This window comes from Prionailurus bengalensis, chromosome C1 (genome assembly GCF_016509475.1).
Source record: "Prionailurus bengalensis isolate Pbe53 chromosome C1, Fcat_Pben_1.1_paternal_pri, whole genome shotgun sequence".
NCBI classification, from domain to species: Eukaryota; Metazoa; Chordata; class Mammalia; order Carnivora; family Felidae; genus Prionailurus; species Prionailurus bengalensis.
In genome coordinates this window covers 84,370,765-84,659,122 of record NC_057345.1, presented here as the reverse complement: position 1 = coordinate 84,659,122, position 288,358 = coordinate 84,370,765, and the positions used below count along the sequence as shown (strand labels likewise).

General features: G+C 36.2%; 1 protein-coding gene and 1 pseudogene across 3 annotated transcripts; both read right to left on the bottom strand.

Moving 5' to 3' along the window:
- Positions 1–58,950: 58,950 nt before the first annotated feature.
- Positions 58,951–233,493, bottom strand: SNX7 (sorting nexin 7). Of its 3 annotated transcripts, XM_043575647.1 has the most exons (10): positions 233,373–233,493; positions 232,457–232,548; positions 141,666–141,848; positions 135,659–135,769; positions 134,958–135,122; positions 132,469–132,667; positions 126,934–127,133; positions 124,082–124,168; positions 86,568–86,720; positions 59,044–59,339 (listed from the first exon to the last, which is right to left on the bottom strand). In XM_043575647.1, the coding sequence occupies exons 3-10, from the start codon at positions 141,834–141,836 to the stop codon at positions 59,253–59,255; spliced, it is 1,173 nt and encodes a 390-aa protein (XP_043431582.1). In that variant the 5' UTR covers positions 141,837–141,848; positions 232,457–232,548; positions 233,373–233,493; the 3' UTR covers positions 59,044–59,252. The 3 variants fall into 3 exon arrangements, with proteins under 3 accessions (XP_043431580.1, XP_043431579.1, XP_043431582.1); XM_043575645.1 differs by lacking the exons at positions 232,457–232,548; positions 233,373–233,493 and adding an exon at positions 168,208–168,622 and having other exon boundaries at positions 58,951–59,339; XM_043575644.1 differs by lacking the exons at positions 232,457–232,548; positions 233,373–233,493 and adding an exon at positions 168,208–168,622 and having other exon boundaries at positions 59,043–59,512.
- On the bottom strand, positions 210,984–211,268 carry LOC122480818 (annotated as a pseudogene).
- Positions 233,494–288,358: the final 54,865 nt, after the last annotated feature.

Sequence of the window (288,358 nt, the reverse complement as noted above, 5' to 3'; positions counted from 1 at the left end):
AAAATTTGATGAGCTATGACAAGTGGGACATCCCCCATAATTACAGACCAATAATGATACGGAATATTTCAACCACTCCAAAAAGCTACCTGTGCCCCTTTTTGGGTCAAACCCTACCAACCACAGTTAACCACTGTTTTGTCTATTATTATACAGATTAATTTTGTCTGCTCTAGAGCTTCTATAAGTAGACTCATAGTGTCCATATTACAATAGCTCATTAATATGTGTTCTCAATAGAGGTATCATCTCCAAAGGGTGAAAATTAGTTCTTGGTAATGGATGAAAAAAATCTTGGATATTACAATGGTGAATGACACACTAAATTTCAACCTAATCTGAAAAAGTTTTATTACTTAAGATGTAATTTATCTCATTATGGAGAATTTTAATTTAGCTTTCTTCTGGAAGAGGGGAATAATAATTTTTTAATATGTCAAAAAACACTGATCTATAGTACTTTGAAGTCATATAGGACGAGTCTTCCAAATCTGTTCTTTTGCAAGATTTTTTTGGCTATGCTAAGTCATTCATTTTCATACAAAATTTAGAATCTCATCGAATTATATGAAAAATAATTTTGAGATGTTGTTTGGTATTACAGTGACTCTGTGGATCAATTGGGAGAATTGACACCTAAACAATATTGAGTCTTCTATTCCATGAACACAATCTTTCCATCTAATTCTTCTTTAATGTCTCACAGCAAAGTTTTATAGTTTCCAGCATATAAGACTTGCATTTCTTTTGTTAAAGTTATCCCTATGTATTCTATGTTGTTACACACTATTGGAAATGGTGTTTTTATATCTCATTTTATCATTGATTACTGCTAGTATACAGTAATAAAATGTATTTTCATACATTGGCCACACTTATTGGTGTGTGTGTGCGTGTGTGTGTTTGTGTGAGAAATGCAGTTTAGGATTATTTATATAACCAATTATATTGCCTGTGAATAAAGACAGCATATCATTCCTTTATTTGTTTCCAATCTTTATAGTTGTATTTCCTTTTGGTGTCATATTGCACTGGCTAGGAACCTCCAGTATAATGTTGAATAAAAGTGCACTGTTCCCAACTATAGGGGGAATGCATTTTATACTTTTTCATTAAATATAATGTTAATTATAGAGTTTTCATAGATGTTCTTTATCAGGTTAAGAAAATTTCCTTCTATTCCTGGCTTGCTGAGAATTTTTTAAAAATCATGAATATGTATTAAATTCTTCTAAATTATTTTCCTGCATCCATTAAAATGATCATAAGATTTTTCTCATTTATTCTGTTAATATGAAGAATTACACTGATTGGCTTTTGAACGTAATCTAACCCTGCATTCCTGGAATAAGAACCACTTTTCCTTGATACATCCACCTCTTGTAACCTTTGATGAATTTAATTATCTAGTTAAGAAGTTTTACATATATTTCTATGGGGAATATTAAAATAGTTAATTCATAAATTATTTAGAAATTAGTGCTTCAATTTATAAGTATTTAGGGGCTTTCTATATTCTTACCATTATTGATTTTAATTTAATTCCATTGAAGTTAGAAAACACATCTGGTAGGATTTAAATCCTTTGAACTTTATTCAGACTTATTTTATACTCCAGCAAACCGTCTATCTTGGTACCTATTCCACTTACATTAGACAAACTGTATTCTGCAATTTTCTGTAATGTTCTAAAGATATTAATCAGGTTAAGTTGCTAAAGCCTTCTATGTCCCTAAAGATTTTTTTTTTGGTCTATTTGCTCTATCAGTTATTGTTAGAAGAATGTTAAGTCTCTATCTATAATTGTGGATTTGTCTTTCAATTTGATCAACTTTGTTCATGTGTGTTGAGGTTTTACTATTAGGTGCTCTGAAATCCCAGTCCCTCAGACCACAATCTGGAGTCACTTGGGCTAATATCATTACGCCATACCACACATCTGCCAACCTAAAAAAGGAGGTAAACTGAGGCAAGCTCAAAAAGATGAACTTATTCGGGAATAGCAGAGGAACTGAAATTTGGGACATGCAAACTGTAGCAAGGTATACATAAGTCTGCTAATGTTTTGGGCTGGGCTCTTTTTATGGGCAGGGAATGTAAAGAGGGGAAAATTCAGTAGAGTCTGTTATAATAAAAACAAACGGAAACCGGCTTTAAAAATTTCCCAAGCAGACAAAACTAGTGCAGTCATACAAGCAAAAGTTCAGTTCAGCTTGTTTCGGGAGACCAAACCGACCTGGGTTGCTTCTTCCTCTTGCCTCTGTAAACCATAACCCAAACTTTCTAAAGTTTCCCTGAGGCAATTCCTTATCATTTAAGAAAATTCCGAATATTACCAGTTTTCTGTAAATCAGGCATTTACAGGACATCTGTTTCTCAGTTCTTAAGCTGTTTTTCTGAGGGCACATGTGCTAAGATTTTTTCATCCACTGGTTCCATGTTAGAATGAGATTCTTTATACATCCAAGTATTGTCAATTCTGTTGTTCTGGCTTCAAAATATATCCAGAATCCAACTGTTTCTCATCCCCTTCACTGTTATCGCGGTGGTCTAAATCATGGTATCCCTAATTGTTGCAAAACCTCTTATTGGGCCCTCAGTTTCTATACACCCTATCATTTTTTCCTATACTCAATGGTGTTTTTAAAATTAAAATCAGACCTTGTTACTTCCCTGCTCAAATTACTCCATTGGTTTTCCATCTGTCTTATATAAAATCCAAATTTCTTACGATGACCCATAAAGTCCTAGATGATCTGTTCCCTATTCCTACTTCATCTCCTATTACTTTTCCTCTCACTACATGGGCTCCTACCAACTGCTTGCTCTTCCTAGAGTACACCAGGCATGGTCCTGCTTCAAAGCTTTTGTATTTGATTTTCTTTCTGCCCAGAGGGCTGTATTCAAAAATATTAGCATGATACACTCCTTCTCTGTCTCTCTCTCTCTCCCATCTCCTTCAGGTTGTTATTCAAAATATATCCTATTTAAAATGGATTTTATCTCCTTTTCTATTCTTCCTCGGTTTATTTTTGTTTTTTTCAATTTCACTTATCACCATCTTCAAAAAAATTTTTTTTTACATTTTATTTATTTATTTATTTATTTATTTATTTATTTATTTTTATTTTTATTTATTTTTTTTTCAACGTTTATCTATTTTAGGGACAGAGAGAGACAGAGCATGAATGGGGGAGGGGCAGAGAGAGAGGGAGACACAGAATCGGAAACAGGCTCCAGGCTCTGAGCCATCAGCCCAGAGCCCGACGCGGGGCTCGAACTCACGGACCGCGAGATCGTGACCTGGCTGAAGTCGGACGCTTAACTGACTGTGCCACCCAGGCACCCCCATTTTATTTATTTTTGAGATAGAGCACAAGTGGGAGAGGGGCAGAGAGATGGAGACAAAGAATCTGAAGCAGACTCCAGGCTCCGAGCTCCAAGCTGTCAGCACAGAGCCCAAAGCGGGGCTGGAGCCCACAAACCCCAAGATCATGACCTGAGCCAAGGTCAATTGCTCAACCGACTGAGCCACCCAGGTGCCCCCACCATCTTCAATATTATATTTGCTTATTATTTGTTTCTCCCACCAGCATGTAAATACAATGAGAACAGATATTTTTGTGGTATTTACTGTTGTGTGTTTAGCATTTGGAATAATTCTTGACATGTAATAGCCACACAATAAATATTTGTTGATGAACAAACATACTTTTTTCTTATAGTACAATGGTTCTCAATCTGGTTCCACATAGAATCCTCTGGCTACCTTTCTAAAAATATTGATTATCAAACTAAACCTGACTATCTAGGGTGTGGTTAAGGTATGGATAAGCTTTAAAGTCTCCTTAGGTGATTCTGACAGGTAGTAGGAGGTGAAACTACTTACCTATTGCAATGCCTACTCCATGTTAATTGCTCAGTAGACAAATTGAATATTGACCTGAGTCTATGCACTGGATCTCCCAGTAAATTTGTTTAGAAAGAGTCTGAGCATCAGGTTGCCTGTAAAATAAAAACAATACCTCTATCTTACCTTAAGGGATTACATAAGATAAAATAGAAAATACTTTGTAAACTATAAGGCATCCCCCCAAAACAAATTATTTGATTAACTGTTTTTTTTTTAATGAATTTGAGCTGGGTGTCAAGTGAGACCAAGATTCTATCCTGGTTTTCTGGGTATAAAACATTGGCCAAATCATTCACTTCTCTGGGTGTCTTTCTTCACTGGGAAAAATAGAAGGTTGAAGAGCTAGAAGATAGATACTCCTGGTTTGGATACTTCATGATTCTGCAATATAGAAGTTGAGTATTATAACATTCTATTCTTATATCTCTCAGTTTGGTTGATAAGACTTCACTTAGAAATTTCTAACACATGAGGCACCTGGGTGGTTCAATCAGTTGAGCATCTGACTTCAGCTCAGGTCATGATCTTGCAGTTCATGAATTCAAGCCCCACATTGGTCTCATTACTATCAGTGCAGAGCCCATTTCGGATCCACTGCTCCCCTCTCTGTGCCCCTCCTCCACTTGTGTTTTTTTTTCTCTCTCTCTCTCAAAAATAAACATTTTTTTAAAAAGAATTTTCTAACACACATCTGTAAAGTCCATGCTGACTCAGAGAGTATGAGCAAGCAGGGAGAAACTAGGCATCCATGACTCTATCCCCTCAAATAATCTGCATGCATTTAAAAATGGTAGTGAGAATCTGTCATTTTTGACATACACATTATTTCAGTAACAATTTAGTCATTCTACTCTCCTTAGTCATTCCACTCTCCTTATAGACATATCCCATTGAACAACACAAAACCAAAAATAACAAAACACAAAAACCAAAAAAAGTGACCAAAGTGGTGGGGGGGGGGGGAAGTCCTCAGTTACAAACCTTCAAGTCGGTACTCATATTATTATTAAAATGTGTGTACTACTCAAAAATGTTTTAGTACAATGTTGCAATCATGTGCTTTTCTTCTTTACTCATGTAAAAATATACTGCTCTTGTACATAGATTCCACCAAATATTTATTTTAGCAGATCATATTCTCTTACAGGTAGCATGAAGAAGGAGATCCACTTAGAAGCTGAGAAACATTTGGTTTCAATGATTTCCATGTCCACAAATTCCAGGTTGAATTCATTTTTGATTAGTAAAGGTCAAAATTTTTGAATACTGATTATTATCAACAGATCATGCCCTTGCATGCCCTCATTCTCTAAATAAAAGTGCCAGGTAGTATCTGGCTAATATATTTCTCACCTAGAATCAGGACACATATTCTTTTATAAATTATAATGAATAATCTTGATGCTTAGTTAAAAAATAATGCTGCATTTTTATCTAGATTTATACTTTGCAACACACTCTCTCATTTGACCTTGGAGGATATTGTAATGATAATTTTTCATTGCTATGGATTTTAGTCTCCACCTTGCCAAAGTCAAAATTCCCATTGATTATATATACCTTCTAAATGTATTAATGCACACTTGTATTTTTAATCCTGTTTATTTCTCCCCTTTTATGGTCTTAACTGTTTCATACTCATAAGCATTTATATTCATGATATTTCAATCAAGCATTTGCACAAGATAAATAATTTTTAAAAATAATGACTTCTAAATATTTAAGGAATTTTTGGCTGATAATAAAATAAGCACACTATTATTTTAGAAAATTGAGAACATAGACATATTGAAAAAGTAAATAAAAAATAATTATTTTATGGAGGCTCACTTTGTACATTGCTCAGGAGAAGTTATTTGAGTCTTGCTTTAATCTTATGATGAATCCCTTAGTTCTGGTCTGTTCTTTTTTTCTAAATCTGTGACCTTTCTGTAGGTTCAGTGGAAATCCCAAGGTGTTTGACAAGCCTGTCAGGAATATAGGCACACTTTAGCAGATTAAATCTGGCTCATGGTCTCTAATGAGGTGGCTTTTGGACAGAGCTGTGGTCTCATCTGAAGTTTCAATTGGGTGGATGTAGGAGTGTCACCCATTTTCAAACTCACTTCTATGGTTATTGTTGACCTTGGCTGCCTCATCAAATGGCAGCTCGCTTCCCCTAGGGTCATAAATCCAAGGAAGAATGGGAGTGAGAACTGACTTCCAATATAAAAGGCCCAATCATTTTATCACTTAATTTCAGAAATGATAGCTCATAACTTCTGCCATATTCTATCTTTACAACAGAATCAACAAGTCCAGGCCATACTTAAGGAGAAGAGGCTTACACAAGGAAGTGAATACCAGGAAGTGGGAATCTTTAGGAGCCATCTTAAAGATTGCCTACTACTCCGTGCAAGCTTTTTTAATTAATAAAGCACAGAGCAACATTTTGTCATTGTGTACCCATTTTTAACTAGTTGGTTTGACACATTCTCATCTTCACAAGAATGCAGATTTGCAAAACTAGTCTCAGAGAAGAGACAATCAAGATATATATAGCCTAAGTGACTTGCTAGCTAAAATCACAACTTTGGTCTTCTAAATTCTTTCTTGTATAATCAAAATGTAGCACATTCAGAGGGTAACTCCTTCATATTTTTCAGGTTTCAGTTGAATCATAATTTTCTACAGACAGATTCCCCAATTCTCCAAGACTAAATTTGGTATACACTTCAGATACTATATAAGTCTGTGTTGTTGTCTTATTAACAGTAGTTAATAATGTGTATTGTAACTGAAACATACTTGTCTGAATAATAACTATAATACAAACTCTTTGAGGGCAGATATGGTGCCTTATTCATGGTTGTGTGCCTTTTTTTGTTTTTCTGCCAATCCTCTGCGAAGAACTTACCTGAGGGTCAGAAATGTTGATTTCTATATACCTCAGAGGGCATCCTATCAAAAATAATTTTGATGTTTGATCAGAGAAGAAGGAAAAAAAAAGCCAATGTGTGGTATAAAAAGATGGGAGAGAAGAGTAGAAAAAAATTTTTTAAGACAACTTTCTCCTTTATGATGCCCTTATTACCAGATTTGCTCACTCACTAGCTTGAGAATTATTTACTCTTAAAATGTATTTCCAAAATGAAATGGAAATAAGAATGCTAAGAACAGGTTGCACATTAAGAGGGCAGTGAATCAGTGTACTGTGGCCTCTCCTCAGTTACTGGGCCTTCCTGCTGAGGTAATTTGAGAAGTCATGACAGGCATTGTTTGACACTCCAGGAAGGTCATTTTTGACAGCCAGTAGTTAATTTTCTGACTTATAGTGCTTGCTTTTTTTTTTCTTTCTAAATCTGGAAATGATGATTCTTTTGTATATCCTTTGGCTTTTCACTCATTAGATTCTCTAGGATTGCCAGAGAGAATTGTAGAGTCTTTTGAATGACAACATTTCAGCACTTTTTCTGAGCGTTGAGGAATATTGTTGCTGGGGCTTTTAGAGGATGGATTATTTTCTTGGCAGGTAGTATGGCCTCCACAGGGCTCATTAGACTTTCTGTTGGGAAGATCTAAAGTGCACAGTTGAATACTGTCATAAAAAAAAACACAAAAACGTGGTTTGGGTCTAATTCCTAATGGAGCTGCAAAGACTACAGCTCCTTTTTGATCTCTGAATTCCAAAGTAAGCCTTTTACAGTTGTCATATTATTGACTGCTCATTCCAGAGCCATGGTTCTTTTTCTTTCTAAATCTTTTATGCTCAGAATGTTATTTTGATGCTTAGTACACATGAGCAGATTTGGCACCCTCGTGTATTTAATAATATCAACATTTTCTTCTGATTGTGTGTGTATTTCTGACAAAAGGACTCTTCTTTTTGCAGGACCTAGTTTCTCCAGGTTAAGCAGTCATACATCAAACTCAGTTGTCTTGTCTCTCTATTTTTTGTGTAAGCACTAAGTAACAATATCCCTCATTTGATCACTGACATAGAAATTTTAACGTATGATGTTCTTTTGGTGGTGTGGATGCAAGGAATTATTTCACATTTCTCATTTTTGGTATAAAGGTGATTTGCAAATTTTCTTGAGAATGAAAGTTAAGGGCAATTTTGTGTTCTAGATGATGACAGGGCTGCAGAGAAAATGACAAGGCCACTATGTGTGTAACCTTTCATTTCTTTCTCATTTATAACTGTTTCATATTGCTTTAGAAAAATATAATTTGAAGAAAAAATAGTTTTATTCCACTCATGGAATAAGTCATATATCTATTATTAGTTTTCCTCTCTGTTGCAAATAACCAATAGGTATGCACTGAACCACACAGCATGATTTCAAGAATTATAACAACACAACATTACTATTTATATACATGTCACAAATTAATAAGTATATAGTGAGTGGTAACATTTTAAAATGTAGGTTTCTAAAATGAAAAATAAGATGTAGAGAATATTTTTTAAATAACTTCAAAGCATCATTATTTACTTAGATTAATAGATCTGATTGTGACTATTTCTTTTTTCCTTTGTATTAATAATTATTTCTCTTTTAGTCCTTTTCAGTCTTGTAGCATGTCTGAATATCTACAATCTATACCTCATTTTTGTTTATAATTGTTAAAAATTAGACTTGCCTGGATTTAATAGTTTGTCATAACATGAATGAATGAAGAATTTTTTTTTTAACAAGACGATAAATGTAGTATGAACTGAATGACCGAATGCCTACACAAGGAACACAGAATACTCGAGCGATTCCAACGATGTCATATCCATTCTTGTAAAGTAATCCCAAACTGTGTGTTCACATTTCCAAGATAATCTTTTTGTCTTATAATGGCACCAGACTATATTATCTCACCATTTAAAAAAGAAAAACAATAATGCTACACCAGTTTTGTATGTCATTTTGTAAAAGGAAAAATAGCTATTTATAACCCTGAAATCTATCTATTCTAGTTTTTGCTAATTAGCTTCTAATCCTTATCTATTTGCATCTATATTTTTTACATAGCATACATTCCACTTAACATTATATCCTATACACTTAATCTCCATGCTTATTTTCATGAGTCTAACTTTTCAAAAGAGACTAGTTATGTTGATAGCTAAGATGTTTGTTTCCTTTTCTAAGACTTAAGGAAAGGTACAAAGTCAATACTAATTAGCTACATAATCACTGATGCGGGGTTGTTGGCATGATGAAGTTTTAGGCAAACAATTTAAAATGCTGAGTTGGCTGTGCTGAATTGGGACTTTCCCTCAATCAGTACCTGTAACTACAAAAGCCACATTCCTGTCCTTGCAGGCTCCTAAAAGTAAAGATTGCAATGCAAGCTCAGACTCTGTGAAGATCAAAGGAGATCTCTTTATAATCTTTAAAACTCCGATGGACATGTTTTAAATTATGGTGATGATTATTAGGATTATTATTTTGTCACTAGCTATAGTATGAATCAGTAGCAACAACAGCAGCAGCAGCAACAACAATAACTACTAATAACACTTTCCTTGAACATATTTCCTTAAACCATCAAGAGTCACTTTGAATGATTTAACATTATTAAAAATGTATCCACGCACTTGTTGTGATGAGCATCAGGTGATGTATGGGAGTGTTGAATCACTATATTGTGCACCTGAAACTAATATTAACTAACTGCATGCATTAACTAAATGCATGTTAACTAACTGGAACTTAAATAAAAAATAAAAATAAAATAAAAATAAAATGGGGGAGCACAGCATAAAGTACAGATATGATGAATCACTATGTTGTACAACTGAAATTAATGTAACATCCTACGTCAACTATACTCAAAGAATTAAAAAAGAAGAAAGGTATCTATGCAAATGTACTGTTTTTTAACTGACTTTATTATTTCACAAGTAAAATAATTTCTTGTACTCTGTTGACAATGAAACATAATGTTTATTTTATAAACCTAGTCCTATTTAGAATAGATGCCTCATAAAATTAGCTATAGAGCTGTCTAGGAGACAAAAAATGGGATCAATGTAAACCATTCATTCATATATTCACTCCCTGAGTGAAAACACCTTTTTTGGTATGCGGTAAGAGTATAACAAAGACTAAAACTATACAGATCCTTACCCACATAAACTTAAATATTCAAAGTGAACCACTTAGGAAATGGAAGCCAATGAACCACATAGTTCTGTTACTTATTATATAATTTAAGAGGAGAAAAGAAAGGAATGCAATAAACATTTAATTTCCCTGTTTTCTTGTTCAGAGTATAGTCCTTCTTGTTAAGGCCTGTCTAGAAAATTAAGAGCTCGGGGTGTAAATATGTAAATGGATTATCTTCCTCAGGAGGGTTGGATAATCTTAATTTAACAAGAATTTCAGCTCTGTGGTGGTGCTCAGCTCCCACTGAGATGTTCATTTCTTTGCCAGAGTGATCAGCTCTGACCATGCCAGCACAACGTGTCTCCATCTGGGGCAGATGGTGAATGTACCTCATCTGCAGGTATATCTCATCTGCAAAGAGGCTACTTTGATAACATGGCACATATATTTGCAATTTTAACAAATATCTTCCTACATATGTATCCACACTCATACTCCAACTAGGGGTAAGAAAGCTCCGTATTTGTAGTAAAGGTGGAGTCAGTAATATCTTCTCTTTAGATATTGGCATCTTATACCATAAAGTCTAAGGATAAGAACAAACCTTTGTTCTCTTTCTGTATTCATATCAAAAAGACACTGTACTACTTACAGTGTTTCCTGTGATAAATGTGCTTCACTTACTTTCAAATGTGAATACTTTTAATCCATCTTCAAAGAATGAACCTAATTATTGTGAATATTTTTCGTGCCAGATTAATAGCATACAGAGAAAATCACATGGGAATCTTCCTCCAATCAAAGTCACTGTTGGGGGGCCCCTTCATCCACTTAATCCATATTTTTGTTATTTTTCTTCCTGCTGGTAAGTAAAGACATTCAATTGTAAATATACTCCAAAACAGTTTTGAAAGACCAGGGAATTACTAAATAGATAATATGAGAGACAGTAGATGTGCTTGTTATAATGGTGATTTCAATTTTTTAAAAATTGTATATGTTATGCTCTACCTAGTTTTCTTAAAGTATCTATTGAAGACATAGAATTCAAAATAAAAATAAAATGAAGTACAAAATGTGATTCTCCCAACTAAGTTCAAATTTTAGCTGAAAGAAAGATAAATGCACATCTCTCTAGATGCCTTATTTAAACCCAAACTGGAAGTTTGGTAATTTGTAACATTGGTGGGTTGGAAATGCTTAGCTGGATGTGGCTCCTTGTTGAGTCAGAATGCCAGTGGAGACAAGTTCTAGGTGGAGCAGGTAGAAAAAATCTTGAAAATCCATCTTCTGAGCTTTCTAATATTTCTGATATTACCCTCTGACAGACTACTATACATTCCCATTGGGTTTATGGTGATAGTCACTGATTGATTTCTGATTCTGAATTAATCCTTTTTCCAACTGAATCTGATCTTTCCACATTGAAGCCAAAACAATCTTTCTAAAATGTGTCTGATTCTTAAATACCCCTGCTTAAAAGCTTTGATGAATCCCATAGCTTTCATAATAAAGTCAAAACCATGAATATATTTTATAGGGCTCTGAATGATCTGGGCATTGCCTACCTCTCAGCTCATCCCTATTCAGTGCCCATTCACATCCCAGCCTCTGGTAAAAATGAGTTCCTGAGTCTCTGAATGCACCATGCTTACTGGTGTACTTGGGCCATTGGCTTCTCTCATGCTGTTCTGTCTGCCCTGACACATCTACCCTCAGTTCTCCTCCAACCGGGTTGACTCTGAATAATTTCTCAGACCTTGGATCAGGTACCTTTTCATTTAGAAGGATTCCTTCTCTGTGTGGCTATAACTGGTATGAGCAGTACACTTCTAATATCCTATTTGAATTTTCAATTTACCTGCCCACTAGTCTCTAAGCTTTGCAGGTGCCTCCTTGTAACAGTGGATAGGAGAAAACGACTGTACAGGAAATGTAGCACAGTTAATGAACTATATGGCTGCCATTCAAGGTTTTGGGAGGTGAGGGTACTGCAAATTCCATCCTATAAGAGATAACTGAAAGGTTAGAAAAGCAGAGAAAAGGGTCACAGTTTCGGGGAAATTCAAGCAGTTGAAAAAAATACTGTGGGAGTAGCACATAGCGGACAACACAATTAGAATTGACCAAGTTTCCATGCACTCTTCTAAATTTCCCAGGGTCTCTTGCAGTTAGGTTATGGTCACATGACTAATTCTGGCCACTGGATCGAGTGACAACGTGTGTGTCACTTCCAAGTACGAGGCAATTAACAACAGATGATTTGTTGTTCCCATCTCTTTTTCCCTCCATCAAAGTGATCATGAGGACCACATATTCCAGAAAGCATAGTTCATGAAATTCAGAAAGGCATTCTGACCCACATGAGAAAGAAGTAAGGCTTTACTGTGATAAGCCACTGAGATTTCAGGGTTCCTCTGATATGGTCACTAGAGTTAATTACTCTAATACAGGGAATAATGACTACCTTCAAGTATTCTGAGAAGCTAGTCACGTGAAAAAGTAACAAATCCCTGAGGAATAGAATTAAAACTGAAGATAAAACACAAAGAAACAAATATTTTTAAAAGACAGACCATTTTGTAATAACCAGAGCCATACAAAGATGAATTTGACTCTGTTAAAAAACAAGCAATGTTGGTGTTTGGACACCATGGAAACCTTGCAGAAGGGACTGAAGCATTTCACACATGACTGGACCAACACTCCAACAGAGAGCCATATCACTGTGGAAGGAGCAATAGTTTTTAAGAAGAGGAATGATCCCCAGCAAGGCTGCCTGGGAAGTCCTGTGTTATTACTCTTTAATGGCAGCAAGAATATATATATATATATATATATATATATATATATATATATATAATTTCCATTATATATATATAATTTCCATTATATATATATAATAACCAGAAATTTCCTGGAAATTTACCTCTCATCTCATCACTTCATTTGATGAGCTTGGAAGCTACCTCAGCACCCAGATTATCCCTCCGATCACCCCTTCACCAGTGCTCACAGCTTCTCATACTGGCATCTTGCCTTTTCTGCATTTCCATTCATACCAGCCTCACTACTTCTGGAGTCTCTTATCCATTATCTTGGAATTTCCAGTCATAAGCATGGGACCTTAAAGCAATGTGACCTTGTACCTCTCAGACTAAAACTCAGATTAACTTGGGTGCTATCTGCCAGAAACAGGAAATTAGATAGTTTGGTGCTTCTGATCTGTTCATTTTTCACTCGCTACATGCTACAGTGACAAGGGAAGAACTTCCTTGAGGTAAATTTGCAACTGCCCCTTCCAGGGAGCATCTTGTTAGGAAGTAAGTTCAGTTTTTACCCGTTTTACTGATTCTTAACTCAATGCACTTTAAAATGGAGAGATTCAGTAGGCAGCAAGATGACAGTCACTCATTTATTCAAAATGTATCTATTGAGCACCTACTATGTACCAGGTAAGCTGAAATTATATTTTCATAGAAATAATACAGTTCCTGTTCTTAGAATTTGCATTCTTTTAAAAAATTTTTTTAAATGTTTATTTACCATCAAAAGAGAGACAGTGCAAGCAGGGAAGGGTCAGAGAGAGAGGCAGACACAGAATCCGAAGCAAGCTCCAGGCTCTGAGCTGTCAGCACAGAGCCTGACGTGGGGCCCGAACCCATGAACCGTGAGATCATGACCTGAGCCAAAGGTGGACACTCAACCGACTGAGCCACCCAGGTGCCTCAGAACTTGCATACTAATGGGACTATAGAAAATAAATAAGTTGGGGGCACCTGGGTGGCTCAGTCAGTTAAGCATCTGACTTCAGCTCAGGTCATGATCTCACAGTCCATGAGTTCAAGCCCCGTGTCGGGCTCTGTGCTGACAGCTCAGAGCCTGGAGGCTGCTTCGGATTCTGTGTCTCCCTCTCTCTTGCCCCTCCCCTGCTCATGCTCTGTCTCTCTCTGTCTCAAAAATAAATAAAAACATTTAAAAAATTAAAATAAATAAGTAGATGTGGGAATAAAAAAATAAGTATTGATGAGCAATATGAAGGAGACGTACACAACGCTATAGTAGAATGTAACTGAAGTACTTCATTTATTCTGGGTGGGTTGCTAATATCCCAGTTAGGCTGTTTGACTTAGCCAGGGACCTTAATAATTAAACTCATCATATCACCCACAGTCTATCTCATAAGCTGCCATATTTTTATCAGACAATTACCACCAAAACCCCAAACATAGTGATGCATATTTTTGGATCACAATCAACTAGGATAGCAGACTGGAAAGGAAGAGAAGATGTAGCATCTCTCTTGAAAGAGGAAAGTAGAACTCTTGCCAATGCAACAGCCAAGATTCAAAATTGAAGACATTTTCAGAAAAAAGGACCAAACAGAGCTGTTCAACCATAACAGCTTATCCCAGGCAGAGAAAGGACACAGATGGACAGGGGATTACTGCCATGTGCAGCCCAATGCCACCACCAGGTCAGGGCTCAGCAGTGCTCCAAGCCGGCATGCAGGAGAACACCCAAACGCCATACGCCATAGGCAGCCATATGCAAACCCCACTGAAAGGCCGGCTGGTTGTCTCTCTACTTTTTAAAACTGGCATTTAAAATCACTCTGGCAGATGGAAGAAAAGTATGTAATAAAAGTTGACATTTCATTTTACTCTGTATGTTTGTTAAGTTAATTCTGTTATCATTCACTGGGAGATCAGTACTGAATGGTAATCAGACTGTGACAGCTTGTAGCTAATATAAAGAGTATACAGTTTGTAAGGGCCAAATAGATATGAAATGATAAGCAACAATTAATCACAAGCATGTCATTACCTTACGAAGTTCCAGGGTGACATAAAAGGTAAAGACAAAGGTACTGAAGGCTAAATCTGTGTTTGGTCATGTATATTTTACCATGCATTTTCTTTAAGTTGTACATTTTAAGAAAGGAAGAAAGGGGAGAGGAAGAGAGTGAAGGAAGGAGGGTGAATTTCTATTTTTTAATTTGGTCAGAACTCTCACATCTCGTTTTCTGGACTAAACTAGCACTCTCTTTTCCAGTACCTTGTCTCTTTCATTCAAAAAGGCAGCTTTTAAGTAGATAACTCTTAGCCAAAGTCTGTTACTTCTAACTCAGAAATACGCCACTTCACACATTCAATTCAAATAATTAAATATGAAATACGAAGTTCTAAATTATATTCTTTGACCCCCAAAGTTATAATAAGTGTAGCTGGCTTTCCAGAATTCTTGGGAGTTGTCAAAGAATTAATTTTTCCTCCACAAATGGATTTCCTTTTTTTCTTGCTCCATTTATGTTATGCTATTCCATCTTTCTAGTTTTTCTTTTCTTTTCTCTTTATCCAATATGTCACTGTAGTGGATGCCACCAGAGCCTTGCCTCTGTACCTTCACCCACCACAGAGGTGTGCAGGTCCTATACATGCCAATGGCTTCTTATCTCAAGCCCCTGCATTCAGGGAAGGCTGGAAGAGCCAGAGGGTTAATGCCATCAGAAGTAACACTCATCCCTGGGGGGCTTGACTTCATGGCCCGATACCTGGCCTCCTCGTCTCTTGGTGGGAATATTCTGAGATGTGTTTTTTAGAGCCCTTTAAAGAACACCAGATAAAGTGAGATCCACTTGTCCACATTGGTAACCTCACTGTAGCACCATCTTCCCTTCTGTGTCCCACTTTCAAACTATCTCACTCTGCTTGTTGGAATCCCTTCCCAAATAAGCTATTAGGCCCACATCCTCTCAGAGACTGCTTTTGGGAGAACCCAAACTTAGACTATCACTAATGAAAACTAGTTCATCAAGCATTTAAACAAGCACTTATTATGTGCCAGGCACTTTCCATTGTTTGCATATAAGAATTACTCCTAGAAGTTCTTCCCTTTAAATGCTTCACCAGAACAGTATTATTCCCCACACCCTTGGCAGGGCAAATATAAAGTCCTTATTTTTGCTTGATAAATTCTTTGATCTCTTTTATTATTTACTCTCCTATGTGTGACAATGAAAGCCCAGAGGACTTGAGTCTGCCCATGTACCTTAGCCACAGCACACTTCTAGCACATGTACTGGAAATGGCTACCTCAGTGTGGCCCATTGAAAATCCACACAAAAGGAATATTCTAGGGGAAAAAAAACATTGGCTGTGGATATGGTAGATAATAGGCTAATACTCTCAATATACAAAGCACATATACAAATCAAGAAGAAGTCAAATACGAAGATTTCTTAAAAGGCAATAAATAACTTATAAAGGGCCCATAAACAGGAAGATTTTTTTCAACAGTAGTAGGCTGTTTGTTCCAAGAATAGCTGTAACAGCATCTCCCATTCGACATACTCTTCCAACAATATGACGCTGATGTTCCTCAAGCAATGTTACATGACTTCTGAGGCTAGGTCATAAGAATGCCATGCATTTCCACCTTGCTTCCTTGGAATGCTCAGCCTTGGAACCCAGCCACCATGCTGTGAGGAAGTTCCAGAAACACACATGAAGAGGAGAAAGACCTACAGAAAAACCCAGAAAGACCCACATGAAGAGGAATTAAGGCCCCTGGCTGCCACCTCTGGGTCAATAGCCTTGACTGAGTAAATCTTCATGAAAATGATCCTTCAGGCCACAGTCAAGCTGTCTTGTTCAATGCTGCACAGAGCAAAGATAAGCTATCCCCACAAAGCCCCACCCTAGTAGAGTTGTGAATAACATAAATGATTGTTGTTGTTTTAAGCTACTATGATTTGGAGTAATTTGTTATGCAGCAATAAGTAGCTGATATCTAACTTGATATCTGGAAATGGGTGCTGCCATAACAAAACCTTAAAGTACGTGGTATTGGCTTGGGGCTGAGGCAGGGCATAGGAGCTGGAAGGAGCTTGATAAGACTTAGTGAGATCTTAAAGGGACTTGAGGAGAGTGTTAACGGGTACATAAAGGACCTCAAAACACAAACATTATTGGTGAGGGCTTGAAAGAAAATAAAAATGTTATGAATGAATAAGAATGAAATGTTATTAGAAACTACAGAAATGGGTTCCTTGTTATGTAGAGGCAGAAAGCTTAGCAACACTACTGCCCACTATAATGTGAAAAAATAGAAAATGTACCCTATGAGCATGATGCTCTAGCTAAGGGGATTTCCAAGCAAAATATTAAAATTACCACCTGGCTTCTTCTCCTAGTCTTTGATAAAATATAAAAAGAACAAGTTGAGCTAAAGAAAAAAACCTGTTAAATATCTAAGATTCAGGACTTTCTGGGCTCAAAAATAAAATTATTTCTCATTCCCAGTCTCTCCAGATGGCAAATGATTCTCAAATTAAGTATCACAGCAAAGATCAAATCCTGGATGGGACTATAAGCTTTTCTGTTGCCTTCAGAAAGTTCTAATATAAAGTCTTATATTAAAAAAAAAAAGTTACCCTATGGCCCAATAATTGTACTACTAGCTGTTTATCCAAAGAATACAAAAATGCTGATTTGAGGGGGCACATGAACCCCAATGTTTATAGCAGCACTATCAACAATAGCCAAATTATGGAAAGAACCCAAATGTCCACTAACTGATAAATAGATAAAGAAGATGTGGGTGTGTGTGTGTGTGTGTGTGTAATAGAATACTACTATTCTACTATGTAATACTACTATGTGATCATAAAGAATGAAATCTTGCCATTGCAACAATGTGGATAAAACTAGAGTATGTTATGATAAGCGAAATAAGTCAGTTTGGTGAAGACAAATATCACCTGATTTCACTCATATGTGGAATTTAAGAGACAAAAACAGATGAATATAGGGGAAAGGAAGGAAAAATAAGATAAAAACAGAGAAGGAGGCAAACCATAAGAGCCTTAAATACAGAGAACAAACTGAAGGCTGCTGGAGTGGGGGTGGGTGGGGGATGGGATCAATGAGTGATGGGCATTAAGGAGGGCACTTGTTGGGATGAGCACTGGGTGTTATATGTAAGTGATGAATCACTAAATTCTACTCCTGAAACCAATACTACACTATATGTTAACTAACTTGGATTTAAATAATAAAAAAAGTTCAGACAAACAAGGTCACTTTAACTACCTTAAGAGAATGTCTTGTAGATTTCACCAAAAAATAGGGCTTGTAAGAATATAAATTAAGTGTTTGGTCATTTAGTTTCTCTTTAGGCAGCCCAAGGTATAAAAGAACCAGTCTTAAAGACACTTGTACTTGTGGCTTTTGTGTACTAGATGCAACCTCAAGAATTATAGAAAAGTCACAAGATTTTAAAAGGAATTGTTTTGGCACAACCGTTGCCATCATAGATTCAAGAGGGCAAAGACAGTACAAAACGAAAAGAAACTTTGTACCAACATCATTTTATAGGCAAGAATAAGTGAAGAAGATTTCTCAACTGAAAACCACAGGCTTTTTCTTGTGAAAAAGAAAGAACTTAGGGAACAGGACTAGGAGATCTTGAGAACCCTTATAGGGTAAGACTGAGCCCTAATAAAAGAACTAGCAAAATGTTTCTTGCTGGATTTCAGAAGTGCTGGGAGCCAGTGGATACTGTGTGCTTTTCATATCCCCACTTTTGTACAATTAATCTTATTCTTGTAACACAATTATATGTTTGGGGGAGAGGGCGCTGGAGGACATAATTCGCCCCCTTTAATTCATAACTCTTTAGATCAAACTGTACCGAGTTGCTATACATGAGGAGACTAAACCTAATTTAAATGATTTAATACTGGACCTTGAGCAGATGCTGTCATGGGATGAAACTTTGGAAATTTTGGAAATCCAGAGGTGGATGTAATTTGCATGTGAAAACTATGTGAATTGTTATGGCCAGATGGTAGACTGTGGCAGACTGCATTTTGCAAAGATGGCTATCATCAGTATCTCTTATCCCACGTGGTCTTCTTACAGTGCCATCCTGATGCTCCTCCCATTGAGTGGTGACATCTATGTTCCCTCCCAGGGAACAAGGGCAGACCTTTGTAATTGTCTCAGCTGTGGAAGTGATGCTAAGTGTCTTCTAAGTATGGGTGATAAAACTCTTCCTAAAGAAAGAATGTAGTAACAGAGGTGGAAATATCATCATGGGCCATAAGAAAATGGAAAACAGAAAGGGATTTTGGCAGTATATTTTCAGCACTTTCTAAAGAAAACAGGCAAAAAATCTGAGAAAAACAGTTCTTACTCACTGGAGAAGTGGAATGTGCTATGAACCAAGGAAAGTTTGTAGGGCATCACCCTGGTTCAGGAAAACCATCCACAAGACATTTTATTTCTCTTTCTCTGGTTCTATGTCTACTGAAAAACATCCTAAATGCCAATTCAACAACCTGAGACTCTGTCACTGGGGAGGAATTGACTTGGGTAGAAGAAGGATATCCTGGATGCTGGAAATGAAAATCCCTCAGGCTTCATTAGTGAAATAGGCATCTGGTTTACTTAAATTTGGTTAATATGAGTTAATATTTATTATGATCAATGAACTATGGTTATTTCACTGAGTTACTGGATCTCTAAAGGTGAAAAAAATAACCACTAGAATGTAAAAAAAGTGCTTGGGAAACCCATTCTAGAAGGCTTTCTGTCTTCCCTTTCCATCTTTTCATTTGAACATTATTCAATTTTTAGACTTCATGAAATGGATTTAGAAAATGTAGTGTTTACACAACAGGCTGAGTTGAAATGACAGGCAAGGGTAGATACAGGCCAATTAGTAGGCATTTATGATGTTAGAGACCTTAAACAGTAGTTTAAATATTTTCTCCAAAGGATTTTGCAATAAAAATAGGCATCTAAGTATGTAAATTATATTTGTTATTTTAATACATTCATTACCAAAAGCCTGTCAGATTTACCACTCCAGTATCCTTTTGGTTGGACATTTCCTACAGTCTCTGGCAAGTGAAAATTGTCTTTGAACATCTGCTAGAAAAAGAAAATAATTAAATCCATATGGTCTGAAACCCCATGAGAAATTTTAGGATTTAGAAAACAGCACCTAGATCTAGTAAATATATACCTGACTTTCTTCTTTACCATTTTGTGATCCTACTCTTTCCTCTTTGCGCTATCTGACCTTATTAAACTTTTAAATAGATACTTAGAAAATGACCATTAAATTATCTTCAAAAACTTTCCAAATTCAAATCCAGAATCAGATATGCAGTAAGGATATTTGACAAAAGAAAACCATGAACTTTCATATCAAAAAATGAGAGATATATCTCTAGCATCAACTATGCCCCCACCTTGAGCTCCATAGTGGACAGCTACATTCACCAAGCACAACATACTGACTCCCTTCTCTGTGTCTGGGAATACCCTGGTACCTCATAGTCTGCTTGATAACCTTCTTCAGCAGAATGGCTCACTGGAAGTGAGTATAATATGTACTATTCTTTCAAAAGGAGATGACCTTAAAAATATTTTTTTGGAAAGTTCCCATTTACAGGTTAATACCGATTTTCTTTTCTTTACCTTCCAAAATGAAACAATATAAACTTTAAGAAATACATAAGGAATTATCATTCATATTTAAACTCTATGAAAACATCATGATGCCAATCCCCAAATCTCAAGATGACAATGGTTACTTTTTTACAACCACAGTACTCACTACATGCTCTTAGCACATTCGTAATATTTCATTACTGTTTATTAATTCCCCTTGTCTTTTTCAGACTGAAAGATTTTTTTTTAATTTTTTTTAACGTTTATTTATTTTTGAGACAGAGAGAGACACAGCATGAACAGGGGAGGGGCAGAGAGAGAGGGAGAGACAGAATCGGAAGCAGGCTCCAGGCTCTGAGCCATCAGCCCAGAGCCCGACGCGGGGCGCAAACTCGCGGACCGCGAACCGCGATATCGTGACCTGAGCTGAAGTCGGACGCTCAACTGACTGAGCCACCCAGGCGCCCCAGACTGAAAGATTTTTGAAGGTGGCCATGTTTCCCTGGCCTACAACACAGTCAGCATTATTAAATATTTTATGAAGGAACAGAAATGAAGAGAAAGAGGAATAAGAACACAGAGGCAGAGTTGAAACTATTTTATTCCATACACTATATCCTCTATTCTGGCCAAATATAAGCAGTATTGGCTTAGAATTATTTCAGGCTTGATGGAGTATGGAATAATTTATTAGTTTCCAGAACATCCCAGAGAAATGGTCATGGTGAATATTGGATGATTTCTGGGTCACTCAGAATTGTGTTCATTCTGGGTTAGTTTCCAGTTCATCTTACAGATTATTTTCAAACCTGGACTACTGCACCTAATTTGAATACTTTCCAGTGATGGGAATTTCCAATTAAATGTCTGATTTGAGATGAAATCTTAAGGTGAAAAATTAATTCATTAAAATAATAATTAAGCAGCTACTCTGGGGGAGGCACTGAGACATAATAGAGACTGAGACAACAAATGGGAATCCTGGTCCCCTCTCACTCTAGGGCATGGCCTAGGATTGTCTGCTTAATGGACAGATTGGGAAAGCAAGGAAGAGCCTGCATCATCTACTCCTTGTCCACTTTGTTCCAAGAGCTCCACTGTTGAAAACTGACAAGTTAGCTGGACAAGGACCTGTCAGAAGGCTTGGGGTCATCATACAAGGATAAGACTCACCTTTTGTCATTCAAGTTGACAAATTGCAGGTTATTTGCAGAAACCTGTTTCCTATTATCTAAGCAACAAAAATTACCCTTCAATTTTCAAAGAATGCAAAGAAATAAATCTGTGTTTGAATGCTTTTAGAATGGATTATAAAGCATGCTATATTTTCTGAGTAAATATGCTTTTATGGGCATTACGTATAAGAAAACAAAAAGTCCCAGTTTATTATACACCACCAGAAAAGAATGTCTCCTAATTCACAAAAACCCTTCTAAGATGAAGTTTATGTTCAGGAAACTGCAAAGGCCTTCAATGTCAGTCCCTGTATTTTCCAACCTTCAGTCTGGTGTGGAATTTTCTTCTCAGTGGTAAAGAATTTGTCTGTGTCCTAATTTATGTGTTTAGAGAATAAGAAAAAAGATGCACAAAAAAATGAGGAAAATGCCTTTTGAAAAAATCGAATATTTCAGAGAGTATCAAAGTAGTCCTCAGCACATTGATCAGTTTTGCCAAATGTATTTATATGATTACTATCGCTTTCATTTCAAATTGCCACACTGAGGGCTTTTGGATTTCAGTCAGATGCTGGGTAGTAAAGAAAACAGAGACTTATTTCCTCATTTGTAAAGGGAATATATTTTGACTCACTTGGGGCTGGGTGTCCAGCCCCTTAAGTCACCCCCCTCTCCTGTGAGTTACTCTTACAGAACTATTGAACTCATGGCTCCACCTCTTGTTCCATTTCATCCTTATAGGACATTTCACTTTCTCTGTTCCTCACTCCCATCCATCCCATTTATGCCTATGGATTTTAAATTGGAGTGCAAGACTTCTAGTAATTCACTAGAACCGTCAGAAGTAAAATTCAGGAGAGAGACAAAGTGGGAGAGAGAGGGGACCTGGAGGGCGGGAGTTAGAAAAGCCATGCTTTGAGAAGAATGCTGGTGCAATTCTGATTGGGATTGCATTGAATGTGTAGATTGCTTTGGGTAGCATTGACATTTTAACAATATTTATTCTTCCAATCTGTGAGCACGGAATGTTTTTCCATTTATTTGTATCTTCTTCAATTTCTTTCATAAGCTTTCTATAGTTTTCAGCATACAGATCTTTTACATCTTTGGTTAGGTTTATTCCTAGGTATTCTATGATTCTTGGTGCAATTGTGAATGGGATCAGTTTCTTTGTCTTTCTGTTGCTTCATTATTAGTGTATAAGAACACAACTGATTTCTGTACATTAATTTTGTATCCTGCGACTTTGCTGAATTCATGTATCAGTTCTAGCAGACTTTTGATGGAGTCTATCGGGCTTTCCATGTATAATATCATGTCATCTGCAAAAAGTGAAAGTGTGACTTCATCTTTACCAATTTTGATGCCTTTGATTTCCTTTTGTTGTCTGATTGCTGATGCTAGCACTTCTAACACTATGTTAAACAACAGCGGTGAGTGTAGTCATCCCTGTTGTGTTCCTGATCTCAGGAGGAAAGCTCTCAGTTTTTCCCCATTGAGGATGATATTAGTTGTGGGCTTTTCATAAATTGCTTTTCTGATGTTTAAGTATGTTCCTTCTATCCCAACTTTCTCTAGGGTTTTTATTAAGAAAGGATGCTGAATTTTGTCAAATGCTTTTTCTGCATCGATTGACAGGATCATATGGTTCTTATATTTTCTTTTATTAATATGATGTATCACATTGATTGAGAAACTTAATAGAAGACCATGGGGGAGTGGAAGGGGGAAAAAAGTTAGAGAGGGAGGGAGGCAAACCATAAGAGACTCTTAAAAACTGAGAATAAACTGAGGGTTGATGGGGGTGGGAGGGAGGGGAAAGTGGGTGATGGGCATTGAGGAGGACCCCGGGTGTTGTATGGAAACCAATTTGACAATAAATTTCATATTAAAAAAAAAGAAAAAGAAAAGCCATGCAAAGCAGTGGAGAGATGCTTGGGTTACCAAGGGCTTTCCTGTTGCCATTTCAGTACATTATAAGACCTCACCATTCATTCATCCTACTTCTCAGTTTTGTTAGATTTCCTTTCCCCTTGTAATAAATCTCCCTTTACTTAACCTACTTGAGTAAGTCAGGTCTCTTGCTACCAAACAATTTCTAATTAGGGCAGGATGAAAACTATCTGTTAAACACAGTTGTGAGACTCAAAGGGAAATAGGGCTTGTTAGAAGATAAAGCACTACTAAAACTGTTATTAAATATTTTTGTTATTAATATGATTAAAGTTTCATGCTCTTCCACCACCTCTTTTTTAAAACTGGAGGGGTGGATTTCTATTGTTATTGTTATTATTTCTATTATAATTAGCTGGTCCTATCAAGAAGGGAAAAGTGCATATGCTTTCAATGGTGCTCTCTTCAAAAACATGTATGTGAATATATGTAAATATAAACACACACACACACACACATACACACATACACACACACACACACACACACACACACAAGCACACAATTTATTTTAATCCAGATTATAGCCAGAGAATTTAGGAAGGGATTGCTTAAGTGAGATGATAATATAAAACCAGAATTCTGAAAGCCACGTTTAATAGGTCATTCACATGCTTCTCTCTTTTGTTAAGCAGAGTTTTACTTAGCCAGCAGAGGAAGTTTTACAGTTTCAAAAATATAGGAATCCCATGATTTCTTTTTTAAGAATATCCAAAAAATGAGGCCATTATATTTCTCAAAAAAATTAAGATTCTTATATCTGATCAACCTCTTTCATCCATATTTAAAACACTTTTATTTTATTGTAATCAATGCCACCAGATCATGCCTACATTTTTAGTCATTTCTAGGATAGATTGAGTATAATCAGTTATAGTAACCATGAAAGAGCTAAATTTAAATGTTAATGTAGCAATGTTCTTTCTCCCTCTTTTTTCTGTGTGTGTGTGTGTGTGTGTGTGTGTGTGTGTGTGTGTTAGAGCCCTTCACCTTTCACTAACCTCTCCAAATAATTCAAACCCTTTATAATTCTCATTCATAAAATCTGTGTTTATTATGTGCATTGGCCATTGAATTGATCATTGTTTCTCAAATCTGCACAATGCGCAAGCCCAATGCATTTTTTTAATTTTAGGTTACATGCAGAGTAGAAAACAGGCACACTTTTGTCATTTTAGGTCACAAGCAGAGTAGAAGATAGGTGTGCCCTTGGAAGGGAGCCTGCAACACACTCCACAACACACAACCAAACGGTAGAGTACATGCATTTAGAAAAATAAGGTAAACTAACCTTAAATGCAACCCAGAAGAAGTATCTAGGAGAAGGAGGGATACAGAGACACATCCAGAGCTATAGCCACGTACTTGGAACAATTAATGAACACGAATAGAGATGTTATGAAATTTAAGATCTTCCCTTAGGAAACTGCCTGGCACACAAAAAGGTGTTGAATATATACATGTCTATTGGTAAAGAGAAACATTAAATACTCTCTCTCATTTTTCTAAACATGTTAAACATGTTCATTTCAAATTCTGATTCTGATCATTCTAGCACTTTCTGTCTTTGGGCCTTTGATTCTGTAGACTATAGTTTCTGCTGTCTGTCACTGATGGTGGGTTGTTTCCTTTTGTGTTTAGGGGAACTTAACTGTGACAGGACTTCGAGGCCTCTCTGTTCAGAGAAAATTTATGTTTACTTCTGCTAGGTGCCCAGGGCATTGCCAGCCATAACCACTTTAAAAGGATTCATTGGTTTAGTATTTGGGGAGCCATACAAGAGGATTCCATACTCTGAATCCAGGCTTGTGGGAAATAATTCCTAAAGAAAATTGCTTTTTTGCAAGGGTGGGGTGGGTTGGAATAAGACTCCACACTCAGCACAGAGCCCAACATGGGGCTTGATCTCACAACCGTGAGATCATGACCATGAGATCATGACCTAAGGTGAAATGAAGAGTTGGACGCTTAACCAATGGGCCACTCATGTACCCTTCTTTTTCTTTTTCAATGGAACCAGAGAGCAAGTTCACTCCCACCTTCAAGACTTTGCATCTGCTGTTTCTTCTTCTCTAGAGCCTCATGTTTGGTCTTCTTATCTTCCACGTTGTAAGTCAAATGTCATCTCCTTCCAACTGCAATTATTTTCACTGATTGAATTTTATTCTTCACACCTGTCACTCCATGAATCCACAAAAGTACAGTGTCCGTAACTCAGAACACATCTGTTCAATTGGTTACTTAAAGCAAATAAAATAAAATTTCTGTCTGTGATTACATCCGTCAAAAAAAAGACACAAGGATTTTCACCAAATTTACAGAATTTGTTAGAGATGATGAATCCACATTTATGGAAAGGGACATATGCAAAATGAACTTTGTGGAGTGCAATTTTGCTAATATTTTCATTTAAGTTCCCATTTCCTTTTATCCAAGATGGACTATTAACATCATCTATGTTATTAGACACCTAAAATAGTTTATTTATTATCAAACTTAAGAATAAAAGCAGAGACAGTTTATACAACCCCATGACAGGATATCATGAACTCCCTGAAAAGTCACACCTAGACATATGGATGAGTTGGACTAATAATTTCATGTACATTTAAAACAATATTTCAAAAAATATCTGCCCAAGAATAATTTATTGAAAGGGAAAAGTGCCTGGGTGGCTCAGTTAGTTAAGCGTCCAACTTCAGCTCAGATCATGATCTTGTGGTTTGTGAGTTCGAGTCCCATGTTGGGCTCTGTGCTGACAGCTCAGAGCCTGGAGCCTGCTTCAGATTCTCTGTCTCCTTCTCTCTCTGCTCCTCCCCCACCCATTCTCTCTCTCTTTCTCTCTCTCTCTCTCTCTCTCTCTCTCTCTCTATTTTGAAAATAAGTAAACATTAAAAAATTAAAAAAAAAAAGAAAGGAAAAGTGTCTCTTTATGCCTCTGTCATTATAGTTAAGACAATTCAATCACATACCCTGAGTGCAATGTAATATTCCAACTTAATTTGGAATCTTCTTTTCTTCTGTAGTTTTCCTCACTCACAGTTTATATACACAGATATAGAAGTAACTTATAAAGATACATTACAAAGTCCTGTTCAGAATATCATTGACAGTTTTCTCTTTTTTTGTCCTTTATGTCAGCAAAAAAAAAAATTTCACGTTCTCATTAGTTCTTTCTCATTTTTTAGTTTCTTTTGGAATTTTCTAAGAAAACACCTCAGTAGGCATATTAAACAGTTTAAAGTTTAGGGGAAAAATGACTAGTTCTCACTAAATGCACTATCTCATGCATTTTTCAATTTCAGCTCTAACTGCTGACTTTAGGCAGCTGTCAATTGGCTGTTCTCAGAATGGTTGTCACCTGTTGAAAAAAATCTCAACACAAATCCATCAGTGGTGGCAAGGAGTGTTTTGTTTTGTTTTAGTTTTACTCCAAGATGAGGTTCAATTTGGCAGCAGCTAAACTACAAAAGAAGCCAACTACAAACAGAGTTGTGTGCAGAAACTTGAATTAAATGACACTTTGTATTCAATTCACTGTAGTTGTTTTAGAGTCACTTCCATGTTGATGCCTCAGGCATCTTTTCGTTGGGCCCTGCCCATCAGCCCTTGCCCTTTGATCCATAAAGTGTCCACAGATTACCTTCTTAGCTTGGCAATACTCTCATGCTTGACTTTCTCCAGAATCTAAGCAATGAATTTAGCCATTGTTGTTTCTTCTCCATCAGGAGGGAAAATACCAAAGCATCAGTTACCAATAAAAGGGCACCAACTTACATCCACATATTTACTGCCTGGTTGGTTTGGAGTTGGGTCTAGTGGCATAGAAAAGGAGAAATAAGAATGGACAAAGGGTTGATGCTAAAAGAAGGGAGAAAAGGGGTTATATGTATGTGAACATTTACAATCCATCTTCTGATAAGGTAAGTCCTAGATCCTAGAGCCAAGCTACATTGGATTGTCTGATCCCCTCTTTCTTCCTCTACCTTCCCATCTTCCCCAGCAGTCTGGCTCATTTGTTGAGACCCCACCATGTGCCAAGCACACCATGTGTGTTTTTTATCTGTAAGCTTATTTTAAAATACAATACCATAGTTATATATTTTTATACCCATTTTAAGGATGAGGAAATTCATGCCAAAAGAATCTCTTTCTCAGAATATCACCTCTAGCTGGTCTTCAAATCCATACATTCTTAGCTAGGAGAATGAGACATCTAAGACTAAGAGAATGATGACCATACATTTTGAGCCAAAAGTCCATAATTTCAAAATGAGTGAGGTAGATTTACCATCAGAATCAAAGTTGTAAGTAGGTGGAGTATGAGTTCAGGGGAAATAGGAAGATCCTCTTGTCCAATAAAAAAAATCTCCTATGACCAGTGATTTCTGAAATTTGTTTAACAAACAACAATGAAAATAAAACATAATAAAAAAAGGATAGAAATTTTAAAAAGTAAATACACATGAGGACTAAGGACTAATAATACCACCAAGCAAGTATTTAGTTCTTACCATGTACCAGAGACTATGCTAAGCACAGATGAATTGTTTCATCTATAATCCTAGTAACAACTATGTGATTAAGGTATTATTTTACTCATTTAAAGGTCATAAGAATGATATCAGCAAGATGGCCACATAAGATGTCCTTCATGATATCCCTTCTCAACAGCAACAATTTGGCATCTGTCTATGGACAAAAGTCCCTTTGAGGATCTGTGGGATCCAGCACCATGCACCAAGGGTCCTGGAAGCATCTTTATACCCTCCAGACTTTGGTCCCAGCTGTGGACCCTGAAGTGGCCTGGAACCACCTCCAGGACCTTTTGGCCATGGTCTGGGAGCCTCTGGAAAACACTGTTCTAGACAGCTACTCACAGATAAAAGAGCCTTTGTGAAAGTCCAGCAGAGAAGTTCCAGCACACCACTAGAGGAACATAACCTGAGATTAGACACACTGGAGTCAGAGGGAATTGTTGGACTCTCCCAGGTCACTCCTCCCCCAAGGCCATACAGTTTAAGACCAAGACAGTGCTTCTCAGGCCCATGATTTCTCCTTGGAAGAATAGTGAGAGGATGTGAGGAAACACCTGGCTTTCTCAGCTGTGCAGGATGCTGCCAAAGAGGCCCATTTGCCTTGTTCCTCATTCAGAGTACAAGTCATGAGCTACATGATGGGGCTAGGGTAAGGGGCAGGGAGGGGCAGGGAGAGTGGCAGCCAGGGTTTGGAATGAAAGAATCAAAGGGATACAGAGCCTTCTAACCACATTACAGACTCCATGGGGAGGTCTGCCCACAAGCCACTGGGTCACCTTCAGATCCTCCCAACTGGCCTACACGACACCTCCAGAACCACAAGTGCCTCACCTACACACACACACACACACACACACACACACACACACACACACACACACCAACCCCATGGCAGGCTCCTTGTGCACGCTCCCAATCGTAGCAAGAGCAAGATGCTTCAGACAGCCAGTAGGCATGCTCAGAAAGCCACTGATTCAGTGCGCCTGGGAGACAACACAAACCTGAGCATTTAGCACCAACCTTGGGAAACCGAGAGGGAGGCTGTCAGCATTCAGCCTGGTGCTTTGCAGGATCCAGAGAAGGCATTCAAGAGGGAACAAAAAGTGTGGAGCAGGTATATCCATAGAAGGTTTGAGAAAGCCTCAGAATCCCTAGCAAGGCTGAAAAAGATATTTTTCTCCTGAAGCTAATCAGTAAAGACTGGAGGAGGTGACAGCTACTTCAATGAATTTTTTTTTCAACGTTTTTTTATTTATTTTTGGGACAGAGAGAGACAGAGCATGAACAGGGGAGGGGCAGAGAGAGGGAGACACAGAATCGGAAACAGGCTCCAGGCTCCGAGCCATCAGCCCAGAGCCTGACGCAGGGCTCGAACTCACGGACCGCGAGATCATGACCTGGCTGAAGTCGGACGCTTAACCGACTGCGCCACCCAGGCGCCCCGGTGACAGCTACTTCAAATGCAAGGACAGCAATGCAAGACTTCAAGGAATGTGAAAAATCAAGGAAACATGACACTAGTATAGTATCACAATAATTTCCCAGTAACCAACCCCAAAGACATGGAGATGTGCAATTTACCTGATAAATAACTCAAAGCAGTTGTTCTAAGGAAGCTTAATGAGGGGCACGTGGGTGGCCCAGTGGGTTGGGAGTCCAACCTCAGCTCAAGTCATGATTTCACAGTTTGTGAGTTCAAGCCCTGTGTCGGGCTCTGTGCTGACAGCTCAAGCCTGGAGCCTGCTTTGGATTCTGTGTCTCCCTCTCTCTCTGCCCCTCCCCCACACATGCGCGCGCAGGCACGCGCTCTCTCTCTCTCTCTCTCTCAAAAATAAACATTCAAAAAATTTAAGGAAGCTTAATGAGCTATAAGAAAATACAGATAGACAATTCAATGAAATTAGGGAAACAAAAACAAAGTAAGCTTAACAGGGATAAAAATCATAAAACTGTGATTATTCCAGCACTATTCACAACAGCCAAGGTATGAAAACCACCTGAGTGTCCATCAATGAATAAATAGATAGAAAAAGGATGCCATGATATGTATATTTATAATATTCCTTTATATATTATGTATAATATTCTATTATACATATACATAATATTCCATTATAAGTATTCATGAATAATATTCCACGGAATATTAGAATATTATTCTGTCATGAGAAAGAAGAAAATCCCGCCATTTGTGTGACTATGAATGGACCTTGAGAATATTATGCTGTGTGAGAAATTAGAGAAACATAAAAACCGTATGATCACTTATATGTGGAATCTGAAAAGCCTGAATCATAGAAACAGAGAATAGAATGGTGTTTCTCAGGGGCTGGGGGCTCTGCAAATGGGGGAGATGGTCAAAGGGTACAAACTTCAAGGTATAAGATGAATAAGTTCTGGGGATTTATGTACAGCATGATGACTATATTAACAATATTACATATTTGAAAGTTGCTAACAGAGTATATCTTAAATGTTCTCATCATTCAAAAGAGGAATTATGTGAGGTGAGCAAAGGGTTAACAAACCCTACTGTGATCATTTTGTAATATATTTGCGTATCAAATCATCATGTTTTACACTTTAAACTTATACAATGTTATATGTCAATTATATTCCAGTAACGGTGGAAAAAAATAATTATTAAAACTGAGGTTTAAAAAGGTTAACTAAACTTCCTAAGGTCACAGAGTCACTAAGTGTCATAGCCCAGGTCTGCATGACTCTAGACCAAGTGCTTCAAGCAACAGAGCTAAACTACTTTGAGAAGGGGAACCAATGACTATAGCCTAGGTGACCTAAGTCACTATCTAAGTTGGAGGCCAAGCTCCATAGAAGAGGATTCCCAAGATTAACTGAACACTCAATGAATCACATCATAAAAACCATTTATGGAGCAATCTTAACACTGTACCAGACATTAGGCTACATGCTTTATCTGGATTATTTTGTGTTTTACTTACAACAAATCTAAAGGAGAAATATTAACATTATCCTTATATTGAAGTTGAGGAAACAGGTTTACAGAAAATCAGTATGCTGCCAGGACTTAAATCCTAGACTCTGGGAATCATATATTCTTAATCATTTTATACTACTTCAAACATCTCTTTAGAGTGACAGCTCTAATTCCGTGTCCTTGTACCCTCTTACTTGAAGGGTTCTGCCCTTCCATCTGAACCAGTCTTGGGTGAAGCGGAGCTGAGTGGATGGAATAGCCTCCAGCTCCTCCTAGTGGCTAGAGTGGCCACTAACATTTTCTGAAGGGTTTAAGTACTGAGAATCAAGGCATACCAGGAAACACCAGCTTGTGGCTATTTCTAAAGGCCCGGTAGGCATTAAACACCTGCAGTCAAACCCATCCTGAGCCTCTGAGGCCTCATTAAATGTCTGACATCTGGTAAACACCAGGGTACTTTAGCAACTGGGGAAGAGCATCACGCAGATTAAAATGATAAAATTACCCCCAAATTAGTTCGGCAGATGTGGAGCAGAGACACCAGGAGTTTTGTTTTTCAGTTTCTTCCTTGCATTCCACAACAATAAATATCCATGCTTGTTATCCCAGCTAATTACACAGTTCTCTAGCACCAAGGAAACTCCATTTTCCTTTCATTTCTGACACACAGCTTTAGAAGCATCTCCTCTAATGACCTGCTTCTTCCTCTTTTAAGAACAGAGTGCTACAGCCATCCAGCTAGTAATTCAAAACTAAAAGCTACTCCATCCTCCAACCCGTATTCTTTTTAGGGTTAATTTTTAAGGCATGTCCTAATTACAGGAATTTTCAGTCTTTAAAAAGTGGCTATTTTCAGACCTGTTTACAAGACCACAATCTGAAGCATCAGTCAAAAACAGCTTGAACTGATTGCATCCTTCTCTGGAACAGAACATCTAGCAGCAGAACATCCATTTGTAGCTGGTCCATCTGCCCTGTAATTAAGGTTGCGTTGCAGCCCTGCTCCAAACTTATTTCTGCAGGAGAACAGCTGAGATTCCCCTAGATAAGATGTCAGAATATGTGCTACTGGAATTGCATCCAATTTGTTGGTTAACATTATCAGAGCCAATTTAGTGCTGAATTTAAATCACCAGAAATGTTGGTGATACGGCAACATATATCCACAGTAGCTTTTGTAAAGTCAGTAATCACTGCCTTGCTCTCCCAGGAGCCACTTGAAAATCCTCTTCATAAGACCCATTCAAAGCTCAGGGAAAGAAACATATTGCTGTTGAATGGGGAAAAAAATGACTCATTATGTACATCAACTCTGTATTGTGCACTTAAAAGCTGTAAAAACCAACCTTTCCAAATCACAAGTAATTTTTCACCATGAGTTCATTCTCGTGCCATTATTCACACAGACATATAATGTAATATGCATTTTAAAAACAAGAAATCAACCTTAGGGATCAAGTAGTTCAAGGATGAGAACAGTGTGGCTCAAAGGACTCAATGCCTCCTCTCAGAGTGAAGTGAGAATCTCTTAAAATAAGAACATTAATACCGGGGGAAATCTTGGGAACAATTTTTTTTTTCATTAAAGCAAATTCTATGAAAACAAGCAGCAAGCGTTTTCAGAGGCTGGTATACTAATATTATGTGAATCATATATTGCTAATATATGTTTATGTGTTTTTTATCCAAAAGTATAATGATTAAACAGACCCAAAGAATTCCTCCATGTAAAAATAGAGAATATAATATCAGACTGACAAAATTTGCTGAGAAACTACTATGTGCAAAGCATTGTTTTGCTCTGAGGTACATAGTGGTATAAAAATTTGATACCAACTGTCTGCCCCTCCCTGTTTGTCTACTTTTAGAAAATTCTTTCCCTGAAAATATGATATCTCTTCTCTCTTCTGGCTGACAGCCTTACATTATCCCAGAGCCTTACAGCCCTGAGATTTAGATTCAATTTTTGAATCACCACAATGCTACCAAGGGAGAGGTAGGTAAAAAAGATGGATCCTGTCCTAACACTCAGGAGTGCACGTGTGCGCGCGCGCGTGCGCGCGCGCGCGCGCGCACACACACACACACACACACCCCAGATTTTATGAAATCATTCCCCAAACCCTCTCTTAGAATATTCAGATAAATTAGCTTTTCCATTTAGCTCCCTCTCCTGACAAATATTTTAGGAATCTAGCTCCATACAAATGCTTTTTGTTTTCTCCCGAATGCAGAACCTATGAATGAGCATGTTTTCAAGTCAATAGAGACATACATAATTTATAAGGGGATTTTTAAAAAATCATGCATTTCCAAATGCAGTCATTAAGGTTACAGAAAGTAATAAAAATGCAGAGAGCATCTTGTGGTAGAGACAGGCATTGGGAACACCCTACTGGCTTAGCCAGAGGAAAACCACCCCACTGGTTCACTTAGCAACAGCTGTGGGATCCAGATTACAAATTCCTCCCAAGGCAGTATGAATATGAGCTTTGAAATATTCATCTCTCTTCCCAATACAAATTTGCTGATGCATTGCTGTCTCAATATTTCTATAAACTAAAACACCCCACCCTCAGAGCAGAGCAAGTTGAATCCTAAATTCTTAAGAAATAGAGTGTATGATGCTCAAGAAGGCACATATGAAAAGATTTTCCTTTGGAATCTCAAAACAAGTTGGCAGTTGGTAGCAAGAATGAACACAGAGATAAAATCAAAGACTCTATCACTATTTTAGGTTCTTGAATCCAAAACACAAACATATTTGTGGTTGGATTAATAGTTTCCTTTCAGGAGCCATCTCCAGTGAAATGCAGGCACATTATTACATAATTTAGACGAATATCTTATGTGTTGATTTACAAACATCACTACAGAATTGGACAGAAACAAACAAACATCCAGACTAAACTATATGAAATGCATATTCACAGTGACTGGGAAATACCTAATGTAGATGGAAGGTAAAGTTCTGAACTACTAGCCTTAATTGAAATTGTGATAAAAGTGAAGTTTAAGAGACAGTTATCCCGATTTGTATTCTAATTTTGTTTCAACAAGTATTGGATATATTCTGTATCCTAATAATAATAATAATAATAATAATAATTCCTAATATTACATCAAGTGCCAGAAATACAAGGATAAAATACACATGTCCTGTCCCCAGGAAGCAGAAAATCTAATGGGAGACATATATAGAGTCTATTGTGACTAACAAATCTGCATACAGTAAGGACTACTAGGCTGTAGGTAAAGGAATTCAACCTGTTATTCAGTTAACCACATTTTCATAAACATAGGCAAATAATCAACTTAGCTGTTATTTTTGCATTTAATAATTGCCACCATTTTATTAACAACATACTTTAACATGAACTATTTTATGCACTCTTCACCACAATTCTATAAAATAAGCAGGTAATGAAAAAACTGAACTATCCATATATCTTAGATTTGGAAGTCATGTTTAAGATCTTTGAAGCCCATCTGTTGGTATTGAACATACATGGTGTTCAAGAAGGATTCCAAGCTCATGTTGAGGCTTAACGGGAAAGAAAGCCGCCATTGATTGAAAATGCCTGTTAGGGCACTCAGGACAGTAAGTGGCAGCATAACTCTTCTATTTGCTAATCCTTTCTGTCCTTTTTCTCAGCTGCTTTAAAAAACTACAATGAGATACCACCTCACACCAGTCAGAATGGCTAGGATCAAAAAGACAAAAAATAACAAGTATTGGCAAGGATGTGGGGAAAAAGGGATCCTCATGCACTGATGGTGGGAATGCAAACTGGTGCAGCCACTATGGAAAAAAGTATGTAGTTTCCTCAAAAAATTAAAAATAGAAATACCTTATGATCCATTAATTTCGCTACTGGGTATTTACCCAAAGAAAATGAAAACACTAATTTGAAAAGATATATGCACCCCAATGTTAATTGCAGCATTATTTACAATAGCCAAGATATAGAAACAGCCCAAGTGTCCACTGATAGGTGAATGGATAAGAAAGATGTGGCATATACACACACAGTGGGATATTACTCAGACATAAAAAAGTGTGATTTTACCATTTGAGACAATACAGATGGACCTAATGGATATTATGCTAAGTGAAATAAGTCAGAGAAAAGACAAATTCCATATGATTTCATTTATATATGAAATCTGAAAAAGAAAGCAAATGAAGAAACAGAAAACAAAATCAGGCCCATAAATCCAGAAAATAAACTGATGGTTGCCAGAGGGAAGAGGGGTAGGGGATAGTCAAAATGGGTGAAGGGGAGTGGGAGATAGAGGTTTCCAGTTATGGAATGAATAAGTCACAAGGATTAAAGGTACAGCATAGGGAAAATACTTAACAGTGTTAAGTTATTGATTTAGTGTTTCATGGTGAGTGATGGTTGTTACACTTTAGGTGAGCAGAGCATAACACAGATTTATGGAATCACTGTGTTGTATACCTGAAACTAACGTAACATTGTGTCAATATACTCAAATTAAAATAAAATTACTAATAGTATTAATGGCCCCTTAGTATGTAGCTTCCAGCTGCATTCTGAACACTGAATATTAGGTGGTCTTAGGTCTCTCCACCTAGATAATTCTGAGCCTTTACTCTAGTACAGAACAAGTTCCAGGATTTTTTCCTTAGCTCCATCATGTCCACAGTGTTATCCCATTCAGAGTGAATAATCCATCTTTTAATCATTTTAAAACATTTCACAGTAGTGAACCAAAGAGTGCTCAATGTAAGTTTTATTTGTCTTTTCATTGACATCAATATAACTTTATTATCCATAATGTGTTTGTTCAGCCAAGATTTTAATTTGCCTCTGGCTACTCTCACTTTGATCTTTTGCTAAGTGCTTCCTACTTCCCTACCCATCAACACTACTGATTTCTCAAATATTTCCAATAGCACATTTTCCCATTAAGTTTTTTTTAATAAAATCTGAACTTTGTGGAAGAAAATTTCTATGCACATTTTAAACATAAAAGCTACTGACACCATTATTATTTTGATATTCTCATATATATGTACACATATATACACATACATATGTACACACACACACACACAGAGAGAGAGAGAGAGAGAGAGAGAGAGAGAGGGAGGAAGGGAGGCTTTCTTTGCATACTAACATTAACAAACTCAAATTTTAAATTTGGTTTCATCTCAGAAACCATCATTAAGAGCAGCAAGGTAGACATACAGTCATTTCTATTCCAGCCATACCAAGAGGTGGCTATTATTTAGCACATGAATGTCTGGTTGAAGTTAAACTGACTGCTGTGGAGGACACTGGGAAAACACATAAACCCAAAGTATGCAAGAAGCCCTCAGGCAGAACACACATAACACAAACAAGTTAAGTTTTGGGGGAGTCAAAAGTTATGTGTGGATTTTTGACTGTGCAGGGCTGGCATGCCTAACCCCTGTTGTTGTTCAAGGCTCAAGTGTAATTCCATTCTAGAGAAACTTCCCCAAGAAACTAGTTTTATGCAAAAGGTGAATGCTTCAATATTATTTATAATAGTAAGCCATTTAAAACTATGTAAATGTCTAACAACAGATGGGTGATAAACTATGGTAGGTCTAAATGATTGAATTTATGACAGCCATAAAAATCAGAGTTTAGTACAAAAATGTCTTCTGTAATATCAGGTGGAAAAAACAAGATACATGATTTTACATTGTATTCTGACAAGTAAATAAGATTTTTCATTAAAAAGTGCAGGTAAATTATGCCAAATACTAATAGCAATTATAACTATATAGTATACATAAAACATTCTCCTTTTTTTTGCATTTTCTAAATTTTTCTATAAGAAATATGGATTGCTTTTTTCATGAGAAAAGTATTTTTTCCATGAAAAGTTTTAAACTTCCCAAATTGAAGAATAATTTCTTTGGTAAGAGCATGGATTGAATGATTTCTACGCTGAAGAGTTAGTTGCACAATGATATGTCAGTAGGTGAGTCATCACAGAGAAGGTTTTTCTTCTATTGGTTTCCAGGGCTGAGATGAGGAGGAACAACATATCTAGTTATTGGCAAAACAGCAGTCCCGTAAGAAACATTCCATTAAAGAGGTTTCCAAAGCGATTAAAATATTTATATGCAGAGATGTTTAGTCAACAATTTGTATCATGGAATAAAATAATAGTAATGTCAATGAAAAATACATACATATATATATATATGTATTTTTTTTTTAATTTTGCCACTGTGAAACTGTCCTTCGTCTTTTAAGGCAGCACACTCCAAGCTAGAGTGTTAACAAGGGTGGCGAGAGAGAGAAAGGTATGCATTCCTAAGTGTACTCATTTTTTTAAACAGCTTCATTGATGTAAAATTAACACACAACAAACACTGCATGTTTAACATGCATAATTTGATGAGTTTTGACATATGTACACACCCATACAAATATTAATACAATTAGGGTAATGAACATCTCCAACACCCACACAGGTTTCCTTGTACCTTTTAAAAATCCTGTCTCTGGCCTCTCCTGATTCCGCCCACACACTCTCTACCTGAATTAGTCTGTCACTACAGAATACAGATTAATCTGTCACTAGGGATTGGTTTGTATATCCTAGAATTTGACAGAAATAGAATCATATTGAGTACATACTCTATTTTTACTTGCTTCACTCATTCAGCAAAATTATTAGAAGATTAACTCATACTGTAGAATATCACTAGTTCATTCATTTTTATTGGTGAACAGTATTCCCTTATATAACTTTTGCATAGAATAGTAACATTGCCTACATGTGTAAAATCTAACCGTTTGCTTATCCATTCATCTGTTTTTGTGTATTTGATTTCTTCAGAGATTTTGACAATTAACCATAAAGCTTCTCTGAACAGCCCGGGACAAGTATTTTTATGGACACGGACTTTTAGTTCTCTTGAGTAAATATCTAGTCATGGAGTGGCTAGGTCATAGGGTTATGTGCGACTTTTTAAGAAACTGCTGAACTCTTTTCCAAAGTGGCTGCATTAAATGCTTTTATATTCTTTGTTTAAAATTATCATCAGCAGTCAATGAGAGACACCTGCCACATAGGATGCTCAGTCCTTTCAATTTTAGCCATTCTTCTAGTTGTGTGGTGGTATCTCATTGCTGTTTTAATTTTCATTTCTTTAATGATAGATGGAGTGGTGTATTGTTTCATTTGCATATTAGCCACAGTAGTATGTCTTTTTTTGTCTATTCAAATTTTTGCTCATTAAAAAAAAATGAGTTGGGGCGCCTGGGTGGCTCAGTCGGTTAAGTGTCCAACTGCGGCTCAGGTGATGATCTCGCAGTCTGTGAGCTCGAGCCCCACATCGGGCTCTGTGCTGACAGCTCGGAGCCTGGAGCCTGCTTTGGATTCTGTGTCTCCCTCGCTCTCTGGCCCTTCCTCCCTCTCTCTCTCTCTCTCTCTCTTTCTCTCTCAAAAAATAAACATTAAAAAATAAAAATAAATTAAAAAATGAGTTGTGTTTATTGAGTTTTAGGAGGTTTTTGCATATTCTGGATACAAGTTTTCCTATCCATGATTTTAAGAATTTTCTCTTCATTACTAGTTCTTAACCATTGGGTCATGATGTGACTTACAGTTGATTTCTTTATTTCTTAGGCTTGAGATTTATTGAGACTCTTGGATCTGTGGGTTCATAGATGTCATCGAATTTGAAAATCTGTTAGACTTTATTTCATCAATTTTTTTTCTGTCCTTGTCCCCTTTCTTTGGCCACTTTGACTACCAGTATATTAGCTAGCCACTTTTCAAGTCTCAGAATTTGTTGCTTCATAGCTCATGGATTTTCTGTTCATTTTTGAAAAAAAATTATCCTTCATCTGTGTGTTTCATTTCATAGTTTCTATCCCGAAATCTTCATGCTTACTAATTTTACATCTTCAATGTTGCATTTGTCATTAATCCCAACCAGTGTATTATTCATTTTGAACATTTTAATTTGCATTTACAGAAATGCAATTTTTGTCTGTTTTATATCTTCCATGTCTGTACTTAACATTTAAACATATAAAATAGAGCTATGATAACTATTTTAATATTTTTTTATTTGCTAATTCTAACATCTCTTTCAGCTGTGGTTCTCAATTGACTGATCTTTTCCCCTTCATCATGAGTTATATTTTTCTATTATTTTGCCTAGTTGATGATTTTTTTATTGCATACCAGGCATTATAAATTTACTTTGTTAAATACTGACATTTTTGTATTGTCCTATATATTTTTGAGCTTTGTTCTGAGCCGCAGCTAGTTTACTTGGATACTGTTTGAACTTGCTTTTAAGATTCGTTAAGCAAGACTAGAGAAGTGTTTAAAACTTATTATTTCCTATTCTTGATAAAGACACTCCACCTGATGCCCTGTGAATCATGGGGAAAGGGGCTATTTTCAGCTCTGTGTCACTGGCAAGCACTGTCACCTTTACTCCATTCAGGTGGTTCTTTCCCTGGCCTTGGAGTTTCCTCACACCACACACTCATCTGCAAGATGCTAAAGACATGAAGCGTCCTGCTCAGATCTCTGGAGTTCCCGTTCTGTGCAGCTCTCTCTTCTCCAGTACCTTGCAGAGGCAAATCCTAGAGTCTTTTTGTCCTCAAACTCTCAGCTCTGTCTCTTCAACTCAGAGAGTTGGTCAGACTCTGACTGGGTTCTGCCTCCATATTTTATGACATGAAAACTCTCTCACTCAAGACAGTAAGCTAGGGAAGTTATACGGTGCACATTATTTTCCCCCACCTTTCAGGAATCACTGTCTTATGTCACCTGAGGCTAGTGTCTTGATAACTCTTCCCTCACCTACTTTGTTCATTTGTTTATTTTTTCAGCTTTAGTGGAGAGTCTATTCTCAGTTACTCCACCACAGTTGGAGGTAAATATACCTAAGTATATTTATTCTAATCTAAACTGCAAAGACCAGCATTCTGACTAGTGAATAAGCAACTAAAATATCTATACAATTGTGGAAACTCAAATATTCCTCTGTGAAATAATTCATACAAAAAGAAAAAAAAAAGATGGCTTGATCAAAATTGTTGATGTCATTGAATAGACATTGCTTTCAGTAAATATTTTGTACTCTATCTTCTTAAAAGTTGCGTTTTAAGGGGTGCCTAGGTGGCTTAGTCAGTTGAGCTTCTGACTTCGGCTGAGGTCATGCCCATGAGTTCAAGCTCTACACCGGGCTCTGTGCTGACAGCTCAGAGACTAGAGCCTGCTTCGGATTCACTCTCTCTCTCTCTCTCTTTCTCTCTCTGCTCTTCCCCTGCTTGCGCTCTGTCTCTCTCTCTCTCACAAGTAAATAAATATTTTTTTAAAAAATTTTAATTGCTTTTTAAAACTAACATTATTCATATTATTCTTTAAAAATTTTTTTTAATGTTCATTTATTTTTGAGAGAGAGAGAGAGCAATCATGCGAGCATGAGTAGGGGAGGGGCAGAGAGAGGGGGAGACACAGAATCTGAAGCAGGCTCCAGGCTCTGAGCTGTCACCCCAGAGCCCAACACGGGGCTCGGACTTGTGAACCACAAGATCATGACCTGAGCCCAAGTCAGAGGCTTAACTGACTGAGCCATCCAGGGGCCTCTCATATTATTCTTAACTAGCTACAGTTGTTAAAGTGCCATGTGTCAATTTTATTTTTCACTGCCATCTTAAAGCTTTTCTCAGTAGATTATAGAGATAAATCTAGAAATTATTCATTTTGCAGTTCTAGAAATTCAGGATATTTCCATGTAAATTTAATTTTAGAAGAATATAATAACATAATAAAACAATAGGAATATTTTACAATAAGGAAAACATAATTTTTGTGTGGATAAAATATCCAAATATGGAACTTCGTATCAATCACTTAGACTGTACCTACAGGTAAAATCACTTTAATTGCTTTGTTTGAGTTGATTGCTTGGTTGTTTCAAACTCCTTGGCAATTCAGTTAAATTGGTTGGACTGTTATATAAGATGAAACTGACAGGTTGTTTCCCTTAACTGACTCACCATCAATCAAAAATGGTTGAACTGGTTGTATATGGAGACATAAGACAATCTGGGAATAGCAGTCTTACATTGGATGCTATGTATGGGTTCTGGACAGTACCAAGAAAACATATTTGAATTATTTCTTTTCTTGCAATATTTTTATCAAAGGCTCTGAAGTTAAAACAATATTAAAGCTCTTAGATATAAGATGTCTTTGTTGAGGAAAAAATAGTAGTGATTACGAATAGTTTATAGCATGCATTGTTTACACCATAGAACAATGTGAGGAAATAATAAATAGAACTTAGAATAACCCCCTGTTTGTATCATAGAACACGCATATTAACTAAGTTAAATATACACTACTAAGAAACTGGCCTAATATTTACCCAATGACCCCTGGTAAAGCTGACATAGAAACCTCAAAGGCATTCAAGAAACAGATTAGTACATTTATGCTGGATTTACAGAGAATATCATGGCACTTCTTGCCATTAAATGTCAGGAAGCATTATGGGAACAATAGCCCTTGCTTAAAACTTCTTCCTAATAGTAAGGTTTTTGGGGTTTCTGCTTAGAATGTTATTTTGTGGATTAAGAATCTTCGGCAAAGATTAACATGGAAGAACAGCACAGTTTCTTTGAAATCTTGTATTTCAAAGTGGCTTTGACAGTAGCATATCCACTATTCTAGTTCCCTCCTGAGTCAGTATGTTTTCATTAAGAAAGAACCAATATAGGCTGAACTGAATTTAGAAAGGAAGTAACATGGTGTAAGATGGAAATTGGAGTCAAGGTAAGGAAATCTACAATCTGAATGCAATGTCTCATAGACCCTCATCATTTTAGAGGCAGAAGATACTTTTAGTCAGCTAATACATTCCTTCATTTTGCAGACAGTCTAGGAAATGAAGTGACTTCACATAGAGACAGGATAAAGGCCCATCCAAGCAGGTCTAGTTTTGGTTAGTTCTCAACATCTTACCTGGTAAATCACCACAATTGTTGACAGGGGTATTTCCTCCTCTCTGCCACTCAGCAGAGTTTCTAAAGGTGAGAGACACTTGCTGTGGCCACAGTCGTGGCTCTTCCTCCCTCTATGTGGTGGGGTTGATACCCTCTCACTTTTCCAAGGGACTTTGCTGGAGAACTCCACTGTTCCCAGCACCACAGAACTAATGCTTCAGGGAAATGTAAAGTGGTTTCTGCTTATTAAAAATAAGCAAAATCCTGGAGTTCTTAAATAGGGAAGACAGTTTAGGGTAGTAGTTAAGAGCACAGACCTTTGATGTGAATCACACTGATGGTCACGTGAGATCATATAAGCTGTTTGCTTTCTCCAGGCCTCGGTTTCTTATCTGAAAAAAACGTAATAATTGTTTTGGTCTCATAATATCAAGTAAAGACTAATCACATGTAAAGTGTTTGACGTAGTATCTATCAAAAAATATTCATTGTTACTATATAATCAAACAGGATTGTCCATCCTTATGTTTCTTTTCCTGGAAGAGCACTGTGATCTCAATATTCATAACGGGGAAAAATGATACTTTTATAGCTTACACCTTTATTGAGGCAACCCATGCTTTCATGTATCATATATGAAGTATTAAAAACACCTCATCTCAGAATCAATACCAAAGTGTTACCCAAGTTCTCATTCAGATTCATCTGGGGCCACAGGTGTCTCAAAGGACCATGGTCTTAGAAATAAAGCAACAACGGAGCTTCAAAGCCAGTGTGCTGGGGAGGGCACTCACTCAAAAGTATTTGGAATTGGTGAGATAGCTTTTTCCACCTCTTCAACCCCCACCCCCACCCCTTACACTCTTTTATTCCTTTCAGGCAAGCTGAATTCAAAGGACTGGGATCCATGTGTCCAGCTGCTAACAGCTCTTGAAAGCTTGATGTAACTGTTACATCAGGGGGAATGAAGTAGTGAAGAGGAAAGTTTGAGAATCCCTGAATCAATTCAATGTCGAGTCTCTCTTTGCTCCTTGTACTAGAACCAGAGAAATGTATGTTGAAATAGTATATAAATAAATCATTTCCCTCTTATTTGTTTTAAAAGATCTTTTGATGAATGAATTATTAAGCTGATGAATGAAGGTAAGGAAAGGGGAACAAATCTATTCTTCTCTGTAAGTTTTGTTTGGGCATGCTGCAAAGTGAGTGGCTCTCAGCCTTCAGAGAGAGTGTTCTTCCCACACAGTGTGCCTCTCTTTTACTGCTGTGCCACATGTGACACAAGACACAATGAGCCTTTCAGTTGGGTTTTGCATTTTTCTGATCTTCTAACAACTGGGTGTCAGATATCTCAATGTATAACCACCCACTCACAACAAGATTATACATTAGATTCTTCGTTATCTAATTTTATGAAAGACTTCTGAAAGCTAAAAGTAGAATAAATTAACTTTGCCAAATCTGTGATAAAGTTTCTTTCTCTTATTGTTAATAGTATTTCCATGACTGTATAGTTAATCCCCATCCAGGGTAAGATGCTTACATAATCCTAAAAGGAGGACCCTGAAAGTTACATGCCATACATTTTATTTGGGGAGCTATGTAGCCATATTTGTTATAGACTAAATATTATAATAGTATCTAACAGCAAACTGTTAAATAGCTATTAGAGTAAATCTTTCCTAATGTCATGTAAACATAAATCAAGAATGCAAAATCAAATATAACACTGTTATTTACATCTGTCACATTTAATGATCTTTTACCTAAATTTTCCTCCACGTGGTAGTTTAGTGTTAACATTCCTGTGTTCATACATTGTAGAGATGTGTAATCTGGTGACTGCTTGTGAGCAGAGATGATGTTTCTCTTTTTTGCCATTAACATCACAAATAGATATTCAAAAGACACTTGTTTATTTCCAAATGAAACAGTACATAAATCAGAAACTGTGGAACATAGATATTAATGTATATTTTAAATAAAATAGTAGCTACAATGTTTGGAGTCATCTTGATGTTCCAGGCTGCTTTATGTACTTTTTATCTTTGCAAAGTCATAAACACATGACATGTGCTTTCATGATGATTGTGAGGGTAAGAATCTTGATTTCAGGCTTCTCACTTCCAGAATTGTAAGAAAATAAAATTCTATTTTTTTTAAATTTTTTTAATCTTTAGTTATTTTTGAGAGAGAGAGAGACAGCGTGTGAGCAGGGGAGGAGCAGAGAAAGAGGGAGACACAGAATCTGAAGCAGGCTCCAGGCTCTGAGCTGTCCGCACAGAGCCCGATGCAGGGCTCGAACTCACAAACTGTGAGATCATGCCCTGAGCCGAAGTTGGACACTCAACTGACTGAGCCACCCTGGCGCCCCAAATTCTATTGTTTAGTACACTACCCAGTCTTTGGTATTTTGTTATTGTAGCCCTAGCAAACGAATACACTATTCTTACAGAAAAAAACAAACACAAAACGCTGACACTCAGAAAAGTTAATAGATATGTCTAAATCAATTAATAAATGATTGATTCAAATCCATGTCTTAACCTCAGAGTCCTCACTCTTAACCATTAAAACAGAGCATTTGGTTCTCTTATCTGCATAACTAGATGGTAAGGACTCCTGAGGCTTTGATTGTATTCAGCCCACTAGGTGATCAATACTTAATAATTGGTGATAAATTTGTTGATCAATCTCTTTAGGATTATCAAGGAAATTAATGTCTAGTTGTACCAGGCTGTAGAGGGAAAATATTGCTGTAAGTTCAAAGAGAAAAAAAAAAGAGTATGGGCATTTATTTCTTAAGTGATGTTAGTATGGAGAACATTCTTGAGAATTTTTTTTTTTTAATAAGGAAAGTTTTGAACATTTCCTGTGACTTAGTAGCCCAAGCTGCCCATGTGCTGAGACTAAGTTTCCCTGACAGACAACAATGTAAAAAATGAGGATAGATAGATATATAGATAGATAGATGATTCCAACCTTACAAAGGAAGGAAATCCTGCCATTTATGACAACATGAATGAACCTGGCATAGAAAGACAAATACTGCATGGTATCACTTATATGTGGAATCTAAAAAAAAAAAGCAAAACTTACAGAAATAGGAGAAAAGTGGTTGCCAGGGGACATGGGGGACATAGGGAGCGGTCGGTAAAAGAGTACAAACCTTCAGTTCTAAGATGGATAAGGTCTGAGAATATAACGTATAAGTGGTAGCTAGTTGATAACATTGTATTGTATACTTGAAATTTGCTAAGAGAGAACTTACACTTCCTCACCAAAAGAAATAGGAGTAACTATGTGAGGTGATGGATGGGTTAGTTAGCTCAAAGAAGGAACTTCCACAATGTATACATACATCAAGCCATCACGCTGTGCACTTCAAATATCTTACAATTTTGTCAACCATACCTCAATGAATATTTTTAAATTAAACCTAGCTATAAACTGCCATGGAGGATGGAAAGAAGAATGACTCAGAGATAATACATTAATCAAAGATTGGGTAATATTAAGGTCACTCTGTGTCAGCACAGAGCCTGTTGTGGGGCTCAATCTCACCATGAGATCATGACATGAACTGAAATCAAGAGTTGGGCGCTCAACTGACTGAGCCACCCAGGCACCCTAACAAAAAATGTATTTAAAATATCTAGGATTAAGCACTTTATCAAAACCATTTTAATGGTAAAGGTTAACTAAAGTTAGCAATATTAAAAATTTCCCAAACCCTTCTGTAGAACAAGGTGCCTCTACGTGAAAGAGTAAAAGTAGTAACTGCCACTGAATAAGTTTAGGTAAAATCTGTCTACACTTCCCAGAAGCCGAAAAGCGAAGAAAGACTGTATGAAAACAACATAGACAGTGGCTAAGTATGTCACCTAGAAGAGAAAACCTTCTGTGATAAGCATAGTCAGCAGGCAGCCTCCAGATGCCATGTAATGGGAGCCACTGTGATGTCCACAAGGACATCATGCTTTCCCCAGGCTGCTCACAGCCAATGGCTGAGCCTGGCAGAGGGAATAGAGCCAGGCCATTTCTGCTAACGCAAGACTCTTAATAGTCATCTTTTCTGTGGGGCTCGCTCCTGGCCTGGGACTTTCTCATGGCCATGCTACATCCCGAGGCCCTTCCAACCTAGACCAGTTTCCTTTCCTTTCCTTTCACCTCCCCTTTCTCAGGTTCAGATCCGCATTGCAGGCTGAAGTCCTTCCTTTCTCTGCTCCTCTTCCCTCTCTTATAGGTACATCCCACCTGAATCTTAGATGTTTCTAATTTTGTCTTGGAGTGTGCCTCCTTATCTGATACTAATATTAGGGTATGAAATCCTATCTGGTTTTTTGCTTTCGAAAAATTGAGAAGGATCTAATCAAATGGTCCAGAAACTCAGGCAAATTGTTGTATAACAAAATTCTTACAGGGATTGGTTCCAGGTGCCCATACATTCCAATTTGGAGAAATAAGACACAAGGAAGTTTACTGCTTATTCTGGAAAAAGACTTTTCCTATTCTTAAAAACAGGTAACCATGGGAAGACAGTTTCTAGTTTCCTCTGGATATTGTGTATGTGAATATGAACCAAAGTCATCATTTTCATTCTGTGAGATAAGCAGGCAGAAGACAGGCCAACAAGCCAAGTGCTCAGGAGCGAGGGTCTGCAGAGAGGCAAAGGTGGGGAGACCTGATTAAGCTGGTCCTAAAGCACCCTCTCCTTCTGGACTTCCTAGTTAAGTGAGGATACATCTCCTCCTCATTTAAACCCAGTAGAGTCGGTTTCCTACTTATTACAGCCAAATGGATCCTACGTCTTTGTCCATGTTAGCTTTCCATTCCTCTCCATGTGTCAGAACCTGTCCTGCATCCAACTTGGGCCAGTTCTCTCCTGCATGGAGTGCATCCACTCCTTCACACCTTGGCAGCTCTCCTGGAATTGGCATGCAGTTTTTCCTCTGCAGGAAGACTCCAGCTTCTCATACTTCCTCTGTGGAATGGGACTAATTTTGATGTGGGTATCAGCCTAAATCAAGATCAACATGGTGATTGCTGGATTTTCTGCTACAGAGTTCACCTCCCCAGCTACATCTCTGTCTCCAGCCTCTATAATCCCCATCTGCCAATGCTGACACTGATGTACACATTATTTGAGATTTACTCATTACTTATATATGGCACCTGTCTCCTCGTTAGACTTTTACCTCACTGAGGGCAGGTTATGTTTATTTTATTGACCGTTATTGCTTACAACAGCACAGATGAGGGTGTCTGGCACCTATTAGTGGTGGAATATTTATGGAATTAGTGAATTACTGAATAAATGGATGCATAGATGATGATATCTGAGTGCAATGTTTCAAAAGATTTTAGAACCTCAGATTGTTCAAATAAACCACTTAAAGCAATAATAATTTAATTTTAACATCAGTAATCATAATACTTCAAGTAGGAAGAGAACATCTTTTATGCATAATTATCAAATGCCTCATTTAACCAGCTCTGATCAGCTATTTAAATTGCATGTTCTGGGGTGATTTCTCTTAAAATGAGAAAGCATTGTTCTTCTAATATTACCAAAAGATTACCTTAACTGTCATGTTTTAGAAAGAAATACAAACAATCTCTTCAATCTTCACGACTTACATTAAGAGAAATATAAATAGGAACTGTGGAAGTTCCATTTTTTTCCTCTTGAACATATGCAGTTACAGCCTTAAAGAACTACACATGCTGGGGTGCTTGGGTGGCTCAGTCATTTGAGCAGTGGGCTTCAACTCAGGTCATGGTCTCATGGTTTGTGAGTTCAAGCCCCGAATCCAGCTCACTGCTGTCAGCCCAGAGCCTGCTTTGGATCCTCTGTCCCCCTCTCTCTCTGCTCCTCCCAAGCTCAAAAATAAATAAAACATCAAAAAAAAAAGTAGAAAGAAAAAAGAAAAAATTACGCATGCTAAAGTGGTGGCAAGACCACTGTAGCTGTCCCACTTTAAAGGATCTCATTGCTCAATAACCTTATGAACATAAACATATTTTCAAACCTGGGAGAATTGTAATACATGAAAAAAGGGAGGAAGATAAGCAATAACACGCATGCAGTTGGCTTCCTGCTCCAATGATTTTAAATTCATATGTATTTCCACTAATTTACTATACATGTTCTCACACCACATGAGCATACACACACACACACACACACGTACATTAATATGAACTTAAATATGTATCTATATCTATTTATATTCATACATATGCATCATGTTCTGAATCTTTCCTACTGTAATATACCTTAGTCACTAAGGCATTAGTATGCCTTATCTCAGGATATCCCAAATTCATGGATGGGCTGTAAGTTTCAGGTATTTGGGGGTAACAAGAGGAAGCTGATGTAAAATTTAATACTTTTTTTTTTAAAGAAAGTAGTCAAAGTCAGCTGTGTATAATTTATTCTTGTACTTCCCAGCAATGTAGATCTTGGCAGATTAATTTCCCCTTTCCACAGATGGGAAATTGGGGCCTAGAATACTTAACTAACAAGCTCAGAATTTTAAATGCTAAAATGCCTTTTTTTTCTTTTTTACAGTATGCTCAGAATTTAATTCTACCTCTAACAATCTGAGAGTTTATCTAAAGCCATTATTAAACACAGAAAAACATTATTTCTACATTTGTAAGCTAGATGTCAGAATTGGGTTGCCAGAAAGAATGTGTTTCCAGGTAACTTTTATTTCTCTCTGAATTTAGGTTGCTCATGGATCACGTTGCTATAACCCTACATATGTCTGGTTAAAAAACAAAAAGCTAGAAATTAGGAACGTTTTCTTGATTAGTATAATACTTGTGGGTTTGTCAGTGCCTAATAGTTGCATGTTTCTATTTTAGATTATGTAGCAGTCAAATTGATTTTCCTATTTAGGAAGAGGCCTGTGCTGTAAGATCGATCCTAAGATCCTTTTATTTTTTTTATGCTTAACCTGCAGCCTGAATATATACAGACCTTTCTTTGCATACAAAATTTTATGCAGCAACATATTAATTAGGCATTATTATTAGTCTTTCTATAGAACAGGTAAAGGAAATTAAGTAATTTTCCTAAGGTCACACAACTACAAGTGATAGAGCCAGACCAAAGAGTGACTATAAGGTTCAAGTAAACAGAGGATTTTATATACATCATGTAAGATATTCTCACAGTGTGCACCTTCCCAATAATGATATAACCTTGAGAATTCACAATGCAGTCTTTGGACTGGAAGCATTAACATCCCCTGGGAGCTTATTAGAAATGCAGAACCCCAGACCCCATTCAGACCCACTGAATCAGAATCTGCGTGTTAACAAGATCCCCAGGTGATTCTAATGCACATTAAAGTTTGAGAAGCAGTGGTGTAGGACACAAGGACATTGAGAGGAGACCTGGGTTATCCTTGCTTCATTATTTCCCAACTTGGTCGTAATGGATAAATTAATTTTTCTAAGATCCAGTCTGCTCTTAAACAATGGAGATCATAGTACTTCTGAATTTGAAATGGTAAAAAGTTTTAATGAGAAAATGAAAGAAATGATAACCAAGCTTGGCTGACACATATAAGGGACTTAATAACTGATATATATTATTAACTATCTCTTAAAAGTGCACTTAATTTATGCTTCTGATAGGTTTAGAATACCTGAAAAGATTACATCTCTTCTTTTAAAATAATTAATCATATAGTGGGGCAGTAATATTGGAATACCTACTAAAATATCTCCTTCCATCTTACAGTATTTAGCCTTTTCTCAGCACCATTTAGACTTAGGCACCAATGGCCACAAGAATGAGATCATATGGTTGGTTAGCAGAGAAAACTGAGCACACAAGGTTAGGGCCTGACGGGCTTAAGGCAGAAACAACAGACTTACAGGAATAGAATCAGATTGATCAAGCAGGGTGGAGTAGAGCAAAATTCTAGGCTTTTGGATTTCCCCAACTAGTGCAATTTTTTACAAAATAAGAAAAAATAATGGTGTTCTCCAGAGAAATGGAACCAATATGGGGTGTGTGTGTGTGTGTGTGTGTGTGGTGTGTGTGTGTGTGTATTGAGAGAGAAAAGAGAGAGAGTTATTATAAGGAACTGGCTCATACATTATGGAAGCTGACAAGTCCCAAGATCTGCAGTTGGCAAGCTGGAGACCCAGGAAGACCCAATGTTTCAGTTTAGTAGAAAGGCATGAGAAAAAGCCAATATCCCAGTCTGAAGGCAGTCAGGCAGCGGGAGTTCTTCTCTTAGATTTGTTGTTCCATCTAGGCCGTCAACTGATTGGATGAGGCCCAACTTACTTTAAGGAGGGCCATCTGGTTAACTCAGCCCATGGATTTACATGTTAATCTCATCAAAAACACTTTCATGCAAGCACCTAAAATAATGTTTGACCAACTACCTGGACACCCTATGGTCAGTCCAATTGACAAATAAATGATTACAGAGAGTTAACTTTTTATTTTATAAAATGAAGGACATTAAAATTATCAATACCTCATAAAAGAAGAGGCAAATTTATGACTTTAACAAAGACGCAATTTCTAAACAACTCATAAATTGAATTAAGTTTGGCTATGTGAAAACTATAGTACATTGTTCTTAATTTTCTGATTTTAATATGAACCAAAGAAAACTCTGCCAGAATGAAATGAGTCAGAAAATTGTGGCCTGGAGACTTCTGAGAGAGAACATGCAAGGGAGTAAAAGGGGAATCTTCCAGGCATGATGTGACAAAGATCTGATTTTCTGTTAGTGAGAGTATGGAAGGAGTGGTGAAATTGTTACCCTAAAAATAAAAATACCAGTATTTTACCAGCAAAAAACAGACAAACAAAAAAGGATTTATTCAGGAATAGCAGAGAATTACAATCTAGGACAAGCAAGCTATAGCAAAACCATAGGAAAGTCTGGAGAATAAAGGAGAGGAATACTATTTTATAGAGGAAAAGGGAGAAGTTGGAAAGGCTGTTATAAAAAAAAAGGGCACTGAAGTAAACTGGGAATTGAAAGGATAGTGGCTTTTCATTGGCTGAGTTGTAACGATCTCTCATTGGCTGGGCTGTTGCCAGGTGAAGAAAAACCTCTCTTCCTCTGGCTGGAACAGTACAGTAGTAGCTAAAGCACAATGTATTTGCAAGGTAAGTCACTTCTTGTTGGGTCTGCAATTGATGACAGGTTGTAGGACATGAAAGCTACCCCTTCTGGCCTCCAGATTTCATCTTAAATGAGGTTTCCTTTTATTAATTTTTATAAAATTCAGAGGACAACCAAGAGTCCCTATGCTCCTCTGAACTTTGCTTTTCTCATGTGAGAAAGGTTGATTGAGATATTATTAAGATCTCATCAAATGTCATGATTCTAGATGAAGAAACTAAGTACATCTGTGAGATGACAAAAATGAAACAACTTGTCAAAAACTTATGCTTAGGGACCTAATGAATGATGGTGCTATGGACAAGAAATTTTGAAGTCATACTATACCTACCAGGTGGCTCTAGTCATTATGCAGTAGTAAGAAATCCATAATTTGTTCCTTTTATTTTCAGAAAAGAAAGAAAATAGGGCTTAATCTTATTTTTAAAAAGCAAAAGAAAATAGGGGTGCCTGGGTGGCTCAGTTGGTTAAGCATCTGACTTCAGCTCAGGTCATGATCTTGTGGTTTGTGATTTCAAGCCCTGAGTTGGGATCTGTGCTGACAGCTTGGAGCCCGGAGCCTGCTTCAGATTCTGTGTCTCCTTCTCTCTCTGTCCCTCCACCACTCCTGCCTTGTCTCCCTCTCTCTCAAAAATAAATGAAAAAAAAATTTTTAAATGTTAAAAAAAGCAAAATAAAATAAAACAGCAAATTATGTCCTTTGCAAAGTATCTGTAGAGAATGAAATATATGGGCATGATACTACTGCTTTAGCTGTGAAAGTGCTTTTTAGGTCTTGTATGTTTGTGCAAGTTTCATTTGAGATATAATGAAAACATCAGTTGCTTTTCAAATGGACAATCATCCATTATCTGTCACAGGTTGCCAGAATAAAGTGGTAAACTGCTAAAGCGGGGGGGTGGGGAATATAACATGGTAGAGGAGTCCACGAACAGATTGATTCATTACAAGATCAATTATAAACATAGTCACTTACATTTAAATTACAGGTGCTTAACTGCCATTTTTTTTAGGTGCTAACCTGGTTTAAAAGATCTGGTTATCTCCATACAACAGATTCATTTCGTTATTCTTAAATTTCAAATCTATATGAAACAGTGAGAATACTGAATTGATCTTTAGTAACAGTCCCTCCATACTCCATTCATGTAAGATGATCGTGTATTTGAACATATTTGTAAAAGAAAGCATCATACCTTTGTTACTCAATATATTCTTCACATCAGTGTACTTTGATGAGTCTCAATGCTTTATTTCAACATATGAATATACTTTATACACTGGGCTCAATCAAACCTAATCTAAAGGTTGTAATTTCAATACAGATGAGTGCACTAATGACTCAATTTCACAATCTTGTGCTATTTCTTAGCCAATAAAATTATGATTAACCTCCTATGTAATTATATGTCCTGGACTAATGGTTTATTTACACTTGTAATCTCTAATTCATGTTCTTTGAAGAGCTATTTTTACTTCAGTCCTTTCTCGTTGAAAAATTTTAGGCATAAGAACAGAATATTGTTAATTATATAAATGTATAGAACTTGAACAATTTCAAGTGAATAAAATTGTATCTCCATTTTAAAATGAGAGTGTGGACAAAATGTTTTATCTTCCCCATATTCTTCTTTCTTCTGCATAAAGTAGCCCTTTTCTTTTGGCATGTGAACATCTAACATGTGGTCTGAGTGAAAGTTGCCATCTTCCTTTGGTCTTAACCCCTGCCTGCTGTGATTTGTCTAACAGTGAGAACCTGACCGAGGCAGTGTTGGTAATAGTATTTCGGGTCCTAACCACATACTGGCCTGGGGCAGGGCTGAGGTGGGATAGGGAGGCATTGGCTGTAACCCAAACCAAGCCTTCCCTAGGGACTTTCACCTAAATTAAAACTGGAAGGGAAGAGCTCTTTCTTTCCTAGTACATAGTTGGGAACTTGTGATCTAGGAGCTACTAGTAGACATTAATCCAGCCCAGGATTTCTCCTCAGCGGTCTTGACATTGGGGGTCAGATAACTTCTTGTTGTAGAGGCTGTCCTAGGATGTTTGGCAGGATCCCTGACTTTTACCAACTAGATGCCAGTAGGACCCTCCTCCCATAGTGTGGTATGAAAAAATACCTTCAGATATTATATTATTTATTATATATATTATATTATATTATATTATATTATATTATATTATATTATATTATACCGTGTTATTAGACTCTGCTAAATATCTCCCAGTTGAGAACCAGAGAATGAACCTCCTATAAAGTAGCAACAGGAGAAAAAAGAGGTCAACACTTTCAAGAGAAATAGGAAATACAGACAGAAAGAGAAATATACCTGTTCAGAACCAATTATACCCAAATATACACTTATCCTTTTTGGTTATATTAGTGCATCAATTCCTTGTGATCTAAAGTAGTTTGATTTCTCAACTGAGATGATAAAAATCCTGAAACAGTAACAGGAAAAGACAAGTGGAGGAACAGAGCTAAAGCACAATAAAAAAATCAACCCATAATAGGGCTTAATCAAGGCATAGATTCAACTGTTGAGTTTTGAAAAAAGTACAATAACTTACAAACCTATTTAAAGCAAAGACAAGATAAAGAAATTGATTATGAAATAGATGGTCAACAACAGCATACATGGACTTATCTTTATTTAAGAGCCTCTTATCTTCAAGGTAGTCTTCAAAAAAAAAAAAGAAAAAGAAAAAGAAAAAGAAAAAGAAAAAGAAAAAGAAAAAGAAAAAGAAAAAGAAAAACAAAAAGAAAAACAAAAAGAAAAAGAAAAAGAAAAAGAAAAAGAAAACAAGCCCAGACTTATATTTGTATCTTCTAGGGACTATAAACATGTCCAGTGATGATTTCCAATTTAAAGTGTGTCCGTGTGTGTGTTTGTAGTTCTCTAAAAATGGAGCATATATGTTTCCTAGTCAATCAACTGCTGGTAATACAACAACAAAAGCACACACTGGACCACACAAGTAACATCCCCAAATCAGATCTTACACCTGTGCCCACTGACTCCAAAGCTCACATGAGTCATCCTCCATGATGATGAATTTCATCCAAGTACAGCCTCATTTCTCATGAACACAGGAAATAAGTTTCTTTCTCCCTAGGATTTCAAGTCAAAACTACAGAGAAATTCAGCATTGATGCTTCTGCTTTGAATAACCAGTTCAGGTAAGAAAGACTTTTAATTTCCCTCTAGGAAACTGGAATGCAAGGGGGGAGGGGTGGAATCCTCAGAATAAAAAGTAGTAATACCTGGCTACAAGCAATATTACAAGATGGACTTAAACTATTCAAAACATACTAAGTCTATTACCAGGTCTATATAACAGCTACTGGCACATCGACTTAAAATCCTTCTTTGTCTTTTTTGAAAGGCTATATGGCTCAGAGAAAATTAACTGAAAACAGGGAATCTGTTTTGGGAAGCAGTTATTGAAAGAAGGCATGTGTTGAATGAAACGTACATGTAAACTTCAGGGTAGATCTTTCTTCCAAGTAAGAATCAAATGAGTCATTTTGTTGTTGTTAAGGAGTTTTTTATGATGAGGTATGCAGGAGTCAGATTTCCATATTAATAACAACCACCACCACAGCACACATCACAACAATCAGTTCAAAAGCTGCACCAGGAGATCCACTTTTAGGACAACAACATAAGGAGTTCCAGGGACTCATTCCCCAGTGGTGAAAATTATGATGGTCCCTTCAGCAAACAGTGTTGGACAACTGGAGAGCCTCATGTAAAAGAATGAAACTGGGTCTTTCCATCACATCATATGCAAAAATTAACTCAACATGGATCAAAGACCTAAATCTAAAAGTTAAAACTCTTAGAAGAAAACACAGGGGTGAATCTAAATAACCTCAGATTTGAGAATGGATTGCTAAAAATGTCATCAAAAGCATAAGCAACAAAGGAAAAAAAAAACATAAACAATGAACTTCATCAAAATTAAAAACTTCTATGCATCAAAGTGCATTATCTGAGAAGGAATTTTTTTAAATATGAAATTTATTGTCAAATTGGTTTCCATACAACAGCCAGTGCTCATCCCAACAGGTGCCCTCCTCAATACCCATCACCTCCCCCCTCCCCTGCCTCCCACCCCCCATCAACCCTCAGTTTGTTTTCAGTTTTCAAGAGTCTCTTATGTTTTGGCTCCCTCTCTCTCTAACCTTTTTTTTTTTTCCAGAAGGAATTTTTATCTAGAATATATAAATAATTCCTACAACTCAACCATAAAAAGACAACCTCACTTTAAAAATTGACAACAGATCTGAAAAGACTTTTGTCCAAAGAATATATACAAATGGCCAAGAAGCACATGAAAAGATGCAATAAGAAAAAATCAAAAGTATGAGATACCACTTCACCCAGTAGGGTGGGTATAATACAACAAAAACAAACAAACAAAAACAGAAAATAACAAACATTCATGAGGATGTGCAGAAATCAGAATCCTCATACACTGCTGGTTGAAATGTAAAACAGTGTAGCCACTTTGGAAAACAATCTGGCAACTCCCGATATGGTTAAATATAGCTGTGATACGACCCAGCAATTCCACTCCTATGTATAGGCCCAAGAGAAATGAAAATATATGTTCTCACAAAATGAATAAACCATTTTTATAGCATCACAATTCATAATAGACAAAATTGAAAATAACCTAAATGTCTTTCAACGAAAGAATAAACAAATATAATGGATAAGCAAAATGTATGGTATATCCATAAAATGGAGTATTTCTTGCCACTTTTTAAAAAAGAATAAAGTACTGAGAAATGCTACAATACTTGTAGAACACATGTTAAATGAAAGAAGCCAGTCAAAAAAGATCATGTATTATAGGATTCCATTGATTCATAATGGGAACAGGCATACCAGTGGTTCCTGAGGCCTGGGGATATGGGAGGTGGTGAAGGTTAGAAAGCGATGATAGCCAAAAGGTATGGGGTTTCTTTTTGAGGTGATGAAAAACTAGAAGCAATATAACTGTAATACAGTTTAAATAACTGTAAACAAGAAAATGTCTGCATAAATTACTACATATTCATAACATGATAGGTTGTAGGGCCATTTGTGCAATGTTTTAGAGTTATTCTTGACTTTCAACATTTCCATAAGATAACTGTAGAATGACCAAATGAGACGCAAAGTAGCATGTATAATAGGACCTCATTTTTATAAAAACAAATTTTAAAACTATGTGTGGGAGTGATTGTGTGTGTAAGTCTTTACCAAATACTATGAGCATAGAAAAACGGAAGGAAGGATATATACTAGTTAACAGGACTTACCTGTGGGTATGCATGGTGTGTCTGGGGGACGGCCGTTGCGTGGATAGAAAAGAAAAGAGGGAGGAAAGACATGCAAAACTAAAGAGGAAAAAGAAAGGCACTAAAAATAAAGCATTTTTTATGTGATTCCCACTTAAATAATTAATGACCTTATTGGCTACCAATTCTCTGGCAGGTGTTCTTTCTCTCCCCAGTTTTACTGAGATACAATTGACATCTAATATTTATGAGTTTAAGGTGTATAACATAATGATTTGGTATATGTATTTACTGCAAAATGATTACCACAATAAGATTAGTTAACATCTATCACACAAACACAATTACAACTTTTTTTCCTTTGTGATGAGAACTTTCAAGATCTATTCTCTTAATTTACCAAAACACAATACAGTATTGTTAACATATAGTTATCATGTTGTACATTGTATCCCCAGGACTTATTTTATAACTAGAAGTTTGTACCTTTCAGCCACCTCCACCTAATACCCCCACCCTACTTACCTCTGGTAGGTGTTCTAAGCTTACTGTATCATTTTAACAACCTGTGAGTTACAGATTATTATTTCCATTATCTCTAGATGGCGAAAACCCGGTTTGGAGTAGTAAAATAGCTTGCAAAACAATATGGTTGGGGCCATACTGATAAACAGGAAGGGTTCTCACCCGAAGTCAGACCTCAAGGCTAGTAATGCCACAAACACACCAAGATGGTAGGAAAAGGTTCACTACTTACAGAATGGGGCTTTCTGGGGAGAGCAGGGCAGGCCTCTCGGGCGGCTCTGAAAATGGTTTGAGACAGCTAGAGAAGGAGAATGGCTTGGGGTTCTTGGGGTGGTTGAGGGTGTGGGTTCTTGCAGGGAGGAGGTATATGGCAGTGCCAAAGCAGGGAAACACTGGTGCTTTCTTAGCAGGCTGCCCAGATGTGGGAAGACAGGGAAAAGGGAAAGTTTGCTTAAAAGCTACCAGTGTTCAAACGTCAAAAAAATGGGAGCCAGATTCTTTATTACAAATGGTTTAATAATTATGCATGCCAGTATTTACAAAAAACGTTTAGCTTTATATCTGCATTTGTGTATCTCTTGTTTTGATTAAAATAATTTAAATGTCTAGGTTCTTTTTGTGACACAGATTTAAGTGCTAATATCCAAATGATACTAATTCCTCAAGGTTCGGTCTTGAAAAATATCTATTTCAAAAAATTAGCAAATATTAAATAACGTTCAGTTTCTAAATATATCCATAAAATAAATACAAAATCACTTTGTATGGTCAATCTTACTAGATTACTAGATTGTATAGGATTACTAACTAATAACTCAAATAGTAATTTCAATCTACCTTGGTAACTTTTTTTTTTTTGGAGGTGCTTGTGTTTTATTTATTTATTTTTTAATTTACATCCAAGTTAGTTAGCATAACTTGGTAACTTTTTTTAATTGTGGAAAACAATTACTTCACTCTTTTTAAAAAAAAATTTTTTTTTCAACGTTTATTTATTTTTGGGACAGAGAGAGACAGAGCATGAACAGGGGAGGGGCAGAAAGAGAGGGAGACACAGAATTGGAAACAGGCTCCAGGCTCTGAGCCATCAGCCCAGAGCCCGACGCGGGGCTCGAACTCATGGACCGCGAGATCGTGACCTGGCTGAAGTCGGACGCTTAACCAACCGCGCCACCCAGGCGCCCCGTCAATTACTTCACTCTTAACCAAACCAAAATATGAACAATTATCATTAAAGTTTTATAACACTAAATAATTTTTGTATATTTACTTCAAGTTTCTAATGTCAGAGAGAATAGGATTTTAGAGAAAATCATGATGAATGCATAGTATGCTTGGTAACACAGGCTTAATTCTTTTTTTTTTAAATTTATTTATTTGAGAGAGAAAAAGAGAGAGTGACAGAGAGAGAGAGAAAATGCATGAGCAGAAGAAGGGCAGAGAGAGGGAGAGAGAGAGAATTCCATCAGGTTCTACACTGCCAGCACGGAGCCCAGTGTGGGGCTCAAACTCAGGAACTTTGAGTTCATGACCTGAGCAGAAAACAAGAGTCAAACACCAACTGAGCCAGCCAGGCGCCCCACATACATTGAATTCTTGTCAGAATCTGCTTCAGAGGCTTGAGTGACTAGTACAAAAAGAACACACCATAGCCAGTCATTTTATATTAAACTTTTTATTAAAACTGAGTCTTCATGATATATTTAAAAGGACATGTTCCACAAACAAATATTTGGACAAAAAAATTTCTATATGTAATTATTGGCACACAAATTTAAAATAAAAACTAAGCTAAATATTTATATATATATTCATGTATATGTATTTGTGTGTGTGTGTATATATGTACATATATATACGTATATATATACATATATATGTGTATATATACGTATATATGTGTACATATATATACATATGTGTATATATATACATATATATGTATGTATATGTATATATATATATATATATATATATATATATATATATATACATACACACACACACACACACACACACACACACACACACACGAGTATATCCAATTCATGTCAATGATCTGGAATACCTGAGTTTCAAGCTGTTGGTTTTCCAGATAGTGCTAAATGTTTTTCATCCACTTTATAAAGGACACAGTCCATCCAGAAAGAGTAACTTTGGTTAATAGATGCTGTCTCCCAAAGATAGCACAGAAGTCCTCAGTGGGATTCAGGTTTATCTTCAGAGGTTTCTTCCAAGTGGAGGTCAGTCTGTGATGCAAGGAAGGATTCCCATGTAGCAAGGCACTGAATAACGGAAATACACCACGAGGAAATCAGCAGTTGTTAACTTTCAGCGGTGAATGGATTAATAAATCCTTCTGTATCTGTTCCTAGAGCAATTTGCCCTGCTCCTTTCTCCCACCAGCATGCCAGAATCCTTGTCGTTTTCTACATACGTTAATTCCTAATGTGGGAAACTATTGTTAAATAAAAGGAAAACATAAAAGGTTTACAGATGAGCATGGATTAGTTTGATGAAATAATCCAGTATTATCCCACTGTCAGGAAAGAAAACTGCTCTAAATTATGGAGGAAAAGATGGATATTTGGATCTGAGGAGGTAGGCGTTAAGCATCTAGACAGAGCAGTGGGATGCAAATGTGCCTCCATTAGATTTCAATCCCACTACAGCAAATGTGAGTTTGGGCAAGTTGATGAATCTTTACTATGGCTTCTCCAGCCATAAATTAGGTTAATAATAGTACTTATCACTAGGGCAACAGTGAAAATTAAATTTCCATAATCTGTATAAATCTCTGTACAGAATTCCCAGCCCAAAGTAAGTGCTCAAAAAAAATGAGCAATTATTATATTATGATAGTCTGTTGGGACTAGGTGGTGAAACTTGCTCACTAATGTGCCACAGGAAATGAAAAAGGATTATAAGTGACGAAAGGTGGTGGGGACACACAAACAGGAATGTGGCCACCTTTGTGATGTTGTCTAGGACTGACCTGCCTACTAGCCTTGTCTCAGTTATCTGCATGATGTTTATCTACACATAATGTTAATAGTTTGCACATATTTAGGATTCTTCTAAAGCAAACTTACTTTAACATATTCAGCCTGAGATGAAATTATGTATGCACTTTTGATACAATACACTCCAAAGTTGGACTGATTAACACTGATTTACTTGCCTAAACTACTTTCACATCACTTCTTTATCCTCTAATCCCTTTGCAGCTTTACTGTGTGCACTTTTGACAACAAGTACTAAATGACAGACCGGTGGTTTCCCAAACACCATACAAACTCAAAATTTTAAAGCTTCCAAACTATAAACGTGCTGCATTCCAAAAAGCCTGTATGTATGGATTTATGTATGTATATACATATATGTGTGTGCATATAATATTTTTTCAAACTGAAGATTTAGAAAGTGGGAAGCATTTTGCCAAGTTAGGTTTTTATAAAGGTTATATGCAGTGATTTGATTCTGAGGCAGTCTCGAGAGCCTAGGAAATGAATACTATGGCTAGAAAATTGGGTATTTGCATGAGAACAATAGGAGATACTGTTGAAGACTTAATTGTCAAATGAAAAAAAAACTACTGAGTAAATTACTGGGTAATATACTCAGTATTTTGTGATATACTTATTTTGAAAGTTGGGCTTGGAATAATACAAATCTCATAAGAATAATCAAGTCCATCAGGATTTTAAGGGTCATTTTTGATTTAAAAACTTTAGAGAGCACTGGAAGCCAAGTTCCAGTATAAGCCAAGTATAAACCAAGTATAAATTTCCAAGTATAAGCCAAGAAGCATAATTTTAATCCCTGTGATGAATCAGTTCTGGAATCTGCCTTTGTTCTTCAGTAAGTTACTAACTTTCTGATTTTCTTTTTTGTTTTTTTTTTTTTGTTTGTTTTTTTTTTTTTAATTTATTTTTGGGACAGAGAGACAGAGCATGAACACAGAATCGGAAACAGGCTCCAGGCTCTGAGCCATCAGCCCAGAGCCCGACGCGGGGCTCGAACTCACGGACCGCGAGATCGTGACCTGGCTGAAGTCGGACGCTTAACCGACTGCGCCACCCAGGCGCCCCAAACTTTCTGATTTTCTACTTCCTTAGGTGTAAAATTATGATACCTGTCTCATAGGGATGAAAAATAACAGAATGAGGGATAAGGAAGGAGAAGACAGGGAAAAAACAGAAGTCCAGGTTAGGACAGGGACCACCAAGAGTGGCCTCCTCTAACATGGTACAGGAAAAGAAGCCAGATGTCTTTATATCTAAATGTTTATCCTCATGAAAGGGCATTAAAGATAAATATCTCACATTTGATACATGTTTCAACTTTTAGACTTTAAGGCCTTTATAATTGGGGGATTGACATAAAATATCCATTCACTCAACAAGTATTTTTGAGTTCTTACTATGTCAGGCACTGTGAAGGTTCTGGGGCATAATCCTGGACCTCATGGAACTTATGATTTAGTAAAAAAACACAAGTCAGCAAATATAATCAACTACAGGGTCTATGAAGTTACAGCATATGATGAAAATAAATAGTAGTGGGATCTAGATCAGACTAGGATGAGTTAACTAATGTTTCCTAGTAGGAGTGAGCCTATAAATTTCTGTGCATGTCTGTGGAAGGGCAATGTGAGGAATAATGTGTGGTGGTTAATAATAAAGTGGTTAAGAACTTGGGCTCAGAACTTCTGCTGCTGGCCAAGATAGTATGATAAGGACTAGATTCGCTCTTCTGCTAAAAGATGATTGATTGATAGATAGATAGATAGATCAGAAAAAAATAAAATGAAACAACAGTTTTCAAGACCCTGAACATCAGGCAACAAAGGACAGTGATCCCTGAGAGACAAGATAAAAACAATATGAGCTCTATGATTATCCTCATGTTATAAGCAGAACTTTATCCCCCCAAATTCATTTGTTGAAGCACACTGTGAGGTACTTCAAAGTTCATGTGTTGAAGTACCACAGAATGTAAAGTATTTGGAAAGAAGGCCTTTAAAGAGGTGACTCAGTTTAAATGAGGGTAAGATGGACCCTAATCCAATCTGACTAGTATCCTTATAAGAGGAGATTGGTCATTCAAGGGGACTATAGGAATGACAACAGAGAGAAAAGATGACATGAAGACCAGGAAGAAGGCTGCCATCTGCAAAGTCAAGAAGAAAGGCCTCAGAAGAAACCAAGAAGCCAAGCCTGTCAACACCTTGATCTTGGACAACTAACCTCCAGAACTGTAAAAAAAATCATTTTTTGTTGTTTATCCACTAAAGTCTGTGGTATTTTGTTACGGTAGCCCTAGCACACCAATATACCACTCACTGCCGTAAGAGAATTCCCAGGCCATGGCAGAAGCAGGGTGAACTTAGATGTAGCCAGGCAGGCTCTCTGAGTTGAAGAGATGGAGCTAAGAGTCTATAGAAAAATAATGCAGGGGAAGTTTGTAGAGCAGAGTACCAGTGAAGAGAGAGCACTCTGGAGATCTGTGGAGGGTCTCCCTCTGGTATTCAGTGGGGGTAATGATCAGTAAAAGCATGTGAGAAAACTACCTAAGGTCAGGAAAAGAAGTAACCAGTGAGGATTAGAGTGAGCAGCGTCCATGTTCTCACAGGGCCTGGAATAGTACAGAATCCCACCAAAGAGATTGGAAAATCCAATAATTCATAAAATATTGGATAAAATACAAAGAAGGGTCTTGCCTCAAACCTAGGAAATAATTTTCCATCTATTACAATCTGGTACCATCTAACAAATCTTGAAGTGAGACCCTAAAGGATCAAGGTGTGTCCAAGCAACTTCACTAAGTGCTACAGGAATAAAAAAAATATTCAGCAGACAACAAAATTCACAGTATCTGGTATCCAATTAAGATTACCAGGATGCAAAGAAGCATAAAAATGCAACCCATAATGTGGAGAAAAAATCAACCGATTGAAACTAACACACAATGGAATATTACTCAGCCATAAAAAAGAACAAAATCTTGTCATTTGCAGTGACATAGATGGAGCTAGAGAGTATTATGCTACATAAGTCAGTCAGAGAAAGACAAATAACATATGATTTCACTCCTATGTGGAATTTAAGAAACAAAACAAATGAACACAGTAGGGAAAAAAGGCAAATCATAGAACAGACCCTTAATTATACAGAACAAAATGATGGTTATCAGAGGGGAGGTGGGTGGGGGGCAATGGGTGAAATAGGTGATGGGGATTAAGGAGGGCAGTTGTTGTGATGAGTACGAAGTGTTGTATATAAGTGATGAATTACTAAATTATACGCCAGAAACCAATATTACACTGCATGTTAACTTACTGGAATTTAAATAAAAATCTGGAGAGAGAGAGAAAAAAAAAGGAGAAACTGACCCAGAATTGACAAAGATGTTAGCAGACAAGGACATTAAACTATAAAAGTGTCCTAGATGTTCAAAGAGTTAAGTAGAGGCAAGGAATATATGAAAAACAGATACAAATTGGACTTCCAGAGATAAAAATTACCATGTGGGCGATGAAAAATACAAGGAATGGAATTAATGACATATAAGAAAATGAGGAAGAAAAAATCAACATGAAGGTACAGCAATGGAAAGTATCTAAAAGGAAACACAGAAAGAAAAAAAAGATCAATGAAAAAAAAAAGAAAAAGAGCACCAGTGAGCTATGGCACACAGCTTGCAGTAGTATACTATACATGTCATTAGCTGAAAGGTGGAGGGCCAAAAAACTTTGTGAAAACATAAAGGCCAGAATTTTTCCAAACTTAATTAAAAAAATCAGAAACCCACAAATCCAAGAAACTCAACAAACTCTAAACATCAGAAACATGAGGAAGAGAGCATCAAACTACTTTAAAACCAAATTGTTCAAAATCAGTGATAAAGACAATCTTTAAATAAGACAGAAAAATCATAATGCTGCATACAAAAGAAGGAAAAATAGGGATGACAGTATTTCTCATCCAAAATACTTTAAGTGAGAAGACGACAGAGTAACATTTTTAGAGTGAAAGAAACAGCACTGTCAGGATAGAATTCTTTCTATGCCCAGCAAAATTATCCTTCAAAAACAAGGGTGGAATAAAGATATTTTCTGACAAACAAAAGCTATAGAATTTATCACTAACAGACCACACTACAAAAAATGTTTTAAAAAAAGAAAAATTCCATCAGGCAAAAAGAAATAAAACCAGACAGAAATATGAATCCATTCAAAGGAATGAAAACCACAGAGCATGTCAATGATATGGAAACATATATATTTCTCTCATTATTTAAATTTATTTAAGATATAATTGACTAATTAATAATAATAGTAACAAGATCTGGTGAGGCTTAGAATACATGTCCAAATAAAATATACGAGAAAAGAACATAAGGGCCAGAAGAAAGAGAATGAAGAATATGATTGTTGGTTCTTAAATGATAGGTTAAGTGGTATAATACTATTTAAAGGCAGACTGACAAGATTAAGGTGGGGCACCTTGGTGGCTCAGTCGGTTGAGCGTCTGAATTTAGCCCAGGTCATGATCTCATGGTTCACGGGTTCGAGCCCTGTGTCAGGCTCTGTGCTGACAGCGTGGAACCTGGAGCCTGTTTCAGATTCTATATCTCCCTCTCTCTCTGCCCCTCCCCTACTCACACTGTGTTCCTCTCTCTCTCAAAAATAAACATTAAAAAAAAAAAAAAAGATTAAGGTACATACCATAAACCTGAAAATAACCTCTAGAAAATAAAAGATATATCTAATATAACAACAAGAGATCTAAAGTGAAATCATACAAAATTGTCTATTATCCAAAAGAAGGCATAAAGAGGAAAATGGGGGGCGCCTGGGTGGCGCAGTCGGTTAAGCGTCCGACTTCAGCCAGGTCACAATCTCGCGGTCCGTGAGTTCGAGCCCCACGTCAGGCTCTGGGCTGATGGCTCGGAGCCTGGAGCCTGTTTCTGATGCTGTGTCTCCCTCTCTCTCCGCCCCTCCCCCGTTCATGCTCTGTTTCTCTCTGTACCAAAAATTAAAAAAAAAAAAAAAAAACGTTGAAAAAAGAAGAAAATGGGAGCAAAGAACGGATGGAACAAATAAAAAACAAACTGCAAAATAATAAACTCAAACCTAACTGTATCAATAATCAATTTCAATGTCAATAATCTAAACACTCCAATAAGACACAAATTGCCCTTAGTAAATAAAAATTAAAAAAATAATGGTCAACAGGTACATCAAAAGATGCTCAACGTTGCTCCTCATCAGGGAAATACAAATCAAAACCACACTCAGATATCCCCTCACACCAGAGTGGCCAAAAGGAACAAATCAGGAGACTATAGATGCTGGAGAGGATGTGGAGAAACAGGAACCCTCTTGCACTGTTGGTGGGAATGCAAACTGGTGCAGCCGCTCTGGGAAACAGTGTGGAGGTTCCTCAAAAAATTAAAAATAGACTTACCCTATGACCCAGCAATAGCACTACTAGGAATTTACCCAAGGGATACAGGAGTGCTGATGCATAGGGGCACTTGTACCCCAATGTTTATAGCAGCACTCTCAACAATAGACAAATTACGGAAAGAGCCTAAATGTCCATCAACTGATGAATGGATAAAGAAACTGTGGTTTATATACACAATGGAGTACTACATGGCAATGAGTAAGAACGAAATATGGCCCTTTGTAGCAACGTGGATGGAACTGGAGAGTGTGATGCTAAGTGAAATAAGCCATACAGAGAAAGACAGACAGATACCATATGTTTTCACTCTTATGTGGATCCTGAGAAACTTAACAGAAACCCATGGGGGAGGAGAAGGGAAAAACAACAACAAAAAAAGAGGTTAGAGTGGGAGAGAGCCAAAGCATAAGAGACTCTTAAAAACTGAGAACAAACTGAGGGTTGATGAGGGGTGGGAGGGAGGGGAGGGTAGGTGATGGGTATTAAAGAGGGCATCTTTTGGGATGAGCACTGGGTGTTGTATGGAAACCAATTTGACAATAAATTTCATATATTAAACAAATAAATAATAAAATAAAAATAAATAAATACATAAAAAATATTGCCCTAGAGGAGGCTATATTAGATAAAATAGATTTTAGAACAAATATTATTATGAGAGATAAAGGTTATTTCATACTGATAAAGGTATCAGTTTATCTTGGCATAACTTAAAATATATATAATGAGAGAGCTTTAAAATACATGAAATAAAAACTGATAGAAACACAAGAAGACAAATCCACAATTACCATTGATTTTGGTATACCTCTCTCACAAGAACTGAGAGAATTTATGGACAGAAAATCAGCAGTGATACAGAAAACTAAAACAACATGATCAATCAAGTGGACCTAACTAATATCTATAGAAAGGAAAATGCACATTCATTCATATGCACATACAACATTTACCAAAATAGGCCATATTCCAGGCTAGAAAAGAAGTCTCAATAAACTTAAAAAGAGTTAAGTCACATGAAGTTTATTCCCTGAACATAATGGAATTAAATTAGAAATCAGTAATAGAGAGATATCTGAAAAATCCCCAAATATTTGAAATCTAAGCAGGAAACATATATATATTATTACCCTCGGTGTCAAAGAAAAACTCAGAAGTAAATTTAGGTATTCTGAACTGAGTGAAAATAAAAACATAACATGTGAAAAGTTCTGGGTCACTAAGGCAGTACATAGAAATTTGTAACACTAAAAGTCTATCAGAAAAGAAGAAAGGTCCATGATGAGCACTGGGTGATGCATGGACATGTTTGAATCACTATTTTGTACATCTGAAATTAATATAATACCATAAATTAACTAACTGGAATTAAAATAAAAACTTAGAAAGGAAAGAAGAGGAGCTCCTGGTTGGCTCAGTCAGTACAGCATGTGACTTTTGATCTCTGGTCATGAGTTTAAGCCGTATGTTGTATGTAGAGATTATAAATAAATAAACCAAAAAAAGAAAAAAAAAACCAAGGTCTTAAATTATTTCAGTTCCTACCCTAAAAACTAATAGATGGATAGATAAAACAAATTAAACCCAAACTAGGGAGAACTAGAAAGAAAAAGAGAAAGAAAGAAAGAAAGAAACTGAAAAGAACAGAGTGTGAATCAGTGAAAAAGAAAAGAGAAAAAATATTTAAAAAATCTATGAGACCAAATGTTAGCTCTTTAAGATGATTAATAAAACTGATAATCATTAACCCGACCAACCTAAAAGAAGAGAGATGACATAAATTATTATCTCTTAGGAATGAGAAAAGTGACATCACTCCAGATTCTACTGAAGGAAATAAAGGAATATTATGGAAAACTTTACACCTATACACCGAGAGCTTGAAAGAAATGGACCAATTCCCTGAAAGACACAAACTACACAAACTTACTCTACAAGAAATAGATACTCTAATGAATTTGAATCTGTTGTTAAATATCTTCCCACAAAGAAAACTAGGCCTAAATGCCATCACTGGCAAATTCAATCAAATAATTAAGAAAGAAATCATTTTAATTCTATACAAACTCTACTGGAAAATGGAAGACACAGTAATGCTTTTCGATTTACAAAAACAAAAAACACTGTAAGAGAAGAAAACTACTAACCAATATCTCTCATAAACATAGATATAAAAATTCTAAACAAAATTTTGGCGAATCCAGCAATCTATAGAAAGAATTATATATCATGACCAAAAGGGATTTATCCCAGAATGTAAGATTGGATTAACATTCAAATATCAATCAATGTAATTGACTACTAATGTAAGAGCATCTCAACAGACACAGAAAAGGCATTTGCCAAATTATAATGTCCATTTCTGATTTTAAAAAAAATTCAGAAAATTAGGAATTGAAGAGAACTTCTACAACCTCAGGAAGAACATTTACAAAAAAAAATTAAGTTAACATCATAAGCAGACATGCATTAAATATTAGCTGTTATTAGTATTTTCTTTTCAATGCCAAAAAAAAGAGAGAAATTAACACTCAGTTTTATAGATAGTCAAAAATCTCCTTCACCAAATTTTAAGTATAAAAAAGGCAGGAAATTAAAAAAGAAAACAATATATATATCTCTTTAAAGCGCTATCCACCGTGTCTACACAACAAGGAAAGTTATTAACTGGGACTGAAGGTCTGATAGAGAGCAGACCATACTTTGCATTTGGGGAGAGCCCCATTTCCCCTGGAACCTCATTTCTACTAGAGCCCTCTGGCATCCTCTGCAAATCCACACACAATTCTATCTGTTAACCCTGCAGGGCAGCCCAAAGCAATTACTACTTTCAGGAGATAGTACATCTTTTTGATAACTCCGCCAAACTATCATTTGAATAAACTTCTGAAGTCCTCAAGGTAAAATTCAAAATGTAATTATGAGCAGTCTGTTCTATTTAGATTTCCTGTCAAATAAATGATCCAAATTGCACCAAAGACAGCATTAATTCTCATGTGAAGAAACTTCTATTGTCATATTCTGCTTCAACCATCCTTAATAAATGTCTAAGGAAGATATTCAGTAGACATCCATGCTGATTAGCATTGTGAATTAACATTTTCATTTCTTTTTTTCTTTTTTTTCTTATTTGAGAGACAGAGTGTGCAAATGATGGAGAGGGGCAGAGGGAGAGAGACTCTCAAGCAGGTTCCACTCAGTGTGGAGCCTGCTGCGGGGCTCTGTCCCACAACCCTGGGATCTTGACCTGAGGTTGGACAAGAGTTGGACACTCCACCCAGTGAGCCACCCTGGAGTCCCCATTTTCATTTCTAAAATAAGTTCTAATGGGTCAGAAAAACTTAGTAAAAAAAACAAATTAGCCACTGAACTACCTCCTTACCATCTACCATACTAGAGGCAGAAAAACAATTTATGTATTTTGAAATATGGGTTATAGAACATCAGCATAGAAAAACAATAGAAATAACATGATACCTGCTATATGTCAATATGAATACTTGCTCAGGCATTGTACTGGTTACTTTATTATATATTACCTTCATATTACTACCTAACAAAGACTGTTATGTATATTATATCACAGATGAGAAAGCTGAGGCACAAATGGTTAAGCACATTTTTGATATTCCAAATCTGATAAGTAGTATAGCTATTACTATTTATTCATCAACAAATGGAAAGTAACCAATTTCTTGAATGACCACCAGGGTACATTTAATAAGTCACTGGGCCATCACAAAATACCTTTCTTTTGCATAGTGGAAAGAGGACAATTTTGAAAGAAGAGGTAGGTAAGAAAATGCATGCCTGCAGGGGCGGTGGGGGGGGGGGTGGCATCACGCTGATCAAATTTTAGGAAAATGTACATATGCAGTTTGAACATGTAGAAATTGATTCCCTACATACCTCTTGTAAAGTCTATATATTTCCAGGAGCACATACTCTTTGAAGATGAGTTAGTTAATACATGCCAGACATACAATAAATACTCAGTAAATGCAGATGATTATGGAGAAAGAATGTACAGAACTACACATTCAAATAAGCTGGTTGTCACAAAAACTGCATTTTTCAATCTGAATATTTATCAATTGACATCCTGGCTTCTATTGCTCTCTAAAGTTGTTAATGCTGTGTTTTGCTATAAAAGTCTGATTCCCACTCAGGCTGCTAACCAATCAGGCTTCTCAGCCAACAAGGCTGAAGAAATGACCCTGAACTAGGTAGCTCCTCCTGATGACACCAGACCTCTTTTGGAATTTTGATAGTTTTTTCTAAATAAACATGGGGTATTAACTGTCCTCTCCCACCAAATTTAGTCTTAAACTGTTAACTGATATTTGTATACTTATCCAATTATTGTACACAAATCTATTTTAAAATAAAAAAAGATAACCCCTAAAACTCTTTTAAAAAGCTCTTTACTCTTTCTTGCTTTTTTAAGTATGAAAAACCAAGTAAGACTCAAGACTCAAGAAATGGACTGTTTATACCACATAGTTAAACAATTAGTTTACATTAAACTAATAGTTAAACATTTAGTTCGGTATCTACTGTGTCCAGGACTGTGATGATTGGAGGAGATACAGTCATCAAAACAACAACACAATCTCAAAACCTATCGTGAGACTTGTTTATAACTATAAATCATGTTGTTTAAAAGATATTTCTGGGGAGACTTAGGTGGCTCAGTCCATTGAGCGTCTGACTCTTGGTTTCGGCTCAGGTCATGATCTCACGGTTCGTGAGTTCGAGCCCTGAGTCTGGCTCTGCACTGAGAGCATGGAGCCTGCTTGGGATTCTCTCTCTCTCCCTCTTTCTCTGCCCCTCCCCTGCTTGTGCATGCTCTCTCTCTCTCTTTTTCAAAATAAATAAATAAAAACCTTTTTAAAAAGGAATTGCATTAAAAAAAGATATTTCTGTTATTTGGCTTCTCATTGCTTTCTATTGAGAAATTGATTTTTCACACTTTTAAATCATTACAATTAGTGAGGCAAGCAAATGTCTATCAAAATTAGAGTAACAATCAAACACACTCACCAGTATCAATGTTGGCCTGACCTTCAACAGCACCCAGCAGCTCATTCTAGCTTTAGATTCTCATATTAACATCAGAGAATCAACAACGGGAATTCTACTGTTAGTTGAATACTGTGTCATAATCTTCCACACATATCATTTTATTTGATTTAACAATTTTGAAAAAATCAAGTAATTTCATCTTAAGATGCAATAGTTAAGAAACCTGTGTCTACAGATTTCAGCACTTGTTTCTACTGCTTCATGTTCATCACTGCAGTGAAAGTGAGCCAATAAATATGCTGTGCACGCATGCTACTAGGCAGGATGTTGGGTGGCCAAAAAGAAAGTTTATCACAAATCTTCATTAATTGAGGATCCAGTGCACATTTTCCCCAGGTGGCTCCAGTTTGTAGCCAAAGGCCAAAAACCTTAGTTTGTCTTTGAAGGGCATGAATGGGAAACAAAGTTGTAGTTAGGAAGGTGAGCCAGCGCCCGGGGAAACACATCCAACAGGTAAACAAAAGTCTTTTTGTTCCTACACACATTCTCAAAAACTTCTTAAATACGCACACAGAATATTTAAAAAATAAGTTTTAATTCCAAAGCTAGTTTTGAAAGTAAATCTGTTGCTACTTCAGCAAAGATGGTGATGACACTATGCCATTAGAAAAGATAACTGATTCTTCAGTTCTTGTAAGTGGGTAGCAATCCTATAAGCAGATGTGACCAACTTTTCCAGAGAATAAATGATGACAAAAATGGTGTTTCAATAGATACAATATAGCTTCCAATGAAAGCCCGTACATTTAAGAATCAGTATTTTCTCAAGCTGGGGGGCGGGGTATGAAGCGAATCTGTCCTACAATGTGACTTCAGGCAGATATCTTCACTGCTCTGGACTTGTTTACTCATTCACAAAATAAGGGGCTTGGCCTATGTGTATCCATTAAGTGTCATCCCAGAACTAAAAAAGAATTCTTCCAGGGGCTAACTGTAGCCAACAAGATGTTGAGAAATGAGATTACATACAATTTATAATTCTGTCTTGCTCTCTTTGGCTTGACACAGTGTGGAAATGCATCAAACAAAATTTTACCTCTTTCCTCAGCATTTGATATTTATAAGATAATTACCATTATAACTAATTTCCAAAGAGATGCTTCATAAGTTAATGAGAAAATACATATTACATATATATATTTTAATACCCAAACAAATCTGTGATGTTGGTACTATTATTTTCAGCATGTCATAGACAGGGATATTGAGGCTCACTAAAATAAAATCCTCAAGGTCTCTCAGTTTGAAGTTACAACTTCTGCCTGTCCAAAGCCATGCTCTTAGCCAATATGCAATAATGTCAACATAAAGTTTGATGTCTCCATCCATAATGCCACCACCATGTTTGTGGAACAGCTAATAGAAAATTTAGTTTTATCCAAATTATCACATAAGTCAAATTAAGAAAACATAATTTATATATTTCTATAATAATACAGTAAAATAACCATAAATTTGCCTAAAATAACAACGAAAGCTATTAGAAAATGTGATAAGAGTCAAATCTTACCATATATTTTTAAAATCAGAAATTTCCACATTAAACCAAAAGTTGTCGTGCTTCTAGTTTTTTCCCACTAATCTAAAAATATCTTTTAGACAGTACCATGAGAATTGCATGCCTTTTAATAAATTAAAAATGAGAAATATGACTGAGTGTCCTCTATTTATTCTAATGCTGTGTCAAATGATCTTGGGCACAAATGACATCACCTACATTTGAGGAAATACTGAAGCTCAAATATGTAAACATCTATGTACTAGGCCACTTGGATGTGCAACATTTCAATAACTGCTTTTTTACCACCTAAACCTAAGACTCAAAACAGTAATGAAAAGTTGTAAGAAGTGTATATTTTACATTGTGGATGTAATCAATCCAGAAAGAAATTAGAGATGATGTTGCTAGAGGAAAGCAACTTCTATTATTTTGTAATAGCTTAATGGTACCCATTATATTTCATTTTTGGAAAAGTCTAAATTCAGCTTCTTGGAATCATCTGCCAATTTGTAATTTTAGAACTATCAACAACTTAAAAATAACAGATTTTGCCTATTTTTTCTAAAACTTTTACATATCTGTCAAGAATATAAGTAATAAGCTCAATTTGTAAATCCTGCAAATACTTCAAAGAGCAACAGAGTTAATGCAAAAGGACTCATTATCTACAAACGCCATCTTGTGGTCCATGTTTTTATTATTTTGTAGTAAGTCTGGATTTCTAACTCAAGATCTGCTAAAGATAGAAAGAGCCCTGGATATAACTTATTCCCTTTCTCTAATTTTTACACATGGGAAAATTGGAGCTCCAAAAAGTCTAATAAATTGGAAATCTTCAGAGGAAGAATACAAGAGCCAAAATTTGAATTCAAATCTTTTCAACTCATACTTTTCTATACCACATCATCGTTTTTGACTAGTAACAAGCCAATTACATGAAGTCTGTCCAGTTTGGTATTAGACACTTCAAACACCAAGCTCATCTGTGTTTGCTTAACCATACCTTCAAGGTACGGCAAACTATAAAGAAGAGCACATCTACCTTTGAATTACTGGAAAATTATCAAGGCACAGCCATGTTGTTTTGCATTATTCTAAAGCATTTCACACATTTTAAAAAATTTTTATTCTCCTAGAGATTTATGAGGGCAGTGTGTAGATGGGGTTGGGAAGGGGAGGGTTATCAACACCTCTACTGACAGATTAGAAAACTGGGTTTAGAGAAGACATGATTAAGATTTTACAATTAGCTAGTGGCAAGCATCCTGATATCCAACTTTAATTTTTTCCACCTCTTTACTTCATGATGTTGTACCATAACAGTGCATACATGCACATGTATGTGTTTTAAATCCTTTGTTCCATTTCTTTACAGGAACTGCTATATTCATTGGCCCATAGACTACAGTCTGTCATTTATGAAGCATAAGAAGATGAAAGTCCTTGATTCAGAAACTAGATACTTCTAGAAGTTATAAATATGTAATCTTCATTCAAATCTTTGATTACCTTAATAGCAGAAAAATTTATCTAATCCAAAACATGGCAAAGAGGCACAGACTGTCTATGCTATAGTATAACTGTCCATCTCACAGTTAAACTTAGCTTCATTTATATAAAAAATTGAGAAATAATATCACAGAATATGAGATTAATGAGAATATCTTGAGAAGTTTTTAAGAAAGCAGAAATCTAAAAATAACAAAAATATTCAAGACTTCTATCAAACTTAATAAAAGATGTCCATGGTTATGTGAAAACATGAGCTCCAGCTATGGCTTTTGAATGTGCAATTCAGAACAGAAATTATCACTTAATAAAACAAGAGAATATAGCTGACCCTTGCATGACACAGGTTTGAACTACATAAGTCCACTTACATGCAGATTTTTTACATACAGTGCTGTAAATGTATTCCTTAGGGGTAAATGAAAATCATACCCTGCTGCATTTAAACTTAATTCTATAATTGACTGTGTCTTATATACTTTATGTAATAGTTGAATATTAAGTACATTATAAAATTTTGTGGCACCTGGTGGCTCAGTCGGTTAAGCATCCGACTCTTGACTTTGGCTCAGGTCATGATCTCACAGTTTGTGAGTTCAAGCCCCGCATCGGGCTCTGTAGTGACAGTGCAGAGTCTGCTTGTGACTCTCTGTCTCTCTCTCTGCCCATCTCCCTCTTGTTTTTCTCTCTCTCTTTCAAAAATAAACATTTAAAAAAAATAAATTATAAACTTTTAAATGAGAAAGGACACTATTAACTGTTAAGAGAGAAACAGACTCTTAGAAAACAGATGGAACTTCAGAGCAGTGCTTCTCAAACTACCTATGGTAAAGAACACAACTTTTTCTTTCAGTCTCCTAGGACCATTGAGTAAACCTACTGAGCATGACTCATCTGCAGTGTATATCACATGAATCCCCACAAAAGCCAAGTAATATCCAAACTGGCAGATACTTAATCAACATAAGAAGTCTACTAATCATCTACTTGGATGTCACGGTTATGTGTAATTGCTGCAGAAGATTTTAATTGATTACTTTCAATTGCTGATTTATCTTGTTACAAATCTGTAATAGCAACTTATGGACTGGGCATCAGTCCACATTTTAAGTAGCATTACTTTAGAGATCAACATAATTACCCAAGTTTTCCCAAATTGTGTTCCATGATATGCAAACCTGCAAGAAGAAATGCTGATCTAGTCAAGGAAATTATGTCCTCAGACTCACAAACCATATAAGCAAATAAAGTACCTAAGAACTTCATTAGGAAATAAACCTGTTTAACTTTATTTAATCCAAACCTGACTACAGAATCTTTTCTTTCAAGACTAACACTCATTAACATTACAAAAAACTAATTTTCTATAAAATGCATTGAGAGATTCTAGTATAGACAGAATTACTGATTTACATTATTCAACAGCTGTTTAAAAATTCCCAGTGGCAAGGAACTCATTTCTTTATAATGCAATATAATATAGAAAATTTTAATGCATAGGAAATAATTTTGTGTGAGTTCAAATTATACAATTTGTAAGAGTTGGTTTTAGACATTTTCTGAAGCAATGACAAAACATGTAATCCTTCTTTTGTTGACTGCCCTCCAAATACCTTTCTTCTCTTCTAATATTTTGGATGAAGATGCATTTCTAAGACCATTATCATCATAAACTTATTCTGATTATATCTTAGTTTGTCAATGTTACTTTCAAAATGCATCATCAGAACTGAACTCAGTATTTTGAATAGTGAAAGATGCAGATACTTCACTCTTTTTCTTTTTTTTAGTCATAAGTGTCTTCTAGCCTAACAAGACCTTAATATGATTCTCATAAAACTTAAATTTTGAAGAGAGCATATTCTAATGTGGTCACCAAGATAAAGACCTAGTGAATTAAATGAGTTGATTTCTGCAAAGTATACTATCATTTCACATGCTGAAGAGAATTTTATTGCAAAACAATTGTCACTTGAGAATAAAGATGCCTTTGGAAAAAAGACTAGTTAGAGGTAGATTTATGACTTGGAATATGAAAGCAGGACCCTGTCATCAATATAGAGGATAATATTTACCATCTTATTGCAGTGGTAGGGGAATATTTACCTGTGTCACTAAAAACCTGTATCAAATTACTAAGTTCAAAAGGTAATTGGCTACAACAGAGCAGTCTTTTAAGCCAAGTAGAATTGAAAGTTATTCTAAGAGTTCACGGTTACCTAAACTTCAGATGGTTTTACAATAAAGGCTCTGATGAACATTAAAAATCTTATATTTCTATTAGTTACATAGCTTTTTCTTAAAAAAAATATTTGTTTTCCATAAACAGCTTCTGTGAGCAAATAAATCTGAGACATTACACAAAAGTGAACAGGTTTTTTTCCCCTAAAGAGTTTCTTGGAAATGTAAATGTGCTAAGGTACATTGCCAACTTTGTACAATAAAATGAAACAGTGTAACTAGATGGATGGCACTTGGCTATTAAGCCGTCATACCCAATGATAGCTAAAGTAAAATCAATGTTAGTAAATGGCTGTGTGATCAACCATGCTCCCAAATATACAACAGTTAGAGACCCAAAGAACTATACCCAGAGACGTCCTCTGATATTTGCAACAGTTGATTTTTAAAAAATTATTTATAAACTATCGTTTAAAATTTTTTTTTAATGTTTATTTATTTTTGAGAGAGAGAGAGAGAGAGAGAGAGAGAGAGAGAGAGAGAGACAGAGCACAAGCAGGAGACAGGCAGAGACAGAGGGAGCCACAGCATCCGAAGCAGGCTCCAGGCTCTGAGCTATCAGGACAGAACCTGACGTGGGGCTGGAACTTACAAACCACAAGATCATGACCTGAGCCGGTCAGATGCTTAACCGACTGAGTCACCCAGGCGCCAATAAACTATCTTTAATGTAGTTTTCCCTCAGCTCAGATTCTCACCTCCTCACTTATCCCAGATTCCTGGTAGAATCTATCAAACTGAGAAGGCAGCTTCCGGGCCTCTGTGGTAGCTAATCTCCAAAGATGTCCCTCCCACAACCATTAGAGAACTATAATAGTCTCCCATAAACATCCCAAGCAGGTTTTCACTGATGATTTTATTTCCTTAATCAATGGTGGAATCTCTCATCAAACAGTAAGAATACAAAGTTTTAAAATCTTAGGATATGGCACAAAAACAGACACATAGACCAATGGAATAGAATAGAAACCCCAGAACTAGACCCACAAACGTATGGCCAACTCATCTTTGACAAAGCAGGAAAGAACATCCAATGGAAAAAAGACAGCCTCTTTAACAAATGGTGCCGGGAGAACTGGACAGCAACATGCAGAAGATTGAAACTAGACCACTTTCTCACACCATTCACAAAAATAAACTCAAAATGGATAAAGGACCTGAATGTGAGAGAGGAAACCATCAAAACCCTAGAGGAGAAAGCAGGAAAAGACCTCTCTGACCTCAGCCGCAGCAATTTCTTACTTGACACATCCCCAAAGGCAAGGGAATTAAAAGCAAAAATGAACTATTGGGACCTTATGAAGATAAAAAGCTTCTGCAGAGCAAAGGAAACAACCAACAAAACTAAAAGGCAACGAACGGAATGGGAAAAGATATTTGCAAATGACATATCGGACAAAGGGCTAGTATCCAAAATCTATAAAGAGCTCACCAAACTCCACACCCGAAAAACAAATAACCCAGTGAAGAAATGGGCAGAAAACATGAATAGACACTTCTCTAAAGAAGACATCCGGATGGCCAACAGGCACATGAAAAGATGCTCAACGTCGCTCCTCATCAGGGAAATACAAATCAAAACCACACTCAGGTATCACCTCACACCAGTCAGAGTGGCCAAAAGGAACAAATCAGGAGACTATAGATGCTGGCGATGACGTGGAGAAACGGGAATCCTCTTGCACTGTTGGTGGGAATGCAAATTGGTGCAGCCGCTCTGGAAAACAGTGTGGAGGTTCCTCAAAAAATTAAAAATAAACCTACCCTATGACCCAGCAATAGCACTGCTAGGAATTTACCCAAGGGATACAGGAGTACTGATGCATAGGGGCACTTGTACCCCAATGTTTATAGCAGCACTCTCAACAATAGCCAAATTATGGAAAGAGCCTAAATGTACATCAGCTGATGAATGGATAAAGAAATTGTGGTTTATATACACAATGGAGTACTATGTGGCAATGAGAAAGAATGAAATATGGCTCTTTGTAGCAACATGGATGGAACTGGAGAGTGTGATGCTGAGTGAAATAAGCCATACAGAGAAAGACAGACAGATACCATATGGTTTCACTCTTATGTGGATCCTGAGAAACTTAACAGAAACCCATGGGGGAGGGGAAGGAAAAAAAAAAAGAGGTTAGAGTGGGAGAGAGCCAAAGCATAAGAGACTCTTAAAAACTGAGAACTGAGGGTTGATGAGGGGTGGGAGGGAGAGGAGGGTGGGTGATGGGTATTGAAGAGGGCATCTTTTGGGATGAGCACTGGGTGTTGTATGGAAGCCAATTTGACAATAAACTTCATATATTGAAAAAATAAAATAAAATCTTAGGATAACACAAAGTTATTCATCTCTGTTTTCGTTGCTCTGATCATTATTACTGTGTAGCTTTACATTCTATTTGAAATAGGACTGATTGCTCACCAAAAACTGATTTCCATAGCATAGATGGTAAAAAGACAAGATTAATCATTAATTAATCAGTAGTGTTGGTCTATATATTAAAAATATGAAGGGAAAGCTCCTGGGTATTCAATGGATTGCCATTGATGACAGTAAGAGAAAAACTTGGTGTTTTCTTTCTGATGAAGATGATCATCCCTAAATGAAAAAAGTGGTGTGATGTAGCCTGAATTTGCTAATCCAGACGTTAGACTCACCCAGTGAGTGTCTTCCGGTAAATAAGTAGATAATGTGGGCACAAGAATGTAATGGGTTGCAAATTTTAACTGGTATGAAAATGTTTAGGCTGATTAAAAATCTAAGCATATTAGCTTCTCAAGCTGGTGTGTTGCTTTCCAGGAAGTCTAGTCTACGTATAATGTGAATCTATTCAATCCTGGGGTCTATCATGTAGTTCTGAAACATTCTTCAAAGAGTTTCAAAGATACATACACTTCTGAAGGGCTGTTTTAGCACCATCAAGAAATCTGTCTTCTTGGGTCTAGAGATCAGATCAGGGACCAGCTTGAGTAAATGGTATGGGGCATAAACACAAAAAGAAACGTCCCCTGACTTGGATTCAAAAATCCCTTTCTGAGATAACTGAATTATTCCCAGCTATTCTTATGATTAGGGAGTTGAGACACATTAACTTTAAAGAGAGTATCTGATTACTCAGTTTCATCCTAAGAGATTGTCAATATAAAATATATAACTTAAATGGTTCAATAAAGACCATTTATTATGCCTCTGACTCAACATTTCAAAGGAAAGCTCAAAACCTACCTGTCATTCCTTGGGATCAAAATTACATTAAATAACTCTATCTGGGTAGCTCCTCTGGCACTCCCATCCTTCTCTGTACAAGGAAGGCTGTTCACAAAGACTTTATTGTGTGATTGTACATGGTATATATCAGAAAATACAGAGGTTAACTATTTTGGAAACAGGTGTCATTTTTACAGTATTCCCCCAAGCTTTCTCTGAAGCTAATTTTAGCATTTACCTAGCAATGAAAAGTAGTGTGCATTTCTCCTGGGTGAGCAGAAGAAGTCTCCCAATCTTTCCAAAATAAGTCAGTTTAGGATTAAGGGTTACAACTAAGGCTTTGTGAGCACTGTTTTTGAGGCTGGTAAAGGAAGAGCTTTTGCATTGTTCGTTGGAAAAGAGAAAATACCTAGAATTCTCCTTTTTGTGGCAATGGATAGCTGTTGATTTAGTATCTCTTCAAATATACTGGATTTTAGTTACCTTTTATTTATATTTGTCTAAATCTTTCAACTTATACTTTCATTCTCCTGGATGGAGAAAACAGGAATGAAATAGAATTGAAGTAGTCCTGTATTTTCAGCTTCCATAACACGGTTTCCACTTTATTCACTTTAATAATTTTATTAGAGCTTATTAATTCCTAGCTTTCTTGAATCCAAAGAGGCTCCTCACACCCAATTCCATGTGACTTTGATACTACTTGGAAGTCATTCACTTTTTTTCCCACCCAAAAAAACTTACTTCTTCCATTTTGAAATGTGCCTTCTGACACTGTTGCTTCTGTCTTCACCTTTGACCGAATCCATCTCTTTGTATCTTTGCCTTTCATAGTCCATGGTCCACAGGTCAATTATATCTGATTTTTTAACTGCTTCGCTTTTTAAAATTGTTCACTCCTCTTACGTCAAATTCTCTTTTTGAGTCTGTGACTTTAAAATGACAACTAAATTTTCTGTAACTTCTTAAGCCACTTTACTAAATTCTACGGAATATGACTGAGAGTGGCCAGAGTTTTCTTCCTTTGCTCTTATGTCCCAGATTTTGAAAAGGGTACTTTCTCCAGGTCTCTCTCATGTCACATAACAGTTCCTCTGTGTTGGATGGAATGAAGTGAAGGAAAGTCATTCTCCCTCACTGTTTCTTTTAATTCATGTAGATGAGCACAGAGTCTGTAACTTCTCTGACTCCCAGGTTTTAAAAGAAGAATGAAATTTTGGATAGAAATCTAAATGCCACTCAGAATCCTGCTTAGTTGGCAGTTTTATAATCACTATCAATACACATTAATGTCTTAAAGTCACAATGCTTGGGAACTATCTTTCCCTGGACCAGAGTGTTTTAAATTTACAAAATTTACAACATGTTCCAAACTATGTATGCACCACTGAATTTAAAACAACTCCTTTGTTTGAATTTATTTTGCCATTCACCAACGTAAGCAATACATTTCTAAATAAATACAACTATACTTCAAGAACTTCTAGGATGTTCAACGTTCATCCGTTACTTACTCTTTATAGGACTACTATGATATATATATATATATATATATATATCATAGATATATACTAAAATATATATATTAAATATATTAAATATATATTTAATAAAATATATTAAAATATATAAATATATTATATTTATATATATTAAAATATATCTATGATATATATTAAAATATATACATATTTTAATTTCCCTAATTTTTAAGTGGTCCATAAGTAACTGGACTTGGATTTTACGGAAGCATTTGGTGTATTATTCATCTGGCTAGATGGTGTACTCTTGCAGTAATTTTGTTTCTTTCTTCCTTGATTTTCCAGAAAATGTCCTACACTATAATCACTTTTTGCTTCCTAGACGTCCATGTTGATATACATATACGTGTGTATATATGTATATATATACATATATATATACATATATATATTTGTATTATATATATATACACATATATATTTGTATTTTTCAGTAGTGATAGAACGCTTTGATTAAATCTGTTCATTACAAGTCAAGGAAATAAAACTAATTTAAACGTTCTTTCCTTAAAAAAAGTTAATACATGGTAAAGCTGTAGTAATCAAGTAAAAAATATATATACTTATTATTCTTCCCCAGTAAACTGTAAGGTCCCAAATAGCAAGAATAAAAGTTTGAATCTGGATGCTCCATAGTGCTTAGCACAGGATTTTGATGTTAACAGAATTTTAAGTGAATGATTTCACATGAGACAGCTGACATTTTTAAATAAGGTTGATATCATTTGAAATGAACTGACCTCTGATCCGGTAATTTCTTAAAATTCTTATCCAGAAAGTTTTTAAAGTCTAATGTTCATAATTATTTTTAATAATATTATTTGTGAGAGCAAAAAAATAGCATAAAGCCTCAACTGTTCATTGTTACCTTTGCTAATAGAAGTAAACTAACACAATGTATTATATTAAGATTATTATTAGATAGGAAAGTAAACAAATGAGAAATATGGAGCTCAAAATAACATATATCCACTGTAATCATCATGACACAAAATAGATAAGTAATCATGTTTTTATGCTGACACATTCAGAAAGGGTCATGTAGAAATTTTAAAATATTTTGATCTGAACGGAGCAAATTATTTTTCTATAATTGTATTTAAGTATACCACTCTCTCCAGGAGAAAAGGTTACAGGCATTCTTTATTTTATGTTAATGTACCTAGCTTTGTTGTTTTTGTTTGCTTTTAGTGTGCATGTATATTAATTTTATAACGACAGAAATAAGTCTATGCAACAAGGACTTCCACACATTAATAATTAAGTGAATATAATACTTAAGTGAATGTAATACTTAAAGTCATATAGTTTATTCCTTTGCACACTTTACTTTACAATATTAAACTGCTTTTTGTGGCAAAAGTTAACATATGATCTTTTCATTGTATTAAAATTAAACTTTCAAAGAGTGTATTCTTTTAGTTTGTAATACCTACCAAGCATCACTTCCTTTCAAATCCTCACCATCATCATAATCATCATTACCATGAGCATAAACAACCATATAAACAGACACTCTTTTGTACCTAATAGAGAGTAATGAGAAAATGTCCATGTGCTTAATGCTGCATGTCATGTTTTATGGTTTTAGCATCCCCTCACATTTTATCAGGAAATAATTTGCTTTGGTTATTTGGGTACCAATATGCTTGGAAATTATTCACCCATGTTCAGTTGGATTTTTTGCTGTAGTGTCTTATTAATTCTTGTCTTTTAAAATAACTCATGGGGCGCCTGGGTGGCTCAGTCGGTTAAGCGGCCAACTTCGGCTCAGGTCATGATCTCGCAGTCCATGAGTTTGAGCCCCGCGTCGGGCTCTGTGCTGACAGCTCAGAGCCTGGGGCCTGTTTCAGATTCTGTGTCTCCCTCTCTCTGACCCTCCCCCGTTCATGCTCTGTCTCTCTCTGTCTCAAAAATAAATAAACGTTAAAAAAATTAAAAAAAAAATAACTCATATTTATTCTTAATTATTGGCCTTATAGGACAAAATGCAAATAACTTTATTTTACTTACTTGAGTTTACGTGGAAGTGCCTGTTATATATTTGGTGCTGTCTCCAAATAAATTCACACATCTAAGTACTACATTTCAATGTGACAATAGCTATCTTCTGATACATACCCATGCCTCATATTTATAATCTGATTTTCCTGTCACTTTGATATTTAAATTTTAAGTTATAAATAAGCTGTGACCATTTCACTTCATAAAACAAGTCCAAAGGCAAATGTTTATACCCCAATTCATCTATCATACTAGGAACAAACCCTTATGGAATTTATATTTGCAAACGTTGATGAAAAAAGAGGTATTTTTGGAAGAATGTGATTAAATTAAAAAGGAAATGGAAAGATTCTGGAACATTTCACTTCTCTGTATATCTAAGAGATTCTGAAGTTAACAGATAACAGCAGACTGTTACTGTTTCAGGCCACACAGTCTGCATGCTAATTAGAAAGCCTTGATTATTTAAGGGCTCCAACTTCCTAATTATGCTTGGACTGATATAGCAAATCAGTTAAAAGTTATTCACTCAGGAAAAACAACAACAACAACAACAACAAATAATTGAAACCACAGGGGTTTTTTGAATTTAAAGAAAACCAATGATTCCTTCAAAGATATACATCTAAGATGCAGTACACTTGACACATTTTTAGTAACATTTATAAATATAATTCACTTGGAGGAAGAGTTAAAAACATACTGATATTAAAACTGCTGTGAAGAACAAAATTCGCAAAATGACACAGTAATGCTAATTTAACTGTTTCTAAGAAAGCAATATTTTATATAATTTGAAATCAGTCTATGAGACTGACAAAAATGTGAATTTATGTGACAGGTAGAGTCAAACCCAAACATTTCAGTTGGGAGTTCAGTGGAATTGCCATGAAGATTTTCCCTTAAAAAATGAAGTTCAAACTTAGAAAAAAAGTTTGCAGAGCCTATCATTTTTTTTTTTAATTTTTTTTTCAATGTTTATTTATTTTTGGGACAGAGAGAGACAGAGCATGAATGGGCGAGGGGCAGAGAGAGAGGGAGACACAGAAACGGAAACAGGCTCCAGGCTCTGAGCCATCAGCCCAGAGCCCGACGCGGGGCCTGAACTCACGGACCACCAGATCGTGACCTGGCTGAAGTCGGACGCCTAACTGACTGCGCCACCCAGGCGCCCCAACAGAGTCTATCATTTAAAGGAAAATATAATCAGTGCATGTGAAAATATAAACAGTGTCATGTGATACTTACACCCTAATATACTTATGTTTTATAACTATAGTTACTTATAGTATATTGCATACTTTAGTATTTGAGGCATTGTCCATAAATTATTTTGGTTGACTGTCCTAACAATTCTGTAACATCAGAATGGACAGGTTGTAATGTAAAGGAGAGAGAAAGTCTTTTTGTGGATTGAAATAGTTAAGTGGTAAGAAAGTCATAGTGATAAATAAATAAATAAATAAATAAAGCCATAGTGATAAATATCACCATAGTGATGTCATTCAGCAAAATATTTTATTTATTTTCATTTTCTACTTTCATTTTTTAAAGTTTATTTATTTATCTTGAGAGAGTGGGAGACCGTGCACACGAGGGGGAGAGGAGCAGAGAGAGGGAGAGAGAGAATCCCAAGAGGCTCTGCACAGCTAGTACAGAGCCCAACGTGGGGTTCGATCTCACGAACTGTAAGATCATGACCTGAACTGAAATCAAGAGTCGATGCTTAACCAACTGAGCCACCCAGGTGCCCCTCAACAAAATAGTTCAAATCATTTCAAAATCTGAGACTTATGGGAAATTCCTTTGAGATACTTGAATTTACTTAAGGTTGTTAATGCAGAATAAAAAAAAATTAAGGACAGAAAATGATCTTTTCAATTACTTGAGTCTCTAGGCCACCACCATGAAATCCCTATGTCAGTTCGCATCTCTGTCTGGTACCACAATGCTCCCTATTAGGTCTCCTCATGTCCAGTTTTGTTTCACTCTGAGCCATATAAGCCAGAGTGACCTTTCTAAAGGCAAATATGATAAATATTGTCACTTCCCTGATGAAAACTCAACGGCTTTTCCTATTTCCCTTAGAATGAAAAATAAAGACTTATATTACGATGCCCTCTTCAGCCCAGTGTGGTTCAGGATGAACAGCAAAATAAGGCATCTAGGCATATTGAATATTTTAAGCTGAAGGAGTCTGAGACTATGGCAGAGGCAGGAAGGTCACTTTGATCTTCCATAACCCTCAGCCCCTGATGCAGGTGGTAAAACCCTCATATGAGAGTTGTTCTCCTCATATCTGGAGGAAAGGAAGGTACTTATCAAAGGAAAGGAACACAGAGAAGACACCTAACACACAGGTCTTGTCATGTTTCTGCAGTTTATTATATATACCTCATACTCCTTAATCTACCGTATTTCTACATGACTGCCCACCTGTCATCAAACCTAGCAAAAAATATTCACATCTGCTTCTTAGTCCCTATGTCCTTAGGAAGGCTTCTGTGTCACAAACAACTTACATTACATCAATCTGTATGCTTTTTTTCCTGCCAATTTATCTCTATCATTTTAATTTCAGACCCAGCTAGGGACTGTCAGAGGGTTCAGGAAAACTTTTTCCTCCCCTACAAACCTCATTTTTCAACTCAACACTACCCCTGCTTCTCCAACCTCCAAAAAACAGCCTCAGTTATTTGAACATATTCTCTCACTTCTAGGGATTTTCTGCATGTATTTTCTCTAACTGGAACTCTTTCTCACATCTTTATCTACCTACTTCTTATTCATCATTCAGGTTTCATCTTAACCACATCCTCTGCAGAACCTTCCACATTCCTTCTAGATTAGGTTAGATGCCCTTGTAATGTCTTTCTACGCTAGAACATATTATACTTTATTATAATATTTTGTATTAATTGACTGTTTCCCTTGGTGACCGTGCCTACGTAAAAAGGCACTGTATTTGTGTTGCATGCTATGGTCTCTCCAGGGCCCAGCACAGTGTCTGATGGAAGTAGAGGCTTAAGAAATGCTTATTAAATGAAAATAGTTAATCTTTTCAAAATATACAATATTTTACAGTCTGGCATGCACTATAGACTATAAAGCATAAATGTATCAATTTCATATAGTCATTAATTTAGCCAGAGATAAAGTTAGAGATGTATGTTGAAAATGCACCTGCTAGAAACAGTATGTTTAGAATATGCTCGATTAAAAAAAAGGATAGTATAAAATTCATTTAAAATGATAACCACCTTGGGGAACTGTTAGTTGTTAAAAAAAAAAAAGATGAAAAACAATCATCTGAAATCAAAAGGATGACTAGGTTCTATCTTGAAGTAAAGGAAAAAAAGAAAAAAAGCTGAACTAAACTAAACTGAAATAAAAAGAGAGAATAGCATGCTCTTTTGTTGAAGTTTTGAACAGCTATAGAAGGCAAAGTGGAAATGGAAGGGAAACAAGGTACAGGACCTGATTTGATTTTCTGCTCATTGAAACCTCTGGTCCTTTTCTCATGTTGCAAATACTTTATAACATAAGAAAAGGAGAGGATGAGGGGAATAAGATGGAGAATCAGTAGCAAGCATTGCCCAAGTGCTTTTAAAAAATTCAAATCCTTCTAAAACAAGAAACTGTGGGGAAAACAAACAAAACAAAATGGTAGCATAATTCTTTCCCACAATCAAGGCTCAAATTAGGCACCTGGGGCATACTGTATAAGAAGGAAGACTCTTCATCCTTCCTTCACATAAACATATTTGTTTCAGTGGGTGGGTTCGGCATTACTCGATTAACTAGCAACTCCACTGGCACTGAGCCACCAAGGAGGCTTTTGAATGTGACACTTGGTTCCTTAACAGACTCTTTCAACAAAGGACAGATAAAAAGTAAAAGAGAGGACAACTTTCTTAAATGAAGCAATATCACATAGCACTAATTACCTGTTCATAATACTGGATATTCTCCTCAGCCATATCTGTAAATGCTGACTTGATATCATTTTGCATATTATGTCTCCATCTTTCCCAGTCTGCTTTCAGGGCATTATTAGCGCATTCAACTTTATCTTCAAGTTTTCCAATCTCTTCTGTAAGCTGAATTAGATCACAAAGAGAGATAAATTGATCTATGTATTCTTATTACTAAATGAATTCATCAAGTCTAAGCTGAACATTATATCAAAACATCTTAAGAATAATTCTTTGGAAAGTCACCAGCACTTACCATGTGTAATAACCAGTTATAGTAAAAAGAAGACTGGGCTCAGCCAGAGATGCTAACTGGAGTTCGAAGATCAACCATCAATTAACATTTGACCTTGGCCTAATCTGTCAAACCTTGGGCTTAGGTTTCACTATTTATAAAACAGAGGAAATTGAACTACAAGTTATCTTAAAATTCTTTTGTACTAACTCTCACTACCACTATTGTTTATGGTGATAATATTTATGTTAAAAGGCATGGTTTCATTAACCAGCTTCCTATTCTTGGGCTTCATTTTTCAATTGTTTTTTACTAGAAAGATCAATTAACTCACCTGTTACAACATCCATTCAGATTATGCACTCTAACCTGGAGGCCCAGAGGATCAACTTGACAAATTTCACCAAGCTAGTACTAGAAGCAGGTTTATGTCTGAAGACACCTAACACCTAGTCCGTGCATCATTACACAGGCTTAGCATGATATTTACACCCCCTCACCACTTCACCTGCCAACCTTATAGCATATAGTCCAGCAGCTTATGGCTTATATTTTGTGTATTTACATATTAATACATATATTTATACATATATATTTATTCATATATTCAGCATATATTTAAGTGCCTTCTCTGCACCAGACATTCTTCTAGGAGAATTCAGTATTGAAGACAATAGACAAAATCTCTGCTTTTACTCAAATGGAGAGAGACAAACCAAAAGCAAGATAAATGAAATAGGGACTATCAACTGAAAATTAATGCTAAAAAGAAAAATGAAGCAGAAAGGTAGATAGGGAACATACAATGATCCAATTTCACATGAGATGGCAGAGGAAAGCCTAAATAAGAAAGTGTCTTTTGAATAAATATCTTCAGTCCACAAGAGAGTAAACCATGGGGGTTCTCAGTAGAAAAGTTGTTCCTGGCAGAAGAAACAAGGGTAACAGACTGCAGGCGGAAGCATGCCCCGATGGTCCAAGAAGAACATGGAGACTAGCACGGCTGTAGCATATAGTGGAGTGAACAAAAAAGGGAAGGTTCTAGGAGATGAAGTCACATAAGAAATGGGTGACCAGATCTTACTGAGGCATGTAGTCTGTGGTGAGGTTCTTGGATTTTTACTGAGATCCAAAGCCAGGAAATTACATGCAGAAATGATACCATCTCTCTCATATCTTAAAAGGGGCATCATCATTACCATTGTGGTGTGACTGAAAGTATTTGAAAGAGACCATTATTCAAGAAGATCCACATTTCAGAGATGTTGAAATGCAAGAATGTCTTAGAATAAAAATAGGTTATTTTGCTTCTAATGTTTATGTGAATTATTACTCTAACATCATCATTATCATCATCATCATCACCATCATCATCATTATTGCTATAGAATTTCACCTTTCTGCCCTTATTTCATCGCAGCAGTATTTGTTTTTATTTCCTAAGAATAGACACTTGGTATTACATAAATCTCTGATTATGAGAGATCTATTTCATTAGTAAGGTTGACTTTCATGGTTTTTTTTTTGGGGGGGGGGAGGGAGGCAGATATTATTTTACTTTCTTGTTCTGTTTGTAAACTATCTCAGGGAAGCCATTTATTATTTTATGAGTATGTGTACTCTTTGGAGTGATTATTTTGTTACATCTTAGAAAATTTGTCTAATGAGTTGTTAATGGGATGTCTGATGGTGGATGCCAGGGGATAAGCTAAGAGTTAAACTGCTAAAATGCCAGACCCAAACAGGTTCTGGGTCTGCTGGAAAAATCCTAGGGGCTGGTTAGAAAAATTCACTCCTCTGGGTTGTTGGATGGAATCATGCAATTTTCAAAGTCAGATGGAAATTATTAGCATAATGTCTCTTTTATGTAGGATCAGGAGGTACCTACACCAACTGTGAGTGCACTATTATTCTCCTCTGCTTAGCATTTTCAGTCTAAAATTGTTATGCACTGGAGTGGGTTTACTGGCAGACTGCTCTACTAAAATTGGCTTTCGGAAACAGAGTATCTGAATCATATATTGTATCTTTCTCCCCTTCATAACAGTTTAACATGATGTCCCTGCCATAAGGGGTTTACAACATAGTTTTCCCTTTGTCAATCTGTAACTCCCCCTCATAAAAGCCCATGAAGTGGTGGCCTGCCTGGTTGGTGCTTCTGCTGTGACAGAGCTACTAGAGAAGTCCTGTCCTGTTCTCTCACCTCACTCTCACCTACAGGAACATTTGTAGGCTTATCAGCACAGAACTAGGATTAAGACTTATGAAAGGTTAAACCAACTTCAGTTTAAGTTCCACTTCCATCTTTAAAAGTTATGTGACCTTGGGTAGGACTAGCTGTTGAAGCCCTAGTTTCTTCAACTATAAAACAGATATGAAAAAATACCTATCACATAGGGGTTTTAGATGCATGAAATAATGAACACTAGTTGACTTAAACAGTGCCTGACAATTTGCCTACTAAATGTTATGTATTACCATCACCACCATTACCACCGCCGCGATGACCACCACCATCAGCACCATCATCATTAACTGGTGAAACTCAAGTTGATTCCCTCTCCTATTCCAGTATTTTGATTTCTGGAAGTACTGTATTCCTCTGCCAGCGTCTAGGTCTTAGGTTAACTTCTAGTGCTAGTTCTCAATCTCTTCTCACCAGTAAGGAAGATGATGCATATGCTTTAAATATATATGATCAATTCTTATCTTTTTTTGTAGCCAAATATGAGTAATTTTTCTTTCTTTGATGATTTCATCATTATTTTAGTTGGAAAAGGAGAAAAAAGACATTAGGTATTTCCCCACACTGAATCATCTTCCCATAATTTCAATTCTAGGAAACTCTAATTTATAATAAGCACAAAATATCTACTTCAAATGGAGAAGGAGCTGGATAATATCTTACCTAATAATTTACAAAAGCCCAATATACCCTTTTTCTTAGTTGACTTCAATTTAGCAGGGACTTAAATACCATTCTTGGTATAAGAAACTATGGATTCAGAGGGTGCCATCCAGGCTTTGAACATATACAGTCAATGAAAGTTAACTGAGGTGGGAGGGTAAGGTGTTAGAACCTGGCAGGCCAAAGAAGCCCCTCTAGCCACACAGCAGGTTTCAATAACTCGAAAAGTAGGAAATTCAATTCATTTTCTCTACTATAAAATAGCACAGAAAAGATGGAATTAAAAAGGATTAAAGCTTAAATAATTGTTTTCACAAATCCTGGAAACGATTTGGTCCTCTTTTAGTGGAAAAATTTAAGAAGCAAGCAATCCTTTTTGCCAGGAAAATGTTGTAATACCAGAATAAGTAATACAAGATTGTAAGATAGTGGGGAAAAAAAAAGGGAAGATTTATATTTAACAGCAAGGCTAATGGGTAATTTCTAGCTTCAGTTATATTCAACCAGAAATTAGCCACGCAATTAAATGAAAACCATTAATACTAAGAGCTCAGGCAAACAAAACAAAATCTTTCTCCAAAAGTAACTTCCTACTATAGTACCAGTAATGGCAACAATAATAATAACCATTTATTGCATTTTTGCCATGGGCCATTGCATTAAGCTATATACTTTACATATATTATTTCATTTAATCTGCATAATAATGTTGCAAATTTGGTATTATTATCTTCCTTTTACAAGTTAGAAAAGTGGGAAAAAATGAAAGAGATCTCATAGCTTTTTGTGGCATAATAAAGATTCAAACAAAAGTCCGCCTAAGTCAAAGCCCATGTTTTTTCCACACTGACTAAATAGCACCAAGCTAGTATGCCTGTGGCTTTCAAGGCTGAAATGATTCACCTTTAACTAAAGGAGTCTATAATCTATTAGAATACACAGATGCAGGTGGTACTTGGGTGGCTCAACAGGTTGAGTGTCCAACTCTTGATTTCAGCTCAGGTCATGATCTCACGGTTTGTGAGTTCGAGCCCCACATTGGGCTCCTCCCACTGATGGTGCAGGGCCTGCCTGGGATTTGCTTTCCCTCTCCCTCCCTCTCTGTCCCTCTCCTGCTTGTGTCCTCCTTCTCTCTCTCTCTCTCTCTCTCTCTCTCTCTCTCTCTCTCTCTCTCTCTCTCTCCCTCGCTTTCTCTAAATAAATAAACTTAAAAAAAAAGTTTTTTTTGCACATATGCAAAAATGAAATAAAAACTAAAGCTATAATACAAAGCAGAATGTAATATATACCACATGGAGGAAAAAATTACAGTAGTATAGAAAGACACAGAATGTAGGATTAATTTTGATTGGGATAGGGGATGTTTTGACTGCCAATTCAGTAGGCAGGGACTGGGGAAGAACTGCCTGGATGAATGTAAGGCATAAACAAAACCACAGAGATGGCATGCTACAGACTGTGATGACAGAATGGATAAGAGGTAGGTTTGGAGTCTGGAGGTGGGCAAGTGGAAACAAGAAATGCTGCTGGGTAGGCTGATTGAAGATTCACTGCTTACAGGGTTTGAATGACATTGAGCATGAAATGGATTCTGCAGGAAATGGTAAATCACTAAAAGTTTTTGACCAGAACAGAGCTGTATTTCCTAAGTCAGATATAGAGGGATGGTTAAAAGAGAAAGGAAGGAGGAGAGGAAAAAGGAAACCAGTTAACCTGCACTAGCATAATGAAGAAACAATGAAAAATGATAAGGAGGATCTAGTTCATCCCCACTCATTCGCTCATCCAGCACACTCACTCAGCATCCATCTAGTTTGTGTTAGGAACTAAGATAATGGGTAGTGTAGGATGACCATGAACTCACCTCCTCCCATGGACATGCTGAATCTTTATCTATATACAGAGAAATTCCTCCTGAGGAACTCAGGGCTGACTGAACAGCCAGACAAAAATACCACCAAAAAAGAAAATTACAAGCCAATATCCCTGATGAATATAGATGTAAAAATCCTTAACAAAATATTAGTAAAACAAATTCAAAACCACATTAAAAGGATCATATTCCAGGATCATGTTGGATTTACTCCAGATGCAAGAATGGTTGCATCAATCAATGTGATACACTACATTAAAAAGACAAAGGATAAAAATCATGTGATCTCAATAAATGCAGAAAAAGCATTTGACAAAATTCAACATCTATTTATGACAAAAACTCTCAACAAAGTAGATATGGAAGGAATGGACCTCAACAGAATAATGGCCATATATGACAAACCCACAGCTAACATCACACTCAATGGTGAAAAGCTGAAAGCTTTTCCTTTAATACCAGAACAGGACAAAGTGGCCCACAATATGATTTTTACTCAAAATAGTATTGGAAGTTCTACCCACAGAAATTAGCCAAGAAAAAGTAATAAAAAGTATTCAAATTGGACAGAAGTAAAACTGTCACTATTTGCAGATGACATGATACTAAATATAGAAAACTCTAAAGGCGCTACCAAAAAGCCATTAGAACTAATAAATAAATTCTTTAAGTAAAGTCTCAGAATATAGAGTTAATATACAGAAATCAATTGTGTTTCTATATGTTGATAACTAACTATCAGAAAGGAATTACGAAAATAACACCATTTATAATTTCATCAGAAAAAAGACAGTATCCAGGAATAAATTTAAGGAGGTGAAAGACCTGTACACTAAAAACTCTACGACATTAATAAAAGAAATGAAAGGCAACACAAATACACGTAAAGTTATTCTATGCTCACGGATTGGAAGAGCTAATATTAAAATGTCCATACTACCCAAGGCAATCTACAGAGTCAATGAAATCTCCATCAAAATACCAATGGCATTTTTCAAAGAACTAAAACAAATAATCCTAAAATTTGTATGGAACCACAAAATTCTCCAAATAGAACAATCTGGAGGGAAAACAAACAACCAAAAAGAAAATATAAAAACAAAAACAAAGCTGGAAGCACCATGCTCCCTGATTTCAAACTATACTACAAAGCTGTAGCAATCAAAACAGTTTGGTACTGGCCCAAAAAGAGACATATAACAGTGGAATAGAATAGACAACCCAGAAATAAACCTACATATTATATGGCCTATTAATATATAACAAAGGAGGCAAGAATATACAATGAGGAAAAGACAGGCTTTTCAAAACATGGTATTAAGAAAACTGGACAGTCACATGCAAATGAATGGCACTGGACCAGTATCTTACAACATATACAAACATAAATAGAAAACAGATTAAAGACCTGAATGTAAACCTAAAACTAGAAAATTCCTAGAAGAAAATCATAGGAAGTAAACTTTTTAACATTGATCTTAGCAATATTTTTTTGGCCTCAGGTAAGAGTCAACAAAAGCTAAAATAAAACAAATGGGACCTCATCAAATTAAAAAAATGTTTGCACAGTGAAGGAAATCATCAACAGAACAAAAATGAAACCTACTGAATGGGAGAATGTATTTGCAAATCATACATCTCATAAGGGTGTAATATCCAAAATATACAATGAACTTATACAATTTAATATAAAAAAAAAAACCTGATTGAAAAATGGGCAGAAGACTTGAACATATATGTTCCTAAAGAACACATATAGATGGCAATAGGCGTATGAAAAGATACTCAACATCACTAGTCACCATGGAAATGAAAATCAAAACAACTATGAGATATGACCTCAAACCTGTCAGAAAAGTTATTATCAAAAAGATAAAGGGGGGCCAAGATGGAGGAACAGCATGGAAGTTTTTTTTGCATCTCTAGTCCCTGCAATACAGCCAGATCAACACTAAACTATTCTGCACACCTAGATAACTGATTTGAGGATTAACACAACAATCTGCACAACCTGAACCAGAGAACTCAGCAGGCACGAGGCACGAAGAGGTGAACTGGGGGAGAAAGCCGCAGAGAGAGGGGAACTCCTTGGCTTGCAGATAGAGGATGGAGACAGGGGGAGAGTACAGAAAGCATCCTCCCCGCCTAAAAGCAGCTGGAGAGAAAATAAAGAGTACACAAGAGACTGAACAAGAAAGGGAGAAGGGAGAAAGGAGAAAGGAGAGGGTTTAAATTCCATTAAGACTCCGTAAATGGGGAGTGCAGAGTCTGCAACTCCGCAGCTCGATACCTGGCAGTGCTCTGGTGGGAAGGGCAAATCCCCACAGAGAGCGAGGTCCTCGGAGTCCTCAGGCCACACGGAGAGAGGAAGTTCCCCTGCTGGGAGGGCATTTGGTAGAGGCTGGTCCCAGTGAACCCCAGAGAACAACCACATCCTTTGGTGCTGGAACACAAACGCTAAAGGGAAAGCCCGGTGCCAGATATGTGTTGTAATTATCCACGAACCTTGAAATGCTACTCCTACAAGATCACGGGAACTTTTTCTGGGGTGGGCTGGCACCCAGCCACAGTCTCTGGGCATTGGCAGCAACACAGTCCCACGAACGATCCTGGGGGTGAGCTGGCACCTGGCCATTGCTCACTGAGACCCTCCCCCAGAAGGTCTGAGTAAGTCAAAGCCGCAGTCCCTCAGAAGTGAGGGGTTGGGAAACACAGCCGCATCTGAGATAAAACTCAGGAGGGCGTTACCGCCTGGCAACCTAACGGCTTGGTCACAGACAGTGTAAAAGCGGGGAGTGGACGGAAGCCAGAGACACAGGCGACTGCTGGTCAGTGACAGCACAGCGTTCTGATACTAGAGACTGGGTAACTGAGTGATGCCATTTTCATCCCTCCCACGCATATGCATACACACCTACAGGCGCCATAACAATCTACCCCAGTAATGGAGAATGGAGCCATTACACTAAGCCCTGCCCAACTGGGCCAAACTCACTCTTCAGGAACACAAGTCTCTGTCTGCTTAGTTTACTGACTATAATGTGCTTCATAGTTCAACGTCTAGGGGAAACTGATGTAATTTCAATCGTACTTCAGTCTGTTTGCTGGTCCATCTATTCAATTTTTTTCTTTTCTTATTCTTAGATAAAGAAAAAAATTTATTTTTATTTTCCATTTCTATTAAAAATATTTTTTCTACTATATTTTTCATTTTTGTAAATTTTTCAAATTCTATTTTTTACTTCCATCATTTCATTTTATTCTATTTCACTGTATTCACTTTTTCAAATTTTCAAACTTTTCCTTTTTTTTTTTTCTTATCTTTCCCTTTTTCCTCTAATCTATCAAGCTCCTTTCAACAACCAGACCATAACATATCTAAGATCTACCATCCTTTTTTGGATTTTTTTTGTGTTGTTTTTAATTTTTTAATTTTAGATTTTTTTCTACCTTATTTATTCCTTTTCTTCCTTCAAAATGATGAAATAGAGGAATGCAGCCCAAAAGAAAGAACAGGAAAAAAACGACATCCAGGGACTTAATCAACACAGATACAAGCAAGATGTGTGAACCAGAATTTAAAATGATGATAATAAGAATACTAGCTGGGGTTGAAAACAGATTAGAATCCCTTTCTGTGGAGATAAAAGCTAGTCAGGATAATATAAAAAAAAAAATGTTATAACTGAGCTGCAATCTCAAATGGACGCCACAGCGGCAAGGATGGATGAGGCAGAGCAACGAATCAGCAATATAGAGGACAAACTTATGGAGAACAATGAAGCAGAAAAAAAGAGGTAGACTAAAGCAAAGGAGCACGATTTAAGAATTAGAGAAATCAGTGACTCATTAAAAAGGAACAACATCAGAATCATAGGGGTTCCAGACAATGAAGAGAGAGAAAAAGGGGTAGAAGAGTTATGTGAGCAAATCATAGTGGAAAACCATGCAGTTGGTGGGAATGTAAATAATTGTAGCCACTATGGAAAAGAGCATGGAAATTCCTCAAAATATTAAGAATAGAACTACTGTGCAATCCAGCAACTCCACCTCTGAGTATTTATCTGAAGAAAATGACAGCACCAATTCAAAGACATATATTCACCCCTACATTCATTGCAACATATTTACAATAGCCAAGTGTCCACAGATAAATGAATGGATAAAAAAAACACGATCTATATCTATCTATATCTATATCTATATTGATATTGATATCGATATCTATATGTATCTATATCTATATATTTATATAGATATATATACACACACATATATATATGTATACATACACACACACACACACACAATGAAATATTAGCCACAAAAAAGAATTAAATCATAACATTTGTGACAACAGAGATGGACAACATAATATCAAGAAGGTATTATGCTAAGTGAAAGAAGTTAGTTAGGGAATGACAAATGCTGTATGATTTCACTTATATGTGGAATCTAAAAAACAAAAAAAAAAACAAAACAGATTCATAAATACAGGAAACAAACTGTTGGTTACCATGGGGGGAGGGGTTGAGGGATTGAGGGTTGGGTGAAATAGGTGAAGATGATTAGGAGACACAAACTTGTAGGTATAAAATAAATAAATCATTGGGATGTAATATACAGCATAGGGAATACTGTCAATAATATTGTAACAACTTTGTGTGATGACAAATGGCAACTAGATTTACCATGGGGAATACTTTGTAGTGTATAAAAATATTGAATCACTATGATGTACACCTGAAATTAATAGGATATATGTCAACTGCACCTCATTAAAAAATAAATAAAATAAAAAAAGAAAGAAAAAGAACTAAGTTGAAGAATGAATAAACAGACTTTGTCCTCAAGGACTCATACCCAAGAGGAGAGATTAAAAAATCAATCATATGAAGTAAACGTGAAAGGCATTTCATGAAAAGCAAATAGTAGTATGCAGTCCTAGAAGCATGTCTATTTGGGAGTTTCTAAAAAATTACAGGTGGTTCGTTAAAGTTGGTACCTGGAGTGTGAGTAGGGGAATTGCAAAAGATGAGGAAAGAGAGGCAGGCAGTTGCCAGGTCCTAAAAGGATATCCTTTAAAAAAGACAAGTGAAATAACTGAGAGGGGCTAAGGAAAGGAAAGGACCTGGGGACAGCAGTAACAAATCAGATTCCTGATGCAAGGGTCCTTTAGGAGAAAAGGTAAATGCTGGGAGACACAATCAGCAGGGTTTGTCAACTGACAATATGTGGGCCCTGGGAGAAAAGTCTGTTTTGCTGGTAAGATTAACTGGAGGAATAGGTCGAGTATCACACTTAAGCTCTGAAACTTCCAAAGTGACTTGGGTAGTTTGGGCAAGCAGTGAGGGGATAGGGACTTATAAGTTATATACAAACACATCTAAGTACTTTCAATAATGAAAAATTAGAACTATATGTTTGTGGAGGACAAATAAAACTGTAAAAAAAATACCCAGAGAAGTGCTCTGCATCTAAGTGCAGCTAATGTACATTCTCTATCTTTTGGCAAGACTTCTCTTTATTACCAAGGTTTTTAGCTTGATATTTTAATGATGCTTAAATTGTCTTAGAATTCTTCTAGAATAAAAAATAGTGATGTGGTTCATTTTTGAAAACTGTTAAAAACACTTGTTCCTGCGAAATAAATACCTAATCCTACTCATTAAAACACATAAATATATAACCCTGGTTCTATTTTTTTGCCCATATCCTCTTTTGATATAATCAACTATTTTATTGCACTATGCTTTCAAGATTTTCAGAAAACTATAAAACATTTTACTGGTTTAAAATAAGTAATTCAAATGTCATTCAGTATTTTAACTGAATTAAGTAGAAATTTTAGGTTTAGTGTACCTATAGAAGAATCAAGTCTTGGGGCACCTTGGTGGCTTGGTTGGTTAAGCATCTGACTCTTGTTCTCAGTTCAGGTCATGATCTCATGGTTTGTGAGTTTAAGCCCCACATCAGGCTCTGCACTGACAGCCTGCTTGGGATTCTCTCTCTCTTCTTTCTGCCCCTTCTCTGTGTGCTTGCTCTCTCTCAAAATAAACAAGCAAACTTAAAAAAAAAAAAGAAGAATCAAGTCTTCTTCAGGAATATCACATGTATAGTGATAGAGCTGTGAGAAATTTGATACAAAAAAACAACAGAAAAGTTTTCTGTTAGAAAAGGAAGGCCATTCAGAAGTGGTTCAACATCAAGAAACACCTTCTAAGAGTTACATACTGAAAAGATGACAGTCTTTATTTACTAAGTTCATAATTGTTTATTTCTTGTCTACTATGGGCAAGGCACATGGTAAATGTTTGAAGAGTAGAAACCACATAATGAGCACACAATTTCTTTGAGGCACCTGCAGCTAAATAAATCTTACAAAAAGCAGGATTCCTATGTTTGGGGTTTACATTTGTTCTAGAAAGAAGCTTAAATTAAATCCTAAATTGTTTTTTAGTTAAAAACTATTTTTCCTGAAAGATGAACATGACCTAACATTGGCAACTTTGTGACATGTTTCACTAAAAATTCTTACAAAGTGAATGAAAAATGTGCTGATCTCTGAGAAGGGACAAAGTCACAGAGGAAAAAATTAAAGAAAATAACAAGAAGAAAAAGAAAAAATAATAATCACACTAAAAATAGTCTACCACTAACATCAACATATTAGTGCTAAAGTAATATTTAATTACTCTTTCAATATTTAATTCCCTTTCATGAAAAGTACAGTCTAAGAGAAGGATGTCAGGTAGAAGAATAAAAGACGCATAAAGTTCATGTCATATCCCATCAACTTGGAGGTATTCTAGATTCAGCTGAAGGGAACTTCCCTTTGTTAGGTTGGCCTTGTTTTGTTTCTTTGGTTCAGTTCAAGGTTATCTAGAGAATAGCTTAATGATCAAAAGGGCCGTGAACGGATGCACTGGGTTCCATCAACACCAGCTACAGCTTGAACCCTGGTCATCATGCTGTGAATGTTTGTCACAAGGCATGTGGGAAAGCCGGTAAAATAATCTGGGTGAATCTATGCAGATCATTCACTATGCTAGAAAATAAAACCTACATTCTATTGGCATAGGTCTATGGACCATTGTTACAACTGTAGACTATTACACTATCTTTAAGGTATTCAGTTTTTGACACCCATGTCTGCTAATGCAACCACAGGTGCACTCAATTCCTCAAACTCACTTAACCACATTGGAGGTTTCCCTCCTTATTCCCTCAAACCTGACTTTGGGTGAAACCAATGTAGAAACCCTTTAGTATTTTAATTATGTTTATATTACTAAATATTTCTATTTATAGATTTTATGGATTGTAATTTTCTATTACTTTTACAAATTTAAATTTGTAAGAAAATACACATTACAACCATCAGAAATAGATCTACCATTAGAGAAGTTATATAAATTCATGAAATATGGTTTATTAGCTATTTGTAACCAAATTATTGACTGAAATATAAAAAGAAAAAAAAATAATTCTTTAAAATAGTATTTTGGTAACTTTATAAAAAACGTAACAGTACATTTTAGAATCCTATAATTTTTTTTTGTGACAAAATGTGATCCTGGAAATTATAATGTAAATATTTATTTATAAAGAAAATATTACAGATGAGGAATGTATTCTCACAAAGTTAGGGTTGCAAATAAGATATTAAAAATATAAAAATGGGGCACTTGGGTGGCTCAGGTGGTTAGGTGTCTGACTTAGGCTCAGGTTGTGATCTTGCAGTTCGGGAGTTCGTACCCTGAATCGGGCTCTGCACGGACAGCACAGAGCCTGCTTGAGATCTGCTCTTCCCTTCTCTCTCTGCCCCTCTCTCCCTTGTGCTTTCTCTCTCCAAAAATAAATTAATTTCTAAAAAGCTATATAGCTTTAAACAATATATTGTTAAAAAGAACATACTCCACAAATATAAATCTTTAAAAATATTGTATAATAAATAAAATACGGAAATAAATTCTGTAAAATGGGATTACTTGTATACTCATCAAATACATAAGAGGTAAATAAAATGGGGCGCCTGGGTGGCGCAGTCGGTTAAGCATCCGACTTCAGCCAGGTCACGATCTTGCGGTCTGTGAGTTTGAGCCCCGCGTCGGGCTCTGGACTGATGGCTCAGAGCCTGGAAACTGCTTCCGATTCTGTGTCTCCCTCTCTCTCTGCCCCTCCCCCGTTCATGCTCTGTCTCTCTCTGTCCCAAAAAATAAATAAATGTTGAAAAAAAAATTTAAAAAAAAAGAGGTAAATAAAATGTATCCAGACTACATATTTGATCTAACACTAAACATTTGAAAATAAGTGGACTTTTCTTTTTAGAAATTAAAGCATATTTAAAGATGACTGGGTAGGCTTTTTGCTCTTAAGACTTAAGTTTGATCTTTTGATGCTGTTGCTCTCAATGCATTTCCATTACTGAGGCAAGAACTTTTAAGTTTACTAACAGAAATAGCCATTATTCCACTGAATTTGCTTAGCTAGCCTATGTCCTCCCACAAATGGACTTTGAGAGCTTCTTTGGACTTTCTGGCAGGAAAGTACAGCTATTTAGGAATTACTTTAGAATAGCTCTGGATTTGGCAAGGGCTATGAAAAAGAGCAATTAGCTTTTAGAGGGATGGACACAAAAAATGGAGACCATCTCCCCAGCCAGCAGAGTGAAATCACCCATTGTTATTAAGGGGATGACAAACAGTCCTAACTCCTTTACGTTCTTGAAAGCCTTTAGACCATCTTTCTTCTTTCTCGAACACTATCAAGGATAGCCTGGTAGTAAGAATAAGAGGGGAATTCAAAGGGGTGTCTTTAAGTCATAGTGAAGAGTGGAGTTAGGAAAGGGAGTCATGTACCTGCAAGTACCTAGCACACAGCAGATTCTTAATATCTGCCATCTAATTTAACACTTCTGAGTCCCTACCACAATCAGGTCCTGTGCTATATGTGACATATGGCACCTCATTTAACTTTCTCTATAACTCTTGGAGGTAGCTTTCTTTTGCCCAAATCTAGCTGGCCTAAGTTTTTGGTAATGTTAACAAAAATAGAATTTGTAGATGATGTGGATCCCTGGAACACTATATTCTCAATAGCCTTAGGCCAATTCTCAAAATTTTTTTTTTCTCCTGAAAAAAATATATATATATATATTTCTGTCCCATAAATTTTATTTACTTGTGCTCCTTAAACCTCTATTGTCTTCCAAAATGCAGTTTCTTATTACCCTCAATGAGATAGAACAAATAAATTGAATATTAAACATTAATTTAAAAAATCTTTACACGCTTACTATGTGCCAGCCATTGGCTCAGGCACATGACCAATGGCACAGGCATGAAGACAAGAGGAAAGGTCCCTGTCATTGGGAGTTTATGAGATAGTAGGGGTTTAAGACACACATTGTACTAGGCATCCGCTCTTATTTTACCAATTGTTTTCCAGTCTATCAATAAATTTGTTCTTTTTTTTTATATATAAAATAAGAAAGTACTTCCCAAACTAAAGTTTAAGCAATCTAGAATATCTACATTCAAAAATTCCTCTAAAAAATGAAATGTCTTTACATCCAATAACTATCCTTACTGCACTAAATATCCACTTGATGGAATTAAGCTAAGCATTGATATAGAGAAGTAAACAATCAAATTGTAATCAACTCAGATAGGGTAATAACCTCATTTCCAGAACATTTCTGTATGTCCAGTGCTCTGCTGCATGTGGGGAGCAAGACATGTACCTGTTACAAGGGAGAGTGACCTGCCTTAGTGACAAGTTCCTTGCTTCCTAACAACAAGATGCTTTTGCATCTAGATCAACCCGGAGTCCACAAGTACTGTCTACTTAGGCAGCTTCACTCTGAACAAGTAACATTTCATCCTTCTTGGTTGCCTGAGGGTATTAATACATTGGTTTGGGCTCTTCCTCTTTTCTTGTCCTGAATTCTAAAAACCTCATAATCACACACATGTATAATAGACTCCTTAATAATAAGTCTACAGTTTGCTAATCCGTAATATGAGGAGGAAGAGAGTACCTACTTAATAGGATTCTTTTGAATACTGTGTTAGCAAAGAACCTGGGACTTAAGCATTTAGCACACGTTAGGGTTAGAGGTGCACTCTGAAAGGATTAGTCTAAGTGTCTCAGAAATATCCTGAATGAATCTGTCAGGCTCACTCATGTGCACTATATTAGAGACTCCTTACCGAGGACGTGCATAACAAAAGGAACAGCAATCATAAGAGAAACAGAGACACTTTGTTAATGGCTCAGAAAGCTCCTTCCAAAACCTAATGTATCTGAGAGTGCTGATGGCCGGACTGGACGATGTAGCCAGGCCAAAATGTCTAAGTAAGGCCATTCTAACAGGCCTTTCTCCAAATCAGATATGTGGGGCCAAAAAGAGTCCAAAAATTACCTCCATTTTAAGGAACTAGGTTGCCATGTCACATTAATGGGTTAATGTTAGTATCTTGTTAATTATGAAATAATAAAATCCTAAAACAGAAGATGCCAACGGACCTTTTGCTCCCCTGACTCTGAAGGCACTTTAGAGTATACTTCCTATTAACTAAAAATATCTTTTCAAGCAACTGAAGAAGATCCACCATATTTCCAAACATTTTCTCCCCCCCCCCCCGCCTCCCCAAACATTTTCTTAGGCCTTTAGTTTTTCTTATTTATCAGATATTGGTCATTAGTTTTTAGGAAATGTATTAGTTCAGTCAACAGCTAGTTGTTGAACACTTGCTATGTGCCAAGTATCATGTTAGGTCCAGTGCCCCTGTGTGAAATATTTACCTTCTTTTCTCACTCATTTTTTGACATACTGATTTCACAGAGACAGATCTTTACCTGACATCAGAAAATTCTCTCAATTCTGATACTATTTCATGATGAGACTAATATGAAATGCCTTAATCTATGTTTCTCAAATTGGGATTCCTATATCCGCATTAATACTCAGGGATGGTCCAGAGAATTGCTTCTCTGAATAGTCATGAATAAACATGGCACAATCTTTTATCATATTTTATGTGGATAGATATTTTATGGAGATCATATCAAATATTCTTAAATTAACACAAATATAATATGGAGTAGTGATATGCAAATAAAACTTCAAAACAAAAGAGCTTTAAAAAAATTTGAGCTTACATTGCCCATTAATGGGTCTCTCTCAGACAACTGGGGTATATGTTCCACCTTTTCTACATCAAAGAAAGTAACTCTTTTGGTAAAAAATGTTTGAATTACACACTACATTAAAATGTGTGTTAGAAGCAAATCTGCTTGACTGCTGAACTATATATTTAATAAATAATTAATATACTTTGGCATGATAATTCTAGGGGAGTTAATTGCCATGATTACCAACAATTTGTCAAAGTATCATTTATTAAAATTACAGATTGAGAAAGCAGCTTCCTCACAGCCTATTTCTCCAGGAATAGCTGCCAGGATGATGGAAGAAAATACTAGTCAAAATTTTTTCAATCACTGTGATCTATCACTGCTAAGTAGCAGTCTAGGGGGGATTTCACTTACATCTCTAAGAATCACTCTCACTGACTATTCAATCATCCAACTTTTATCACTCATGCCTTACATTATAATCTGGCAAGGAAACATCCTTTTCCTCACCCATCACTGTCTCCACTTGCAAGTACAGTAGTAAGGACAAACAGCACAATTAAAATTTAGAGTCTCTCCAGTATTATGACTAGGCCCTAACATCAAAACAGCTTATGAGGGTCTACTCCAAAAGCATTATTGGAAGAATTTTTTCTTCATTAAAAAATAATGGCAATCTCACAAAACTTAGTCCAATATGGAAAATTTTATGAGATTAGCAAGGCCTTGATACAAAAACTGATGTTCCTGGTATAAGCAATAGTAACAACAAATCATTCTTTTTCTTCTCAGCTTTACTGAGATATAATTGACAAATATAATTGTGTATGTTTGAAGTGTACAAGATAATGATGAATCTCATTCTTATTCAGAAATATTGATACAGAAGTCCTAAAACACTGAGCAAACCAAATCCAGCAATGGCCAAGTTGGATTTTCCCAGGGATCTAAGGATGGTTCTGATGAGAAAATCTCTTCCTCTTAGTATAAATCACCATATTAAGTGCATAATGGAGAAAAATCACAGAACTGAATGAGTAGATAATAGACAACTATTTAATAAAATTTACCACCCACATATGAGTCAACCTCCCATCACAGAGGATAAGAACTGCCTTAGCCTGTTTAAAAATATAGCAGGGGGAAAAGCTATAGCAAACATCATTACTAATGAAAAAAATCTTGAAAGCATTTATTTTAAAATCAGGAATAATACAAGAATGTCCCATCACTAATAACATTATAATGCATTTTTAGCCAGCTCAGTAAGAAATGAAAAAAAGAAATATAAAGTATAATGAGTGAATAAATATCAAATATCAAGTAAATAAACAAAACTATCAATATGCACCCATGATGGGATCTTCTACATAGGAAATCCCAAAGAGTCCACAAATCACTAAAATTAAAACAAATTTAGAAGATTATTGGATATAAGATAAATCTGCTCAAGTGAATTACATTTCTATACACTCATGCTGAAAAAAAGTTATAAAATAAATTTTCTGGATTTATAATTTATGATAAATACAAACAAAAAAAAAGGTTCTTAGGAATAAATTTATCAAAAAATGTTGAAGAACTTTTTGGAAAAGACATTTTGAACTTTATTGAGAGATATCCAAGAAGACTTAAATAAGTGGTGAGCATCTAAACAATCATTCTGTTTCATATGTTCTAGTTAGTTCTCTTTCCATTCATTTCAATTTAATTATGTTTCTCAGATAATCCTTTTCAGAAGAGCATTTAGTACAAAGTAGGTTCTTTTGCTATTCTCTATTTCAGTCTACTGTTCATTTCCTTAACCTTTATCAGAACTGACAATTATTTTTATTTGCCTATGTTGAAATGTAAGTTGTACCATAAGAGCCATGTGTCTATCTTTTGACCATTACATCCCCAGTACTTACACCATATGGGAATTTGATAATTATTTGTAGAATAGATGAATTATTTTAGAAAAGTGAAATATTAGCAATGAATCTAGGCTTGTTTCCCTACTGCCTTTCCAACGATTATTTCTTTATACTTTTAAATACCACACAAAACTAAAATGTGCCCGTACCAAACCCTAAAGTCATATTATCACCAAAATTTCGAACAAAAAAAAAATACAATTTGAGAATAATAGCTATTCTTTCTTAAAGATATCTTCATTGTTTTCCTTTTAAAGTGGCTTCTCTATTATTTCCTTTTATGGAAAAAAAATCAACCATTCAATCTATTTATTCAAATGCTAAAAATTTCTCTTCATCATCAGAAAAGCTGGGAAATTATCATTTCCAAAAGTTCTTGAAAATAATATACCTAAATAAAAAGAGTTAGATTGCCACTCCATCAGAAGACAATAGAAAATTCAAAAATCTAATTCTATTCTGACAGCCATGTCTTCTTAACAAGTATTAATTAAATTGCAGGGGAGAGATAAGAGGGCTCTTAACAATAAAATTATATTATTTTCTGATTCGTGAGTGAGGTAAGATGTGTCTGGAGAAATTAGATGCTTGATTATATAATGCTGCTCAGGCATACATGTGATTACTAAGTAGTACCTTTTTTATATACTTTACAACACACACGTTTCTTAAAAAGTAGAAACCTTTCTCCCTAAAACCCATTGCCAATTTTGTCATGCAAGTGTAACATGCCCAGGAAGAAACAATGCATTTTCTAAAAATGACAATTTGAGTCATAAACACCCACAAATGTAGTTGACACATCACCTTTCAAGTCAGCATCTCCAGCACCTCTACTACTCCTCAAATAAAGAATACGTTTTCCTGTAACATTAGAGGCAACAAAGCCAATTATTTACATATTCTTATTTTTTAAAATGTAGTGATCTCCTTTGAATCTTCTGCACAACAGAGGCATAGTAAATGCAGATTGGACTGAGGAAGATTTATTTTGAAGTGCTTCCATGAGTCTTTTTAATATAAATCTTTTTAAAAGGAATGATGTGTCTCCTTAAAAATTAAAAAGGAAGTCAAGGTCTTTGACTCTTTAGATGTAATAATTTCCTGTATTTGTTTTGGAAAAACATAATCTAAACTTAGAAAAGCAATATGCTAGGGATGCTTGTGTGCCTCAGTCAGTTAAGTGTCTGACTCCTGATTTTGGCTCAGGTCATGATCTCCAGGTGCGTGAGATAAAGCCCCACGTTGGACTCTGCACTGACAGCACAGAGCCTACTTGGGATTCTCTCCCCCTTTCTCTCTTCCCCTCTCCCCTCTCAAAATAAATAAATAAACTTTAAAAGAAATAAAAGTAATATGCAATATTATCATTAGGTTTTACTGAGGTTAAATGTTATTTCAAAGCCAAAAATCTAAACTTATGTCTTTTACAGACCTTTACAGGCTCCCCAATTTTCTGTCAAGAAATACTTTTACTTTATTCACTGCTTAACCAAACAGTGTCTCACATATTATCTCATTAAGCAAGCAAGAGTAAGGCTCTAGAGGTTTCAGTGACTTTTTTGTAACTTCTTCCTGGAACCTAGGTTCTCTAACTCCAACCCCCAACATACTACTAAATCCTATTTTGGAGTTTACATGCACATGAACTTCAGAGAATGTACAAATAACTTACAGGGCTACCTACACACAGGAAATTCCATTTATACATAACTCTTTTTGTTAACTGACCTGTAACATAACCTTAGTTTCAGGTGTACAACATAATGATTCAGTATTTATACATACAGCAAAATGATCACCACAATAACAAATCTGGTTAACATCCATCACCATTCATAGTTACACACTTTCTTTCTTATGATGAGAACTTTTAAGATCTACTCTCTTAGCAACTTTCAAATATACTCTACAGAATCATTAACTACGGTTACTGTGCTGTACATTATACGCCCATGACTTATTTATTTTATAACTGGAAGTTTGTACCTTTTGACAACCTTATATTTAACTTTTATTCAATGTTTTAAAATTATGTGCATAGTTTATAATATAGATACAATATACAAATTTAGCAGTATGAATTGATAATCTGTGAATTTAAAATGTACATATAGCAGGGTGGTATGCTCAGAAATATTTAAGTGATAAAGCATGTGATCAAAAAGTCTAGTGACTACAAGTCATCTTTGCTGAAGTATTGTGTACATTAATTACACTTTTACTCAGGTGAATTCTGATGTTTCTTTCATGCATTCATCTCTTTTCCATTTGAATTCCTACCAAAGCTAAAACCTCCATTAGATATAACCTTTCCTCTTTGACCCAACCAACAAAACTACCATACATAAAAAACAACTCTTATAGTTGCAACATATTCTAAACCAGAGCTAGCCAACAGAACTTACTGTGATGATAGAAATGTTCTGCTCTAGAGTGTCCAGACAGTAGCAATAGCCACACCTGACTACCAAAACAGTTAGTTCAACTGAGGAAATGAATTTTAAATTGTATTTAATTTTAAGTAATTCCAATGTAAATGTAAATAGACACATGTGACTGGGTACTATACTATACAGAACAGCTCCAGAAAGCTGTGATTAACATAGCTGGAATAGCATTTATGCTCAAGTATATAAGTTAGAGGTTCTCTCCCCAAAAGGTATCTTTTAATAAGGTTTTACTTGTTTTCCTAAAAAGCCTCTCATACTATGGAATATTTTTTGAACTACTTCATTCTTTTTTAAAGTTTCATTTATTTTGAGAAAGAGAGAGAGCATGAGCAGAGGAGGGGCAGCAAGAGGGAGAGAGAATCCCAAGCTGGCTCTGCACGGTCAGCACAGAGCCAGATGCAGGGCTCAAACTCATAAACTGCGAAATCATGACCTGAGCTGAAACCAAGAGCTGGACACTTGACCGACTGAGCCACCCAGGTGCCCCAGTTTTTTTTTTTTTTGATGGGACAACACAATTACTATTTCTAGAAAATGATTCATAATTCAAGTGTTTGATTATCATTACAAATAAGTATTTTAAAGTCTACTTTTAAAACACTGCAAACAGACAAAAAGAGCAACGAGTGAAGAGAGACAAGTCCCATCATACATAAAATATATTCTAAAACCTCCATTATTGAAACAGTATGGTTTTGAAGCTTAACCAACAGGCAGATCAAAGAAACATATAAAAAGGTCTTAAAATAGGTGCATATGAAAACAAAAACTATCAAAGGTAAGTATATTTCACAGGTAGCATCAAAAATTACTGGGGAAAACATGATTATTCAATAAACAGTTTTGGCACAACTGGATAGTTACTTAGAAAAGTATATAGTTGATTCCACACCTCACATTCATAACCAGACTCAATTCCAATGGCTCAAAGATTCAAATATTAAAAAAAAAGAAAACCACAAAAATTAACAGAAGAGACATGAGACAATATTTTAATTACCCTGAAGTAGGGGAGGACTTTGTCACATGTTCTTAAAACTAAAGTCCTTTAGAAAAAGATAGATAAATTTGACTTTATAAAAACTAAACATTTCTGCATAACAGAAATCACTATAAAGAAAATTAAAATATAAATGACAACAAAAAAAGATGAAGAAGATTCCCTAATAAAACCAAGAATAGAGAAAATCTAATGATCAAAAATAGAAAATCACCAAAAAGAAATACAATTTTACATGAATTGAATAAAATTTAACACATTTAATAAAACTAAACATATAAAAATGCTTGATCCCACTCATCATCACATAAATGCAAATTAAAACTACTACTTTCCATTTATCAAATGGGAACATTGTAGTTTAACAATGATGAGCCTAGGGTGGAGGGTACAGGAGTAAAGAAGCAATCAAAAACATCCTGGAGAGGGGCACCTGCGTGGCTTAGTCAGTTAAGCATTGCATGCTTGGTTTCCGCTCAGGTCATGATCTCATGGCTTCTTGGGGTCAAGCGCTGTGTTGGGCTCTGAGCTGATGGTACAGAGCCTGCTTGGGATTTTCCGGTTTCCCTTTCTGCCCCTCCCCTACTCATGTTATCTCTGTCTCTCTCAAAACAAATAAACTAAAAAAAAAAAAAAAAAAAGAAAAGAAAAATCCTGGAAAGAATGTAAATAGCTCTCCCAGTGGAAAGCAATTTGGTGGTAATAATAATAACAATATCAACAATAATAACAGATTCTTTTAACCCTTTCTTTGTACCAGACACTATTTTAAACACCTTATTATATACATTAATAAATACATTTGGCCCTAGGAGCTAAGTACTGTCATTTCTATTCTACAAACTAAGAAACTAAATCAAGGAAAAGAAGTTGACTAACTTGTCCAAGATTCCAACGCTTAGTAATGAGGTATCAAAATTGACTAGCTTCTGATTCAGCAATTTAACTTCTAAGTATTTATCTACAGATGAACTGGTATACTTACAAAATAATATTTGCACAAAGTTATTCACGGAAGCATTGTTTATATCAGCAAAAGATTAGAAGTAAAGGGTCACCAGTAGCAGTCAGATTAAATAAATTCTGATACTTCCATACAACAGAATACTATATAGCTATAAAAGGTCAGTGACTGTAATGATGCCCAAGATACATTAATAAAACAAAATGCTGAAAACTTTATAGGATACTACATTCATTAAGAAAAGGGACATCAGAATGCATTCTTGTATTTGTTGTACATCCATGGAAGGTTAGAAAAGTGGCTAACAACAGTAGGTACTTGTAACGTGGGTGGCAGGACCTGGGAGTCATAGGATATGGGAAGAAGACATTTCATTAAATGTATGCTTTAAGACAAATGTATGCTTTAAGACATGTGAACCATGTGAAGGTATTACCTATTCAAATAAATCAGTTTCATTTTTTTTAAACAACATCCTAATTTTTTATGTTTAGAGATAAAAAAATACATGTTTGGGAAAACGTGTATTTTGAAGTTCCTTATGTTATATAAGTGAGTACTGACAGTTGGAGATAATACCTATAGGGATATATCACACAGGGATTCAAAAGCACGGCACAGAAACAGACTCTAAGCTCCTTTTTCCTGATTGTTATCTAACCCTTCCAATGAAAAGGGATGTTAGATGATGCAAGAGAAATGTTAAAGATGCAAGTGAGAGTGGAAAAAGGTGATATTTCTACATTAACATATTATTTATTTAGTTATTAATTCTAATATTCTTAATATTAGAAAACCACACATTCATATACGTATGTGATCTTAAATGTGTATAACTAAGTTAATCTAAATGTTAAACTACAAATTTGACATTGGACAAAAACCTTGCCTTTTAGTGAGTGGTCTTCGTTGGGAAACTTGTGTCAGGGTAGCCTTACATTTGCATTTCTACACGTGATAGTGATGACCATATCTGGTGTGTGTGCATGCCCCTTTTGTATCCTCATTTATGGACTACCCATACATGATGTATCCAGCATTTCCCCTGTGAAAAGGTCTTTTAATACATTAAAGATGTGTTTTGAATGGATTTCTCTGTCCTCTTTCGTACTCATTTCAGATTAAAAGCTTCTAGATCAGAGGGTCTCCTGGTAAGGGCAGACCCTCTGGAAGTTTATATATTTTGAAAATGTCCCATTGATCCTGAACTCTTACCTCTTCCAGGACACACTGCTATTGAGAACCATGGACACACATTAGGGAAGAAATTGTGCCTCCTTAATTCATTTCACACCCTCTTTTTACTGCGAGATAAGCAAAGCAGGTCAATTAATACCATGAAAACTGCTGGTTCGCTGTGAAATAATATTTCAACTCTCCACTAACGTTTCGAAGCAGGAGTGGCAAATAGAATTTATCACACATGCAAACTCTAGCTGATTGTTATCAGTTATCTGAAGCATGTTGATAAGCATCTTTTCAAATGTTGCCCTGGAATACAGTTTTATAGCTAATATAATCTAATTGGAATACAGTTTCTAGCACACATTCTGGCGTCCTGCTTTGACAACTCCAACATGGGCAATACTGAGCCAGTAACTTTACCTCTCTGTGCCTCAGTTTTCGCGTTTGTAAAATGAGGAAGTAATAGTTCCTACTGCACTGTATTGTGTGAGACTTAAGTGAGATAATACAGATACAGCACTTAGAAGCACAGTAAGTGTTTAAAAAATGTTAACTATCATCATCATCATCGTTTTTAGCATAACATACCGATCTGGTTAAAATAAAATTCTGTATGATAATTCCTTCAAAGAAGAAAAGAAAGCATTTCAACTTTCTGAGATCATCACAACTCTGTATGTTTCAAAGTGTTTTCAAGTTGCAATTTCCAATGTATTATGAATTATAAATATGATTTTTTGGAGGTGATAAAAGGAGAAAGTGCTAAACTCTTAAAATTCTTTTCTGTTCTGATTTTAGTAGACAATGTTTGTTACTTGTCTTTAAATATTCTGGACTTCTGCCCTACTCTCAGAAAAAAAAAAAATAGTGTTTACAACAGACCAAGGTGTGTGGTGCCAGGTTATAGGTCTGGATCTGCTATTTAACTAGGTATATAACTGTGGACAAATCACTTAACCTTTCTTATGAAAATCTCCATTACTACCACCTTAGGTTATGACATCATCATCTTCCTACTGTACGGGGCTCTGCAGGTCTTTTTGTTTCCCATCCAGGAAACAGAGTGAGCATTTGAAAGCACCTACAAGTTCTTCCTTTTCCTTTCTCTTCCTGAATAATTCTGTCCTGAAACTTATTTGGTGGGATAGAGCAAAGCTGGTGTCCATGCCGATGGAGGAAGGGAGACAAAGTCATGGTGGCCCAGAGCAGGATATCAAAGCATCTGCAACATGATGAAGCAGTCCCTGCAAAAAGTAGTCTGGAATCGGAAGTAACAGCCCAGTCAGGTTGAGGAGGGTGCCTTATTGCGGGGGAAGAGGAGGGCCGGCATGAGGAAACAGAATCCTAGAGGGTAAAGATGCTCTTGCATGGGTGTGGCCCAGCATACGGTGAAAAAAAAAAAAAAAAACAAGCGGAGTGAGGTACTTAGGAAAGAAAATGCCATGTGAGATTGGTTACAAACAAGGGATTGATCAAATAAGTAGATACCTGAAGGATAATGGGAACCTGTTTCTCATTGTCAGAAAGGGGACTACAAATAAGGATAGAATGAAAACTAGAGTGAACGCTTATGATACCGAATTTTAATTGGAGGCATTGGTATGAATTGTTTTCAATATATATAATTAGACAAATAAATACAGATCTAAAACTGGGGGGGGGTGCATCTGGGTGGCTCAGTTGGTTAAACACCCGACTTCGGCTCAGGTCACAATCTCACGGTTCATGGGTTTGAGCCCCACATCAGGCTCTGTGCTGACAGCTTGGAGCCTGGAGCCTGCTTCAGATTCTGTGTCTCCCTCTCTCTCTCTGCCCCTCCCCCACTCACATTCTGTCTGTCTGTCTCAAAAATAAATAAATGTTAAAAAAATTTTTTTAATGTGTGTGTGTGTGTGTGTGTGTGTCATTATACAAAGATATATTCCCTATCTCTATCAACTCAGGTCTTGGAATTAGTGACACCTCAATAGCAACAAACATATCTAACGCCAAGATCCTGTATTCTAAATATAATTTTTTCCACTAAAAGTAACCAAGGCTTGTTAGAGAAAAGGTTGATTCCAGGGCTGGGGCAAGAAAAGTACACAAAGAGGCTGAAATGTCTTGTTGTATGAGAAAGAATGATGGGAACGTGTCAAAAGGGGAAAAAAAAAAACCAGCTTGAAGATTGCCCTATTAGTCAAACTGGGCGCAGTCTGCGTGTCAAAACACACAGTGACAGTAACAGACCCACTGACTAACACAGAATTCCACAAACACACACGCAACACACACACATGTGAATCAACTGTAAGTTTAAAGTATGATAAGGAATAGTGTAATAATATAGTCTCAAAGTAGCTCCGCACAAAATGTTTATTACTTACAAAGGGAAAGGAGTGCAGAGCCTGAGCAGACATCACCTTAATCAAGTGATCAAAGAGGACATCATCATTAATGGGCCAAATAAGAATCCTATGCCACCCGACAGAGATCAATGAAAAGGCCACAGCATCACTTGAGCAGTATTCCCGTCAAAGACTGATAACTTAAATCTAATCCTAAAGAAAAACCAAACAAGTTGGTATTGGAGGTGTACTACACAATAACTTGCCTCTGGGGTGTAATGGTCATGAGAGTCACGGAAAGATTAAAGAACTGCTCCAGACTGAAGAAGACATGTAACTAGATGCTGTCAACAACATTATAAAACACTGGCAAAATTTGAATGGCATCTGAGCATTAGATGAGAGTCATGTTTCAATGATAATGTATGCATATTGCTAGTTGTATTATGGCTACGTAGAAGAGTTTCCTTGTTTGTGAGAAACATGCACCATCAAGGAGTCATGAGTATAAGGATTGCAAAGTACTTTCCAATGGTTCAAGGGGAAAAAAAAAAGATTTTTGAGCTGTACTTGCAACTTATCTTTAAGTCTGTCAAATAAATCAAGATTTTAAAAATTCCAAATTTAAGAGCACAGGACATTTCACATCATAAGTATTCCCTGCTTGGAACTTCTCGGTGGCTCTCGCGGCGACTAGAATAAAACCCAAGACCTAAGTTTTCTTACCCTGCTTTTTCAGTCCTCATTTCCAGACATTGCTATATTCCAGCTACACTAGCTATGACTATGCTCCTGGAACATGCAGGGCTCATTCCCATTTCAGAGCTTTGCATGGATTCTTCTTCTTGGAACACTAGTGTCCAGATCTTGGAAAAATTGGTCCTTAGCATCTAGCTGTCCTTTCAATGTTACCTTTCAGAAAGGCCTTCTCTTCTCTTCCTTGTATCTCTATCACATCACCCAGTTTTATTCTCTTCATAATTTATTATTAAATAGGCTAAATTTATTTAATTTGTTTATTAAACTATCAAAATCATTTATTTATTATTTTTTCTTTTATTTTCAGTATCCCTCAATTAGACCATAATTACCTTTAGGATAAGGGGCTTTGTCAGTCTGTCACTGCAATTTCCCCACAGCCAAGTGCTTGGACAGGGAGGCAGCTAGTAACTCTCGGCTGATTGGCAATCTAGTCCTTGATTTTCTCATCTATAAAATGGGAATAAACTACTACCTACCTTATCGTGTTGTACATTGAATAATATATGCAAATGATTAACACAGTGCCTGGCACACAATAGGTACCATATAGATGTGAAATATACTTACACAAGGGAAAACACCAATTTGGATCTAGAACCTCTTTTAAAGTCCAATAAGTATCTCCTCCTAAATTTACCGCCCTATTGTCTATGATTTAATGGCGAGAAAATGCTTACTTTTCAAAGCCTAGAAATATAACAAATCAAAATGCACTTAATTTAGTGATAACAGCACTGCGCTGGAAGAAAAAACTACTGGTTCTATTCTTTGTGGAAATATATATATATTTTTTATTTTCAGAAGTGCCATTTAAATGATTCATACTTTGAATAATATGCTTTATGATACCATTATATATTCCCTAACATATTATTCTTTTATACTTTCTTCCTCTAACTTACCAAAATTTTTACTGACACAAGCTCTAGATTTACAAACATTAATTCATCTTCAAAACAATTTTCTTCAAAGTAAGCATTATTTCTGCATGTTCATGGATAAAGAATAATTAATGTCTGATTAAGGTCACAAGTTAAGTAAAAGTGAATCAAAGCCCTCTCCAGGCTTCAGACTCCCAGTGTGTTATTGCTCTAAGCATAATCAAATATTTATTGAGTGCCCAGGCAGGGCCGGGAGTGAAAGAGATATGTAAGACAGACCCTTAGGACACATTTCTTATTAACAAAAAGCCTAAATTAAAAGGAAATTGAATCTACTTTGAGTTTCTATATGGGACAGCTGTTTTAACTATTATATCTATGGTGGGCAGAACTCCACAAACAAAACCACAAACCCACAAGGGCACCATAAGTAGAATTTCTTAAATCCTGAGAAGAAATGACTAGAATTTTAAATCACTTCTCTTACTTATCCATTTGTTACTTTTTCTGTTGCGGTTAAGACAGTGGGGGGAAACATGTTCCTGGAGAAAGACACAGAGCTAACAATCTTCCTTTAGAAAATCATCCACAACAATGTTACACTGCCTCTGTTTTTCTACAGTCTTCCATTGTCTCTACCCTCCTTCCACCCTCACCCACCACAAACACACACAAGCCTTATTCATCAAGACTGTAAGTTTATGTGTTCTTTTTTCAAATAAGTAAACATTAATATGCAATACATTCCTTAAGCGAATTTCATAGGTAAAAATTCTGGAAATAATACAAGTTTTTCACTTCACCTCCAAGTATCTCCTAATTTTCTGAGTAACAGTTAACGTGAGTCAGTGATTAAGTTTGTATTCACAACAGACATGGTGTTTGTGGATCCCCGCCCCCCCAAAAAAAATAACTAAAAATGTTTTTTTTTGGTTGCATATATATTATAAAAATGTGTTGATTTTTGAGGTGATTTGAAATACTTTACCTCTAGTCCTTATTTATTAATACGCTTCTCATCTGTGCCATATTAGATTTGAGATGGCTTCAAAATGTTTTCTCTACAACTAGCTTAAACACAGTAAGAAGATAAAGGCATTAGTATAAAGGGAAAATAAGAGTAGGGAAAAACCATGGTAAAGCCTGGGTAAGGTTGACACACAAAAGGCACAGTTACTTGCTAGAGAGAAGTGGATCTGAATTGGGGCTGTCAATAGCCTATGGCAAAAAGTGGGATGGGATCAGGTATAAAACCCAAGATGTGTATATGCTGAAAACAAGCTAATGGCTGAGGAGAAATTAGATCCTCTTTTGCTGATGCTGAGACATAAATGAAACTTATCTCAAGAATCCTCATAAATGAAAAATAAAATGTAGTTAGTGCTATTGACATTTATCATAAAGGATTTGTGGTTCTTCTTAGAATGTTCCTCGTTATAAATAAATGGCATAACATCAGGTATAGGTTAGTTAAAATAATTCTATGGAGTCCAAAACACAACTTGTTGATAGTCCGTACAAATTTAGATACATTTTAAAGTATCTATTCAATTACCTAGAGTGACTAGGTGGGGCCAGTGAGAGCAGTCACTTTTTAGCCCAAGCTAATTGCTGCGTCTTTAAAAAAAATTTTTTTTTTACTGTTTATTTATTTTTTAAGAGACAGAGAGAGCATGAGCAAGGGAGGGGGAGGGGTAGAGAGAGAGGGAGACACAGAATCTGAAGCAGGCTCCAGGCTCTGAGCTATCAGCACAGAGCCCGAGGAGGGGCTCGAACTCACAAACTGCGAGATCATGACCTGAGCCGACGTCAGACACTTAACCCACTGAGCCACCCAGGTGCCTCCCATATACATATATATACACACACACACACACACACACATATATATATATATACACATATATACATGTGTGTGTGTATATATGTATGTACATATATGTACATGTGTATATATGTATATATATGTGTGTGTGTGTGTGTATATATATATATATATATATATATTACATTGTGAAGGTCTAAGAAGCAAAATTATAGCTACCACTTACACTTTGATCTAGAAGAACAAAACACACAATGTCTACTTGAAAAAAAGTTCTTCTAATATTGCTTATAAAAATATTTACAATCTAACACTAATTAGGCACTGGGCTAAGAGTTTTCAGATGCAGATTTAAGAACACTCCAGAGAAGATATTCCCCACAACTGTTATAGTTGAGGAAATTAAGGCAAGGAGAGTGTAAGTAACTTGCCTAAAATGACACAGGCACACAGTGTGTGGGTGAAATCACATGAAACTCTGCAACCGGGTTTAAGAAGACCTCGTATTAAATACTTTGCAGAGACAGCTCTACTTAAAAGTGGCAGGAGCATAAAAACAAATGACAGAGGGGAAAAGTAGTATGGCAGAATTTCTAATGGAGACCCTAGGCTCAACAGACTCTTATTGATAGGGTAGACACGCCGTTTTACCATTGAATTAAATATCCATTAGCATCCTTTACAAGTTTATATAAATAGGAGTACATGTTTCTCCCCCACCCCACTCAAACCAATGATGCCCTGAATGAGAGGCCTGCCAATGAAGGTACAGAGGGAGAGGAATGCTAGGTACTGCCTGGTACTTTGTTCTGGGAGGAGAGGCTGCTAAGGGCCTTCTTGATTACATAGCCTCACCTATTCTCCCATCCCTAACTTCCACCCAGCTGTGGTATACTACTCCAACATGTCCCACACTGTGTATTTGTGGCACATGCTTATTAGTTGTTTACCCAGAATCAATGCTGCACTCCTCTTCTTACTACCTGAAAGGGCCCCAATTTTTTCAGGTACTTGCATCAGTAGGCATACTGTTGCTTATCTAAGTCAGTTCTGATGGCTACATTCCCACTCCAAGTAACTGACTTGATCATGGATTTTTCACAACTCTGGCCAGGAAGAAATGAGGACAAGTCTGTTGGATGCCTTCTAGAATAAATTATAAAATGAATACACAAGAAAAACGTCCCTTTTCCTTCCACTGGACAATGTCGTGTCTTTTACCACAGGAGGAGTGTGGTATGTGTACATTTGTGTTCCTGCATGTATGGGAGAGACACACGCATAGAGGCAAACAGCCAAAAAAGAAGGACAGAGAGGAAATGAGATGCTAAGAAATGAGGCATATAGAAAGGAATAAATTTGTAAAAAGGTCAGGGGAGAGAGGTAAGACAATAAATATCTGAGAATAGGGAGAGGTGACCTCCGCTCCCCTCCCACCACAAAAACAAAGTTATGTCAATACTGTCATCTCCTAGAAGCTTAGAGGAAAGTCAATCTTTCTCTGTGCAGCATTTAGTACACTATCAAGAACATCTGAAAATTAATAGCCACTATTTGGGGATAAGAGTAAAATACCGGTTCAAAAATAGCAAGTCATACAGAGCAAGGACCAGCTTGAATAAATTTGGTATCTGTTTGCATCTACTGAATGTGGCTATATGCAAATGCAGATCATAATGATCTTATGAAAATGCATTTTTTTTTGCTCACATAAATATACTGCTAAACAGCTATGCCATTATATCTAGATCCAACTTTCAGATTCAATGCACATATTGCTAAATGTCAAATGTATTCATATTCATTTATATTTGAATGCTGCTTTGAGTGGAAAACTATAAATCATCCATTCAAAAATAAAAACAAAAATAAAATGGAAATGCAGCATTATTTAGCACCACAGATGAACCCTTATTTATCTTGCAGTTAAGCAGTGAAGTGAATAAGCATTTTCAAACAGAAGCTCTGACTCTGAAATCTTAATAACTAAACTGCAAAAACCACAAGTTCCTCCAAATATCTGAGTTGTCCTCATTATCTCGGTTTATTGCTGTACTTTTATCTCCATAGTCAAAGTTCTCTTACTTTGACTGAACAATATGTATTTCATTGAGTATCTGTATTGGAGCACATAATACAACTTTCGATGTCTCTTGAAATATTTTCTTAGCTATACTTATCTTAATTATTCTCCATCGGGCTGATTTTATAAATGCCTCATAAATGGAGAAGTGGTTAAAAAAAATTGAATGACCCTAAATAAATCTGTTGAGTTCATCTTGTTGGCTCCATCATTTACCACCAGCCAAAGCTATATAAATTCCCTTTCCTTCTCCTCACCAGCTATTCCTTCTCCGGTTTTTAATACTGGAATACGTCAAGGCTCAAACCCACGAAGTCCTGGGACCTCTTTTTTCCCCACCCAATAGCGACTTCAACAAATCTCATGCTTTAAATACTATTGGCTAACATCTGCCAAATACGTATCTCCAGCTGAATCCCTGCCTTGGCCTCTGGATTTTTATAAGGATTTTTCTATGTACCTCCTTCTTCAAAATCTCCACTTGGGTATCTCATAGGCACATCAATCTTAAATGTCCAAATCTGATTTCTTCATCTCCTCCACTAAACCTGTCCCTTCTAAAGTCTTCCTTGTTTCAATTAATGCCAATTCTTACCTTCCAACTACTCAGTCCCAAAACCTTGGTATCATCCTTAGGTGCTCAGAATCCACAGTTCTCCAAATAGCAAAGAGCTCTACCTTGAGAATGTACTTAGAATCTGACCACTTCACACCATTTTCACCCTGGTCCAAGCTATCATGTGTCACTGGGATTGTAAGAGCTGGTCTCCAGCTGGGGTGTTCTCCTATCCCATGCACACACCACATACACGTTATGTCCTATCTTTCCTAAGCACAGTAATTGTTTTATAGCTTATGTCTGAATGTGTTACTCCTCAGTTCAGTCGTCTTCCTATTTCACTGAGACCAAACCTCATGATCTGACCCCTCTGACCTCATTTCCTCCAACTCTTTCACTTGCTCATTCTATTCCAGTAACACTAGTCTCCAGGCTTTTCCTGAAACGTGCAAGCATATTTATACTTTGCACTTATTGACTCTGCCTGAAATGCTCTTCTCCCAGATATTCATATGGTTCAACATCTCACCTCTTTCAGGTTTTACTTAATCAACTTCTTGGTAGTACCTTTCCTGACCCCCCATATTAAATTACACTATTCCCAAACACCCCCTCTTCTCCACACTTATCACTAAAGACAGTCAACTTAAATTTTAATTAATTAGTTATTTACAATTGTCTCCATCCACTAGAATGCGGGCCTGTTTTCTTGACTGCTATATCCCCAATGCTTGCAATGGTGTCTCTCTTAGAGTAGATACTCAACCACATTTGTGGATAGCTTTCATTGAGTATCTCTATCTCAAAGTTCATCTTATCATGACATAAAGTTGTAGATCTCTAATTTTTTCTCCCTTTTATATGCTATAATTTAGTCTATAGAGCCATTATTTGCCCTAATTTTTTTTTTCATTTTTTAAGTAATCTCTCTATCCAATGTGGGGGTTCAAACTCACGACCCTGAGATCAAGGGTTTCGTACTCTACCTACTGAGCCAGCCAGGCATCCTTGCCCTCCCTGCAAGCTAGCAATGTGAAGAGTCACTAACAACTTGAAACACTGGCTTCCCTTCTTAAGTGCGACAGATTCGATCTTTCACCTATATGTCTCTCAAATTTATTCTCATCTGCAACTCCACTACTACCTCGTCAGTCCAGGCTCTCACTGGATCCACACTGCCCAAAGGATAAAGTCCATATTCCTCCTGCTAATAGCAAGTCTCTCTTCCTATCTGACTATGCCCTTCTTTTATAGCCACATCTCATCTCCTCTGTATCTGTTCTCTATATATCAGCCTAGTTTTCTCATTTTGGCATGCTTTTTGAGCTTTTACTACTTTTCATAATACCAAGTCTGCGTGAAATATGCTCCTTGCTCTCCAAGGAACAATGCTGAAGTCATTTTAGAGGAGCCATCTCAAATATTACTTCTATAAAGTCATCAAAATAACAACAGCTAACAACCACTGAGTGCTTACTATGATTTAAATGATTTACTTCCATTGTTATCATTTAATCCTTAAACAAAATCTAATTAGAAAGGTACTACTAATTTCCCCAAATTATACATGATAAAATAAGGCTACAAGAAGGTAGGAAACATGTTGTAGGTCACAGACTTAATAATCAGATGAGCTAGGATTGGATCCTAGGTCTAATTCCAAAGCCTAAATGTCAAAAATCTGAATCGACCTTCGAATAGGTATTCTGAAAGTCTTTACTGAGTTTAGGTCATTTTGCAACCATTAATTTTATTGTTGTGCGAGATAAGAACTACAAACCACAAACTCTGGGGTGCCTGGGTGGATCAGTCGGTTAAGTGTCCAACTCTAGATTTCGGCTCAGGTCATGATCTCATGGTTTGTGAGTTCAAGCCCTACATCAGGCTCCACGGTGGCAATGTGGAGGCTGCTTGGGATTCTCTCTCTCTCTCTGCCCCCCTGCAGCTAACTCTCTCTCTCTCTCAACTTAATAAACTTAAAAAAAAAAAAAAAACCTCATAAACTGTAAGCTGTCACTTTACAACTACCCAGATAATGAATAAAATAATTCACTCTAAAACACTGTTTTGGTTTGCAAGAAAACACATCATTTTCGTGGGTATATTTTTGTGATAAGAAAGAGTAACAGTAATACCATTACTGTCAATTTACACATTTACAAAATTACAGGCAGGGTAAAAGACCAGAACCCTATTTTTGTATGCCACAAAGCCCACATAGAAGTCACCTGGTATGTCCAAAAGGACCTCTGGAATGTTACATCACTACTAATTTACTCTCCTAGTTTTTGCCCTCCTTGGTAAAACTTCATTTCACTGACCTTTTCATTGTGAGTTGCTTTGCTGGGTATGCATATAGCATCCCACCCAAAGGTGACTTTGAGGGAGCCTCTAAAGGCAACCCTGGCAGGTCTCCATAGAAATGGCCCCAGGGTTGTCTCCAAAGTGGCCCTGCTTGAGTTGCCATGGTAAACAACCAGGCTAGATTGCTATATTCAGTTCTCTGCCAGGGTCGCCATGGTGACTGCAAAGGATGGCTCCTTGGAAGGACCTCACAAGGGCGCGTTTCCATGGTGACCCTATCCTGCATATTTCTAAGCAACTTCCCTTTGGTTGTTCTGTGACCAATCATGGCAGGTTCATTTTGAGAGTAACCCTGGAAGGTTTCTCCCAAAGATACTGTCATAACATACAGGGATTTGGAAGTGAGGCCTGTAAACAAACTGCTTGAAAATGTAAATGGTACCATTCATAAATCATTAAATTAGTCCTTATATGTTTTAGGAAGGATCTGTTTTGATGGCTAACAAAAAAAAAAAAAAAACAAAAAAAACAAAAAAAACCCCACATTTGTAATGTCTGTTAAATGTGCCTGTTTCAAATCTTCATTTAAAATATCTTACAGAATATAATGCAGATAATTAAAGTTTCAAAGTTCCCCAATCTTACAACATAGCGGATAACTAGGTAAAAAATACTTTATAGTGGATATGACACATACACATAAAATGAAATCATAAATACAGATGGATCATTAGGTTATAATGAGATATCAAGGAAATTTTTATAGAGCAAAAGACAAAATATTTGCAAGTCAAATGAAAAAAAAATGTGTTTTTTTAGTTGAGTTGGGAAAGCCTAGCCATATTTGGGCCCAAGCTATTTTTTCCTGTATTTTTGTGGTTGGAACCATCTCAACTACTCTTCCTTTCAATTTAAAATATGAATATAAACCATTCTGAACAGATGCTTGATTTTTAAGCCATTTAACTATTCTCCTGAAACTTTAAAATACTGTACTTTTTCTAGTATTTAGTCAAGGGCAAATTTTATCTAATTGCTAATTTCAGTATCTTTTTTTTTAATTTAAAAAAAATTTTTTTTAACGTTTATTCATTTTTTGAGACAGAGAGAGACAGAGCATGAACGGGGAGGGTCAGAGAGAGGGAGACACAGAATCTGAAACAGGCTCCAGGCTCTGAGCTGTCAGCACGGAGCCCGACGCGGGGCTCGAACTCACAGACTGCGAGATCATGACCTGAGCCGAAGTCGGCTGCTTAACCGACTGAGCCACCCAGGAGCCCCAGCTAATTTCAGTATCTTTAAAAATTACTTAACAAATAAAAAGAATCCACAGTTCAAAAGATACAATTATAATTTCTGCACATGTGCCCACTTTTTGTTCTTGCCAAGTGACTCTTTAAATTTATACACACACACACACACACACACACACACACCTACCTTATTGTGAAGAAAAGGTTAACCTTGGTTTTCCTCTTTTTTCTCCTAATCTTGAGTACTAGCTCCATTGGCTCTACATTTTCCATTATTCATTTTCTCTCTCAGATGCCATTCTCCTATTCTGTCCACTACAGCCCACCACTGCCCATTCACATTCCACTCAGGAGAATGAACTTGAGTTTGAAAAACAAAAATAGTCTAGAAAAACAAGGATATCCATAGTCCCTTCTTAATGAAGTCTCAGTGTTCTACACAAAGTCTGAATTTGTAGAGACTTCTTGCTTTAAGCCTTCAGTGTGTTTTTATGAATCAGAGTAGTCACTGCCATTTTCATTCATTCATTTATTCACTAAATATTGATTGATTGATTGATTGATTGATTGATTACCAAGTATAAGGCACTGTTTTAGGGGCTGAGAGCACTTCAGGGAACAAATAAAAAATTCCTGGCTTTAAGCTGCATACATAATGGACTGGGGGAAAGAGAAAGAAAGACAATACAAAGAAAACCAGTAAGTATGAAATCCTATCTTCTGTTAGAAAATGATTAAAGTAAGGGAGAAAATTAAAACAGAGAAGAGGGAGGCTGAGTCCCAAGCCAGGCTGGGATGGGGGCTAGGATACTACAGACAAATGGGTGGTTTCAAGGACTCCCCACTCACCTGCCATATGCACACTCAATATCATACTCATTACTGACAAAATCCTTAAATTAAAGATAAAAAGAGTAAGAAGGTCTGCTTCATACAGAACTCAGGAGAAGTTAATCAAAGTAATACCCAATTTTCCCCACATCTATACTTGCTCTCTGGGAGGCAGCAGGCTCTGAGGATGGCAAGTGGTACCACCACCTCCAATCCAACTTCTGCTTCAAGAACTATATGAACTTGGGCAAGTTACTCTACCTTGAAAGCCTCTTTCTCAATTTTAAAGTGAGAAAAATAATTCCAAGCTGAAAGTAGTACCCTGAAGAGACGCAAAGACAATAAAATATAAACACTAAAATATTGTGGGTGATAATATAACGTCTGGAATTTACATGGGAACATTTCAGAAAAAAAAAGGTGAGGAAAGAGAAAGATGAAGAAAGTTGGACAACATTTTGGACATTAATGATGCCCAGTGATGGGTACACGAGTTCATCATATCACTTTTTATGTTTGAAATTTTCCATTAAAATGTATTGCAAGGAAAGGACAAAACTTGAAATCAAAGACACTTCCTCCATAAAGGTTTTTAAAATAACTAGAAAAAAGTGTATAGGAACACCGACCTACTTTGTATAACCGTTTGCTTATAAAATGAGCAAAAAGTGGATTGATTTACTGAGTGCTCACTAACCTTCTGGAAAAATACTAGGCGCTTTCCATACCTTCTTATAATATTCTAATTTAAAAAAATTAACTTCATACTTTACTTATCATAAGAGACAATGTAAGACAGGCAGAAAAGCATCATTGTTAAACTTGTAGATTCACTGGGTATTCAATGTATAATTTGTTTTCTAGAAGAAAGTTTAGTATCATCTACTGAATCCTTAAAAGCAGGCACACAATGGAGCTTTACACAGCTAATAAACATTTTAGAAAATGAATTCTATATGAGTGTATCAAGAAACTTAAAAACTTACCAGATCAGTATCTGCCTTTTTATAGGTCAAAGCTTCCACTTTGGAATCCAGTTCTGCTTGTATTTGGTCTCTCCTTTTCATAACACCCTTCATATCAAAACACAGGGATGGAATAAGTTGTACTTTGGTTTATAATATTTTTATGAAAAAAATATACATTTTAGAATATAAATGGCATCGCTTCCCAACTCATCAGTCATTTGGGGATATAATGACAAACAAATTTGTTTAATCTCTAAAAGTTAAACTGAAAGCAAGTATGTAAGAGAATTTTCTTCATAAACTTTTTATGAGTTTTCCCAATGCACATTTTACTGGAGCACTCTAGACATATACAGTTCTTCAAAAAGAGAAAAAAACAAAACAAATAATCAATCAAAAAATCAGTGGGAGCACTGAAAATATATACTATGGTGTAATCTGGTGGCAGTTGAGAGGTCACACGGGCCTCTCACCTAAAGTGTCTATAATAATTTGCAGCACACTTATTCGATTCCAAAGACATGGTTAATTAAAGAGTTTTTAATTACAGTGGGGAATCAGAAAACTGAAGTGTGAACTCACATTTTGAGATTTTATTTTAGCTTAAAATATATAAATATTAGTCAATTAGCCAAGCTTTTGATGAGAAATTATAGCCTCTTCTCTGAGAAGAGTTCCATCCTGTTTTCTCAAATAACCATGAATTCACGTTTCGGTATCCTTAAACTTTAAAACACCCTTGTGAAGGAATTTGAGTGCAGATTTCACCTTCATCTTTTATAATGTTTGCCAGCCTTTTACAATGTGTTTCCCCTGGTGACTCATTTTTCTCCCAAGACCTGCTACTTAGGCTTTATAGACACAACGACTCTTTTTATTTGTACTCATCTTTCACAGGTTTTCAAAATATTAGTTGAAATCATAAAATTGTGATAATGAACACAAGAGGCCTAAAGAGGTTAAGGAAAAAGTTAAGCTAACTCCAGGTAAGTAAAAAATTCAAACAGAAAGGGTGAAAGTACAGCATATATGAGAAAAGCCTTTATGAGGCATAGGTCTTTCAGGTGTTTTCAGGGGAAGGGGAGAACCTACCAACAAATCAGTTAAATGGAGGCAAGATAATGTGACAGAGTATGTGGGAACTGAGAGGCAAAGGATAAAAAGCATCCTCAAAATTACTCAGTCTAGTTTTGTGCCTGGCGGAATTACTCCTAAAACACTCAAAAGAGAGAAGCTTTTCTCCTGTTTTCAAAGAAATCAATAGAAAGTTAAGGTAATTACTACATATCTTTTATATTTATTTCAGTGTTTCATTACCATTAATATCGGGAACCCCTTCCTATCTTTAACCCAAATGACACATACTACAATTTAGTCTCATTTATTTAAGGTCTGTTTTCATAAATATGAAGTACTGTGCTTCACATAGGTAGAAATATTTTAAGTAAGAGTTTGCTTCAGAAGACAACTAGTAAGATTACACAAGTTTAATCATTTTGTCAAGGTCTATACTTCATCATTTTAGCTCACATTGAAGAAAACATTCCAATATAAAACACAGCCAGAACTGCAATATAAATTGCTACTGATTATGCTTTAGGAGTCTACAAAGTAATATAATCAAATGAGAACCTATAAAATAATTCTTCTGGTTGCTATTATAATTTTTCCACACCTTTAATGATATATGACTTAAATTACATAATTTTCATCTTGACATAATAAAGAGAAAAACACATCTAATTAAGGGAGAAGAATATACTATTTTTAATTATACAAATCAGATCTCTTTGAACAACCACACAAGGGGGCTATCAATAATGAAGTAAAACAATGAAATGTAGCCAAGGAAATTGATGGAGACAAGGAGGAGACTCCTCAGCAGTGAAATGTTAGAGGCCTTTGGGAAGCAAGAAGTATTTGTTTATAGAAGACCCTAATAAAGTCAAGTAACAGCAGCAACATGAAATATCTACAAAATATTTAATGACTGTGAAAGAAAAACCTAACCGTGAGAAAGAGGCAGATCTCATGCTGAAAGACTAAGAGAGCTTTTCTTACCAAGACAGAAGCAAAATCAAAAAAAAAAAAAAATCCCCAAACCAAGAGTACATGAAAACAGACACGGCTCCAAATATAAATAGCAGAAGAAATGGACTATATCTGAATGCAAGTGGGCTCCTTCTCCCATTGCCACGCTAAAACACAACAACCCTGAGGGTATCAGTTTGTGCAAGGTGCTGTGAGCAGAACATAATACAGGATGAAAAACATTAACTTTGCAGATAGCATTGCTAAATCCCAAATATCTGGAAACCTTAACTTGAACTGAGGAGGTTAAATACAAAACTTTGATATAAGAGGAATAAAAGCCTTTGCAAATAGTGAAAGAAAACATTTTAACTTGAAGGATTTCTTTTTAGAAGCATCCAGAAGACAGAACAAACATCAAAATCCTACTCAAGTACTTTGTACATAATGATAGTAAATACATTGCTAAATCAAATGTACCTAGAAGGGGTAAAAGAACTCTTTCATGAAAAGAAATCTCTAAAGCACTAAAAATTTTTTAAGTAAAATTTTAAAGGCTTGGAAAAATGAATCATATTCTCTATATAAATCTTGACTGAAGATGTTTCAAATCTATGTGTAATGTACATTATTGTGACTATTGAGTATTCCTGTCTTTTATTAACATATACTTCTACTTGTCATATCATTCACATAGTGAACTAATATTTATTGAGCATCTATATGCAAAGCATTCTGCAGGATGGGAAAATAGTGGTGAAAAAAACTGAAATAGAAACTACCTTTATAAAGCTTATAATCAGGTCAGGGACTAAGGTAAAAGTATAAGGTGTTCTTACCATTAACATTTCACTATAAAGCACATACTCATGTACTACAGGAAGCAGGGCCTCTGAGAGTCCAGACATCCGTTTTTCAGTGGCCTTAGAGCATTTGTCAATGCAGCTGGCAATCCCTTTTAGAGTATCAACCAGATCTTCTTCTGACGCTGACCACAGAATATGAATTGGGCCATATTCTTTCATTTCATCAGAATATTCTAAAAACAAAAATTAAGCTCCTCAATTTACAGAAGTTTTAAAAATCTGTGAATTTTAGACAGTAAGAAAAGACCTTATTTTTCTCATCATGCATATGTTCTTCTAAATGAACATAAGAAGATGGCTATCAACTTTCATTAAATTGGCAGCAATTCCAATCCACTCAGGTCAGTCCTTGAATGACTACTGTCTATGTGTACCCAGCAATAGCATCCTTTTTCATTCTCTAAAGTATCCTGGCTTGGAAGACAGATTATACGATCACCATATCTATCATGGAACTCTGCCTACCAAATAAACTACACCTGAGTGTCTCATAGGCAACATTACCTAAACAAGCTTGTCTTCTTTCTCCCCTTCTCCTGATTACATATCCTACCTAAGAGTAATTGTTTCCAGTGATCTCAAAGCAAAAATGGGTATCATCCTATACTCATACCTGCACAGAGCCAATCACCAGTTTCAATATTTCTTAATACTTATCTATCTATCCATCCATTCATCCATCTATTTTTCTACCTATCTACCTATCTATCTATCCTTATTTCCACTGTTATCAGCTCATCAGTGTCTGTAATGTGCACTTCTGTAAGGGACTTATAACTATTCTTCCTCTTTCAATTTTTGTCACAGTATATAACACTGAAGCTTCTTAGCTAAATTAGAAAGTCCCTACATTGCGTCTCTGGGTCCAACTCTTGAGATTCTTCCTCCAAAATAGTTCAATTCAGGCCATGATAATTACTCATTCATAACTATCTCATGATTTCTCCTCATTTAAACATTACACATACCCCTTTGCCTTGCCCTTTACCATTTCTACCATTTGACAAACTACTTCTAATCCTTTAAATACTAGCACAAATACTAGTAAATACTAGTACAAATAAATTCCTTCGGATTCTGTTCCAAAACATTGTATATGCTTTGTCCCCAATGAGCTGATCATAATTTTACACTTCTATTAAAGCCTATCATAATTTTATACTTGTATTATCCCATTCTATTATAATTGCTTGCATAAATCATATGCTCCTAGGCCATATGCTCCTTAAAACAGGGGCTGGGTCTCATTTTCTTTTATCTCAAAGCCTGATACAGAATGTATTCAATAAATATTTTTGTATTAGTGAATGAACAAAAGACTATGCAATGCTTGATAAGCCATTAATTCAAAAATTTGTATTTCATTTCAAAATCTGAATATTTTTACACTTTTGCATTTATAATATCATCCCTCTTTTTTTTAAAGTTTATTTATTTTGAGAGAAAGAGGGAGAGAGAACACATGCATGTGCAGGGGGAAGAACAGAGAGAGAGGGCAAGAATCCCAAGCAGGTTCTGTGCTGTCAATGCAGAGTCCAACACAGGACTTGATCCCAAAAACCATGAGATCATTACCTAAGCCGAAGTAAAGAGTCAGACACTTAACCAACTGAGCCACCCAGGCACCCTGATATGCTATCATCTTTCAAAGATGGTTTTTTATGGTAGAGAATGTAGAAGTAGTGAATATTTTTTCTCTAACATCCATCAAATACGATGAAATTCTCTCTATATTTAATCATCTTACTACTCATTAGAGTTAGTTGAAATCTGGCATATTCCTCTAAATTAAACTATTAAAATGTCAAAAGTTTGTATGATCAAATAAACTGAAATAGATTAAAAAAATTTAAGACACTGGAAATATCAGTTGTTACTAAATAAAGGTATCAGATTTAATAATCACTAGGGCCTTTCCAACTGCACCCACCTAATCTAGGCCTATCCTTTGTTTTAAATAATGGCCACACTACACTAGCATTTCTAGAAAAGAAAAATGTTCTCCCTTATCTCATTTTCTCAATTTGTATATATATAAGTGTGTACCATTGAACCTTTGTAACATACATTCATTCATTTATTTGTTTGTTTATTTAAAGTTTATTTATTTTGAGAGGCAGAGTATGAGCAGGGAAGGGGCACAGAGAGAGGGAGAGACAGAACCCCAAGCAGGCTCTGTGCTGTCAGCACAGAGCCCGATGTGGAGCTCAATCCCATGAAATGATGAGATCATGACCTGAGCTGAGATCAAGAGTTGGATGCTTAATCAGTTGAACCACCCAGGTGCCCCTGCAATATTTATTTTTCCATAGAGAGCTTTTATAAAATTCTAAACTGTACTTACACAGCTCTCTGATTACATTTGTATGCAAACACTTACTGAGTTGCACTGTAATTTGTCTATTAATATATGTCTCCCCAACTAGACTCTGAGCTCAAGGACAGGTACCAACTTACTCCTCCTTTAATCTCCAGCACAGAGAAGCAGTGCAGGATGTGGTCAGTACAAATGTGACAAATAAACTGGGGAGCACAAGATATAACAAGATCAAAGAAAAACCTTGAAAAAAAATTTTAAATAGAAACCACTAGTTATGATCACCATACTTTCATGATTTGAATATGAATGAAATATCCTATATAGCTTAGGCTCCCAAGCTACAAAATAAAACATTCCATCATCTTCAAAGGAATCTGACAAGTGGGCTTCACACTCAAAAAACAGAAATCCCTCCAGTTTGGGTCAGTGGCAATCATGCCCTGAAAATCAGAACTCAAATTTACAAAGTCTATCATCAAATCCACTTTTCCTTCTGAGCATTTCACAAACATTAGAGTATACCGAAGATTTTAAAACTATTTCTTTGCACCAGCAAATGTAAAGCAGCATACTGATGTTCTACAAAACTCGTAGGTCTCAAGAGTTTCCAGGAGCTTCTCTGAATTGCTATTCCACTTAACTATGCATCAAGAATATTCTTAACAGAATTGGAATTGTGGAATACAGTTAAAACAATTAGCCTCTTGAGATTAAAAAAAAAAAAGACAAATGATAAATAACTAGGGTGGACCAGTAAGTCCTAAAAGAAATATTAAACTATATTCAGTCACCACAATGACATCACCAAGTGTCAATGCATGGAAAAAAAAAAAAAACATAGAGGGAAATGTACATTCAGCTATGACAACTTTTTCTATATTTCTTTTAACAACCAATCACTAATGATAAAGCAAATTTTCCTACCACCAAATCATATGTTCATTCCTTTTTTTCAATCATTGAACAGCTTTTGTTGAGCACCTACTATGTGCTAAGCACTATCTAGATACTAAAAATAAAACAAATCTTTTCCCTTCTTTGCCTCATAGAATTTACTATTTAACAGGGGACATAGAAAATTAAAAAAAAAAAAAAAAGTCATCGGGGCGCCTGGGTGGCTCAGTCGGTTAAGCGTCCGACTTCAGCCCGGGTCACGACCTCGCGGTCCGTGAGTTCGAGCCCCGCTCAGGCTCTGGGCTGATGGCTCAGAGCCTGGAGCCTGCTTCCGATTCTGTGTCTCCCTCTCTCTCTGCCCCTCCCCTGTTCATGCTCTGTCTCTCTCTGTCGCAGAAATGAATAAACATTGAAAAAAAAAAATTTAAAAAAAGAAAATTAGCAGAGAGTCATCATGGAATTGGAAAAAAAATCATCATGGAATAAAGTCTAACTTCTTTTTTTTTTTAAGGTTATTATCATGTTGCTATTATATTTTTAAATGTTTATTTAATTTTGGAGAGAAAGAGCACAAGTAGGGGAGGAGCAGAGAGAGAGAGAGGAAGACATAGAACCTGAAGCAGGCTCCAGGCTCTGAGTTATCAGCGCAGAGCCCGAAGGGGGCTTGAATTCACAAACTGTGAGATCATGACCTGAGCAGAAGTCGGATGCTTAACTGACTGAGCCACGCAGGCGCCCCTGAAGTCTAACTTCTAAAGTAAAATAAAAATAAGAAAATTGAAAAAAGGAAATGGTGACATAAAATAGGAAGAAGGACCTAATTTCCAATATATAAATTTCTCTGCCATGCTTGGACAGGTGTAATATAGAGTACTTTTTCCAAAAAAAAAATCACGGAAAATGTGGAAACCCTATTTTCTGATACATCACTTCTTTGATTTTAAGCTATGATCCACATTGTACATTTAAGACTAACTTCATACAACTACAAAATCTTAAGCTCAGGGCTTACTTTGCCATTATTACTTATAAATGGGAACAAGAACAGCTAATAATTGATTAAAACAAATGAGGACTGGCCATGACTACCTTCAAAATCATATAGAAATCAAAAATTTTCTCAATATATCTGGGTATAAGCCACACATGAAGGCGAAATTCTATCTTAATGTTATGTGATACCTCATGTAAGGAGCTTGGAAACCACTACTCAGTCTGAACAAGTAAAATGCTGAATAGACTGAAAAATGAACAACTTTTCTTGGATCTGCAAAACAGGGGAGGACACAGGAAAAACCACTGCCCTCACGACTGGGAAGACAGATGAATACAAGGAATTGTGGGTTACTGGGCACACACTAAAGAGCAGACACCACCTCTCACCACCCACTGCTGGGGTAGGGAGACTGGAACTGTAATTGATGAACTGCTGGAGGCTCAGCGTAGACAACTTTAAGAGTTAAAAGCCCCAGTGGGAACCCAGTCATGGGGTCAATATTGTGAGATTTACCCCCAGAAGCTCAACTAGGTTCACTGTAAATATTGAATAAAAAATTCTCCTGCTTCTTGCAGAGGAGAATTTTGAAATAGCCAGAGCACTCTGCTCTTCTTAACAAAGGCCTGCCCTCAGAGGAAAATAGTTAACCAGAGCCTAACCTGCTCAGGTATCGTCAGAGACTAACTTAGAGAAAGGGAAATATTCAAGTCCAGCCGACTCTGGCCACTCTGGCCCAAGTAAGCAAGGAGAGAAAACTGAGAAACTCTTGTGAAGCTCACAGTCCAGAGACACAGGCTCACTAAAAGACTGAGACCTGATCACAAAACTGTACAACGCTTCAGGAATAAAAGTTTTTTCTATATTTAGATCAACATAAGTTTTCTATATTTAAAACTATAGAACGCTTCTCCTCCCCCACACCTTACCACATTACTAAAGTCCTGTTTACAGCAGTTCCTTTTACCCAGTATCACGTCTGGTTATTAAGAAAAAATTCCTAATAAAAGGCAAAAAAGACAATTTAAAGAGACAGAGCAAACATCAGAATCAGACATGGCAGGGGTGTTGAAATGGTGAGACCAGGAATTTAAAGCAACGATGATCAATGTGCTGAGGGCTCTAATGGACAAAGTAAACATCACACAAAAACAGATGGGGACTGTAAGCAGAGAAATGGAAACTTCAAGAAAGAACCAAAAAGAAATGCTAACTTAACATTGCTTTACTACACCAGCAAATGTGAAGATCGGTCAGAAATTGAACAACTTGGTAATCACATTCTAGTTATTCTACATACCCCTTTCTTCCTTGTAAATTCTCTGAGATATTTTGTCTATCAAATTTATTTTCTGGCTAAAAACTTCAATAAAGTTATTCATTTCCATGAACTCTTCTGGGCGGCTTTTTACTCCTCTCATTGACAGTGCAACAGCTCTGACTGTCTGCCCCATCCTGCTGAGTAATCCAGGCCCTTGTTTCTTGTGAGAAGAGAGCTCCTAGAAACAAACAAACAAACAAACAATTAAATATTTGTGGTGAAGCACAAATACATTGGGAAATACATTTCCCAACAAAAGGAAATGTAACTGGAAGGATAAAGATGATAAAAATGTTTCATAGACTTTTTTTCATGTAGTTTGAAGCAGGTGAATTTTATTGGGGTACAGTTCTTCCTCTATCTCCTTGATACTATTCCTTTTCAAAGTAGTCGTGTAAAACATGTGTGCAGCTTTCCTCTCAGCATGGATCTTTAAAAGAATAAGGCTTAACAGCAGGAATTGTGCTTAAGGAGATATTGGGGAAGATGAGAGGACAATATGAGATGCAATCTATATTTTATAGCAGGGATTTAATAGAAAATGGTTGAGAGAAGATCTCTTAGGGTCTAAACTGCTCCCTGAAAAAAAAAGGAAAATTTTATTAATTCTTTAGTTATAATAATAGCTAGCATATATTGAGAGCTTCTAGGCACCACACACACACACACATATGTAAACTCACCATAACACTTTGAGGTAGGTTCTACTATGATCCTCATTTTACGGAAGGAAATACAAGCACAGCAAGGTTAAGGAGATTGCTCAACGTCCAGGTGAAATTAAGTTATGGACAAAGATTGATCTGATTCCAGAGGCTTCACTGCTAAGCACTAGCCAGCTCTGTCTTCTTAATGTCACTATAAAAGTTTGTAAATAGATACTCCCTGACCATAACTCTCCAACCGAGTGAAGTAGGTAAACTGTGACACTACCTCCACTGGCTGGCTGGCTGTAGAGAAGGTTTTTAATAATATATGTAACTAGCTCTTTCATAGTTAATCTGGGAGGGAGGAGTATAGATGAGCAAAATAGAAGAACCACTATAAAAGGATACACCACACAAAAGTAACCCTTTAGAAGTACAGCGTATTAAAAAAGAACACCAAGGGGCGCCTGGGTGGCGCAGTCAGTTAAGCGTCCGACTTCAGCCAGGTCACGATCTCGCGGTCCGTGAGTTCGAGCCCCGCGTCGGGCTCTGGGCTGATGGCTCAGAGCCTGGAGCCTGTTTCCGATTCTGTGTCTCCCTCTCTCTCTGCCCCTCCCCCGTTCATGCTCTGTCTCTCTCTGTCCCAAAAATAAATAAAAAAAAAAAGTTGAAAAAAAAAAAAAAAAGAACACCAAGAAGAAGACCACATGACTCTGGTGATGGTTATAGCACTCGTTGAAATATAGGTTTGGGATCAAATAAAAGGTTACTCACAAAAAACAAAAAAAAAAGAATCTATAAATAATAATGCCGACTACCAAATCCACAGATAAAAATATTATATGTTATTTATCCAAATATTAAATAATATATTATCTTTCTCCAGATTTACTTTCCTACAGGTCTTACACAAAATAATACATATAAAGTAAACTTGTTTATTTCCTAGGCAGCATGATTTTATGTGTATATAATAACGGATGTCACCCTTGACCAGGTAACACATCTATCCGGGAGTGCTACAGCATCACTTGATAGAGTAAACATTATCAGAGAGAGCATAAGTCACAACTGGCAAGCTATTACTGAGAACTGACTATAGAGAATGCTTCCAGCAGCTTCTAAGGTTCTGGAGTCAGGCCACAAATTCATTTCACATAAGTCTCAAAGGACTTCCAAATAGCAGTACTATTTGTCAAGATTGAGATGAACCACTTTCTAGCTTCTATCACTTTGGCAACAACTGAGAGATACAAAACTCAACATGAGTCAGTAATCATTTAATACTGACCATGTTTCCTATCCATTTTCTTTCTTGGTGAGTTATATTTTCATAGGTGAAAAGAAAAAAGAAGAGCATATAAATTTTCTGCATTAGAAATAGATTCACTCTTCCCATTAGGTGATTGAAAGAAAAAATAAGAAAATTGTATTATCTATTTGGCTATCCATCCAACCATCTATCCATTTAATAAAGACTTTTATCCTAACTTGAATAGTCCTAACCCATTTTAAAAGTATACTGTATATGTTCAGTATTGGCTAAGTATGCAAGGAGTACCCTGACATTTAAAAAAAATTCAAATACCAAAAGAAATATGAATATGTGTATGTGAGGAAGATAGAAGATGTCTGTAACGTTTATATGTAGATTTGACAGAGTTAAATCTTAAATCTGAAGAATACCTCTCCAGTGTTTGATAATCCATCTTAATTCAAGGACAGTGCTGACGGATTCATAAACGAAAACCAGAGGAAGCATACAACCAATATACATAAAGACACTAAAGGATTATATGAGTATAAATCAAATTTCTTTACCCAAGCTTGTGCAGTAAGAAATACTTTGAAGTCTTCATTAAATGTTAGAGTCGGGTGATCAGCAATTCGGTTCAGGAACTTATGTAGCGCCTTCCTTCGTGTTTCAATGAAGTCATCATTAAAGCGTTCCACCATACCTTTCACGATAAACTTCTCAGGCAATGGCTGAGGCAAAAAAGTTTTAAAAGGATCTGAGCATTATGTGGCATGGGATTATAAGGAATTCTACTCTTCCTTTTTGGAAGACTATTTGAGCTTACATTCATTTCTTATAAAAATAATTTTTCAAAATTCACACTAGAACCAAAACCTGCAAAATCTTAACATACTAGAATAGTTTAGAAAAACAAATCTGGGGGCGCCTGGGTGGCTCAGTTGGTTAAGCATCCTACCCTTGATTTCAGCTCAGGTCATAAACCTATGGTTCGTGAGCTGGAGCCCTGTGTCCAGCGTGGAACGTGGGCCTCTCTCTCCCTCTGCCCCTCCCCTGCTCACTCACTCTCTCTCTCTCAAAATAAATAAACATTAAAAAAAGAAAAAAGAAAGAAAAAGAAATCTGTTACATAGATGGAAAGTTTAAAAGCAAAGGTTTCTGGATAAATGAATTACACTGATTTAAAAGTCTGACATTAGTTATAAGCATTCTAATGATTCACAAGACAAAATGGTAGCTACTCTATGGGAAAAATATGTAGACTTACTGGAATAATCAGAGTGGGGTGTGCTTCTTCAAGTTTTCCTTTCAACCAAAGGAAATCTTGATAACGTCTCCTAACTTCAAATTCGCTGGAGTCAAATTCCCCACGAGATGTCTGAAGAAAGTAGGAAAAAATAACGACACATGCAATATAAGACAGAAGACATTTGCCTAATGTTATTTTAGATATGCTGAAATAAATGGGTCTCTAAGAAAAATTAACAAATTCTAATTATTCAGTGTTTGTCAGCCTGTACTTTTTTTGCAGTCATCAATTCATATAGCAGATGAAACAAAGCAAACTTTCCAGTATTTCCAGAAAGAAAGCAAACATCATGCTCAAATTTAAAATCCAAACTGAAAAATCTGTCTTAGAGCAGCCATCTGCCTTCCACAAGATTTTAACTACTATTATATTTGGCATGACTTTCTTGCTAACAAGAAAGTGTGTTCTGAATTTAGGTTTCAAATATATTTTTTCTCAAGATGATTAGAATTCAGAATTTGAGGAAAGTCCTATTTTTGTAATTTGGAAAATAACCTGAACATAACTGAGAAAAAATGTTTTCCTGGAATTTGCTCAAATGAATTGCTTTGGTAAAATTTGCTTTTAGTATATGAAAATTCTAACATTTTACAGAGTGATTTTACCACTGTTTAAAAAATGTTATTAATGAAGATTTGATGTGAAAAGAAAATCTTCCTGTCATTTCTCAAGGGATTTTGAGTTATATGCCTAAACTCCTAAAAATTAAGCAAATAAATTAAAATATCTGTTCTCAACAAACCAAAAATCTATGCCAACACATATGACAAAAATAACATGGATACAATATCAACCTCATTTCCACTGCCTGAATCCCAAGCCAAAAAAACAAAAAACAAAAAACATTATCTGATGCACACTCACTCCCACCAATATCTTATTAACTAAATTTCTGCATATTAAAAATTATAGAATGATATGAGGGTGAAATTTTCCTGGAGGAATAATGATGGAATAACACATTGCATACATATTTTGCACTCACCCAAAATATCAATCATCCACACAGATGAATGCAATTATAAAATTAAGTAGTTCAAGTCATAGATGCAATCTTAATTGTCTTGAAATAAGGTTCATAAAAGTTATTCTTTCCAAGGTTTATTCTTTTACAATGAATGTTTATAATACCATACAATATATTTTATCAAAACATTTCCTTTTTAGTGGGAAAAAGTGGAGGTAAATGATATGCAGAAGTCTAAGGAACTAAATGTTCACAAAACACTCTGAAATCTTAACTATGGGTACAAGTTATGGAAATGGTAAAAATAGGAAAACTAAATCTAGTAGAAACACAGTTTAACAACATATATATGAATTGGTATGTGTACATATACATGCAAATACACACACATGCATACATATATACGCACACAAAACATGGTTTATAATCACTCATTAAACTTTACTTACTGAACACCTTCTTGTACCAGCCACATATGTATAGGTTTACCACCAATTTCCAAAAGTATAAACTGGCATAACAAATACTAAAATACTCAAAAATTGGGCAGTTCAGAGCTTTATATGTCCTGGAGAATTTTCAACACTTTAAGTATAATAATCTGATAAAAATTCCAGCAAGAGCAAGATGTAAAATCAAGTCAAAGAATTGGTTGATTCTGTCCCCATCACTCTGTCTTTGACTTAAAAGAGTTTTCTAACATACTGCAGTAACACAGGAAGAAAACAGAAGATGTACAAATAATGCCTCTAATACAGAATCATTTTCCATGGAAGCTATATCATAAATGGTCTTTAATTTTTCATGTCTGACCATAAAAGCTTGGGTAGTTGAAGTTTAGGACTAATGGACTCATGTGATCTACACCCCAAAATGCACTCATTCAACAAACACTGACCTTTGGTCAAGGGCAGTTACTCTAGGCTCTGAGGACTTAGAAAGCTGTTTTTGAGGGAAAATGAATTTTACAATCAGGAATATACTTTAATCCCTACTCCACGCTGGCAGGCATTTATGGGTTTGTCTTCATGATGTGGATGTGAGAGAGAAGACACTCGTTAAATCTCGAAGCTCTTGTTTCTATATGTAGCAAAGGAAAGCACATCTCTTGATCTCCAAAAGAAAAAATACTTCTTTAGAATAGTCACTTCAGATATTTTAACCTGGAGAATAAAGGGCAATTTCTCATAAGGAGAACAGATGCTAGGAACATGGGCTTCCGCATACAATCATTTACAGCCCGGCCATTCTTAAGTATTCTTAAGTAGGAGATTGTCAGTGCACATATGTGCACATGTATATGTGCATTTATCCATATAATCTTAATGTCTATAAATGTAAATTTTAATAAAACTAAAACTTTCTCAGGGAAGCCACCTCTTAACCTCTACATTAGATGGGGTGCTCATGCTCATAAAATCCTATATTTTTCTCTCATAGCATTTATAACTATAATTAAATAATTAAGCATGTAATTGTTTAACATCCATCACCCCCCTAGATTGAGAGCTCCATGAAGGCAGAGGGTATGTCTGTCTTGTTTGCTGGTGTAATCTCAATATACACACACAGTACCTGGGACATAATTGGCACTCAGCAAAACTTCACTGAATATATGAGAGAGTGAATAAATGATAAAAAGTGATTAACAAATCAGGACACTTGGGTGGCTCAGTCAGTTAAGCAGCCGACTTTGGCTCAGGTCATGATCCTCATGACCTCAGTGATGAGTTCGAGCCCCATTTCAGGCTCTGTGCTGACAGCTTGGAGTCTAGAGCCTGTTTTGGTTTCTGTGTCTCCCTATCTCTCTGCCCCTCCCCTCCTTGCACTCTCTCTCTCTCTCTCTCTCTCAAAAATGAACAAATATTTAAAAAAATTTAAAAAGTGATTAACAAAAAAAAGACTATATTATACATCCACAAAATGTTTATATATTTGTATCTGCAATGCATATTTTAGTATATGTAGGCATAGTCCATATATTGGATGCAGTAAAAATAAAGTAGAACAAAGGGACTTTTTCATAACAGTGAAACTGAAAGGCAGTGTGTCATAACCATAAAGAGATGCACAAAAGTATAACAGAAAACACGCATAGTGTGAAAGTAAATGGTCTGGATTTAAATCCCAGCTCAGGTAATCACTATAGTGTGTAACCTTTGGCAACTTACTGAGCTTCGATGTCCTCATGCACAAAATGGGGGTAAATCATAACATCTAGGTCCTCGGATCATTGTTAGACTTTAAACAAGTGAATACGCATAAAGCGGTCAGAACATTGCCTGGCCCAAAGTAATCACACAATAAATGTTAGTTAAATACACTGTAATATTAACAATATTTACTACTACTACTATTGCTGTTGCTGCTATAAGGGCAGTACATCATTTAAAATATGGTGTAAATACGGATATTATATGTCTGTGATTAGAGTAAAATTCACAGGGTAGCTTATAAAAACAGTGTCTTTCTAAAAGAAACAAATAATGATGGGAAAATAATTCAGCTACACAAATTCTTTGCCAGGAAGGATGATGACAATGGATGCTTTTAATTAAAATAGTAATACCAGGAGAAATCTGGTCCTATTTTTAGCAATATGTCTGTATAAACACATTAAATATTCACAACAACCCTCCAAGCCTAGTACTGTTATCTTATTTACAACTGCGGAAACTAAGCATAGAGAGGTTAATTAAATTGCCCAAAAGACATAGCAAGAAAGGGGAGTAATCAAGATTGAATTCCATGCTATCTTGTTCTACAACCTCTTGATAGGAGTATGATACTATAAATTTCTTCACTCACCCATTGACCAAAAAGTTAAAGTGCTTACTCACTATATCCTAAGAATTGTGTTTGGAAATGTGGATAACTGAAGATATAACTACCTTCCTTGAGAAGCTCACATACTTGTTGGGAATAAAATAAACACACAGTTATCTACTCACATACAGGTAGGTGGCAATCACTGAACACTTATTATGTGTCAGGCATTTTGCTAAGTGTTATATGTCGATAACCAATCCTAAATCAATTCTTACAGCAACTCTACAGAACCAGGTTTGATTGTCATTTCCATTTTTTAGATTAAAAAAACAACAACAAAAACCTTGAGGCTTAGAAGGATTAAATATAGGCTTAAAATTTCTTTGCTATACTGACCAGTGTCTTACATCCTTTAAGAATTCAATTAGAACAGCATGAGAAAACAGAAGAAAGAAAGAGGCTTCCAGCCTACAGATGCAGGGGGCAGGGCCATGGCATGCATTATCTCCAGTTGTGTCTTGGAAAATAAACATTAGTTCTTCTGTTTAGAAGAGGAAGGACATAACAGAGAGAAGGAAAAGTATATGCAAAGTCATGAGAATAAAAAATACCCTAGGGTATTCAGGTAACAAAAATAGGTCTAGATGAGTGGAGGGCAGGGGTATTAAAAATGGGGAGTTAAAGAGAGTAGTCTTACAGGAGTAGGTTGGCATCAGACTGAGAAATTCTTGATATGTCATACAAAGGAATTTGCACTTTGTTCTGTAGGAAATGAGGAACCCAGAAGGGTTTTAAGAACCTGAGTGAAGAGATCAAATACATGCACTTTTTAAGACACATAACTAGAAGTGGTGTAGAATTTGCACTGGGAGAAGTGATTATAGGAAGATGGTCCAAAACCTTCTCAGCTACAAAAGGGATGTAGGGTGTCACCTCAAAAATAGAATACTATATTTTATGAATATAATTGCTAAAGGTTGCTATTACATGAAGGATTTTAAAAAACAGTTACTTGACTTGGTTGTTTTATTCTGGCAGAAGTAAACTCTCTTTTTGCAGAGACTTACCCTAGGATCAAGGAGAGATTTCGATTCTACATTTACTCTGCATTTGAATTAGTGGACAACTAGCAGTATCTTATACATAAGATAAAGTGGCCACTGGCTCTTATTTGGAAAGAAAATGAAATTATATTTTGTAATCTTCAGAAAAAATGCTACATTAAAATATCACATCATGTTGTTAACTAGTTTTCTTTATTAGCAACCTGAAGCTCTTCTTTTCCAAAGACATTTCTTTATATTTTTTAAACTAAAAACAAAGTGTTCCTGTTTAAAAAAAAAAATTAATGCTTATTTATTTTTGAGAGAGAGAGACAGAGACAGAGAACAAGCCAGGAAGGACAGAGAGAGAGGGAGACAGAATCCGAAGCAGGCTCCAGGTTCTGAGTTGTCAGCACAGAGGCCAAGACAGGGCTCAAACTCACGAGCTTTGAGATCATGACCCGAGCCGAAGTTGGATGCTCAACTGACTAAGCCACCCAGGTGCCCTAAATGTTCCTGTTTCAACATGCACCACTGCTAAAAACAATGAGTGACTGCGGCACCTGGGTGGCCCAGGGGGTTGAGCGTCTGACTTCAGCTCAGGTCATGATCTCATTGTTCGTGAGTTCAGGCCCCATATTAGGCTCTCTGCTGTCAGCCCAGAGCCCACTTCAGATCCTCTGTCCTCCTCTCTCTGCCCTTACCCCACTTTCTCACATGTGCACACGTGCTCTCTCTCCCCCTCTCTCAAAAGTGAATAAACGTTAAAAAAAAAATGAGTGACCATATGTGGAATTTGAGAAACTCAACAGATGAACAAAGGGGAAGGGAAGGAAAAATAAGATAAAAACAGAGAGGGAGGCAAACTGTAAGAGACTCTTAAATACAGAGAGCAAACTGAGTGCTAATGGAAGGGAGGTGGGTGGGGGGATGGATTAAATGAGTGATGGGCTTTAAGGACAGCACTTTTGAGATGAGCACTGGGTGTCATATGTAAGAGATCAGGGGGTTCTACTCCTGAAGCCAAGACTACACTGTATGTTACCTAATTTGAATTTAAATTTAAAAAAAAGTGTTGAAATTTTTTTTTCACTGATTTCATACAGAACAAGTACAGATTAGACGCAACATCTTACCAAAAGTTCAGAGAACAACTGATTCAAGAAGGTGCTCATTAAAGATTTACCTTAGTAATAATCCTGTAAGTAATGAAAGTTTCAATTGTGGTAACATGGCTTTCAGGTTCATCAACTGTAATGAAAAGATCTTTCAAATCTGGCTCATCTTCAAACTTGATTTGGTTAATCATTGATAGAGGGGACGTTGGCATCATAGGGCTGAAGGAATTCATGTCCATCAACGAGGCATCCTAAGAAATAAAACACGTTCAAAAATTAACATCTATGGAAGAAACAATTTAAAATCCTGTTTTTCTTAGACACAATGAGTACTAATGAAATATGTCAAGAACAAAAAGGATGATTGGGTTCCTGGTTAAATATGGTATGTCAAACATGTATTTTTCTCTCTGCTTCCTCTTAAAATCCCACTATAAAAATGACAACAAAGAAATAAACAAATTAAAGCAAACTAAGACAAAAAGGCATAAAAGACATAAACCCTCGAGGTAAAAAAAGAGGGAGACAGAGAGAGATGAAGCAAACAAAAGCAACTACTTTTTGGAAACTAGAAATCTGACTGAGGGGTAACTGAAATAGCAGTGCAAAGAAGGCTGAACAGTAAACCTAGGAGTTAATGGTAAACCTAGAAGGCATGTTTATAAGACAGAATCCCAGAGAGACTTAAGAATTACAGGCACCAGGGGCGCCTGGGTGGCGCAGTCGGTTAAGCGTCCGACTTCAGCCAGGTCACGATCTCGCGGTCAGGGAGTTGGAGCCCCGCGTCAGGATCTGGGCTGATGGCTCAGAGCCTGGAGCCTGTTTCCGATTCTGTGTCTCCCTGTCTCTGCCCCTCCCCGTTCATGCTCTGTCTCTCTCTGTCCCAAAAATAAAAAATAAACGCTGAAAAAAAAAAAAAAGAATTACAGGCACCAGAAACCCATGGACACAGAGTGCTGACAGAGCTAAAACCAGAGGACTGGTTGAGAAGCTAATAAAACAAGAGAGTCAGTACCTTAGATTCCCTCACCTACCCCAAGCCACCAGGTGACATTTCTTCCCCAGTTTTGCAAAAAAGTGGAAGTTTACTTTCAGAAATGTCTCTGAAAAGGGTGCCAGGCAGAAGGGAGGAAGAGATAGCAAAGAAAAGTCCTACATACGAGATGGGAAGATAGCCAACTCTCTCCCCTCATCTGGCCCTATGAATTCTGGCATCAATGCACAAAATTCCACCCAGTGGTTGGAGGGTTCCTCTCTTAGCTTGCCATTCCAAGAAAAAAAACTAACAGTTGCAGTCCCTGATGAGTGAGCCAGGTCTCTGCATAATCACCCTGCTCTGAAGCCCTTACCGTACATGATGAATATCTACTCCGCTTTTTATTACCTGATGTAGAAACTATGAAATATCTAAATATGCGAAAAGCCTCTGATATGAAAGAAAATTCACAAACAGAAGACAGGAAGCAGTTAGAGAACAGAATGCTTAAAAAAATGGATGAAATCATCAGAGATAAGAATGATACCAAATTCATGAATAAAAACAGGAGTTATATTGTTAAAAAATTCAGAAAACAGCAGCAAGACAATAAAAAAGGAGGCTCATGAAAATTGAAATATGATAATAGGATAACAACTCAACAGGAAGTTTGAAAGATAGAACTCAAGAACTAAGTTGAAATAAAAGGACAAAAGATGGAAAGGAGAAGGAAGTGTTTTTAAAAATTAAGGGATCCAGGCAGGTAGTGCCTGAATAAAACGAATTCCATAAAATGAAGAGGAAAATGTGCTTTGAACTGAAGTGTTTCCAGGTTGATAGGGCTTTTCCTGCCTCCTCAAAATGAATGGGGGCAGTGGTGGGGTCAGAAGTGCTCCTGCAATTACCATGACATTGCACAATACAGGTTAGCTTCCAGAGAGAATATAAACAGGTAAAATACAACAGAAATCTCAGGAATCAGAATGGCTCCAGATTTCTCAATGGTAACACGGGACACTAAATGACTACCAAATATCTTCCAAATTTTGAGAGGAGAATATCTTCTACCTAGAACTCTATATAGCCAAACAAACTGTCATTCAAGTATACAAGTAGATTAAAGTCATTTCAGATATAAAAGATTTCAAAAACTGATTTCCCATCCATTTATTCTTTGGAAGCTTCTTTAATTTTCCAAAACTATATGAAGGCATATAACAAGAGGAAATAGGATCTAAAAACAGGAGATTCAACAGAAAAGAGAACTACATGAAATTCTTTGGATGATCATGAAATTATGTTCCACGTTGACAGCTTTGCAGCAGAACTAAAGAACAACCTATACAGACTGGGTCAGGAAGACAGAGTCACCAGGGAGGCAGGAAGATGAACAGGGAAAAAGAATAAGGGAAGAGAGGCAGGAAGGGAGGTGGATAGAGAGAAAGAGACAGGGGAGTGAGCAAAGGAAGGAGGAAAAAAAAGAGAGGGAAGGAAGGAAGGAAGGAAGGAAGGAAGGAAGGAAGGAAGGAAGGAGAAGGGAGGGGAGGGGAGGGGAGGGGAGGGGAGGGGAGGGGAGGGGAGAGGAGAGGAGAGGAGAGGAGAGGAGAGGAGAGGAGAGGAGAGGGAGGGGGAGAATGGGAAGGAGGGAGGGAGGGAGGGAGGAAGGAAGGAAGGAAGGAAGGAAGGAAGGAAGGGAAAGGAAAGGAAGGCAGGTGACAGAGTACCTGATATGTTTAAACATGACAGGAAGCATGCCATGTTAGACATTGTAGATGAATTGTGATGGGTGCAAAGAAAGCCAAGATGGAAAGAATGCAAGAGAAGTAGAAAGGAAGGGATAGAGAAAATGAATGAATGAAGGAATAATGAATGGTGAACTCTCAAGAAAACAAAAGGTGTACAAGAATTAAAATGTAATCATAGTTCACTCTATGGCCTTGACTTTGAATAAAAATAAATTGTTCTTAATTTTGAATTTAACTAAAAATGGTGATATAATTATACTTATGGTCAGAAGAAAAAATATATATACTGTATATGTTTGAGGGGAAGAGACATTGCCTATAAATAGCTTCAAAAATGCAATTACTATGATGGAAAAAAGGAAGATGAGCAACTATTCCAGACTGAAGACCAAAGAGACATAATAGCTAAACACAACATGTGATCTTGAACTGGATTCTGTACCAAAGGATGAGAACCTTTGTTTTTTTCTTTCTGAACTGTTATTGGGACAACTGGAGAAATGTGAAAGGATCTGTGGATGGGAATGTGGTATTGTGTCTGTATGGTTTCCTGATTTGTATATGCATACTGTGATTAAGTAGGAGAGTGTCCCTGTTTTTTTTTTTTTTTTTTTAAATACACACAGATCTATTTAGGAGTAATGAAACAGCAAGTCTCCAATGTACTCAACTTAGCATACAGACAGATAAAGCGAAAGTTGTGAAATGGCAATAATTGGGAAATCTAGGTTCTTTGTGATATTCTTGCAACTTTTCTCCCAGTTTGAAATTATTTCAAAATAAAAAAGTATATTTATAGTTTTTAAAAGTCAAATAATTCTACAGAGTTTAAAATAAAACAAGACAAATTAAAAAGCAGCTTCCTCTTCTCCAGAATTGCTATTCCCATGTCATGCTTCTCAGAAGCAAATGCAGAACTCTATTTGCTGTTTTTTTTTCCTTGTTACATTCCTTATTTGAAAATAATATACGTATTGCTTTTTTTTTTTCAATTTTGACATTATCAGTAGGTTTCCTACTAAGGAGAATAAAGAGTATTTATTTACTTAATTATGTGAGTATAGACTCACAATTCCTATGTTACTCAATGGGTTGTAATCCATAAATACTGTAATTTATTTTGATGTTGTAAGTATCCAAACCTGCCTAGTGGGAGCTCCTTAATGCTGGCACCTCTGTGTTTTTGATATGTCTTCATTATTCCAGAGCACTTTATATAACATAACTTGGCAAAATAAGATGTTTCAGCTTTACCTTATACTTTCCCTGACCCAGTTATGGAATCAGATATTTCTCTAAGGAGCTCTGGTTCCTTTTAGAGGAAACTGGAATTTGGAAACCAAGATATGAATGATAGGAAATGTATGTATAACACACACACACACACACACACACACACACACACACACGCAGATACACATCTGGATGTAGATATATACAGATCGATAGAAATATAAATAGATATTAAATCCTAGGAGTTCACACTGATACCTCCAATTACAATTTGATACCATTTGACTTTTCCAGCCTCCCCTCTTCCCATGTTTGTAACTCTTCTCCAGCAGAGAGAAGCCTGGCTCCCATTATCCTGAAGATATTTACTTATATGCTCAATCTTCCTACCTGTAACTAATCTCCTATCCAGGCCAGCTGTCTTCTCAGACCTGACCACATAAGCCAAGCAGCCTATATTTACTCACAACCACACTGGATCCCTCGTCAGCCCCAATCCTACTGGCTACTTCCTTGGACATGCTGGTTGTTTCCGGAGGCATCATTTTTTTTTTTAATGTTTATTTATTTTTGAGAGAGACGGAGAGACAGAGTATGAGCTGGGGGAGGGGCAGGGAGAGAAGGAGACACAGAATCCAAAGCAGGCTCCAGGCTCTGAGCTGTCAGCACAGAGCCTGACGCGGGGCTTGAACTGGTAAGCTGTGAGATCATGACCTGAGCTGAAGTTGGAAGTTTAACCAACTGAGCCACCCAGGTGCCCCATCCTCAGGCATCATTTTTAAAGAAAGGGAAGGGAAGGCTGGATGTTATTTTTTTAACAAAAAATTTTAAATGAAACCAAAGGATAATATGCAGTAAATGTTAAATACATCTTTTCATATGTAAAGATAAAACTAACAGTATCAATATGACATCTGAGTTATTTCTTCAGTAGTATATAATGATGTTTCCAACTCTATACTTTTTCTTTTAAATACAACTCTTAGTCTCTAAAAGTAAGAATCCAGATTTCAGAATCAAAAATTTTGTCTTTTGCTATGTTATGAACAGACTAAAGTTAACCAACACACATAGAGATGAATTCTGCAATCAAGTCCATCAAACTTAGCAACAGAGTTGGCCAGTCCTAGCCAGAAAAACAAAACAAAACAAAACTACATTACATTACATTACAAAGGAGGCCAAAAACTAGGTTCTAGTTCTTTCTCTGACACTGACTAAACAGGTAACTTTGAACAATTAATTCAGCCTTTCAAGGCTAAATTGAGGAGATGGAGCTAAAAATCTGCAAAATCTCTCCCACCTCAAAGGCTAAAATAATACAACTTCTAAATGCATTAATATAGGAAATTGTAGCAGATCCTGACGTTTTAAGAAAAGGAACTTTCTTGCAGTACTAGGAATGAAAAAAGATTGAAATCATAATATGGACTTATTTTTCCCCTCAAAACAAATCAACTTAAACACTTTGGAAGCATCAGTTACATCCAGAGCCCTGTTCTCAAGGCTCTTTCCACACAAAAAGTTAGTTTATGTGAACTACAATACAGCATTTGGTTAACCCCTCAATGCAATAATACAGGAGATATTAGGGTAAGACACACCAGGTGAAGAGGTAAGAACAACAGTTGCTCAAATTAAGGACGTTCAGATTAGGGGCACTTGGGTGGCTCAGCTGGTTAAGCGTTGGACTTTGGCTCAGGTCACAATCTCACAGTTCATGGGTTCCAGACCCACATCAGGATCTGTGCTGACAGCTTGGAGCTCAGAGCCTGCTTGGGATTCTGTGTCTCCCTCTCTCTGCCCCTCCTAAGCTTGCACTCTGTTTCTCTCTCCCTCGCTCTCTCTTTCAAAAATAAATACGCATTGAAAAATTAAAAAAAAAGTTCAGGTTATTGTGATTACAAAATGATTTGTGAAAGGAAAAACATTGAGGTATGACTTAGACCAAGGAATAGAAGACAACTAAGACAGTAAGTGGGTTAATCAGACACAGAAAAACATAGAGACAATAAATGTTTTGCAACAAAAGTTTAGCAAAATAAATTATGGTATATCCCTATGATAGGCTACCATAAAGTTTATCCATGTGATAGAATACAATAAAGTGATTAAAAGTAATGTTTTAGAAGTAACTTAGAATACAGTTGCTGGAAAAAGGTTCATAGTATGTTATTAAAAGAAAATAACATAAAATTTGTGTACAGTTAGATTCTTATGTGTATATGTGTGTTTATGTGTGTGTGACAGAGAGGATAGGAGAAACAGAAAGTGAGAGAGTGAGAGAGTGAGAGAGAGAGAGATAGCACAAACTTGCAAGCTATACCAAAAAAGTTAGCAGAAGTTATTTCAGGTGTTGGAATTGCTGTTGAGGTTAATAGTTTTCTATGAGTTTCTATATTTCCAAATATTCTAAAATAAACATATATGGAGAAAGGTATTAAAATTGCTAGTGTCAACACTGTGCAAAATATGTTCAAAGACAGTAGGAACTACTGGAATAAGTTAAAACAGTTGTCTATGGCCATTGGGCAAAAAAAACTCGGATTATATTTGACTTCTTAACTCATCAATGCTGCATAATTAAATACGAAATTTAAAATGTCTGGGATCACATTGGGCTTATCAAAATAAATTATGGAATGCTAACACAATGGAACACTAAACAGCCATTAAAAACATAATTTAGAGGTTCCAAATAAATGTGCCATCAGCATGCACAAAACTCTCTATATACAGTATATATCAAATACAGTATAGCCACTTCATTACTTAAGTACACGTTTTTGCAATCCAAAGAGGATTTTCGCTCACATGGAAAAAGGGGAAAATAGTGTTCAGTAACTGTTCTGCAGCAAGCCCTCATAGAGGTAGTGTACATCCCAAGCAGTGAGGGTGGCGCCACCAAGCTCCTTCCCCAGGAACTACACTCAGCGTTGTGGCGTCAAACTCCATGACTTGAACTGTGCCTATGTGCATCTGTGCTTTATCCCAATTTATTTTGCGCATCCTTTAGCAAAATGTATCCTAAGCTTTCGGAAAAGCCTAAGAGAGGTTGTTTTTTGGGTCTTGGAATGCTCAAAAACTTTCTCCATAATAGATTAATGGAAATTGCTCCTTTGCTTTATATCATTTTCGCTTACAAAAGGTTTCACAAGAATGCTCTACTTTGAGATAGTGGGGTGTGGGGGTGGGGGTAAAGGCTGTAGTAGCTTTTAAAGCTGACAAATTTTAATTTGATGAGCAAACGTACTTTAAATTTCCCTGACACTGCACACAACTGTGTGCTTTGGTATTCTTTGTAATCACCCTCTTAACTCACCACAACCCATTTCTTATACCTACTACATAATTTAGCATTCTATTTCTTTCTGCTTAAATGCATCCTTTTGTAGAGTGGGAAAGATCTGCATGAATTTCCAAAGGCTCACAATTCCAGTGAGCATAGTGTGGTGTCAAAAATATGCTTCAATATCGAGCAGAGGAAGAAAATTACAGGCTGAAATTTAGCAACATCCAAGATTTCAGTAGAAGGATTTAAATTACTATGAATCACTCAAGAACATTCTTAAAACCTCAATAAAACTGACTATCCGAAGAGTTTTATATTCACTTCAAAAAAAAAGTTAAGAAAATATAATGACAATACTTAAAAGATTTACATTTGGACAGGAATAAGAGAAGAAAATAAGTGTTTGAGAAGATCCAAAGAAGCAATTAACCAAAAAAGCCCTCCATTTAACCTTTTGTAGTGGATGCTTTTCAGGGGAAATGGATCATTAAAATTTGTTCTTTATAAACAAAGGTCTCGCCCCCACAATAATGTGGGCTCCTTTCTCCTGTTAGCTATCTCTTTCTCTCTCCCCACCTCTACCCCCAAACTTTATTTATACATTCATTTATTCTTAGCATTTAGATAGATGTCCATTATCTTATGATGTTTTGGACAATGAAAGTACATAATTTCATTTTCTTTCCTCAAGAGATAAAAGCAGAAGGGAACTTATCTGTGTGATAATTCTCTACTTCTTAAATTTTTTTTTCAACGTTTTTTATTTATTTTTGGGACAGAGAGAGACAGAGCATGAACGGGGGAGGGGCAGAGAGAGAGGGAGACACAGAATCGGAAACAGGCTCCAGGCTCTGAGCCATCAGCCCAGAGCCTGACGCGGGGCTCGAACTCACGGACCGCGAGATCGTGACCTGGCTGAAGTCACGCTTAACCGACTGCACCACCCAGGCGCCCCTCTACTTCTTAAATAACATTGAATATCTTTCTTACAGCTAGCATAGTGAAAACACACACGTGCATGCACACATACCCCAAAAATCTTGGGATGATTTCAGGGTGAGATGTGAACATGTATAATAGTGAAGCCAAATTATTGCAAGAAGTCACTGTCTTTTACCCTTACTCCAAACCAACACATCCATCTAAAGAGAAACCACTTAAATGACTTTACTGAAATAAACAGACATTAGTTAGAATTGTGTTAACATGATATTGAAATGTATTGACACAATCACTTACCAACTAAGTATAAGTTTTCCTTGTTACTTTTTTTTTTTGAAGTTTATTTATTTTTCAGAGAAAGAGAGAGAGAGCGTGAGTGCATGCCCGTGAGTGGGGGAAGGGGCATAGAGAGGAAAGAGAGAATCCCAAGCAGGTTCTGCACTGCCAGCAAAGAGCCCGACGGGGTTTCCAACCCACAAACTGTGAGATCATGAGCTGAAACCAAGATATGGATGCTTAACTCACTGAGCCACCCAGGCACCCCTACTTTTGGTTTATTATAAGCATTGGTTATAGGTCAAATTGTGTCCTTCCAAAATTGACCTGAGACCCCATACCTCAGAATGTGACCTTATTTGGAGACAGGGTCTTCATAGGGGATATCAAGTCAAAATGTGGTCATTGGGGTGGGTCCTGATGCAATATAACCAGTGTCTTTATAAGAAGGACAAATTTGGACACAGAGACATGTACAGAGGGAAGACAACGTTAAGGAACGCAAGGAGAAGACAGCCATCTACAAGTCAGGTTGAGAGGCCTGGAACAGATCCTTCCCTCATTGCCCTCAGAAGGAACCAACCCCCTTGACACCTTGATTCCAGACTTCTAGATTCCAGAACTGTGAAAAAAATAAACGTCTCTTATTTCAGATACCTAATCTATGTACTCTGTTATGGCAGCCTAGCAAACTGACAGCATTTCTATACATAGAGTAGTACACAATAAAGATCTAAGGAAGGAAGCAAGGGTAGAAAAGAAGGAAGGAGTGATGATTACAGTATTTCATCCTTGCTCCATTCACTCATTTTCTTACAGGTTAACAAGCAACTCCAATAATTTCTGAGAAACGTTTTTGCCTCTCTCCTTTAATGCTCTCAGATGGTTTCAAAGTTCTACTACTGAAATAAATAAAATATATAGCTGAAATTTAAAATAAACAATGGCTTGCCAATATTTGAATACTCAGGAGATAAATACTAAAGAAACAGGTTAAAAGGTTAGATATGACCTTCCTAAGAGTTGTCCTTCCTATCTCTCAGTAAAAGGCTACTTGGGAACATCTCATAAATATAACATGAATTACTCTGATAATACTAAATCCTATCCACCATCTGTGCACAAACAGCTATTTTCTTTTTACAAGTAGAGGGAAAAAAATCAATGTGAGAAGTGTGATAAATCAGAATCATGGCATGAAAAGGCCACGCAAATAAAATTTGCTGATGCGCAAGAAACACGCACACCAAGAGACATCTGGTAAAAAAAGCAACTTAAAGTGGAAGGAGTTTGAGAAACTGTGTTATGAGGGACACTCATCCTGATGGGCCTAAATTTAGACTTACCAGCTGTGTTTTGGTTTACAGCTCCTTCCAATCTGCCTGCTTATAATAATAATAAAAAATCAGAAAGGCCTTCTGTGGAACACTGTTGAAAATGTGATTGGGGGAAAAGCCAGCCTGTGTCGTGTTCTATAAAGGGGCATACAACACTCTAATCTTGTTTGACATAATTTCCAGGGCTATGTAGTATATATACCCTTGTATGCATATACCATAATTTATTTATCCATTTTTCTGTTTCTAGCATTTCTATTTTCTAACAGTGTTGCCTTGAATGTACTTGGACTTCCTCAGGTTTTGTGCACTACAAAGCTATATTCTAACCATAGAAATTTTTCAAATCATTTTATTTGACATAACAAATGATGTTATTTGTTATCAGCCCACCTCCCCCAAAATGTAGTGTACTTAAAAAAAGAGTTTCTAGTAAGTCAGAGAGGTCATATCTCACCTTAGATCATAGAAGATTAAGGAGAGGATTAAAAAATATGAATCAATGTGTTATACACATCACTTGCTTGAAAGTTTTATACAAATTATCTTATGTAAACCCTACCACAACCCTTTAGAGTATGTTCCATTACTCAGCTCCTCCCCCCCGCACCTATTTTTAACCAGATAGCAATACTTATGATTTGTAATTTTACAATGGTGAGAAAGGAATACATGTTTAGTAGAAACCATACTTTGGTGTTGAATTTTGATCTTTTCTTGGGCTAGTGATATGTGTGCAGTATGATACTCTCAGGTTGCTGGACAGCAGCGTCCCAGTTAGCCATATCATCACAAAGGTAAATAGTCAATATACTTACAACCATGCTGTACCCATACCACCAATCTGTTTTTCACTTTCAGGACAGTATTCAACAAATTCATTATCTCAGGTCAATGAGCTATTCACCACTTTATTATAAAATAGGCTTTGTGTTAGATGATTTTGCCCAACTGTAGGCTAATGTAAATATTCTAAGCATGTTTAAGGTAAGCTAGGCTAGCTATGATGTTTGGTAGGTTAGGTGTATTAAATACATTTTTAACTTATACTACTTTCAATTTACGATGGGTTTGCCAGGATGAAACACCAATGTAAATGAAGAAGAGCTGTATATATATATTTTTGCATGCATGAAAATACTCCATAATAAAATTCATTTAAAAAGTTATAAAAGGTGTGTCCAAATAGAATAAGGATATATTCTTTACACTCAGACACACACACACACACACACACACACACACACACACACAAACTTACTGTCTTTACTCACCTCATAAAGAATACTGCATATATAAGCAAGGACAAATAAATAACACATAAGATGATAAGGCTGAAAGGTGAGGCTCCCTCACTACGTGTGTCCTCCAAACCACTGGTGTACCTGTATGTGTGCCTTACCAATATGTCATATTACTGCATGCTGAAGCCATTTAAAGCCACTAATGTTAAATCCACAAATGACAAAGGTCTCCTAAACTTGTCTTAAAATAAGTTTGGGGTACTGGATAACATACTAAACACAGTATCAGCCAACTACCTATTATGGATTCAGTGATGACTAAGTAGAAGTGGAGCAAGCCAGGAAAAAGAATTATTCTAACCAGAATTCCTTGAAGAAGTTGAAAATATGTCCTATGGGCAGATAACACTGCAGATTCAACTCAGGAATGTAATAAAAAAAAAAAAGGTACAGCATTATCAATTGACTGTACACTTAACAGGCATGACCAGGACGGATTCTGGCATACACTAAATTAAAACTACTCCCCTACACCAAAGCTCCATCTTTATAAATAGTTTCCAGAGAAAAGGCTGAGTTGCCTCGTTACCTAGCCACATCAACAACCTTAAGGGCATTCCTGAAGAGACTTAATCTATGCTTATAATGTATCAAGAAAACCAGTAGACAGTTAAAACACCTGTACCAATAATATTCTTATCCCCTGAAATAACATGACTAATACTATTTATCATGAATTACTCAAACAGGGAGCTATACACACACAGGCACACTTCAGAGATATTGAGGTTTCGGTTCCAGGCAACCACAATAAAGGGAATATTGCAATAAAGTGAATCAAATGAATTTTGTGGTTCCCAGAGCATATAAAAGCTATGTTTACACGAAACTGTAGTTTATTAAGTGTGCAATAGCATTATGTCTAGAAAATGTACAGTACATACTTTAATTACAAAACCCTTCCTTGCTAAAAAATGTTAACCATCATCAGAGCTTTTAGTGAATTATCATCTTTTTGCTGGTGGAGAGCCTTGCCTTGATGTTGATGGCTGCTGACCTATCAGGGTGGCTGCTGAAGGTTGGGGTGGCTGCGGCAATTTCATAAAATAAGACAACAGTGAAGTTTGCCTCATCAATTGGATCTTCCTTTCATGAACGATTTCTTCTTAGCATGGGATGCTGTTTGATAGCATTTTACCCACAGTAGAACTTCTTTTGAAATGGGAGTCAGTCTTCTCAAACCCTGCTGCTGCTTTATTTACTAAGTTGAGTCACATCCTGAATACTTTGCTATCATTTCAACAATCTTCGCAGCATCTTCAGCAGGAGTAGTTTCCATCTCAAGAAACCACTTTCTTTGCTCTTCCATAAGCAGCAGCTCCTCATCTGTGAAAGTTTTATCATGAGATTGCAGCCATTCAGTCACATATTCAGGCTTCACTTCTAGTTCTCTTGCTATTTCCACCACACCTGCAGTTACTTCCTCCACTGAAGTCCTGAGCCCCTCCCAAGTCATCCAGGAGGGCTGGAATCTGCTTCTTCCAAACTCCTGCTCATGTTGATATCATGACCTCTTCCCATGAATACAAGTGTTCTTAATGGCATCTAGAATGGTGAATCCTTCCCAGAAGGTTTTCAATTTACTTTGCCATCAGATCCATCAGAAAAATCACTATGGCAGCTATGGCCTTATGAATCATATTTCTTAAATGGTAAGACTTAAGGAGTTGAAATTACTCCTTGATCCATGGGCTGTGGAATGGATGTTGTGTTAACAGGCGTGAAAATATTAATCTCATTGTCCATCTCCATCAGAGATCTTGGGTGATGAGGTGCATTGTCAATGAGCAGCGATATTTTGAAAAGACTCTTTTTTTTTTTCTTTTCCTGAGCAGGAGGTCTCAACAGTGGACTTAAAATATTCTGTAAACCAGGTTGTAAACAGATGTGCTATCATCCAGGCTTTATTGTTCCATGTATCGAGCACAGAGTAGATTTATAATTCTTAAGGGCTCTAGGATTTTCAGAATAGTCAATGAGCACTGGCTTCAACTTAAAGTCGCCAGCAGCAGTAGCCCCTAACAAGACAGTCAGCCTGTCTTTTGAAGCTATAAAGCCTGGCATTGACTTCTCCTGTCTATAGCTATGAAAGTTGTACATGGCATCTTCTTCCAATAGAAACTTGTTTGTTCTACACTGAAAATATGTTGTTTAAAATAGCCACCTTCATTAATTATCTTTACTAGACTTTCTGGATACTTTGCTGAAGCTTCTACATCAGCACTTGTTGCTTCACCTTGACTTTGATGTTATGGAGATGCGTTATTTCCTTAAACCTCATGAACTTATCTCTGCTGGCTTCAAACTTTTCTTCTGTAGCTTCCTCATCTCTCTCAGTCTTCACAGAGTTGAAGAGCGTTAAAGCTTTGCTCTGGATTAGGATTTGGCTTAAGGAAATATTGTGGCTGGTTTGATCTTCTGTCCAGACCACTGAAACTTTCTCCATATGAGTAATAAAGATGTTTCATTTTCTTATCATTAGTGTGATCACTGGAGTAGCACTTTTAATTTCCTCCAAGAACTTTTCCTTTGCATTCACAACTTGGCTATTTGGTGCAAGAGGCAAAGCTTTTGGAATATCTCGACTTTCAACATGCCTTCCTCACTAAGCTTAATCATTTCTAGCTTTTCATTTAAAGCGAGAGACATGTGCCTCTTCCTTTCACTTGAACACTTAGAGGCTACTGTAGGGTTATTAATTGGCCTAATTTCAATATTGTTGTGCATCAGGGAATAGGGAAGCTCAAGGAGAGGGGACAGCAACAGGGTAATGACTTGTCAGTGGAGGAGCCAGAACACACACAACATTTATGTATTAAGTTTGCCGTCTCATATGGTTGCAGTTTGTGGCACCCCACAAAAAATGACAATAACAACATCAAACATCACTGATCACAGTCACCATTAACAAATATAATAATAGCTAAAAACTGAAATGTTGCAAGAATTTCCAAAATGTGACACAGAGACACAAAGTGAGCAAATACCGTTGGGAAATGGTGCCAACAGATATGCTTGACACAGGGTTACCACAAACCTTCAATTTGTAAAAAATGCCATATTTGCAAAGCCTGCAATAAAGGAAAGAGCAATAAAATGAGTAAGCCTGTAATAAAGCATTTAAAAGACAATACCAGCGGCGCCTGGGTGGCTCAGTCGGTTGAGCGTCTGACTTCGGCTCAGGTCATGATCTCACAGTTTTTGAGTTCGAGCGCCGCATTGGGCTCTGTGCTAATAGCTCAGAGCCTGGAACCTGCTTCAGATTCTGTGTCTCCCTCTCTCTCTGGCCCTCCCCTGCTCATGCTCTGTCTCTCTCTGTCTCAAAAATAAATAAAAACATTAAGAAAAAAAGAATTAAAAAAAAAAAGACAATACCAGAATTCCAGTAGCACTCTCAATAGTAACTAAAAAATGTACAGGAACAAATACGTGTGTGAGTCTCTGAAGATCTCATTACAAGTGCAAAATAGATGCTTATAAAACTTAAAAACATTAATCTTATATTTATATACCATAATAGCAAATACTGAAATTTTCTAAATAGCAAATACAGGACAGCGACTGTGCCTTTGCACCATATACTTACTCTATTTCATTTCATCATCTCAATAACATGATGGAAGCCAGTGCAATTATCATCATCTGCATTTTATAAATCATAAGTTTATCAACCACAAGGGATGATAATAAATCGCTGATCTCAACTGGCAGAGCCAAAGCTCAACCATCACTTGCAGCACATGTGCGCACACAAAAAGCACCCAGTATAGCAGCTTTACTTCATTCTACAAATGCTCACTGAATGTCAAGCATGTGTCAGGCACTGGATTGGGGCTGTAACAGCAGCCAAGACTGGCATGCTTCTGAGGCTCTTATGAAGTTTATGCTTTAGTTAAGTGGGAGGGTTGGAGATAATAAGTAAAGATAGAGAAAAAACAAGAAAATCCAGATATGAATAGGTATTGATAAACAAGGGAGTAAATTCCCCCAAAAAAGTAGGGTGGGTTGCTGGGGTTAAGGAGTTAAAGGCAGGGAGCAAGGGGGATGCTCTTGACAGAGCTATAAGGGAAAGTGTCTTTAAGGAGGTAATGTTGAGAAGGAGCCAATCATGAAAAACACTGAGGGAAACGGATTCTGGTCTGGAAAACCAATGAAGTCTATGACAGGACAGGAAAGGTCCTCAGAATGCGGGAGGACCAGAAAGGTGGCAAATGGCTGCAACAAAGCAAACAGCTTTGAAGGTATAAACAACAAAACTCATTTTAATATGAACTGCCTCAGAATTATTAAGTATTCACATCCTCATTCTATAGGTCTTGAAAAACAGGATGGGAGAACTCCACGATAAATGAATGTTCCACATTCATTGTCCAAAGCAAGAAATCTGTTGTACAACTAGAGGTTTTTAAGGATTCATATGGGCTTGAGACTATCATAAGCATTAGCTGATTGGACTAATGACTGGATAATTTCTTACCTAGTGGACAATTTTCTTTTTTGTATTTAATACCTATAGAAAAAAATGGTTTTACTTATTCAGAGAGGTCCAATATGCTGTTTGCCTATAACTTTGTCACAAGACCATTGTGGGAGATGATATGATTGTTCCCAGTGACCCTCTGTCTTCCTATGAGAAGATTATATCTCCTAGTCAACTGCCAGGTGACTTTCAGCACCTCCTATGGAAGGATTAGTTTCCCACCGCAATGGATTTGATCAGTGACTTATTTGGATAATGGCATATATCTGGGCAGATTTGAAAGCCATTGCCTATTTCCACCAGCACTCATATTCTTTTCCCTCTGCCAGAGGAATGTCATGTCCCAGTTAGGAGTCTCTCCTTCAGTCTTGATCCCTAAATGAAGAAGACATGTGTAACAGACTCAAAACTTGGAACAGACTCACAGTTCAGTTACAGTTGACAGGTTTACGAGAAAGAAATAAGCTTTTATTATAAGCAAGCCACTGAGATCTTGTGGCCTGTACTACAGCATAACTAGTGAAAGTTGATGAAAATAATCATTCAGTGTTCAATTAAATATATAAAAATGCATTTATGTATGTATGCATATATGTATGTATGTGCATACACACGCTTAACTTTCTCAGAGTTAGTACCAAAGAACAAATTAGGGATTTTTTTTCCCCCAGTTTTGAAGATTCCTATACCAAGAGTTTGCCATTTGCTTTTGATCACACATAATAAGGCTTTCAATATTAAGTAGAATTTCTCTTTCTAATGTTTTATTGTAAATGATTAACCTTTTTCATTTTTTTTAAATGTTTACTTTATTTTTGAGACAGAGACAGAGTGTGAGTGGGGGAGGGGGACAGAGAGAGGGAGACACAGAATCTGAAGCAGGCTCCAGGCTCCAAGCCATCAGCACAGAGCCTGACGTGGGACTTGAACTCACAAACTGTGAGATCATGACCTGAGCCCAAGTCAGATGCTCAACTGACTGAGCCACCCAGGCACCCCTAACCTTTTTCATTTTAAAATAGAAATTTTATTTCTTCTACCAAAAAATTAAAGCCATGACTAAAAAATAATAAAATTACAAGAAAATGAACCTAAAAGTATTATGCTAAATGAAAGAGAACAGAGACAAAAGACCACATATTGCCTGATTCAATTTATATGAAATTTCCTGAAAAGACAAATCTGTAGAGACAGAAAATAGTAGATTAGTGCTTGTCTATGACTGGGAGTAAAAACAGAGATTAATTGTAAATGATGTGATGGATTTGGTGGGGGGGGGGGGGATATAAAAGTGGTCTAAAACCGGTTTGCAGTGATGATTGTACAACTCATTAAATTTAATTAACAAAAATCATTCACCTCTGAAGTTTATAGTATATAAATTATACCTCACTGAAGTTAGTTTAAAAACAATCACAAAGAGTATGTTATACCAAAGCATTTCTCAAAGTAAAACAAACATATGTGTGTGTGTGTGTATATATATATATATATATATATATATACACACACACATACTATGTATATATATATATATATAATTATACATACATATGTGCATTATATATAAATATATAATTATTTCAGTTTTGATTTTTAAAACTACTGGTTTAACCTTCTGTTTTATCATAAGTGCATTTTACTGATTTTTTTACATCAGTATTTGCTAATAAATTTGATTTCCTGACTCTATCCTTTTTTATTAGCACTATAGGTATCAACATTGTGTTATCCAGCATGATTGGTATATGCAGTTCCAGAGCTACTACAATATTCCATTTAAATCAGAAAATCTTTCAAGCATATAAATTTTCACTTGTTTATTGAGAAAACTTTAACATGCATTCCTAAAGGGAGTAACTGTAAAAGTTTATTTTAACTTCACAATTAGTCTTATTACAGCCTCTTCTGTCCTCTTTGGAAAGTGTGGGATACAAATAAATACAAGAATAAAATAAATTTTGAACACTACAACCGAGAGCTATTGAATCTGGTTTTTTTGATCACACTCATTTGTAAAACTGTAGCAGGTTATCAGTGCAGAGTTATATTAGAATATCCTCTCAGAACCTCAAGGATACAGAAATAAAATTCCACCTTTAAAACTCAATACAGTAGGGGCGCCAGGCTGGCTCAGCTGGAAAGGCATGGGACTCCTGATCTCAGGGTCATGATCGAGCCCCACATTAGGTGTAGAGATTACTAAAAAAGTATAAAAACCTTTAAAAATAAGAACTCAATAAAGTATACTTTTTAGAGTATATTCCATTCAAATCTGGAGACTTTTGAAATCATTTTCCAAAAATATTTTTAATAATACTCCCCATTGTCATGGACCAATAAATAAATAAATACTGTTGTCTGCATAAAAACCTTTGCTAAAGGTTCCCATGGATTTTTATCTTTTGGCTAGACAACATCCAGTCCCTTTTCCAAATATAACATTGACTATAGTTTCTGCTGGTGCCTATCCCTTTCTGCACCTGCATTTCCAGCCTTCAAATCTACTCTGTGAGCCAGCTAATATTCACCATTTCATTCCTTTCCTGCCAGAATTAGTTTCCATTGCTTGCAACTGAGCTTCCTGATTGAGATAGGTGCTACTGGCTTTAAAAAAAAATTATTTTTCCAGGTAAAAGAAGGTTCCTAAATGATTCCCTTGGGTTTTTGGTTTTGTTTTGTTTGCTTTGTGTTTATTTCTTCTAATACAATCCAAACAGGATATTTTGTCCAGGAGTGACACTTAACATAGCTCTGTGTCATCCAGCAATAATATTTACTGACCATTTATTAAGACCAATTTGTTTTAATTCTATTTGGTTTAGTATCCTGATAGGAAAGACCAACACAATACAAACTGAATTTACTGAAAACAGATCATTGGCAAATTACTGTAATAACTGGGTCTATACACAGGGGAAAAAAAGTCACAGGCCATATCATTCATTAACATATTTATCCCATAAATATTTAAAGTTCTTATTCCCTTACCATCAAGAATTGTAATCTATTGGAGACAAACAAGCAATCACAATTTTACAGATAAGAAATAAATACCTCTTCACAAGACAATGTAGTATTACAAGATTGAAAACAGTATTATGGGAAGCACACAGTGAAGAAATTAATTCTAGCTGAAGAATGAAGAAACTCTTAGGTAAGAGATAACTTCACATTAGGCCATAAAAAACACAAAGGAATTTGTGAAACAAAGTGAAACAACCTACATCAGTGCTTCTAGATCAGTACTTTTCAAATTGTAAGGTGCAAACAAATCACTGGGGAGTCTTGGAAACCTATAGATTGATTCATTTGGCCTGGAAAGTGGGTTCTGTGACTGCATTTCTAAGGAGCGCCCAGGTGATGTGATAGATTCATAGACTCTTGAGTAGTAAGGCTGTAGAGGACACAATCTGGAGGCAGGAGAGCCAGCGTGCAGCCTGATCAAGCCCCTCGAGTGGCAAAATGTGTGCTCTGGAAACATCAGCATACTTGTGAGCATGTGGGATAGACTAGAGGCAGAAGATGAGAAGACTCAGACTTTATGAAACTACCTCAGCAGTTCTCAGAAGTAGCTGTAGAACAACTCTGCTTGTAGCAGTGGGAACAGAAAGAAGGCACTGATTCCAGAGATACCAAGAAGATAAAACTGATGGGGACTTTTTACATACGTCGGGACATGGAGAATGAATGAAAGGGTAAGTAGAAGGTAATGCTAAGTATTTTATCTGGGCTATTTAAGAAATTGTCACATCACTAGCAGAGAATTAAATGGAAACAATAACCAATGTGGGAAGAGAGATATAAAAACTAGGTAGTGGCAGAACATAGTTTGATTTGGGAATTAGGTTGAAGAGAGGAGTAGGATCATCTAATTAAGACTTTCCACTGCTCTTGTCATTGAATTTAGTAAGTTAAAATTCCATTTGTAACAGCCTCTTAATAGTGGAAAGGGATGGTCCAGTTGTCACACCCTCCTCTCCTCTGGGACAGTTAGTCATCCAGCTTGTGCTAAAACTTTTTTAGTGGCAGAATTCATGACCATGCTGAGTAATCCCTTTTCATTTTGGAAACTTCAATTAGAAAATCCTTCTATTGGAGTGCCGAGGTGGCTCAGTTGGATAAGCATCCAACTTCGGCTCAGGTCATAATCTCAAGGTTCTGGAGTTTGAACCCTGCATTAGGCTCTCTGCTGTCTGTGCAGAGCCTACTTGGGATTCTCTCTCTCCACCCCCCCCTGCCCCTCCCCTACTTGTTCACTCACACTCTCTCTCTCACAAAATAATAAACATTAAAAAAAGAAAATTCATCCATAAATGAACCTAAAACTTGTCTCCTCATATTTTTGACATAGCAGTTCTAGTTTCACCCTTCAAAACTACAATCATCTAACCAACCTAGATCATAACAACTCTTCAGAAAGAATTAACTGAAGTCTTTTCCAAGCTAAACTACTTTTTGTTCTTCCTTAGCCTTTCTTCATATGTCAAAACACAGCATCAGTGAAACCCCTTTGTTTATTCTCCTTCACAATGGCACATGTGTGGCAAGACTTGCTGGGGCAGCCTTCCCCAATGCTCATGCTAGTGTAAGACAGTGTAGATGGATCCAAGCCCTCTGTCTGCTAACAGCCCAAACAAGATCTCAGGCTCAGTCTCAATACAGCATTCCAAAGAATCAATAACAGGGCACTGGCATCTGGATGAGATAATATATCCCTCTGCCAATTTCTGATAGAGACATTGATTTCCCTTTATAATACAGAGAATGGAATGAAACTTCGGAAGTGGCATGGACAATTCTGATTACAGACTACAACTAATACTCCCTACGACCTTGAAAATATGGTGTCTGTTTAGATTCAGTATCATGTCATTTGTGTAAACTGATCTTTCTTTCAGTCACTGAAAACCACTAGGAAGGTTTGTACCTAAAATGATCCCATTCAAGGTCTCCCTAAACTTACTCCGAAATTTATTTATTTATTTACATTCTACTGCTGACCATATATGCTTATACATAAGGAGGATTTGAGGATTTTTTTAATGTTTTTTTATTTTTGAGAGAGAGAGAGAGAGAGAGAGAGAGAGAGAGAGAGAAGGAGTATGAGTGGGGAAGGGGCAGAAAGAGAGGGAGACACAGAATCTGAAGCAGGCTCCAGGCTCTGAGCTGTCAGCACAGAGTCCAACACGGGGCTTGAACTCATGAGCCATGAGATCATGACCTGAGTCAAAGTTGGATGTTTAAATGACTGAGCAACCCAGGCTCCCCAGAACTTGAGGATTTTTTAGCTCCTTTCTACTTCACTCACCATTCTTCCTCCTCTGGGAGGAATATAAGAGTACTTAACACATAAGAAGGCTATGATGGTAGATGGTGGAACCTGTAGCGGTAGGAATAAATGTCCTAGATCGGTGCTACTTTCCTTTGCTTTATGAGTTCCTCTTTTTTTAACCATCAAAATGGTAAGACCCACTGAGGCAGGATCAGGATGTAGGCCAGGGAAAGGAGAATACATGACCTGACTGCTATAATCCTACATTCTAGATTTTAAGTGAGTTAGACAGTTGAGAATGCACACACACATATATACACAAATATTCACATATATTCGTGGATGCTTGCACACTATATGTACACACATAACCTATACATACATATACATTCATACATTCACACATTACACACATATGTATGCAGATATGTGTGTGCATATGTATGTACAATATGTTTGTTGTTTTTATATTTCAGTGCAGATCACCAAGGGAACTACTCACTCATTTATTCATATTTCTTGAGTAACCATAAGTTAAGCCAGTAATAAAATAATGATCTGTTTAGGCTTCTGCTCGAGCAAAACTGATAGTCACTAGCCACAGTCGGCAACTTCTATTTTTATTTTATTTTTTTACTTTTTTAAATGTTTGTTTATTTTTGAGAGAGAGAGAGACAGAGACAGAGTGTGAGTGGGGGAGGGGCAGAAAGAGAGGGAGACACAGAATCTGAGCTGTCAGCACAGAGCCCAATGCGGGGCTCCAACTCACAGCCTGCGAGATCATGACCTGAGCTGAAGTCGGACACTCAACCAACCGAGCCACCCAAGCGCCCTTACAGCTTCTATTTTTAATTAAATACAATTAAAAGGTCAGTTCCTTAGATGCACTAGTCACATTTCAAGTGCTCAAAAGCCACATGTGGCTAGTGGCTGCCACATTTAGACAGGCAGATATAGAATATGCCCATTATTGCAGCTCTTTTTGGACAACAGAATCCTATGGTGCCTGTGCATAGCTGCTGAGGAGTCAACAGTGCTGACTAAAGGCAGGAACTATTCACAAATTCTTTACACATAGTAACTCATTTAATTCTCATATTTATTATCAGTCCTCATTTTACAGATGAAGAACCTGAGGCATTGAGAGGCTAAGTAATTTGCCCAAGGAAACAAAGCTATTAAGCCGTGGAGCCAGGATTTCAAATACAGACATTTCTTACATATCAGATCCAAAAAGCACAGTGTCCCGCTGGATAAAGCACAACCTGCACTGCCTTTTTGAATCTAGCCTTGGGGGCTGCACAGTATCGCCTCCACCACACCTAAATCATCAGGCAGTCGCAATCCCACCCAGATTCAAGGAGGGGGCAGAGATCCCATCTCTCGATAGGAAGGTGGCAGGTCACAGAAGAGCATATAGGATGCATACAGGATAGGAGATAGAGATGTGGCTATCTTTATCCAAAGCTACTGGCCACATTTTTGTACTATGTCTTATGCTGGTTATTCTTTATTTTCACCCCCAATCTGCCAGCTCCCACCATCTATCTACTCTGTGCTTGGGAGGCCAACCCCTACAGATAACATCACCTGAGTGGCTTGCCCGGGGAAGGTCACAAGCAGGAGACCCAATAGCAGGAGGAGAGGAACTCAAGGAGTATACTGTCTATTTCTTCCTTCCTTTGGCACCACATTTCTGGCAGAGGCACACTTCTGGCTACATCTCTGTAAATACAGCTCCTGTGAAAGTGGCCCCTTTTCTACAGATCCAGTTTTCATCGGATTCCAGCAACACTGTATCTGTCCTCTTCCCGTTAAACGCTAGGTGCTAATGGATTTTTTTTTTTTTTTTTTGGCCTCAGCAAGTTTCTAACTACCTCAGTATCCTTCGTTTGTTCCTGAACCCTGCCCCAAATTCTGTAAGTAGTTCTTGTGTTAAACATTCTTCATTTCAGTCACTGTCGAGAATTCTGATTGTTATCAGGGCCATAACTGAACAGAGACAGTTCAGGGAACAAATATGAAGAATTAATAACCAAATTTCCATTATCTTCTTCTATGTCTCTGACAGAATTGTTGAATAGAATAATTATGTCCCTCTATCACTATGTTGGGGTTGACAGATTTCCAATATACATAGGAACTGGTTGTCTCAAAAGCTATATTCTATTATTCTTTCAAAAAGAACGTTTTTCACAAAAATGAGTGATTCTTTCAAAAGCATTGTTTAAATAAACATGCTCATTGTTGTATTTCTGATTTATCATAAAAACAATTTTCTATCCTTCTTATAAAACCAGATCACCTCTCTCTTTTCAAAGTGTTTATAAACAAAATACTAAAAAGTTCTATTGCTCTCATAGCTTTGCTGGAGACTGAAATTAAGCCTACTTATACCTTCCAGAGCTTCATTTTTGCCTATTACATTAAAAAAAAAGAGTTTTGGGGGCGCCTGGGTGGCTCAGTCGGTTGCGTCCGACTTCGGCTCAGGTCATGTTCTCACAGTTCATGGTCCGAGCCCTACATTGGGCTCTGTGCTGACAGCTCAGAGCCTGGAGCCTGCTTCAGATTCTGTGTCTCACTCTCTCTCTCTGGCCCTCCCCCGCTCACACTCTGTCTCACTCTCTCTCAAAAATAAATAAACATTAAATTTTTTTTGAAAAAATAATAAATAAAATTTAAAAAGGATTTTTTTTTTTTTTTTTTTTTTTTTTAGTTTTGGTGCACCAGCCTACAATCCATGTCCCCTCAAAGATGACTAGTGGTGAGGATAATTCCATCTGTAAATTGGCAGTTTATCTTAGATGGTAATAGATCTCATTTTGTAGACCCGAATACCTTTTAGAAAGACCAATAACAAGATCTATCATTTACTGAGTACCAGGTAAGTACCTCAGTGTTTCACTGTGACCTAGCTACCTTTGCTATGTTTCAGTTACTCCTTCTACATATAACAGTATTTAATAAAATAAAGGCTATATATTTTATTTTCATGTTATTTCTTTAAAAAATAACTTTTTTAAAAAAATAGAGAAACTGGACTCTTTTCTCTAAATTTTTTTGCAAGCTGCAGGTCATTTTGGCTCAGCTCTAACACTATTATTACACTATTATTATAATGTTTATCCTTTTTGTGTTTTTGAATCATTGGTCATGTTCCCCTACGTTCCAACATATATATTGACTCTTTGAAGTCAATATCGTCTACATTCCCTATGGTCTCTTGAGATTTGGTATCATTTTCTCCTCACTGGATTACTTGAAAACTCAGAACAATACATTGTTTTGTTTTCCATCTCTGCTGATTTATGTTGCCATTTAGAACTTGTCACATCTTCCACCTGGACTCCAAGACTGACAGCAAAAACTGAATCATGTATTTCTTTTTTCCAAATACTTAGCACAGGATTACACAAAAAATATTTAACATGTATTTGTCATGCACTTCCATCGTGGGAATAAAAGAATTAATAATAAGCCAAAGACGCCACTCTTTAAAAAACTTCTGGAGGGGAGTGTGATACATATTCACAAATAATCTAAAGGAAATGAACGCTAAATATGAAAGTAGTGGATCTCAAAGTACTAAAGGGTAATGACAGTATACTTTAGAAGTAATTGTTGAAAGCACCCCAGGGTAAACTGGTCAGTGGGAGAGTTCTACAGAGGAGCAGGCTATCAAAAGGGAGTGGTAGAGACAACAGGCCCAATGGAGAGGACTTTCTTAAATCTGCTTGTCTAACTAACTGTGGTTAATGGTTGTAAAATTCAACTAAATGAAATACAAGTAGGTAGCTAACTTAAAATTTTTCCAAGTATTGTTTTCAGACTTTAACAAACATTATATCTTTCTTTACCTTAACCTATGCGGCCAGCCAGCTTCTACAAAAGTGGTTCTTAACTTTTTCTAAGTGTCTACACGTGTAGTTATACCCTAACAAGTAGGGCGGGTCCAGGTGTATGGAGCTGAAGCTTACATCCTTATAAAAAAAAAAAACTTACAGAACAAAATTAGAAAGAAAAAAACAAATGTTCATCTAGAAAGAGAAAAGAAATCTCAACAGCTCTTTGGAGCCTTCGAGATCTAGATTCCTTTCTTCTGAGATCTCTTCTGAGATCTTCTGAGATAGCTTTAGGCAATTTACCAGACATGCTAACTTAGAAATGTTTCTGGGTGCAACCTAGAACATCAACAATTTTCAGGAACTTTCAACATTTCCAGAGGCCTAGAGCAAAGGAACATCTGAAGTTTAAATTTCAAATAGCTTCTCCTTAGATCTGCCTCTGACAAAGGGGGCATTTTTAAGAAGGGGCTGGGAAACTTAGATTCTGGGGAAAGAGAAAGCACAGGACAAAACAATCCTAGATGATTGTGATACACAGCTGCCACTCCCAACACTCTCCCTACCCCATGCTGGAAGTTTCACAATGCAGAGCCCTACACCAATACGCCTAGACTCATAGTTTCTTAGAAGGCATTGCAAAGCACTGGCCAATTGTCCTTGGTCTGAACATACAGAATGTGTGGAATATAAAAAGGCAGTGTTAATTTTTTTTACAAGTGTACATAAAATAATTCCAATGCTTTAGGATTTAAACACATTGAAAGGTCAAATTAACTTTCTCAAGAGCACAAAGCTGATACTCTCTGTCTGAACATCTAGAATACAATCGTGCCTACCATTGCATTCAATCCTTAGGGGAGAAAGGAGTTTTGCATATCCCTCTCTGGGGTCACAGTCTGTTTGTTCAACTTGGTAACTTTGAGTTCACTCTCCCAGAAAATAGCTGTGGTTAGGAATGCTGCTTTACCTAACACCTCAAGGTAACTAACATGTAAGTACTTCACAGACTTCTTACCAATTAATACACTGTTGTCATCGCAAGTCTTCTATCAGCAGCAACGTTAAGAAACTGGGTTGACATTCTAACAGCCCTGCAAGAAAGGTATTTTTCTTTTCCTAAAAGAAATTACAACCACCGGTCTACAAGCGCCACAAGCCTACCACTAACCATCAGTTTCCCTGCAACTATACTACAAGTTAAGAGGGCCCTTTGGTCCTAGATTTCCCCGGGGAAAGGAAAAACGAAAGCGGCTGGCGGTGGGTTGGGTAGCAGTTGCTGGCCGAAAAATCCTCAACTCCGTAACAGAGGAGCTTCCTGTTGGACCCAGGAACCGTTTTCTCTGAAGAGGGGATTCCCATGCCACCTCTTCTCGCTGGGCTTGAGACTCACCTCGGGTGTCAGTCACCCCGGCCTGAGACCCACAATCAGTAACACTAAATCAGGAATCATTTCTCTAGACTAGGATGAAATCTCTCCCAGAGTTCGGGGCTGGTTGCGCCCGAAAAGAAGCTGCTAGGGCGGGGGCACTTTTCGGGCCACTGCCTCCCTGGTTCGGAAACCGTCCGGATGAGGTGTCCGCGTCAGAGAAGAAAAGGGAAAGAGAAAAAGGGGGGGCGGGGGGGGGGAATCACAACTTTGCAGACGCGCAAAGCCAAGGCCGTGCCGAATCGAAGGTCAAAGTGCAGAGGAGGGAGCGGCTGTGGTTCGGAGCCCGGCCCGGACGCAGCCCCGGGTGCAGCCAGCTGCCTGGCGGGGCTGGGCGGCCGGGGGAGACCCCACCCATCTGCAGCTCCGAGCCTCCGCCGGGGACGCGCCAGCGCGCCGGGGCGGCTGCCACACCGCGGTGCCAACTCCTGGAGTTGACTTGGAACTTTCCCGGGACGCGCCGCCGCCGCCGCCCTCACCTTACTGAACACCTCCAGGTCGTCCTCGTCCTCGTCCAGATCCAGCACCTCGGCCTGGAGCAGGGTGGAGGAGCCGCTGCTGCCCAGGAGGGGGGCGTCGACCCCCGGGCTTTCCCCACCGGCGCCCCCAGCCGGGAGGCCGGAGGAGCGCGCCGGAGATGCCAGGCGCTCGCCCTCCATCCCGAGAGTGCGCGCCCGGCCCGCCGCGGCTGCCAGCCCCTCTCCCCCGAGCTTGCCCATTGGCTCCCGCGCATCCTGCACCTCCCCGGCCGGCCCCGCTCCAGCCCCTCGCCCGCTGCGCAGACGCGGAACTGCCGGGGTTGAGCGCAGGGCCGGATCGTCCCCACCTGGCCTGGGGCCTGCGGGAGACTCGGGAGTGGGGCTCGCTGGCCCTGGCGAGGGTGGGGAAAGGGCCGCTGTGCGCTGCAGGAAAGGCGAGCACTCCCAACTAGGACGGGGGCGTCCTCCCACTGCCCTGGCTCGGGGACTGCCTAGCGTGGGTTTCCGCGGGGGCAGGGGTTTGGGCTTGAGCGACATAGCAAACCATCAACTTCAGGGAATCCGCAAGGAGGCTGGAAGGCAGCCGGCCCATCCGGCCCAGGGAAAAAGCCCATACTGTATTTCCTGTATTTTAAATGGTTGACTTTCTTCTTGGTTGTGGTTTTGGAGTCTTTTGTTTGTTTTTTTACTAAGGCTAATGCAAAAATAAAAGACCTGAAAAGCACCTCTGTTTTTGTAATTGATTTTTGACCCAGTGACCGGACTGTGTGGTCATCTCGCTGTCAAGCCAGGGAAGTTGGATTTAAAAACTATTTTCAGCCACTTTCCAATGTGCCTTTACTTCTGGAAGTCTTCCTGAAGTTAATGAGCAGGAACGTTTCTAAGAGCCGAGGACAGCGAGCAGGACTGGACCTTGCCACCAAGAAATAATCTTCAAACTTTGTGCTGCCAAGGCGAAGCTATAATTTAGTTGTTGACTGCCTATTATTATTTTTTTAAAAAATACGTTCCAAAAACAATGGAAAATTGAATGCAAATTGATGTATGTTGGGACCATCTCCACGTTTTATTATTTATTGCCCTCAGTCCCAGCCAGCTCTATTCTCCATCTGCCCTGGAAAGAATGTCTAGTAAGTTTGCACATAGTGAAGGAGGAGGCTAGGTCAGACTTGACTCCTGGCAAAATATTTAACCCAATGTTTAGAATTTTTAACTTCATAAAATTGAAAGGTATATATAAGATATTTGGGAGAAGTAGAGAATTTCTCTATTTCTTATTAGGGGACAAGGCCTTAATATGTGCTCACTTAGCCATTCAAATGTACCTCCCTTTGTACTTCTTCAGTCAGGCTGCTCAGCTGCCCTGTAAATGTACAGTCTTCTTCATACACTTTATGGTTCCTGTGCCCATAATACTATTTCCTGCTCATCCTTCAGGAATTAACTAGAGTCCCATCTCTTTCAGGAAGACTTTCCAAATAACACAGCCTGTTCCCAGTTTAGCATTTAATTTTATGCCATCTTATAGACTGTATTTATTTATTTCATGTAAATGTCTTACATTCCTTAGTAAATGATAACATTTCAAGGGTAGGGACCACATTATTTATTAATAAGCCACAGTATCAGATATACTCAAAAAAGGCTCTATCCCAAGGTCTAAAAGGAATACAAGTTATTAAATGACCATTTTTTTCCTCTCTAAGCTCATTCTGGCTAGTGAGAGATTCAAGGTTTTCTAATTGCAATCTGAACCAGGAAATTCTTAAGGATACTGTGACTCACACAATTGCCAGAAAGCATAGTGACAGGCTCAGAAAATGGGCAGAACAAACCAAGACTACACAGCTTGGATCACAACCAAAACCATGCCAGAGAACTAATGTGAGGACATTGCTGCCACCATTGCTGCACTCTGGATGCTATAGTACCTGCACATACTGCCATGAACACTGAGGTCACTGGACTTTGAGTACTGTCACCAACATGAGTACCACAACTGCCTCTGAGAAGTACCTCTGCTGTTGCTGCCACACACACACACACGCACACACACACACACACACACACACACACACACACACACAAATGCCCCCACAGTCCTCTTTCTTGGTGTTAATAGTTCTAGTTTCAAAAGCCTGGAGGAAGGATCTGCTGGGTCCACCTGCCCAAGTGCCGCAGAGATTTCTAATATAGCTCAGCTTTGCCTCAGGCACTCAGGAATATAGTCCTTAGCTCCCCAAATCTATTCATTACTGGTGCTGTTCCAAGTCTAATGTGTCTATTCCTCCCACAGTTCTGCAATCCTGTTGATATTTTGCAACTCATGGACTAAGTTTTTTAATTTAATTACCAACATGCCATGTCTGCTTATTCAATGGCATGAAAAATCCTAAACTGATACATAACAGTCTAAGCTTCCCCTTAAATGGGATCATCACTGGGCTCTATAATGGAAGAATTCTTATTTGGGTGCTAAAGCCTTTAAAATAGCATATTTCAAAATTTTAAGTACCGGTATAATACTAAAAGGAGGACAGGGTGCCTGGGTGGCTCAGTCGGTTAAAAGGAGGCCTACCCGGTCCTGTCCCTTGGTTCCTGGACTCTTATTCTGATTATAGGAGAAATAGTATCATATATTAAATTTTGGTTCTGAGAACGTACATCTTGTCAAAAACCTTCCTCTCTCTCTCCCCTCCTCCAGGTGGAATCTCCTGAGACCATAACTGAGTCTTTCATACTACATTCAATCATCCATAAAGTCAACTGGTTCTGGTAATGGAATTCACGATAAGACAAGTCATGCCTTGGGCATTGCCCAGTGGTTTTGTTTCTTCTGCTGGAAGATGATTTAATTGATTAGAAGAAAAATGCTATATGCAAAGTCTGATGGGAAAGCAGTCAGTGAGTTCATGGATGATCATGTTGGGAGAAACTGAGCAGGAAAAGCAAACCCGATGTATCCTTGCCACTAAGGACAAATCATGGTATGCTCTAGAAAGGTAGCAGAGAGTGGACCAAAGTAATTGCTATTGTAGCAAGACGAACACTTAGCCATGGAAGTAGCCAGTTCTCCTTTAGTGCATGGGAAATCCATGTTACTAAGCTGGTGCATAGCATGCATCCCTACCATCATGGCTACTTGGTATGTGAGGCCACGGAACAAGCACAGCAGTACCTGGAAAAGCAACAGCATTAGCCTCCACAGAACAAGAATTCTTATCAAACATACTATTTGATCATATAAATTCATCAAATGGAGTTTTGAAAAACATTGCCATGGGCTATAAATATGCTTTTATTCTAGGACCATTCCAAGAGGTCCATCCACAGACATTTTCTCAAACCTCCTTGACTTCTGGATCCTACCTTGTTCCTTCTAACAACCAACAACCGTTGGTTCCCACCCAACAACCATTTAGCCCATGTCCTTGAAACAATATAGAATCTTTATCCCAGCCTCACTCCTTTGAAGATTAGTAGCCATTGCTATGTACCATGGAGAGGATTTCTCTATTCCATTTCCCTTTTTCACAGGAATACACTGATTCCTGAATATGATAAGGAACCATCTGTAATTCAGATTTGTAATTTTTACCCCCTAGTTAACTGTTCAAATGGAACTCCCTATGTGATCCTAACAGTATGCCTGTTGGGAGCAAGAGCCAAATACTCATGCAATGTATACTTTTAGGACTATTTTTATACATACCATTTCTACAAAAGTATGGTTTGCTGAAGGCTTATCTAATTTTATGATTTTTTGGTTTAATATAGCACCTATTTCATGATGAGCTGCTCAGGTCACACAGTCGCACAATGTCCCATTCTTAGGTGTTTAGTGTTTGTCAAAATCCCACAGCAAGCCAAGGGCTGGTTTCCCACATGAAAAAAGGAGGGCATGTTTTGCCTTAAAACTTTAGTGTTTTTGATTCTCTTTCAGAACTTATAGGTTCCAGAGAGCATCCTTGTTTCCACAGGCTCATCAATAAAATTATTAATAGTAGCTAATTGGTACCTCCCTTGAGTCAGACACTGTTATTAGTATGTTATGTATGCTCACTCATTTAATTGTCAAAAACACCTTGTGAGAGGTACTATTGTTAACATCCCCATTTTATAGACAAGGAAACTGAAGACCAAAGAGGTTTAGTAACTTACCCAAGGTAAGGAGTAAGTGGTAATTTACTCTCACTGAAAGACAGCATTATGTATGTTGCCTTAAAAAATAGAAACAAGGAATTATAAAGATATTTTGGGATTCTTGGTTCTTGAAAGAATAAGACTAAACATTTGAGCTGACACTCTGCCTGCCCCCAGGTGGGGTGGTAGGATTGGCCTGTATAATCTAAAAGTTTGAATTATCATGAAAGAATAATGGAAGTGAAATTTGTAAAATATGCACTCAATAATAAAACTTTTCTTCATCAGCCTGGGCTCCACGTGGGAAAGATATCTCCCCCAATATCCTAACCATGGTTCAGCAAGTCACACTTCAAAAAATTAGTGTCCCTGGGTTGATGATATACACCTGGGACCTCTGGTGCAAACAAACACAAAATCTCTCTCTTCAAACCACTTCTGACAGTGTTTCTATAGATAAAACTTTACTGCAGATGAGATCACAATTCAAGTTAAAAACATTCTAAGAAAAAAAAAAAATCTACCATGTGCCAGAATCACTACATAAAACTATTAAAAGGATTAGAGTCTAAGGAACACAAAAGTATAAATCCTTTAATAAAAAGAATAAAAATAACTCTAAGATGTTATAAAAATAACTAAATATTGAGAAATGAAAAATACAGTCATTGTGCTGATGGTTAAATTTTTGCCTCTTTACTCCAAAGCATCTCTTGTTGCCCTGCTCTGTAATAATGGCGTTGACATTTATCAATACTTCTGCTTTGCTACCTGGCATGAAGTTAAGCCTTATCAATAGAGGACCTGGAAGGGCACTGGAGAAGGAAGGATTTTCCTTCCTTTTACTGGTATGCTCTCTTACCAGTGTCCTGTGGAGAACACTTTTTCCTCCTTTGTTTATCCCCTACAAAGTTTCTCTAGTGTTAAGTTTCCTGCACGTCACAGCTTTTATGGTGTTTTACCCATTATCAAACACACACAGCTGTGGTGGCATAGTCTGGAGACCCAGGTATTGTGAGCCTGCCCCTGGCCCAGGTTGCCACACCCAATACCGTCTTCTCAGTCCTAGGCATGGACAGTCCAGGGGCATTGGAGTTCTGCCATCCCCTGACCTTTGTCCTGCACAACCAGTGCAGAGCTGACCCAGTCTGAACTGAGCATGGACATGCACTGGACTCCTAAAGAGGGGGACCTCCCAAGCTCCTGACTCCAACAGTGTCCAGCAGGTTTTGGTGCCTAACAAGTTCAAGGCTTAGCACTTCCCAGAGTGTGGATTTTCAGCAGGTTCTGCTAATGAAGCACTTTGCTGACTTCACCATTCAGGAAGCCAACATGGTACTCTTTCCAATGATGTCTGGATCTGAACCCTAACAGTGGAAGACCTTTACTTGGGTACTTATCTCAACACTAGGGGTAGTGGTCACATCTTATACATCTGCTATACTTACTTCTTTACCATTCCTTTAAACACTCATTTCTTGCTCCAATCCCAGTTCAAAAATAAAGCTTTATATTAAATTTCCCCTCTCAGGTGCACCTGGGTGGCTCAGTCAGTTAGGTGTCCAACTTCAACTTAGGTCATGGTCTGGCAGTCCTTGAGTTCGAGCCCTGCGTCAGGCTCTGGACTGAAAGTTCAGAGCCTGGAGTCTGCTTCTGATTCTATGTCTCCCTCTTTCTCTGCCCCTCCCCTGCTCACACTCTGTCTCTCTCTCAAAAATAAATAAACATTAAAAAATAAAAAATAAAGATTTTAAATTTCCCCTTTCAAATGACCATGTGGTCCTATCTCCTGACTGGACTGTGAACAATACAGACTTGGTACTAGGAATGTTCCTAGGAGAGAGACCTACAAAAATGGCATTCTGGGTATCTTCTTACAACCAGTTGAATGAGTTTAAAAAACAACAACAAAAAAAAAAACACAACAAAAAAACTTGAGCCTGGTCTACAGATGGGTCTTCATGATATGCTAGTGCTACCTCAAAGTAGCAGCTGTTAGCACTATACCCCCACTCAAGGGTAAACCTGGAGGACAGTGCTGAAGGAAAATTCTCTTAGTGGCCAGAACCTCAGGTATGAAATTTGGTCATCTACTATGTATGGAGTGAGAACTGTCCAGAAATATAGGTCTATATTAATTCATGGGTAGTTTGTAAATGGTTTGGTTGGATGGTTATGGACTTGGAAAGAACAATAGTGGTAAACTGATGAAAAGGGAGCTTAAAAAGAAATATATGGTCAATGGATTTTTCATAATGGGCACAGATTGTGATGATATTAGTGAATGTGAAATGTCCACCAAAAGATCTCTACTGCAGAGGAGATTCTTAATGATCAGATGGAAAAACTATAGATTCTAGAAATGTCAATTATCCTTTCTCCCTAGCCATCACATTCCTAACTTAATGGGCATGTGAACTAAGTGGTTATGGTGGCAAGAACAGAATCTATGCATGAGCTTGATCACACGGACATTCCTTTTCCAAAGCTGACCTGACTAGTCTTGCTGTTTCATGTCTAATCTGCTAACAGCACAGACCAACACTGAATCCTTAATATGGCACCATTCTTGGGATATGTGAAGGCAAGCCAGTCATTACAATGGATATATGCCTTCATGGAGTAGGTGGAGATTTGTCCTCATTGAAACAGAAATTCTGGATGAGTTTTGCTTTCCTGCCATGTTTTTGCCAGCACCACCATTGATGAATTCATAGAGTATCATTCCATCATAGCATTCCATACAGCATTCCACCTGATCAAAATTTAAAAACTCATTTCACAACAAAGGAAATCATAAGCTCATTCACTTGGAATCAACTGTTCTTACCATGTACCCCATAAACTGTATGTTTTCCATCCCATCACTTCTGGCCCCAAAGTGACTCATATCTCTTTTGCTCACAACTAATTGGTCAGAACTGGTCACATGGCTCCATCTAACCCCAAGAGGTCATGAAGTACAATCGTATGTTCAATAGGCAGAGGGTCAAAGATACTTGATGAATAGCACAAATTACAGTCATGGCCTACAGCCTATATGTGGTTAATTTTTAGGTAATTAACATGAGACAAAGACAAGATGATGGAAAGCAATAACCCAAGTCTGTGATTAAACCCATTTATTCTGCAAGATACAGTTCTTTAAAGAGAATTCTTTACTGGCTTAAAAAACTCAAGCAAGTATTTTAAATTATTAGCTTCAATTTTCTCATCCACAAAGTGGGGTAAGTAGTATATACTTCAAAGGCTATGAGGATCAAAGAAACTAATACATGTGAAATAATCTGTGAAATAAAGACATATACAAATCTTAATTGTTTCATTACTATTAATGTTATTAATGTAAGTAGTAGCACATGATTGCCATATTTTGCCCATAATTTCATTTAGACACCCAACTAGTAATGTTTGGGTTAGTTCCCATAATGTAACATAATGCTTTGCAGTTTGATTAGAATATGTGGGTTTGATTTTTGTTTTTAAGGTTTCTCTTACTATTTAGGAGCACTGGCAATTTTCAAGTTCTCTGTCATTTATTGTGACAAAGGAACAAATACATGTGTTAGAATAATAAGGCAACATGATTTTAAACATCTTTAATTCATCAAAACCCAAAGGATATGGAGTAGGTATGTAATTCCATGACTAATAATGGCCTGCTTTTCTGTTGAATGTAAATCAGTGATCCCACTATCAAAGGTGGGATTTCATTGAAAACAAGAAGCAAATTTACTATCTAACATAACTAGAAATACAGAGATAAGATGCATAGTAAGATAATTGTTCAATAATTGTTACCTAATTAACTGGATGAATAAACTGATTTAAAAACAGCTTATTATGGCCAATTTTCTAAAAATGTTGATGTTTTAACCAATGATCAGTTTCTCAGATCTACCATACTCCGTTCCTATGGACAGATGCATCAGACAGATCATTGCTATCACTGAATTTCATTTAAATGGTACCCAGTATTGGGGAAACTGGGTGGCTCAGTCGGTTAAGCATCCGACTTCAACTCAGGTCACGATCTCGCGGTCCGTGAGTTCGAGCCCCACGTCGGGCTCTGGGCTGATGGCTTAGAGCCTGAAACCTGCTTCCGATTCTGTGTCTCCCTCTCTCTCTGCCCCTCCCCCATTCATGCTCTGTCTCTCTCTGTCTCAAAAATAAGTAAACGTTAAAAAAAAAATTAAAAAAAAAAATAAATGGTACCCAGTGTAATGGGAATTTATCTCCAGCTCATTTCAATCCTAGAAGGAAAAGGTTATTTGAAGATATTTGCTTTAAGGAAACTAGAAGAAAATGTTCCAACAAGTCATATGTGCTTGGTAATGCTTTTGAATGAAAGGGTTATTGAAGGAACATAGAGAAGCCGTATCTTAAAAGTAAGACTCAGACATTTTCTTTCTCTTTTTTAAAGAGAAATAACTTAAATACTATAGTTCTACTGAGATATAACTCACATACCATACAATGCATCCATTTAAATTATAAAAGTCAATGTTTTTTTATATATTTACATATAAGACAGTTCCATAACCCCCCAAAAGAAGCCCCTACTTCTATTAGCAGGCACTCCCCTTTAGCCCAGCCCCCAGCCCATGGCAACTACTAATCTATTTTTTATCTCTACAGATTTGCCTAGTTCTCATTTTATATAAGTGGAATCGTGTAATACTATTAAATCTTTTATCCATGAACATGGAGTCTCTTTCTATTTATTTAAGTCTTCTTTAATTTCTTTGAACAATGTTGAATAGTTTTTAGCATGTAAGTTTTGAATTTCTTTTATTAAATTTACTCCTAGATATTTCATTCTTTATTATACTGCTATAAATGGAACTGTATTCTTAATTTCATTTACATATTTTTCATCATTATATATAATTAATCAAGTTTTTAATTTTGCTATTGTACCTTATAACCTTGCTTAACTTGATTATTCAGTTTAATATTTTTTAGTGAATTATTTAAGATTTCAATATGCACAATTAAGTAATCCTCAAATAGAGATAGTTTCCCGTCTTCCTGTCCAATATGGTTGCCTTTTATATCATTTGCTTCCTGTCTTAGTCGGGGTTCTCCAGAGAAACAGAACCAATTATATAATGAGCAATTGGCTCACACAATTATGGAAGTTGACAAGTCTTAAGATCTGTAATCAACAAGGTGAAGTTCTACAAGAGACCATGGTATAGCTCCAGCTTGAAGAACAGCAGGCTCAAGACCCAGTGAGAGCCAACATTCCAGTTCAAGTCCAAAAGCAGGAAAAAGCCAATGTCCCAGCTTGAAGGCAGTCAGGCAGGAGTTCCATTTTACTCAATGGAATACACTCCCCCCCCACCCCCCCCCACGCCGCAGTCCTTCAACTGATTGGATGAGACAGACTCCCATTAGTGAAAGCAATCTGCTTTACCCAGTATACCAATTCAAATGTTAATCTCATCTAGAAACACCCTCGTAGAAACATATTAACCCAATATCTGGACACCTCACAGCCTGGTCAGTATGACACATAAAATTGACGATCACAAGTTCACTCCTTATCAATATGGCATCCATTCACATCTCTTTAAGCGATATCTCATATCCAAATCAAGAAAATAACAGGGTCATAATTCCACCCAGTGTGGTACAACTATCTTGCATACAACCAAAAATGCCCCTCCTCCTGAAGAGGAAGTAAAGTCCTTGAGTGATGTTTACTCCTTTCCTTGATGTTCCATAACCTAAATACTATAATGTTAAAATTAACAATGCTTAAATACTGTGATATAAAGTCAATACACCTAGAGAGGAAAGAAATGGCAAACATCTTTGTTTCTTTTATATATGCATATACATGTACACACAGACACGAATATAACCATAACAAAACAAGGAATAAGGATGGAATACTCATGACAATTAGAGTCCTCATTTTTGTAACAGGTCAGGTGGTCAGAGCTGATATTTATAACTACCCTCTTCTATTACTCATTCTGTATTCCTTTTGTATTCTCATTCCTGAGGAAGGACCCCTGTACATTGGCTGCACTGCCTCAAATCTAACCTCTGTAACATGAGAAAGGGGAGGGGAGGAATAGAAATGACATACCTCACAGGGAGTTATACTGAACTCTTAATTGTAGCTGGGGAAAGAGGGATCCTTGTCTTCTGAGGTACACTCACCTGGAGTAGAGCTTCCATCACCATGAGCTGGGAGGGAGAAAAGAGAGCATGTTGTGTCTCAAGTGCAACAGACTCTCACTGTTCTAACAGAGATTTAGAGATTTTCTTGAATAAATGTTTTTGCATTTCCTATATGCTCTTAGGTCAGTTACCATTTATGGTTGCCTCTTGGGAGCTAGGAGAGCAGGCCTGTAGAGGTCCTCATTCAGCTATTTGGGAAGTTGTCTCTAATGCTTACCTTCTGTGAATAACACAGAGTCAAAAAAATTGCTCAGAGCAAGAGTAGTTTTCACCCTCTTCATTATGATGGAATTCATTATTTGGAAGACATGCATTTTGTAATGGGGCATGATCCCAGGGAAAACTTCTATTTCTTTGATTTTTCTTAATTAAACTTGCATTTTCATTTCAAAAAAGGAATTTGTCAAGCAATTTCCTTAATATCAGAACTTAGTATCAACACGTTGGCCTGGAGAAATATTTTTAAAGATCTACATTAGATACAGTTTAAGAAAATTAAAGTGTTCTTGTCTAAAAAATCAACTCTTTAAAATTCCTACTGGGTTGTAAGTAATGCTGATGCAAAATAAACATATAAAAAAGACATAAATAAGTCCATTAAAACTCCCACATTTAATATCTTCAGGAAGAAGAACATGTGGAGCGAATATTTAATGTACTTTAAGAACAGAGGCAACAGTGTTTAATGTTCTCACGTATGAAACTATGAAACACAACTTTTAACCTCCACCATCTCCTTTTGAAAAACTGCAGTCCTTATCATGAGATGGAATATTGCTCCAAACATGTTACATAGAAGTTTGGTCTTACAATATGGGAGAACCAGGTGACCCTACATCTTCGAGGGTAGAAACCCTAGCATATAGTCTTTCATAAAAATCTAAAGAGTATTTGTTAGCCATGTTATCTTGCATATCAAATTCCATTGAGGCATTTGCCCCATTTGGATGTAGCATACTCTCCCTATTTTTGGTAATGCCATCTACTTACTTCTCCATTGCTCCTTTTAATATATAACTTTTTTTGGGCATCAGGTTCACTGCCTTTCTTTATGCTCAAAATCCTACACTCATCCTGAGTAAATCTATTCAGCATGATTACCTCTAAATTCCTTCTCTTCTTCAACGCTAACGGTTTTCTTGACCATTTTGACTCAGTTATGCATACCTACTGTCAGAAAAAAAAATATATATATAATACATATACATATATTATATATACAACTTGATTTTAAGCATAAAAAAAGATACTCAAACCCAAAGCTAAAAGATATAGATAAAATTCACAGTAAGTTCCAGTTTTTTATCTATATGATTGTGCAAGATCTCAAAGTTTACTTTTTCAAATTTTATTGCTTGGAGAATTTGATGAATTCGGTAAAGCTTCTTTAGAAAGAAGTTTGGTGAAACTGAGAACAAACTGAGGGTTGATGGGAGGTGGGAGGGAGGGGAGGTGGGTGGTGGGTATTGAGGAGGGCACCTTTTGGGATGAGCACTGGGTGTTGTATGGAAACCAATTTGACAATAAATTTCATATATTTAAAAAAAGAAAGAAAGAAGTTTGGTGATATTTATCAAGTAAAAATTGTACATAGATTTTATCACTAAATTGAGTCCTTCTCCCAGCCCCTCTGTGACTGTATTTGAAAATAGGGCCTATCAAGATGTAACAAAGATTAAATGAGGTCACAAGGTAGGGCCCTATGCTGATAAGACTGGTGTCCTTACAATAGTATGAAAAGACTCTAGAGCATTCTCCATCTCCACATACGCACAGAGGAAAGACCATTTAGGATATAATGAGAAAAAGGCCATTTATCTACAAGCCAGGAAGAGAGGTCTCACAAGAAACCACAAGCCTTACAGCACCTTGATCTTGGACTTCTGACCTCTGGAATGGTGAGAAAATAAATTTCTGTTAAATCACTCAGTCTGTGGTTTTCTTGTGGTAGCCTGAGCTAACTAACACAATACATTTTTGACTCAGAAATTCCAGTTGTAGGTCTTTTCTCTAGATAAGGACATGGAGGGGCGCCTGGGTGGCACAGTTGGTTAAGCGTCCGACTTCAGCCAGGTCACGATCTTGCGGTCCGTGAGTTCGAGCCCCGTGTCGGGCTCTGGGCTGATGGCTCAGAGCCTGGAACCTGTTTCCGATTCTGTGTCTCCCTCTCTCTCTATCCCTCCCCTGTTCATGCTCTGTCTCTCTGTCCCAAAAATAAATAAACGTTGAAAAAAAAATTTAGATAAAGACATGGAGACACAAAGGCGGATGCTCATTACAACATGTTTATAATTGCAAAGAATTAGAAACAATTCCAGTGCCGCCCTTCTGTGTTAAATATTGTGAATCTGCTCATTCACATTTCATTTTACCACGCTATTCTTCAAATTTGGAACCCTAAGAACTTTATTTTCCAGAGACCGTAGCAGCTAGGATTCTGGGAACACATTAGGTCAATTACTTAGATGCATTCATATGGCATTTGGAAGGGAGGTGGATATTGTCTTCTTGCTTTCACTTGGTGATTTCCAAACCTCAGCATGGTGGTAGAAATGTACAGTCATTTTGCTCTTGCTGTGGTTGGTTTATTGACTGTTCCCAGAGCAGTAGCATTCCAGGATCCATTCCCCAGCTTCCTGGATGTTAAAAGGAGGTTGTGGTGGAAGCAATAGAAGCAGTGTTGGCATCTTGATTTGGGTAGAGCTTCAGAAGTGGTCTCAAAGGTAATGGCTATTTTAGTTGGTCAATTCCATATTGTTTTGGAAGATATTCTTGAAGGGCCTGCTGAGAACCCTCTTTGTAGCCTTTCTAATGATTTGGTAAGCCCTAATTCCTTGTATGTTATCTCTACCTGCTTCCCAAACCCAACACGGAGTGATGTACCTCCAGTAAGAAAATGACAAAATCAAGCATAATATATTCAAATAATGAAATAATTGATGTCAGTTGAAGGAATGAACGAGTACTCCATGTATCAATAAACTCAGATATGATTGTTAAACATTATTAAATGAAAAACAAGTAGCAGAATGAAATGTACATACAACAAATACATAGCCATATACCTACATATATACCCACAAACCAATAATATATATTCTGTGGATATGTATGTTTGTACATGGAACACACATCAAACTGTCATTATGGTTTACCTTTGCAGAAAGGGAGAAAGGATGTGGGTTGCCAAAAATGGCTTTAGCTTTTACTCAAATACATCAAGACATTTGGTTTTTCTCTAAAATTTAAAGGGGAATGCATACCTGTTTCCATGCTTTATGAAGACTTAATTTTTAAAAAGCTCCTCTGCCACCGAAACACTAGTTCAAGCATTGCGTTTCCTAAATACAACCTTCTATTATTCTAGCTTATTCTTTCCACTGTTCCTTCTGTGATTATTCTCATGTCTCCCTGGGCCCTCAGATCTTCACTCTTACTACCTCTCTAATACATCACCGTTCAGTTGAGATTTCCTGCTCCTTCATTTCATTCATTCTAGTATTTATACCTCCCACCCCTGTTTTCTTCTTTTGCCTGGGCCTCTAATGCCCTCAACCTGGATAATTACAGCTATTCATTTTCCCAATATTCACACATGAGTAGCTGAATGAGAATTACTGAACATGACACATTGTTCTCAGTGTAACTTCATAATTACCTACCTCAACTGGGTCCTCACCGATGCCCAGTTATTCTACTATTTCTTTGTTCAACTCCCATTCTTACTCCCTGCTATGACTATTTCAAAAGTTGGATAGAACTCAAAAGTTCAGAGAAGACTCTGAACCTTGCTTGCATAACCTCCCTCCTTACTCTCAGCAGGCGACTTTATCTCCTACTTTGTAAAGAAAATAGTGTCAAACATACAGAATCACTCACTTCTCCCTACATGCAATCCTCCTTCCCTCTCCATTGGAATACTTTTCCTACTACTGAAGCCCTGGAAATTACTGGGTCTCGATTTGACATCTGGAAATGTTGAGCCCATTTTGGGAGTACAGGAGAATATACCCTAAAAACAAAACCCACAGTATAAAGTTAAAAGACAGAGATAGGAAAATACTTGGATCCATAATGATAGTATTAAGTTTTTATCAAGCAAATTCAGAAGTGTCCTTATCAAAGATTCCATGGTAGTGCATGCAAATTGAAATGATAGATGTCTAATTGCTTAAGTTATGTGAGTCATTCTTTTTCTCTTGTTATTTACATTCCAAAGCCCTCTATATTCTGAAAAAATATTAAGTTCAAGTTGACTTGAAAATGGCTACATGGGGATTTCACTTCCAGTCTACTCTTACCCACTCAATTATTATGGAATGTGAGATACATGAGATGGGTGCTCCTGTTAAACCCTTCATATTATATAGGACATGAGATTTCTTATCTACTTCTATGAGACTGGAAAGACTAAAATTCTGTTTTTCCGGGTTGCCAAATGCCTTAACAACAAAAGCACATTTGGGGGAACCTGGAAGTCTCAGTCAGTTAAGCATCCAACTCTTGATCTTGGCTCAAGTCATGATCTCATGGTTCATGAGTTTGAGACTCACATTGGGCTCTAACTCATGGCAGCATGGAGCCTGCTTGGGATTCTGTGTCTCCCTCTATCTGCCCCTCCTCCTCCAGTGCTCTCTTTCTCTCAAAACAAATAAATAAACTTAAAAAAAAAAGACAAAAGCACATTTCCTGATTGTAAGTGTGTCAGATACAGGGCTAGGAATGTCATGGCAAATATTCTGTCAAGACAGAACACTAAGGAAAGAAAAAACAAGACAGTGTGCAGGAAATGAAGCCAGATACCTGGAGACTGAGGAAGCTCCTACAGTCCTGGGAGAGGTGGCAAATGAGACACCTCAGGGATCCAGACAAAGCATCCAGCGAGATAGCCCAGCTGTCTTGCAGGAGTTTGGGTGGGAAACTGCCTTGATTAAGTTGTTTAAGCTTTAGACTAGATCAGAAAGAGTGATGGCAATTTACAATCTCTGCTGGCTTGTGGAGCAGCTTTATTAGGCTGAGCAGCTGCTTTGTCACTGGCCTTAGGAGAAGGAAAGGTAGCTGAGAATCGCTGGATAGGGTTTGATTTAAAGGTCAGCTTACTGGACAGATAAAGTGAACTAATTTTATTCTCATGCCCTTTAAAACCAATTTTGAAAGTTTTTCACACCAACATATTCCATATATGACAATTTCCACTATGATTAAAGAACCTTTATCAAAAACATTTTCATGACTCACACTGTCATTTAATGCAATTATGAGGCATTCGTTTGTATTTCAAAAAGAAATTTACTATAAATGTTTCATTAGTTAAAAAATCAATTGAGATTGTAAAAGCAGCGACGTATTTTATCTTGATTTTATTTGCCTTTGACAATTGAACAGCTTTTATTTATTTATTTTAATTTATTTTTTTAATGTTTATTTATTTTTTGAGACAGAGAGAGACAGAGCATGAACGGGTGAGCGTCAGAGAGAGAGAGGGAGACACAGAATCTGAAACAGGCTCCAGGCTCTGAGCTGTCAGCACAGAGCCCGACATGGGGCTCAAACTCACAGACAGCAAGATCATGACCTGAGCCAAAGTCAGATGCCCAACCGACTGAGCCACCCAGGCGCCCCTTGAACAGCTTTTAAAAAGCAATTAATGTTAGTTCTTTAGGAATTGAAATATTGTGGACAGATCATGTGAGAGAAATTAAAGTGGCTTTTGCCTTTCATTAGTACCTATGGGGGGTAGGGAGGAGCATACAAGAGTGGTATAGAGTCTGTATATAATATATATATTATGTAAATATATAATAACATCCAAGTCTGAAAAATAATAGCAGTCTTCTCAACAAAGTTTACTTTTGAACATGGTATCATATTTTAAATTCACAAAAGAAAAAAAATATTCAAAAAACTATGAATTTATGTATATATTTGTGTATCCACCTAATTAATATGTAGGCAATTTCAATTCTCCATTGTTAGTAAGTTTGATAATATTTCAGTAAAAATAGTTTCAGTTTAGTGTTAGAGTCCAGTTGTTTCTTCCAACTTTACAATGTTCTATTATAACAATTCATCTTGTTTCAAACTTACAGCGACATTCAAGTTTCATTCCATGGAACTTCCATTCATTCCATTTTAACGCATAACATAAAAATGCTATTTATTCATTCATACATTTAGGATGAAAACACCCTTCCCCACAAGACTATTTAATAATACCTTTTCATAAGAGACATGAGAGTATAGTGATTAAACATATGGGCTCTGGATTCAGAATACCTGCCTTAAAATTCTGACTTTGCCCCTTACCAACTATGTGGTAATTATTTAACACCTTCAAGCCCTAGTTTTCTCATTTCTAAAGTGTAGTAATAGTTGTGAGAACTGAATGAAATAACCCATAAGAAACACTTCATAAAATGCATTGCAAATAGTAAGTACCAAAGGAATACTAACATGCCTAGGTTTAGAGGGCCCCCTGGGAGCATGTTATGATCTCACAGCGTTACAAACACTTTCTACCTCCAAACAGCTTTTGGCTGCAACTAAAGGCCACATCGTATATGAACAATACACTGACTACATCAAAAAACTCAGATGTTAATGGAATCTGTCTCTTACAAACTATATGACTTTGGGAAACCTATTGAAAATGTCTGCACAGGTTAATTTACAGTGTTATTGAAAAGATCAAAGTGGATCATATATGTGAACCACAAAGGATTTTATTATTAATAGGGTTGGACATAATGGTCACAGACAAGTTCCCAATCAGGTTGACTCATATCTTTGGATTAGGGCATTACTTCTTAAACTTATCTTCTTTTAGGCTGAAGAATTCCCAGCTCAAATGAAATTTTACAAAACTACAGTTAGAAGTAGATCACTGTAAGTCATTAGTCACTTGATTAAAATGGGTTGTTTTAGCTCATTTTTGCTTTTTAAGGTCCATAAAGTTCTCTCTAGTTTTCCTACATATCCTTTAAAACTTAGCTCCAATACCACTTTTTTTCTGTAAAGTCTTTCCACACCATCTCCAGGCAGTACATAATAATCACGGGTCCAGTCAACAAAAATAAATCTTTTCTAAATCAGCCAACTAACGTAGTTCATAAAAAAGACTTAGCAAAAAGAACTAGTTACACAGATGTTCGGAGACTGGCAAATCAAAATACAAGACACGAGTAAGGAAGAAATAACACCTGCAGGAAGCAGCTAGCACACAAAGGCCAGGTAACAAAGGGAAGAGGTTGGGGTTATCAGAATGAGAAGCTCAGAGATGATGTCCTATGGAGCCAAATCCTTCTAAGGAGGGAGTCATGGCTGCTACTGATGGCTCATAGGAAGGTCCAAGGTAAGGATGATGCCGGGAGTCTTAAAAGAAGCTGGAATCTGAAACCAACTACTCCTGGCTGTGGCATCACTCCATGGCCGAGAAACACTGTCAAGATCAGCACACAGGACATTAGGGAGGAAGCCCCTTATCTAACTCCTCTTGCCTTCCAATTTTTTTTTTTTTTTGGCAAAACACAGTTGTAGTCCCAGAGTCACAGAAAAAGTATAAAAGGGTGAATCTGGAGCTGAGAGGTAATAACTGAAAAACTTGCACACAGAATTAGTTCCTTCTTCCTTCTTTACGTTCTAGTTCTGCAACACTTTGCTCCTTTCTTGTTAACATCTCTATTTTGCCATATCATATCTCTAGATATATTACTCACTATACTCAGTTCAGTACAGTTTACATGAGTTCAAAGAACACTTATAGAGTGGCTATTATGTTATAACCAGACAAATGAGGGTGATATAAATATAATGCAATTCTGTTCTTATAATCTTGGCTTATAACCTGATATTTTCAGATTTTCAATACAATGAAGCAAACACAATGATCCATCAGACACCAAGAGATCCAGAAGAGGACCAATTTGTCAAGCCTCTAACAGGAATAAGAAGATATGAGAAAGGGAAGCTTGAATGGGATTGAGCTTAATCTTAAAAAATGAGGAGAGATGCAAATGTGAATAGCCTGAGCAATGTGACTTTTATAAAGCATAAGACGTAACCTAAGAAATGAGAAGAGATAAGACTGGAGAGATAGGTAATGGATTGTGCCTTATTTCCACATGGAACCCCAATAATTAGTGTAATATCAAGCACATAGTGAACACTCAATAAATACTTGGTGGACATTGGAATAATGAAGGACCATTTATAGAATTATAGCTCATCATTAAATACCTAGGGAAGCGATAGCTAAAGAAGTATAGTGGAATCGCAAACATAAACTTCAAACAGGTATTCTTCTCAAAATGAAAGTGCTTAAGAGATAGCTATGACCAATTTCCAGACAATCAGCTAACATCTGGAAGGTGATTTAACATTAAACCCACTGTTCTGTCCAGAACAGAAAGAGTAAGCAGGGAGCAAACTGGAAGGGAATATTAGAAAATGTTCTTCTGACATTGGCTCCAAGTTTGGTTGAGGCTGCAGGTGAAGCCTGGAACAGTACCTCAGACTGATGCCCACTGACGTCCATTTAAGCAGATGAGAGAACAGAAAAGTGAAATTGACCTACTGCACCATAAAACCCTGATAGATAGATCTGCCTGTATTTGGCTATTTCACAGGTAATTCCCATGAAAACTAGAATGAAAATTATTTTAGGAAAGTCTCTTTTGAAAATTAAGTACATTTTAATTCTCTGGCCAACCATTTGTAGCATTTAAATAAAATACATGGACAAAGATAAAGAGAGAGAGAGAGAGAGAGAGAGAGAGAGAGAGAGAGAGAGAATGTGGTAATTACCTCACCCCTCATAAAAGTTCGGCTTAAATTTTTTCATGAATAAATAAAAATGGATAATATTTTGCATTCAGCTTGTTTTAGTATTTTTTTTCCTTTTAGTTCCAATGTATTTCCTTGTTAATTAAAATTTTATCTCCTGATGAAGTTGTTTAACCTGGTTAGTTGATCATAGGGAATTAAATTTCTTCAATGACTAAAGACAGAAATCTCCTGAAATATATAGTTAGGACATATTCAGGCTAAAAATAAAATCAATATAAGAAAGTGAGAAAATTTAATTACTTGTTTTGAAGAGTCAAAAAAAAAAAAACCACAAAGATGATAGTATCTTACTATGAAGCCCAGGAATATATTTAAAGTCAAAGTGGACTGAATCATCAAAGATAGTGCATTTTTTTTTAATTTTTTTTTCAACGTTTTTATTTATTTTTGGGACAGAGAGAGACAGAGCATGAACGGGGGAGGGGCAGAGAGAGAGGGAGACACAGAATCGGAAACAGGCTCCAGGCTCCGAGCCATCAGCCCAGAGCCTGACGCGGGGCTCGAACTCACGGACCGCGAGATCGTGACCTGGCTGAAGTCGGACGCCTAACCGACTGCGCCACCCAGGCGCCCCGATAGTGCATTTTAATAGAAGTTAAATACAGAGTAATTTTTATGAAGAATTTTACTAATGCTTATTTTTTCTCCATTTCCAGAAATGACAATAAGCTTAGGTAAGGAGAGAAATCTATAATTGTTATCAGAAAGAACACAGTCACAACATCCAAAGTAAAGAAGATTTGAATTGATGGCTCTTCTAAAAAATATATTAAATTGAAAACACACATTTTCTGATTTTATATTAATGGCATTAAACACATTTTCTATTGGATGAGTTGAAGTATTTTTCCCAGAATGCAGGTGACTTTTGACTTTGGCTTTTGGTGGCCTCTGGTGTGACATTTTTATGGTTTATAAAGCAAATCTCTTTTATACTCACAATAAATGGTAATGCCTCTATTGTTCTACTATAATGGTTAAGAAGCATCCTAGCCTAGTTCCTCCATATACTCTCTGTAAAAGTACGTTTCTTTATTTCTAGTGCTGAATGACTAATTGAAATAAATGCCCAAATAAATGCTAGAAACTACTAAAATTACCATTTTACCATTGGGGTAAGATATATTCTTTAATACATACTTCTCAAAAACATTTTAAAAATAAGCAGTGGCTGTTGCGTTGTATTTAATACTTGTTTAAGCACAACCCATTGGTTGTAGAAAAATTTTAAAAACAAACTGCTAAATATATCTTTAAAATAATTTATTTAAGATGTATAAATATTTATGTAAATAAACTTGTGTATATTATTCTTTTCTACATTCTTGATTGATTTGGATTTAGGATTATCCTAAATCTGTCAAGTTAATAGGGCAGTTCTTTATTATTTTCCTTAGACTGGAATAAATTATGCTAGGATCAGAAAAACCTAATCTTTAAAATACAGTAAAACCTTGGTTTGTGAGCATAATTGGTTCCAGAAACATGCCTGTGATTATGTGCCATTTGGCATCACATACTACTGATATTGCAAGGCATCACTCGTTTATCAAATTAAAGTTTATTAGAAATGTTTGCTTGTCTTGCGGAACACTCACAGAACAAGTTACTTGCAATCCAAGGTTTTACTGTGTTGAAAACTCACATCCATAAAACCATATGGCCCAAAATCTTTGGACAGTGATAACTATAATTATATAATACTTTTTCCTCAAATTTTCCTTAAGTAGTCTGTTCAATTAGTAGCTATCTTTCTTTGTCAATTATGGTAATTTTTAAATTTCTACAAAAATATCTATTTCATTAGGATGCACTAGCTTGGATTTGTATGTAGCATACCTTTAAATTAAAACAACAACCAACTATTGTTAACTTACTTGCTTTTTCATATTATTTTTATTTATTTATGTATTTATTTATGTATTTATTTATGTTTATTTAATTTTGAAAGAAAGAGAGGCAGTGTGAGCGAGGGAGGCAGAGAATCTGAAGCAGGCTCCAGCCTCTGAGCTGTCAGCACAGAGCCTGATGCGAGGCTTGAACTCATAAACCATGAGACCATGACCTGAGCCAAAGTCAGAGGCTTAACTGACTGAGCCACCCAAGCATCCCTTCATATTACTTTTAAATTTCTCATTTTTCTCAATTAGATTTTTCTTTTGAGTTTTTTCCAATATTCTTGTTTCACAGTTAGTAATTCCAAATGTTTTCACGATTTCTCGTTTTTATATATATGTCCAAATCTTAATTTATTTAAAAAAAATATTTCCCTAGAGCCTTTTTACATTTTAAGAATAACGTGTCTTCCTGAATATTTATGAATAAATTTTTCCCTTTGTTAAAAAAGAAAAAAAAAGAAAAGAATTGAAGCTTATATATATTTCTGTATGGTATTTTATATGGTTTCTGTCTTTGATCTCTCTACAATTTGTTTTGATATAAGTTATGAATTAAGTATCTAACTTTTTTTTTCTACTAAGTGTACCAAGGGGTTGCAATGCTATTTACTTAATCAGTAATTTTCTTTACTGACTTGAAACACTACCTTTATAATAAAATAATGACATAGTTGTGTAGATTTTTGTGTCTGTTTAAGGGCTTTTTATTTTATTCAACTGATATATCTGACACTATACCATACTTGCAATATTTATGTCTTAATATCACTATCTGGAATCAACATTGATATCCTTATACATGTCCCCTTTTCTTTCTTATTTAACCTCCCAGGATTAGTCAACAAATTGTTCTCTTATATAGTCTTGAATAATCTTCTTTGACTTTCATTATTTCATGTTATTTCACATTCTCTTGGTTTTACTTTTGTCCTTCTATGTATTCATTATTTTTCATCTGCAAATGAATTCTTATGTGTAAAAATTAAACATGTTTTCTATAATGGACATATGTGAAAGAAACTGAATTTAACATTTGTGTGTGTGTGTTTATGTGATGACAATAGTAAATAAAAAGTTATTCAAAATGCCCATACTTCAGCTAACTCAGATTTCCACTTTTGGCTGTTAAGAGTTAACTTGCATTAGACCAATATTCCCACAATGGACAACTGTAAAACCTTTCTAGATAAAAAAGAAAACCTCTTCATAATCTTTAGGAAACAGCCATGGACAGCATTCAGAACTGATCCTGACAGACCAGGATCCCTGAGAGAAGGAAAATGCACTGAGCTCAGCCTAACATTTGGTGTCACTATTCTCCTTGAAGTGTTGTTGTTTTTAAATTGTAGTTAAGAGTGAGAAGTCAAGCAGAAAACAGCAACTAAAAAGCTGAGAAGCCTAGCAAAATTTTCAGGACTCATGGTATGAGGAAGACAAACTTCAATTCAGGACCTGCCAAAGATGAAGTCCCTGGAAGGTACCCTAGATATTCAGTTGGTATTCTTGAAGGGTTACATCCTGCAAATCAGGATAAACAGAAAACAGATTATCTCTCCCAAAGATTGAAACCTGGTTTTTCAACAGCTCAATCCACACTGGATTAAGGTGATCTACTCTTGTATCAGGGTGACAGCCAGAAACGAAATGTAAATCTTCTATGAAGAAAGAAGACATCATCCAGATTCTCAATGTGCATACACATTGTCTGGCATTAAAAGCGAAATAAAGTGAAATTCCTATAAGATAGGATACAGTATTAAATAACTGAAAGAAAGAGAGAAATAGGCAGTATAAACAGACCCATAGGTGATACATACATTGGAGTAACTAGACTTAGACTTTAAAATAACTTCGTTTTTATTTTTTTTAATGTCCATTCACTTTTGAGAGAGGGAGAGACAGAGTGAGAGTGGGGGAGGGGCAGACAGAGGGGGAGAAACAGAATCCAAAGCAGGCTCCAGGATCTGAGCTGTCAGCACAGGGCCCAATACAGGGCTCAATCCCATGAACCGTGTGATCATGACCTGAGCCGAAGTCGGAAGCTTAACTGACTGAGCCCCAAAATAACTTTAATATCTTTTTAAAAATATATATTAAAATATATACTTTCAATAGATAGCTGAAATCCATAAATAAGCAAAATGGATACCCTAGAATGCACAAATAAAATAATTCAAATTAAGAAATTAATAGATTTAATATCAGATTAATACGGCTGAAGAGAACATTAGTGAACTTGGAGAAAGGTCAATATGAAACATCTGGAACGAAGCACAGAGAGGGCAAATAAGATGACAAATTCAGAAAAAAGCATGCAAGATATATGTAAATGATTTTTTAAAAATCCTAAAGTATTTGTACTAAAGTATCCAGGTAGAGGAGAGAATGAAAAATAGGCAATATTTGAAATAGGTAATGGCTAAGAATTCTACACATTGAAAACTGGAGTCATCACTGATAGATTTAAGAATTGTTACAAACACCAAGCAAGAAAATAAAAAGAAAATGGCATTAAGGCATATCAGACAAAGAGAATATTGTAAATTGTCAAAAGGAAATGGATGCAATTCTTTGCAACAGAAAAATAAGAGCTTTAAGACAAACAAGCCAAAACAAGAAGCAAAGTACTAAAATGTTGAAAGAAATCTGCTGCTGAACAATGAAATTATTTTTCAAAAATGAAGGTAAGTTTAAGATTTTTGAACAAACAAAACCTGAGAGAATTCTTTCCTCATAGATTCACAAAAAACTGGTAACTAAATTCTGTAAGCCAAGGAAAAAGCTGCATAAAGATGTTGAAAAATTTTTTCACTACTACAAAGTATGTCATTACATGGGTGAACCACAATTTATTTGACCGTTGCTACGAACTGAATTTTTATGCCCCCCCCCCCAAAGTTCATATGTTGGAGCCTTACCCTCCAAAGTGATATTATTTGGAGGTAGAACCTTTGGGAGATAATTAAATTTGGATAAGTCATGGAGGTGGAGATATAGCCACTATGATGGGATTGGTCCCCTTATAAGAGGATGAAGAGACCCAAATTCTTGCTCTCTGACATGTGAGTAAACCCAGAAGGAGGCCCTCACCAGAACCTGACCACACCGGCACCCTTATCTCAAGACCCCCTGGCCTCCAGAACAGTGAAAAATAAATGCTTATTATGTGAGCCACCTAGTTTATGGTATTCTGTTTATAGCAGCCTGAATTGGCTAAGCAATCACTGCTGGACATTTATATAATCCAGTCTTTTGGTATTAAACACAACGCTTCAGTAAACTTGTCCATGTGTCATTTGGCAATTTTGCCAGTATAACTGTAGATATTACTCAAAGTTGAACCACTAGGTAAAAGAGTGCACATTTCTAATTTTGATAGACCTTACAAAATTGATCTCCAAAAAGTTTATGCAATTTACACTCCTACTAGTAGTGTCTGAGAATGCCTTTTCTCCCATCTGCTCTCCAACAGTGTGAGTTTTCAAATATCTCTTCCATTTCTTAAAATAATAGATTAAGAAGTGATATCATCACTTCCATTTAGCATATCTTTATATGATAAAGCAACTTTTAAAAAATATTTAAACACCTACTGTTTTTCATTTTCTGAGAATTGTCCTCTGTCCATATTTCTTTATTGCTGTTTTTATCATATTGATTTGAAATATCTCTACAAAGATGAAAGAAATTAGCCATTAGTCAAATGTATTGTACTTTTTCTTATTTTTCTTCTTTAGACTTCATGTTTTTATGCAGATTTTAATTTTCATATGGTCAAATTAATCAGTCTTCACCTATGGTGTCTGGGGATTATACCTCATAAAGCATTCCTAATTCTGCAATGATTGGGGAAAATATTCCCCATATTTCATTTTAGATGTTTTATGGTTTTACTAAATCATTGATACTTCAAGCTTTATCTGATAAAAGAAATGTGGCAGTGTTTATTTTAATCCATCCTTTCTCCACCTTTATTGCATATATTTTTATATTAGTGGAATTTTAATTGCTGTGATATTATAACGTCTGGTAGGATTAGTCTTTCTTAATTTCCTTTTTTCAAAGTTTCTGGATGTTCTCAGCAACTTGGTTTTTCTAAATAAACTTTAGAATTAGCTTTCCTGATTTTAAAATTTAGAGAACTGCCATATTTACAATATTGTCTCGTCTTATCCAAGACTATAATAAATCTTGGCATTTATTCAGATCTTTTTTAATGTCCCTTAGCAATATTAAAAATTTTTTGTTATGTAAATATACTACCTTTCTCATTAAGTTGTTTCTTTAGTGTTTTGCACGGAATGTTTCTTTTAAATTTGACTTTTATTTCTATTATATTTTTAACAGTGTGCTGTTTATATATAGAAATGTCATACATCTTTATATATCTAGCATACTTACTGATTTCTTTGTGCCTAATAACTTGACAAATTATTATAATTTTTAGCATATAATAATAGTTATCTGCATGAATGAAAATATTGTATTCTCGTTTTAAATGTTATGCTTCATATTTCTTTCGCTTGCTATTTACCTTGGCTAAATCTGCCAAAATAATTAATGATGGTAGCAGTAATGAGCATGTTTCTTCTTTTTGGTTTTAATATGAATGTTTCTATTGTTGAAACATTCAATCTGATGTTAACTTTTGGACCGATGTATATACAAACACACATATTAATGTTAGTGTTTTATATTTTACATACATATACCTATGTATATTTATTCATCATAATAAGTAGCTATCTCTGTTTACTTATTTTAATGGGAATATTTGAAATGAATGTTTTAAATCTTATCTAATACTTTTTAGTCTATGAAGATAATAATTTTTCTCCAGTCTGGACATACTAAATGGTGGATCCTAATAGATTGCTTTACATTAAATCATCTTTCCACTCCCAGCAAGAGTCTACTTAATCATGGCAAACATGTACTTTCAATTTTATTTGCTAATATTTTATTTAGAATTTTCTTTGGATTGCTATCTCATGGTACTATCAGTCCTTAAACTTACTGTGTCAGGCTTGTTTGGACAATAACAAAAGGAAGCATTTTCCCTCCCTGTTGGCTGCTATGAACAGAGCAATATCACACAGGTCAATCTGGTGTAGCTGTTTTTGTGTGAGGCCATCTGTTATTCAGCCTTTGTGTCTTTGAAGGAGGGGAGAGCAGGCATCAAGAACCACCTTGCCACACATGATTTCAGCCCCATTCTCCCATTCTGTTGGCTTTTTTTCTTTTTTTTGATGGAGATGATGCTTCCTTGCATTTGCTCTATTTTATTAGACTCTCTCACCTCCCCTGATATCAGTTATTTTTATAATGTCTATGATTTTACTTTTTATTTTATTTTATTTTTAACTTTTTTAACATTTATTTATCATTGAGAGACAGAGCATGAGCATGGGAGGGGCAGAGAGAGGAGGAGACACAGAATCCAAAGCAAGCTCCAGGCTCTGAGCTGACAGCACAGAGCCTGACGCAGGGCTCAAACCGTGAGATCATGACCTGAGCTGAAATTGGACGCCCAATTGACTGAGCTACCCAAGCACCCCTATGATTTTACTTTTTAAAGTGCAGGCCTAGTTCTGCTAACCCATTCTCATTTCCTTGCATTATTTCTCTTTCAGCCATATGCCTTTTCGTTTCTGCCTTTACTTTCAACTGTTCCTTGATTATAGTACACTGTGAAGAAGCCTATTTGAGTTTTGGAAGACACGAAGCATATTTATAAAATCTTCTTCTGTTTCCTATGTTAAGACATTTTCAAAGTTAGTGTTTTCTCCTCAGTGATTCTTTTCCCTTGGCAGCAAAATGTTTTCCAAGGCTCTGTATTGTTATCCTTGTTTCTGTTTCTTTATTACTCATTTTCAAATAGAAGAGATCTATGCAGGTCTTACATTTGTTGTCAGATAAGATAGATGCAATATTCCTATAGCCCCTTATATTCTGCTGATACAGTGGCATACTTCATCTTCTTAGATCTAGACCCAGAAACTAGGCTCATATTCATATACAGTCAGTCTTTAGCTACCTTCCAATGTCAGAAAGTTAGAGGACAGATAATTTGAACAGCAGACTTGGAGACCTGTAACAGTTTCCGACTTTCCATAGGAATGTCCTTAAAGACACACACACACACACACAGACACACACACTGCATGTGCACTTGAAAAGAAAGAGTAAAAATAGACCCTCCTTGGAAATTTTTTACTTGCAGTATTTTCATTGAGGATTTTTTTTTTTTTTTGGTAAGAATAAACTAGTAGTATGTATGCCCTTCATTCTGAGCCAGAAAAGTATTATTGGCCAAAAGAAGATATATAAAATTTTGAATGACCTCTGGAGATAGCATCTAACATTTGGTTGCAGAAGTCATTTTATGCATAAACAGTGTCCTTCCCTCACCTATCCTCTTTTGCCATAACAACATGTAGTCTCTTCCCTTTCCTTTCCTTCCTTATTGCACCAGCATCTACTCTATTTGTACATCCATTAGAAGACTACAACTTCCAGGAAGCAAATGCTGGAAATAATAGATGATACGCTGTGCATTATGTTCTTGAAAATGTAGTCTTATTAGGAAAAGTGCTATTCATGGGGCATCAAGAGGAATGCATCCTTGAGAGATGGGTGGTTAATGAATACATACACACAAACACACACAAATACAAGTTTAGAGGCACAATTTGGCCTTCATTTATTAATATGTCCTCACAAAAGTGAGTATTTTTTTCCTATTTGAGAACATGCTGTGCCAATGTTAGAAACACCCAGAGTTAGAACACATTATACTTCAGTTAATTATAATTCAAAGAAAGAAGTTGTTAGCTTAGTCTATGACATCTAAAAATAATAAACTTATCACATCTCTTAATTTTGTGTGAAAAGCCTATTTCATTCAATCTCCAACTTCACATTTTCTCCCAATTAAGTGGATATAAGAATATGGAGCTAGGTCACTGGCAAGTGATGAGCCAAAACTTAGAAATAATTGCATAGTGCCTCTAATATATAACTTTATATAAATGCTATGAGAAGCTGTAAGCAATGAATAATCCATAAAGAGTATTGGGTTTATACTTCCATTAAAGGCTATGTTCCCTCAAGCCTTGAATATTCCATGAACAATTCAATTAATCTTTTATATATAGCAGACACAATAAAAATACTGATATGTTGTACACAAAACACTGCATAAAATAAGATTTTTAAAAATTACCTAAATTATATTTTAGCTCACCTTTTTATTTTCAAAGTGAATTATTTTCTTCTCAGACTGTAATCTAGGTTTAGTTTCATGTATTTTTAAAACTTAGTGACAGATGAACTCTTTCTAATCTATTATATATCATACTTTTCTATCTTTTATATTGTCATCCAAAAGTGAAACAGGTAAGTAAGTATAAACTTCTAGTTAGTGGGTTTTATAAAGCACACTGGTCATGTCAGCAATTTCAGTTACTCTTTTTACCTCCTCCTTTTCATTCCAAGTTCTTAATGATCTTCAGTCAAACTTATGGATACATTTGCTCATTGGTGCCTCCTGTTGGGGTTCTGTTAGCCGTATGGGTATGGGAAAACTCTGTGGTCTGCTTTTATGATAAATTTGAGACTACTAGGGAGCTTTCAGCCTGTCAAACTGAAACAAATTTTTCAGCATCAAGTATGAATATGTTTCTGTTTCTATAGTATAAATATTATTATCCAGTTATTTACATATGGATACATATTGTTACAATACTGCCTAGAGAATCAGGAGTAGACAGCTGCCAACTGCTTTGATTTAAATTATAAATGATGGCACTAAAATAAACACCAAAAAAAAATTAAAGTCTAAAGAGATGTATCTCATCTATAGAAAAAATAAGTACCTGCTACTGAGGACATTTTAATCAGCATTTTCAGGCTAACAGGGACATCCATATAAAACAAATTTTTCTCAGATGGCTGAAAGATTGAAAATTGAAACACAAAACTTTTAAAATTTTTTAGGATTAAATTTAGAATGATTTTTTGGAACATTTTTAAAAAAATAAAAGCATTATTAAAATAAGTATGTCAGGGGTGCTTGGCTGGCTAAGTTGGTTGAGCATCTGACTTCAACTCGGGTCATGATCTCACAGTGCATGAATTCAAGCCCTGAACTGGGCTCTCTGCTCTCAGTGTGGAGCCTGCTTTGGATCCTGTTCACCCCGCCCCCCTCCCCCACCACCGCCCCTAACTCTACACCTCCCCTGCTATCTCTCTCTTTCTATAAATCTCTCTCTCTTAAAAATAAATATTTAAAAAATAAATAAATAAAATGGTTAATTAAAATAATAAAATAAATATATCATTGGTCAAAGAGCAATATCTGAAGCAGAGTACATTTAAATCTCATCTATTGCTGTAAATTTGCTTCAGCTTCCTCATCTGTAAAATAGAGGCAATAATCTTACCTACCTAAAAAGTTGTTATGAGGATAGAATTTTCTCAATTCAGGTAAAGTAAGGAGGACAACATCTACAATACAACAATGTGTGAGTCAACTGGGACCCTGATTGAGGGGTAGCAATTTTCACCAGCCTGGTCTTGTTATGGTCAAAAATGGAAGTACTCAGAAGGACAAGTGGAAACATGAGGGTGCCTCCATTGGCCAAAACAAGTGACATGGCCAAATACAACTTCAACATGTCAGGGAAATATACAATTCCCATGTAATTGTGGGGTAAGGAACACTTATTTTGGAAATATTATCAAATATACTATACTTGGTAAAACCACCATTTGCAAGATTGGCTCTTTGGGGTTTGGTTATATAGAATCGTGGTGTGGTGTGGCTGTTTGAGTAAAAAAGGTCAAAGTTTTTGTGCATAGGCTTAATTTGGGATAGTTTAAAAGAAAGAACCATGATATCACTTGCATTTGAGGAAGTGATAAGAGATTTTAAGAAGTGTGATTTTGATCTCTGTCTGCTGTTCAGTTTTCAAGAAAAGCAAATAAGAAAGCGTTATTTTGAAAATAATTTTTCTTTACTGTTTCTTTGATTATGCCATCAGTCTGGGCCTGGAATGTATCACAGTAGCAACCAAGTCACTGAAATGTTAATAAGCTTTTTAAAAGAATATACAAAGCAATTTTTAAAATATCTTATTCAATTTGCCATACACATTCATCACACATATGTAACTTCTGGTGTTGGTTTGGCCTATAACCTTGTTAAGTTTTCTCAAATATATAAAGACATATCCAAATACACCTAATTTTATGTAAGAAATGTGCATGTATTTTTATATGAGAATATTATATTAATATATAAATACATATTGGTATATGTGTATATAGGTATAAAGTATTCATTTAAATATGTCATATTTGTCTTTTTAGGTCATTATGTGTAGATCTACCTAATTCTTTTTAATAGCTGAATACTATTCCATGGAATGAATGTTCCATAATATATGCACTAACTTCCACCTAGTGGAAATTTTTTTCTTTTGGAATTGCTTACATCTTTTTGATATTTTGCATAATGTTGAAATCATGCATCTTTATATACTATTTCTATAGTTTTTAAGGGAGAGTACTTCAGAATGGAATTGCTAGACTAAATAAATAATTTAATAAGTAATATAAATAAATCAGATTTTTTTTACAAGTGTTTGTTGCCACAGTATTTTGCAAAAACAATTTTTATAATTTTCTCTCTCAGTAATTATGTTTGAGATTATATGCTAGTACTGGGTGTACTCAACTTTTTAAATGTTTTTCAGTCTGATAAAAAATAGTATCTGGTTTGTTTTATTTTGCATTCATAACATTTTCAGATGAAAATGATCTTGGCACTTACTACCATTTCTCCCCATTCTATTTTCTTTTGTTTTCTTTTTTCTTTTTTAATGTTTTATTCTTGACAGAGACAGTGGGAGAGACAGAGCACGAATGGGGAGAGAGACAGAAGAGTGGGAGAGACAAAAATCTGAAATGGGCTCCAGGCTCTGAGCCTACAGCACATAGTCCAACGTGGGGCTCCAACCCACAAACCACGAGATCATGACCTGAGCAAAAGTCAGAGGCTTAACTGACTGAGCCACTCAGGCGCCCCTCTATTTTTTTCCTTGTAACACTAGATATTGGAATTCTGAGAACTTGGAAGGTGTAAGGTAAGCAGAAGTTGTTCTTTGGTCAATGGTAGGCAGATGCATGAGCTTAACTCAAAGTAAGGGTTGTAGTAGTAGGAGGACCCTATGCTTGCCTCATTCCTTGAACACAGCTAGATAAATATCAAATCATTCTGAATGCCCAGAAATTGATCTGATGACTGACAGAACAAACTGCACACTAGAGGGAGAGAAGAGGCCACATCACTGAAGGTAGGAGGTGTGGAGATGTGGTTTTGGGGAGAAATGGATTGGGGCTGCTGTGGAGGGGAGAGAGCCCTTCTTGTGGAGAGAGGCTAGAGAGAGAGGAGCATGCAGGGTTTTGCACAAGGAAAACACTTCCCAAAATCCATTGACTGGAGAAATGAGAGGGGCTGATTTTTGTGATTTTTTTGCAACTCATGGGGCTCAAAGACTAGAGTTTTAGAGGTCCATGATGTGGTTGGAATACAGCATGGAGGGCATTGCAGTGCTCCTGTAGAGAAGGCAGGCAGGTTACACAGAGATAGATGGGGCAATCTGAGAATCCACAAAGACACACTGGGAGAGACGGTTGCCTCTTCTTGGAGCACATCTGAGAGAGGGGGCACTGCCTCTCTGAGGACAAAGGAGCCAGTGGGTGCCATTTCCCTCTCCAGCCCCTCAGCATAAACCAACTTCAGTAAACAGTACAGCACAAACACTAGCTGCCTAAACTGTTTACATCAAGTCCCATCCCTCTATGCTCTGCTAGTACCACTTTTCTTGGGCAAGTATGCCTGAAAACCAGCACTGTGGGCCCATGCCCCAGAAGACCAGCACAACCCCCACCCCCCACCACACACATTGTGTCTACTGACCACAGAGCTCTGCAAATCTTCAGCTGTAAATAGCATTCATCTGGAAATAGCATCTGATATTTTTTTTTCAACGTTTATTTATTTTTGGGACAGAGAGAGACAGAGCATGAACGGGGGAGGGGCAGAGAGAGAGGGAGACACAGAATCGGAAACAGGCTCCAGGCTCTGAGCCATCAGCCCAGAGCCTGACGCGGGGCTCAAACTCACGGACCGCGAGATCGTGACCTGGCTGAAGTCGGACGCCTAACCGACTGCGCCACCCAGGCACCCCATCATCTGATCTCTTTTAACAAACAACAAGAGCACACCTAGGTAAAACTCACCACACTTTGGACAAGGTCCAAAAACTCCCCACGGCAGGAGAAACTATGCAGAGGACTAACCTGGGGGATAGAGCAGCCATAATACAGCAGAAGAGTGCACACAGCATATACCAGAGATACTTCCTGAGGCACCAAGCCCTGGACAGCATATGAACTCTTCTTCATAAAGCCATTACTCTCAGAAGCAGGAAGCATACCAGGCTTTTCTAACACAGAGAAGAAGACAGAGACCTACACAAAAAGCCAAAATGGAGGAATTCATACCAAAAGAAAGAACCAGAAAAGGTCATGGCCAGTGATTGAATCAAAACAGATATAAGCAATATTCCTGTCCATAATTTAAAGCAGCAATCATAAGGATACTATCTGGACTTGGGGAAAACATAGAAGACACCAGGGAGTCCACTGCAGTAGAGATAAAAGAGCTAAAAACTAGTCAGGTGAAAATGAAAAATGCAACAACTGAGATTTGAAACTGACTAGATAGAATGACCACAAGCATGGAAGAAAACAGAGGAACGAATAAGAGATATAGAAGATAAAATTATGGAAAATAATTAAGCTGAACAAAAGAGAGAAAGAAAAACTTTGGATCAGCAATATAGACTTAGGGAACTCAGTGATTTCATCAAACATAATAACCATTCAGGGGCGCCTGGGTGGCGCAGTCGGTTAAGCGTCCGACTTCAGCCAGGTCACGATCTCGCGGTCCGTGAGTTCGAGCCCCGCGTCAGGCTCTGGGCTGATGGCTCAGAGCCTGGAGCCTGTTTCCGATTCTGTGTCTCCCTCTCTCTCTGCCCCTCCCCCGTTCATGCTCTGTCTCTCTCTGTCCCAAAAATAAATAAACGTTGAAAAAAAAATTAAAAAAAAAAACAAAAAAACATAATAACCATTTGTATTATAGGAGTCCCAAAAGAAGAAGAGAGGAAAAGGTTTACTCCCAGAAATTATAGCTGAAAACTTCCCTAATCTGAGGAAGGGAACAGACTTTCAAATCCAGGAAGCACAGAGAATTCCCATCCAAGTCAACAAAAGCTGGCCAATACCAAGACATATTGTAGTTAAATTTGCAAAATATAGAGATAAAGAAAAAATATTAAAAGCATCAAGACAAAAGAAGTCCCTAACTTACAAGGGAAGACAGATAAGGCCAGCAGCAGATCTTTCCACAGAATCTTGGCAGGGCAGAAGGAGTGGCATGAAGGAGTGGCATGATATATTAAATATGCTGAATGGGAAAAATATGCAGCCAAGAATACTCTATCCAGCAAGACTGTCATTCAGAATAGAAGGAGAGATAAAGAGTTTCCCAGAAAAACAAAAGCTAAAGGAGATTGTGACCACTAAACTAGTCCTGTAAGAAATATTAAAGAGGACTCTTTGAGGGAGGAAGAAAGACCAAAAGTGACAAAGACTAGAAAGGAACACATAAAATCTTCAGATGATTACTCTGAATGTAAATGGCCTATATTCTCTAATTAAAAGACATAAGATGTCAGAATGGATTAAAAAAAAAAAAGACCCATCTACATTCTGCCTATAAGAGACTGATTTTAGAGCTAAAGACACCTGCAGGTTGAAAGTAACAGGATAGAGAAACAGTTACCATGCAAATGCATGTCCAGAGAAAGCTGAAGTAGCAATATTTATATCAGACATACTAGATTTTAAACCAAAGACTGTAACAAGAGATGAAGAAGGGTACTATATCATAATAAAGGGGACTATCCAACAAAAAGATCTAACAACCATAAATATTTATGCCCCCAACCTGAGAGCACACAAATATATAAAACAATTAATAACAAACATAAAGGAATTCATGGATAATAATACAATAATAATACAGGACTTTAACACCCACTTACAGAAATGGACAGATCATCTAAACAAAAAATCAACCAGGAAACAATAGCTCTGAATGACACACTGAACCAGATAGACTTAATACATATATTCAGAACATTTCATCCTAAGCAACAGGATACACATTCTTTTCAAATGCACATGGGACATTCTCCAGAATAGATCACACACTAGGTCACAAATCAGGCCTCAACAAGGAAAAAGGATTGAGATGATACCATGCATATTTTTAGACCACAATGCTAAGAAATTTGAAGTCAACCACAGCATCCTCTGCAAATCTCTCACTTGTGCCCATGGCAGCTGTGACTATCAGAGAGAGATTACCACAGTCCTGGCCTTGGCAACAGCAACAACTTCCTCATTCACTGGAGCCTAGCGGTGAACCTCAGAGCCTTGAGTGGCCTTTCCTGACTCTCTCAGGTCTTTCAGTGAGTGTGTAAGCACTTGATTTTCTGTAATAAATTCCTTCCTGTTAGAAATGCCTGTTGTGATTTCTGCTTCCCTTCTCTGAACACTATCTGATAGATTATTTTTGGTGATTGGCCATTTATATTTCCTTGTTTATCAAATACCTATTCATAATCATGGCCCACTTTTATTGTTCTTTAAAATTAATTTTTGGAATATTGATTCTTCTTCCTTTTTGTGTTACTCCTTTTTCCTGTTTTTTTTTAACTTTAGTAAATGTTCTCTTGTCATACAGAAATTTTCATTTGTATGTATTCCAATCAAGTATTGTTTTTCTTTATGACTCCCAGTTTCCTCTAATGCTTAGGAAGATCTTCCTCACTTCAGGTTATAATATACTTGCCCATATTATTTTTCATGCTTTGTTAACTTTATTCTTTTTTTTTCTTTACTAAATTTGGAATTTATTTTTAAGTGTAGTATAAAATAGGGTTACATACTCATTTTCTTCTGAATTAAGAGCCAATTGTCCTAAAATATTAATTATAACACTTTCTTTCCCCCTTTCACATGTGATTTTTGTATTCTTGAATTTCATTGAATTTCATATGTGAATCCATTATTAGGACTTCTATTATCTTTCACTGATATTTCTGTATATCTTTTTTTCATCACTATATATTTTTTAATCACCATTGGTTTTTAATAATATTTATTCTCTGGTAATGCCATTCTCTTGAAAATTCTCACACATCTATTTTTTTCTATGAATTTTGGAATGACTTTTTCCAGTTCAAAAAACTTTGTTAAGCATTACACCAAATATGATTTAATTGCATTAAATAGATAGATAGATAGATACATACATACATACATAGAGATAAGTACACAAAAATTTGGAAAGGATTGATACTTTAGGACTATTAAGGACTATCTAAAATCAAGTACTGAAAGAGCATGTTTCTGAATTTATTCAGATTATATTGCATGATTTTCAAAAAATCTCATAGTTTTCTTCAATAGCTTGTAGTTTTCTCATTAAAGTGCCTATAAATGGGACAACATATACCATGCAATTACATCTTTCTAGTCACTAAAATAGTGAAATGATTTATTCACTTATTCATATATCTCACTGTCTTTCATGTAGTAATTAATGAACCCAATGATTTATTACTTGAGAGTTTGCCCTATACATCTCTTGGTACTATATATAGTCACAAGGGATTCAGGAACCCTTAGAAACTGTTATATACGTGTGTTTTCAGGGGAGGGGAGTCTCAACTTTCAGGAGATTCTCAAAGGACCCCTTAGTTCGAAAAAAGGTCAAGAATCATCAATATAATAAAAAAGAATGAAGTATTAATACATGGTACAACATGGATGAACACTTAGATAGATGATAGATGATAGATAGATGGATGATAGATAGATAGATAGATAGATAGATAGATAGATAGATAGATAGATAGATAGATATACACAGATGATAGATACAAAGATAGGTGCAGATGTAGATGCAGTGTATTGGTTCTATTTCCCTAGAGAATTTTGACTAAAAAAGTTTTCAAATATTTGGGGATTTTCAAGAGATCTTTCTATGTTTGATTTTTAATTCATTCTATTATAGTCAGAAAATATGCTTTATATTTATTGTATTGTGTGTATAGTCAGACAATACACTTTATATGATTTAAATATTTTTTAAATTTAGTGAGAATTGTTTCTGCCTCAAATATGACAGTCTTGGCAAATATTATGTGTGCATTTGAAACTAATGTGTATTCTGCTGTTTTGGGGTAAAATGTCCCAGAAATGTGTTTTAGGTCCAGTTACTTGAGAGTGTTGTTCAAATTTTTATATCTTTACTGATGTGGTATTCCATTATATAGGATACTTGTTTTGTCCATTTTGCAAGAGGGAAGCTGAAATCTCCCACTGTAATTACGAATTTTCCTAGTCTCATTACAGATCTGTCAGTTTTTGCTTCAGTATTTTCAAATTCTGTTCATAAGTTTATAAATGTTTAGGACTGCTATATTAATATTTGAATTGACCCCTTTATTTTTATGAGATGACTTTATGCATGACTGTATTTTTACTGAAGTGAAATCTACCTGTTCTGATATTAGTATAGTCTCTTCAGCTTACTTTTGAGTAGCAGTAGCATTTGCTTTCTATTTATTCCATCTCTTCTTTTTTCTTTCTTATTTGCTTTCTATTTGTCTCATCTGCTTTTTCTCCTTTTTCCCTCTGTTTGTCTTCTTTTGCATTGTGTATTTTTTATTATTTCTATTATTTCATTTCATCTTTTTTGTTCATTTACTAGTTATAACATTGTCTTTTGTTACTTTAGTGATTGGATCAGCATTTATGGAGTACATCTTTAACTCATCCTAGTCCATCTACCTGTAAGTAATGTTATCCCACTTTACCTTGAGCATAAGTTCCTTACAAGAGTATCCTTTGACCTCTCCCTTCTGGCATTTGTGTTGTTGTCCAACACTTACTTCCACGCATGTTATAAACCCCAACACACAAAGAAAAACTGCTGCCCTCCCATGTTGTTATTCATCCAAAGCTGACTTACACAATAGATTACTACACTCCTGGGAAAATGGTCCCCTTTCTCTATAAATGAAAAAAAGATGGCCTCTTTCTGCCTACAACTAGAGACATCCAGGTTAGAAGAGGACAAAGTAATGTCTCTTAATGCTTTCAGGAAACCATATTCTTTTTGAAATAAGTATTTTTAACTTTAAGTGTGTTTTACCAAACTTTAGCTGAGGTTGTTTTCTTTTGATGGTGCTAAGCAATAATTGCACTAGCATCTAATGATCTTGTGGGGAAAACACAAACCATATACACATGATTTACAGCATACACGCCATTTTATATCCTAACATTGATAATAAATAGGTGATTATGTTTATGAGCACATATAAATATAGTCTTTATAATTCAGTATTCGGATTTTACCTTGTGTAACAGCTAATGTCAACTATTTTGCATCTTAATATAATATATAAAATGTTTATAAAAGGTACAGGCACACTGGGATATCTTGGTTCAGATAACTTTATGAATGGGTTTATAGCTTTTGGAAAAAAAAGGGATATAGTCACAGAGAAGTATATATATATATATATGTATACACATACATATATATAGTTTCATATATATGGTTTCATATATATATATATGTATACACATACATATATATATAGTTTCATATATATGGTTTCATATATATATATGGTTTCATATGGATAGACAGATAGATAGATAGATAGATAGATGAAAGAGAGAGAGGTTTTAAAGATTTAGCTCATTGGCTCATGTAATTGTGGGGCCTGGCAAATCTGAAATCTGTTTGTCAAGCCAGCAGAGTAGAAATTCAGGTAAGAGATCATAGTGCATTATTGAGTCTGAAGCCTGGAAATTCAGGAAGAATTTTTATGTTGCAATGTGGAAGCAGAATGCCTTTTTTGGGATACCTGTCTTTTCTCTTAAGGCCTTCAACTAATTGTGTAAGGTTCATTCACATTATGGAGGATAATCTATTCATTTGTTTTGTTTTGTTTTAAAATATAATTTATTATCAATTTAGCTAACATACAGAATACATACAGTGTGCTCTTGGCTTTGAAAGTAGATTCCCATAATCCATCACTTACATACAATGCCCAGTACTCATTCCAACAAGTGCCTTCTTCAATCTGCTTTATTTCTATTCAACTGATTGTAAATGTAAGTTACATCTAAATACCATTACAGCAACATCTAGACTAGTGTTTGCCCAGACTATGGTCACTATGCCATAGTCTAGCCAAGTTGACATATAAAATTTACTATCACAGAAAGTAAATAACACATATCTAAATTACCTATTGGTCAAAGAAAAAAATCAAAAAGGAAATTAAAAATATATTTTTATCTGAATGAAAATTAAAACACAATATGGTAAAATTTGGGGGATGAACCAAAAGCAGTGGAATATTATGCCACTAAACATTTATATTGTGAATGAATGAAGATCCTGAATCAATTGGTTTAGCTTCCACCTTAACAAATTAGAAAAGAAAAAAAATAATAAAGCAAATGAAACACAAATCAAGCAAAAGAAAAGAAATAATAAAGGTCATAGTGAAAAATCAATGAAATATAAATCAGATCCAAATGCTAGTCCTGCTCTCATATTTGAGAAGATCAATAAGATTGGTAAGCCTCTATTTAGATCAATCAAGAAAAAAATAGAAGACAGAAATTACCAATATCCATTCTGTCCTATTGATCTGTGTGCATATTCTTTCACCAATGCCATATATTCGTTCTTCTCTTTATTGTCATAACTTATATGTAGTCCTGAAATCAGGTAGTGGCAGTCTTCTATGTAAATATTTTTCAGAACTGTTTTGATTATCCTGTTTCTTTGTCTTTCTGTTCATATTTTAGAAGTAATTTGTAAATACTAAGAAACAAAAAACAAACCAAAAAAACCCCCCAAACTTTGGGGGTTTGATTAGAATTGCATTGACCTACAGATTAAATTGAAGAGAATTTACATCTTAGCAATATTGTCTTCAAAACATAAACGTAGTGTATCTCTCCATTTATTTAGGTCTTCTTTGATTTCTTTCATCAATGATATTTTTTTTAGTTTTCTGCATATAAATTCTGTACAAATTTTGTTAGCTTTATTCCTAAGATTTCATATTTAGAGTGCTAGTGTAAATGGTATTTTTAAAATTTAAAATTCCAATTTTGCTGATAATTAAGATTGTGATTGACTTTTGTATATTGATTTTGTATCATGAGGCCATTCTAAAAATAGTCTTTAGTTCCAAGATCTGTTTTGTAGACATTGTGGTTTTCCTACATATGTAATCATATATTTGGATATTGTAACTATGTAGTTACAAAGGTAAGAAATAATACTATGTCTTCTAAATAATTCATATTTGGAAGAGACAAAATTATCCTCTTAAAAAATACATACAAAATTCTAATCACGATAAAACTGTAGCTTAACTGATGTTTGTAAACATATCTAAAAAAAATGTTAATAGACAGGAAATTTAGAAAAGATAAGCCAAAGGGCAAAGTGTTGACATTTAGAGACTAGGAATTAAACAACCACCACATGTCAGGGATGATAGACACTGAATTTTAAGGAAAATGAGTAATGTTTCTGTTGTAGACAGGAATGACCCATCATATCTGAGCATGGCCTGGATGAAAATACCTCCATTTGTCTGATTTCATTTCCTCCAAACATCATATTGACTATCATTTGGCTTCAGGTTCTAAACTCAGAGTGCTTTGGTTCTCTTCAGCCCCAGCATTCAAAGGTTAGCTGCAGACTTTTCAATTATCTTTAAGCTCTACTTCCTTCATTTGCAAAATAAAGGTAAAGATAGCACTTCTCTCATAGGATTGTCATGAGAATTAAATAAGATAATACAGGCCAATTTGCTAAAGCAGGCATTCCTAAGTAAAAGAGACATGGCAGATATCTGAGTTTCCACTGTTTTTCCTGGCACTTCTCTTAAAAACACGGCCAGATCAGAAAACCCCAGTAGCCAGAGGCTATGGAGTATACTGTTGCTTCATAAACCCCAGTAGCTTTCCAGGTGTAATCCCATAAGGGTAGAAAGAGGGCTGGGAGACACCAAAGACAGAGGCCACTCAAGATTGGTAGGTGATAGGTTTAATAAGTCAGGGAATTTAATTAGGAGGCTCATCTTGGGCAGCTAGAGATGAGTAGATTTCCACACCTGCCTGCCAAATCTTAACAGTTTATATAGAGGCCTTAACTGGATTCAGTCATGTATACTATCCAAATGGTATCAGCAACATATTGCTCTCTTAAGGCTATGTCCTTGAAAATGGCTCCCATTGTGGGAACAGGGGAGACAGCTTACATTTCAAACACTGGGGAGGGATGAGGACACTCTTACTGCCTGGGTCCAGTTGTTCAGTCAACTGACATCACATTAACAGTTACCTCCTCTAACTCGTATCAAGGACTGTGGGAGCATAGGGGGGCTGGAGATCATGGAGAGTTTCCTACATGAGGAAAGTGAACAGTAGCAATTAGACTCCTCTCCTGGGGCTTCCCAAATGGCTCAGTGAGAAGCAAATGGGCACCTGCTTGTGCTGAGGACATTATCAACCCAAAGTGGACTATAACAGCCAGTAAGACCTTCCTTTACCCCTTCTCTCTAATGCTTCCTTTCTTTTCCCAACCAAGGAGATGCTGGAAGGAGGAGAGACATTGTGGGGCAAGAGGAATGAAAATGTCCACCACATGGCAGCTCCTTTCCATTTGCTATCTTGCAGGCACTGGCCGTGAGAAGGTGAGCACTGAATTATCTATAAGATAGAATCAACTGGATTTTTAATACCTGAAAACAAAATCAAGCTTATATATCCTACCAAAAATGTCTTACGAGACCAAAAAGGAAAAGTAAATTATTGAAGAAAAAATATAACATGTTCATATTTGTACTCTGCAGGAAACAGACTGGGCAATTAACAGGTTTTTGTAACTGGAAACATTTTTTCCTAATTGGGAACTCTTATTTTTTAACTTTTTCATGTAAAAAAAAAGGCTTTATTTTCCTTTTATCATATTAATGAAGTGTTGAAAAAATATATGTAAAATGTGAAGCATACTAATAAAATTCACAACACAAACCAGCTGAAATTTAAGAACTAGAAGGTCACAGATATTATCTACTAAGTGCTCTCCCCTATTGCACATACCTGTTTCTACCCTAGAAGTCATTGTTCTCTTCAATTTGTGTTCAAGTATCATTGTGTAGCAGACACTGTCAGTGCCCCACCTACATTCCCTTGGTATTCACAATTCCTGTAAATGCAGATGGAGTATTCCTGCAAGTGTATATGTAACACCATGCCTAGGGGATTTCTTTGGAGTGGATAAGGCAGGCTAGAAGTTCCAGAGAACTTGCTTTTTGATCTTTTTTAGTATCATTTAACACACACACACATACACACACACACACACCTCTTAGCAATACATTGTTCAGTTTTGTGGTATTATATATGTGATATCATATATTATATAGTTTTCTGACTCACTTTTTTCACTCAACATCATGTTTCCAAAATTCATCTTTTTTTTGGCATATTTGTAATTCATTAATTTTATTACTATGTATACTGTCTTGTGAATAAAGTTGAATCAACATAATTTTTTTGGTTCTCATTATTTAGTCACTGATGGATATTTGGATTGCTTCCCTATTCTTTCTGTTATGAACACAGTGCTACTGTGAACATAGTTATATAAGAATCTCAGGGCACCTATGCAAAAGTTGTATCATAGTAATGTTCATTCCAAAGTGGTTGTAGCAATTTACACTCCCTCCGGTATAAGAATTCCCATTGAACCAAATGCTCTGCAACATTTGGTCTTGATAGCTTTCTTGATTGTTTTGTAGTGCTGCCTTTATCATGCATTGAGTTCTCATACATATATAGGTGTGTCTGGACTCATTGGAATAGTCAGCGGTTCATTTACATGCTATTGCACCAATAGCATATAACAGTTATTACTCTTTTGTAGAATATCTTAATATATCTGGTAGAACATGTTTCCCTCTTTTGTTTTTAATCTTTTATGTTTTTTTGAATTTTAAAGTACATCTGTTTAATTATATTATAACCATTAATGCAATATCTGCCTCAATAATTTCATTCTGACAATAAAAAAAGATGGCATAATGATGGTTTTAAAGCTGGTTCAATCACAATTTTAGAGCCTTATTTATCAAGAGTGAAAACAGAAGACTATTAAAAACAGCTAAAAAGGTAACATGTGTCATAGTGCTCAATGTTTCTGTAACTGTTGGTAAGGCTTACACCTACGTCTGATGCAGAATTCTTAATGACACTGAAATAGTTATTTTCTCAACCACAGGGTATGTACTGGTACTGTGGGTCTGGGAGAGACTGGGGATGGGTACTACTCCTTGTCTCCAGTTGTGACTATGCAACAGGAGCAAGTGCGCTTTGTATCTATTCCAGAAGCCCGTCCCCTCCATAAATAACATCCTCCAGATATGTAGCAGCTTCGTGGCTTTCTTCTTCCAGCTTATACAAGCTAGCAGCCTGTATGTAAAGCAGCTGTAGATTCTTCACTGAGTAATGAATGGATCAAAACATCCATGTCTTTTGCTGTTCTTGCAATCAGTGCAGCAAAAAGCTAGACGTATTCTTCTGTAAGATTAGTTGGCAGATCTTCGTTCATTGCACTTCATCAGGCAAAGGGGCGGGAGGGCCACAATGCTGTAACACTCCAATGGCATTACAAAACTGGTCTGCAAGGGCACTCACCACGTCCTGCAGCTGTGTGAGCCTATCAGCCATGTTCCTCCACGAGCTAAGGGAGGCCAGAGACTCTCTTTTGCTTTTACAGGTTAACTATCTGTGGCTCATTTCTTTTTCTGAAATAAATTTTTGAGTAATCATTCTTCAAAACATACAACAGATTTTGTTTGTGGTTCCCTTGAATATTTATTTAGGTTGATTTAGACAGTAGTGACTTCTTATAATATTGAGACATACGCAAAAGCATGAAACACCTCTTTATTTAAATCATCTTCTATGTTATTTACAGCTTTGAGGTTTTGTTCACAGAGGTCTTATGTATTCTTTTAAGAAAGCAATTTATTGTTATTGTTGCTATTGCATTATCCTCTTAAAGTTAATTTCTATTTGGCTATCGTTGGTCTAGAGAACCAAATTTCTCTTAAATAGGTGTTCACATTATCTGCAAATTATGTCAGTTTTATATCTCATCTTCTATTGCATATATTATTTATTTTTCTTTCTTTATAGTCTTTGCCAGAACCTCCAATAGCATGTTAAATAGTAGCAGTGTTAGTAGACCTTTTTGTCCTGTTCCTCATCTTATAAGGAACGCATTAAAAGTTTTTCCATTAGGTACAAAATTTGTTGTAGGTTTTGGTATATATATCTTACAAGTTAGTCTTCTTCTATTCTTAATTTGCTAATAATGCCTTTTAGATAATGACAGCTTGCCTTTTATCAAATACGTTTTTTGCCTCAATTGTAAAAATTACATAATTTTTTCTCTTTAGTCTATTAATATCATGAATTATAATTGATTAAATTCAATTTATTTTAAATTATAAGACTATTCACTGGATGTGAAGAGAGAAATATGACATTTAGAGCTGCTGTAGTGTGGGCAAAGACCTTGTTTAACAGTGAAACCAATACACGGAAAAGTAGCAGAACAAAACTAAGAGATTAAGACAACCAGATCCTGATAATATTGTATGCATTGTGGCAGGAAGCCACACATGAATTCAGTACTCCCCTAAACATTTGTTGGGTAAGCCAATAAATTATCTGAAACCAGTGTGAGTTTGCTTTTGAGGTACTTAATTTGAAAACATTAGTCACATAATTCAGGATTTGGTTTTTTTTCAGCTAACACTATTTATGAAATAGTCAATTCTATCTTCATAATTTTGGATGCCTCCTTTACTTTGACATCAATTTGCAAAAATTTATGGGTCTGTTCTTTAACAGCGCTCCACTTCTTTGTCTGTTTGGTTTATTCCTATACCAGTGGCATTCTCTAGCTCTTCATAGAGCTAGAACAAACAATCCTAAAATTTGTATAGAACCAGAATAGATCCCAAATAGCCAAAGCAATCCTAGGAAAACAAAAACAACAACAGCAACAGCAACAAACAAACCAAAGCTGGAGGCATCACAATTCTGGACTTTAAGCTGTATTACAAAGCTGTAATCATCAAGACAGTGTGGTACTGGCATAAAAACAGACATACAGATCAATGGAACAGAATAGAGAACCCAGAAATGGACCCACAGATGTATGGTCAACTAATCTTTGACAAAGAAGGAAAGAATATCCAATGGAAAAAAAGACAGTCTCTTCAGCAAATGGTATTGGGAAAACTCGACAGCGACATGCGGAAGAATGAACCCAGACCACTTTCTTATACCATACACAAAAGTAAACTCAAAATGGATGAAAGACCTAAACATAAGACAGGCAGCCATCAAAATCCTAGAGGAGAAAAGAGGCAACAACCTCTTTGATCTCAGACACAGCAAACTTCTTGACTTCTTTCCAGAGGCAAGGGAAACAAAAGCAAAAATGAACTTTGGGACCTCATCAAGATAAAAAGCTTCTATACAACAAAAGAAACAATTAGCAAAACTAAAGGGCAACCAGTGGAATGGGAGAAGATATTTGCAAATGACATATCAGATAAAGGGGTAGTATCCAATTCTGTAAAGAATTATCAAAATCAGCACCCCAAAAAACAAATAATCAGTGAAGAAATGGGCAAAAGACATGAATAGACACTTCTCCAAAGAAGATATCCAGATGGCTGACAGACACGGAAAAGAATGCTCAACATCTGGGAAATACAAATCAAAAGCACAAAGAGACACCACCTTACACTTGTCAGAATGGCTAACATTAACAACTCAGGCAACAACAGACGTTGGTGAGGATGCAGAGAAAAAGAAACTCTTTTGCACTGCTGGTGGGAATGCAAACTGGTGCAGCCACTCTGAAAAACAGTATGGAGGTTCCTCAAAAAATTAAAAATAGAACTACCCTACGACCCAGCAATTGCACCATTAGGTATTTATCCAAGGGATATAAGTATGCTGTTTCGAAGGGGCACATACACCCCAATGTTTATAGCAGCACTATCAACAATAGTCAAAGTGTGGACAGAGCCCAAATGTCCATCGACAGATGAATGAATAAAGCAGATGTGATGTAATATTACTCAGCAATCAAAAAGAATGGAATCTTGCCATTTGCAACAATGTGGATAGAATAAGAGTGTATTATGCTAAGTGAAATAAGTCAGAGAAAGACAAATATCATATGACTGCACTCATAGGTGGAATTTAAGATGCAAAACAGATGAATATAAGGGAAGGGAAGCAAAAATAAGATAAAAACAGAAAGGGGATACAAACCATAATAGACTCTTAAATACAGAGAACAAACTGATGGGTGCTGGAGGGGAGGTGGGTGGAGGGATGGGCTAAATGGGCAAGGGGCATTAAGGAGGACACTTGAGATGAGCACCGGGTGTTGTATGTAAGTGATGAATCACTAAATTACTAAATTCTACTCCCAAAATCATTATTACACCTTATCTTAACTAACTTGGATTTAAATTTAAAAAGTATATATATATATATATATAATGATTTTCTTTTTAATTTCTTTTTGATCAACAAATTTTTAGAAATGTATTGTTTAATCTCCAAATGTTGAGGTTTTCTAGGAAGCTTTCCATTACTGATTTTTAACTTAAATTTGCTATGGTTAAAAAAAACAAACTTTATGACTTCATTCTTTTTAAAATTGCTGAGATTTATCTTATGAATGAGCATGAATATGTTTTATCTTGGTGAATGTCCTATTTACACATGAAAATATTTATGTTTAACTGTTTTTGGGTAGATTATTTAGATATATAATAATTTCATATAATTATTTATTATTATAATTATATTATTTATTATTATACCACCTATTTTATGTATTCATAAGGTCCAGTAGATTGTTGGTGGTGTTATTAAAATATTCCATAACTTCATTTGCTTTTCTGTCTTATCAATCACTGAGAGAATATAGTTGAACTTAAAGTATAATTGATTTGCCCGTTTTCTCATTTTAGTTGTCAATTTTTGCCTCATTTGTTTTGAGGTTTGATGATTGTGTATATAAACATTTAAGATTGTATGTTTTTGGTAAATTGATCCTTTTGTCATAATTAAATGAATATATTTTTCTCTGGTAATGTTTCTTGTTTTGAAATCTACTTTGGCATTAATAAAGCCATTCCAAATTTCTTATGCTTAGCACTAACATGGTATATCTTTTTCTATTTTTTTTTTTTTTTACTTTTACCTATTATATTTAAATAGATTGCTTTAAATCAGCATGGAGTTTGGTGGTTGTTTTTTTTAAAATCAATTCTGATAATCTTTGTCTTTTACCTTCAATGTTTACCATTTTCATTAATATAATTACTGTTATCTTTGGGTTTACATCTGCCATATTGCTATGAATTTTTTTAATTTTCTTGTATGTACTTTATCCCTTTTACCCTCTTTCCTATAAGTTTTATAATATCCATTTTAACTTCTCACAATCTACCTTCAAACAATATAATGGCACTTCATATATAATTAATAATCTTATAAGCATGTAATTCCATTCCTCTTGTAGTCTTTTGTGTTATTTTTTTGTCATACTAAGTCCTACTAAACTACATTGTTACTATTATTGCTTGAATCTATCAATTATGTTCAAAATTAATTTTTTTTAATTTTTTTTATTTATTTATTTTGAGAGAGAGAGAGAGAGAGAGAGAATGAACAGGAGAGGGGCAGAGAGAGAGAGAGAGAGGGAGAGAGAGAGAGAGAATCCCAAACAGGCTCAGCACTGTCAGTGCAGAACCCGATGCGGGGCTCCAACTCATGAAAGGTCAGGAGATGAACCCTTAACCAACTAAGCCACCTAGGTGCCCCAATGTTTAAAATTAAATAAAAAAACGTTATCTCTAACATATTTAGGAGTGAAAAAAGAATGGTTCCCCCTAATATTAGGAACAAAGGAAAAGCAAAAATGTCTCCTTTCACCATTGCTGTTTGATACTGAACTGGAAATCTTATTCAGTGCCATATACAGAAAAACAAACAAACAAACAAAAGGCACACAGATTGTAAAGGATGATAGAGAAGTGTCTTCATTCACAAATGACATGAGAATGTACGTAAAACTGCCTATCTTTTTTTTCTGATGGAAAATTCAACTTATTGCCCCTATTTGTAATAATTCCTATTTTAAAAGAAGAAGGTTCAACTTCTCAGCTCTGATCTTGGGAAAAAAAAAAAGAAAAGATAATCTAAATAAATACAAAATTTATGTTTCCATCCTTAAGAAAATATTTTTCTTCTTGTTTTGGTTTTGTTCTTTTTCTTCTCCTTTTCCTCCTCCTTCTTTCCCTTCTCCTTCTTCTTTTACTCTAGTTTCTTGACCCGTTTCTTCTGAGAAGGAATGAGAGTATCTTTGCTAAATTCAGGAACTTCATTCAGAGATTATATTTTGTCTGGCACGTAATCAAGAGTGCCATCAGAGAGGACCAAAAGGCTAAGCTTGGTATTTGCTCATCCACCTTATGTGAGGCAGGCTATTTGAATATTTGTTGAAGCATTGGAAATCATTGCATTTTCTGCACATTTAAAGATCCACCACCTATACCTGTGGTGAGCATAATATAATGTATACAGACTTGTTGAACCCCGATGTTGTACACCTGAAAGTAACATTGTGTATCAACTACAATTCAATAAAAAAATAAATAAATTACATATAGAACAGAAAAACATAAAGACCCACCATCTTTGCCTATTATTTTCTAATGAAAATTAAACTTACAAATTCTACTTAATATGCAGAAAAATTTAACACTCCTGGGGAAAGTTTTATTTCTGTAAGTACTTGATGTATCACCTCAATTTTTATTTTATCCTAATATGAGTTGCAAAGAGTTGAAAATAATATAATCATTCTTTGTGTGTAGATGAACTCATGCTATACAAAAGTAGTAATAATGATGTTAATTGCTATGAAAAGGGCTTAAACAATGAGAATTCCTGCTAAAACAATAACAGTGGAGTTATTTAATAAATGTAAAGCAACTTGAGATATATTATCAAAGACTGAAATTATACTGGCATATAGTCTCAATTTGTGTTTAAAGTTCTTATTTCTTTTTGTCATATTTTATCAATGTTTAAGTGAATGCTGTCAACATGTTTGAATGCAACTGAACTCTACTATAGCACTTAGATGATCATTTATGAATTTTGACACGACTCTTGAGGATTTCTATTTAATAATGTTTCTTTAAATGCATCTCAGATGTGAGGTAAATTCTGGAGGCTGACAGAATCATATTTCTAAAGGGTTGCATTTGTCCTGTATTCTTGCTGTTTACTTTAATGTTAAGTAAAACCATTAGTCTACCTTTAAGATACAGCTTACAATAGAGAAGTAATAAGGTTTTTTGAACGTTTTCCAGTATTTGCCTCACAAAAGTGACAACAAGAACAGATCATTAAGATTTGAGCAGGTACTATGATCTAGTAGGTACTCTTCTGTATTTTATTACAAAGGATTGTCCAGGAGAGCTAGTCTACATTTTGGCATATTATTTTGAACTTACTTTAGAACATTGCTGTTTAAAATAGTGCTTATTAAAACAAACACCTCATCTTATTGCAGCCCCCTCTTCACTTTCACTGTAAGAAGACTTTACAACATAGTAATTGAGAGGGGTCTCAGTGAGATTTTCTGGTTTTGTCACTTCCTAATTCTGGGACCTTGGTCAAGTTCCTTGAGCTCTTTGTGCTCCTGCTTCCTTACATACAAAGAAGTAATGATAATAGGATTCATTTCTTAGGGCTGCACTTTATGAAGTAATTTATGTCAGGGTTATAAAATTGACACAGAGGTAACACCTAAATTAAATTAGGAACTCATATTACTCTGAATTCATAAAAAATGTTTAGTTATACATTGTTGCCATATTTGACAAAGAAAAAAAAACACAGGAAAATAATTCTTTCATTCACTCAGTAAGGAAATATTGAGAGCTTACTATCTGAGAGCACACAGGGCATGTACTAAGCATTGGAGAAAGGATCAAACACTGTTTCTGACCTAAAGGAGGTCACTGGCTGTGGGCAGACAACTGAAAAGACAATACAGGATGGTCTCTTCTAGGATGAGGTAGAGCTGGGATCTGCAAACTTTTTTCTGAAAAGGGTCAGATAGCTAATATTTTTGGCTTTTTGGGTCACACGGTTTTTGTTAAGTACTCAGTTCTGCTGTTGTGCTACAGCAGCCATAGACAATTGTCAGCAAATAGGCATGGGTGTGTTCCCCTAAAAGTTTCTTTATAGACACTGAGATTTAAATTTTATATGATTCCCTTGCATCTTCTTTTGGTTTCTTTTTAAACCGTTTGAAAATATAAAAAACATCTTTCTCTTGGACTATACAAAATAGGTAGTAGGCCATATTTGGTCTGTAGACCACAGTTTGGGGAGTGCTGAGACAGAAGAAAGATTAAGGTTCCTGTGAAAAGTGGCTCTAAGTAAAGTCTTCCTGGAGAAAAGCATGACTGGCTGAGGTTTAAATATTGAGTAGGGATGATTCAGGTGAAAAAGTGAAGGAATAACATTCTAAGCAGAAAATAACGTGGGTAAATAATAGCCGCCAATAATAGTCATTAAAACGGAGTACTTATTTTGTGCTATGCACTTTAGATACATTATTTAATTAACTCATCCGAATCATCCATATAAGACAGTCATTATTATATCTATTTTGCAGAGCAGAAAATCGAGACTTAAAAAAGAAAGTACCTTACTATGGACATGTAGATAGTAAGTACCAAACAGGCATACTGAGATCAGATGTAAATGATTCTATGCATGAGCTCTTAAATATTATATTATACAATCCCATTAGATTTTAAGCTATTTAGAAACCAGAAAATACCATGTACAAGGCACTGAATAGATTTGAGTTGGTAAAGAAATGGAGATCGGTGCTCTATTAATGAGTTTGGCATTTATCCTGAGGTGAAGAAAGAACTATCACAGGATTTTAAGCAACAGAATCTCATGATAAGAACTGTGTTTTAGGGGGTACCTGGGTGGCTCAGTCCGTTAAGTGCCAGACTCTTGATTTCAGTTCAGGTCATGATCTAATGGTTCATGAGATGGGCACCCCCCACCCCCGCTGCCCTCCCCTCCCCTCAGCCTCTGCACTAAAAGCACAGAGCCTGCTTGGGATTTTCTCTCTCCCTCCCTCTCTGTCCTTCCCCCATTCAAGTTCTCTTTCTCTCTCTCTCAAAATAAATAAATAAACATAAAAAAAGACATGTTTTAGAAAAATGATTCTAGCAACATGGTGGAGAAAAACCCTTTGCCAAGCAAGGGCTCCAATAAATACTTGTTAAATAAATTTTTAAAAAAGGACAGTGTATGAAAAGGGTTAAAACAGGATACATGAAAGGCAGTTGGAAACTACAGCAATGATCTAGACAAGAAGTGATGGTGTCTAAATGCAGACAGTGACTGAGGGAATAGAAGAGGAGATAACAGACATATCGTAGTTCTCAAACTTAATTCCATAGCGTAATTACTGTGGTGCTTTTAAAAATTACACATAGTTAACCTCATCCCTGGAAATTCTGATTCAAAAGGTCTGGGTGGGTACTAAGCATGTGCATTTTGTAAGGTGTTCATGGGTGATTCTGAGAAGTAGGCACTCAGGAAATAGAATGAGGGTCACATAAATAACGGCACATTGACTAAGATTAGGAATAAATGAAGGAGAAGATAAGTTACAGACTAAAGAAGCTGCAGCAGAGTCATTGTGGTTGCTTTCAAATGGTGACATAGGACAAACGCTAGAGTGGCCCAGAGCTCTGGAGGAGAACCAGACAGCTGATAGAGAGAGGGAAGTCAGTAATCATTGACAGAAAGAGGATTAAACACATGTTCTTTGAGTTAAGTAATGTTCCATGCTGAATTCAAGATCAGAATAGCTCAGAGGGCAATCAGACATTTGAACTCAGGCCTACTGGCTTCTCAGTATCTTTAAAACACATCACATTTCAACTTTGGGTTTGTCCTTAATTAGGGTCAGTAAGGTTCTGCATGCCAGCATGGCACCATAAAATTTCCAGAAAAGAGGCATTTGCTAAGACTGTAGTCAAACACGGAGTATCAGCTGAGTTGGCCAAGAGGAGACAATCAGCAGCAGCAATAACACTCAGTGCACACGAGCTAATCAGTGGCACCCTGGGGAAGGCAGTTGCCACAATTAGCGAAACTTTTTGCAAAGCTGAAACAGAAGCTGGTACAAGAGAGAATGGGCTGCACACTTAGTCAACACCTACAGCAATTTCTAAAAATGTTTCATTTAATAGAAATAGTCCATGCCATCAGTATGAAGGAGAATATCTGTCTTTTGTCTGTTGGAGAGAAAACATACATACAACTCTCATAAAGATAACTAAAACAATTTTGATTAAAAAACGGAAAGCCACAGGGGCGCCTGGGTGGCTCAGTTGGTTGAGTGTCTGACTTCGGAAAACAGGTCATGATCTCACAGTTCGTGAGCTTGAGCTCATCGGGCTCATTGCTGTCAGTGCAGACCCAGCTTTGGGTCCTCTGTTCGGATTAAAAGCTCTCTCTCTCTGTTTTATCCTTCAGTCTTTCTCCTCAGAAACAATAATTTTTCAACTATTTCTAATTTTTTCCTTGTATTTGTATATAATACACTTCTGTTGCTGTCACTTGGCTTAATTTTTAATATATTATTTGCTTTATTTTATACTCGTTCTCCTATCCCCCATTAATTCTCCTCTGCATCTTTTTAAAAATAGCTGTATCACAACCTTTAAGTCAATCGGCGGTGCTTACCTCATGTTCATATGGATATTATTCATGGCAGAGCCAAGTAGCATATCATGATTGTTTCCTTTCTAGTACAATCTTCTTTACCTTCCACATGCCTGGAATAAATAATTCTCTTGCTTTTTCATTTCATTTACTTTAAGCCTGTGTTGCTAATGCTTTCCAATCGAACCAACAAATTCCTATGGCTTTCCAAATGCTCATACAACTAACCTCTCTCTCTCCTTACACACACACACACACACACACACACACGCACACACACACACTTTCTTTGTGGAGAATGTCCTCTAGACTCTTCTATTTATTCTCTGTTCTGGACAGGATTCATCTATTACACAGATATCCCTTTGGGGACTTCTTTTCCTACTCTTCTGCTTTAGGCCCCTGTTTCCTGGATCCTATAGTTTCCTCCTTATGGATTGTTGCCTTTTTTTTCTAGATGACATTCTTCACTAGCTTTCAGAGAAATGGTGCCTGACAAAGTCTATTTCTTAGTCGTACTTTTTTGAAGGTGTTTTTTGCCATTCCATGGAATTTAAAAATTTTGGTTATTGTATTTTTAGCTTCAAAGTATTTTTTGGGTGTCCCTTTATCACAGCATCTCTTTCATGCTAGAAATGAAATAAATCTTATCTGTTTTGGTGATATTAATTTAGTGATTTGCCAAAGTTTTCTTATTTTTCCCTGTGATACTGCTGCGGTCAACATACTAAGAGAGTAAGTCCAGAGGTAACAGGTGGTGGCTAGAGAATGGAAAGGTTTAAAATGGGGTTATGGAAGGACTACAGTTATTGGTAAAGACAAGAGAACAGTTAGCTGAAATTGGGTTGGGGGCAAAGCAGTGTAAGAGCTGGGCATTGTTCCCTCTACTCCTTTCAGATAATTCTCTCCTCAGCCTTGTGGGTGTTTCCTCACGTGTACTTATTGATCTGTAGTCCACAGAATTCGCTGTGGGACCATCTGTAGATGTCCTGTGTTCCCTATCTGTGCAGTGCTCATTTGTCTGTCATTCTGCCCCACAGTTCCAGTTGCCTTAGTGTTTCCAAGCTTCAGCTCTATCTCCTCAGCTCAGGGAGTCAACTGACTCTGTCTCCATTCCCTCTTCTAGCACTGTCTCCCAGAAATTTAAAGCAGTAAAGCTGTAGCAATTGTGGGGCTCATCTCTTCTGTTCCCCATGTCTTGGAGATCATTAGCCTTTGTTGTATGGTGTAAGCCCTTGTTTTATATGCACTGTCTGTTATTTGTTTCAAATGGGGGGAAATCTAGTCCCTATTACTCCATCTTGACTGGAAGTAGAATATTGAACTGCACAATATCTTGAAAACTGAAAACAGAAAAATATTATTATGTGACTAGTTAGGAATCATGGAGTGCCTGGGTGGTTCAGTTGGTTAAGTGTCTGAGTCTTGATTTCAGCTCAGGTCATGATCTCACAGTCATGATATTGAGCCCCATGTCAGGCTCTGTGCTGAGTGTGGAGCCTCCTTGGGATTTTCTACCTCTCTCTCTCTGCCCCTTCCCTGCAAGCGCTCTCTCTCTCTCTCTCTCTCTCTCTCTCTCTCTGTCTCTCAATAAATAAATAAACATTAAAAAAAGTTAGCACAAGTAAAGTAACAGTGAGTATCTGGATTATGTTTCTGGGGCCTGACTGCACAATTTGAAAAGTGTTTTTGTTTTGGATGGTATATATAATTTTTTAAGTTTTTTTTTTAAGTTCATTTATTTTGAGACAGACCGAGAGAGTGCAAATGGGGGAGGGGCAGAGGCAGAGAGAGAGGGAGAATCTCAAGCAGGCTGTGCACCATCAGTGAGAAGTCTGACATGGAACTCAAACTCATGAAACTGTAAGATCATGACCTCAGCCAAAATCAAGAGTCAGATGCTTAACCTCTGAGTCCTCCAGGCGCCTGTGAATGGCATACGTAACTTAAGTCTACTAGATGTAGAGAAAGTGGTTAACTGAATTCTAGTGGAAATTCTTAAAGAAATTATCTATCTATCATCTATCTATGTATCATCTATCTATCTATCATCATCTATCATCTCTCTCTCCCTCTCTCTCTCTCTCTATCCAACTATCTATCATTATTATTATTATCTATCTAGCTATCTAATCTGTTCTATGTATCAGCCATCTGACTTACATGCTTGGTAAATGAGTTGGGATATTTCCCATTCTGTTCTTTATAAAATATTATAGTGCCTATGCTTTATACAAAAAATAATTTGTATGTCAAATTTAAGCAATACTTATTTTATAATTTAGTTTTTGCTACTTTAGTTAATGAAAGCTTCCTATTTTAGGTGCATAAAATTAACCTCATATTTTTTCAGTTATTTAAAATTTTCTTATATCTAGCTTTTTAATCCAACTGGAAATTATTTCTCTGCATAGTGGAAGTAATGCTATGATTTCACTATTTTTCCATACAAAAAAGCCAATTGGGCCAATGCTTTTAATGGAATATAGTCTATTCTTAATTAATTTGAAATGTCCCATTTGTCTTAGAACAGGTTTTGCAAGGGTTGTGTATCTTTCTGGGTTCTCTATTCTCTTCTATTGATATACCTACCTACTGTTGTGCCAAAAATACACTGTTTTAATGCTTGTAATTTTGTAATGTATCTTGATATATAAGATCTTTTTCTACAGTCCTTTCAGAACTTTATAATTTTATGTAAGTTTTAGAATGATTTTGTCGGTTCCCTAGAATTATAATTTGAATTTCCATTGGTATGGCACTGAATTTATTAATTAATTTGAGCAAACTGACGTCTTTACAGTATTGAATCTTCACATTCATAAAAATGTTTCATTCAAGTTATTTAGATTTTTAAATATTATTTAGTAAAATTTTATAACTTTCTTTATAATGCTATTATTTTTTCCTAGTTAGTTTATAGTTTTTATTGCTAGTGAGTACATGATCTATGTTTATATTACATTTTCTCTTAGGTTATTGCTAGTATATAGGAATACTTGCTTTCATATACTGATCTATGTTCAGAAATCATGCTGAGCTCTCTTAATGTTATTTCATAGTTTGTCTATGACTTTACTAGCATTCACTATGTAGAAATACATATATATACATATACGTATATGTATATATGTGTGTGTGTGTGTGTGTGTGTGTGTGTATAAAATCTTCAAATAATGGTGATCTCATCTTTTCCTTCCCAGTCCTATGTCACTTATCTCTTTATCCAGTTTTTATTACATCAATAAGGTCTACCAATATAATATTGATTTGCATCAGTGATAGTAGATATTTTTGTCTTATTTCTAATTTAAGGAAACTGCTTCCAAATTTTCACCAATAGGAATAATATTGGCTGTATGTTTTTCAAGTTGTAGAAATGTTTTCTTCTCCTAGTTTTTTAAATGTCGTAGACCTGTCTTGTTTATATCTTTGGGTCTTATAATTTCTAGTCACATCAGCAGTACTTCCAGCTTCCAGCATATACATCCCTTTGTCTAAGGACTTTCTCTCTTTTTCCAGTGTTTATGGCAAGTCAGGATCACTGGACATTGAAAACATCTAGAAGCAACCTTCTACCAATGACTGATAGGGATTGTTGGATAAATATCCTGATCTCTTGCTCCTTAAGTGGGCTGGCTTTGAGATGGCTATTCTGTCATGCTTCCTAGAATTTCCTGGTGAAATTCAGTTCAAGCTGCCTACAGCAAAAACTTTCTTGATAATGCATAATTTACTGGCTTGCTTCCTTCTCTGTCATACTTCCCTACTCCTCTACTGGTGTTTTCTGAGGTCATCTACTAAACAACAGATTTCTACTAAAATGTCTGTCTCAGGATTCTTCAGAGGAAATGTAAACTAAGACGCTAGTAAATATCTATACATTATATGTCTTTCGATGAAATAAAAGGGATTTGAATTTTAGTAAATACTCTTTCTGAATTTAATGAGATGAGAATGTTACTATACTGAATGGTTTGATATATTTTTGTCTTAAATCTCATTTTAAAGACTAGAGTTTCTTTTTTATAGTAAAATTTATTAAAAAGTTCAATTTACACTTAATAAAATTCACCCTTCTTGGTTGTACAGTTCAATGAATATATTGAAAAATGCAAAAATGGTGCTACTATTATAATCAAGAAATATAACATTTAATTGCTCCAAAAAGTTCACTTGTGACACTTTGTTGTCAATCCCTTCCCTGCTTTATAGTCCTTGACAATGACTGATTTGTTTTCTTTCTTTCTTTTTTAAAAATATTTATTTTTGGGAGAGAGAGAGAGAGAGAGAGAGAGAGAGAGACAGCATGAGTTGGGGGGGGGGGGGTCTGAGAGAGACACACACACAGAATCTGAAGCAGGCTCTCGGCTCTGAGCTGTCAGCACAGAGCCCAACAAGGGGCTCGAACTCACAGACCATGAAATCATGACTTGAGCTGAAGTCAGATGCTTAACCAACTGAGCCACTTAGGCACACCTAATGACTGATTGTTTTCTATCCCTACAGACATTCCTTTTCCAGGATATCATATAAATGGAATAATAAAATATATAGAACATTTGAGTATAGTTTATTTTACAGATCATAATGCTTTTGAGATTTACCCATTTTGTTGCATGTATCAATACTTTATTCCTTTTTGTTACCAGTAGGCTTCCATTGTATGAATTTGCACATGTTTATTCTCCAGTTGATGCACATTTAGGCTGTTTCAAGTTTTCGATGACTGAATAAAGCCACCATAATTATGCTCATACAGGTTTTTCATATGAAAATATGTTTTCATTTGACTTAACGCTTATTTTGCGGATTGATGATTCATATTGTTTTTAACTTCATAAATCTACAAACTTTTTATTTTTATTTTAAAGTTTATTTATTTTGAAAGTGAGAGAAAGAGAGGGAGAGAGAGAGAGAGAGAGAGAGTGATCAGGAGTGGGAGAGGGGCAGAGAGAGAGGGAGAGAGGGGATCCCAAACAGGCTTTGCACTGTCAGCACAAAGCCTGACTTGGGGCTTGATCTCATGAACTGTTAGGTCACAACCTGAAAACAGACCTGAAGTCTGTTTTATGGCCCAATATCTTCTGTTTTGAAAAATGTCTCTATGTACCTGAAAAGCATATGTAACCAGTTTTTGTACAGTATAGTGTTCTATTATGCTAATTAGGTCAAGATGGTTGATGGTATTGCTCAATTCTTCTATATCCTTATTGATATCTGGGATATATATCCTACCAATTGTTGAGAGAGAGATGTCCAGTATTTCCAACCATAATTGTAGATTAGTCAATTTCTACTTACAGCTTTGTCGGTTTTGATTCATGTATTTCCAGAAGTTCTGTTGTTGTACCTTCTTAATGAATTAATTCTTTTACTATTAGCAATGATAACAGTTAACAATTATGTAATCTTTCCATTTTTGGTAACCTTGTTTTGAAGTCCACTTTGTCTGATATTAATGTAACCGATGAATTTTTCTTTTGACTAAATTTTACAAGGTATGTCTTCTTTTTCCATTCTTTTATTCTTAACATATCACCATTTTTATATTTAAAATTAGGTTCTTGCACCTCTGCCTTTTAATTGGAGTGCTTATTAGGCCATTTACAGTCAATGTAACTATTGTTATTGTTAGATTTAAATCAACACTTTCAGTTTTTGTTTTTTTTCTATTTTTCTTATCTGTTATTTGTTTCTTTCCCTTTATCTTTTCTGTATCTACTATAGGTTTTTACTTTGTGGTTATTATAAGACTTACATAGGGGTGCCTGGGTGGCTTGGTCGGTTAAGCGTCCGACTTTGGCTCAGGTCATGATCTCGCGGTCCGTGAGTTCAAGCCCCGTGTAGGGCTCTGTGCTGACTGCTCAGAGCCTGGAGCCTGTTTCAGATTCTGTGTCTCCCTCTCTCTCTGCCCCTCCCCTGTTCATGCTCTGTCTCTCTCTGTCTCAAAATAAATAAACGTTAAAAAAAAATTAAAAAAAAAGACTTTCATAAAACAACTTATACTTATAGCAGTCTAAGTTGGTAACAAGTATGAACACATTCTAAAGTTCTACATTTTTATCCCCCCACCACACTTTATGTTTTTGATGTCAAAATTTACAACTTTTTTATCTTGTGTATCCATTAACAGATTATTGTAGATACAGCTGTTTTTACTACTTTTGTCTCTTAACCTTCATACTAGCTTTCTAAGTGATTAACCCACAAATTTTGCAACATTAGATTATTCTGGATTTTATGATACATCTACCTTTACCAGTGAAATTAATACTTACTTATGTTTTCCTGTACGAATTACTGCCCTTCTGTTTCAGCTTCAAGAAGTCTTTTTAACATTTCTTGTGAGGCCTGTTTGTTTCTCTTGTCTTCTTTTTGTGTTTTTTTATTAGTTGAATATTTCCTATGATTATACTTTATCTCCACAATTGTTTTATTAGTTAAACTACTTTCTCTAATTTTGTTTTTAGTGGTTGCCCCAGAGTTTAGAGTATGTATCCTTAATGTATTGCAATCTAACTTCAAATATTAAATATCACTTTGTTTATCCTGTAAGAAACTTTTAACAATATACTTTCAATTCCTCTTTCCTTTCTGTTGTGTTATTATAGCCATACATTTTATTTTACCTATGCTATGAATTTAAAAATACTGTTAGTGTTTTTTTGTTTTGTTTTGTTTTTCACTTTAGGTAATTTTAGATTACAACATTTAAATATATTTCTTTATATTGATCATAATTTCTACTATTTCTAAAGCTTTTCATTTTTTTATATATTTCCAAATTTCTGTCTGAAGGACTCAATTTAACATTCCCTAAAGTGTATAAATGCTGGTAGTAAATTCTATTATCTCTTGTGTATAATACAAAATCTTTATTTTTACTGGATATACAATTCTGGGCTGACAGGTTTCTTTTCTTCCTGTCTTTCTTTTAGTACTTTAAAGATGACATTGTCTTGTGGCTTGTATAGTTTCTAATAAGGTCTGTTGTGATTTTAATTTTTGTTCCTCTCTGTAATGTGTCTCCTCGCCCCCCTCCAACCGTCAGTCTTCACATTTTCTCATTATCTTTATTGTTTTTTCTCTTTTAACAATTTGAATATGTATTAATTTGGGGATTCAAAATTATTTATACTGTTTGGGTTTCTCTGAGATTCCAGGATATGCTGTTTGTGCTATTTTCCTATTTCAGAAAAATTTGTGACTATTACCTGTTTACATATATTTTTTTATTTTTTATTAAAAAATTTTTTTTTTATTATTTAAAAAAATTTTTTTAACGTTTATTTATTTTTGAGACAGAGAGAGACAGAGCATGAATGGGGGGGCAGAGAGAGAGGGAGACACAGAATCTGAAACAGGCTCCAGGCTCTGAGCAGTCAGCACAGAGCCCGATGCGGGGCTCGAACTCACAGACCGCGAGATCATGACCTGAGCCGAAGTTGGACGCTTAACCGACTGACCACCCAGGCGCCCCTACATATTTCTTCTGCCCTAATTTCTCTCTTCTTCTTTCGGGACTTGAGGTACACATTTGTTAAATATGGTCCCACAACTCTTGAATGCTTTTTATTGGTTTTTAACACAATGAATAATTCCTACCGACTTTTCTTAAAGTTCTCTGATTCTTTCCTCAACCATTTCCATTCTATTGAGGGATCTGTCAAAGAAGTCCCTCATCTCTAATGCTGTGTGTTTAATGTCTAGAAATTCCATTTGATCTGTTTTGTTTGTTTCTTTGTTTGTTTTCTATTTCTGTGCCAAATTCCATACCTGTTTATATATGTTGTCCACATTTCCATAAAATGTTTATTATAAGAGTTATACTAACTTGAAGCCCCTGCTTCCTGATGCTAGCATGTGGCTTTCCTGAGTCTCAGTCTGTTGGCTGCTTTGTGTCTTGACAATGAGTTGTTTTATCTTCCTTTTCAGTGTGTCTCATAACTAATTAAAAATTTAAAAATGTAATGACACATATCATAAGCAGAACAGTAAAGACAATGTAAATAGCATTTATGATTATAAATGAACACTCTTCTTCTGTCAGTTAGTGTGGGGGAATGAGTAAATGTAGTCATGAAAATGAGTTTGATTTTGGTACTGCCATGGTTATCTACAATGCACCACAGACTTCACGTTAGTCTAACAATACCTTGTACTTAGGGAGTGGGCTGGAATGCTGGTGGATTTTCCTCAATGTCTGTGCTCTACCCTCAGTATTTATGCATCCCTACACATCTGAATCATGGGAAGGGGTGGAGTAGGGGGTTTCTCCAAGGTCTTGCTTCTCCCTAGTAGTAGACTACTGTGTTTTGTTACTCCAATTTTGAAAGCCTAACTGTGGTCACAAGGAAGGTTTTCTGTTTTGCTGGTTTAACATGAGTCTTAGTTTTGCTCTGTTCCTAGGCCTAGAGGCTGTATTGCCTGTGTTACTAACCATTACATTTTACTACTGTCCTGTTTATTTGTACTTTTTGAAAAAACAGAACTTCTCTGTTCTTTATTTTAATCAGAAATTTCTGAGAGTCATTTTGTTTCATAATTATTTCTATTTCACAAAATCAAAAAGTTTCCTATTATCTCTATTTTGTTATTTTGAGATTTTGCATCACTATTTTATTGTTTCTATTGTCTTTAGTTTTACTCTCTAGTTTACTGAATGGACTCCTTTCCTCATTAAAAAAAATTCCTTTTTTGTAATAAATGCATTTAATACTACTTCTTCTAAGAGACGCTTATCTATATCCTGCAAGTTTTGATAATAATGCTTTCATCATTTCCATTACCATTTTCCATTACCATGAGTTTTCTCATTTCCATTACCATTTCTTTTTTTTTTTAATTTTTTAATGTTTATTTTTGAGAAAGACAGAGACAGAGACAGAGTGTGAGTTGGGGAGGGACAGAGAGAGGGGGGAGACACAGAATCCGAAGCAGGCTCTAGGCTCTGAGCTGTCAGCACAGAACCTGGCACAGGGCTTGAACTCATGAACTGTGAGATCATGACCTGAGCTGAAGTTGGATTCTTAACCGACTGAGCCACCCAGGCGTCACTCCATTACCATTTTTTAAAACTCCTTTCCATTAAGATTTCTTCTTTAAGTTGTAACATTATAATTGTAACTTTCAAATGGTTTTTTTTTAATGTTGCTGAGACTTACAAAAGGGGGGGTCCCTGTTAGCAATGGGAATGAGATTTACACAGCATAATTCCTGAAAATGATAGCCAGTTTTATATATTCTCTTTGTAGCAAAACTTGGCCTTGTAATTACAGTCTTCTATTATAGGTGCACCAAATATTCATATTCAAGTTAGTGAGAAGGTATAAAATAAAACACAGGAGAGGCTAGGAAATACAAAAATACAATAAAAAATTAGGTTAAGAAAAAATTTAGTCTGTCAATGTCCTAGCTGTCATCCTAAAGCTGAACTTCATGGTAGTCAAAATATAAATAGTGAACACTAATCTAAATTTTCCATGAGGGAAATAGGAACTTATTCTTTTGTTTTTTAAATTTTTAAAAATGTTTCTTTATTTTTGAAAGGGAGAGACAGAGTGCAAGTGGGGAGGGGCAGAGAGAGAAGGAGACACATAATCCAAAGCAGACTGCAGGCTCTGAGCTGTCAGCACAGAGTCTGACATGCGGCCTCACAAATCACAAGATCATGACCTGAGCTGAAGTTGGATGTTTAACCAACTGAGCCACCCAGGTGCCCTGGAACTTATTCTTTAGAAAAGATTTTCCCAGTACTTAGGTAACTACTTGTCTCAAAAAATTTTTCACAAAAGGGGCAATTTCATTGTATAAATGAGCTCCTCAACAACTTCCCTATAATAAATTTAGTAATGGTATCATATTTCTATTTCCATGCTTCTATGCAAAGGCTTCTGCAATTGATGTCTGTAGGAGATATCATTTGCAATGCCTTCTATGCCAGTGGCTCTCAATGATATTAGGCAGAACCCATGGTGCTCAGCTATACATATAGGCCCTGAGATTGGTAGGCCAAGTCCATAACATGGAATACAGCTTAGGAGTAAGGAGTAATTATTCAAGAGATAAAATTATTGTGGTTCCTGAACAATGGTCCCAAAACTAAAGGCAATGGGAAAACTCTATTATGCAGAACAACCTAATTTCTACCTCTTCTAAGTGGCTCCACAATTTTTTTTTGAGGGAGAGAGAAATAGAGGGTGTGTGTGTGTGTGTGTGTGTGTGTGTGTGTGTCAGCAGGGGAGAGGCACAGAGAGAGGGACAGAAAGAATCTCAAGCAGACTCTACACTGTCAGGACACAGCATGATGCAGAGCTCAAACTCACAAACATGTGAGATCATAACTTGGGCCAAAATCAAGAGTTGAATACTTAACTGACTGAGCCAGTCAGGCTCCCCAGTAGCTACAGTTTTAATAGCTGTGTGGTCTTGGGTGAGTTACTTAACCTTTTTAAGCCTCAATTTGCTCATATATTATATAGGGATATTATTTATACATTCTTCATAGAGTAGTTTTGGGGTCTACATGAGAACAATTATAAAAAATCACTGAACAAAATATAAAACTATTTTTTTAATTGAGATAGTTCTTAGACTTCAATACATAGGGATTCCAGATGCTATTGGACATACAAATATTTAATTTTCTATACTCTCTTATATCAGTTTTACTTTTAGTAAATGAAGAACTACTTAACTAAATGCAAATGAGTGATTAACTCTTATAAAGGAAGTATATTAGAGTACTAGCACATGCCCATATTTAGCATAGGGAAGTTATTGGTGGTATTTCCTCCCTAGAGAGGAAATCACAAAGCCCAATTTCAAGTGCTGTTAGTGCTACTTAGTAAATGTGCATCCTTAGGTGCGTAACTTAATGTCTCTTGGTTCATTGCTTCATTTGTAGACCTGAGGGATTTGAGTGGATGATTTGAGGACCCATCTGTGCATTTACCCTATAAGACTCTTTGCCTCTTATGGTGTTACTTTTTGAATAGTTCAAAACAACAGCATCATCAAATTTGGAATCCATCATGTCCCAGAAGTCTAAGATTAGTAGGATATGTGGTAGTAAAGTTCCAGTGTATCAACAAATCAATATCTAACTGCCATTTTGCTGTCTTCAAAATGTAGCCCTTTATATCAACAGAATGATACAGAGCTCTCTTTATTGGAAAGCAATCTAAGAAAGAATGATTTAGACAGAAAGGCTCAAGGAAAGATAAGCAAAGTCAAGGAGAAATACAAAGGTGACTTACAAAATTGACCCAAATCAGGAATCAAATTGATGTTAGGATTTGACCTAATATTTACTAGTTGCTTAGAAAAAAATTCCCCTGCAAAAAGAAAACAATGTTTGAAAGGATATAAATTTGTTAGATGTCTATAAGTATCTATAAAAGGATATGGAAAAATAAAAATAAAAAAGAATTGAAAGCCCTGAATCTCTTAGGTTATTTTAGAGTAGAAATTAAATGCACAGATTGAATGAGGCTTTTTGCATGCAGCTGAAGTAGCCACACCTACCCAGCATTTTCCTTTGTTCCTCTTAGCCAGTCTAATTGTTTCATACAATAAAAACATCAGAGTTACTTTCAGGTTTTTTTTTTAACTTACAAGCAAAAGATATCATTAGTGTTGCTAATAATCCCTTTCATATTTCATGAACAAATAAATTGTGCAGGTGTCCAATCAGAATAAAATAATCCTGCACCCTAGGGGAAATTCCATGTAATTCTCTCACATTACCTTGCCTCTGTGACTCACCTTTTTAAGCAGAGTTCACATATGTGTTCTACTTGTTTTTTATTTCCTGTAAGTCATAAAATAGTGATATGGGAGAATGTAGCAAGTTCCCTTCTAGTTTATTGTGAGGGGGTAGATCTGTGTTGATATATGGTGAGCTGGCAGGTGAAAAAAATGAACACATTTAACTGATTCCAAATGTATTATTTTCATTGATGATTCCCTGGTTTTAAAGTCAAGATATTTTGATTGAGCCTTAGAAGAATTGGACTTTTCATTCTTTAGCTTACCACAGAATTATCTCAGCTGGGGATCCCAAATAAAATTTGTTGTTTGTTCTTGCCTTCACTTCCTGTAGATTCCAAAGAGAAACACTGAAGCCCTGTGGGGAATGGTGACTGCCATTGATTTTGAACCAAATTATCAAATATGCCACTGGGATGATAGATAAACCTCTAGCAGTTGAATATTACCCTCAAAATGGCAAGACTAAAATTTTTGCAAATCCCCTCAAAAACTCCAAACACATAAAATCAGTGCCAATCAGTTTTAAGAACTCATTCAACTTGTATTATTAGAGAAGCTAAGTTCACATTTTCTTATTTTGTTTTTAGCATAAGAAGACGATATGCATCCTGCCTTCTGACTTAGGCAGTTCTTTCATAAGTATGATTGTACAGCTCATTTGTATAGATACTACTTTTTTGATACTTTGGTTCTGCAAATCCTTTGTCCATCAATACTTAGAGGTTTTGTTTTACATCTTCTTAAATGGAAAAATCTGACAAAACTTAAGCTTAAAATGTTGGCCAGGTGAAATGCTCCCAAGTCCTTTTTTTTTTCTTTCATTTTTTGGCAGGATCTGAAAACATTTGCTCTGACCCCCTAGAGCTAGAAGTATTGATTTTTTAATGGGTACACTTTTCTCAAATGGAGTCCATCGCTTAAATCTAACATCCGCTCCTCTATTGAAGGAGCAGTTTCTTGATTCCAAGTAATTACTGTTCCCCTTATTGCCATTGATATTGCTGTGTTTAAGAATCTATATATTCTCTCAAGGAAATTTAAAGTTGTTCTTCCATGCCAGAAAGCAAAGATGCAATTGGATATTAATAATTTATGTTATTATAAAAGTTATAACAAAGAATTTTAAAATACAGACTTTTGTAACATAAAATTTTGAGTTTCATTCTATAAAAAACATACCTTATATCTTTTGAGATCAGGTGGGTGTATCTCCTCAGATTGGGGTACATAAGTGCCCACTATGTACAGATTCTTTCAAGAAGTGAAGGATTGCAGAGACTGTCATAAATTAAGATTTCTTACTTTACCTTTATAAAAAAGAAGAAAAGCATCTTGAGAGTCATGGTATCCAGTTGACCACAAATTTCAATGACTTGCATTGTTCATATAATCACTAGGCCATCCGCCAATAATCTAAAATGCATGATGGTAGATGGTGATAGAAGATGGTGACTGAATTTACAATAAGTTTATTGTCTTATGCAATGTGGAGTTGAGACTTGTCTGTTCTTAGTTCCTTTAGCAACTCTGGACAAGATCATCCATCATTTTGACATCTACCTCCTAACATGGCTTTGCTCATAGAGTTGGGCTACTGGCCAATATTCATTAAGTAAAAAATAGCTATCTGAGGGGTGCTTTGCTAGCTCAGTCAGTTGAGTGGCTGACTCTTGATTTGGGCTCAAGGCATGAACCCAGGCTCATGGGATCAAGCCCCATGTTGGGTTCTGTGCTGAGTCTGGAGCCTACTTAAGATTCTCACTCTCCTTCTGCCTCTCTCCCCTGCTTGCACTCTCTCTCTCTCTCTCTCTCTCTCTCTCTCTCTCTCTCTCTTTTAAAAAAAAAAGAAAAGGAAAGGAAAAAAAAGCCATCTGACACTTTATTAATTGAAAGACCATTTGTTCTGGCACTACACAGTTTTGAAAGAGTATTTCAACCAGAGAGAGTTGAGACCACACAGTATGGTAGAAAATCACAAAAAAGTCAGTGGATCTAAACCATAGCATTTAAGAGGTTCATTTTGAGAGATGAAGCTGGAGAAGTTTGAAGGAGGGGTCAGCAAAAGATGCAAGGCAAATTGTTAGGTGTCATATATATGCTCTGGGGAAGAGGCTGCACTTGATTCTGAAAGCTGGAGAGCCACTGAAGTGACACTCAGCAGGAGAGTAACATATTAATGAATTGTGGTTTTTGTTTGTTGTGTTATTTGTGGTGTAAATGTCCATTCTGGAAGCTCTACAAAGAAAAGCTTAGATCAGAAGGCACTGGAGTCCATCTGACCAGTTAGAAAGCTCTGCAATTGACTTATTTAAGAAAGCTGAATGCATAATGAAAGCAGCAACTGTGAATTGATGTAAAAAAGATTGGAAAGATGTTGAGAATAGAACAGGTAACATGTATTGTTTGATTAGATATGGAGATATAGAAAAAAGTTGATAATAAAACTGACTACAGTCTCTGATTTGGGTAATTGAATGGAATTTGAAGTCTGTTTATCTTGTATACTAACACACGATCTTTCAAAAATGTTTAAGGTGGCTTACAAAGATTCATAATTAAGATGATTAAATATCAGCAGAAAAAAAAATTTTAAAGGAAAAGGAAAAGAAAAATAAAAAGATCCAAATAGAAAAATATGGTCTTTTAATAAAATAAAATCAGAAGTGGCATGAGTACATGAACAAATTTAATGAACACCTATAAACTTGTTAGAGATGGGCCACAAATCAATTTAGCACAAGATGTTTAGTAGGTTATTCAGTAAGAGGAACATGATCAGTTACAAGATCCAGGCAACTGCCTGGAAGGTAGCAACAAATCTACTGCTACAGAAACTCATAACCACTTCCAGTTCTGTAACCAGAGAAATTCACATCCAAGAAGTAGTGCCGTTCCTCGAAAGAGGAAAGAGGGAAAGAACAGACTTTAGAGGGAAACAGTGCTAATTCAATCTAATCAATAACTCATGCCCTCTTTATTAAACAGATTTCTTACTTCTTCCAAAGACTCTTTCCTTACTGTCTAACACTTGTGTTCTTTTTGACCCCTGACTTAGTGGACCATGAAACAAGCATTTTTTGAGCATCTATAATATATTTTGCCAAAGCACTTTCTCTTGTATCAACTGCTTCTCTCTTTGCTTTAACAGCCCTGTTCTCCTTTAAGTCCTGACGCATTTCCTAACTGTTTTTTATAGTGTAAGGAATCTGTACTACATTTTAACAGTTGTGTAGGCTGGGCCCCATAGGCCTTAAATATTTGAAGTCTTCCCTCTCGTTTGTTATTATCTCCACCACCAAAATTCTGTAAGCCAGCTTTTCTAAAGTGAGAAATGTGTCCCACTGGTAGTACTTGAAATGACTTTGGAAAATACATGAACATGGTCTTAAATAAGATGGAACCACATAGCAAGAAAATACTACTCTTTCAATTCTCTTTCACATACTGAGACTAATTCAAGAGAAAAGCCTCATTTTTGTTTTAACACTAATTTCCTTTGAACCAAAAGCTTGTGGATATCCTCTTACAGCCTTTTAACTGTCAATGTTATATAGCTAGAACTAAATAATTTATTGTTTTGGTTTTATTGTATGTATTACTTTTTATTTTCAAAAAGTGATTTTTTTAAAAAAAACTTAGGACAGTGAAATAGAATTTCCTTTCAAAATACATTTATTTCATTTAAGAGGTGAACTGAGTGATTTAATGATGATACTAAGGAATTAATATAAATGATATGCAAATATGGAAAAAATCACATGAAAGTTTTAATACTTGCTTCATAAATATGGCAAAAATCAGAAACCTGAGATGCATATCACTAGGTTTGGAAAACATAACTATAATCTCCACCAAGCCAGACTACTTGCCTTTCTGCAAATATACTTTGCTGTTTTAGACATTTATGCCTTTGCTGTACTGGCACTTTAACTTCAATACCTCCCCCAGCCTTTTTACTTAACATAGCTTCTGCGTCTCCTTCGATATGAGATCAAGATGCCTGGATTACAGGATGGTAAGCATTGCAGAGGGATGGGGTACTATCTAGGGACCGAGTAAAAAGTCTGTATACTGAAAGACAACCTGTCTCTACTTCCAGAAAAAACAGTGTGGGCATTTAATCTCTTCTGAAGAAACTAAAAGTTCTAAGAGAAAGGATCTTCCAATTCTAACAAATTGTAAAGTGGGACTAGCACTAAATTAAATGGTCAGTTTGCTGCCTAATTGGTCATGCTAGGATGAGACCGACCAGCCTTGACTTAATTAGCTTTTTAAGAGCTACATTTTAAAATATGAATGAACAGGGGCACCTGGGTGTCTCAGTTGGTTGAGTTTGGCTCAGGACATGATCTCGACTCGGGTTTGCTACTGTCAGTGTGGAGCCTGCTTTGGATCCTCTGTCCTCCTCTCCCCCATTCATTCTCTCTCCCTCTTTTTCTCTACCTCTTGCTCTCTCTCTCCCTCTCTCTCTCCCTCAAAAATAAATATTTTTTTAAAAATTTAAATAAAATATGAATGAACAGTCAGAGATAATCAGATATTTGAAGAGAAACTCCCAATGAATGAGGGATAATAAAAAAGAAAGAAAAAAACCATACAATAAAAGGATTTCTGAAAAAATAGAGATGAGATAGGAAAAGCTAAAAATTTCAAACAAACTTAATAAGGACTATGACATCAGGATGGTAAAATACCACTTCCATCAAAGATGAACATAAAGCCATGAAAAAATAATCAGAAAACATGAGGGAGATAGACAAACCAAAATTTTAAAAGGAGAATGGAAGATAAAGCTAAGCAAATCTCTCAGAGAGAAACAGAAAATGACAAAGGGACCATAGAAGGGAAAAAAGTCTGTTAACTCTTTGACCAAGGGAGGTCCAGAAAAGCAGACAAGAGAAAATGGAGAGTGTTGTTGGGGATTATCAAATAAAGAATAGAGGAAAATTCTCCAGAGGTGAAGATCAAAATCATCAGATTGAAAGCTACCATTGAATATCACCCCACTACCCCCAAAGCTAAAGCATCATCAAAGTTTGGAACATGAAAGTTAAAGAGATTCAAATAGCTTTCAGAGTGAACAAACATAAACAAGGATGGGAGTTGCATTAATTAGAAATCAAACAAACAATAAAATAAACATTTCTACCTTCATGAAGCTTATACTTTATTTTTTTTTTAATGTCTATTCATTTTTGAGAGAGAGAGAGAGACGGAGTATGAGCGGGGGAAGAACAGAGAGAGAGAGAGAGAGAGACAGAGAGATTGAGCGAGAAGGAGAAAGAGAGAGAGAGAATCTGAAGCAGGCTCCAGGCTCCAAGCTGTCAGCACAGAACCCAACGCGGGGCTCAGACTCACCAACTGAGATCATGACTTGAGCCGAAGTCAGACGTTTAACTGACTGAGCCACCCAGGCGTCCCATGAAACTTATACTCTAGATATGAGAGACAGAAAATAAACAAAATGAGTAATTTATGCTAGATGTGAGAACTATGGATAAAAATGAAGCAGAAATGGAATGGAGGGCACATAGGGAATAGGCATATCACACATAGTATGGTTTAGAAGGATCCCAGTGGACTTGTTCATTTCTCATGTCTTACTTGAGATAAATGTAGTGAATATAAATCTGAATTTATTGTATTGTATTGTATTGTATTGTATTGTATTGTATTGTATTGTATTTTAGAGAGAGAGCATGCTCACTTCAGCAGCACATATACTAAAATTAGAGCATGCAAGCAGGGGAGAGGGGCAGAGGGAGAGAGAGAAAATCCCAAGCAGGCTCCATGCTCCATCCCACGACCCTGGGATCATGACCTGGGCCAAAATCAAGAGTCAGTTGCTCAACCAACAGAGCCACCCAGGTGCCCCCAAATCTGAATTGTTAAGAAAAAAATTTTAAATGTAAGCAAAGTGCTTATCATTTGGTGTGCAGCAAATGAACACTTAATACAAGTTAGCTAAAATATTAGTTATTCTAATTTCTTTTTTTAAATTTGCTCTCTTAGAGGTAGCATTTCTTATGGAGGAATAAGAATGAACTTTGGAGACTGAGACACTGGATTCAAATCTGAATTCTACATCACAATAGCCAGGTAGGTTTGGGTAAATTACATAACTTCACTAAGGCTAGTTTCTTAGTTGTAAGATAAAAATACTACTAATTATCTGATAGCATTCTGGGAAAGATGTGTAATGACAGCATACACATGTGCCCAATACATTGACTGGCTTATAGTTGGAACTCAAATATGAAGTTTTGCCCCTTCATCTTTGTTTTTTTTCTTTACTGTTGACATGTCTTATTATCCTATTTCAACTTTATTCCATACCTCTTATTAAAACAATAAAGGATACACTTATCATGATGAACACTGAGTAATGTATAGAATTGTTGATCACTATATTGCACACCTGAAACTAATATAACACTGTATGTTAATGATACTGGAAATAAAATAAAAAACTTAATAAAAAATAAAAATAAAAAATAGAAATAATTATTGTAAAGTCTTTCCCATTACTGGAGAGAACTTATTGGTGATTAATTTATGCACTCTTCCATCAGATATTTATTTCTTTCCCCTATATTTTCTGTCTTTAACTAATGTTTTATTACATGTATAATTAACCAAAATGTGATAAAGTAGAAAGTTACATATAGGAATCTCTAGCTTAACATTACTAATCCATTCAGACACTCTTTGCAAAATAAAGGGGGGGGGCGTAGAGAGAGAGAGAGAGAAAGAGAGAGAGGTAAACCAAGAAACACTCTTAATTATAGAGAATAAACCAGTAGTTACTGGGGGGGGGGGGGAATGGGTGAAATAGGTGCACCAAGTAATGTATAGAATTATTGCATCACTGTATTGTACACCTGAAAGTAATATAACACTGTATGTTAACTACACTGGAATTAAAATTAAAAACTTAATTAAAAAAAATCTAGCCAGGAGGCATTTCTTTAAAAGGGAAAAATGTTGCTGATCAACTCCAAACTCCTAATCAGAGCGAGGGGGAAAAAAGGACGGTATATAACAAATTCTTACATTAAGAATACAGAAACCATCACTTTGAAACCATCAAACAACATGCTTGTAAAAAACGAAACAAAAACATCTTTGTGTATGTAATACAATGGACTCCCTTAATACCGGCAGCACTTGAGATGCATAATCACTTTACTGATGTTTTGTTGACACTTTTCAAATAATCTATAGTTACTACTAATTATAATTGGATTGTATTTCAAGACTTTTCCCATAAAATACTTTTTTAATGTTGTATTGAGTTCCAAGGATGTCAATATATAATTTCCATATGTAAACATTAAGTGAAAAAATTACTGAAGAATATTTACATTCCAGGAAGTTTGTGTGTTGAAACTAGGAAGGGTTTTACTGGGAAAATATTAATGTCTCCACATGCAATGCAATGCATTAATGTCTGACAGTATGCAACTACACAGGCTCTGACAGTTTCACTTTAAAGAGCAAAGTTTGAATGGTTGTTTCATTGATGTTTTCAAACATAAAAATTGAAATAGATACCTTTATTGTCTTATACAGTCTGAACTTTTATACAGTCTGAACTTACTGTTTCAGAATCACAATTTAGGCAACTGATCTAAGGTGACACCTTTATTATATAGGATAAAATTGAGGTCCACTGGAGTGAACTGATATACAAAAGACAAGTATAAATTAGTGGAAAAGCTGGATATTGCAGTGGAAATCCTTTTTCTGTGCTCTTTCTTGTAAAACATGATTGAACTATGTTAAATTTTAAGGGAATGTTTTAATTGGAACCACAGTTTATAGATTAATATAATTTTCTGTGATATTTTCTCCTTTATTCAAGAATTGCCAAAAATTACAAGGAAAAAATATTTACACTCATTTTTAGAATTATATTTCCACTTTGAAATGTAATACATTTAGGACAAATATTTCAATGAAAACTGTATAAGTTTTCTTAAAAAGATAAGTGGTTCTTAAAAAGTGATTCTTAAAAAGTGATTCTTAAAAAGATAAGTGGTATTTCAATTTTACAAATTTATAAAAAGTTTTCAACCTTAAAAATTAATTAGGTTTTCAACTTTCAGCTTGAATACACTTTAAAAGTTCAGGTATTTATTTATGATCTTTGACACTACCTAAAGCTCAGGCAACATACTATTTTCTCTTAATGTAGGTAACTTGTGCTTGATTTTATTTTAATTTCCCTAACAACATCAAAATCCATCCTAAAATCTTAAACCTCATCAAAGGCACTTTACCAACTGAATTTCCATCAATTTAAAACCTGTACCCATTCAATACTAAGGATTTTTAAAATCATAAATGTCAGTTTGAATGATTAATTTTTTTAAAAAACTGAACTTGTTGCATAAAAAAAATCCTTGAATAATATAAGGGATGATGTTGCCATTGCAACACATTTCAATATATCTAATATACCCATGTGTTTAAAATCATACATCTGTGGTATATAGGGGAAATGCTTCTTTATAATCCTACTGTCCATCTCCTGTGTTTTAAATGAAGAAACTGAGGGTTACAGACATTATGTGGCTCATCAAGGTCACAGCATGATGGGATCAATTTAAAGGGCTGCTATACTTGAAAGTTAGTAAAAATCCTAAAATTGATTTAAAGCTATTCTGTTCTTTCTTTTTATCCATGAGAAAAGAGCAAAGTCACTTAGGGCATCAAGTGACTTCTTTTTTTCTACATTTTTAAAATGTTTTAAATATGATCGAATTTGTTTTTAATGGGGCCATTTGATTCCCAAAATGTCAAAAGTGGCAATCATTAGTAGCAATAACAAATACTTATTGAACACTTACTGTTGAGATCTTTGGTCCTGGGGACAATGGTTTTATTTTGATCTTAACACTTTTTTCTCTGCCTCAATCCTTTTAATTCTGAGCAGACAAAACCAGGTAATCATACAAAGCTCAGTTTAGCTTATTTGGCAAGGCTAACATGACCTGGGTCATTTTTTGCTGTGTCTCTGTAAATGATAAGCAAAACTTGAACCCTTCCCTAAGGCTGATATGAGATAATCACTGAAAATTCTAATATTGTAGCCAATCACCATGAAGAATAAATGGCCACTGCTCTCTCATGATACAAGCTGCTTTAAAACAATATACCCCTGAGCCTCATTGCATGTTCTGGTCTGAGTATTCTCAGTTTGCAAACTTTTTGGTGTATGCACAGCAAATTTTTACTAATTACTATTTCAGTGATTCATTGGTTTTACTTTGGCTATTTTGAACCTTTGATTGTAATACTTTTCTTAAAAGCAAGAACAAATTGTTTGCTAAGCTGGAAGGGAGAGTTGGAGGGAAAGGGAGACATTTACTGCAAACCAACCAAACAACAACTTTCTGGGATTTCTACCTTATGTGTGATACTCATTCCTTCATCCATTTTAAGTTTCCAATGCTATTTTGTTTTAAATACATGTCGTCAAAGGAAAGTACAATATAGAACAAACTCTGATCCAATCATCCTGCTCCATCACTCATGGGAACTTTGGCAAAGCCTAGAAACATGTGGGCTAACAAGACTGAGAACAGGTGATAGGAATGTTACCAGACACATAAGAGTACTCAGAAATCAAAGTTATTAGAGGAAATCTAGGAATGATTGAGATAGTAGAAAAGGACAGAGCAAGAGCTTACCAGTGGCAAGTGGGTGGACACTGGGAATTAGAGTCATGCATGGCTCAGGAAATGAGGTGGACAAGAAAAAAACTGAAAGAACACTGATGAGAGGTCAAGGCCAGTAGGCAAGTATGTCCATAAGAAGCACGAGGGCCTTTGAGATAATGTTGAAGAAAAATGCACGTAAGGCACTGTTCTGTACTAAATAGGAATTTAAATAAATGTCAGTCAGTAAATCAATTCCAGGTGTTAGACAGGCTAGAGCCCACTGGTGAGAGCAAGTAATAGAGCTAACTGGGATGAAAGAGGGCTGATGAGGGATCCCATGAGATTCTGGAAGTCCTGCTTCATGTAGGATCTGGTGGTTGGCTCTCCTTGAATACATGGTGTTTGCTTTGTTATTATGAGACAGTATTTGTGTGGCAGTCTGTGTAAATTTTTCTACCAGAGGCCAACTTTCTCAGACATAATTTATGTGGTCAAGTCTCATGGTCTTAATGTTATTTATATTTGTAGGTGCACAGATTAAAAATCAAAGAACTTTACATTTTAATAGCTAGATGTTCAGCAAAAGATACTAGGACTGTCAGAGTGCCAAGATAACTTCCTATTAAACACTGTAGCATAACAAGCACTTGGTTTATTTGTCATTTGCTGTCCTAATTTTTGCACCTCTTTAAAGATTTTTTTAACACATGAAAAATCATCTCTACTATTTTCCAACCAACACCTTACAGTGGTGGTCGGAGGAAAAGTACAATAATCTCTATTTCTCCAAAAATTAAACTCATGAGTTTTATTCAAATTTAGTAAAGGAGTAAAGTTAGATGTATGATTAATTCGGCCTCTTAGGATAAATTCTTTTATCCTCTCATGCTAACATTCTTAAGTGTGTAGAAATGTATTGTGTTTATAAAGCCAAATGCCTGTTTGCTGTCCAGGGACACTGACCAATTCACCTGATCCTTCTTTAAAAGACCAATTTTTCTCAGTGTAAGATTTTGTTGCTACTGCGACAGGGTCTTGGGTCTTGCGACAAGACATTTAAAAATGTCCAGGGTTTGGACATTTTTTAAATTGGCGGTAAGTGTGACATCATAATTTCTAATTAATGCCTTGTGGCATCCATTAATAGGTGAATTGAAAGCAGGTATTTATGTCAAAAAATGATTTTTTTTATAATCTACATAAAGGGTTTGATTTTAATCTGCTCTACTTTGAATTATAAAAGGTTAGCTGTGTTTTGGGGGGCTCTTTTGCCTGGAAAAATTAAATATGAAAAATACATTTTTTTTCCACAAGGAGGTTACTGTTAAAGAATAGCATTTATTGGCAGAACAAATGATTCATATTTTCCTCATAAAGAAGAGTGGAAGTATAATCTCAGGATAACTATGTAATGTCACTATTTACCTCATAAGCGTTTAAGTGACCTGGCTATGTGGAGACTACAGGACTGACAGGTGTGAAGTTAATCAATATCCAGCTTTAGCAGCTACATATACTTACAAGAATTTTAAGAAAGAAAGAAAGAAAGAAAGAAAGAAAGAAAGAAAGAAAGAAAGAAAGAAAGAAAGGGGAAAGAAAGAAAGAAAGTCTGAAGTCAGACAAGGAAAGTTTTTACCAAGGTCACTAAACAGGATAATTAAAAAGAAGACTTTATTTTAGGCCTTCATGGCATTTTGCCAGGCAATATTTTTAGCTCTGCTTCACTTCAAAGGATTAATTCAGATCACTCATAAACTACGGAGCCTTGGAATAAAAAATGTGACTTTAGTAAGAGAAGACTAAGAAAGGCTAAGTAAGAGACAGGAGTGCAGGAAGGTACCAGCACTTAGAACTTTGCACTAGGGCACATGGTAGACATTCAATAAATACTTGAGCATGAATGAATAAATACATGAATGGAAGAATAATAGTTAAAAGAAAGAAAAAAAAGGAAAGGGTTGTGGACAGAGAGTGGCCATGAGGGCTGATGGAAAATGTGTTCTGAGAAGAAACAGTAAGAAGAGAACTTTGACCACCATACTGGCTGCAGGGACTCTACCGGCATTCAGTGGAGTACTTTTATTATTATTATTATTATCATTAATGTTTTATTTATTTATTTTTGAGGGAGAGAGAGAGAGGGAGACTGCAAGCCAGGGAGAGGGGCAGAGAGGGGGAGACAGAGAATCCGAAGCCGACTCCAGGCTTTGAGCTGTCAGCGCAGAGCCTGATGCAGGGCTCTAATTCACAAACTGAAATCATGACCTGAGCTAAACTTGGTCGCTCAACCAACTGAGCCACCGAGGTGTCCCTGGTGTACTAGCTTATTTTTTAATTTTTTAAAATTTATTTATTTATTTTGAGAGAGAAAAGATAGAGCACAAACAGGGGAAGGGTAGCGAGAGAGGGGAAGAAAATCCCAAACAGGCTCAGCACTGCCAGGGCAGAGCCCGACACAAGGCATGAACTCACAAATTGTGAGATCATGACTTGAGCTGAAACTGAGTCACAGGCTCAACTGACTGAGCCCCTAACTTGAGTACTTTAAAGCTGGCGAGAAAGAGGCTCTACAGGACTGGGGGAAACCTCAAAAATAAAGGGGTCTTAGAGGCCTATACAGGAATAACACTTGTGAACAGGCTCTCCTTATCCTCAGGAGATTTGTCGCAGTGTCAAAGAGGCTCCCAATTCTCCAGGAGTAAAAAAAAGAAATGTAAATAGAAGATACACAGTCTTTTGAAGCCAAACAGATTTGGATTGAAAACTGGACTCTGTTACTTCATAGCTGTATGATTTATCTCTAGCGAATGACGTAACCATTCAGAGCTCAAAAGAGGAGACTACATGTCATATGCAATGGCCTAAGATATTTACTGGTAAAATGCTAGGCATTCAATAAATGTGTACTTAAACAGTGTTTACATATAAATTTCCACTGAAAACAGCATCTTTACATTCTATAGATAGAACTTTCCTTTACATATTCTGATTTAGTTTTATTTTATTTCAGGTGGTTCTGGGCTGTTTTCTACATTGATGAAAAATTTTCCAACTTCTGCTGACCACATGTGCAATTAACAATATCATTCTTTGTGGGGCGCCTGGGTGGCGCAGTCGGTTAAGCGTCCGACTTCAGCCAGGTCACGATCTCGCAGTCCGTGAGTTCGAGCCCCGCGTCAGGCTCTGGGCTGACGGCTCAGAGCCTGGAGCCTGTTTCCGATTCTGTGTCTCCCTCTCTCTCTGCCCCTCCCCCGTTCATGCTCTGTCTCTCTCTGTCCCAAAAATAAATAAACGTTGAAAAAAAAAATTTAAACAATATCATTCTTTGTTAGTTTTGTAATCAGGTAAGTCTATAGACATAAGAGATTTATATATAATTTTAATTATGATTATCTGCTGAAATAAAAAAAAAATAGTGTGAAAGAAAATCTGCTCCTATTACTGATATAAGAAAATTTTGATCATAGAAATGTATTTATTTGTGAATTATTTCACAAAAAGGAGTTATCTACCCAAATTAAATGCTGCTGATCATGCCTCCAAGCATCCAGACCCAATGAAGGCATTGAACATATTTATTTTCATGTTTATGAAAACCATTATTATTAGAGACTACATTCAAATTATTAAATCTTTTCTAAGCTAAAGTTTTATTTCTTAGTTTTAAAAATGGAAATCTTTTCATGATAAAGACTCTCTGAGCTTTAGAGCTTGAGTTATTTACAAGTTACTGAGATTTCAATGTGTCTGTTCAAATAAACAAAATAATATCCTGTTTCACAATTTAAAAGCCTAATATTATAATGATATAAACTCCAGCCAAATTAATTTTAATTATGTAATCCTGATCACTTCTCAATATTATTAGAACTTGGTAAATGATCTGAAAGACTAAACATGCTTTACCAGCCAAGATACTTTGAAAATGAAGATTAATGAAGGAGGTTGTGTCCTACCAGATATTAAAAATGTATCTTAATGTTATAATATTAACACAGCTTGGGACTGTGACAGATATAGAAAGATATATAGGAAAGAATGGAAAATACAAAATCACACTCCAATATACAGCTTGCACAAACATACAGCATTAATCCTATACCAGGCATGTTTTTAAGCCTCTGACTATATTAATCCCTTTCCTTCTCACTGCAACTCTGTGGGATAGGCACTGTTAGCCCCTTGTTTATAGATATAGCTTGGTAGGATGTAAATAAATTTCCTGAAGCCACACAACTTGGTTATGGAGACTCGATTTGCATCCAGGCAGTCGGGTTCCTGGAGTCCATGCTCATAAAAACTGCATTAAACCGCTTTTACTGTAAAGCTAAAGCAGAGGTCCTTAAAGTGTGCGTTGAGGATTTCTCGGGTCCCTGAGACATTTCCAAACATAAGATCAGCAGTGTTTTTATAATACTACTAAAGTATTATTCTCCCTTTCACTCTCATTCTCTTACAAGCATATAGTAGAGCTTCCAGAGGCTACATGGCATGTATTATTACAACAGATTCAATGCAGATGCAGGTAAGAGAATCAGGCTACGTTCTATTAAGCTAGACATTAAAGATACTTGCAAAAATGTAAGACAAAGCCATTCATCTCACTGAATGCTTTTCTTTTGGAAATATTATTTTTATGAAATGTTATTTATATTAACATATAATGGATCTTTTATTGTTTTCAATAAATAAATATTGTACAAATTTCTGAGTTTTCATCTCTAACTCAGTAAATATTGAGAGATGCAACCTGTTTTTGTTATTTACAGTCCATAAACAGGTCTGTGAGGTTGTCAAAAATACTTAAAGAGTGTAATGGGGTTCTGAGACCAAAATGTTTGAAAATTGCTGTGCTAAATTAAACGTTTCAAATCACACAGCAGAGAAAGTTTTATTGAACAGTTTAATGAACACATGGTTCAACCATTTTGAAAACTAAAAGTTGTATTCTTCCAAACAGTCTACAAACTTCTGATAGGAGTAGAAATTGGCAACAGTCCTTCTCTGGAGGATTCTGGCAATAAAGAACAAAAGCCTAAAAATGACTCTATTTCATTTATCAGTTTCAAGGTTAGCAATATATCTTAAAGAAATAATGATTAATTAACTAAAGTAATTTAATTAAAATAATACTTATTATTTCTCTCTTAAAATGCTGAAATTTTAATTATACAAAAATAGGAGACTGATTAAATAATTGTGAAATAAGTAAAAAAGTTCTAAGCAGCCATGAGAATAATATAATCAAAGACTATTGATGAAGAAATACTTCCTTAAATACTGTTAAAAAATATATACACACATACATACATGTGTGTAATATACATGTATATTTACTACTATGTTTTCATAAACATTTTTATATAAATCTCTACCACACACAAAGCATAGCAGAAAGAATATACATCAACATGTATATTCAATAAGCAGAGCTATTCTTTAGTTTTTGTCTATATTTTCTGATTTCTATATTATGAAACATTAATTTTATGTTAAAAATATTTGAATTTAAAATTTTACTTATGACAGCACAATTATTCAGCAGTGAGGAAATGTTAAATTGAGGCACTACATGCTATTTCACAGCAACGAAAATGTTCAGGAAAAAACATAAAACTAAATGCAATGAATGATGTGTGACTGAATTTTGCAACAGCAGAACAAAAAATAACAAAAATAGCTATAAAGGATATAGTTTGCTTAGTGGGGAAAATATGGATATAAACTCTAGGCATGGTAGATACCAGTATTGCATACATGTTATATTTCTTTGGTGTAGAAATGGTTTGTAGTTATGTAGGAAAATGCTCTGTATTTTTTGGAGTTTTGTGCTAATGTATTTAAGGGCAAAGTATCAAGAAGTCTCTAACATGCTTTTAAAGGGTTCAGAATAAAAAGTGTGTACAAATTTAAAAAAAAAGAGCAAATATGGCAGAAGATAACAATGAGTGCACATAGGTGAAAGGTATATGGGTGTTTATTGTACTATTATTGCTCAAAATAATAGGTTTGTAATCTTTTCAGAATAAACTGTCTTGGTGGGGAGAAGAGGGTGAATAACGCTAAGGGTTGCAATAAGGAGGGACAATTAAAATGCAGAGATACAGCAGATAGCAGTTAAAGAAGGTCAGGCTAGTGAATCTTTTTAACCTAAATTGAGCACCCACTACATTTACTCAGTAAATGTACAAGTGCTGTGGAAAAATGACCCAAGAAAGTTTTAGCAACAGGAGGAAATTTTAGGCAGCATATAAAACAATTTACAGTATGTATCATTACAGTTATTAAAATAATTGACAACCATATATGCATAGAAAAAGACTGTTAAGAAATATACCAAGCTGTTAGGAGGGATTATCTCTGGAAGTTAGATGCTTGGATAATTTTTATTTATTTTTCTTTTTTTTTTTTTAATTTTTTTTTCAAAGTTTATTTATTTTTGGGACAGAGAGAGACAGAGCATGAACGGGGGAGGGGCAGAGAGAGAGGGAGACACAGAATCGGAAACAGGCTCCAGGCTCTGAGCCGTCAGCCCAGAGCCTGACGCGGGGCTCGAACTCACGGACCGCGAGATCGTGACCTGGCTGAAGTCGGACGCTTAACCGACTGCGCCACCCAGGCGCCCCATTTTATTTATTTTTCTATATAGTTCTTTATCTTCCAAAATTCTGACAATGATTAAATATTACTTTTCTAATAAGAAAAAAACATAACTCTGAAATTAAATGCACCAAGCCATCTGGAATCTTTGCACTCCTGATTCATACCTATTACATTTTATTGAAAAAGGATGGTGATAAACCATTTTCCACTCTCTAGCTTGTGAGAGCCTAATGGCCATAGCTGAGAAGTCACATTTCCATGAACTTTTCCATCAGTTTGTGAAAGTTTATGTGTGATAAAAGGCCAGCAAGTGCTGTGAGGAGGCTGTACAGAGAGATATCTGGAACTTGATATTAGGCTAAATAATATTTTACTCTGAGAATTAAATCAGTTAGACAATAATCTATTGGAAATAAGAAACTCCTCTTCACTGTACCTTAACTATCCACTGCCATTAATGTAACCAAAGAAAAATATCAGTATGTGACAGTGGCCAGTTTACAAAGGCAGTGGTGAGAAGTAGATTAGCAGATTGTCCTTCATAGTCCAGTGAAAGCTCTGTGGTCATCAAGTTTTCCCTCTTAATTGGAGCAATGAATCTGAAATCAATTACAGTGATCATTTTTATCTTAATATCTTTGCTGATAGAATAAGTTCAACTTTGCATGTGCAGTCAGAGACAAAGGATGGATTCTGGTTCACAAATAAAAGATGGTTATGAATTTACTGAAATGGGAGCATAGTGTTCATGTACTTAGTTGAAAAATTCTACCTATTTATGGACCAGAGTTTCTGGTTCAAGATGAAAATTCTTGTTTAAATAAAAACAAGAGAACTTATGGGGCGCCTGGGTGGCTTGGTCGGTTGGGCGTCCGACTTCGGCTCAGGTCATGATCTCAAGGTCTGTGAGTTCAAGCCCCGTGTCGGGCTCTGTGCTGACAGCTCAGAGCCTGGGGCCTGTTTCGGATTCTGTGTCTCCCTCTCTCTCTGCCCCTCCCCTGTTCATGCTCTGTCTCTCTCTGTCTCAAAAATAAATAAACGTTAAAAAAAATTAAAAAAAAAAAAACAACAACAAGAGAACTTCTACTTTTAGGATCAGACTTTAGAGTTGATGTTTATATGTGTCTTAGTCTGTCTCTTTGGGCTGCTATAACAAAATACATAAACCTGGTAGTTAGAAACCGCAAAATATATTTCTCAGAGTTCTGGATGTTGGAAGTCCAAGATCAGGCACTAGCATAGTTGTGTTCTCTGGTAAGAGACCTCTTCCTAGTTCACAGCTGGCACTTTTTCACTGTGTAGAAGGGGATAGGGATCTTTCTAGAGCCTCTTTTATAAGGCACTAATCTCATTTGTGAAAGATTGACCCTTACGACTTAAGCACTTCCCAAAGGCCCTACCTCCTAATAACATCAACTTTTGGGGTTAGGGTTTCAAAATATTAATTTTGGAAAGACACAAATATTTATTTATTTTTGAGAGAAAGACAGGGCAACCATGAGTGGGGGAGGAGCAGAGAGAGAGAGAGAGAGAATCCCAAACAGGCTCTGCATTGTCAGCACAGAGCCCTATGTGGGGCTTGAACCCATGAATGGTGAAATCAGGTGTTGAGCTGAAATCAAGAGTCAGACACTTAACCTACTGAACCACCCAGGTGCCTCAAGAGACACAAACATTTAGACTGTAACAACAACATGATAAAGGAAATTGAACTACATTCCTTTTTATAAATAACCACTGCCATTATCCACAAACAATCAATTACAGGTTTTAAATGTAGCTCAACATTGGCTAATAATAAAGATTTGAGTCATCTGATGATATTTCTTTAAATTACAAATAGTCTTTTTTACAACTTACTGTGTATATCTTACTTTTAATACGGTAGGTCAGATCAAGATGAATCTTAGTTTATATTTTAGTGTGCCAAATTTCATCAAACTCTGTCAATATTATCCAAAGTTATACCAAAAGAATCAGACAACAAAAGACACCAAACTAAATGCAGAAAAAGCAAATCTTAAAATTGAAACAATAAATTCACATTTTACTATTTGGTTAGTAATTATCACTCAAAAAAAAAAGAGAAAAAGTTTATATTTAGTCTCATTATTTTCCTCTGCAATTTTCCAATTAAGTAAATGAATATTTATTAATTACATTTAGGAGTTTTTGTTTCATTTTGGCCAAATGATCTCTTATTTATTTATATGTTCTAATGAGGTGATATTCTGAATAAATGTGGACTACAACTGAAGGGCATTAAGATATATTTTAATATATTTCTTGGTAAGAAATGGATGACAATCTATTATCTAAAAAGTGAGCATACTGACTATAGCACTTATATTATTTATGAACTGCCTTTTCTAAACATCAAATTGTAAAATTTCACCTAGAAATTTCAACTCTTATAGTTTAGGCTAGACAAAATCAGGAAAATGAATAAAATGTATGCACAGAATATTTATTCCAGCATTGTTAGTAATATTTTAAGAAATGGAAACAATGTTGACATGGAAATTGACTTAGCCAATATTGAGCTCCATAAATATAATGTGTGTTTATATTTATATTTTTTTGGTATAAATAAAGGCCCATTAGGAGTTTTAGTATACATGGAGAACATTATTATGGTATGAATTTATCTGAAATGTTTATGTGTGTTCATAATATTTGATAGAAAAAGTTCTGTCAGACACCCTAAATTGTTAACAGCATAGTGATTGTAGGGAGATTGTACTTTATATTTTGTATATCTTGTACTATTTGCATTTTAAACCAAACCAAAATCATTTTATAATTATAAAAAAGTAGAATTCCAACAACACTAACAATACCACCTGCTCTCTAGCCTATACTGATTGATAATGTGAGATATGTATATTAGTGGCCTAAAGAGTCCTTTATTGCATCTCCAATCTCATCCTCATTTAGTTTGTTCCTCCTCACCTTTTGACTCAATGTAACATCACTTCCCTAGGAAAACCATCCCTGACATATCTAAGCAGATTAGGCTTCCCTGTTATAAACATGTTGCATTTATATTTTGTAAGAAAATGTGCAATTGGGGGCACCTGGGTGACTTAGTTGGTTAGGTGTACAACTCTTGATTTTGACTCAAGTCATGATCTCACAGGTTCATGAGTTTGAGCCCCACATGGGGCTCCACACAGTATGGAGCCTGCTTGGGATTCTCTCTCTCTCCCTCTCTCTCTGCCTTTCCCCTGCTCATGCTCTCACTCTCTTTCTCTCAAAATAAGTAAATAAACTTAAAAATATATACATATACAACTGAAGTTTCTTGTCCCTGTCCATTTTCTTTTCTGGATCATAAAATTCATTTTGCAATGACTCAGTCTCTGATAATCACTGCTATATCCCTAGTGCCTACCCCAGTGCCAGGCTCATAGGTAACTATCTATTATATGTATCAGTGAATGAATTTAAAAATGTGATGAATTATCTGAGAAAGGATAATTTTCTTGATTTCAAAGTTTTACATAAAGTATTACAAAATATTTATATTAAATTCATATTTAATAATTTAACTTAACTATAAGAATATGTTCCACAGACTTGTCCTGAAATAGTGTGTGTGTGTGTGTATATTTTTATAAAATGTCTCTCTCTATATATAAAATGTATCTAAGTATAGCACTGAATTATGTTTGAATAAGATTATTAGATCACTAATATATTATAATACATAATATATATTTAATATACATATAATACATATAAATTTTAATATACCAAATATATATTATATATAATACATTATATGCATGTATCTACATATATATGTATATATACACATACATAATGTCTCTAAACATAGCACTGAATTTTTTTTGACTGAATAAGATTATTAGAACACCAAATTCACAAAGTAAACCCAAGAACATTTATAGAAATACAAAAATATCTAGGACCTTAAAAAGTAAAACATATAATGATTAACATTGAACCCCAAATGACTAGACATTCAAAGAAACAAAAATAAGTATCATAATAGGAAGGAGAAAAAAAATCAAGTAATAGAAACTAAACTTAAAATGAAACAGATGCTAGAATCAGTAGACAAGGACTTTAAAACAGTTTTTAAAACTGATTCTTATATGTCAAAAAAATGTAAAGGAAGTGAAATACGGGAGATACATTAAGTGATACATGTAAGATAAAAAAAAAAGACCCAAATCAACCTCCTAGAGATGAAAAACACAATTTCTTTAGGGAAAAAAAAAATAGATAAGATTAACAGAAGATTAGCAACTGTGGAATAAAAGATTAGTTAACTTGAATGCATAGTAACAGAAACTATCCACAATAAAACAGAGAAAAAACACTGAAAAAATGAACAGAATGTGAGGTGTAGGACAACTTCAAACAGGCTAATGTACATGTAACAGGGGCTACTGATGGCAAAAGAAAGAGAAAATAGGAAAATATTTTTAAAAGTTATGACTGAAAAGTTCCAAATTGATGACAACTATAAACCTAAAGTTGCAAGAAACAAAAAAAACCAAGCAAACATAAAGAGGACTACTGCAAGGTACTTCATGATCAAATTATAAAAAGCAAAACAGCTAGAGAATGACACATATGATAAATATAAATCAGTGGCTCTAGACTGCAGACAATTTTACCCTCCCTAGACGACACTAGACAATGTTCAGATACATTTTTGGTTGTCGAAACTGACAGAATGAATGCACCTCTGGTGTCTAGTGAGTAGAGGCCAGAGATACTGTGTAACGATGACTTGTTGTCAAAAGTAATACAAGGCAAGGATAGTGGGGTAACAACTTTAAAGAACAGCTAGGAAAACATAGTCAACCTAGAAATCTACACCAAGCAAAACAACGGTGGAATACAGACCTCATCAGACATAAAAATGTTGAAAGAATTCATTACCATGAATTAGCACTACAAGAAATGTTAAAAGAAGTCCTTCAGGCAGAAAAAAAAAAATAATAATAATACCAGAGAGAAAACTGGATCTATAAAAAGAAATGAAGAGCACTGGAAATGCAAAGCATGTGGGTAAATATAAAATACGTATTTTATTACTTAAGATAGCTGCTTAAAGCAAAAATAATAACAATGCATTATGGGGTTTATAATGTATATTTAAGTAAAATATATGACAACAATAGCACAGAATCTGAGATGAGAGGAGAAAAGAAAATACTGTTGTAAAATTCTTATATGCAAAATGATAGATTACTTGAAGGAGGATGCAATAAGTTAAACATGTATACTATATGCCTTTAACAACTACTGAATAAGTAATTGTAGCTAATAAAAAATGAGATCAAATGAAATAAAAACTATGGAATTGGCCTACAAAAGCATAAAAGGTGATAAAATGGAATAAAGCACAGATTGTATATGAGAAGCAAGAACTAGCTCTTGGTTGGAATCCTTGATCAATGAGGGGCAGGAACTGATAAATATATTCTTCTCTCTTTCTCCATGTAATGCAGAATATCCCAAAGGACTGAATAATTAGTCAAATTTGGAAGTAGTCAGGTCCATGATACATCCTCATTTTGGCTCTCCCTACTGGCCTCACTTTCCTATCTCTCATTCTTTATCCCTAAGATAGTGTTCCATAATAAAATAATGGAAAACAAGCTCCTTGCCTCAGGTTAAGACAACACCCAAATGGAAATGTCTAGTAAGCAACTAGATATACATGTCTTGAGTTTAGGAAAGAGGTCTAGAAATAGAAATTTGGGGGTTGTTAGCATATAAATGGAATTTAAAGCCCCGAGACTAGTTAAGAAGCCTTAGAGAATGAGAGTACACAAAGAGGTATGAGGACTGAGAGTTGGGACACTATATTATTCAAAACTTACAAGATAAGAATATATAGCAAAAAAGGAGGCTAACAGGGAGTAGTTAGTAAGATAAGACAAAACCAAGAGAATGTGTGGCATCTTGAAATCCAAGGGAAGAAAGTAATTTAAGGAGAGCATGTTTAAATGTGTCAAATGCTACTGAAAGCTTGAGACTGATGAGGACTGACTTTTGACCATTTTGTCAGTATGGAGGTATTGCATTCGTGGCAAGAATTTATTTGCTGGGGTACTGGGATAAAATTCAGATTGGAGTGTGGCTTCAGGAGAGAATGAGAAGTCTGAAGTAGATTCATTGAGTACAGATAACTCTTCCCAAGCATTTTTCTCTCTAATTTCTTTGCATAATTTCCTTGGTGACTACAACCAGTCTAAATGCAATAAATATCATCTAGATATTGAAAATGCCCAAATGCATAAACCCAGCCCAGACTGCTCACCTTATCTATGAAAGTATATTTCTAATAATACGTTGACATACCAACTGGGATTTCTAATACATAATATAAATCTATCATATCTAAAACAGATTCCTGAACTCCTTATCTTCTCTCAGAAACCTTATCCTCTTTAGTCTTCCATATCTCAGTTAATAGGCCTTTCATTCTTTCAGGTTTTATGTGCTAAAATCTTTGAGTCATCCATGACTCCTCTCTACACATGTAACAATTTGTCAGTAAACTCTGGATTCACTTTTTTAAGTATACCCAAAACCCTATCAATTTTTCACTTCTTCCATGGTCACTATCCTGGTCAAAAAATCATCATTGTCTTTAAGTTAGTGAGACAATTGCAAACGCTTTCTCTCTGACATCCCTGCTTCATTCCTTTCTCCCACCCCTTTTTCCAATTTATATTCAATAGAGCAGCTTGGGGTAGTCTGAAGAATAATTATACTCAGTTCTCTCCTCTGCTCAGAACCTACTAATGACGTTCCCTGTTAGAGTAAAAAGTCAAGGTCAGTTCAATGGCCTTATAGGGCCATATTCCTTCAGGCCCTTCTTTAAGTTTATCTCAGGCTGCTTTCTTACTTACTATACATTAGTATCCTGGCTGCTTCTCCAAAAATAGGCAAACTCTGGCCTGGGGGCCTTTGCCTTGACAGTTTCTTTTGTCTGGAAGGCTCTTCAGCCAGATAACCTGAAAGAATAGTTTCCTTACTTCTATCAAGTCTTTGTCCAAATGTGACCTTCTTACATTTGGATTTTTTTTTTAATTTTATTTATTTTGAGAGAGAAAGAGACCACGAGCAGGGGAGAGGTAGAGAAAAAGGGAGAGAGAATCTCAAGTAGGCTCTGCACTGTCAGCATGGAGCCCATGGGGCTTGAACTCAGGAAATGTGAGATCATGACCTGAGTCAAGGTCAAAAGGTGGACGTCTAACCAACTGAGCTACCCAGGCACCCCAACCTTCTTAAATTTGTAAATATTAATACTGTAACCCCAACTCTGGCTCCCTAGTGTTCTTATCCTGGTTTATTTTTTTCTATAGTACTTAACTTTTTCTAACATGTTTATAATTTATTTATTATGTCAATTGGTTGTCTTCTTCAAGTAAAATGTGAGTTCTTTGAACAGAAATTTTTATATGATTTATCCATTATTGTATTCCTAAAATCCAGAATACTGCCTGGCATAGAGTAGGTACTCAAAACATATTTGCTGAATGAAGAAAAACTCTTACTGATACATCTATATCTATGTAAACATGTATGTATATATGCATGTATGCCCACATGTATGTATATGTATACACATGTATGTATATATGTGTGTATACATATGTGTATATATACTGTATATACTGTATATATACATATGTATATATGTGTATATATACATATGTATTGTACATGTATATGTATATGTATATGTATAAAGATTTCTCAGGCAGAAGTGTCGATAAAAATTTTTAAACAAGCTTGATATTACCCATAGTTGAATCAAACTCCCTTGATTCACTAGCTTCCTTTAAAACTAATGTAATCTTTGCATTGATGACATAGAATTTTTGATGTAAATGTTCAAAGGTGTGTACAAGTTCCATTCCCGCATGTTAGAATGTTCTTACTGATGTAGAGAGCCAAAGATAAGGCAACACCAAGAACAAGATGAAAAGAAAGGTTTAAGATGGGGATATTTTGGAACATTTGCTGATAGAGCACAGAATAGGCGTATGTGGATATGAATTTCTTATTCAGAGCCAGGTTGAGCAACATGACCCTTTGCCAATGCTTCTTACACTTTCTTTGGATTATTGATGTGAAGCTTCTGTTTTATTGAAGCTTATGGTGATAAGAATGTTGGCCCAGATTAATCTAACATCTCCTTTTTCCTTGAAATCCAATGAAAGCATTTTATCACTTAAAGGAATATCATACTTTCGCATTCAGATGAAAAAATGAGCAGGAAAAAAAAAGCTTTTTACTGTGGGCATTCTGAACTAGGTATCAACCTATCATTGTCAGAGAACATTTTCTTCTATTTTTTTAAACAAAATGCTATTTCCAAAGACATGCTCTATTTCTCCTTAGAGGTGTTCTGAAACTGAGCAGAGAAAAACAGAATGTGAGCACATGATTTAAAAATAAAACAACAAAAAAGTCTCTAACACAATGTCAAAAGACAACCTAAGAAAATGTGCTGCCTTGGATTTTTAGCTTGCTTAGATTAACAAATGATGACTTTAAAACCTAGGAAATCTTCCTTTCAAAAAATTGTTAGCAAATTTAGAGAAAAAATTTTAATGTTACCTAAAAATATATATATAAAACTGTAGGTGGATGAATGGCAAAAACAACCTAAAATTTGAGATCAATGACCTCTATTGTTATTCTAGAATAAACATCTGAAGGAAAATAACCATTCATTAGACTCAACAATAGGCAGAAACCACAGCTGGCATGAAGGTTGTATTTCCCCTATGTAGAATCTTTAAGTAGTGCTTTAGATTTGCTTAACAAGACAGACTGATTTACATTTCCTTACATTTCTTTTTCTTTCTTGGCTTTCAAGAGAGTGTACTGTTGGGGCCATTTTTCCTTAATTTTTAATTTGTTTTCTGATATATGAGTTCGTTTTCTGAGTTGAAGGAATGGAACAATGCCCCCAACACAGTGAAAAATGAAGCTTTCAATGAAGAATCCAGGTTATTGAGGAAAACAAATGGCAATATGCTTAATAGACTGCCATATCCAAATATGTTGAATGGCCAAATTATTGAACATTTTAGTCCCTATTACCATTTACTTTTTTTCCTTGGTGATTCTTTTTTCTCATTTTTTTCTGTTCTTTTTGTCTGTAATTTCATCAAATACATTTATTTGTCCTTTGGGAAATATGAATTTGACATGTAAAAACACAAATGCCTTTAACATTTATAAACTTGAAATCTATCACAGGAAAATGGTTGGCGTAATTAAAAATATGATTACTTAAATATATAAAGATCCTATTATTCAAAATGACTACATTATTATACAGTGCTTTTATGAATGATTCTATATTATATCAAATATATTCAAAGTATTTTATATGTTCATTTAATAAGAAGAATTATTTTTAGACTTGGCTGTAGCATATAAAAAGTTATTTCTATATTATGTAAATATTTGCTCAAGTAATTTGTATACTGAGTCCAGTTCTATGCAAGATGAAGTAGGCACACTCTATCTGTCTCTACAATTGAATGCAAATATAAACTATGAACAGAAGACATAAATAGATAGTATCTGAGGACTTAAATGGTAGCAAGCAGATTTGGGAAGGAGTGCAGAATTGGATGTACCACCAATATGGTGAGTATCGTTTTTTTCCACCTTTTGTTATCACCAGACATAGATTGAAAGGCAACCTGAAACCTAGAAAATGCCACCTAGAGAGAAAAATATATACATAAAAATATATATACACATAAATATATACAAAAAGCCTTATATATAGAAAAGGCCTTATTTTCTGTACTGAGAAGCCAGAAAAAAGACACCAAAGTCCAGTCTTTCTCTTCTCCACCCTTCCCTCCCCTTCCCTTCTCTTCTTTTCTCCCATCTTTTTTCTTTCTTTCCTTCCTGCCCCAGCCCCCAGGTAATACCTCAGTGACACAGAGACTGAGAAGTCAGCTTAAATACTGAAGGAGGGAAATTTACTTTATGACCAAAGAGACTGGGAATCAAAAAGCAAGGGAGGAATTTACTTTGCTTTCTATTCCTGTCTGTTCTCACACTGCTTGGCTCCAGATACAGTATCAGTAGCAGAAAGTGGAAAAATAGAGAAACTAAAGGCCTGGGTTTCTGATTAGAGGACCATAAAATAAGGACCCTGAGAACCAGAAGCACTGAGGAGATTACAAAAGAGAAGGGAACTCTAGAGAGCTGTTGCATAAACTGGTGTATAAACTTCTGGGCTCACCTCCCCATGCTGCACATGCAAGGATCTGGTCCAAAAAAGCACAACAAATGCTTTGAGAACTATGGCCCTAGACTGGCTACTGAATTAGTTGTGCAAAAGATTTTCACTAGAACCAAAGCCTATGAGAGGAGGGATGGAAATCGTAGCCTGAGTCTAAGTAGGTTGATTGCCTAATAAAACAAAACAAAACCAAAAAATTAACTATCACATTGGATTTAAACAAGATGCAGAGTCTCATAATCTAATATTCAAAATGTCCAGGGATACAATCCAAATGAAGAAGCAGGCATATAAAGAACCAGGAAAATATCAGCTCACAAGGGGAAAGACAATCAATAGATGTCAATGCTGAAAAACACATATCCTGGAATTTCAGACAAAATCTTCAAAGAGGCTGTTATAACTATGTCCCAAGAATACTTGAAACAAATGGGAAGAATAGAAATCTCAGCAAAAACATGGTCAAATAAGGTTTTCTATATATGCAGATGTAATACATATGAAAATCGCAACATAAAGGGAAGGTTGAAAGGTCCTACATGGTGGTTAAGTTTTCTATATTACACTTGAAGTGATAAATATGAACTATAAATAGAATTTAAAAATGTAAGTATGTCAATGATAATCTCTAAGGATATCACTGAAAAAAAATATCCACAAAGAGAAATAGTAAAAAACCTAATAAGTAAATTAAAAATTGAAATATAAAAAATTAAATATTTTTTTCATTATTAAGGAGAGGAAGCAAGGAAGAAGAAACAGGGAAAGGAAAAGAGAATAAATAAGCAGAAAACAAATACCAACATGATATAACTAAATTCTAACATATCAAAACACATATCAATAAATATATGTAAATGGTTTAAACATGCCAATGAAAAAGACAGATTCCTGGATGAAGGAGCCATTTGCAAAAGTTATATGCTGTATGATTCCATTCACATGACATTCTCAGAAAGGCAAAACTACATGTTAAAAAAGTAGATTGGTGGTTACAAGGGATAGCCATCAGGGGAGGATGTGACTACAAAAGGATAACACTTTGGAGAGTGCTGGATCTGTTCTGTATCCCAATTGCGGGGGTTATATAAATCTATACATGTGTTAGCACTCATAGAATTACTCATGAAAAAGTTAATTTTTAACATCATACTCAATGGTGAAAAACAGCTTTTCCTCTGCAATCTAGAATCAGACAAGGATGTCCACTATCACCATTTTTATTCAACATTGTTGTGGAAGTCCTTGCCACAGCAATCAGAAAAGAAAAAGAAATAAAAGCACTAATACTGGTAAGGAAGAAGTTAAACTGCCACTACTTGCAGATATCATGAAACTATATATAGAAAACCTAAAGACTACACCAAAAAACGATTAGAAGTAATTAATAAATTCAGTAAACTTACAGGATACAAAATTAACAACCAGAAATCAGTTGTATACACTAACAATAAAGTAGAAGAAATAGACACTAATATACACTAATAATATACACTAATATACACTAATATATACTAAATATACACTAATAATGAAGTAACAGAAAGAGAAATTAAGACAACTCTATTTACATCTTTTTGCCTCAAGAAGAATAACATATTGAGGAATAAACTTAACCAATGAGGTGAAAGACCTATGCTCTGAAAACTATAAAATGTTGATGAAAGAATTTGAAAATGACACAAATAAATGACAAGATATTCCGTGCTCATGGATTGAAAAACTATTGTTAAAATGTCCATATTACCCAAAGAAATCTACAGATTCAATGCAATCCCTATCAAAGTTCCAACAGCATTTTTTCACAGCATTTAGGGTTATTTTCACAAATAACCCTAAAATTTGTATGGAAACACAAAAGTCCCAGAATAGCCAAAACAATCTAGAGAAAGAAGGAGAAAACCAGAAGTATCACAATTATAGATTTCAAGATATACTATGAAGCTATAGTAATCAAAACAGTATGGTACTGGCACAAATACAGACATATAGATCAATAGAACAGAACAGAAAACACAAAAATAAGCTCAGGATTGCCTGGTCAAATAATCTATGACAAAGGAGTCAAGAATAAACAATGGGGAAAGACAATTTCTTCAATAAATTATGCTGAGAAAATTAGCTTCATGCAAAAGAATGAAACCAGACCACTTTCTTATACCATACACAAAAATAAACTCAAAATGGATTAAATGTGAGACCTGAAACCATAAAAATCCTAGAAGAGAACATACCCAATAATTTCTTTGACACTGGCCACAGCAAAATTTTCTAGATAGGTCTCTGAAGGCAAGGGAAACAAAAGCAAAAATAATACTTGGAGTACATCAAGATAAAAACCTTTTTCACAGTGAAGAAAACTATCAATAAAACAAAAAGGCAACCTATTGAATGGTAGAAGATATTTGGAAATGATATATCCAATGAGAGGTTAATATCCAAAATATATAAAAACTTATATAACTCAACACACAAAAAAATCCAATTAAAAAATTAGGACAGAGGGCCTGAATAAACATTCTTCCAAAGAAGGCACGCAAATAATCAAAAGACACATGAAAAGATTCTCAACATCACTGATCATCAGGAAAGTGCAAACCAAAACACAAAGAGACATCACCTAATACCTACCTGTTAGAATGGCTAGAATAAAATAGACAACACATAATAAGTGTTAACAAAGATGTGGAGAAAAGGGAATAATCATGCACTCTTGATGAGAATGTAAATTGGTACAGCCACTGTGGAAGACAGTATGGAGTTTCCTCAAAAAATTAAAAATAAAAATACGAGGGCACCTGGGTGGCTGAGTTGGTTAAGCGTCCAACTCTTGATTTCAGCTGAGGTCATGATCTTGCTCTTTGTGGGATCAAGCCCCACATGGAGCTCTGTGCTGACAATATGGAGCCTGCTTGGGATTCTTTCTCTCTCCCTCTCTCTCTGTCCCTCCTCTGCTCATGCTCTCTCTCTCTCCTTCAAAATAAATAAATAGGGGCGCCTGGGTGGCTCAGTCGGTTGAGTGTCCGACTTCGCTCAGGTCACGATCTCACGGTCCGTGAGTTCGAGCCCTGCATTGGGCTCTGTGCTGACAGCTCAGAGCCTGGAGCCTGCTTCAGATTCTGTGTCTCCCTCTCTCTCTGGCCCTCCCCCCCATTCATGCTCTGTCTCTCTCTGTCTCAAAAATAAATAAATGTTAAAAAAATTCAAAATAAATAAATAAGCTTAAAAAAGGTAGAAATACCATACAATTCAATAATTCCGCCACTGAATATTTACCAAAAGAAAACAAAACACCAATTCTAAAAGATATATGCATCCCTTTGTTTATTTCAGGATTATTTACAATAGCCAAGATATGGAAGCAACAGATGTCTATTGATAGATGAATAAATAAAGAAGATGTGGCATTATATATAATATAATATAATATATATATATATAATGGAATATTACTCAGCCATAAAAAGGATGAGATCTTGCCATTTGAGACAACAAAATGGACTCAGAGATTATTATACTAAATGAAATAAGTCATGCAGAGAAAGACAAATATCTTATGATCTCACTTATATGTGAAGTCTAAAAAACAAAACAAGTGAATAAAGGAGAACAACAAAATAAGCAGAATCAGACCTATAAATGCAGAGAGCAAATTAATGGTTGCCAGAGACAAGGAAGGTGGGGAGATGGGAAAAATGGGTGAAGAAGAATGGGATATACAGTCTCCTAGTTATGGAGTGAATAAGTCATGGGAACTACAGGGTATAGCACAGGGAATATAGTCATTGATGTTGTACTAGTGTTGTATGGTGACAGATGGTAGCTACACTTGAGGTGAGCATAGCATAACACATAAAGTTGGGGAATCACCATGCTACACACCTAAAACTAATGAAAAATGGTGTATCAACTATACTAAAAAATGTTTTAAAAAGTCAATTTTACTATATCCAATTTAAAAGACAAAATTAAAAATAATAGCCATATATTTAATGCTTGTTGTATGCCAAGCACTTTTAAGACATTGTTTTGTATAGTCTTTAGAATAATTTAATGAATTATATAGATTCTTCTCTATTTCACAGGTGATAAAGATTCTATAGCTGAATGCCTTACTAAAGTTTAGTAAATGATTTACAAAGTTCACAACAGAATATAACCAAAATCTTTTTGATTCCAAAATCTTATTTTCTATATGATGACATTTATTTACTTAGAAGCAGTGGTTTACTTCCAAAATGGAGGGGAAAAAACTTAAGCTTTCACAAATTAGAAAACACAGTGAAACAAAGACATTATAACATAACAACATAACATAACACGACACGACACAACACGACATGACATGACATAACATAACATAACATAACATAACATGCATGTCTTCTACTAAATTATTTTTATTTTGTTGTACTCTGTTTAAACATTAAGTAAAGATTCTATAGGATACTAGCTGTGTAGGAAGTATCTATTTATTCACTTAATAAATATTTACTAAATTCATAATGCAAAACACACTGAGCACTATAGTAGATTAAAAATGAGTCAGATACAGACCATATTGTCATGGTGCTTATGATCTACAACGGGAATTAAAACATGCCTATAGAAAATATTAACTGTTTTGATCATATCCCCATGTGTAACATACCACACCAAACTTGGAGACTTTTAGTGACTTAAAACAAAAATGTATTATTTTCTCTGACAGTGATATTTGTAAACTAAGATCGGCTGGGTGGTTCTGACTTGGGATCTGTGATGTCATTTGCAATTTGTCATCAGCTGGGCTGGAAATATCTAAAGGTTACAATCTATTGGGTTTTCAAATGCATCATCCACATGGCTACCAATTGATTCTGGCTACTTTTAGGGAGCTCAGGGGGGCTATCAACAGAAATGCCTACACATGGCTTCTCCATGTTTCTTTAGCCTTTCTAGCATGGCAGCTGGATTCCAAGTGGGAATATCCAAGAGTGAATGTTTCAAGAGGCCCAGGTACAGCTACAAGACTTCTTGAGACCCACCTTTGGAAATAACAAAGAATTATTTCTTGTACATTCTATTGGTCAAAATTCTGAACCAGCCCAGATTCAAGTGGAGGTGTTGTGAATATGGAGACGTGTAGCTCATTTTCAGACTATTTTTGTAAACTACTGTCTGGTCTTTGGTTTCCAGCAATTTATATCATTTATAAATGTTAAATCTATTCATCCCCCACTGAAGACCTGCAAAGTCTCATCCTATTACTGTATTAGTTCAAGCTTGAAGTTGAGCAGCTTATCATTAAAATTAGGTCTAGGCACATCATCCTGTTTAATTTTTAAGTCTTCTGAACTAAGGACACAAGTTCCCTGTCTCCCCAACTAATAACTTAATTCAACATAAAATGGTGACAAGTATGAGGTACCCACAGTAGAAACTTGCATCCAAAAAGGGGTGGGAGAGAGAATTTATCACTATTTTACCGTTCTGAAATCCTGGCAAGCACACATCACCAGTTCCTTGTTTAGGACCCAGTCATGGTCCCTGAGAGTGATTCTCTACTCTTCATTATGAATCACCCTTCATTCTTTATTATGAATGGCCTGTGTTTGCCACTGAATATCGTTCTCAGCCTGCTTCTGCCCATGAAAGGCTGGAGCCTTAAAAGCTCTTTTCATTTTAAACTGTCCTTTCCAAGTTGGTGGTGCTTCCGCCAATACAGTTTTCTTAAAACTCTGTGAGTTTTTTATGAATATTACTGGGATTCAGTCTTGGGGGAGGGAAGCCTCAACTAAAAAATCTTTTCAAAGTAGTTTATTTTCTCTTTGGCTAAAAATCATTGGAGTAGGGGCAACGCCCCTAAGATTCTTTTAAAGCATGCCTTAAAAGATGCTTTTTTTGATGTGTTCTAAAAGAGCTTGCAGCCATACCCTTGGGGCTATAATTTACTGGCAATGCCCTGGGTTTGATACATGCCCTAAGGCATTTCTTACTTTGAGAATCTTCTGTTGGTTATAAAGAAAGAAAGGATGAAAAATATATTTGTTTAAACCCAGCAAGTCCTAAGTCCTTTATATTTTCTACAATCTGCGTTAGAAAATTGAATATTCATCTTAGTTCATCTCTTCTATATTCACACCTTATCTATGGCTAAAAATGTTGGCATTTTCAACATAAGCTGGAAAGTCTCCTTACCCAAAACTATCAATTCTTAGGTATATTTTCCATTTGTAATGCTACTGAAATGTTTGGCACTTAATCAAAAAGATGGCCTCATTGCCTCCAATAACAATTTTCTCACTGTCTTGCTCAAGAGTTCGTGGTCTCCTTAGGGCCTGTGTAGTTTCCACCTACCACTAAGATTTGGGGTTGTATGTTGCTACAGCACAGTCTAAACTCTCCTGGGTGCTACATCGACATCCATCTCATTTGATTCTCACAAAAAGCCTGTCAATAAAGATGTGTCTCTTATTCTAGTATGCTTTCTAACCAAGAGGTGGTTGGGGGCTCTGCCAACATCACCGTGGTCCTCAATATCTGGAAGAGCCAGTATCTGTAATATTGCTGGCATGTGGCAGAAAGAAAAGAGAATTCTACAGGATTGTACACAGGCAGTTAATGCTCAGCCCACATCATGTCACTTCCACTCATAAGTCATTAACTAAAGAAAGGGAGATGGGCAAACTGAATTCAACAAAGTAGGAAAGTACAATCCTATCTCATATTCAGAAGGAGAGAAATAAATATTTGTGATCAATCCAAATGACTACCACCTCATGAAAAGCTCCCAATATACTTCTTGTCATAAAGTGGATACTCAACAAATAATAACTGTTGCAGCCATTATCATTATGGTTATTGCATCTGCTATGGTCTACTCTTAGGCATGCATACTGCTGGCCATCTGTCTCCATATACCCTTGTGATATGATATGAAATAAATGGAATTGGTGTTTGAGTCTGAAGTTGGTCATTTACCAGCTACATAAAAGTGGGCATATCATTTGATTTCTATGTACCTACATCTAAAATTTATTTTGCTGATTTTAAAACATGATACAAATGTAGGTCAATCCATAACACACTGAGTCATGCATCACCTAGAAGCTCTGCCTAATTTTGGATCTTATTCTCCCAATGTAACTATTGCCCCCATTAGAGCTTTGGGGTAAATTAATTCTATTCTATTCTATTCTATTCTATTCTATTCTATTCTATTCTATTCTATGTTATTATTTTATTTATTTTTTAATTTTATTTTTTAAATTTACCTCCAAATTAGTTAGCATATAGTACAACAATGATTTCAGGAGTAGATTCCTTAATGCCCCTTACCCATTTAGCCCATCCCCCCTCCCACAACCTCTCCAGCAACCCTTTGTTTGTTCTCCATATTTAAGAGTCTCTTGTGTTTTGTCTCCCTTCCTGTTTTTATATTATTTTTACTTCCCTTCGCTTATGTTCATCTGTTCTGTGTCTTAAAGTCCTCATATGAGTGAAGTCATATGATATTTGTCTTTCTCTGACTAATTTTGCTTAGCATAATACCCTCTACTTCCATCCACATAGTTGCAAATGGCAAGATGTCATTCTTTTTGATTGCCAAGTAATACTCCATTCGATGGACATTTGGGCTTTTTCCATATATATATATACATATATATATATATATATATATATATATACACATATATGTATATATATACCACATCTTCTTTAGCCATTCATCCATCGATGGACATTTGGGCTCTTTCCATATTATGGCTACTATTGATAGAGCTGCTATAAACACGGGGGTGCATGTATCCCTTCTAAAGAGCATACCTGTGTCCCATGGATAAATGCCTAGTAGTGCAATTGCTGGATCATAGAGTAGTTCTATTTTTAATTTTTTGAGGAAACTCTATACTGTTTTCCAGAGTGGCTGCACCAGCTTGCAGTCCCACCAGCTGTTCATAAGAGATCCTCTTTCTCCACATCCTCGCCAACATCTGTTGTTGCCTGAGTTGTTAATGTTAGCCATTCTGACAGGTCTAAGGTGGTATCTCATTGTGGTTTTGATTTGTATTTCCCTGATGGTGAGTGATGTTGAGCATTTTTTCATGTGTCAGTTGGCCTTCTGGATGTCTTCTTTGGAGAAATGTCTATTCATGTCTTTTGCCTATTTCTTTCCTGGATTATTTGTTTTTTGGGGTGTTGAGTTTTATAAGTTCTTTATAGATTTTGTATACTAACCCTTTATCTGATACGTCATTTGCAAATATCTTCTCCATTCCATCGGCTGCCTTTTAGTTTTGCTCAGTGTTTCCTTTGCTATGCAGAAGCTTTTTATTTTGATGAGGTCCTAATAGTTCATTTTGCTTCTGTTTCCCTTGCCTCCAGAGACATGTTGAGTAAGAAGTTGCTGAGGCCAAGATCAAAGAGGTTTTTGCCTGCTTTCTCCTCGAGGATTTTGATGGCTTCCTGTCTTACATGGAGGTCTTTCATCCATTTTGAGTTTATTTTGTGTATGGTGTAAGAAAGTGGTCCAGGTTCATTCTTCTGCATGTCACTGTCCAGTTTTCCTAGCACCACTTGCTGAATAGACTGTCTTTATTCCATTGGATATTCTTTCCTGCTTTGTCAAAGATTAGTTGGCCATACATTGTGAGTCCATTTCTGGGTTCTCTACCTGTTCCACTGATCTGAGTGTTTGTTCTTGTGCCAGTACCATATTGTCTTGATGATTACAGCTTTGTAGTATAGCTCGAAGTCTGGGATTGTGATGCCTCCTGCTTTGGTTTTCTTTTTTAAGATCGCTTTGGCTATTTGGGGTCTTTTCTGGTTCCATACAAATTTTAGGATTATTTGTTCTAGGTCTGTGAAGAATGCTGGTGTTATTTTGATAGGGATTGCATTGAATATGTAGGTTGCTTTGGGTAGTATTGGCATTTTAACAATATTTGTTCTTCCTATCTAGAAGCATGGAATCTTCTTCCATTTTTGTATGTCTTCTTCAATTTCTTTCATAAGCTTTCTATAGTTTTCAGTGTATAGATTTTTCACCTCTTGGATTAGATTTATTTCTAGTTATTTTATGGTTTTCAGTGCAATTATAAATGGGATCAATTCCTTGATTTCTCCTTCTGTTGCTTCATTGTTGGTATATTGGAATGTAACCGATTTCTGTGCATTGACTTTATATCCTGCAACTTTGCTGAATTCATGAATCAGTTCTAGCAGTTTTTTTGATGGAATCTTTTGGGTTTTCCATATAGAGTATCATGTCATCTGTGAAGAGTGAAAGTTTGACATCCTCCTGGCCGATTTGGATGCCTTTTATTTCTTTGTGTTGTCTGACTGCAGAGGCGAGGACTTCCAATACTATGTTGAATAACAGTGGCAAGAGTGGATGGACATCCTTGTCTTGTTCCTGACCTTAGGGGGAAAGCTCTCAGTTTTTCCCCATTGAGGATGGTATTAAGTGTTGGGTCTTTTGTATATGGCTTTTATGATCTTGAGGTATGATCCTTCTATCCCTACTTTCTTGAGGGTTTTTATCAAGAAAGGATGCTGTATTTTGTCAAATGCTTTCTCTGCATCTATTGAGAGGAATATATGGTTCTTGTCCTTTCTTTTATTGATGTGGTGAATCACATTGATTATTCTGTGGATACTGAAGCAGCCCTGCATCCCAGGTATAAATTCCACTTGGTAGTGTGAATAATTTTTTTAATGTATTGTTGGATCCAGTTGACTAATATCTTGTTGAGGATTTTTGCATCCATGTTCATTAGGGAAATTGGACTGTAGTTCTCCAACAGAGAACAGAGGACTATAGTTCTCTGTCTGGTTTTGGAATCAAGGTAATGCTGGCTTCATAGAAAGAGTCTGGAAGTTTTCTTTCCATTTCTATTTTTTGGAACAGCTTCAAGAGTATAAGTGTTAACTCTTCCTTAGATGGGGTAAGTTAATTCTTAACCCTTCCAGAAAACAAACACTACTCCCTGGAATGTCTCTTTCCATAATTCTTTGGTGATTCCTTGAATACTACCCAGTGCAAATTACTTCTTTCCATGTTCTTTTCCCACTATGCTCTAGGTGTTAGTTGTTTCTACTAGGCCTGAAATGATTCTCTAAAATGCAACCTTTTATTGTGAGTAAATTTCTCAATAATCTTGACTTGGTATAATATTCCTAGCTGATGTATTTTAGGCATTTCTTGACTTTAGCACCTGATACAGTTTTCCTGTCCAAATCAGCTCAGGTATCATTCTTTCTCACATCAATGTTATCATTTCTACTAGTATCAAGACTTTATAGCTCCTTGCAAATCTCCATCTTATTCAAATTTAACTGATTTACTTTCATCTTCGTTCAATTCCAGAGACCATACCCTCAACCCTCCTGTCAAAGTACCAACAAAGCCACTTAAAATTACAACTCTGCTATGAAAGATAAATGTATTCTGCTGTAATTGTGTATAATAAAGGAATTGACCTAGTTAGGGAGGTCAAAGGAGGGTTTCCCAGTGAAAGCATGGTTAAACTAACATTAGAAGAAAAAATGGGAAGAAAAATTACACCTTGCTATTATTTACTGTTGTTCCAATTCCATTATCTCAAATGTGAGTTTCCATTTGACTACAGTCATATATTACCTTCTAATGGCACTGTTTTTTAATTACCAAATCTTTGTTTTTATTTCAGACTCCAGACCCTAAACTTCTCTATGCTTTCCTTATATACCTCCCACTTGCTTCACCATCTAAAATTGGCCTCTATTGTTAACAATGTCATATTACATGAAAGACTGTCCCAACGGGATGAACTCCCTGCCAATCTCCAAATTCCTCAACCTATCTAATATACCCACCCTGCCCCCAATTACTCTTTATTATGCCAGCCTATTTCCTCACAGTAAGTCACAGTCTAAAAATACCTTTTCTTTAAATCTGTTTATCCTATTTAATATGGATTCAAGAGCATCTATAATACTTCCTGGCATTCAGTATGTAATCACTAGATACTTGTTAAGCAAGTGAATGAATGGATGAATGAATGAATGAATGAATGTTCTTTCCTTAGTTCTTTCACAGAGAAAGTGGAGAAGGTTGAAGGTTGAGAGTACCATAAATGTAAGTCATCTCCTCTCAGCCAGGTAACTCAGTTTTCTTTTTAAGTCTACCTACTAAGTCTCCTTTGCCTCTCCTACATCATTTGTTCATAGAAATATTCATGCCACTCTCCCTTCCACCAAATGACTTCTAATTTGCTAAGATCCAAAGGAGCTCCTTCAAATTCCTTCCAGTTTTGCTTTCTTCATTTTTCCACCATCAGTCTTGTCTGTTTGAGCTATTCTCTTTAAATGAGCAGGAAAGTGGAAGCCAATTTGATATAATAACCTCAACTTTCACTCATTTCACTTATTTGCTCATTTATCAAAAATGTTTTGATGCTCCTTTGTCTAGGACAACAGGGATTATCCCTACCATTAAGAAGCTCATAGAAGGGTCATGTTCTATAGTAACTGCATGTTCAAGGCCCTGCATGGTCTGCCTGTTGTCTTTTCTCTGTATGCAACTTTTTTCTCCTATGGCCTAGTCCATGTATTATCCATGCACTGCCCACTAGAGCTTTCTAAGAGGATGAAAATCTTTTCTTTTTGCGCTAAAACAATAGCCACCACCTTTACTTGACCATACAACACTTGAAGCATGGTTAGTGACACCGAGAACTGGATTTTAAATTTTATTTAATATTAATTTAAATTTAGATTTAAATTTAAATACACATGTGGATTACTAATCTATTAGGATGTTTCTAGCCACTCTGCTGTTTTATCAGTTCTATTAGTTTCTTTCACATAGCAAGTTGTTTTTGTTCTCAAGATTTTTGCACATGCCATTTTCTCTACCTGGAGTGCCTCGTGTTTGCCCCTGCACTCTTATAAAACTGTTCACATGGTACTCATTCTCTTCCGTGAGAACTTGGCTTAAGGGTGCTCTCCTCTTCTTCCTGAACTTCTCATCTAAAGCAGAAATCTCTTCATATTTTGACCCCTTATACTGTCTATCTCTCCCTTCTGTTTGCTATTTCCTTTACAACACTTACCAAAACTGGAAGTATTTCACGTATTTGTCTGCTTTCTTGATTATAGTGTCTCCCCCAACAGAATATAAGCTTAATGAAGGCAGAGATTATGCAAATCCTGTAAATCCTTGTGATTCCACAGACTTAAACAGTGTCTGTTCTATAGTAGACATTTATAAATATTTTTGAATTATTGAGTGAGCAAATGATGGCTATAATTTTAGCATATATAAAGTATGTGGGAGTATGTGAAGTAGTGAAAAAAAATCTCCTTAAAACAGAAGCAGGGATAGAGTTCAGTACAGATTTGTATGAGCTAAGTGGAAAAGACAGTGAAGAAAATTCTAGGCAGGAGAAACATTCTGTGTAAATGCATAGAGGCATAAAAAGCATGACCTGTGTAGGAACAGTGAGAAATTATATGCAACTGAAGTGTTGCACTGTTTCTTCACTTGAGACCTTCTTCTCCTTCTCAGGAAAAAGAATTATTTATTTCCAAGAGAAAGTCATCCACCAATGTTCTTGGTCTGATACTTTTGCCATTGCCTTCTGGAGCATGTCTCATCAATTATCCTTTTATATTTGCTCAATTTCTTTATTCCCACTTTCTGGGCTGCCTAACATATATGCTTGGGTAACATTCATGGTGGGGGGTGGGGTGGGGAAATCCTCTCCATGAAATCCATATAGTGCCTTAAAACCTCTATATTCTTTCTCATTATGCCTACCACCCTTGACTTGCTCACCCCTTGGTGATGTCTTTTGTTCCACCACTTGACTAAACTGCTTTCCTGGAGGCAGTACATCTGTGGTCATTTTTCTTGCTTGACTAAAACTTTGAATAGCCAGCCTTTTAGAGTCAGATGGATAAAGGGTAAACTTTCAAGCTTTGAGTGTAAATCACACTCCACCCCTGAACAGTTCTGGCTTCATCTTTCAAAGTGTTTTTGAAACTATTACACCATCATGTAGTTGAAATGGACTATTTAGTAATGTACTCTCCATAACTGGTGAGCTTGGCTGTTGCCACGTTTGAGAAGTCATTCCTGACCTTCCTAGACCAAGCCTTTTCATGGCAGGAACTATCTCCCTGCTTGTCATTCTATTTCCATTCCCTAGTATGAGGTCAGCCTTATGGTGAATGAGTGATGATGCACTGTATTTAGAGCCTGATTTTTGGTTCTCAGGGAAATTTCCCCTGTGTATGCCTAACTCTCAAAACTTGGAGGCCCTCGGGAATATCACAGGGGAAAATGCATCATTTTTTACATTCTCTAAATGAGAATAGGCACATAGTTTTGAATAAATGAGTGAATACATGAAAAATGAGTGAGAAAAGAAAGGCATAACCACCTTCAAATATGCTTTGTTCATATTAATAGGCAGTTTGCATTTGATTTCAGGGAACAGCAGGAGAGAAAATAAATAAATAAATAACAAGGCAGCCTCCCTATTTGTAATTTAAAATTTGTTTCAGATTCTCCTACTGTAATTAAATAGGTATGCATGGCTTAAGAACTCAATTTAGGCTGACTCTTGTGTTAGGTACCACGGATAACAAAAGAAAAAGAGAACCTTAATTTAATGATGAAGGTGGTGATTTTGATTTGAACTTGAAAGAAACCAAATTCATGCCAAGGGTCATCTCATGGATTTGTGAGTTTTAACAACACTCCCTACTGCAATTTGTCAGAATATCATTTTATACCTTTAATTAATAACTTATCTCAATTGCTTTTTTTTTCAATTAAAGATACTTTCAACCTCACTGGCATAAAAATCTATCATACAGGTTACTACTGCTACTCCCTCTTCTTGTGTTAAAAAAAGAATGCTTAATTTATTAGTTTTCTTGTATGAAAATTATTGTATTGGGTTGCAGGTTTGCCCTCTCCATCTTTTTTGTAAAAAATTGTTTAGCAATCTCTCCTTTCCCTACTGCTTATTTCAAATATTTCCTCTGAAATACACTACCATTTGCTTACAATTATTGTTCATCCAGGGCGCCTGGAGGGCTCAGTCGGTTAAGTTTCTGACTCTAGATTTTGGCTCAGGTCACAACCTCACAGCTCATGGTACAGAGCCTCGCATTAGGCTCTGTGCTATCAGATTGGGATTGTCTGATAGATAATTCCCATTATCTTGGGATTATCTCTCTCTGTCCCTTCCCCACTCTCTCTCTCTCTCTCTCTCAAAATAAATAAACATTAAAAAAATTATTATTCATCCATCCTTCTCAGTGTACTGAAAGTGTCTGAGTAGAGCAGACATTCTCTTTCTTGGGCTTTCCATATGGGAAAGTCATAAATGGAATCAGAAAGTTTATGAGAATTTGTTCTTTTCTTTTTTTAAATATTTATTTATTTTTGAGAGAGAGCACATGTGTGCAAGTGGGGGAGGGGCAGAGAGAGAGGGGGACAGAGCATCTGAAGCCTGCTCCCTGCTGACAGCAATTTGCCCAAAGTGGGCTCAAACTCATGAACCAAGAGATGATGACCTGAGCTGAAGTCGGACATTTAACTGACTAAGCCACCGGGCACCCTGAGAATTTATTCTAGTCCACTGAAGAATGTTTTTTGAATACAGTTTTGAGCAAAATAATAATAATGATAATGATAGGAATAGTAGATATATGAAGATTTGGTATAAAACTCCACAGCAACTTTTTATAATAGTATATAGAATAGTAATTCTACAGTTAAAGATGAGTACCATGGATACCATCATGAAACTTTTATATCATGAGTAATTGCTGACCTGGCACAAAACAAAACTTACTAACTTGTTCACTCTTTCTCTGGGCAATTAAACATCATGACTGCTATGGTTTTAGGAGCTGATACTGTCCTTAATGGTCAAAAACTGTAATTGGCTGCTGGGTCTAGAAAGCAGCCACATTTTGTCAGCAGTCTGTTCATAAGCATTTCTAAAATTTTGGAAGCAACGCACCAGAAGTTCTGATGGCAATCCAGGCCAGGATCTTGTGCCTTTTGTTTCCTCAAGTCTAGGAGAGAGGCAGATGAGAATTTAAGACTAGGATTATATCAACACCTCATCTTCAATGCACCTGCTATCGTTTTCCAAAAGGATCATTTGCTTTTAGTGAAGATGCAGGTAGGGGTGGGAGTGTGTAGAGGGCGGGGAAATTAAAAATGCTACTTACGGAGCGACTGGGTGGCTCAGTCGGTTAAGCGCCTGACTTCGGCTCAGGTCATGATCATGTGGTCCATGAATTCGAACCCTGCGTCAGGCTCTGTCTGTGCTCAGGGCCTGGAGCCTGTTTCAGATTCTGTGTCTCCCTCTCTCTCTGACCCTCCCCAGTTCATGCTGTCTTTCTCTGTCTCAAAAATAAATAAACGTTAAAAAAAAATGCTACTTAAGGAATGCAAACAGAAGGAAGGAACTCATCTCTAGGATTCAAAATAGATTATGTAATAAATCAATTTTCTTACAATCCAGTCTACTCCCCTGAGGGAACATTTTCTAAATGTCTTTATCTTTAAGCAATCCCAGTTTAAGCCTGGAGGGTTTCTCCCAAAGTATAGGGGAAGATACTAATATCAACTGGGACAGCAAGGCCAAGAGGCATCCTATTGTGTTGCAAAAGTTTGTGGTGATAGGAGAAGGGAGTGGTCAGACTTGTGACTGATAATTGCCTCGGAGAGCTTCAGCTCTGAGTAATTGTGTGTGTGTGTGTGTGTGTGTGTGTGTGTGCGCGCGCGCTTGCGCACGGGGTTGGGGGGTGGGGGGCGCTGGGAGGAGAGCAAAAGGGGAACAAAAAGGTGATAATAACTCAGTGGGAGAGGATAATGGAAAGCTCTTGTCCTAACTCCTCATTTGGGACTCTGGGAAGTGGTGGGCTTGGAGTTGACCTGATATGAATATGGTTTTTAGCTTTCATGAGATGCCTCTGTTTCCTGTGTGTATAAAAGGAACCCAATATAAGAGAATCTACCTGGAGTGCTTGTGGCGGTGGTGGGGGCAGGGAAGGGGAGACACATGAAAGAGATGAAATGCCTCTTTAGAGAGACTACAGGGCGATCAATCCAGGAAGAGACTGTATTATGTATTGTCAGACCACAGAGTCCCTGAGATGAGGTAAGATCAGGCCAAGCCAGCCAGTGAAAGCAGCTTCAACCAATCTGAGAGAGGCTCCTACCTTAGATTACTTCAGCCAACACAGACACAAGTGCTGGTTGCTAAGCAGTGCACAGACAGGGAAGGATGCCTCTGTGGGTCTAGAGGAGCCTGCAAACATGCCTTGCGAGAACCTTTTCACCTGTCCCATGAGATTGCGAACACTTAAACGCCATCTTGAAGAACTCTTGGGTTAGGGGTAGAGTGTTTCGGAGGTAAGAAATACCAAGTAATATGCAACCAAAGAAACATTTTACATTATAAGACTAGGCTAAGTTTGAGGTGCTACATATGTTCTGCATTGTAGAATCACTCACATCTGTGATGGGGTTTTCGCGTGGTGGGGAGGGGGGGGTCCAGAGCCAAAAGCCAAGAAAGAATTCTTGAGACATTTTTGGTGCAAAAAAGGTGATTTTCTTAAAGCATGGGGACAGGGCCTGTGGGCAGAAGGAGTTGCACTAGAAGTATGAGGAGGGGCTGATTATATACTTGGGAGTTGGGGGAGGTAAAGGCAAAAGGGAAGTTTCCAAAAGGACCTTCATATGTTAAAGCGGACTCACAAGATACTGGAGGCCTTGTTATTTCTGAGCTATTTTTCCTCTAGTAAGGTATTAACACTAAGACAGTAGGGAGTTCCTGGCGGAATGTTTTACTCTGCCTATCTCAAGGACTTGTCAGTGGGCTGCAGGTTATAAAGAAATTTAATTTTACTTATATTTTTGTCTTGCTTTGTTCCCCACATCACCACAGAGGGGAAGGTGATGTTAGGGCTCCAGGAAGATGAGTCTATGGCTTCTGGAGGTTAGGCTATTGATAATATTGCCTTTTTCTTGTAATTTACTATGACATTTGTAAACTGATGGGGACTCATGTCCTGAGTGACTGTGATCTCTATTAGTTTACCATTTGTTTTTTCCTTTCCTTTGTTCTTGGGCAGCCAGGAGAGCCTGAGGGTTGTCACACATATCCTACCTGTGGTGGAGGTGGTGGCCTTGCTAGCCTGTGCTTTGTCCTCAGCTTGCCTTTGGCTCCCTCATCATTTGTTGTCCCATTACACTTGTGTGAGTCAGTATAAATGAACACATGTTATTACATGCATTTTTAAGACTTTTCTCTTAAAAGATTATAAGAAAATATTTGCCAAGTGGGTGGGTAAAGCACAGTCATCAAAACTGGAGGACTTTGAGAGAAAGGGTACTATTAATAATTACTCCAACATAGCAAGCAAAAACCAAACTATCCCATGCCATCTGGGACACATCCTATAAAAGGAGCTGAATTCTGTTGAAGATGAAAAATTTTGGGGGTGCTGGGGAGAGAAGAGAGAAAACTTTTACTTTAATATATACATTTGTTTTAAAAAAAATTAAAAAGGGGGCGCCTGGGTGGCACAGTCTGTTGAGCATCTGACCTCCACTCAGGTCATGATCTCACAGTTTGTGAGTTCGAGCCCCGCGTTGGGCTCTGTGCTGACAGCTCAGAGCCTGGAGGCTGCTTCGGATTTTGTGTCTCCCTCTCTCTCTGCCCCTCTCCTGCTTGCACTCTCTCTCTCTCAAAAATGAATAAACGTTGAAAAACATATATATATATATATATATATATATATATATATATGTTTTTAAACTGATATTTCCTTAGCTAAGACAGTTTATACAAATAAGATTTAAACTGTTCTAAGAAGTAAACATAAATTCAGTGGATGTAAGTTGGCTAAAAAGTGGACAAAAGAAGAGTTCTCTAATGGAAAGAGATACTTGAGAAAATAGTAATTTAGCAACTAGAAACTAGATTTGAGTGGGGAGGGACACAGCTGGCCAGAAACTGACATTGCAAGGATACTTATAGCTGATATGGATTTTAAATTTCATTTGAACTTTGCTATGCTACTATATCTATCCATATCCAGCATTCCAAGCCTCTGGAAAATCTGGAATGTCCTTCCATTACTGGTTTGGTGGATGTGAGGGAGGGAATGAAGGCATAGGAACTGTCTGCAATAAGGGTGAAGCCAATGAAGCATGAAAATCACTCATGAAACCTAAGAACTAAGACTTAGTGGAAATTGAAAATCCACCAGAAGCAAGACCTCAGAGAAAGATACAACCTGAAAAAATAAGCCCCTTGTGAATTTAGGAGCTATCTGTGGGTACAGGGGTGGGTATGAGTTTCTACACACAAAATTAGGGTTCTGGCAGATCTACCAAAATATTCAAGAAAAGGCTGTTCTCCCATGCCTGGAAACCTAGAAATAACTAGGCTGTGGAAATCTAGGTGAGATACATTTTACACAATTTTATACAATTAAAATATAATTTTAGTGATCAGTCAGTAACATTTATTAAGTCATTCCAAACAGAACTGTTATACTCTATGCAAGGAATACTCACAAACTTAGTTAGTTCTGTCATATAAAATAAAATAAGGAAATTCACAATGGCATTTTTTTCTGTGATTATGGAAATGGTTGTTCCTTCTCATGCATTAACTATAAATAAGTAATACCAATTTTCCATTCTCAAATTGTTTTTATTATTATTAAAGTAACTATAACTTACAGACAGTGGCCTAGATTTATACCCAACTTGTTATTTAAAGTTCATGAAATGCCTTCAGCTCCCTGGAGAACACGCACCAAATACGTATAAAATAATAATAAAATAATAATATGCCCAAGGATAAACTGTGTTCCTCTGTTTTCATACTGTGAGCATCACGGGCATTTTACAGCACAGGTTGTTTATAAATGAGGCCCCCAGCTGTTACTGAGAGACTCAGGCAGAAAACGGGAGTAAACGGAGGATAATAATCCTGATTATAATAGGAAGCTGTTTCTATAGTGACCCAGGGTGAGTTGCATTCTCCCTAGGAGTAAACTGCTCAGTCAGTAGCTCCTACGAAGTACCATGTGGTAAATTACCTCCTTCCAGGTACTAAATGATACCTTGATGCCTTGGAAAAATTAATGGGTGAGTGGTTTACTTTGAGAGCATTTATTCCCTCTGAGTCAACATAGGATTCTGCCCAATTAAGTTTTGGAGGGCAGAATTTGTCCTAGAAAGAGCAGTTTAAAGCTTTAGAGTTATCGAAGCAATATAAAAACTAGTCCCTGATGTATAGTAAAGATAGGACTTCTCACCATGGGTAAGACTTTCATTATCAGCAGAGTTATTACATTTCCCTCAGTGGCCAAAAGAAGGTGGGAAAAGGGTTGGGAGTTACCATTAAAATATGAAATACAGTAACTTCTTCTTTTTGCATTTATTTACAGTCAGCTATCTCATGGTCACTTCTGAAACATGCCAAGTTATTGGGCCGATTACAGTGTCTCAGACAAATCAGACTGTTGCCATATCAGGTAAATAAAAGTTGCTGTTTTCTCTGGAAATATATTTTCTTCATTTAACGGATTATATATTCACTGATACAACATAACATTTAAATAGGCTGGAGGCATTATTGGATTTTGAACTAATTTTTTTTTTAATAGAGAAGGCCAAAATGCCATTTTGTTCAGCATTATCTAATTATTTCTCAAACTCTGTTCTACAGTCAGTTAAATTAAATTAACAAAATTAAATTAATGAATTTTTGAGAAGGGTTTTCTTTTAAAGAATCAGATATTATTGAGGTTAAACAAAATGGATGTACCTTTTTTATATAGTAAAAATGGTTAAAGTGTCTTTGAATCTAATAAGTATAAATTATTGAGTACATATTCTAGTAGTAATTATTTCTGGTGGACTTACTAGGTGATATTAACATTATCACATTTATAAAGCACTTTTATTTTCTGTTAAATTATGAATCTTTTACTCCAGTATTTTAACTGTTATCAAAAGGCAGCTATGAACTAGGGGGAAGTGATGGAAATTCACTTTTTTACAAAGTGAAGTTCTAGGGGTAAAAGTTCACACAGAATTTTCTCTGACTTCTTCCTGCCCCTTTAATGAAGCCTTTTTTCACAACTTTTAAAGTACATTTCAAAGATGAAAATATCATCATGAAACTTGTAGATATGGACATGGATAGAAATAAATATAAGTGCACACATTTGTTTTTGTTAAAATGATGATTGAGAAATAAATTACACAAAGTGTAGCTTTAATATTCAGAGTTGAATTGCTTGGATATCTCTCCTGTCACAGCCACTTAGTAACCATGTAGCAACCCTGTGAACTTTAGATTTCTCATCTGTAAGATCAGAATAATACTCACAGCTACCTGGTGCAGTTGTTCCAATGGTTAAGAGTTTTTGACTAATTTAAAACAGTTAGCACATTGCCTAGTGATAACAATCCTCAAAAAAAATTAGACATTATTAATATATTGTTGTTGTCATTATAATTTTTATTTTAGTTTTGTGACCAGCACTGGTCAATGTTGTGGAGGGTATAAATGATACAGAATACATGGTGTTTGCTATGTTAGGAAATTACCTCTAAACAGTGGGAGAAAATATTAAGAAAAAAAGCAGGAAATGACATGTTGTCAAATATAAGATAATGTAGTATAGATAATAAGCACTATAGACAATACATTTTATATTTATCAGCATCAGAATCCAGTTTTCACTTTTGCCACTGAGCATATCGTATCAAAACACATCAATTCATTCAATCGGCTCATCCTTAAGTAGCTACAATGGACCAGATACTTCTGTTCAGACGTGGATAAAACTGGTAAGAATTCTTCCCCTCCTGGAAGGGGAACACCAAGTAGTGTTAGAGACAGACTTTTAGCAAGTAAGAATAAATAAATAAATATAAATAATTAAATACATACATAAATAAATACATAAATACATAAACAAATACATAAATAGACTTCGATTAACGGTCCTGTGGACAATGGACGGTGGTACTCATTTAGATTAGAGGAGCAGGCAAGACCTCTTAAAAGAAGTGACAAATACAATGATACCTGAATAATAAGCTGAACTTGCCCAAGGGAAGTGTCTAGGGTGACAAGGCTCCAAGTTAGTACTGGGCCTGGTGGGTTTAAAGAATGAAGAGAAGGGAATTGACCCTAAAATTCTGCTTCAAGTTGCTTATTGTGGTTTAGGGGGAATATTTGTAATGAATAGGGGCAGCCCCAGGTCATGTGTGATGTAGCTGCGTTGGAAAGATAGCTACATCACTCCATTGGTTAAAGGAATGATCTGTTGAGTGTTGGGAAATGTGTGAGTATATTTTGTGCTTAGGAAGTGGTGGAACAGGAACATTCTGGGTGGAGGGAGCAGCAGTAGCAAAGTCAAGGATACATGAGATAGACTGATGTTTCAGGAGCTTAGGTTGAGGGCAGGGGAGATGGAGAATGCCGAGATAAACCTGAGAATATAGGCAGGAGACGATTTTTGAAGCCACACTGTGTAGCTGGTAATTTTTTCAGAGGCCATGGAGAATCGCTGTATTGTTTTAAGCAGTGAAGGGCTGTGATCAGATTCTGATTTCTGCAAGTTTATAACACATCAGATTTCTGGGAATGGGGTTTGGAGATCTGCAGTTTTACTAAGCATGCCAAGTGAATCTTGTGCACTACTAAATGTTAAGAGTTACTGTTGCTTTTGTTCAAAGTAGTCTTAAGAATTTTGATAATTAAAAATAAAAAGGAGAATTCCTCATGCAGAGGAGCACAGGGAAACCTTTGGGGGTGATAGGAATGTTCAACATAGTGATTGTGGTTGTAATGACACAACTATACACATATGTTAAAATGCATCAAAATATACACCTGTAATTGAAAAATGTTATTGCTTATAGATGATACCTTGATTAAGCTATTTTGTTTTCAAAGGCCAGTGGACGTGGTGAATAGCAAGGTAGTGTTACCCTTCAAAAGAGGGATGTCATGGGTATACAGAGTCACAAAACTGCAAAGGGATAAATGAAGAAGATAGTAGTAGAAACACCAAATACTCATTTGAAAAGTCAGGTGACAATGAGAAGGAAAGAGACAGGAATGGGAGGACAAGACAGTAGCTTGATAAAGTAGGATGACTGAAGAAAAATTTTCCAGATCACCTATGTAGGTAAAGGAGGTAAAACCAGCAGAGAACAGGAGAATTAAGATGCAGGGAAAAGAAATCATTACTAAGGTAGTTACAATGAATGGGATTCAGAGAAAAAAATGGCAGAATGAGTCTAATCAATGAGAGACTGCACTTTTCTTCTTCAATAATTGAAACAAAGAAAGCAATAATGAGATCTGCTCCTACATTTTTCCAAAGTACTACTTTTCTCAGTGGTGTAGGAAACCACGTTCATGCTTACCCTGCATTCACGTGGACCGGCTCTTTTTTGCCTCCAGTACTAGGACACAATTAAGTCTCTTCACCTGTTTCCACAAAGAATCCACTTTCAACAAGCTCATGGGAGTTAGAGTTTTATTGAATGCCTTGCCTTTGATATGGTGATCATGAGCAGACATTCAAATCTATTCATCATGAATTAAATTCCCCAGGCAACACTGTGCTGCTCTCCCAACTCTGGGAGAACGGGGGCTACTATCCTGAAGTAGACAGACCTGGATTTGAATCCAGACTCCACTTCTTACCAGTTACAGGCTTTTTTGAGCTTCTATTTGCAGGATTTTGAATAGATAGCACATGTGGAGTACATTCCCAGGTAAGCATTCAATAAACAACACCTGTAAGGACAACGATGAAGAAGAAAAAGAGCAAAGGAGAAGGAGAAAGGAAGAGAAGAAGCAGCAGCAGCAGCAGCAGCCACCTCGTCCTGTAGCTGACAGGTTGTAGGCTCTCAAGTTAGCACACACAAGCACAATCATTATTAACGTTAGTATAGCATCATATTATTTCATATTTTATAGCAAAGGTTTTTATGCTGACATATGTTCACACAAAGAAAAAGATAAAGTGAGTATGTGTAGGTGAGTTGTTAAGGGGGTAAATCCTATGGGTTTCCATCATAAGGAGGAATTTCCCCCCCTTTTTCTTTTTACTGTATCTATACAAGAATATGGATGTTAGCAAACCTATTGTGGTAATCATTCCACAATATATGTAAATCAAACTAGCATGCTGTATGCCTTAAACTTATACAGTGATGTTTGTCAATCACTTCCCAATAAAACTGGGGAAAAAAGTATGAGAGAACAAAGGTGCATTTTTTTCCAATCTCTTTAAATTAGCAAGCTTAATGGCAACTAGAGATAAAACTCATATTTGAAAGAGGGGCTATAATCACAGCACTCTGTCCATTTCCAGAAAGATATACTGGAGTCATTAGGAAACTGAGGTCAGAAGATAATGTGACCCATAAACTACTTCTCCTAAAATTATTTGTAATGAACATGGACATGGTTTTCTGGTAAATACAAGTGTGAACTATTATCAAATATCAAGCCATGCTAATTCCATGACTAGCTAGGATGTGAAAGGTAAACCTTCCACAAGACTTTTGACCCTGTAGAAAAATGTAAATGTGAATTGTTCTCTGGATTGGAACAGATATAAACCCCAGGATTCTTTGGGGGGGTGTTTTTTTTTGAAATTTTCTTAATGTTTATTTATTTTTTGAGAGAGAGAAAGGGAGACAGAACAAGCAGGGGAGGGGCAGGCTCTTCACTGACAGAGAGAGCCAGATGTGAGGCTCGAACCCATGAACCATGAGATCATGACCTGAGCCAAAGTCAGACACTCAACTGATTGAGCCACCCAAGTGCCCCGGGGATGTGTTTTTATTTCATAAAGAAGTTTTGGTATTTAAAGAATACTTCATAACAGACCCCATACTTCAAGGAATCTATAGTTGACAGAATAAACAATAAAGGCAAATGACACAGTTTAACACAAATAGCACCTTACTACTTATGACAGAGGCCAGCCCATCTTTGCAAGAAGAACTTTTTGTCAAATTCTCAATTAGTCATGCAATTATTCAAAGAATTAAATGTCTTAAATGTCTCACTATTAAGGTGTATGTGCAATGCTATTATTTCTAACAACACTAACCAACGACCAGGTAAAGGCAAGTTAGCACCATCTAGCATAGAGAAGCATGCACATGATTTTTCAACCCTCCTTTGGTTTTCTTGGTTGAAACCATCTTTTAGATGTTTATTAAGGCACTAATTGATTCAAAGATGTTATGTACTTTCCCTTAATAATTACTGATATTATATTTTAAAAAATTGTTTCCATTTTAGATGCATGCTTCAGAAATATAAATTCATCACATTTTAGGTGTACATAATTAGGTTTAACTGTGAAAATAAACTTGCAAATTCTTATTTTCTTGTCAAATACGATTTCTAGTATATTCAGATTTCTACTGTATCTTTTTTTGTTGTTTTTCCTATATTCCAGCTTTCCTCTCTATTTCTGTTTAAAAATTCTAACACAGAATTTCATGCCAGAAAAAAATTTTTTTCTCCTGAAGCTGGAAGAAATCATTTCAAGTTTCAAGACTGTGAAAATTGACTATGCCTGACTTTTTCCAAATTGTCTCGTAATGCTTTTTGCCAGGCAGATTCTAGGACCAGTTAGTTTATGATCAAAACTTACAGATGGTACTTACAGAAGACTAGCCAGTAGGGCATTTTTCAAGAATGTCAAGATCAAAAACTATAATTAAAGGTTATTTTGGGAAAAGCCAGCGTCCCCATCACTAACTCTACAGGAGAAAAAAAAGAAGAAACGATTTTGTGACAAAGTAATTGCTGACAAAAATATTGTAACCCAATATGTCATTTGAAAACAATTGAATTTCTGGTCTTTTCATTGGGGAACTTTAGCTTGGAAAGTGATAGTTAGGGTTATAGTGTATAATGCTGACTTTTCCTTAAGATCATAGGTTATTTCACAGCTGTCATCTTCCCTGTCACCAAGTTACTGTAGCTCATCCTTACTGGTTGATATCTTTATGCCAAAACCTCATAACATTTAATCACCACAGGCCGAGATCACATGATGGTAAACCTATGATGAAATTTTTACCTCTTAACAACATACAAGTGAAAATTTTATGCACTGAGGCAAAAGCAGGAAAATAATGAATATCTATAGTTTAATTTCCATGCATCACTGCTTGTGGCAGTGAAATAAATACCAGGGTGAAGTAATAGAGTAGTTAGAGGAATGGGCTAGAGGTTTAAAGAAGAGAATTAATATCCGTGATTAAAATTGCATGTATCATTGCCAACGGCTGTGAAAATATGTCAATTGCATGACTATGTCTGTTTCAGTTCCGGAGGAGGAATGTTTAAAATGTAATAATAATTGCTCTGTTTCCTTGCATAAAACAAAGGAAAGTCTTTACTCCAGAGTCTTACTGATACTAAATGAATTTCATGGATATCTGTTTTTGAAAATGATCAACTTTAAGAGTACATATATTTTTATGTACTGGTAAGTAGTTTGGTTTTTCAATCTCTTTTTTATTTTAAAAAACAACCTAATGTTGCATATCTACAGGTTCATCTTTTTTTTTCTTACTAATACTGTAAATTCTAGATAGCAATTCTATAATTATAATTTAATTAGTCCTTGAATTAATATTTGTAGTTCAAGTTTATACTCCTTGACAATGATGATGACTTTATAATATCACATTGCTACAAAAAATGGCACAGTATATTTTCAATATTTTTTATTATGGGTTAGGTTTTTGTAAGTAATAACTGTATATATCCTTAAATTGAAACATGTAAAATGTTCATATGACAGACAACCTATTGGGGTAAATTAAGAATGTGTGATTCATTTCTCTGAGAATTCATCTGATTTTTAGAACTACTACAGATGACACTTTGAAAAAGTATTGCTACTTTTCATATTCCCTACATTTCAGATGTCCTGATCTTCACAGTTGAAGTGAAAAATCAGGCTTCCCAACAAAGACTAGTTTGCAATCCTGGAAGAACATTGTTTTAAAAACCACTTAATGTAGTTACTTTTCCGAGAATTCTTAATTTGTTGTCGTTGTTGTTCTAAGTCTGTGAAGTCATCACGGAGCAGAACTCTCAAATGCAAAGCTTTTTAAACATAATGCTTTATTGGCTACAGAAGACCTAAGATACACTAATTTTCTCGCTATTAGGAAAACAAATCTCAATCTCTCTTTCTCCATCCACCTTCTCTCTCACACACAGCCTTCCTACAGATTCTTCTTCAGTGTTATGCTTCTGTATTTTGTCCCTTGAATGAGATGAGTACCGTACCCTTTGTTTTGCTCAGAAAGGAGGAACCATGTATTTGGTCAGCACTCAACAAATAATAAGTCATGATGACAAGTACTGAATCCAATTTGAAACTGTAGGGGGATATTTAAGTGGCCCCAAATGTCTGCGTTCTAGGAGTTAATTCCATTTGTGGGAGAGCTGCAATTCCAGATTTTTATGTTCACAAAATAATTCAAATTATTGTCTTCTATTTTTAACTGCTGGATGGGCCGAAGAGATTTTCACAGGGAAGATTACAGCCATGGCTTTCACCAAGCTGAAAAACAAGCTTTAATGTGATGATCCACACAAGACCAAACCTGATGAGAAAATGTAGGGTGTTGCTATGGCAATTCCATTCGTTGGAACTTTTCTCTGTTGGCTTCACTCTGTCATTACATTCTAAAAAGAATCGTATGAAAAGGTGTGGTGGCTGTGAAGACAAACGTGAGGCCGAGAAGATGGAGCTTTCTCATCTGTCCTTCCCCAAAAGAGACAATATTGTCACATTGTAATGCCACCCTAATGTAGTCAGAGGGCTGGCTTAGGAGGTGTCATTCTGAGATTTCACTGAAACCCTGGGGTGTATTTCTTTTTCACTTAGGTGTCACACTGGCAAGGCCAAGGTTATGAGCAAAATTACAAGGTGAAGGATGCTCAGATTAAACTGAAAGAGGAAACAGAAGCCTTGGCTTCTGAAAGAATGAAGATCTGTTTTTTTGTTAGGTCGTGGTGGTTGTATTGTTTCTTTATTATTATTATTTTTAGTTTTTAGCAGAGGTTTGATATGTTAAAATGTCATTTAAATCCAAGCATCGACAGTGAATGAATCCGTGCAATATCTCTGATGGAGAGGGAGATTTATTAATTCACCTGATGTCATTTCTTTCCAGATAGACCTTCTTTTCAGGGGTTATAATCAATCCAACTGTTTATAACAACAACCTCAGAATCTCATTACAGGCATTGTCTCCAGCACTTTTTTTCTGATTAATTATCACTTAAACTCTTCACAAACAACCCTCTGAGGTAGATTTATTATCAACTCCATTTTGCACATGAAGAAAAGGAGATTTAGAGCGAAAATGTAATGGCTCAGGTCAACCATCTAGAAAAAAGGACATCAAGAATTTGAATGCAGAACCAAGATCTTATGTGGTATTAAACTGAACGAACTGTGCCACAATCTGATGGGGGAGGGCATTCCTAGGCAACTTATTAATGAGAAGGAAAAACTGAATTTTTACATTACTGTGAAAACATCCTTTTCCAAGGTAGAAAATACAACCAATCAAGTAAGGCTAAGGAGGTGATGTGTCATGTGATGTATCTTGTGCCTTAAAAATTCACTTTGCAATTTTAATTCACCAGTAATAATTTATGGAGATTTTACCATATACTGTTAGCACCAAAAGACTTCTAAGACACCAGTTCCTGCCTCTGAAGAATTTATCAGTTACTGGGAGAACACAGTCAACAAATAAAGTAGGGGTTTAGAAGTGAACCAATTAGAAGTGAACGTAGTGTATTTACCTGTAAGACAGAGGATATGAATTAGTGGCACGATGGCTGGTAAGACCCTCAGGCATGTTTAATTTGACCCACCCAAAGTGGTTTTGAATATTTTTATTCAATGACCACATTTAAAAATTGAGAGATTTCACACAAAATTTGAATTTTCTCTTTAAAAAATCCAAATATCTGTGAACACAGAATTCATATTCCTAGTTGGCAATAATTGGCTGGAGCTCATAAAAAGTGTCTGCTTTAAGAGTGGTATGCAGTCTCTAGTTTTCAATATTCCCCACCCCTACTCTCTCCCTGACACTGAAGTTCAGTGACAACTGTCATTCATCACAAAGCTTGTACCTTGTCTTTCTTATGTCTGTTTATATATGCTGCTTACCTGGCCTGTATAAACTTTTGAGGTGGTGACTTTTGCTGTAAGGACACCAAAAGGCATTTGAAATACCTATGAGTAATAGTTAATAACAAAAAGAACACCATTCAGGTGGTCTTTTTTATGTGCTTTTGTGATATTCTATGGGTGTACTTGAATAGCTAGAGATGAGAACTGGGATATGAATTCAAGTTGCCACTACTACTGAGTTTTTTCAGAGGTATGATTTAATGCAAAACTATTTTGGTGTATCTAATCTGGAGAGGATGTAGGTCATTAAGGTGCCCAGGTATGGGGGTGCCTGGGTGGCTGAGTTGGTTGAGCACCCAACTCTTGATTTGGGCTCAGGTCACTGTCGTGCGGTTTGGGGGTTCGAGCCCTGTGAGCTCTGTGCTCACAGTTCGGAGCCTGTTTGAGATTCTCTCTCTCTCTCTCTCTCTCTCTCTCTCTCTCTGCCCCTCCCTTACTCATTCTCTCTCTCTCTCTCTCTCTCTCTCTCTCTCTCTCTCAAAATAAAATAAATAAAACTTAAAAAAAAAAAAAGATGCCCAGGTGTGGGTGTGATGTATAAACATTTCAGATAAGCAGGCACAATTTATGTGCAAAGAAGATTCCAGTTGGAGAGTCAGATTAAGTAGATGAAATAAGATGGAATAGAGAGTTAGAATGAGTAAATGAGAGAGAGAGAGAGAGAGAGAGAGAGAGAGAGAGAGAGAGAGGTATGGATGGGGGGGAGAGATTTTAAAAGTTGTGAGATTATAGCTCCTCAAGTCCTTAAGCATTGCCTAAAGCCTTGGCCCTTTCCACCATTCATCCAGTAGCTTCTGATAAAATGGACTATGAGGTTTTTTTTCTCTTGCTTTTATCTCTGCTTGGAATGACTTTTTTCTCTGCAAATCTTCAATCCATCTGATATTCTCTTACTCTTACATTTTAACACCTGGTTCAAGAGGCTCATATTCTACTAAGCATTTTTGTTGCCCTTTAGAGAAAAACAATGTATTCCTTTACACTACAAATACCTTGTATATGCTTCATTTATTAGACTTAACTACATCCCATTGAAATTATGTATTTATATGCCTGTCTTCCCTAGCAGACTTTGAATTTTTGGGAAGGTGCCATGTTTTACTTATCTTTGTATCTCTATCTCCCAGCATGGTATAATAAATATTTGTTGAATAAGTAAATAAATACATTCTCAAAAGGGAGCCAGATTAAAATATTTCATTACAATTTTCTTGACCTACTGACTAATCACATAATCTTAAGAAGCCAACATTTCACTCAAAATGACTAGTTTACATATGTAATTATTAATCCAATTGATAAAAATTGTGATAACATTCTGAAGT

What these genes read in the sequence shown, in the direction of transcription:
- SNX7 (XM_043575645.1), bottom strand. Translation starts at nt 168,447, where the DNA reads ATGGGCAAGCTCGGGGGAGAGGGGCTGGCAGCCGCGGCGGGCCGGGCG. An exon ending in TTCTTACTGCACAAGCTTGG is followed by an intron (nt 132,668 to 134,957) that starts GTAAAGAAATTT and finishes GTTTGTTTCTAG; the next exon opens with GAGCTCTCTTCTCACAAGAA. An exon ending in TTTATAGTGAAATGTTAATG is followed by an intron (nt 124,169 to 126,933) that starts GTAAGAACACCT and finishes TTTGATATGAAG; the next exon opens with GGTGTTATGAAAAGGAGAGA.